Source organism: Schistocerca serialis, chromosome 6 (genome assembly GCF_023864345.2).
Source record: "Schistocerca serialis cubense isolate TAMUIC-IGC-003099 chromosome 6, iqSchSeri2.2, whole genome shotgun sequence".
NCBI classification, from domain to species: domain Eukaryota; kingdom Metazoa; phylum Arthropoda; class Insecta; order Orthoptera; family Acrididae; genus Schistocerca; species Schistocerca serialis.
In genome coordinates, this window is record NC_064643.1 from 428,413,935 (window position 1) to 428,702,292 (window position 288,358).

Sequence of the window (288,358 nt, forward strand, 5' to 3'; positions counted from 1 at the left end):
AATTATCAAAAATTAATATTTCTCCAGCTGTTTCCTTCCTTTTAAATCTTCATTTGAGAATAGAATAAGTAATTTTGAAAGATATCCTGTGTAAATGTTACACCATTTTTTTGTTAACACTGTGCAATACAGTTGTCTCATTTGAATATGCTTAGTCCATTACTTAAATAATGGGTAATGTGTAAATGTCAGTTTACCCTGTTAAGATGGAATCCTACATTGGATGGCCTTCAGCCATATTTTAATAATTCTCACTAATACATTTTCTGATAAAACTAAGTTCCTAATATAATTATTTTGTTGTTCCGGTTGTACTAGTTATAAGGTGTATCCCAAAAAAAAAAAATCTTTTGGAATAACTTATAAAAAAATGGCTCTGAGCACTATGGGACTTAACATCTATGGTCATCAGTCCCAACTAGTAAAAGACAGAAAAATCAAACTCAGCATACTCTTCAATGAGGTCTCCAATACAACGAGTGGAAAAACCCACTCCAAATTACACCTTTGTTCTTGTATAAAACATCTCCATGGGTCCTCTTTAATGCATAACTGATGGAGTGTTACAGTTCTGTAGCACTGGCTACTGAGGCACGAGCAACCTGGCTGGTACTGCTCATGCCATCAGCCATGCAGCCACTCATTGCTGCACCTCACTGCATCACCTTGCCACTGTGGCTTACCAGCTCCCTGTAAACTATTGTACCCCAAACTGATAAGCCATAGATAAATGAGACATGGCATCTTAAAAACCTACCATTACCTTCAGCAAGAATGCCATACAGAAGGCAGTTGAAGCCTTTTAAAATGAGCTAAAAATTCGAATTTGTAATAACATAAAATTTGTCAGGGCAGCAGTACACACATACATACATTAATCCTTGTTCCATAGATCATGAATATGACATTTTGTAATGATGTGGAACATGTCACTTTAACATAAGTTTTCTTTACACAAAATAATTATTTTTTTTTTACATTTACTACTTCATCTATTGAGTAGAAGGAGTTGTCATTCAGAAATTCTTTTAATTTGCTTTTAAATGTTGGTTGGCTATCTGTCTGATTTTTAATACTATGACCAAATATTTTTGTGGCAACACAATTCACCCCTTTCTGTTCCAAAAAAAGATTTAATCCAGAATAGTGAATATCATCCTTTCTTCTAGTGTCGTAGCTATGCACTTCGCTGTTAATTTTGAATTGGTATGGATTATTAATGACAAATTTCATAAGTGAATATACGTATTGTGAAGGTACTGTGAGTATCCCAAGTTCCTTAAATAAATGTCTGCAAGGTGATCTTGGGTGGGCTCCAGCTATTATTCTGATTATACACTTTTGTGCAATGAATACTTTCTCTCTTAATGACGAATTGCCCCAAAATATGATGCCATATGGAAGCCAGTGAATGAAAATAGGCATAGTAGGCTAATTTACTGATATGTTTATCACCAAAATTTGCAATAACCCTAATAGCATAAGTAGCTGAACCTAACCATTTCAGCAGATCATTGATGTGTTTCTTCCAATTTAATTTCCCATCAATGCACACACCCAGAAATTTTGAGCATTCTACCTTAGCAACAGACTTCCATTCATAGTCTATCTTTATCAGTGGTGTTATGCCATTTACTGTACAGAATTGTATAAACTGTGTTTTCCCAAAATTTAGTGAGAGTCTTTTTGCAGAGAACCACTTAATAATTTTCTGAAAGACATTATTTGCAATTTCCTCGGCTGATTCTTGCTTCTTGGGTGTAATTACTATACTTGTATCATCAGCAAAAAGAACTAACTTTGCATCTTCATGAATATAGAGTGGCAAGTCATTAATATATATCAAGAACAATAAGGGGCCCAAGATTCAACCCTGTGGGACACCATTCTTGATACCTCCCCAGTTAGAGGACTCTGCTCGTTTTTGTAGACTATCTGTACTGTTAATTTCAACCTTCTGCATTCTTCCAGTTAAGTATGAATAAAACATTTGGGTACTGTCCTACTCATACCACAGTATTTAAGATTATCCAAAAGAATTTCATGATTCACACAATCAAAAGCCTTTGAGAGATCACAAAATATCCCAATGGGTGATGTTTGGTTATTCATTCCATTTAATAGTTGATCAGTGAAAGCATATATAGCATTTTCTGTTGAAAAGCCTTTCTGAAAACCAAATTGACATTTTGTTAGTACTTCATTTTTACAAATATATGATGCTACTCTTGAATACATTACTTTTTCAAGAATTTTGGATAAAGCTGTCAGAAGTGAGACAGGGTGGTAGTTGTTAGCATCAGATCTATCCCCTGTTTTATGCAATGATTTAACACTAGCATATTTCAGTCTATCTGGAAAAATTCCATTTCAGTGTGCTACTACATATGTGTCTGAGAATCCTACTAATTTGTTGGGAACAAGCTTTTAGTACTCTGTTGGAAATGCATTCAACTCCAGGTGAGCTTTTACTTTTGAGTGAATTTATTACTTTCCTAATTTCAGTAGGAGAGGTGGGTTGAATTTTAATTTTATCAATTTTCATAGGTGCTGCCTCTTCCGTATACTGCCTTACATTTCCTAATGAATAGCTGGAGCCTATTTTCTCTACAACACTTAAAAACTGATTATTAAAAATGTTTTCTACTTCTGACTTCTTGTTAACAAACTTTTCATTGTGTTTCTAAAAACAAAGATGATGTAACTTACCAAACGAAAGTGCTGGCAGGTCGATACACACACAAGCAAACACAAACATACACACAAAATTCAAGCTTTCGCAACAAACGGTTGCTTCATCAGGAAAGAGGGAAGGAGGGGGAAAGATGAAAGGATGTGGGTTTTAAGGGAGAGGGTAAAGAGTCATTCCAATCCCGGGAGCGGAAAGACTCACCTTTGCCTTTACAAATGTCTGCTTATGTCTGTGTATGTGCAGATGGATATGTGTGTGTGTGTGCGAGTGTATACCTGTCCTTTTTTCCCCCTAAGGTAAGTCTTTCCGCTCACGGGATTGGAATGACTCCTTACCCTCTCCCTTAAAACCCACATCCTTTCGTCTTTCCCTCTCCTTCCCTCTTTCCTGATGAAGCAACCGTTTGTTGCGAAAGCTTGAATTTTGTGTGTATGTTTGTGTGTCTATCGACCTGCCAGTACTTTCGTTTGGTAAGTCACATCATCTTTGTTTTTAGATATATTTTTCCCACGTGGAATGTTTCCCTCTATTATTTTCATTGTGTTTGATAGAAATATAGTCTTCCTGTGCTCTCGTTTGCCCTGCTTCCCTTTTCACAATATTCCAAATTGCTTTAATTTTATTATCAGATGTGCTAATCTCAGACATAATGCACATTCTTTCGGACTTTTTAATAACTTTTCTTAATACAGTGCAGTAGTTTTTATAATGTTTCATTGTTTCGGGATCATTACTCCTCCTAGCTATAAGATATATTTCCCTTTTCTGTTTACAAGATATTTTTATCCCTTTAGTAAGCCATGGCTTTTTACATTGTTTCTTACAATTATATTTCACTGTTTTCTTAGGGAAACTGTTTTGAAGTATACTCACAAACGTATCATGAAATAGGTTAAATTTTAAATTAGCATCATGATCCCTGTACACCTCATTCCAGTCTAACTGTTGCAAGCTTTCCCTAACATTTTGAAGTGTTAAATCGTAATACTGTAACTAGCTGTACATCGTGATCAGACAGACCATTCTTAACAGGAAAAGTTTTTATTTGACCGAATTTATCTTGGTCTATGAAAACATAATCTATCAGTGTGCTGCTTTCCTGTCCCATCTGAGTAGGAAAAGCAATAACTGATATCAAATTGAAAGAACCAAGTAATACTTACTTTCAGAAAATCTACATTGAAATCCCCACAAACAATAATTTGCTTTCCTTTGTCTGAGAGGTAGCACGACAAAGAATCCAAGTTTTTCAAAGATAGTTGAAAATTCCCCAATGGGGACCTATACATGGCTACAATTATAAAAGTGCCTTTATTTAGTTTAAGCTCACATGCACGTGCTTCTATATGTTGCTCTATGCAAATTTTTTTAGTTTCCAAATTTTTAACACTATGACTGATTTTTAACATATATGGCAACTCCTCCTCTCTCCATAGTATCTACTTACATGTGCTGAAAGCACCTACATTTACCATTTCCATACCTGTGACTGTAAGATGTTCAGACAGGCATAGTACATCTATTCCACCCTCAGTTTCTAAATCTTCTATACAAACAAGAAGCTCATCTACTTTGTTTTTTAATCCCCTGATATTCTGATGCAATATATTTACATTATTTTTTACTGTGCTTTTATGTGAATCTTGTGACATACTAACATTTTTCTTCACTGTACTGTTATGAGAATCTTGTGATATTTTCACATCACTGGTACCTGCCTGTCTGAACTTTTCATTAACCTTAATTTCAATCAATGTAGGTTGATTGGATACTGATCTTAGCCTAAAAAAGTACTCCCATGAGTTTCAGTGCCCCCCTTAAAGATTTTGCTATCATTCCAGCCAGTTTACCCCTCCCTTTCCTATTGAGATGCACGCCACGTCTTGTGAAGTCCCACCTACCAATACCATCAACAGGAACCAAACCTATGCTTGACAAAGTAGTTACCCGAAGCAGCTGATCTAGCATCATATTTACCCCCCCGGCAGAGCTGTTCAATTGGGGCTGGTCATACCACATAGAATCAGGAACCAAGCCAACATTTGTATGGTTCGTTGCAGATGCTATTTCAACCAGGTCACACTCAATATTGTAGCCCTGATCCCAATCAATACTGTTTCCCACTCCACCCACTACCACAACATGATCCTGCTTTGTAAAACCTTTGTACAATGATCCTACATTCTCTATCACTTGGCTAAGACTTGCACTGGGCTTGAAAATACTTGTGACCTGGTACCTGTCACCCAATTTTTCTTGCAGTTACACCACAGGTTTCATATGAATATTTTGATGAATTGACTAGTTCATGAAAGAGGTGCCACCCAGATAATTGTCAGATTTTGATGAGACCAGTATGTAAAATAACACACAGAAAAATTTTGGCTAGCACTGTCAAGCAGTGCACTGAGAGCAATATATGTTTCATTCTACTTCCACCCAATAGCAAATATTTGTGTGAGCTGTTGGATTTGGCTTTCTTCAGACCACTTAAGAGAGATTGGAGGAAGCTGTTGTCTGAGTGGAAAATGAAAAACAGAGGATCAGTAAGAAAGTATCAGTTTCCCAGATTACTAAAAAACGAAGTAATGGATGTGATTAAAGCTAACTTATATGACAACGGGCAAGCTTGTTTCAAAAGAATGTAGTCTTTGCACTGGTTGAGGAGGTAGTTCCCAAATTTTTGTCTAAAACCTCAATTTCAAATGAAGCAAATGCATCTTCATCTACAGTAGCATGGCTTGAATCCTTAAAAGAATTTCTAAGATCAACAGAAAAAAAGAAACTGTCACAAAGCCAATGAAGAAAAAGATCACTATCACTGCAGGAAAAAGTGTATATGGGAACTGTGTAGTACAGGTATCTGAAAACCCAGAAGAAAACGAAGGAAAAGAAAAGAAAGGCAGTCACAAAAGATGTAAATGCAAAAACACAATAAAGAGAAACTTAAGGACAAGTGATGAGTCTTTGGAAACAGAAAGTGACCGCAACATATCACGCCATGATAGCAGTTGTTCAGTTGATGGAGCTATTTCTATGTTATTTAATGAACATATATATGTATGCAATTGTACATGAAAACAGCTTGAGTAACAATTGGTTGTGAAGAAATTAACCACAGTAAAATGGATGGAGTTAAAAGTAGTTCTATCACTGAGAATGACTTTGTAGTGGATAAGTTCACCCAGAATAAAGGTAAGAAGAACAGCATGAAAAGTTCTTTATAGGCAAGATTCAGAAAGAAGGAAACAACAGGTGTAAAATTAGGTATTTGAGAAATTATTTGCAGTCCAAAAAATACCTCCCGTCTTTCCAAATGTTGAGGACACTGAGTAAAACATCTCACGTAAAAGAAATAAAACAGCTTTGAAGCCTTTCATTAAGTTCAGCAGATGTTACACATTTAAATGCAATTAGTTTTTATATTTTTGGGTACTGTACAAGAACTAGTTGAGGTTCAGTCTAAATATATGTAAATAATATTTTTCTGAGTAAAATGCAGAGTTTGCAAAACGCAGGAAGCACATATTCCAAAGTCAAAAATCCTTTTTTAGATCTAAGAACATTGATGTTCTTCTTAAAAAATGTGTGGTTATGTAAAACATAAATGGTTTTATTAACACAGTAATCTTTTGTCAAAGTTGAAAACTGTCCCAAGTTAGGGCATTTGACTATATTGTAATCACATACATCATAGTTCCTTTTGAACTATGGTGTATTATTTACAACAAAATTCATCAGTGAACAAATGTACTGTGAAGCAATACTCAAAATGACTAAATCTTTAAACACACACCATGATTCTAGGTGAGCTCCAAATATTATTCTTACAGTACTTTTTTGAACTATAATCACTTTTTATTAAAAATGATTTACCACATAACATTATTCCATATGACATTATTGAATGAAAATATGCAAAATATTTCAACATACTGATTGTTGTCCCAAAGTTCTGCAAAGATTCTAACAAGGAAAGTATTTGTGTTTAAACGAACATATCTCTATGAAACTTTGGTTGCTGGACCGTTATGTACTGTAGTGAATTGAGGATTCTTTGATCTCTTCCATAAATTGACATGCAGATTACTTACTATATTGTCCCATGTTGAGAGCCAAAAATTTAGTGGTTCCCTCAAAATTCTCTGTGACATCACACAGCATGTAAATTACCAATAATATTGCCCTATCCTGGGAGCCAATAATTAAGTGACATCAATAAGTTAGTGAACTCAAAAAGTAAAAGGTTATGATATTAAAGCAGTGATAAGCAAATGGAACAGACTGTTTAGATGAATAAAACATGAAATGACTGTATTTATTTCAGTAACCTCGATGCACAAAACAAAATAAAAAATTATAAATCTCAGAGCCAATATGACTGGGCATGGCCATGAGTCAGTTATTAGGAGAATGAGGCAAAAATTAAATATCTCACTGCTTTTCATGGTCATTTGTCATGTGGTGACAGCAGCAAGTGGCTGTGTTTGGATAGTGTGTCACCTTGTAGTAGCAGCAGCAGCAAGTTGGCAGCTCGTATCAGCCACCGTCTTTACGGTGAGGCCAGGTATGGTCTCAACACTGACTGCTCACCATGTGTTCCATGACCGAATCACAGTGTTGGAATGCAGATGTAGGTGATGGGTGGAAGAACCCCCATGTCCTCCTGCTTCCATACTATCTCACTGACTGTCCTCTTCTGCTATCACTCCGCTAAGCTACGAATGCTCGAAATTTTCCTCCTATCAGCATGCCCAATGACTGACTGCTATTTCATGACCATACATTCCAGTGCAGAATGGAAAATTTCCATCTTGTGTGTGCCGGTGTGTTACTTGGGAATCGATGTCTTTCTCATGGTTTCTCCGTCAGGGCTGTTGCCACCATTGGCCACAAATCGTTTTTCTTCAATCCTTAGTTGTTGTGAAAACAGCCACACAACACTTCTTTGTAATAGCTCCGAATATGACCTGGACAGTCTCATGTTTGTGCTTTGGCTAAGAATCTGCTGGAGTTTCTTGATTTATGAGCAACATCCTTCCTGTCCAGAAAACATCTTTTTAAGCAGGCAGACTTCTTATATAGTTCTTTAGTCTCACATGCCTCCCTGAGTATATTGTTGGTGCATTGTGTTTACACTCCCTCCTAGTTACTGGGGGTACTCGAATTCTCGACACATTCTTGCTTTCAAAGGTAGGTAAAACTGGCTGCTCTCAGCCAGAAGATTCACACACCTCCACATGTACCTTCTTGACACTTTTGTGTCTATGCTCCATCCCAGTGGCTGTAGGGTCCACCAGTTTTTGGTACACTTCTCATTGTCCACCAGACTCTTCACAAGGTGTCCATTCTTAAGCAAGGGGAGGCATCCTCCTGTCTACATCGTGTGTTGTTGCAGAATGCCTCCAATGTCCATGTCTCAGGCAGTTGCTGCATGGGGTTGGCCTTTCTCCTCATCCTGAACCACTGAAGGAGCTATCACACAGTTCCTTTCATGATTTTTAACCTTCTGGTGTGGAAGGTTGAGAGTCATGACAAAGTGGCCCATCTATGTTCAGTTGACTCATCGCGCACGCATTTCGAAAAGAAGAACAAAAATCTTCATTCCTTGACAGTAACACTAACACTTCACTCACTAATGAGGGGTTTTGGGGGGATGTTAAATTTTCAGTTGTGCTCTAGTATTTAAGACCCAGTCGACTACTTACACAAGCAGTTACCCTTGATAAATAGATACAACACAAATTACATTGAACATGGTGATAACATCACAGATATTCATAAGACAAATGAAATTAAACATTGACACAATATGTGTGAAAATAAACATAAATAGGAAATAAATGTAAACCACACACAGTAATGTCATTTATTCTGGAGATATGAAAGAAAAAAAAAACATACACATACAAGACACATACATTTAAGACATGTGAAACAAAATTACCTTTATACTGCAATAGTGTTTATCAAAGTGTTATGAGTCACAAATACCAACATGGAAAACACACAAGACAACTGCAACACGCTATAGTTGGCCTTACACAGTAGTAATGTTCATCAATGAGTTCTTTAAAATTGACACAAAACACAAAATGGATGTCAGGCCAAACACTTGGTCACACAAAACAAAAAGTTTTTGATGACGTACATTACTGGACTGCCACAGGCCAAGGCCAGTAGGACTGGATGGGTAACGCCATAATGTTTTTTAGCAATAGTGCACGATGTTCCTTCTCAGTGAGCTTATTTTCCGACTTAATAAAAAAATACTGTACAAACAGGGTTTGTAAGGCCTGAAGTACCGACTCACCACCATGTCTTCCTCTGTCATTAGACATCACTGGATATGGATAAAGAGGGACATGTGGTCAGCACACTGCTCTCCCTGCCCTTGTTAGTTTTCGTGACTAGAGCTGCTACTGTTCAATCAATTTCCTCAAATTGGCCTCACAAGGACTGTGTGCACTTTGCTTGCCAACAGCACTTGGCAGATCCAGACAGTGACCCATCTAAGTGCTAGCCAAGCCCAACAGCACTTAAAAAAACTTTGGTGATATGATAGGAATCAGTGCTACCACTGCGGCATGGCTATTGGCTTTCCTGCCGTATAACACATATAAAAATAAGATTGGTACTTTCTTTTCTACCACAGAACCTACAGTCATTATGTATAATGCATGTATTATTGATCTTTAGGAGACCTCCTTCTTATGTACTAGGTTCAGCTGTGCAAACCTTGTGAACAGATTCGAATTTCAACAAAACAAAAAAGTCATGCAAATCCTAACTTTGTACACTTGAGTGATCTTAGCCTGCCCTTAAATTCAAATATGTAAAATAATCTTATACTATAAGTTTAATGGTGTCTTCAACAGACTTGTGGCAAATGCCCATTCCGTGTTTACATTGCTTCAAAGCCAGATAAATATGCCATCAAAATAATCACAATGTGTGATGGCAGAATTTATTATATGATAGATGGTATTCCAAACATTGGGAAGGAGAACAGAAACACAAATGAAAGTCTGCCAACATACAAAGTGAAAACTCTGTCCAGAACTATTCATGAAACAGGTAGAAATATCATTTGTGACAATTGGTTCACATCTATACCTTTGGCAGACATGTTGCTGAAAGAGAATTTGACAATTGTTGGTACATTGAGGAAAAATAAGACGGAGATCCACCAAGTTTCCTACCCAACAGAAAGAAGAAAGTGCTATCATCCGAATTTGCTTTTCATCAGAAAAAAACACTTGTCTCCTTCACTCCTAAAAATGGAAAATCTGTCGTTCTTTTATCTATAATGCATAATGCTTCTGATGTTGACCAGACCACAAATAAACCTGAGATCATTGAATTTTATAATAGTATGAAAAGAGGTCTGGGTGTATTTGACAAAATGGTAAATGCGTACTCTGTTTCGAGGAGTACATGATGCTGGCCCATTTCGGATATTTTATGGAATATTGGACCAGGCAGCAATAAATGCTTTTATTCTATTCCTTGTAAAATCACAGCAAAAAGTGAAAATAAAAGATTTTCTAAAAAAATCTTGGATTTAAACTTGCTTCATCACGCATGAAACGGTGCCTACAGAAAAATTTGACATGAGAGCTTTCAGAAAATATAGCTTTACTCGTAGGAACAAAGAGAACAAATGACCCACAAGGTGAGGAAAAGAGGCCCACAAAACTGCAGAAGCAAGCAAGATGTCATGTATGTCCTAGAGATAAAGACAGAAAACTGAAAGTAGCTTGTGTAAAATGATGTAGGCCTGCACGCAATGATCACAGAAAAGAAATTTGCATAACTTTTTTCTCTTAAAGAACAGTTTCATAATAATTGTTATACAATTACTGTAAAGTGTTTATGTGTTAACGAGAATGTTAATGACTTTAAACAGATCAAGTTTCATTCTGTACATTTTCTAAAGTTGTAATTATATGCAAAATAAAATTTTGGGGTAATGAAGCATCACTGTTACCATTTAAAGGTCTGTTATACATGCTACTAACGGAGGGTTAAGAAACATGATGTGCCAAGAAAGCCTATCTGGAATGTCAGTACTATCAATTGAGACAGAAATAGTGGCTGGTATTAAGTGTGACGTAATCTTCAAAAAATTCTGTGAGCTGAAAATCCAGAAGTTTCTTTTATTTTAATGTGTGCTTGTTTAATGTAATTTTGGTCATTGCAATAATCCTTGTTTATTGCCATAGCAAATTTGGGTATAATTATTATAAGTGTATAATTCAGCTCATTTAATTTAACATTTTCTTTCTGGCTGGAAGGTGAAAGGGGCCTCGCAAAGCTGATTTGTTGCTGGCAGTCGGTTTTTGCCTAGCACTGCCATTGTCTGTCTTCGAAAGGTACTGGACACAGGCACTGTGTCTATCAGAAACCAATATCCTAAAGAACACTTCCAGCTGGCATATGTGTAGTTCTGTGGGATTAAACTGAGGGTTTCTAACTGATGAGAATGTCGCTTTGATTCCTTCCTTTTCTAATCCTGCCTTCCATCTCAGGGATGTAAAAATTGTAGCATGATCTGAGAGGACTGTCTTGGGCAACTTTGTTGATCCACAGCGGCCAATGTGCTGATGAAATTGCTGGAGTAAACCCTCCAAAAGTGCAGCAGTGAGCCAAATTTTCCACTTTCATTCTTTCACATACCATCAAAAACATACCTTTGTTCAACCATATATATCAGAGCAATGTTTCTCATTCACATATCCTCTACACCAATGTCATAGAAGCAGAAAGCACATTACTCTCTGGATTTCTGTCTGTTGGTCTTTCCCTGTAGCTAATTCCCTCCTACATTGTAGGATGGTCTCATTGTTGTAAAATCTCCATTACAGCCTAATTACATCCTAGCTCAACTTTCGTTGCCACCCTCCCCCAAGGATTTCAGTTTAACAAGTCAGTGGATTTGTTATGTTTACCCTTGCAATAAGTGATTTCCAGATCATATTCTTGAATTGGCGTGGCTCACCACATCACTCTGTTACCCATGTATCTTCAGTTCTTAGGACCGTTAGAGCATGCTTGTCTGTACATAAACTAGTTTTCTGGCTGAATAGATAACTCCTAACTGTTTTGTCACATACACAATTCGCAACATTTCTCGTTCAATAGTGAAATACCGTATCTCTGCGTCCAGCAGCTTCCAGTTACATGTGATCACAATGTGCACATTCCCATCCTTGCCTTCCTGTTGTAGATGTCCTTCAATGCCTTGCACACTTGTGTCTTTGAAGAGTTGGAAAGGTGCCAACAAATCAGGGTGTACCAAACAAATATTGTCATGGTTGTGGGTTAGAGACCCTCTCACATGTTCTTTTAGGATTTAGAGGGCAAGAGACCATTAATGGGTGTGCTCCCATGTCACCTTAATTGACAAGCAAGTATGGAAGAGATGCTCAAAAAGGAATATAACAATATGCAGAGAGAGACCACAGTCAGATGCCGTGATGACAAGCACACTGAGACAATGACAAAGATTGAAGGTGAAACCCCCACAGCAACTGAGAAGTTCATGTGGAGTGAAGAATTCGAAGGAGATTCTAGAGTGGATGAAAAGCACTGTAAGGTGCTCCATGAAAGCATGAGTACAGTAAATGAACATCTGTAGCAATAGAAGATAATTTTGTCCCATTCACAGTCGAAAAATGTGCAAAAGTTCCTAAGAACTGCAGATACACGAGTAAAATTGGCCAACTGCTTGAACTGAAATTCTTTGCAGGAGGATGGCGACAAAAGTTGAGCTAGAAAGTAATGAGGCTATAATGAAGATGTTGCAACAATGGGACCATGCGTGCAGTCTACAGGATTGCAGATGTTTCCACGTGTCGAAGTGGCGAGATAGACTGATTACGTCTCACTTAGAAACAAGGGACATGGTAGATGGAGTCCTGTGCACAGAGATTAGTCAGAAGTGGATGTGGATGATGTAGAGACTAATCTGACTGGGAGCAGAAACAGAAATCTTTACCTTCTTGATTATCTTTTCCTCCTCATTTCACCAGCTCCAGTTCCTGCCCTTCATCACCAGTGCATATATAGGACTCAGCATCTGCGCAACATTGACAATGATCCCCCATGAAATGAAGTTAGCCTCAAGAAATGTTTTCATTCTCACATGTAAGATAAATGTTTCATTTTCGTGATTTCCACCATTTTGCATTTTTCCAGTTGGATACCTTGTGGTGAGAGCTCTAACCCGAGATATATGAGGGGCGTTTGAAAAGTCTGTGCAAAAACAAAAACTACTTACGAGTTTGTGATAAACCTTTTTTATTTTTCGACACAGTCTCCTTTTAGACTTATACACTTCATCCAATGCTGTTCTAATTTGTTGATCCCTTCTGAAAAACAGGAATTGTCCAAGTCTGCAAAATAAATATTAGTTGCTGCAATCACCTTGTTTGAATAAAATCTTTGTCCCACCAGCCATTTCTTCAAATTGGGGAACAAATAGTAGTCCAAGGGAGCCAAGTCTGGAGAATAAGGGGTATGTGAAATGAGTTGGAATCCTATTTCCATTCATTTTGCAACCATAACAGCTGAGGTGTGTGCTGATGCATTGTCATGATGGAAAAGGACTTTTTTGCGGTCCAATTGCCCGCGTTTTTCTCGCAGCTTGATTTTCAAATAGTCCAATAATGATGAATAATATGCACCTGTAATAGTTTTACCCTTTTCCAGATAGTCGATGAGGATTATCCCTTGCAAATCCCAAAAGACAGTCTGGCCGAAGAAATGGTTTTCTGGCCGAAGAAATGGTCTTCGCCTTTTTGGTGCAGATTCTCCCTTGGTAACCCATAGTTTAGATTGTTGTTTGGTCTCAGGAGTATAGTAATGTATCCGTGTTTCATGTGTAGTGACGAATCAATGCTTAAAGTCCTGCAGATTCTTCCTCAACAGCTGCAAACCATCCTTGCAACACTTCACACGATTCTGTTTTTGGTTAAGCATGAGCAATCGCGGAACCCATCTTGCAGATAGTTTCCTCATGTCCAAATGTTTATGCAAAATATTATGTTCCCATTCATTCGAGATGCCATCAGCACCAGCAATCTCATGCACCTTAACTCTTCCGTCATCCATCACTATATCATGGATTTTATCAATGATTTCTGGAGTCATAAACTCCATAGGGCGTCTAGAATATTAAGCATCCCTTGTGCCCATATGGCCTCTCCAAAAATTCTGAAACCACTTATAAACTGTTCTAATTGAAGGTACAGAATCACCGTAATGTTTATCATGCTTCTCTTTAGTCTCCTGAGGCGTCTTGCCTTTCATAAAGTAATGTTTAATCACCATACAAAATTCTTTTTCGTGCATTTCTTGACAATCACTCGACTTCCTTGATTCACACGAACACCAAACACAAAGAAATAGACCAATATGACTGCAACTAGGTGTGTGTTCTTTCCAAAGATGCTACTAACTAAACATTTCCTCGATCCTGGTGGTCCATCTCTCGGACTTTGCAAGGACTTTTCAAACGTCCATCATTCCACAATATTTGCTCACAGGTACGTTTAATCAGGCCTGAGCGTCACGCAAATCTCTGAATTAGCGCCAGTAGTTGATTTATGTGGCATAAGTGTTCTTGAAATGTTGCAGATCTGAAAATTATGTCGTTGATGTAGGCAACATAAAATTCCCTCATTTCTGGTTGCATTATACCAAGCAGAGCCATCAAAAATGCCGAACTTGAGTTATTATGTCCAAATGATACTCGGTTGTACACACACTGCTCCCCGTAGAATAGGAAGATGGTGAATTTTTGGCAGGATTGATCAAGATTAACTTGACTGAAGTTGGCTGTAATGTCAAAGGTTGACATCCAAATTTTTCCCGAGAATTGGCGAGTATGCCCTGGATAGCTTCCGGCCTTGTACCGTCTGTCTCAATGTGATCATTTAACATCCTGGCATTGAGACAACAATGAACAGATCCATCTCTCTTAGGCACAGTCATGAGCGCAATATGACTCCGGCTGCCTCCATCACCTGTGTTGCTTTCCTGGCAGTTTTTCGGTGCTTCCAGGCCATTGAATACAATTTTCTTGTCAGCGGTCGATCACACATTACTCTAAACTTGTGAAGCACTCCCTAAAATCTTCCTGGTAGAAACGATAATGTATCCCTGAATTCGATGACTGCTTTCTCCAGTTCCTGTTTCTGCTCCCAGCTCAACCATGGGTTTTCTTGTATACTCCCAGTCACATCAGCTTCTATGTCCTCCACACCCACTTCTGGCTGATCACCTGTACACAGGACACAGGACACCAGCTCTTGAGTGAGCTGTAATCAGTTTATCTCACCACTTTGATGCATGAAAACTACTGCAATCATCCAAAAACCCTATGACTTCTGCACATTTTTCGACTGTGAACAGAATGACATTATCTTCTATTATTGCAGGGTATTCGTACTCTATACTCGTACTTCTGTGGTGCACCTTACAGTGTTTTTCATTCACTCTGGAATCTCCTTCGCATCCTCTGCTCCATATGAGCTTCTCAGTTGCTGTGGGGGTTTTGTCATTGTCTAGATGCTTTTGTTGTCACAGCATCCGACTCTGGTCTTTTCCTGCATGTTATTATATTCCTCACTTGGCAATTGGGGTGTCACGGGAACATACCCATTAATGGCCTCTGGCCCTCTAAATCCTAAGAGTGCATGTGTGAGGGTCTCTAATCCACAACCAGTCCCATCATGTCCATCAGATTCTCTTTCGTTGGTTATGTGCATGGAATTATCATCATGACTTTCAGGCGGCAAACTGACTTTATCTGGAATGCTTGTTCCTCTAATAAATCACCTTTTAGCTCCCATGGCCCACTACGAAAATTTCCTTGTTCTCATTACATGTTACAAATTAACTGTGCCCTTAGTGCTCTCTGCACCCCATGTGACTGGATCTTTGAATAGGCTGACCATAGTTTTTGTGGTCCAGTCCACGATCACTGCTCTACTCAGGAGTATGTCATTACCGATTATAAAATCTAGCAACAACCCGCCGATGACAATTTCATTCACTTGGAAGCCATTTCTTCCACCACTTAGTGACACCAAGACCTGCTTTTTTACCTTCTTCCTTTTCGCCCCAAAAGCAGGAATTAGTGAGATTCCTTTAGCAGCTATGTCATCTAATTTACTGCTGCTTTCTACCAGTTTTGTGTAAGAAGAAGTAGAAAGTGCTGTAACTTCTGACATAGAATCCAGACATGTTCTCATCTTAATTACTTCTATGGTTATCTCAATGAGGGGACACTAATTACCTGCTTTATCTGGCAACTGGGTCATAACGGTACTGGTCAATGTTGTCTTGCACTTGCGATCATCAGTACCACACATTATGTATTGCCCTTCTCCAATGAGGCGTTCCCTGCATTATCTCGTTGTCTTTGGTCATTTGCTTGTTCGATCTCACGAACCACTGCCTGAGGTGGGGCCAGTCGTGGTGAACCTCCATTACTACCTCACTTTCTCTCACTATACAGCACTTGCATGCAATTCACATGGCTTCCATGGTCAAGCACTTCAATCTTACCTTGCTCTCCCTGATGCGGACGATGGCGTCTATCCTGCTGTGCTCTGTTCCCATCTGCTCTCCTTCTTCCACTATTCTGCCAATTCTGCCTGTCATGGCATTGCACAAACCTTTGTGGTGCCCTATTTTCTGCCCTCATTGTGTTAGCATGTGTTGTCCTTCATTTCTCCTGTTCTTCAGTGTCACCCGAAGGTCATAAAATAACAAGAAACTGTTCTCTTGACAGTGCCCTGATGAGTGTAAATTGTACATGAGCAGGAAAATGTGAGCGCATCGCGCTACACCATTCCTCATCTGTCATTTTGTTGTACAAGTATCCCATCACATTGACGAAGTAAGCAGCTTATGTTGCCATGGATTGGTGTGACTATGGTGCATACTGTCTGCAGTATGCTACTATGCTCATTTTTGCACTTGCCTGTGTGGCCAGGTTTCAATACGTTGCCTCCTGGTCGAGCATCTGCAGTGCAACAAGTAAAGCATTACATTCCACCACTCCCTTTGCATACAGATACACGTCTAAATGCTTTAGGTATGCCTTTGGGTGGGTGCTGCCCATTCGACCAGACTTAGGCAGTGGTTTATCTACCCCGTGCTTTGGGAATGCAGCCTGAAAATTTGTTGGCATGACCTTTATTACACGGACATTACCTTGTCGTACCACAGACACTTCTCATTCGAGGGTTGATACTTTTTTTCGTGTTTCCTTGGAGGATTTACTTTCCTCACCTATTCATGTGAAAATGTCAGTCATATTTGTCGTTACCTGCACGTCTAGGTTGTCAACTTTTGTTTCACATGCTTGTCTCACCTCGTCCAGGCAGTTGGTGACCTCCATCTGTATCTTTGTGGTCTTGATCTCAATTCGCACCTTACTTCAGCAAACTGCCCATAAGTCATCTGACTGCAAAATTATAGCTCGGTTTCCAGTCTTTCAAATAGTGTTTTATCCTCCTCCTTAATGGTGGTTAACTGAGATACGTATTTGGTTTTTCTAATATTGCAAGAATTCGCTCCAGTGGACTCTGATTTTGTATATCTCCCAAAGAAGTGCCAAGTGTTTCTTCGCTCACCCCCAAACTTTCCTTAATTGGCCTGTTGGTTTCTAGTGGACTCTAAATTTGTATAATCCCCAATGGAGTTTCCATATTTGTCTATCTTCCACACCTCAGTTGCATAGAAAAACGTAACCTACCAAAAATACTGCACAGTACAAAATGACACAGATAAAATGACGCAAATGGCAATGCCGGTAGCAACAAAGAGAACAATGGAACATGAGAGACAGATATTCACAACAATAAACTAGATGTTCTAAAACTACATCACAAAATATGGGGAAGGCTGTGGGATCCAAAACTAAATACACTAACTAATGCTAGGTCTAATCCATACTGCATAATTGCAACACACTCAGTGCACACAAACACAGCATCTGTGTTCCTCACATCACATACAGAGAGGTTAACAAATTTTAATAATATTATGGGAACTTAATTCTTCCTGAGTCATGTCACAAAATTTACAAGTCCTCACACTAGCAAAAATACGAGAATGAAATCAAATCGACATCCCATGTTGGGTACCAAAAATGTGGTGAATTGATGATTTTTTGACCTTTTCCACAAATTGACATGCAAATTACTAACTATATTGCCCTACTTTAGGAACAAAAAATGTAGTGCATCCCTCCAATTTCTCTGTGGCATCACATATAACGCAAATTAGCAGTCAGATCACACCACCCTGGGAGCCAATAATTAAATGTCATTAATAACTTAGTAAGCTCAAAAAGCAAAAGGTTATGAGAGTAAGGGACTGATAAGTGAACAGAACAAACTATTTAGATGAATAAAATATGAAATGATTGTACTTATTTCAGTAACTTGTAAACCAAACAAAACAAAAGATTGCAAATCTCAGGGCTGTTTGGACTGACTCAATTATTAAGGAGAGTAGGGGGAAATGAATCTTTTCACTATTTTAGACATTTGTAATGTGGTCATGACGGTGCCAGGCACTGTGTCAGGATGGTGAGACCCAAGAACAGTCTCCACATTGATTGCTAACCATGTGTTCTGTAGCCAAAGCTGTGATATCACAATATCAGGAGGCAAATTTAGGTGATGACTGGAAGAGTCCCCATGTCCTCGTGCTTCCACACTATCTCAGTGACTGTCCTCTTCTCCTATCACTCCACTAAGCTCATTAACTCCTCAAAATTTTCCTTCTCTCAACATTTTCATTCGCAGACTAAAATGCTGACCAATGACTGGTTGCTGCTTCATGATCATGCCTCCCAGCAAAGGGTGTAAATTTTCCATCTTGTGTGTGCTGGTGTGTGATTCAAGAACTGGTGTCTTTCTCATAATTTTCCTGTTGGGGATGTTCCCATCATTGGTCACACATTGTTTTTCTTTATTCTTCAGTTGTTGTGAAAGCAACCACCCAACACTTCTTTGTAACAGCTCTCTCTGTGTGAGACCTAGACAATCTCATGTTTGTGTTTTGGCTAAAAATCTGATGCCATTCGTGATTTATGAGGTATGTTCTTCCTGGCCATAAAACATCTTTTTAAGCAGACTGTCTTCTTATGTAGTTCGTTAGTCTCATATGCCTTCCTGCATGAAAGGTTGGTGCTTTGTGCCTACACTCCCTCCCAGTGCCTGTGGGATGCTTGAATTCACAACACGTTCTTGCTTTTTAAAGCAGATAAAACTGGCTACTCTCAGCCAGAAGATTCACACGCCTTCACGAGTGCATTCTTGAAGCTTTGTGTCTATGCTGCATCCCATCAGTTTTCTACATGTATCTCATTGCCCGCTAGTCTCTTTGCAAGGTGTCCATTCTTCAGCAAGGGGAGGGTATCTTCCTGCCTACCCCTGTGTGGTTCAGGAAGGACTCCAATGTCTGTATCTCAGCTGCTAACTACTTGGGGTTGGCCTTTCTCCTCATTCTGGGCCCAGGGTGCCGTGAGTTGGCGAAGTGTCCACCACTGGAGTTGTCACAGTACCTTTCAATATGCTGGTGAGTGTCATTTTCTGCGAGACTCTGCAACCATGTTCTAGATGTCACTGCAGATGTCACTGTAGAAGCCAAGTGCAATGCAGATATATTACCTATAAATGCAAGTGAGAACTTTTGACAAAATGCTGAAAGCAGCATGAATGACAACAAAATGCACAGTGAAGAAGAGTGAGTTGATTACATGTCACAACTGCACATTCAATAATACTAGTGCTGAAAGCTACGCCATTGACACTTTTGAAGTTGTCCACCAATTCCTAATATCATAGCCAATGTTCTACCATGTGTAACGAAGAATTGGTCTATTTGCTTTTACAGATAATTAATCTGTTATTCTCTTGGCATATATTTTATATTTCCTAAACAAGTACACATCCAGAGGTTGTGCATATTTTGTACTTTTAGGTAGCATGTTTTTTAAAACCACATTTTTGCTTCCACAGGCCTCCAGTAGTACTAGTTAAACCTTAGCTCCAAGCCAGGAGTCACTAAGTACTAGTGACTTTGTCGACAACTGTGGATTGAAAACTGACAAGAAAAGTCTTCAGATGTTCTTTTGTATTTTCCCACTCATGCTCCCATCTATAAAGACATTTGGAGGGCAACGTGTTTCTATTTCCCCTGACATACAGGGCCCAAACTTTCCATTTGGTTCTTGGAAGCATATATAGAGTTTGTGTACCAATTGTCCATACACTGATTTAACAATATTGATTGTGTAGCTGTGTGTTGCCCTGTTAACTGTTAGCTGTATCAAGGCAGTTTTCTCTCTCTTTTCATCGATAGCTTCCCTTCACAAGAAAGCTCATGGCTGAACTGACTCTGATCATAGTTCTGTCCAGAAACCATTTGAATGCTTTCTGTCATGATACACACACTGACTTCAGCAACAAATTTTTGAACTCAAGAATTCATAGAATTCAAAGAATTACCTCTTCTTCATCATCCTTATCTTTCTATGCTTGGAGCATGGTTGCATGGTGTGATGTTATACTAAACTCCTTTTTCAAATTAGTAATAAATCCCACTGATGGTGTAAAGTTTGTAAACCCGAGATTTTTGGCTACATACAATGCCCAATGCTGTAAATGCCAATAATGGATGGAAGAAACACATTTCCACAAATTTCCTTTGAAAACTACATTTCCTTCTCTTTTGTTTGCCACATAGTGCTGTATGCTTTTAGCCTTCAGTTTATGGTATCTTTTCAGTAGATTGCCATGTATGATGAAACCTATGACATGATAATAATCATATATGTTCCCTAGTGTGTTGTGGTTAAACACCATGATTAAACTTCTTACCAGGAGTGGGTTGGAATTAACTTTCTCTGCTTCCATTGCCTCTTCTTGAACTTGCCATATCGATACTACTTGCAGTCAGATGTTCACTATTATCAGCACTGCCATCATAATTATGTGTTAGTGTTACAACAGTATCCATTTATAAATGGTGATAATATTTTTGCACTATAATAGATATCGGAACACCAGCCCAGGGCTTCATCTGCTACACCAATACCATCTTCACAAAGAAGAATTTGTCATAACTTTATCTCAACCAATCGCAATACATTAGCAGGCTTGGTTACCAATCACCAACCAAACTGACTCTTCACTACACAAATAACTTCACAAAATGCAGCTTCAAATGTTGTGACCAGATGATACTGCAATCGTCTTGTCATAGCTGTGGATTCTTTGATTGCTCGGTGAGGTGGACGTTAGGAACTGTAACTCATGAAATATTAGTTCACTTTATTACATTAATGAATAGAATAACTTTGACACACTTCTTTACCACAGGAGTACTGAATAATTTACAAGTGTCACATACTATGAGACCATCACTTGATGCACTAATTAACAACTTGTTCTCTTGAAGTACAATATTCCACATTTATGAAAGTACAAATTCATTAGAAACTTTAACGACTCATTGACCCTACACTACCAAGTTGACTCCTTCAGATGAGGTCATGGACTGGGAAAAGCTCCTCCATGTTCAGATCTATAATGACATCCAGTGTGAGGGCACTACTGTGCTGAGAGGGGAGGTGTGACCTTCAGGAACACCTCCCATATGTCGTTGCAGATTGCAGTGAGTCCTCACTAACATCTATGGTATCAATATATGTTGCCAACTTTGGTGTGGATGATACATCACTCACACAATTCATCATCCCTACTGGTCTCAACTGATGTAGCAGTAATTGAAGGCCAAATTCAACATGGCGTACTCAGTGGCCTCTAATGGATGACTACAGAGGTTTGCAGGTAAACAAATACCACCTGTGCAATAAAGGACAAGCGTTTCATCAGGATTGCCACAGGGAAGTATGATAAGACCATTATTATTCTCTCTGTACATAAATCATTTGGTATACAGGGTGGGCAGCAATCTGTGGTTGTTTGCTGATGATGGTGTGGTGCACAGTAAGGTGTCAAAGTTGAGTAACTGCAGGAGAACACAAGAAGACTTAGACAAAATTTGTAGTTGGTGTGATGAATCGCAGCTAGCTATAAATTTGCAAATAGGAAATGGATAAATAGGAAAAACAAACCAGTAATGTTTCGATACAGTATTGTTAGCATTCTGCTTGACACAGTCATGTCATTTAAATATCTGGGCATAATGTTGCAAAGTGATATGGAATGGAACAAGCATGTGAGGATTGTACCAGGGAAGGTGAATGGTCAACTTCAGTTTATTGGGAGAATTCTAGGAAAGTGTGGTTCATCTGTAAAGGAGACTGCATAAAGAATGCTAGTGTGACCTATTCTTGAGGACTGCACGAGTGTTCGGGATCCTTACCATGTTGGATTAAAGAAGGACATCGAAGCAGTTTGGAGGCAGGGTGCTAGATTTGTTACTTGTAGGTTGGAACAACATGCAAGTGTTACAGAGATGTTTTGGGAACTCAAATGGGAATTGGAAAGACCTTCTTTTCAAGGAACACTATTGAGAAAGTTTAGAGAACAGGTATTTAAAGCTGGCAGCAGAATGATTCCATTGCCTCCACCATACATTATGCATAAGGATCACGAAGATAATCTACAAGAAATTAGGGCTCGTACAGAGGCATATAGACAGTTGTTTTTCCCTCAATCTTTTTGTGAGTGGAACAGGGAAAGAAATGATAAGTAGTGGTACATGGTACCCCGCACTATGTGTCATATGGAGGGTTGTGGAGTATCGGTGTAGACGTAGATGTAGTATGATCCCTCATGGGATTGTGGTGTAAATGTGTTTGTTCAAGCTCAAATACTTTCCTTGTTAAGTGCAAATGTAGCTGAACTAAGCTGTTCCATGAGTTTGAAAATGTGCTTTTTCTTCAGTTTATATTCTCTCCAATATGGACACCTAAAATTTTTGAAGTTTCTACCCCATTTATAATTTCCTCACCATGTGTTGCACTTATCATTGGTGTAGTACCTCTAGATGTGTATAACTGAATATGTTGTGCACCAGTCACAGAAAACCAGTCAATGATACTTTTAAGTAGATTGTTTACTGTTTCCTCTGTTGCTGTATGTATTCTTGGATTGGTTACAATACTGGTGTCATCTGCAAAAGAACCAGTTCTGCTTGTTGTATATTAGACAGAAGATCATTTACATGTATGATGACTTATAGAAGACCGTATTCCACAGAACACTTCAACCACAAAAGAAGCAAGTGGTAAATTAAAACAAATCTACAGGCACTGAGGACTTCAGTGAAGAAGAGGATAATACAATTGCTGAGAACACTTTTAACAACAGTGCTGGACAGAAGAGCCAGACAAATCATGTCTCACATGGGGGGAGGGGCAAAGGGGGTGGGGTGGGGGGTGGGGGAGGAGCTCTTCAGGTATAGGGAAGTGTGAGGAGTAAACCCCAAGGGAAAATCCTGGTCCTCCAGGTTTGGGTTGGGTGTGCTGCTAACAACCTCACCTTGTAAAATGGAATACCACACATCAGGATCAGAAGGATACACTACAGGATGGTGACCTGTCAAGAAAAAGGTTAACGAGAAGGAAAATCGATATTATGAAAGCACCCGGAATATGAGGACTCTTAAATAGACCTGGGAAATTGGAAGAAATTAGAGAAGAAATATATAAATGCAGAGCGAAATAGCAGCAATACAAGAAATACGATGGAAAGGACAAGGAATGGTTGTATTGGGGATACATATGCTGCTGTATAGTGGAAGGGATACAGTCCATCATGGTAGCAGCTTCCTTATACATAGGTCAATGAAGGCAAATGTAATTATTTTTGAAGCAATTAGTGATAGGTTGTATTCTTTGAGGTACAGGGCGAAATTCTTGTTATGTTACAATGACATGCCCTTAAGGAGGATGCAGATGAAGATGAGAAAAATGCATTTTACTCCAAGCTGGAAGAGGAGATCAGCACATTTCAAAGGCATGTTATGAAATGACCCTTGGGGATCTGAATGTAAAAGTAGGGAAAGAATAAGTATATATAAATGTAACAGGAAAAGAATGTCTGCATCTAGTCACTAATGATAGAGGGCTAAGCTGATATACTTCACCAATGGGAACTCGATGATGATAAAAATTTTGTGGCATCCAGGAAAAGCTATGAAGAAGTGCATATGGGCATCATGAGACGGAGTGACAAGAAACCAAACAAACCATGTAATTATAGATAAATGTTACACTTCATACAGTATGGAATATTGTAGAGGGGTGGACACAGACACACATCATCACTTAGTGTGGATCAGGTATAAACAGAAGACAGATATGGCAAGAAACAAAAAAGGTAGGGTGAAAGCGAAACACAATTTAGAAAGTCTCTAGATTAAAGACAAGCATGAAGAATAAAAGAAGATATTGTGAGAGATTCCCAAGACAAGAAATAACACAGAGAAGGAAGGGAATGTGAAAACTAAATGGGAGATAATGAAAGCAGCCATCAGTGTTGCCACAGAAGTACTGGAGAGATTAAAATACAAAAGAATAGTAAAATCGTTCAATAAGGGGTGCTCACTGGTAGAACAAGAGAGAAATAAAGCAAGACATAGAATGTTGCAATCGAAAACAAAACTAGCAGTGTAAGACTACAGAAAGAACAGGAAGAGGGCAGATAAGTAATGCATGGTGAAGAAAAGGCTCTATGAAGGGATGAAGACAGAGCAGTTGGATGAAATGAAGGTCAATGGTCTGCATATATGCATTTTGATCTAGTTGTTTTAAGTGGTTTTTATATTTCATAAATGCAACAGCATATCAACTGGAGTGTGTTGGGGTGGGGGGAGGATGGGAGCAGGAGGGGCAGTCATCCTGCCCCCCCCCCATTTCAAACTTTGGGGGGGGGGTGCAGATACAGTTTCTGCCCTGCTACCCCCCCCCCCCCCCTCCCCAATTCACTTAGAGTTTTATTTGATCTGTAGGTAGAGCCAAGAAATATGGGATCATTATTTTTGTTGGCAGTGATTTTTGCTCTTGACTGAAACATCATGTAACACATACTACATTCTGTCCTCTCCCTTTGTCCCATTTTCAGTCTGTGGCTCCAAACGGAGGATAGCTTCTGTATGCAGATGTAACAATTTCTGCATAGCATTTTCGAACAGTAGTTGAGACTGGTCAGGCCCTCAGGGCCTGCTATGTCATAGAGGCAAACTACAGAATGGCCAGTGCGCCGAATGTGGAAGAGGAGCACTAGACTTAAGGCAGAAATTTGACTGTAAAAAATTGGTTTTGCTGTCCCTTTACATTGTTCACAGTTATCCTCTGCACCTGTGAAACAATATACTTTTCTAAACAAGTATTGCCACCGCCCTCATTACTTACTGTTCGGTTCGCCTTGAATCTAAGTCCATACACGTTTGCAGATCTGCAGGTAATGGAAAACCTTTTTTGAGCAGTTTAATCTCATGGTCACACAGGCACAAACCATGTGTGGTCCTATCAAAAATGACATCACTGGCCAATAATGCCTAAAGAGTGTTGGTACGCCTGACCTGGCTCGCCACTATAACAATATCTGCAGCACTCTGCGAACAATCCAACATTTAAGAAAATAAAAACAACGTGATAACCTAAATGTGAATAGAGGCAGTATTCTAACAATCCCCCCTTTACCCTCCCTTCACAACCACATTGCTGTCACACCCTAGCTACAGCGCTACACATCGTTGCTCTAGTAACAAACATGATATGCATACAGTGTAGCCAGTGATGTTTCTCCAATTTTCTATACAGACATAAAGACACACACACTTGATTTGCAGTTTCAAGGTGATATGAGTGAACCATTGTGGTGAAAAGTATATAATTATTTTAGATCATTTATTTGTCATAAATCTCTGAACTCAAATATTGATTGTTCTCAGATGGTTTAATTACATTCCCATGCATCTCAGTGAGACTTTTATGGGAAGGGGGAAGGGCAACTATGGCATACTCGAAAGTAACTACAAAATGATGTCAGTTATTTCCAATACAATGAAAATGCTTTTGAGTTAAAGGGGGCACCAAATCTCAACGCAAAAGTGACAAAACAGCGCCTGGATCTACACTGGAATACTCAGAACTCGCTTGACTATCTGTATCAGTGACAAACAGGTCAGCCCCCAGGACTCAAGCAGGAAAAAGCAAAGAAATGTGCCAGAAATAATTAACAACAGTCAATGAATAAGCAATCCCTACCACTGCAACAAGACAAGTAGAGGTTCAATCAACAAAGGTGTCGATAATCACTATGTAACTATGTAAGTTAAACTCATACAGAAAGGCAGAAACTATGTACAAATAACATCATATCAAGAACTAAGATGGAATAATTATTATAAGTTGCAATAAAACTAGTATTTGGATGCATGTGTTTGAGCTAGGTGTGGTATTGCAAGAAAATCCCTCCATAACCCACTGCAACTTGTCCTGAAATTAGGCATCATGACGTTGTACTCGGATCATCCTTTCATTTCACAGCATGAGAAATTCCATTGCTGTTGCAAGCTCAAAAAAGTGAAATGTATGTTCCAAAACATTACTATATAGCTAGTTGTTACGAAGTTCATAATACATGACACGCACTACATTCACATGTCAGTATTAAAATTTTAATTAATTTTAATAGTTACAAATATCCCACATATATGTCTCATAGGAATACATAATAAATTCATGATCTGACCCAAGCTGCTTTGTTTAGGGGCCACATTTGTCATAGTCAGCCCCGTGATAGTAGTTAAGCAATGCACTCGATCAGTCTTGGCAATTATTTGCTTATTTTCATGCTAAAAACGGCCCTCAGTTCACTAAGGGATTATAGATAATTTTATCGTGAAGTCTAGGATGTACTGATTTATTATACAGACTCATATTGCAATTCGTTATCCCTGGCTCACAGAAGTGTGCTGCTGACTGTCTGTAGAAAACCTCTTTTGTAATTCATTATACAGATGTTCAATAATGTTTACAGTGATTCTTCTTACTTGCGATACATACAATTAGAGAGTTGTCATTTTTAAATTTCAGTGTCTAGCTTTTTGTTCCCTTTTTATGTGTACATCAATCCATAGGTCATGGCTGATATTTATATATGATTATTAGTATTTTGTTATTTTAGGTGTGGTACTGCACAATATCACAAAAATCTACCGAAGGAATTTCTTGGATGTGGTACTAGCACTAAAAAATCTCAGATCGTTTGTATTAGCATTACCCATGACAGTGGCCAGTCTCAGTCTGAAAGTAGGAATACTAGTCAAAGGTACAACAAAGCACAAGCTACATATTTTATGGTCAATTATGACTGTTCCTTCCTATGCTTGTGCTGTTATATTATGTGCTCAGCATTAACATACTTTGCTTGTTGAAAGCTATTTTTATGTTAGTGTGATATGTGGAAGATACGTCTTTTGCACATGTTTATCATTAACAACTTCAGGCAGAGGCGATCGACATAAAAGTTGTAGCATAGGACCATCAAAGCATGCAGACACCCCATTCTCACATAAAAACACAATGGGCTCTATTTCAAATACATCTGGTTTTGAACCAAAATTTCACCCATCAGAGAAGCATAAGTTTCCACATAGGAATGTAAGATCTTATAAATCGAAATCATTTTGGCTTATCCGTGGCTAAATTACGAAGAAAAGAGTGGAAGCGTTTTCTGCTATGACTGCATTCGGTTCATCCACTTAGTGAACAGTAGAAGACCACAGAACAAGATGGCTTTTCTTAAAGGTTTCTGTAACTGGAAAAATGCTATGGAAAAGTCCAAGATACATGAGGAGAAGCTTTTTCATCGAGTCTCTCAAAATTATTCAGTAATGTGAAAGTGGCTCACCTGTGATTGCCCAAGTTGCACGAGATCTGCTGACTGATCAGGAGGAAGCTAGAACTGCTTTACTAGTAATTATCAGTTCACACAGGTTCCTGGGTCTAACAGGAAATACACTGAAAGGTCATGAAATGGTCTCTGGGAACATCATGACATTCCTTGATGAGAAGAAGAATGATGTACCAGAACTGAAGATATGGCTGAAATGCAGTGACATTTGGTTGGCACCAGCGATACAAAATGAAGTACTGGAAATTGTAGCTCACGTGATTCAGCGATAAATTGGGCAGCAAATAAATTCTCCATTTTATGGAATTATAGCAGATTCAATAACAGGTGTAGCCGGTCAGGAGCAGCTCAGTCTTTGTGTATATCATGTTGACCCTGAGACGCTCAAAATAAAATAACTTATTCTGAGTTTATATAGTCCACCAGACTCCAAGGCACAATTGCTAGCAACAACCATTAAACATCCATCTATGACTGTCACAAGAAATTGAAATTCTATTCACCCAATGTTTTGAGAATGAAGTTAATATATCTGGGCGGAACAAAAGTGTGAAGGAAATCCTTCAAGACCAGCCAAAGAGTTGTTACATCCACTGCAGTAATCATTGTTTGGATCTGGTACTACAGGAAGTTTCAAGAAACTGTGATCCATTGTGTGATGTACGGGTATGTGTGAAATACATCTCAAATATAATTCTAGAATATACAAAAAGGAAAGAATGTGTATGCAGACATTGTACTACCATCTGGTGTCGATGAGTCGAACCCAAAACCAAAAGCTCAATGGCTGATTACAATGTGTCCTACATGATGTACTGTAAGAGTAAAATCTTTGACACATTTCAGCAAAAACTATCAACAGGTCCAGAAAACTGTGACCAAAATATTGAATGTATCGAGCTCACTGAGAGACAAAACAAGTTCAGTCCTGCAGGGCTTCACAAAGTGGCTCAAAAAGTTTGAAATTATTTTTTATTTAACAGCAGCAGGTGGTGTTTGGACTGTGTGAGAAACTGGCTAGATCCCCACAGAACTGAAATTTTAATGCAGCTGAAGTGAAACATTCTGTAAAGGTTCTAAAAATACCTGTTGAAAATCTTAGGACTATGGTAGCATTTGATATGCTGTTAGAGAAGACCAAAGATTATTCTAAAAATCTGAATGTGAAAGACTCAAATATCACACGACTAAGAAAAATACCAGCAAAATTGCAACACACAGAAACACCATCTGTTCCCAATTATCTCAAGAACGAAAATTTATGAAAGATTTATTTGAAATTCTTGATCTCCTTCTGAATGAGATTGATCAAAGGTTCAACTAAGAGGATCTAAAGAGACTATCCCATCTAGGGGGAAAAAAAAAACCACACACACACACACACACACACACACACACACACACACACACACACATATCCTCCATCTACACAACATTTGGGAGAATTGTTTGGACTAAATACAACAGACTTTAACCTGTACAGGCTTCATGCACAGTTCGAAATGCTGCAAACCATTACGACTGGTATACAGCTATGTAATGTATACTCTATTGGAAGAATACTTATTGCTGAACCTGGTAGAGTTAAGGCACTCTTTCAGGAAATTTTGGCTCATCATTCTGTTTCTTACAGTTATAGTATCATCAGCATTCTCTGAGAAATCATTCTGCACCTTGAGATTACTTAAAACTTGCCTCAGATCAACAATGACTCAGTCGAGACTCACCCATCTACTCCTCTTCCATGTTCATGGAGATAAGGCTGGAAAAATTAATCTTATGAAACTTATGAAAGAATATTTCCTGAATTGTTGAAAGGAAAACTACACTTGGAAATTGCACATAATTGTTTTCAGTCTAAATAAAAACAAAACAAATGCCTTCTTTTTCCAACAAATTGTGTTTCCTTTTTTCATTAAGATGTGACGCAGAGTATTTGTAAAATAGTAATAATAACAAAAGGTCTCTCTCTGGCCGATTGATATTGCGGTCTACAGTATATGCACTCCAATCTCAACTATGCTTTCACAAAGATGACAGTTCATTGACTGAACCAAAACAGTATGTAGAACTACCTAGCAGGAGGTTTTTTAGGTTCTCCCCCCCAATATACAACTAATAGGGACTTCGTATATCAGTAACCATAAAATACTTTCCATGTAAAACAGCTCTTCTGGTATCACATCCAGTAATTGCTTATAGGACTACAGAAGGTTCTCAGCAATATCGTTTTTCATTTGCATATAAGATGTTAAGTTATACTTCAGGTTGTCCTGATGCTGGCTCTCTCAAAAATGCATAGTTTTGGTGTAGAGAACAGTACGTCAACTTCAAATGAACGGGAATGCCAATTAAAAATATTTTAAAGGTTTGTAAGGATAATTAGGTTTTTTGCCTGTGTTTTTATGCACTCTTGAGAATAGTTTATTGCAGAAGAAACCAATAAAACATTCTCTCTCTTTCTTCCCTTTTTAACAGTTGTAGCAATAGCAGTGCAAACATCTATGTTAACTGGAACATACTGAGAAATGGTACCTGAAGCATTCAGTGTTATTTAAAATAATAATGACACTCATTTTAAAAATACGTCCACTTTTGGCCAAATTTATTGCTTACATAATTTTTCATATACAAATAGCACTATGGTCATATATACAAAAGAGTAGTTTTATGGTACATATTAAATAAAATTGTAGTTGGTAATTCCACAATTTTGGCATAACTTAACATAAGTTATTCCTTTTAAAAAATGAAAAACATAAATACTTTAACTTAGAACTCTAAATAGTACCACAAGTTTATTCTTTTGCATGATATAAAGGCACAGTCCATATATATTCTCCACATGTAATCAACAATGTGAAAATGGAACACAGCAACAAACATGTACATAACCGCAGAAGTCTGCCTTACACATATTTATGTATACATATAAATAAAATAACAAGTTTCATTGAAACTTGGCATTCATATATAATGGTACATAATTTGTAAACTTTTGTAACAGTTAAATTAATTGGCACAGATGCAATGTGAAATGAGCAAGGGAAATCTTGTCCTTTTCTTTGGAAGTACAAATCAACGAATCATTCTAGTGGAAAGAAAAGGAATGTAAATGTCAGAAAAATGATTATGAGCAAACTTCAATATTTCTAGGTCACAGCATTATGTGATGTAAATATGTGTGTCTAAATCTTGCGAAAATGTTTATCAAAACTTTGGCTTCAATATTCAGTCATGAATGTAATCTTTGTGAGAGTTACACCTGTTCTCACATTTTCTGTTGTATTACTGTAACTAACATGACAAGTATAACTAAAAATTATATTTGTACACTTACTAAATCAGGTCAGAAGTGGCTATGATGTGAAACTGACAGGCAAGATGCTGATTAAGAGCCTTTTTTTCCTAAATCATAACCACACCAAAATTGGAAACTCATAAAACAAGTATTTCAAATGTTTTACAACCTAACATGAGCTGCCAACAGAAAACCTCTCCCCTTTCCTCACAAACATTGGGTCACTTCTGCTGCTTCAGTTTCTTTGCTTAAGAATGATAATGTCCACAGCCTCACAAAACCCTTCCAAATAAAAATTGCTGTACTTGTGAAGCTCAATCAAAGAGAAAATATAAAGCTATTTTTTACTACTAATAATATGTTACAACTATATTCAGAGATAAAACTTTGGTTAGGCCACTGTTAAAAAATAAATTATTTCTTTACACAGCACTTATAGCCTCCTAGCAATCACAGTCTCAACAGCCACTTGCACCTCTGAAAGCAGCTCACACTTATTTTCCGACAGCAGATGCATTTGCAGGTAGTGTTGCAGAGCGTTGCTGTTGGTGTATATATGGCTTAAGTGATGAACGTGTTGATTCTCTGGAAGATAATTAAACAGTCATTTCAACAAAAATTTGACAAAGATAAAACAAAACTAATTTTCACAGGGTATGTGTAAATTCTACCTGTTACACTTACATAAATTCCCAAAAAATCAGATATACACAACTGATTTAAATGCTGTCTATAAAACTAAAGAAAGTGGATAACATACCAAAAATAAATAAATGAAAGAACATGAAGTAAGCCACACACACGAAGCATCTTTTTAGGTCTCTTCTTTAGTTGGTAAAGAGGAACATAACATTGTAATCAGATTTTTTTTTAAAATCTGTTTCACACTTTTTAATAAAATGATAAATTTATTCAATTTAATTTTGTCAGTGTATTAGATTAAAAAGTAGTCAATAAAATGGTCAAGACATTGCTGCTCCAGGCTGTGCCACTCTGATAGCAGCCCTTCTTAGATTGCGTCAGGAAGGTTTCTGCGACAATGCAAAGCAAATTTACACTGGGTTTAAGCTTTCTCGGCCAGGTTCATGAGGTGAGCACAGAGTGCTAGCACATCATCATCTTGAAAGACCAACCCAGTACCAAAATACTGACTGCATAGTTGGACAATAGGGTTGGGGGATAATGCACAACCCTCAAATTATCCTCAACAGCCATGAGAGGTATGCAACATCTACACGATACAACTGAAAACCAGAATGATCACCACTCCTGTTGAACCATTGGGGTTTTGTGCCTGAAATGTGCATTGGTGCCTCAACAATCTTCTACAACTATTGTAGTTATTCGAGAATTTCTGTGTAAATTCTAGAACCACTCAGCCTTCTACCATTTCGAACACACGATATTCTAGATACAAGTGTGGGATGGAAAAATCCTACCTACTGTGCATCACACGTTTGTGTGTGTGTGTGTGTGTGTGTGTGTGTGTGTGTGTGTGTGTGTGTGTGTGTTTTTTAAATCAGTCGCGGGAAGAAGGTAGATGTGGCGGTCGAATGGCGCCGACAAGTACCTGTCGGGCAATCCATAATTTTGTTAGTGAGTGTGTATGGAAGAACCATGGAATCTATATGCAGCTTCGTGCTTATTGTGTCACTGACTATTGTTATGTGAAACAAGAACAGTAGAAAAAGTCCTCATATAGACTCTTGACTCAGCTTTGTTAGAGGCAAGATGTTTTTTCAATCTCATTTTCTGAAAGTCGTGATGTCGAACCAGACTTTCTTTCGAATGTAAATCAATTTGTTTCTAACATATGACTGTACGAGAGACTTACTGAAGTTACATATTATGTTGAAAGTGAGAATTTTTATTGTGCTTGAAAGTCAAATACTTCGTTGATAGACAAAACCTAAAGTTTGTATGGCTACTTATTTCACTAGTAGAAAGAGGCTTGAAAGTTCCTGTACCTAGCATTATTCAACGGAGAAGAAGTCAAGAGAGTTTCCAGCAGCTGGTTATCCAGTAAAGAAGAGTGGCTGTAAACCCCAAGTAAGTCATCTCTTAAAGAAATGGAATGTGGTTTGGGGAAATAAATCAGTATAACCCAGACCCACACCCACAATTTAAGTCGTCAAAACGTTAGAACATGGTGACCTGTGTGAAAGGCCTGGAAAAACAGGAATTTTCTGTCAAAAATGAGAAAAGAAGCAACAAAACATAATATGACAAGGGATTTACTCTGAATTATTGGAATATGTTCCAAGTATCTAATGGAGCAAATACATAGTGAAAAAACAGTGAAGACATGAAAAATTCACGAAGATAAACCAGCACAGAAGATTTCGACATATTTGTCTAAAAAGAAATATGCATAGAACGCTTCGCCCAAGAAGATATAGTGTGGAGAGAGTATACTGCTCTCTCACACGTCGTGGGGACGCAGATGCTGCAACCAACATGCCTTCGGCACCAGCTGCTAATGGACCGGTGCTGACCTGCCTCCACATCTGCTCACTATGCAACGAGAATTCTATGCTGGGTGAGCGTGAAACAAAACTTCATTACTTTAGTACGAAGTGGTACAAGATACTGCTTAATGAACTTTATTTGTGTAGTTATCATATTTAAAGTTATTTTACATGCTTACAAGAGCAAAAGCAGCAAACAAGAGTATGGAAAATATACAACAGGTCAGGGAAACTCAAGACCCAGCTATGGCCATGACAGTTAGCAAAGAACTGGACTGAGTTGGTAAATTTAATCAAAGTTCAAAGTGCGACTCTAAGTAAAGAACTAGGCTTAGTAAATTCTCAATTAAATACCCAGAGTGAAGCTTTAAATGCTCAGAGGGAAACTCTGAATATATAAACAACAAATTTAAGTTAAAGTGCATAGATCGACTCTCAAAGCAAAGAATTTAATAATCTGCGCAAAGATATGGGCGCTTTGAAGACTGAGTTTGGCGCTGTAAGTACTAAAGTAGATAATTTAAAAGTAGATCTAAAGAATTAGTTCACAAACTCTTTGACTACTCAACTACTCACAAAAATCATATGTTTACTGACCTTAGTCAGAAACAGAATATCATCTTTCAGGATTTGTCAAAAAGGTCAGAACTTAACATTGAGAACAATGTAATAGTGTAGAATCTGAACTTATTGAAAAGTTAGGATCCTTTGAAAAAGTGTACAGTATTAAGTATAATGATGTAAGGCATGGGTTGCATACTTTGCAAGAGAGTGTAGATAAGCAGAATGAGTTAATGTCAGTCATTCAATCGCAAATTACAGGTGTCAATACACAAGTAGATAATGTAGAAAGAAATTTCAAAGAGAAAATAGCTAACTCTGACATTATAAATGTAATTAGTTTGGAGGAACAATTTGGGGAAATTATAGATCGAAAAGTTACCGAGAGAATAACATCCGGGAATGTATCGCCTATTCCTTCTTCTGAACTTAATGATACCACGAAGGGTATGGACAACCTGTGGAGAGAGATTAAGCTAATCCAAGATAAAGTAGAAAAAAGGGTATCTTCACCTAACATTGTATTAACTAGTGAAGCTGTGACTGATTTACAATGGGGAGCTAATTCAGGGTTATCTAGACAATTCCCTAAATTTAAGCTGGACAGAGATGTACATCAGACCCATTTCTTAAAAAGGTTTAACCAAGCATTACCAAAAAATTGGAAAGATTCTAAGAAGATCAAATTTGCTGTGCGGTACCTTCTAGGGGAAGCCTCAGAATGGGGTACAATAAATATTCAGAATTTTTCCTCTTGGGAGGACTTTAAAAAAAAATTTAAAGGGAAAGGTATTATGGTGAAGCTGTCAAAATCGTTTTTTGCATGCCAAGAACTTAAATTCTTAGGGCATATTGTAGGGGTAGAGGGAATCAGGCCAGACCCTGAATGCATAAAAGCTATCAAAAAATGTCTGCATCCAAGAAATGTAAGACAATTAAAAGGATTTATAAGGATGGCCAGACACTATCAACAGTATGTACGAGGGCAGGAGTTAAACGAACCGAGAATTTTATGTTTATTAAAAGAGGGAGTACCGTGGACTTTGGCTCAAGGTGCAAATGATGCATTTGAAAATGTTAAAAGAGTGCTTGTTGAGGCACCCATATTACATCATCCAGTTATGGGCGAACCATTTAAAATTTCGACAGGTGCATCTGATTACGGTATGGCTGCTGAACTTCTCCAAGGAGAATGGGATCTGAGTAATGTAGAACACAGAACCATAGCTTTCGCTAGCTGTAGTCTAAATAAGCATGAACTAAATTACACAGCTACCGAAAAAGAACTATTGGCAATTGTGTGGAGTATTCAAAAGTATCAAACACCAGTATGGGGATTAGAAATCCATATTTATATAGATCATCAAGCTTTATCCTTTCTGATGAGCACTCGATTACTACACAGTAGGTTGATGCACTGGATGCTTTTCCTAAAGGAATACGATATCAAGATACGATATGTAAAAGGTTCCGAAAATATAGTACCTGATGCATTATCGAGGCTACCCATAGGAATGGAAGACTCTAAACGTACAGAAGGGCCCAGCGTTATTTTTGCAATTAATTTTATGTCAGCAGGATATCCGAACAACAGGGTAAAAGAGATGGTTCAAAGAATAACAGAGGATATCCATTATGACCCTTATTTCACAGAAATATTTTCTACATGTATCTAGAACTCGTTACCTTCTAATTAATTGGGAAAATGGAAAATTGTAGATCATAACTTGTTTTTGAGAGACAGTGTAACATCACAGCATTGGCGTTTATGTATTCCAAAGGTAACAGAAGACGAACTTATATAGTGTGTTCACACAGGGTATGGACAATTCAGAATCAAAAAATGCATATCTCATATGAATAAATTTTATTATTTCAAGAAACTATGGCATAAAATAGCACCTTTGATTAGAACCTGTGAAACTTGCCAGAAAGTAAAAAAGATTAATATTCAGGTGAAATACAGAATGTATCCTATTATCCCCAAGTCATTACACAACCTTACAGCAGCAGATTTCTTTGGACCAATTCCACAAGGAAAGGGAGGAGTAACATATATTTTGGTTATCATAGAATGCTGGTCAAAATATGTTAAACTATATCCTTTTAAGAGAGCAAAAACGCAGACAGTTATACACTGTTTACAACAATACTTTCTAGAAGGAGGTAAACCAAAATGGTTTCTTACAGGTAACGGACCACAATTTGTGAGCAACGAATTTAGAGAATTCCTAGCAGGAGAAAGTATTCGCCAAGTGTTAATATCCAATTACAATCAGTCATCAAATCCATGTGAATGGGTAATGAAGGAAATTGGGAAATTATGTCGTACATACTGCCATGAAAAACATACTTCGTGGGCAACGAAAATTAAGGACTTTGAACTTATCCTAAATGAATTACCTCACTGATCGACTGGGTTGAGGTCTTTAGATGTTATAGGTAAACCTTTTGTAGGAGAACCTTTAATTAAGTATTTTAATTAGCCTGAACAACCTAGTGTCAATTACAAAGTAAATCAGGAAATAATTTCTAAAAATTTGATTGAAAAGGCGCTACAAAGAGTAAGTAAGTATAACAAAAAGGCTGTGGAACCTCAGTACCAAGTCGATGACCTGGTGCTGATCCTAGGAGAAGGGGACAGTATCGTGACAAATGTCACAAATTTTATAGGAATTATTCTGGAAAGTGTAAATTCTATGAACAACTAGCAGTATTATGTTTCATGAAGTAAATGAGTGTCAAAAGAACACTTTCACTTCGCCCAGAGTTCCTCCAAGCTACAAATAATGAAAATAGTACATACTAGGAAAAAGGTAGTACAAAAGATAAGAATAGAAAAAAGAAGATTACTCATGTGTCCTAAACACCTAAAGTTTACGATTTAAAACAAAAAGTTAAAGAAAAGAAAAAGAGTGCTCACAGTTACTAAGTATTAGTAAAGCTGACTAAAACAACAAATAAATCCTCACGTCTTAATAACAAAGTAAAATAAGAAAAGAGTAGAGAAAAAATAAGCGAAAGATTGTGCAAGAAAGGACAGAGAATTGTTACTCAAAGGAAAGATATGTATATAAACATATGTAAGAAATGTATCCTGTTAAGATATGAAATGTTGTTATGAGTGATATTATGTGAATAGTGATTATTTATAAAATATTGCGTGTTCGGTCGGGGGGGGGATATGAAGTGATTTGACAATTTCTGTGGAAATTCTAGAACCACTCAGCCCTCTACCATCTCGAACACACGATATTCTAGATACTAGTGTGGGATGGAAAAATCCTACCTACTGTGCGTCACGTGTGTGTGTGTGTGTGTGTGTGTGTGTGTGTGTGTGTGTGTGTGTGCGTGCGTGTGTGTGGCAATTCACAGATGTGTTAGTGAGTGTGTATGGAAGAACCATGGAATCTATATGCAGCTTTGTACTTATTGTGTCACTGACTACCGTTATGTGAAACAAGAACAGTTGAAAAAGTACTCATATAGTCTTGTTAGAGGCAAGACATCTTTTCAATCTCCTTTTCTGAAAGTCATAGTGTCAAACCAGACTTGCTTTCGAATGTAAATCAATTTGTTTCTAACATATGTCTGTACGAGAGACTTACTGAAGTTACATATTATGTTGAAAGTGAGAAATTTTATTGTGCTTGAAAGTCAAATACATCATTGATTGACAAAATGTAAAGTTTGTATAGCTACTCATTTCACTAGTAGAAAGAGGGTTGAAAGTTCCAACAGAGAAGAAGTCAAGAGTGTTTCCAGCAGCCGGCTACCCAGTAAAGAAGAGTGGCTGCAAACCCCAAGTCAGTCATCTCAAAGAAGTAGAATGTGGTTTGAGAAAATAAATCAGTACAACCCACACCCACATTCACACTTTACGTCATCAAAGCATTAGACTATCACAAGGCTTTTCTTCAAAGATCATCAGGTATTAGACAAATCTGGCAGTCATTAGTTAAGAGAACCCAATGCCGTTGTTCCACAGATACTATTCCAGGTGTTCTCTTGTCCACCTTCTTCATGCAGAACGATGCTGGAGAGCTTTGTATTAATGATGGTGCCTAGCAGTGCTTTAAACCTCTAATGTGTCACCACTAGCATACTGAACATCTCAAAATACTCACATCTGATGATCAAAATTAGTCAAATAAATCAAATAATAGGTGACATGTCACAGTTTTCCTGCTCATTTATTACAACGGTTGCTGCATCCCCTATAGATCATGCCTGCATTTTCTATTTACCCCTCTCTCAACACTCATTCTGGGCATGACTGAAAACTGATACAAATGAACAATGTAACAACATACATTTCCACGCACAACAGTGAGGCTTACTAATGATTTCAGGATACAATATTTTAAAAGTAAAATAAAACGACTTGGAATGGAAGGATGAGATGTTGTGCAAAATGTATATTTTCATTAAAAATCTTTGTCACTATTTCAAAGTAGTTTTTCTATAAAATTTATGCATGAAAAAATTTAAAACACCAGCATAGGATGTGTCTCAGGCCAGATTAAAATATGCCATTGTTAAATCTTTCTACAAGGACATGAAACATTTAAATAATATACCTAATTTCCTTAATGACAACTTTTTCTAAGACTCACAAATAAATATAAAAATACTGTGCATGGCACCAAATGTTGCAATTTGAGTTGCAGCCTTGACCAGCATGTTGAAACTCAATATGACAGGCACAGACGAGATGTGAAACATGAAACTATGAAACAAAACTACATCGTAAGAGATAGTAACAAACTCAATGCAATGTTTCTACTAATGATAATTAGGCTCAAGCAAGCCATATTTATTACTGAAAATGTGCAGTAGTTATAATCAAACATTTGCTACTTGAGAGGACCCTCATGAAAAATTAGTGATTGTAGGACAATGAAACTTTGTGGAAACATTTGTAAGAACATGGGGAGAAAAATAACAAATAAGCTATTGAAAGAAACACATTTTAATTTCCACATGAGAAGGAAACAGTTGTTAATTGCATGCTACATTTCCATTCCAGGTTACAAATGTTGCTTAATGTGATGACCATGCATCCACTAGGTTTTTACAGATACCATTTTGCAACTGTTCACAGCACTTTTCAAACAGTGGACCTTGGAATGTTCAGCTGTTGTGACACAACTTGTGCATTCCATAAAGATTGCACATTGCATCTGGAATTTTTACCCATGGCAACAGTAGCATCTCCAATGATTTGTAGTGCAATTGGCCACTGGCTTCTCCTAGAAGCAATTCCCAAATCACCAGTTAATTTTAACTTCCTACTCATGTTCTTCAACGCCAGTGCGAAAAGAGTACATCTCCACACTCCTTCAATGCATCGTTACACATGATGAGCAGCAGCACTATTGCTGCTGTTTTATCAAATGGCTTTATAAGTAAAGCCCTGCTCACCTTGTCCAGATGCATGTTGACTACCTGCACTTGTAACACATACTGATGCTTCTTATGTTTCAACACTACGTCGTCATACCAGCACCGATGCCTCATGGAAAGTCATGACACTAACACTACTAATTTTCGCACCTCCCGCCTAACTGTCAGAGTACTTGCAGTGGATCCTGATGGAGTTTGGAATTCCTGTGTGAAGGTCTGGATAGATGTCTGCCTGTTACACATTACAACCCTCTTCAATTGTCGGCGGTCTCTGTCAGTCAACAGACGAGGTCAGCCTGTACGCTTTTGTGCTGCACACGCCCCTTCATGCTTCCACTTCACTATCACATCAGAAACAGTGTACCTAGGGATGTTTAGGAATGTGGAAATCTCACGTACAGATGTATGACACAAGTGACACCCAATCACCTGACCCAGTTTGAAGTCTGAGAGTTCCACAGAGTGCCCCATTCTGCTCTCTCACGATGTCTAATGACTACTGAGGTCGCTGATATGAAGTACCTGGTAGTAGGTGGCAGCACAATGCACCTAATATGAAAAAAGTATTTTTTGGGGGTGTCTGGATACTTTTGATCACATACTGTATACACAGAGCTTGGTCTTTTATGCTTAGTCTTAGGACTTGAATATTTTGACTTCATAGTTTGATTGACACACATCAGCAGACACATACTTATCGTTCTGAAGATGACCAAAAAGGGTGAAATGAGTTAGCAGTATATAAATAAAGTGAAACCACAGCTGTTTTTAATTTGCAAACATATCATTATCACAGTCGCTAGCTTCAACCAGAATTGATCGGGGAATGTACACACAACAAAAATATTAGACCACTTGCAATCAGATAATATGAAAACAACTTTTCAAATAATCATTTTGATGGGGTATGACTATTGTTTCCATCACAATTTTATTTTATTTCTTATTGTTCTTTTACATATCGTAATACTGGAATTATAAATCAAATAAAAACTCGAATTATAAATCAAATTCAGCAGTCTTAATATGACCACAATATCAGAGATTGTGGCAATTACAAAGACACAATTTACTTTTTCTTAAAGTAGGATGATATTTTACTTGTTTTCTGTTTAATGTCTTCTGCAATTGTAGCCTCTTCTGCAATTGTAGCCACTTGATTTGATTTTTGGTTTCTCCACTTCTAATCCTTTTAACTCCAACTAGCACACACTGGGCTAGAGTAATTTCTCCATAATGCCTATGTATAATTCCTTCTTCAAAGCACTTGGTGGCTACTTCAAGCAGTTGATCAGCAGCTTTTCCTTATTTTTCTGAAACAAAGTTTTTGTCAACTCATTCAAATCAGCAGCAACCTTTCTGTTCTTTTTCCCAATGCTCGTTACGTCAGTCTCCTTCAACATCTCTTCTTGCTTAATTTTTTCTTCCATGTAGCTTTTATAGATTTGGTATACAATTCTGGCCACTAGTAGAAGTTTGCCAATAACAGTAAGCAAGGGTGCCTGATGGCTGTACAATTTCATGCCAGATAAAATATTCAATATTGAATTTAAACCACACTGTTCACTCATGTTTACCTTTGTTTGTTGTTGTTGTCGTCTTCAGTCCTGAGACTGGTTTGATGCAGCTCTCATGTTTACCTTATCATTTGTTAATATCTGACCAGAAAGAGAAAATCCTCTTTCTATCAAACCAATACCACGAGACAAACAAAGTATTGCTTTTACAAGTTTTATTACAGTGGGATATATTAAAAAGTTTGAAGAAATCCTTAAATTAAAAACACAGGACCAGTATTTATCAACTGTCCGGGCAGCTTCAGAGGAGTTTCCACTCATCCAATTGTACAGATTCATCCACATTCAAAGGTCAAGCATTACCTAAAGTTACAAGTTTGGCCCTCAGAGGAAATGCTTCTAAACTCTCCAACCTTCAAGCAACTTTTAATAAACAACACACTGCAGCGGTGAGAATCTTCATTCAGTTTGAGACTTCCTGACAAGTACTTGCCACTTTCAACAAAATAGCATTTCAGGCCTGTATGAAAAGAGGCAGAGTCTCTCTTTTTCTGTTATTCAGTTCCTCAATGAGGAACTCACTGTAAGCAATATCATTCAAAGAGAAAAAGTTTTCTTCCCAATAGAGAATTGTCCAGACTCGTAAACCCTACTCTTCAACTTCATTAGAAGTTCACTTACACGTTCAATACAAAAGGTGGATGAAATGTCCTTCTGTTTGAAAGAACTGCAAGTAGGATATATCTTATCAATTCCATTTTCATTATGGTTACGGGCTGATGAAAATAACAGTTTATAAATGCTGAAAGATCCCAGCTCTCAAGCATTTGCACACAGTGTAACAACTCTTGAAAAACATTATGTTTTGAAATCTGCAGTATCCCACATTGTCTATGGGCTACACCCTTTTCAGAGAAATCATCTAGCATTTGCCTGAATCAAATAAGAAAAACCTACATCTGGATGGTCGGATAGGAATTTAAAACTCACTCCTCTGCAGCTCCTGTCCACTGTCTTGACCAACTGAAGTGTGGGGGCAGGGGTGGGGACTTTCTTTGCTGATTATGTTACTCTGGATTTCTCCATTGACAGTGAAGGATTATGTTTCCTGTCATGGAGACCTCATTTTATTTGAGCATGTAGTCATTAATCGTTATCCTAGCCAGAAAGTCATAGCTGGTTGCAATGTTATTCTTTTAAGTGACTGTGGCATTTCATTACCCTCCAAACCTTGTGCCAATGTAGAAGGTTCCTAAGCATCCACCAGGTACAGCCTTTTTCAAAGTACACACTGTATTAAATGAAATCTCCCTGCCAAGACTGAATCATTCACTCATACGTGCACAATGCCTTCCAAATATGATGATGCAGACCAGCTTAACAGTCACCGAGCATAACGAAAAAATTAACTAGTCCTTTGGTTTTGTAGTTTCCACACCTCCTTTTTCACAATCTAAATTAATTTTTGTTAGTGTAGTGGAAATGTGGCCTCTACCTTATGACCAGATGAGAGGCAAAGCAGATTTTGGCATATCAGAAAGTTAATTAGTAAATCCACCAAAAATGTCTCTAAAATGAAGAAAAAATACATCTAAACATAAAAAAATATTATATTGTAACAATAAAAGGCATTCTGAAGCTGTAAAATTAATGTTTACACACTTGCTACATAAAACGGCCACACAAAAATTGTTATAAATCTAATTTATTATTTTAATTTCTTGCAAGTTTCACTCTCTATGCTGTGTATGTACTTAAAGCTTGTAGATTAATCACCTTGGTGAAATTTTGGCTCCATCAATTCCACTATTGGCCTTGTATCCACATTTTTGTATTTTCTTCCCAAGTCTTTGAATCCAAAGTTTCTGGTCTTCCACATTGGAAGCCAGTATTAACAGTTCTTTGGCAGAATTTGGATCATAATGTAGTTTACATGGTGCAATGGCATCCTCCTTTTTCTCCAGATGCTCTTTGTGAACCTTAATGTGACATCCTGTAACGAGTAAGAAGAGTGTTTTAATACAACAAAAATGAATACACACTTAGTAATCTTACATAACACACAAATTGCACATGTAGTGACACCCACATTTAGACTTCCGAGTGCACCTTAATTTTTTAAATGTATCATATAATTCACTCATCTTCCGAGATTAAATCGCATACAATTTTTCTGTTGAATTACTATCAGTTGCTACTGCCCACTGATGATTAACATGTTTTCCTTATCTTTTTTCTTCAAAATTACTTCAATCTAATCTGTCATGCAACTGAAGTAGTTTTTGAAGGTTTATGCTGCTATAAAATCAGAAAGTGGCTAAAAAGGCAGTGAACAAGAAGATAAAATAAATGGGTACAAGTTCAACACAGATTAATTTAAGATACTGGAAAGTCTGGGTGTAATCCAAACAAAGGCAGGAGTAAAGATAACTATTTAGTATATGGACAAGGTGCTGAGCAACGGACATTTTCTTTAAGGGAGTATTACACGACAACGCACCGTGAATGGTATTGGTCTAGCGCAACAGACATCTAGCAATAGAACGGGTGAAACTACAAAAATTAGCAGACATATTATCCGTGCGCCAGAATAGACAGCAGTTCTAAACTGCCATCAATTGGTGCATGTGCACTAGGTAGCGATAACTTGCACAGACGCAGAAGGGATATCTCAATGCTCTCTGCTTGTTATTTGCTTATTGGTCAGTGGTTCGTAGCTAATTTTAATTTTCGTGTTGGGGACTTTCTGCATTTTTTTTTTCTTTTGATTACTTTGTATTACAGAAATGAAGTGGAGCAAAGAGGCGTTAAGCGTTTTAATGCAGGCATACAGCGAGGGAAGGTGTCTGTACAACCAGCTGTATCGTAATACGTTATGTTGGCAATCTCTCTCTCTCTCTCTCTCTCTCTCTCTTTTTTTGAGTAATATGCGTATAATGTTAGGTGAGGTGAGGTTAGACATGATGATTTTCAATTTGTATCATAATGCCTTAGCTTACAAAAGTTCAGGTTTGATTTGATTGCATCTCTTGCTTTATTTCAACGAGCCAGAAAAAGAGAAAGTGGCAGTGCTAGGCGAGAAACACCATTCAGTTTCGCCCAGTGCAACAGACGATGATTGCAAAACTCTGAGCCTTGAGCATTAGCATGCTAGTACACAGAATATGAGATACAAAAAATAAACTGAGAACTTTAGTGAGAAACCAAAAAAAAAAGGTCAAAAACATCATAACAAATCCAGGCATAATGATACCCAGAATGGTCAGCTTCCTAGTCAGTGCCTATCCATCCAGAGGATGTGGCTGCAAATGAATGCCCCAGGAACTAACAATCCCTGGTTCTAATTTCCCAAAGCAAACACTGTACCCACAAGGTTAGAACCAACCAAGACTTGTGCGAAGAACAACAACAACAACAACAACAATACCCTAGGTGGTAAGCAATCCATCTGTCAACAAACAGTAACAAGTAACTCTGATTCTGGGGAACTGGACTTACACGATCACAGAGAAAACTGGAGTTCTCTGGCAAACTTCCACACAAAACTTACACATTCTTTGGAATCTTCAACATAAACACACTAATCCCACCAGGAAAGCTGCACAACTTAACAATGGAGCACGATAAAGAAAAAAATACAGGAAGTGTGCATAACAGATGAAGACAAATTGGATTACGAAACTTCCCATTTCTTCAAGAGCAAGACAAAAAAATGAGTCACCGGCTTGCTCCCCTTCTGTACTTGGCCTTCATAATACACAAAAAGATGTTCAATTTGATCAGAGAAGTCTCCCCAAAAACAGCAGGTTAACAACAATAGTTCTACAGTACACAAACAAGAAATACACCACAAATGGAGATGACAAGATTAGAAGGACCTCAAATCAACAGAGAAATTCTTGGCAACCATAGAGATATTGTAGAACAAAAGCAAACTGGTGCTTTTCATTCATTATAATGTTTTTCTATCAAGAACCGATGGAAGATTCTGTTAATATCATAGAGACAGCAATGGTCAAAATCCCCCATGAAGACATAAAAAGTCTGCTAGGTCCACTGCACAAAGCAGCAGAGAAAAAAGTTGCCAGAGAACTGTGGTGAAAACACACACACACACACACACACACACACACACACACACACACACACAAAAACAAGGGTATGAGAGTCATCTAGCTATGCCAACAAAACAACCTGATGACCATACTAACATCCCTCAGGAAATCTCCATAAAAACAGAAAGAAATTAAAATTTGCACCAAAGAAAATCTATCAGAAAAGAGCACACAGAGGGACATTTGACACAAAAAAGATAATAAAATCCAACTTAACAAAGGAATGGAAAGACAACAAGTAAACACATGGAAAGAGTTTCACAGAAAGACCACATAAGAAGCAAAAGAACACTACACAAAATGCGAGGATTCAGAAAGTGAAAATGCATCAAAGAGATGCAAACAAGATTTCCAAAATATAACAGTAAAAAGTCCTTTGAAGCCTATATAATTTTAACAAGCACAGAAAACAGGATGCAGAAATCATCGGGCAAATGAAGAGGAAAACTTCTGCAACCAAACATGAGAGAATTCTACAGGATTTTCATGAGGAAGGCCCACATGTACAGAACTCCAAACATATGCTTCAAAAAAACAAGCTGGAGAACTCATACTAACTACTCTAGAGAACTGCAGGAACTGGCATGTATTTTTCTGATCTCCTTAACTCCCCAAACCTGATACAAGTCCCAATACATAAATGCATCTCCACTCACCCAGGGTCACTCCCACCAACAATCATACATTTAAATTAAAAAAAGGATATCCCATGAAGACAGCAACATTGTAGAACAGTTAAAGAACATCAGATCAAAGTCTCTACAGGAATTTACACAAATAATTACAAATATTCGGCAAAGAGAAAAACTTCCTGGTGATTGCAAATGTCCACTTATCCTCCCACTGGACAAAAAAGAAGATAGGACAAATGTGAACAGCTACAGAGGTATCTCCCTGTTATAAGTCACTTAAAAATTCTCTTCCTCCAGATAAAACAAGAACAATCAGGACACAAAACTGGCGAGTACAAGACATGCTTCTGCCCAGTTGTTCATTGATCTGAAAACAATTCCAAAATATAAGGCCATCAGGTATGCTCCAATCACTTGCACCTTCACATATTTCAAGAAGATACATGATTCCATTGATTGACAATCCTTGTTCAATGTCTTCGAAGAACAGGGACTCAATCCAAAAACAATACTACTATCTGAACAGATACTGGCTGACATAGCAGCAAAAGCTAAATTCATAGGTGAAATGTCTGATCCCTTCATGATCAAAGCTGGAGTATACCACAGCAGCATATTATCCCCGCTATTATTGAACATAGCACTGGACAAAGTAATGAGGGAATGGGAAGAAGAACTGAAAAAGAACAGAAATCTCAAACCTTGCTTTTGCACAGGACCATACTATCAGACATGGCCATACTCTCAGACAATGAAGCAACAACCACCAAACAAATAAAAATACTAAAACAATGTGCAGACAATGTTGGCCTGAAAATCTCTTACCAGAAGTCTGAATTATTCTGCTCGAAATTAAAAATATAAAAAATTAGACACAACATATAGCAAGATAAAAAAAGTTGCACATTTCAAGTATCTAGATGAAATCCTCAAACCTGCATGAGGAAGAAAGATCTGGTAGAAGACTAGACCACAAAAAGTGAATCGAGCACATGGGAAAACATGTGGCATATACAATAAGAAGTGTGTGTCCATTCACACAAAGATATGACTCTATATTATAATTGGATTGATAAAAAATCTACTCCCCAAGCAGCAGCAGGACACACACACACACAAAAGAAAGCTGTAATTATGCAAGCTTTCAGATCCAGTGGCTCTTTCTTCAGGCAGAAGGGTTGAAGGGGAAGAAAGAGTGGTGAAGGAAAAGACTGCAGACTCTGCAACATAGTAATCATGCCTGAAATACTATATGCAAGTGGGACAATAAAACTCCACACCAAAAGTGAAATAGAAGGCGGACTGAAGGAAGAACACAAAATTAGATTAATTATTCATTCCATAGACCCATAAAAGAGGGGATCCTCCTGGGTGTGTCAGATAAGCACATTACAAAAATGTAATTAGAAACACTTGAATTTCATTAATTTTAATGATCCTCAGTCAATAAACAGTAAAATTATGAACATGAATTAAAATTAAACTTCTAATATTTACAGGTTTAATACTTACATCTGCTTTCATTAAATCCATCATTCACACAGTAGCTAGTTACTTGGCTTTTACAATCAAGTATTGTCAAAAATTAAAGTAAATCATTCATTTTAATGATCCTCAGTTAAGAACAGTCAAATTATGTACAAGATTTAAAATTAAACTTCCACTATTTACAGTCTTAAGACTTACATCTGTTTTCCATACATTCATCATCCACACAGTAGGTAGTTACTTGGCTGTTATAACCAAGTACTGTCAAAATTAAAGTACAATAAATTTTCATTAAAATGGTCTATTGCACTTGTTGAGAAATTCATGGATGGAGTACAAGGAGTTGGCCACCAAAAATTCTTTTAAATTATGTTTAAATTGTGCCACGTCTGAAACTAAACTCTTAATGGTTGTTGGTAACTTATTGAAAATATGCGTTGCTGAATACTGGACTCCTTTCTGGGCAAGAGTAAGTGATTTTAAATATTTATGTATATTGTTCTTATTCCTAGTATTGATACTGTGTACTAAGCAGTTAACTGGAAAAAAGAAATGTAGTATTTACAACAAACTTCATTAAGGAATAAATATACTGAGAAGCTGCGGTTAGTATGCCCAATTCTTTGAATAAGTTTCAACATGATGTTCTTGGATTTACACTACACATTACTCTTATTATACGCTTCTGTACTCTAAAAAATTTTTCTCGGTTTTTGGAGTTACCCCAAAAATATGATACAAATGAGACAGAATGCTTTATGTGATCCCACAGGGCCTCAGACTAGAGAAAATATAATAAGCCAGAGCTCATAATACAAAGTTTGAAGAGGTTAGTCGAAATTATTATAACTTGAATAAATTGTTATAGAAGATCAAAGATGATCATTAAAAGAAAGTGACTGTTTTGAAATTAATTAATTTCTGAAATGATAAATAGGATGCTTAATAAGAGGTACAAATTAATGAGTGAAAAAATTATTTGTTATCTGAGTGGAAATGAGTGAAGAAAATACGCAATTGAGAGTGGAATTTTAAAAAAATAACTAAATTAGAACCAAATAAATTTTGCAAATAAGAGAAAAGTTTAAACAACTGTGAGACTAACCAGATACAACATCAGAGAATAATTTATAGTTTCTTGCTTGCCAAATTTCTACAGAATTCTTTCAGTCTATAGGAATAAATGGTCTACAAACTTTTCTTACTGCAAATAACGGCATGCCACCACAGCCATGAAAGTAGACACTCCAACACACATTATTTTTTTGATTGACAGCTGAAGAACAATGTAATATGTAAAAACTGTCAAATACTTCCACTGGTAGAATCATCATGGACTTACTTCCCAGATTAATACTAAAAATGTGTGTGAAGATGACAGAAATGTCACTCACCTGTGACATTTATCCAGAAATTTCTGAAGAATTTCAAGTCATGGAAAGCAATGTTACAATACATTTTCGAGACACTCAAAAAAAAAAACCGTTTTTTCCGCCATTTTTTCAGAGTTCTTTTATATTTTTCCCCAATAGTCTTTTTTGGGGCAGAAACTGAATGTAGAAGTCTCTAATGTATAAAACCATAAGGAAGAAAGTTTTATGTAACACTATTTTTTAAGATATTGCATTTTTTCTTTAATGAGTGGTACCTCCCTTGGTACCTGTTAATAATTTTAACTTCTTGAATGTAAGAAGATTAATTTCTTCAGAAATTCTCTTCTTATGCACTGCCTTTTCCTTTTGTTGTCTTTTAATGAGAACGAGCATTTTTCTATGCATGTATAAATTGTTTCATTATTTCAACATCTGCTATTCCTCCAAAGAAATAGCAGCATCGAAAATCTGCTGTTGAGCAATCAATCTGACGCGATCATGTGTATGTACCTCCAATACAAGCTGATCTAGCCGACTTTAGAAACAGTGTTATTGCAACAGTTACTCCCAACACATTGATCCAGGTTTCAGAACAACTCACGTAGCGACGCGATGTGTGATCGGTGTTCACACTGAACAATTTTAAGAAAACTGTTTGTGTTTCTCTTTCATTTGTTGTATTATTTACAATTTTAAGGTGAATGTAATATGTGCTACAAAGCCTTAAAACTCATATATTCATCTTGAAACACCCTGTAGACTGCTCAGCTACATTTACATTTTCCAGCCATCTCACTGAACAAAATTTATATGGGTATAGACTGGAACCTGTAGAGTTAATATAATCAAGTCTTCTTGCTGGCACATACTTAAATAAATAATGCAATGCTCATACAAACTCTACTATATTCCAATCTGTGTTTTTAAAGCCTGCTTTAAAGGCATTAGGCAGTGTTTGTAATCTGTATGTACCGATGTTTAAATGCATTGTACTCTGGGATTGTTTTAACTCACTTGTTAAGTCTTCCAATATCTTCAAAATTGACATTTGGACCATCCATCAATGACTGTGTAACTTACTTTATGTTTTGTTTACCCAAAAAACTTTTTAGCCCACTTAAAAGGCTTGGGTTGTTATGTGTCCTACAAAAACAAATGTTAAGTACCTCACAGAGACATTGTTTTTCTTAGCATTCCAAAATCTGAGAACCAGGTACATCTTCTGAGCAAGTGTATTTAAACTTTCATCATAGCATGCAATAATACAGGCACTTTTTTTCACTAAAATATGGAGCAAGACCATGGACAATTGTGTATGCAAATTTGGTATGCTCCGGAAGCAGTTTTGGTGCAGTTTCACTGCCTGGAAACATCACTGAAAACAGAAACAATATCTGCTATGTTGCACAAAGACTTATGCTGAGTACCAGCATTCAGGCACCATACAATTTCAGTTTTTGTTGCTTGCTCTGATAATAAAGATACCTTAAGAGAATTCCTCTTGCATAAACTATCAGAAGTAGCATTTGACAAATATGATGCTTGCACTGTAAGACTTGGTACTTGTTCATCACTTTCCAGATGTAAAGACTCTCTAACACAACCTCCTGCTTTTTCTTACAAAACAAGAAACTGGTATACATTTCTTTGAAAGTTCAATTGTCGATTTGCATTTCTTCCTCTTCATATGACTTATTAACACATCACTATACAGAATGAGATTTTCACTCTGCAGCGGAGTGTGCACTGATATGAAACTTCCTGGCAGATTAAAACTGTGTACTGGACCGAGACTCGAACTCGGGACCTTTGCCTTTCGTGGACAAGCGCTCTCCGCAATATCCTTTCCTTCAGGAGTGCTAGTTCTGCAGGGTTCGCAGGAGAGCTTCTGTAATGTTTGGAAGGTAGGAGACGAGACACTGGCAGAAGTAAAGCTGTGAGGACGGGGCGTGAGTCGTGCTTGGGTAGCTCAGTGGTAGAGCACTTGCCCACGAAAGGCAAAGGTCCCGAGTTCGAGTCTCGGTCCGGCACACAGTTTTAATCTGCCAGGAAGTTTCACATCTCTATACATATTATCTAATCTAAATAATCATTTGCAGAGCTTAAAGTAAGCAGAATCTTGTATTTTTCATTTCATCTAATCAAAACTGAATATTCTTCACTGAGCAACTACAATGGATTGAAAGTGCGCATGCTACCAGCACTCATCTGTGAAAGAAGTGTTCTTATTTAGGCAGCAGCTGCCAGCCTAGCAACAGCAGCAACAACCAAGTAAACTATTTTGTGACATTTTACATGTTCCTAAGCAGGAGCGAATTATATAGTTTCATGTATGTACTTTGGTAGTTTTGTTTTTGAATCTTTGTGCATTAATTTAATTTACTAGATTTTTGTTAGTGTCTACAGGAGAGTTCCTCAGCACGTGCCAATATCCTTTTGCTTGTTTGTGTAATGTAGTGTAGTTTTCCATAGTCTTTTGTATGGTTAGGGACTGTGATTGCTGTGTGCAGAAGCGAGCTGAGTTGGTAGCATTTCACTCTCAGTTCCACGCTGCAGTGGCTTCAGTTACACAGCCAGAGGCTGCAGTGGACAGGCATCACTGTTATGGACTGACCGTGGGGTCCAACGAATGTCCAGCACAATCCACGAGTCTGCTGATCAGTTCACACCAGTGGCCAGCCCAATTGAGGTTGACCCCTCACCTGTAGTTGAGTTGGAGGTTGCCTTGGGGTATGGTAGAGTGCGGAAGAATTTTCTGGGTGGAGGGGGGCACATGTATGGTCTCCCCGATTAGTCTAACATGTTCCACATGCTATCTGTGGCTAAAAAAATGTCTCTCAACCAGATGCAATCACTCGTCCTGTTTCAGAGGGAACCTCTCAGCCTGCAAGATACGCCACAGACACAGAGGGTGGGATTATTGGTAGTTGGGAGCTCCAATGTTAGGCATGTTATGGGGCCCCTGGTGGCATGGCTACCAAGGAGGGGAAGAAAGCCAGTATGCACTATGTGTGTGCATACAGGGTGGTGTCATTCCAAACATGGAATGGGTTCTTTTGCACGTCATGAAGAGCACAAGGTGCAGCCAACTGCAGTTGGTGGCTCGTGTTGGCATCAATAATGTGTGTCACTCTGGATCAGAAGAGATTATCCATGGTTTCCAGAGGCTATCAGAAGTGGTAAAGGCTGCCAGTTGTGCTTGCAAGATGATAGGAGAGCTCACCATTTGTAGCATAGTCAACAGGACTGATTGCGAACCACTGATACAGAGCCAAGTGGATGGTGTGAATCAGAGGCTCAGACAGTTCTGCGACCATGTGGGCTGCAGATTCCTCAACCTGCACCTTTGGGTGATGGGGTTTCAGTGTCCGCTAAACAGCTCAGGAGTTTATTACAAGAGGAACCAGTTATACAGGTGGTGGGCTGCATGCCATGGACTGGGCAGTTTTTTAGGTTAGAGGGTCTTCAGGAAACACAAAAAGGACTTCAGTCTCGAAAGGTCCATGTCGAACACAGGAAGAATGTAGATTTAGGAACCACTGGCATAACAGTTCTAAATTGTTGTAGCTGTGTTTGTTGGGAAAGTACCAGAGCTCCAAGCACTTCTGCTCCAATCGTTATAAGCACTGAGATAAGTTCAGCCGAAATTTTGTCAGAAAGGACAGCAGTGGTGTGTCTGTTGCTGTTAGAAGCAATTTATCTTGTAGTGAAATTGAAGTAGATAGTTCCTGTGAGTTAGTATGGGTAGATGTCACTTTGGCAACTGGAATAAAATAATAACTGGATCATTTCACCAACCTCCCAACTCAAGTGATACAATTGCTTGAAGGTTCAAAGAAAACTTGAGTCAAATTTCTAACCTGTACCTGACTCATACAATTATAGTTGATGGTGACTTCAATTTACCCTCAATAAGTTGAGGAAAATCCATGTTTAAATCCAGAAATGCGCATAAACACTTTCTCTGAAAATTATTTAGTGCAATTAGTTCAAGAGCCCACTTTAATAGTAAACAGTTGCGTGAATACGCTTTAACTCTTAGCAACATATAATGCTGAGCTAATAATGACCATCAAAACTGACACAGGGATTAGTGAACACAGGGCTGTCATAGCAAGACCGAATACCAAACTCTCCACAAATAAACGAACAGCATGTCTATTCAAAAAAAGCAGATAAAAACTCATTTGCTGCTTCCTGAGAGACAGTCTCCACTACCAAATTAACAATGTAATTGTAGACCAGGTGTGGCTTGAAATCAAAGAAATACTATCAACACCAATATAGAGATTTATACCAAATAAATTAATAAAAAACAGAGCTGATCCCCTACTATACACAAAACAGGTCAGAACATTATTGCAGAAACAACAAAAAGGCATGCCAAATTTAAACAAATGCAAAAACCCAAGAATGATCATAAGGCCGTTGCAGCATCCCTGAATATGGAAGTAAATAGGATTATAAAAAAAACTTTGGGTCTGTTTGTTATCATTAGGTCCAAGATGTTGTCTCCACGAGTCGGTTCTGTGTTTAATTGCTCGAGGTAATTTTTGGATAGTGCACTCAGTATAATGTCACTCGATGTTCTGTCCCTACCACCCGTCCTAAACATCTGAGTGTCCCAGTCTATATCTGGCAAATTGAAATCTCCACCTAAGACTATAACATGCTGAGGAAATTTATGTGAAATGTATTCCAGATTTTCTCTCAGTTGTTCTGCCACTAATGCTGCTCAGTCGGGAGGTCGGTAAAAGGAGCCAGTTATTAATCTAGCTCGGTTGTTGAGTATAACCTCCACTCTTTGAGGCTGTTGCCCTTTCTGTACTTGCCCAAGGCCATCTAACCAAAAAATCGCCCAGTCCACCCCACACAATCGCTGCTACCCGTGTAGCCGCCTGTTGGGTGTAGTGGACTCCTGACCTATTCAGCAGAACCCGAAACCCCACCACCCTATGGCACAAGTCAAGGAATCTACAACCCACACTGTCGCAGAACCGTCTCAGCCTCTGATTCAGACCCTCCACTCAGCTCTGTACCAAAGGTCCGCAGATAGTCCTGTTGACAATGCTGCAGATGGTGAGCTCTGCTTTCATCCCGCTAGCGAGACTGGCAGTCTTCACCAAATCAGATAGCCACCGGAAGCCAGAGAGGATTTCCTCCGATCCATAGCGACACACATCATTAGTGCCAACGTGAGCGACCACCTGCAGATGGGTGCACCCTGTACCCTTCATGGCATCGCGAAGGACCCTTTCCACATCTGGAATGACTCCGCCTGTTATGCACACAGAGTGCACATGGGTTTTCTTCCCCTCCCTTGCAGCCATGTCCCTAAGGGGCCCCATTACGTGTCTGACGTTGGAGCTCCCAACTACCAGTAAGTCCACCCTCTGCGACCATCCGGATCTTGCAGACTGAGGGGCAACCTCTGCAACAGGACAAGCAGCCATGTTCGGCCGAAGATCAGTATCAGGCGGAGACAGAGGCTGAAACCGGTTCGTCAGACAAACTGGAGAGGCCTTCCGTTCAGCCCTCTGGAATGTCTTTCGCCCCCTGCCACACCTCGAGACGACCTCTCACTCTACCACGGGTGAGGGGTCAGCCACAATGTGGGCAGTATCCCGGGCAGCCACAGCCGAAGTCCGATCGGGGGATAAGTGGGATGAGCTGGCCGTTCCCGACAAACCCCTGTCTGGACCCCCACAGTGATGCCCATTGGCAACAGCCTCATGCTGCGTGACTGAAGCCAACACTGCTTGAAGCTGGGAGCGAAGGGATGCCAACTCAGCCCGCATTCGAACACAGCAGTCACAGTCCCTATCCATGCTAAATACTGTTGTGCAAAGAACGTCTGAACTAATCTACAGACAGCACAAACAAATCAACACAAAATTTTAACGGTTATTAAAATAAAAGATTGCCTAGAAAATGCAGTAATGCTGCTACTTGCGCACTACTGACACATTGCTCGGCGACAGAAGGAGATTACGCGATTTTACACTGTTCAATTACTAAAACACGATGCTACAACTCTCAAATACTATAATATGTCCAAAATTTGTGAATTAAACAATGCAAGTACCCAAAAACACGCAAAGAAATTAAGAATTAAACTATGTAAGAAATAAGTGAGCTAAGAGTATACGACTTGCTGCTGGCAGCTGCTTATCCAACGGCGGCAGGGAGCATCAAAGAACACAAAGTATTATCAGAGTATGCTGATGCAATAGCTCCATATTATCAATCACATACAAAAGTTGCACAGGTCACACCTGTATTCACAAACGCAATACGTGTAATCCACTAAATTACAGGCCTATGTCATGAAGCCTATGTCATGAACGCCAATATGCAGTAGGATTTTGGAACATTTATTGTGTTTAAACACTATGAATTACCTCTAAGAGAATAGTCTGTAAAACACAACTAGCTCTTTACTCACACAAAGTGTTGAGCGATATTGACAAGGGATTTCAACTTGATTCCATATTTCTAGATTTCCAAAATACTTCTGACACTGTGCCTCACAGGTGGCTTATTATCAAATTGTGTCTTATGGAATAGCATCTCAGTTAAGTGATTGGATTCGTTATTTCCTGTCAGAGACGTTAAAGTTCGCAGTAATTGATGGAAAATTATTTAGTAAAACAGAAACGATTTCTGGTGTTCTCCAAAGCAGCATTATAGACCCTATGCTGACGTAATCTATATAAATAATTTAGTAGACCATCTGAGCAGTTGTCTTACGTTGTTTGCAAATGATGCTGTCATTTATCACCCAGTCAAGTCATCAGAAGATCAAAACTAATTGCAAAACAATTTACATAAGATATCTGTAAGGTAGCTGTAGGAAATTTGGCCATTGACCCTAAATAATGAAAAATATGAGGTCACCCACACAAGTGCAGAAGGAATCCATTAAACTTCGGGTACAGGATAAATCAATCAAATATAAAGGCCATAAATTCAACTAAATATCTAGGAGTTACAATGATGGACAACTTAAATTGGAAAGAACACACAGAAAATGTTGTGGGGAAGGTGAACCAAAGGCTGTGTTTTATTGGTAGAACACTTAGAAGATGCAACAGATCTACTAAAGAGACCACCAACACTACCCGTGTCCGTCCTCATTTGGAGTACTGCTGCACTGTGCGATATCTTTACCAGATAGCATTAATCGGGTACATGAAGAAAGTTCAAGTAAAGGCACCACATTTTGTACTATCGAGAAACAAGAGAGAGAGTCACAGACATGATACAAGCTTTGGGGTGGAAACCATTAAACCGAAGGTGTTTTTTGCTACACTGGGATCTTCTCACAAAATCAGAATCACCAACTTCCCCCTCCAAAAACATATATTGTTGGTGCCAACCTCTATAGGGAGAAATGATCATCAAAATAAAATAAGAGAAATCAGAGCTCACACATAGAGATACAAGTGTTCATTTTCTCCGTGCACTGTCTGAAGAGTGGAATAATAGAGAATTAATGTGAAGGTGGTTCAATGAACCCTCTGCCACACACCGACATGTAATTTGCAGAGTAGGCATGTAGACACAAATGTAAATGCAGATAATTAATTATGAAAATGGTAAGATTACTCTCAGGTATACAAACACTAAAAACACTGAACTTGTGTACTGTGCGTTAATAAAAGTAATACTACAACCGCAGAACACAAGCACAAATAAATATTATTGCCATATATTAACTGTAAAATAAACTAAAATCCAAAACTTACTTTTCAACATATGCTGAAAAGAAAATGCTGAAACAAAATAATGAAGCGCAGCTCGCTAAGATAGGTTTTGCCAAGTGGGGAAACTGCACATTTTTCTTATGACACCTGGTACAAAACGCTAACAGATGCCTGCTGCATTGTGGGACAAATACTTTGCACCACATGACATCACCTGGCTGCAAGGTTCACATGTACGGAATATTTTTGGCCACCACTCGGCAAAACCTGTCTTAATGAGCCATGTAATGTGAACTCTGTTTTTAACACTCACCACTACTAGTGCAGTTCCAACATTTTAGCATGTTTTAAGTGAGATCTGTATGATATTACAAAAATGCATTGTTTTTAAAGCTATGAACTAAAATTCCAGAAAAATGAGAGACGTTCCTGACTGTTACATGATTTTCCCAGAACTTAACAATTCCCTGATAATTTCCGGTTGCCAGGTTGAGTGGCTACCACAAAAATATGAGAACTCAAAAAATGCGAACTTACGTCTGCATTCCAAGGCAGCTGGTGGTCGAAACATGTGCCACAGTGGCTTCTGACAGACTTCACAATTTGTTGGCATGTGGAACGAGATCTGGATAAACTCATGACCTTTGAGAGAATAGGTCCCTGGCTTATCATCCCTCAGTGTAGAGAGCTCCAACTGATTCGTACCACTCTCATCTGGTCTTCTAGCTTCCCCTTCCCCAGCGTAAAGTAGCTTTGGGGAAAACACAGCCAAAATTGAAATGAAAAAATTATATTTCAAGAATGTTAGTAAGAAGTAGTGTATTTAATATCTTACCTGAAAAATTCGTGGAATATCTTTGGCATCTGCTCTAATTACATCGCCCTGTGTTACTGGACGAACGTGGAAAACTTTTCTATGAAGGGAACCAGTCAGTGTTAAAAAATGGTTTTTACATCTCACATTAAATACAATAAATTCAAGAAGGTACTTACTTAAGATCAAGAACAAGTGCAGGATCCGTGTTCTGCTTATCACTTTCCGAATTATAAAATATTATTTTCTTTGAGGACACTACAACATACTGTTTCTTCCAACCGTGTCGCCTTATATTCTGTTTGTTAGGAACAGACAACCAGCCTTCTAACCTTGACTCTGAATAAAAGATAAATAAAAGCATTAGATAAGAGTTACACACAATTAAATGAGGATTCAACTAAATGAATGTTTCTCACCTTGGCCTATTAAGTCATCATCATTGTCAGCACTACTTAATGATGCAGTTTCACTGCTAAGAGATGCTAGCTTAACATGTAGCTGCTCTATCTCGGAGTCTTTGGAATCAAGCTCCATTTGCAGACGGATTTTCAATGTATTTTCTTCCTGAAGTTGAGCTTGTAACTCCTGCATATCCTTTTGCCATTTTGCCACCATCTGGCTGTATTTATCTCGTTCCTATGGTGGGAGGACAACACAGAACAACATTTGACTTTTCTGTAATGAACTGAAAAAAAAATTTCTAGTTTTGGAATATTTTCTATTTTTAAGTCTTACCTGTGTGAGCTCCTGTTGAAGTTTCCGACATTCTTTCTCTCGCTTCCTAAGATCTGCTGACGAAACTTTGTTCTTACCACGACCTGCATTGCTCATATCTTTACGATTCATTATTTCTGCTAATTTGTTCACAGCTTGCATTTTCAGTAGCTGTTCTGTTTTTAGTTGTCGGTGTAGCCTTTCCAGTTCTTCATTGTTATTATTGGCCTCATTTGTAACTGTGAACATTATAGCTCTGTTTAAGTATGGCTAAAAGTATTCTCTAATTGCAATAAGAAATATTGGTAGCTGAAGTATTGATGCAATCTTGAATTCTATGGCAGTGTATGAAATGGGAGAAACCTACACATCATTCACAAAAAATTTCTTGCTGTTAATTTGTCTTAGGCAGTTATAATGAACTCAACAAATATGTGAACTTTTTCATTGTGTGCATATGCAATTATTATAGAAAAATAATTTCACAAAGAGAAAGATGGGTGCAACAAAACCTACCTTCAGAACACAGAACTCTCAATACGGCCTACAGGCCCCTCCCCCACCCCCAACCCCCTCTTTGGGAAGGAAGGCAGGACTGTGATTGTGAATTCTGAACATTACATTTCAATGTTGAAAAATTTTCTGCAGCCCAGAATGGAAGGGACTGTTGACAAAGAGGTACTGGGGAACATGTGGTTCCAACAGGATGGGGCTACAGCTCACATAGGCCGAAATTCAAGTAATGTTTTGAAGGAAATGTTTCCGGTACCTCTGGTCTCTTTGAAGGGTGGTGTGGGATGGCCAGTGCGGTCATCAGACTTTAGCATCTGTAATTTCTTTCTCTGGGGATATCTGATGGAAAAGGTGTTGGAGCATTGGACCCTATGAGAGTGGATTACTGAATTGGTGAATGCCATACCTCATGATGCATGTGAAAAGACTGTTCAAGACTTTAGAGATCATTTCCAAAAGTATATTGGTGCTAACATCCACCATCTTGCAGACATCCTTTTTCACACTGGAGGAATATAAAATGACACAGGTGTAGCATAAGGATGAACCAGGTTATTTTGTAGATTGGGCGGACAATGGAATACCATTTTCAGGCACGTGGCAATGATTGTGGGTAGGATGGTCCCCCCACCCCACCCCTCTCCCCCAACACACACACACACACACACACACACACACACACACACACACACACTCTTTGTGAATATACAATAATTACGGCATGAGGTTGGTCAGAGGATTAATTACAGGCATTTGTCTGCAAAAATTTCGGCAATCCCTTCAGCATACTGGGCACAAGATTGCTCAATACTGCACAAGGACCATCCAAAGACAGATTGTGTAGGAGAGACTTTTTAGTGAGGAAAGAATGGCAATTGTTTGGTCACGGTGGCCTCAGTTACTAACCCAAATCCTATGGTGGCCCAGATGAATGTTGCCCATAGTACAGTACTGCCCCACCATCCTGCATACATTGCACAGTACATGTTTTGACCAGCCTTTTATCTGGATCATTATGTTATCTGGACACAAATGTTGATCTGGAGTAACAAAAAACATGTTCATTCGACCAGCCGACATGTTTCCATTGATTCACAGTGCCCACTGGCTGATGGCATCATTGTGTCAACTAGAGAACAGGTAGGAGTCGTCTGCTGTGGAGCCCCAGTCCAGCAATGTGGCTGAATGGTGTGCCGCAAAGCTCTTGTGCCCATCGTAATTGTACTCTGTCAATAAGTCCACCACAAATCACTGCCTATCCTGCTTTACTGAGCAGGCAAGCCTCAGACATCCACATTCTATAATGAGATGTGGGTATCAAACAGCTTGTTGCCTACTTGTGCCTCCATAGTCCTTCAACCACTTTCCATAGATGTTCACAACAGTAGCATGCCAATAGCTGACAACTTTGCTGTTTCTGAGAAGCCCGTTTCCAGGTGCCAGGCCATAGCAATCTTACCCTTTTCTAAGTAACTTATGTCAGTTGTTTTCTCCATTTACAGTTCATACTGTCAATAGAATGAGCCTCATCAGTCTCTGCTCCACTTACGTACTACTCTTGCTATGTCAAATGCCCCCACACACCATCAGGTGGCGGTCAGTCTCCTGATGGGTACTGGTCATAATGTTCAGGTTCACTGGTGTAAGTGAAAACAACAGTAATACAAAAGAAAAAAATTTACAGATACAGAGCTCTGTGGTCGTGGACTACAATTTAGGTGGTAATAAAATTACCATAACCAGGCACTTATGTTTACTGTTGTTATTTATTTAAATGTGCAGCTAGCTTTGAATGGCTAAGCACTTATTTTCAAATGCTCAAGAGCAATTGTGTTTACTTACATCTGTTCAGTAGCTTAAGCCAATAGCAATTCCAGTGTTACCATTTGAGTTTTGCTGTGCACATATATGAGGGAACTACAAAACTGAATGCCCTGAATTTTTCTGTAAAGATTCACACATATTATTATGTATTATAATATTCATTGTCCACTCTACAAACACAATGGACGCATGTTCCTACACATCTGAACAAGTTTTATGCCACATGTGTTCAGTTTCTGCTGGCTCAATACTGTGCTACTTCTTCATGTGTTTTCATAAAGAAGTCTATCTTTTGACATCCTTAGCATATGAAAAGCTCATCTCAGCTACCACTTCTTCACCACCATGGCATCTCATTATGGTGTTTCTGCAACTCTCGTAGTTCATTTTTTTCCTATCCTCCAGTTATTGGTTTCTTCGCTTAATACAAGTTAAAAAAATTTCTTAATACTTTTCTTTAGATAATTAATAGCTTTAACTCATATTTTACACCAAATGTTGAATCATTACATCACTATAAAAATACCAGAATTACAGTAGACTTATATAAGTGAAGATGGCATTAAATGCTCCTTTTCTCAGAAATTCGGCATAGCTGTAAAGTGCCCCCCCCCCCCCTCCCCCGTCCCCAGATGCTAGATGTGAGCATCTATTCCTATATCTGTTCTATCGTCCACACAGAAGATAATCCAGGTACTTTATGTGGTTCACTCACTTGTAGGTTAATCCATCTACAGTGACGGGTGCATCAGTTACATTTTTTTCTGTCCATTACCAGGTTTTCTATCTTCTTTTTAACATGTATTTCTGTTTTCTCGGCAATTTTATCATACTTTCACATCCTTCTGATTACTTTTGTTTCTCAGTTTCTTATTAATGCTATAAATTCTGCTTAATCAAGCATAGAATACCTTTAGGGATCTGTTTCAGCAAAGTCTCTACCGATCTTCTTTACAATGAAGTGACAACACTGGTAATATGGTGTCCTCTAGTCTCTGACCAGCAAAAACATTAAAATTATTTGACAAAGTTTCTTCTACACACATTTCAACTAATATGATTACTTTTGAGAGTTTTTCAAATTGTCGAATGATGTTCACTATTAACTGCCAACGCATGTTGCCACAGGCCTTTTTGAAATTTAAAAGCAGTACCGCCACCGCCACACTAAATTCCCTAATTTTCTCCTTTTTTTATCTCGGAATGAAGAGATGATTCAGTTTGAATCAGTTTTTGCAGAAGACACACTGGTAACTCACTTATAGTTTTTCAGTTATTGAGATCAGTAAGGGACATAAATAAGTCCTTCATTCACCATTAAAAAATAAATTTTGTCTTTCATTTTGCTGAGATATTGTCAATGGAATAGCAACTTACACAATACTGGAGATGTTTATGTTCTAGTCTACAGTCACAGTTTATTTATTTCATTTACTGGATATTGGTTTCACTACACTGTACTGTCTTTCAGTTACCCTATGATCAAAAATGTTGATAATATGGTTAGAACAATAATTCAAGAGCTATTTGCAAAATATTAAAACTATTATCATCTATGACAGCAACATATGGTATGTGGTGCACCTTATAATATATTGGTAACACCTTACCCCTGGCACACAGTCGTCACACTCACTTCGCAAGTAGATGTGTCAAACACTAAAAGAAAAGGTCATTATTGAGCTTTAAATAGATGTAAACTGTGGTCAACAGTGATAAAAGTGCCACCTATTTACAGAGTACTTTTTCCTTTCTTTTTCTTGCTACATCTCAAAAAAGTCACATTGTAAAAGATATCTAAAAACAGCATAAAATTTATTTTAGTATTTCAAACAATGGAAAATCCGGGATGGAATGTAACAAAATTATGAAAAGGGAAGTTGCTGCTCACCTTATAGCAGAGATGCTGAGTCGCAGGTAGGCCCAACAAAAAAAATGTCACAAATAAGCTTTCCGCCAACAACATATTTGTCAAAAATATCCCCCCCCCCCCCCCACACACACACACACACACACAAAGGCAAACGTGACTCTCACACATGACTGCAGTTTCAGTTTATGGCGACTGAAGCCACAGCTTTGCTTCAGTTGCCAGAGACTGCAATCGTGTGTGTGTGTGTGTGTGTGTGTGTGTGTGTCTCTATATATTTTCGACAAGGGTCTTGTTGGCCTAAAACTTATTTGTGACAGTCTTTTGTTGTGCCTATCTGTGACTCAGCATCTTTTCCATATGGTTAGTAGCAACTTTCCTTTTCATAATACTGTTATTTTAGTATTTGACACACCTACTTGGAAAATGAGAATGACAACTGCATGGCAGGGAAGAGAAGCTGCCTATACATTTAAGGTGTACTATGTACCATATGTTTGCTGTCACAGAGGATAATAGTTTGTAAATAGCTCACTGCTTATTGTCCTTACTGTATTATCAAATTTTCTGATTATAGGATGGCCTCAGGATGGTACTGTGTACCGAAACTGGTAGCCAGTAGGCAAAATAAATAAATGGTGATTATCGATTAAAACATAACTTTAAGACCTTAATGCTTAATGATGACCGAATTTCTTAAGAAACCCAGAAAATTTTGTCCAAGAATCAATAAATAATGTGCAAAAAGATTTATGCTGATTGTTTCACTGGTTTAAAAAAAATCTTAAAAATCGGTTAATTTATAGGTTGACTGAGGAAAATATTATTGTTGACTTAACAATTATTGCTGTACGATCAATACAGCTTCAAGGTTAAATTCGGTAAAAAGTATACAATATTTTTACAGGACTGATGAGGTATTTGTTTTCATCAAGACAGACAACCAGCAAAGAGTACCATAAGCTCTCATTACATGTTAAATACTTTAAGACCACTGTTGATGCAATAATGACACAAGAAACTACAGGGATAAATTGCATACTGAAAACAATTGCAGCGATTCCATATCAGTTTCTGTAATATGTATCAACAATAAACGTACCTTGTTGCATAATCTTCAGCTGATGATTTAATTCATCTTTTTCTTTCACTAACTGGTCAACAGTCTTCTTATAGTCCATTTCCCTCTCCTTCGCCTGTTTGTAACAAAAGATTCTCTCTTGTGATCTAGCATTGCATGTAAAAAAATAAACATGAATAACTTTAAAATTGTGCAGTTCATTCTTCAACTTCTGTTCCCAACCATTCCTTGTACAATTCCCAAAAATCCCATTCTCTGTGGCTCAATCATTTCTGTCCCTTATCGCTCATGTCTTGTACTCAGGTAAAATTCTTTTTTTATTTCATAACTTCTACTCTGCATTTTAATACTACAAGATCTAGTAATGGATCAAAAAATATCATTTGTGAATTACAATACCAACTACAAAAATGATATAGTCTGTATCAGAGAGAGAGAGAGACAGATTCATTTCTTCAGAGAAACTTTTCAATTGCTGTTACAATCCCCCAATTCTCAAATTTTCCTAGCTTGCCACCTTTCTTGCAACTTGCTCTTTAATCAGCCTGCATTTATTACAACAACACAACAATAATCCTGTTCTTCAAAGCAATAAAACGTCTGTGTAAGTTACCACTATGTGCTAGTTGGCTTTGTAAACATAAAGAAATGAATAAATTGTTCATCTGTGTATTGAGAAAAACTCATAGAACCTGACATAACAAATTGCACACTATTAAAAGCACAAAAATCATAATAATGTAATGTTAAACTAAGAAATTCCAGAATTAAAGCACAATAAAAATAATAATTAATGAATTACAACTAAAAAAGTCTTAACAATGAGGAAGGAAGAGAGACTGTTTTGGGGAGAGCAAGGAAAACAAAAACTGAGATCAGTGAACTATTTTTTTTTTAAATCTGAATATTCATTTTTTGAAAATTTTTCCCATTTCTCAACAAATTTCAAGGAGCCCTAACAACAATACCGCAATTTGTACAATCTATTCACAAGCGGCAGCAGGAGAAAAAATATAAAAGATGCAGAAACATATGAGCATTTGGAGTCAGTGGCTCTTTCTTTTGGCAGAAAGGCTGAAAGGAAAGGAAGAGGGATGAAGTAAAGCACTAGTGAGGTTTAAAAAATGGGAAGATTTACAGAAAAGTCCCCCAGAATCCTAGGTTAGGGGAGACTTACTAGATGGGGCGAGAAAGAAAGACTGGTCCCTGCACCAGACCAGATATAAAAACCTGAGAACTTAAAGGTGGAAGATAGAGTAACAAGAAAGAAAGACACTATGGAAGACATATAGCGCAAGAGTCAATAAGAGCAGAAACCTAAGTGCTTTATACATTGTAGACAGGTGACAGGGGCAGAGAAAAATACAAGTCAGAAAAATAAAATAATAAAATGGAGCAAAGAAAAGGAATATTTACAAAAAGAACTGGCGAGACAACATAAATTAAACTAAATTTAGGTCATGTGGATGGCGACATCCAAGGACATGCCGTAAAGTCAATTCCCACCTGAGAAGTTCCGAGAAACTGGTGTCAGGAGGGAGGATCCAGATGGAATGAGTAAAACAGGCACCAACATAATGAATATCATATTACAGAGCAAGCTCTGTGACAGGATTGCCAGTATACATTCTCTGTCTATGCCCATTCATCATTACTGGTAATTTGGTGGTAGTCACATCAAAATAGAACATTGAACAATGTTCGCATAACAGTTGCTACATGCCTTTTGTTTCACAGTTGGGCTCTCCCTTCGACAGCATGGTTTTTTTTTTTTTTTTTTTGTCAGTTACATGGCTGGTGCAGGTGGTGGTAGAAGGGTGCATCAGGTAAGTCTTATAGCAGAGAGTGTCAGCAGCATAGGGGCCATAGGGTAAAGAAATGGGTGCAGAAGAAGCATAGTATCTAACCAGGATACTGGAGACATTGGAGGCACAATGAAAAGCTATTCTAAGTGAGGTGTGCAAAATAACAGACATGATGGATCTCATTTTAGGAAGTAATAAACCTATGGATGTAGTTGACTAATACATCGGCCCAAGATAGTACTGCGTAACAAGAGGTGTACTCCCAAGTTGTTTTTTTTTAATGTATCAGAAGTACCAGAATTGGATGTGGTGGTCCCATAAATCTGCTTTTGCACTAGGCTGGTAGGATAATTGCATACAGTGAAGGCTCAGGTGAGATCAGGTGAGAATGGTGGTGTATTGCTGTAAACAGTTTTCTTTTCAACAAATATATTTGCCTTGAATCCCAAGGCTGAATGGGAGGGAATATTTGACATGGAAAGCATGGCAACTGTCCAAATGTAAGTACTGGTGTTTGTTTGTAAGTTTAATGTGAACTGAAGGATGTAGTTGACAGTGAGAGTGACGTCTACTTTAAGGAAAGTGGGACAACATTTGGAATAGGCCAACGTGAAATTTAATTGAGAGATTTATTTCTAGATTCCAAAAATTTCTACAGGTCTGCCTCCCCATGTGACGATATGTGAAAAAGTCATCAATATTATATTGCAGTACCTGTGTTGTCCACAAGTATACTGCAATGGTCCTTTGGACATGCATGCGTGGTTGAAGGAACAGGTACAGCAGCAATTACAGCCATTATGAAATATATTTGCAGTTGCAAATATGGACAACCATCATCTGTATGATGGAGTAATAATAACGAAAATTTTGGGCTGTATTGGGGCTTGACCACGGACTCACAGTTGGCGACAACAAATGGAAGTTTGGGTCAAGCTGTGAGTCATGCTCAGATAGCCTAACGGTAAGGTGACCACTCACAACATGCATGAAACCCAGGTTAGAGTACTGGTCCAGCACAAAGTTTCACTGTCCGCATTCTATTATACAGTTGATGCATGTCATATCCACAATTGCGAATACATTTCATGAAAGTCATCAATGTATCTAAGCAAAACAAGAGACTGAAGGCTTACGATCCCAAGAAAGCCCCTGAAAGTGCCCCAAGAAAAGGTTGGAATAGAAAGGAACCATCTCGGTTTGTATGGCCATACCCCAACCTGTTTGTATTTCTGCCCCTTACAGGTAGAGTAGTTGTTGGTAAGTATAAAGTTGATGAAGATGAGTAGGAGGGATGTCACAGGTTTGGAATCGGGTGAGTACTTCCCTTCCCTTCAATCCTTCAGACAGCAGAAGGAGCCACTGGCTCCAAAAGCCCACATATTTCCATGTTCAGTTGGTTGTTTTCTGTTGTCATCATTCGATGAATAGATTTTTTTTATGTATCCACATTATATTTTTAAATGTTGATTATATTTGCTTACAATTTGCACTTTAGGTACTCACAAGAACAATGTCATCTGTTTCTTCATTTTCTTCATTAATTTCACCTTATTATATTCCAAACATAATTCAGTGGACCTTTAGTATTCCTGTAGGGAGTAGTCTGGCACACGGAAAGTGTTCAATTATAGTTCAGAAATCTGCAGACTAACACTAACAATGTGGAATCCTACTGAAAAAGTATGTTGCAGATTGCTGAGCTCTTTTTCCACTTAATGATTTGCTTGCTACATAAAGATCATTCCTCTGAATGATTATCAATTGATGGAATGTTAAAAGTTGCTTTTAAAGACATCACAGCAAATTTCATAAACAAATGGATGTGTAGGACAGTCAATTTAAGGATTTTCATTTTGTTAGACTCAAGCTTGCAATCAACACCCTATATGAACCTAATAACCTACTTCAATGCTAACAATATTCTTCACAGCTAATGTGAGACAGCTTAAAATGTTACCTCATATAACACAAAAGAGTTAAACTGTGAGAAGTAAACAAAGTGGAAGCACGTCACTGCTGAAGGCTATGGACTGTAAGGCAACAGAAGGTCATCAATATGCATCTCCCATGAAAGTGTTTGCACTTATTTGGCGTCTTCTGCTTTCTTATTGCGCCACCACTGTATGAGAGGCGAATGCCAATGTGAACAGAAACATGTACAAGCAACTGGAAGTACATGTCCTATAATCCAACACAGAATTGTCAAATCAAAACTGCTTCTCTTCAAAACATAATTTGCTATATCATTCAGTTCCTAGCATGAAACACTAAGTCACATAATAAGCATACAAAACTACTTTAACATCAGCTGCTACAATTACAACAAAAACATTACACAAAAAGTAGCCCAGTACTGTATTTCGGTTAAATGACTGTTTACTTCCAATCAAATGACTGTGTAAAGCAAGTTTCTACTTCCTTCATTTCACACAGATTGAAATAAACTGGATGTCTTATTCAAGTCCTGACTGTTCAAATTCATGTGACAATATACTGTGGTCTACACTGTAAAAAACTGTGTGCAAAACAAAAGAAAATAAATAAATAAATAAAATAAACATGGCTTTTTTTGTAAATTGTCCTATTTGCTAACGGACCATTCCTGAATGCAAACTGTGAATCTCTCAACATGTGCTCAGAAAAATAGTCAATTACATGTCCAGTAGCTAAACCAGGTCATTTTCGTAAAAAAGGGTTCAGGAAGACATGAATGAAGCTACAGTATGTCATGTAAGACTTTTGATTCAGTTTACATACAACAGATATGAAATTACCTCTATGCACCAATCTCAGGGAATTAATAATTCAACCTTTCTTTTCTATCTTCACAACAACTTATTTATTTATTTTTTTAATTTTAATTTAATATTCAATTATCTATTTGCAGAACTTATATTATGAGCCCCTTTCATAATATTGTCCTTTCCATATTTTCTGATAACAGCTACTGCAGATAGCTCTTGCATGCACTGAAATCTCTAATAGAATTTCTGCTTTCTTTCATATGATATTCTTGAGCCTTGTATTATTCACATTGGCTCACAATAGGACGATGTTTTATGTACCTTGGCAGAAAGCAGCTTTTATGAAGTACAAGTCCTGGATGAAAGTGCTATATTCATTATTGAAGCTGTAAGCACACACACCTCATACCACCACCATTCATTCAAGAGGTGAAGGAATACGGCTACTGCAAGCTGGACAGCAAAACTAAATTTTTTGCACGTATATGTACTGGTTTTTTTTTAACAATGGCTATGATAGATGTCAATTTCTCAATATCCAATATTCATCTCTCAATCAGTTTCAAAAGAACTGTACATTAATTGCTCCAATGGAAAAAGGAAAAAAGATTATGGTTTAATATCCTATTGAAAATAAAGTCATAAGACGGGGAGACACATTCAATTATCACAGAAATGAGGAAGGAAAGCAGCTGTCTTCTAACAATTGCATTAATCAACTGACAGAATCCACAGAAAGCCTAAATTATGATGGCTGGTCAGGGATTTCAGCCCAGATCCCCTTTAATGCAAGTGTGGTGCCTTAACCACTGGGCCATTCCCTGCCAAAGTTCCCACATGCCCATCACAGGTTTTGCTGAAATTTTGTGTGAATATCTGCAAATGTTCCCAATGAACATTGATAAAGTTTTATTTTTACCAATTTAATACTTGCAGAGATATAGTCATTTGTTTGATCCCATAGTGCAGCTATCAACACTACGCCTGTGAGTTTTCAGCAACTTTGAGGCATATCTCCAGTGATATTTTCTTCTTCTTCTTCTTCTTCTTCTTCTTCTTCGTTTCACCCAACTTTGGGGTACGTTGAATCAATCACTTCTGTGTGTTCTGTGCCTTTCTTTTCGCCCAGTACTGCTTCATTCTTTCTGATCTTGCTTTTCTTTCCTCATCAGAGATGACAATCGTTCTTTTCTTTCTATTTTGGAGCTGAAATCCCTCTTTTCTGTCTTTGCTTATCATTTTTGCGGTCCTGTCTGTGAGCATTTTTTCTGTGATGTGTAGTTCTCTTAAGTCTTTCTCTGTTTGGATAAACCAATTTGGTTTGGATTTTTTATTCCTGAAGTAGTCAAACATTCTTTTTGTAAGTCTATTTGGGTTCATTCTGAGAATGTGCCCATAAAACTCAATTCTTCTTTTCCTCACTGTATCCGGAAGTTTTTCTGTGGTTTTGTAGAGTGTTTCATTTTTGGTATGAATTAGTTTGTCGTTATGAAATTTGGGGCCTAAAATTTTTCTCAATATTTTTCTTTCTTTGATCTCTAGCCTTTCAATTGGGCCATGGTTAATGATAGATAATGTCTCAGCTGCATATAGTGCTTCTGGTTTAATGACAGTGTTGTAATGTTTTATTTTTGAATTCCATGAGAGGGACTTTTTATTATAAGTATTTTTAGTAAGCTGAAAGGCTAGTTCAACTTTGTTTCTTCTTAATTCTATTGCTTTTTTCTCAAGGGCGTTCCAGCTAATCCATTCACCAAGATATTTGAATTCTTTAACAATTTCGATCTTTTGGTCTCTTACTTTAAGATATTTCATTGGCTTTTTTATATTTGTGATTATTTTGGTTTTTTCAAAAGAAATTTTAAGGCCTATTTTCTCTGCTTGTTTCTGTAATTCGAGGATCTGTTCTTTGGCTTCTTCCCATGTTTCAGCTAGTAGGGCCATATCATCTGCAAATGCTAGGCAATTAACCTTGATGCCTTTGTTTTTTGTTCCTAGTCGGATTCCACTATTGATTTTCTTGTTCCATTCTCTTACTATTTTTTCTAGGGCACAGTTAAATAACAATGGAGAGAGTCCATCACCTTGTCGTACTCCAGTTTTTATCTCAAATAGGTCTGAGAGTTCTCCCATAAATTTAATTTTGGAGTATGTGTTTGTGATGGTTTCTCTAATTAGGTTTGTAGTTTTATTGTCTAGGTTCAATTCTTTTAATATGGATATTATGGATATGATATTTTATTGAAAGAAAAAAAAAACTAAGCCATCTTGTACAACTTTTTGCACTCCCATAAGTGAAATAATAATAATAATAATAATAATAATAATAATAAAGATTTCCTGAGTGATTTGCATATAGATAATTTGAAGCAAAATTGGCCAAAAAATAGATGCTTGAAAAAATGTGAAGTTTAGCTTTTTATGTCTCCAGAAGTTATTCCGCGATACGTCTGAAACTTTGCAATAACGACTTATCAATAAAAGGCCTTAGAATCTAAATTTTCATTCAGCTACTGCTTTACAACAATTTACATACTGAGGGGAAAGTTGATTTTTCTTTATGCCAAAAACGCAACTTTTGAACCACTTTCACAAAAAATAGTCTTTTGCAAACTTTTTAAAACCATTTTCATTACAAAGACCATATTCTAAACCACCTAACAAACTATATTTGGTTTTCCAATGTGAGCATAAAAAAATGACAAGTTGGAGGTGCACTGAAAATGGCACCATATTCTGTTGGTACTCACAGACTGAACCTGACATCTTTTTCTATGTTCAATAATTGTCTACTACTTTCTCTGGAAGATAATGTCAAAAGTCATGATGACTAGGAAATGAGCTTGAGTCAGAAAAACTGCAAGTAAGTAATCTTTGTTTGTTTGTTAGTTAGAAAGAAAGAAACAAACAAACTAACTAACTTTCTTTCTTTCTTTTCTTCCCACATTTCTACAGCATTCAGCTCTAAAAAACTATTTTTATAAAAAATGAAATTGAATAAAAAATCCAACAAAAATAATCTTTTTCTCTTTTTGTCGCTCTACCAACTTGAGGTAATCACATTTGAAAAGTGTAATTTTTTGGATTTTCTGTTATCAACGTTTCTTCCCAAAATAATTCCCACAAGTGACGTAAACTGGCCGGCAGTATAATTTTCCTCATGACATTCTACAGCAAATTAATGAGCCCTGTAAAAAATTCAAGTAGCTTGAAGTAAACATACACTTGAAAGTGACACTGAAAGAGACCTCTTCAAGCTTTGGCCTCTGACACTTATAGAAATGTATCATCAGCTTAGGATCCTTTGTTAAGAAATCCACATCAGATTGGGAATATGTGGTAAAGAAACACGTCCATGGCTGCTGTCGCACAGCTATCAGGCGTGTCCCCTATGGTAATGAGGATGCCGGTTTCCTCACTTCAAAAGGAAATAGCAGTGGTTAGAGCCACCAAGAGCCATAATAACAAATTTATAAAATTTTTCATGTTTACTTAACTGCAAACTAAGCTAACAGAATTCTGTACATTAAACCACAATTAAACTACCATATCAATAGCATTACACAACAAAAAGACATACAAATAATTTTCTCTAACATGAATCAGTTCCAAAAAATGTCTGGAAGACTGCAGTGAACTTCACCAAAATTTACACAATGTGAGAGGTGTAAAACCTGCAGGCTATTCATACAATGTGTGCTGCACCTACTACGCAAAAAACAATTTCACTACCATGATCTCCACTGGCTTAGTAATGCTCAGTTAAATTCTGACATTTATAACGAGTTTGATTTTGTAATTATATCAGAAAAACATGCTGAAATATTTCACGATGTCGTAATACAAAGAAACTTCTTTTTTGGAGCTTTTCTGAGTTATTCAGTCTTCAGCTCACTTCCTAGTCATGAATACTTTTATGCTGCCTTCCCCAGAGAATACTAAACAATTATAGAATGTAATAAAAGGTGTCAGATTTGGTACCAGCAAAATATGGGCCCATTTTCAATCAACTCCAACTTCTTGTTCTTTTTTAGTGCCTTATATGCTTGCACTGAAACATCAAATATGGTTTTTAGGTGGTTTAGAACATGGTCTTTCAATGAAAATGGTTTAAAAGAGTTTGCAGAAGATATTTTTTTGTAAAAGCAAGCCAAAATCGCCATTTTTGGCATTTTTTAGAAAAATCATCTACCTTGCCTTCAATATGTAAACTACTGAAAAGCAGTAGGAGAACGAAATTTTATATTCTAAGACCTTGTATTCGTAAGTTATTATGTACAAAGTTTCAGGTTGATCCCAGAACTACTTCTGAAGATATAAAAAGCTAAACCTTACTTTCTTTAAGTGTGTTTTACTTTCTTTTAAGCTTCCTTTAACACAAATACATCTACTATGAAGAGATGAAGCTCTTAGAAAACCTCTCTGCAGTTACCTTAAATTCCCAGCACATCTCATTCCCCAAATTTTCATTTTTTTTAAATCTAATTTTGGATGTCTCATCAATTCCACCTACACTTCTGTTTATTCTTTCTATCTTAACTGTCCCAAGTTTTAATCTTTTAAAGCTGCATACATTTTAATACTGGGTAACCTACTTCATCTACATCAATATTTGTCTACGTGAATAAACATTCAATCTCCTCAAATCTACACAAGTAACACCTTCAGTTATCCACATTCATATTTCAGTCTTCATCTTTTACTTTTCTACACTATTATAACTAAAAATTGCAGTTTGGAAGCACAGCACATGCACAGAGTACAAAACACCTTTCTCTTTTTATGTACATCTCTTTAATATAACACACAAATATAACATGCAAGAGCTCTAATTGCTTGCCCTTCAGTGAAAGGAAGTAGAAGGGAGGAAAAAATTGTGGTAAAAGAATAAATGTAGAGAAAATAAGCATACAAATCCTCAGTAATTCTAGTAAGATCATATAGGCACACCAAAAGGCTGGAAATGGCAAGAAAAATAGGCTACAGACATACCGTATTTAGGGCTATTTCCTTATTAGCAAGTTCAGCTCGGTGCTTTGACATCAGATCTTTATGTTCCAATTCTTTGACAGTCTTCTCTTTCTCTAGATCAGCAACTGTCTCCTCAGCAATCGACCGAGCAAGTGCTTCACTGTCAGCTCGAGCAAGAGCCAATTGCAACTGCCTAGAAAATGAGTCTCTCTCCTCCTCAAGCTCTTGTATTGACCTCTGTTTTTCATCCACCTCCTCCCTTAGTTCCTGTGCCTGTGTCTTGTATAATGTCTAATACATAAAGAAATTTTACAGTAGTTAGAATAGCATATTACTGATGAAACACAAATTTATTATTATGTTATAAGTATATACAGCAAACAGATATGTGGAAAAATGTATGTAAACATATTAGTCTTACCGAGAAGTATTGTTCTGCTTCAAGTTGGTCTTGCAACTCCTTCATCTGCAAATCGTCCACAGATCGAGCAGCTTTAACTTTGTGCAGCTCTTCTTCAATAGATTTTTTGCCCTCTCTTAACTGTGTTACTTCACGAATAAGCTGAGCTTCCCTTGCACGTAAGTGAGCGACTTCTGATGCCTGCACTCCAAGTTCTGTCTGCAAGACATTCTTCTTCTGCTGCTCCTGTTCTATTTGTCCATGCAGGGCTTTCACCTGAGGAAACCACAATACGATTATAGGAAGGATTGTACAGAAGCTTGTATGACTGCACATGTATCATATCTTATGGTATCACATTCTAAAGAAATGATATTACCTTTCCTTAACTACAAGGTCTTATCCTTGCACCATAATACAGAACCACCCTATTTGATGATTAATGTGCATGATGAAAATTTGAAAAAGTAGTAATTTGCAAATTTAGATGAAACTGAAGAGCAGTATGATCTCATGCATGCATGTATTAAACATAAAACAACCAAAACTACATTTAATTAGAAGGAGTATTTATATTACAAGTCCCTGATTTTCAGTTTCATCTGTACCACTAAAAGTACAATGATGGTATTTTCTTCCTCTGTTTCATCAAAAGCTTCACAGCATTACAGATATAAATAGGGAACATGCCCACATAAGCTCTACAGTCACACTAAAATAATTACAATGTGAAACAACTTAATAATACAGTAAGTATACAGTAGTACAATACTGTGAACTGTGGCTGTTCCAGTAGATTCAAAATTAACATGCTTCTACAAGAGACAAAAAGCTAAAATAACATTCCAGGACTAAACTAACTGTGGTATAAGCACTGAAATTTCACAGAAAACAAATACAATGTGTGATTAACACAGAAGGATTGGTGTAAATGATATCTTTCCTCAAAAACATTTTACAGACTAATTTTAACACTTCACATCTCAACACAAATGGAAATCAAACTGCTCATATTTTGATAACGGCAGATGCAAAACATAGGCAACTGAATAACTAATAAACTAAGAAGGATCATAGTATTATAATATTTATGGACAGTCAATAATGGTTTATTTAATACTAAATAACCAGGGCAAAAATTTAGCAAACAAAAGTACCAACTGCTAGTGCTCATAGGAAGCAAACTTTGTGCTCCATTTCATTTCAAATTCGCACAAACCAACACACGGAACAGCTGACAAATTGTGAAAACCTTCTCTCAGGAGACCTGTCTAAGAAACCTTTGTATGGTTGATGTAAACAATAACACAAAGGAGATGGGTGTGAGGTAGCCCAAAACATGAAAATAATTCAGATGAAGGCAAAAAATTTTAATTTCACCATCCACACAAAATTCTAGGAAATAAACTATACACCATTTCTTCACCCAGAAAGAAAAAGGAAATTAACAAAGTAATTGACTCAAAACATGCTTGAATAGTAATCATGGCACACAAATTAGATGGTCGACAACAACAAAAAAATGAAACCCAATGAGAGAGAGAGAGAGAGATGTGAAAACAAAGATGAAACATGTATTATTTACGTTCTTCAATTGACTGGCTAAGCTTAATCAATGATCAAAATCACACAGCACACGCTGCAAATATTCTGGCTCCAATTGTAATCAGTTTACACAGTACTGTATCTATATCTTTCTTAACTAGGTTGCAGTTGGTGTTTATTTTGAAGCTCTCGATTTCAATGTTCCCCTGCTCAATTGGAAAAATGGCCCACACCAATCCACTGCATGTATCCGCACTGTTAAAGCAGCAAAAGACAGCTGGTGTTGCTTTGCTAGTGACTGCCGTATGACTGATTTTTCCAAGTATTCGAGATATGACTCATGATGATTGTAATGGGTATAAATCTAATAGAGAATGAATGTAGTAGGGAAGTTCTTGGAGAATTTCACTATTTTTTGATTAAGGAGATCACTCACTAAAAAGGCAGAAGCACTGAGTTGCCAATAGGCACACACAAGAGACAGAAAACTTCCTAGCTTTCAGGGTTAGTCTTTGTTGAGCTAGAGTAAAACGCGCCCATGTCCACACATGCACACACACACCTACACCCTTACATTGTGCTGGCTGGACTAACAGTGACAATGCTGTATTTCGACACGTGGAATGGTTGTGGTTGGGGTAGTGTCACCTGGGGTAGACAGAAGGAGTGAGAGGTGGGAGGCAGGGAAAAGATCTGTGGGGTGGGTGTCTAACGGCTCAGAGGGAAGCAACTGTTTTGCAGGCCAGGAATGCAGGAGCAAAGGGTGGGAAGTAAGGCACAATTTTAGGGGCTGGTCGGGAATAGTGCACACTGAAGGCGACTTAGCGACATGAATTGGGAGGGGGAGGCAGGACAGAGGATAGGGAAATTACTGGACAGAGGGTGTGTGGACAGTGGGTTACCTGAGGCTTACCTGAGGCTGACACCAGGATGATTACGAGAGGGGAGGAAGTGTCGTAAGATAACTCCCATCTGCTTGGTTCACAGTAGCTGGTGGTGGAGGGAAGGATCCTGATGGCCCGAGCTGTGAAGCGCAAAAGGGGTGTTCCACATCTAGGAACAGTATTTGCCGTCATTTGTCAAGGGACAGACTCTGAGACAGATTTTTACTCTCAATCAAAAAGACTGCCCCCTTCTACTGCTGTGGGGTGCACTCAGCCTCATGATGCCAATTGAGGAGCTACTTGAACGAATAGTAGCGGCTCCGGTCAAAGAAAACCATCATAACGACCGGGAGAACAGTGTGCTGACCACACGCCCCTCCTATTCGCATCCTCATCTGAGGGTGATACGGCGGTTGGATGGTCCCACTGGGCCACTTGTGGCCTGAAGACGGAGTGCTTCTACTGCTGTGGTGTCAAACATTACATGCTGATCAACTTCCAAGCACCTATAAATGAAAACAATAGGAAGAGCCCAGATAAGGTGGAATGTTTTTGGGAAACCTTTGAAAACGAAATACCCCAAATGAAAATGTCAAAGTACGGTCAGGAGAAGATAAAATCTTTTGCAAAATCAACAGACAACCCGGCACATAAAGAACCAACAGAAGTAGTGACAGATTGATTAGTCTGTGCAAAGTTTTCAACTTAAAACTGATGTCCACATATTTAAAAAAGAGCCCCCAGAAAATAAAAAATGCTTTTAGATCGTCAAATCCATATTTCAGAGTGTCCTAAGTGATCATGTTGTGATATCAAGTACAAACACTAAAGAAGTAACAAATGCCAAGGTAAAGAAAGCTGCAAACATTGGAACGGACCATTAGCTGATGGTAGTTTACGGTAAAATTTATTCCCCAACACAAGACTAGAGGTCAGAAGAATAAAATATTTAAAATCAACATAGAGAAATTACAAAGAAATATTCCAGAACAAACTAAACAACATAGAAACTAGTGATTGGAAAAGCAACAGTACCAAAATAATAGATGCTGCCAAGGAAACCGCTCCATTGACAAAGAACGAGAAACACGTATGGTGGAATGAAGAATGTGAAGATACCTTGGAAGACAGATTGAGAGTGTGGAAAAGATGGTATTCAAAAAAAAAAGGTCGACTGTTTGCAATTCGTAAACCAAAGTAACTGAACGACAAAATTTTGCTACCAGATATTTTGAAAAGTCTCTTCTACATGATATTGAAGAAGATTCCAGAGTAACAACACAAGAATTTTTTATAAAACTTTCAAAGCTCAATCAATGAAGTATTAATTGTGAAGTCTGTGTTTTAAAAGAAAAAAGGTGAACTAATCACTAATAATAAAGAAAAATGTGAACTATTAGCAGAGTACTTCAAAGAAGCTCCTCAATTTTGAGAAATAAGTGATACCTTTTAGTCAAAGTAGAATACGATAATGTTTTTCCAAATTAAAAACCACCAGATAAATCTGAACTTCAGAATATAATTAATGAACTCAAAAAAATAACAAGGCTTTTGGAAGTAAGTGGTAAAAATGCCAGCAGTGGAATGATCAAAATACACCCTTTACGCAAGAAAGGAAATAAGGTAGTTTCTACAGGAATCTCTTTAGCGGCTGTTACGTACAAAATCTTATCCAATGCCCTTTAAAACTGTTTGGAAGAGTAATTAGACCATCAGACCACTGAAGACTAAATGGGATTTAGAAAAGGGTAGTCCTGTGTAGAATAGATTATGAATTTGAAAGCAATCATAAGCAACTGTTGACTAGGAAACAAAAATCTTGACACAATCTTTGTAAATCTCAAGAACATCTATGACTTTGTAGACACAGAAACTCTCTTCAATATACTACAAGAATTTGGCACAGCCAAAAGCTTTGGCAATAATTAAAGAAACACTGATAGAAACACAGTCTAAAACAAAATACCTCGGAGAAATTTCAGAACCATTTGAAAAAAAAATGGTGAAAGGCAAGGTGAAGGTCTCTCCTCATTGCTCTTTAACTGTGCTTTGGAAAAGGTAATAAGGGAATGGAACAATAAACTTCAAGAAAAAGGAATCACATTGGTATTAAAAACTCTAAGATGATTTAGCAATATTTTCCAAAAACATCACTACAGCAACTGAGAAAATCATCCTGATGAAAGAGACAGTGGAATAGGCGGGATTACAAATTTCTTTCGAAAAGACAGAATTCATACTGAACATTAAAAAAGCTCCTAAATACCTAAGCAAAAGTTATGGTAGAATCGATTGACTAAATTTTAGTAATTGGGGGAAATAATACAGCCTAACAGTCTAGATAAAGAAGCAAACAAAAGCATAGCCCAGAAAATGGAAATGGCTTGTCAATTATCAAAGGAAAATTACAATAAAAAAATCACTCTCACTACAAACAAAATTCCAACACTACAACACTCATAAAACTGGAGTAACTTTATGCAGTGGAATGTTTACTGCTCAACAAAAAGTGAGAAACTGAAGAGTTGGAGAATAAAGAAAGGAAGCTACAACAGAAAAAGTCAGTCCAAGGAAAGTTGGGAGTATGTGAATGAGATGAAGTGATGGTGAAATCTACACCTAAACTGTAAATCTATCTATGTTCTCAGGAAAGGGAGAATTTGGTTTCATGGTCACTTCATTTGAATGAACCCCAGAAAGACTATCTAAAATAATATTTGACCCTTGCAACACTAATCGCAAAATGCAAATCAGTTGGACCAGGGAAGCTGAAAAAGGTTGTAGCAGGAATCAATGATACGAAAGTAGAAATTCTAGACATGCTAACTTTTCGAAACCAGATTAGAGTTGAGGGGTTTTCAGTAAAAGGTCAAAGAGCACATCACAGATGAATGAAAAGAACAGAGTGAAACAATGAACATACACTGAAAATATCGAAAATCTGGAACAAAGATAACATCATGACAAAGTCAGAGGAAGAGATAAATCTAACTTCGTTAGTCCCATCTTACAATGGCACCTAATTTTGTTTTCTGTGAAAACTCTCAGCTCGAAGAGAGTGTATTATTATAATTATTATTATTGTTATCATGATCATGATCATCATCATGATCATCATCATCATCATCATTTTAGCTTTGGCTCTGTTTGTTGTTATGGGTGTCAATGTGTATTAAAGTACACTGTTTGTTTAAAAGTATCATGTTCTATTTTTGCTACAAAATGTAACCTTAGTTCACAGTAACGAAAGTTACTTCATGTAGTCCACAGATGGCCAAAATCAAGAGAAGAGTGCAAGTAATTTACTCATCTGGACAAAGGCTGGAACTCACAAGGAGGAAGCAGAATAAAAAATCTGCACTGAGGCAGCAAAAAGAGGACTGAAGATTTTAAAGATTATACTAGTGTAAATAAACAATAGCGAAAAAAAAAAGTTTCCCTAGATAAGTAAAAAGCGTTCATTAGGCAGGTATCAAAGCATCAATTTCACAGATGTAAGTGCGCAATGTAAGAGAAATTTTCTTTCAGTTACATAGCAATAGAAGATAAATATAGTCTACAATAAGGTAACAGATGCTCTAGGATAATATCGTTTGATGAAATATCCTCATGTCAGACCAATTAAATAGTCAAAATACTGTGATATTATGTCCCTCATTAACTTTATACCCCCTGCGTATCAAAAGAGAAACCAAAGAAGTTTCCAACATTAAAGATTGAGAATTGTTATATGGACCTGGAAATTGACTTTTTAACACTAGAAGTAATGGACTTCATTGTACTTATTGAAGTACCACATGGGTCATTTTTTACCAACAACAGGTAACCGCTGTTTTATTGGTATCTGGGTGGTGTTTTAGGTGTCACAATGTTAACAATACATTTAGGAAGTCTCTAAAATGTAACGAAAAGGATAATTTGGTCTCTAAAATGAGTAGCACACTACCAAAGATAAATTTTCAGAATTTTTTTTTTTTTAAAAGTGTTCCCTCAGGCTTTCATCAAAAATAATTAAAACAAGTAAGTAAAACAATGTTACATAGTTTTTCTTTGTAAAAATATTGAAACAAAGTCAAAACACTGTTTATACAAGTATTGATAGTTTTACTACTTTTACAGACAAATACGGTAAGTATGAAGTATTTGTAAAAGATTCTAAAATGCAGCATGTGACAAAGGTGCTGTGCATGTTTTCTTGTTTACTGCATTCACGGATCCAAAACAAAGAACAAATTCACTCTAGAATTATAAAGATTCAGAAATATTTCGGGACAAAGAAGTGGACAGAATTGTCTAAACTAGGAAAGACACAGAGTACAGACACTGGACAAGAGTTTTGGTTCAGCAGTTTTTGCACATATAATTGTTGCACTTTACACATACTTGTGACGTTTTAGTCCCCTTTTGTTCTTTGTAGGAAGCCTGAATTTGAAAATGCTTTTTATTTTCAGGTTGGCCAGCACTAGTACCGAGTGCCTGCAAGGGGAGATTGCCTTCTCTCTGCGGTTTGCAGGGGCTAGCAAGCTCGTCTGCTACTCAGAGGATAAACTCTCATTGTGAAATCTTGTTAAGGATAAGTAACTTAAAAACTGTGTGAACGTTGATCACAGCAAGGTCAAGAAAGTTGTCAAAGACATGCACAGGCCATCAGTGGGTGCCAGCCAGGACACTAGAGTCTCGTCATTTGGTCAACTATATCGACTCCACCTTTAGTATAACTTAACTGTTTCTGAAAGTTTATTCTCAGTATTCTCATTGACCTGACATCTAGCATGCACATTACTCACAATAAGGACTTTTTTCCCCTTTGGTATACGGTGAGAAGATTGTTGCCCAACTTGTATAAGTGTGTTGCATACAACACATCATTACCAATTCGCGCCACAGGAGGGATCTCTATGAGTGATCTCAGAAGAGTGCCAACTAAACTTGTTCCTTTTTGTTTCAGCTCATCCACCAGTTTCATGGAATGAAGAAGTTGTCAGTCGTTATGTTACGACCACGGATGAGGAATGGCTGGGCCCACTTCTTTAACAACATGCTGAATAAGATCCTTGCTAGGATCATGAGTTTTATGTTTGCCACGGCAAGGAAATATATTCAGGAAATAGCACTTGTCAGCTTTGCACAAAAGCCAATACTTATCTCATACTTATAAGGTTTATTCGAAATGTGAAATGTACTGTATGAATGGGCACTTGCACTTGCCACGGATACAGCTGCTTGTCAACTGTCATGTTCTTGCCTGTCTTTTGGCAGGCAACACAGTTGTCAGTAAATAGAATCCATATTTCTGAAACAAGGCAAAATTTGTCAGTTTCCTTGCATTAACTTCTTGATGACTGCACATTTCTGCAAATCTGTTCCTTGACATGCCACTTTGAAAGAAGCATCGTCCAAACCCCCGATTTTTCCATATTTCAGGTTATTTTTGTCCTAAAATGTCGTTAATATACAGCAACATCTTTGAATAACATCGAGGCATGCCCAGAAACTATTTACAGTCTGAAAATCAGTGTTACTGATAACAAATTGCGTTAAACTGTGTACGAGTCAAAAATGAGCCATGTGGTGCTTCAGGTATAAGAGGTAAATTTTTCATACTTCTAGGTTGGCTAGTGGGATGATATTTTGATGAGTTGTACAAACCCATAAATGATTAAAAGTCACAGGAGCATTTGGTCCTACGATGATTATGGAGGAGGCCAGCGTCCTCGACAACCCACATGGTACTCCTAATGTTAAGAAGAAATGTGAGTTTTCTGGTTTCCATTATTCACATAGTCTTCATTTTGTTTTCTTTGTCTAATAAAATTAAAGTACTAAGAGAGAACTAAGAAAGAATTTTCAGTTAATAAATCTTCACACGATGTGACAACATGTGTCCGTTTATTTTCAACAGATATGAAAAGTGACAATAAACAATAACAAATTTCACAAACAACTCCTACAGACTTTTGTACATTTACTGGTGGAAAGCTTGTTTAGTAATGCTGTAAGCCTTTCAAAGTGACACCACTTTGGAGAAGCACTGTCTGTATGGGTGGAGAGGCCTGCATGTTTGCAAGAAGCTGAGGGCTATGCTGGCAGTAGTACAACTACTGGCAGAGTTTCCTCAATAGAAGAACTAGATGAAGGGTGCCCCACATTGCCCCATCTCTCCCGTATACACTTCCACACCCCTTCCCCAAAGCTCCAGATACCTAACGAAAGGTGTGAAGTGACCCATGTTGAGGTGTGTGTGGCACATGGGAAGATGTGTCATTATGGATCCTCTGGGATATCAGGTGACTTCCCTCAGTAATTAGCACTGCACCGCACAGAGTTTCATGGTGTTGACCCAAGATACCCAAAATGGAGAACACAGAAAACAAAAATTCAGGGACTTCATGATTCCTCATTTGGAATGGGCGACAGAGCAGTCTACGAAGTGGAAACTATTAATTATAAGATGGACCAGGTCAAGAGGAGGAAACTCCTAAAAGAACAAAAAGAAAAGGAAGGTAAATAATGATTTCTGAAACATAAATGGAGGGAACTAGAAGGTCTTGAACGTAAGATCTCCAGAAAGAGACTGTCACAAGGGAAAGGGGATACTCAGACTCCTTCTAACTCAAAGAGAAGAAAAAAGAGAACAAGGGAGGAGTCTGGCACTACCATTTCTCAGGATAAATGGATCCAGAAAAAGCCAAGGTAGCAAATAGATATCCACTGGTCAACACCACCTCACAGTAGACAGTGCTTGCTCAGATAGCTCTCTTTGAGAAGATTGGGGAGGAACAACAACACAAGTCGAGCGTCCAAATTCAGGAGGGTTTATCTGCACAAAGGTTCTCTTATCTTTGTAAGGAAATGGGAATAGCTGGGTGGCTTAAGCAGATGATGCCCATGGTATCTCCACGGGAGGAAGGAAAGCTGCGGGTGAAGATAGTGGCTGACCTTTTCAAGACTACAAACGATCAAATTTTTTGTACCAAAACTTCTTAAGGACACTCTTCCAAAGATCCTGTTCAAGAAAATAAGGGCACAGAACCAAAAGGTCTCAGCGGATGATTGGAAGGTAACCACTGAAAGGTTGTATTTGATGCCAAACCCCTACAGTAGAAGCCGGCAAAAAATCCTTGGTGGCAATGTGAGAGCAGATCTGAAACTGAACTTGGGATTCTTGCAGGTTGTCATCAGAATAATCAAAGACATCAGAAGAAATTATGGCAGCAGGTTGGAGGGTGCAAATGTTGCAGATAAACTTGCAACACAGTAAACAGGCTACTGCTGCCCTGAGTCATCATCTGGGATGATAGCACGTCGACGTGGCCCTCATCTAGGAACTCTGTCTATACAAAGGGGGTGTTTCAAGCCTAGGAGCAGCTGGAGGTACATTGATTTACACTAAAACTCTAAAGAACTCCAGAACACACATTTATGTTAAGAATGGAATTTTGTTCATGGTGATGGCAGACCTCTGTTCCAGAGACTTAAATACCATCAGGATGAAATAATTTGAGGAAGGAACCACAAGGTAAATTTAATGGTCTCAGCGTATCTTCCTTACAAGGACAGTACTAATTCTTTCCTGGAAGTGAAGAGATTGGTAGATAGCTGCTCACAGCAGAATGAGCAACTGCTGGTTGGTTGTGAAGCCAACAGCCACAACCTGATGTGGGGAAGCAGCAACACCAACACCAGAGGTGAGCACATACTTGAATTTCTTCAAGAAAATAGCATGAAAATCTTGGACAGGGGTAGCGAATTTACTTTCCGGAATAGAAGAAAGGAAGAAGTAACAGACATAACTTTCTGGTCCACTCTAAATGGGTAGTTACGTCAAACAATGGCATGTGGCCGTGGAATCTGAACACGTTTGTTACATTTTGGGTTGAAATGGGTGTTAAACAAACCATGGTTTACAGGAATCCTAATAAAACAGGCTGGGACACGAATGGAAAAGACCTAAACTAATGCTCATTGTAAGTAAGGACCTCGATTAGAAATCCAGCATATTTTGAGGAAATGGCGCATGCACAGTGACATATGACATTATGACTTCATGTTTAGAAAACTGCCCAATCACCTGGAAATGCACAAAGAGGAATGTATCTTTGTGGAACAAATTTATGAAAGTGCATAGGAAGCAGGTAAGAAGACTGTTCAACCTTGCAATGAAGAAAGGAGACAACCTTGTGATCAAGCAAGCGAATCTGTCTTCCTGGAAGGTATTCTGTGAGAAAGTGGAAGGTACAACTACTTGTGCTAGATTTCATTAGATCCTCACTAGAGTACCAACTAATCCAGCAGGCACTCTGTGGAAGGAGGGAAGTGAGTACCGTATTTACTCGAATCTAAGCCGCACTTTTTTTTCCTGTTTTTGTAATCCAAAAAACCGCCTGCGGCTTAGAATCGAGTGCAAAGCAAGCGGAAGTTCTGAAAAATGTTAGTAGGTGCCGCCACAACTAAGTTCTGCCGTCGAATATATGTAGCATGCTTTGTAGACACAAAGATAAATGCTGGCGCCAAAACCTCTGCGTCAATAAATAAATTTTTAAAAAAGGTGGAAGACGAGCTTTTTTTCTCCGTCCCGAGTTTCGACCATTTTCATACATTATCCAACGAAGTAAATACAAATTCCGTATTGTTCATCTTCGAATGTAGCAGAATTTCGATGTACTACGAAAATACGACTGGCAAGACTGTTTGGGATATTTGTCAATATGGCCAACTCTACGTTCTGAATTTTTTCCTACCTGTGAGAAGAGATGGTTGCTAATAGGAACCTGATGAAATGTGAATCACATGCACTATTCTCTTCACCATAAGAATAATACGAATATAAACATTTTGAAATGTATTCTTTCGTGTTTGCTGCTATCTTATTTAAATCCTGTCTGCCTAATAAACTGCGAAACTAGAGCGAGACAACAGCAAACGCGGAAGAATATACGTATCGTGTCATGTTTATATTCATATTATTTTTATGCCTAATAGTGATACAGTCAGAAATGAAGCACGGCAACTGACTAGATTTTTAAATCTAAGATGACTAATTTCTGTGCAGAATTTGATGTACTAAAGAAGCGGCTTCAAAGATTTTCAAACGGAGAAAAATTTTCGCCTAACTCTTGTTCAGAACATGTTCTATCATACGCAGTCTATTATTTGGTTCTTGTTGATCATTATCAAAGAAAGCAGCAGTATAAGTAACAACAAATAGCAGTCTCTTGCCATTGTTTCGCTACTGAGAAGATTCCTCTCTCTCTTTTTTTTTTTAATTGTAAGCGGCGGTAGCACGCACAAAAGCAACCCATGCCGCGAGCGGCGACAGGCCGTAAACACGCACTATCAGAATGCGACAAACAGTGCATGACACAGTACAGTAATGCATTTTCGGCTTACAGTGGCGTAAACATCTATAACAAAGAAAACGGCACTTATCAGATCAAAGCAAAATAAGCAATCGATTCAAACCAGACGAAGCACGTGAAAAAGGAAGGGTACCCGTATAAATACTGACCGAGCGCCTGACGCGTAGCAATGGCTACCTGGTAAAGCTTAACTGCTAAGCTTACGACTCGAACCAAACTACTGTAGCTGTATCGTCATTCATTCGACCTAAATTGTGTCTCATATTACAATGGACCAACTTTGTTTCGATTTGGAGGTGCGGCCTAAAACTTTTCTCTCCCCTTGAATTTCGAGTCTCAAATTTCAGGTGCGGCTTAGATTCGGGAATTTTTTTTCCCTTTATTTCGAGTCTCATTTTTCAGGTGCGGCTTAGATTCGAGTGCGGCTTAGATTCAAGTAAATACGGTATACAAGAACAGTAAGTGAAATGCTAGACGTGCACCTGACGACATTCTTCCCTCAATGCACTTGACTCTCTTTCCTCAATACATTCCCTGAGGGACATTGATTTACAGGTAATCAAAGGGAAAACTGGGATGCTACCAGAGAATGTGTTGATTTCAAAAAAATCTAATGGGCAGAGGAACATTTCAATTGCTCAGGTCACCAGACACAGATGGTATCTTTCCATTTCTACTGCAACAAGCAGGAGACAACTTATTTAGGTCCCTACATAGAAAATTTGGGGCCAGACTAGCAACAGGAATCATTCCTAATCCTTGCAGGCCGGTGATTGTTGTTTTCATTCTGAAGCCAGGGAGAACTGATCATACCAAGGCAAAGGATATGAGACCGATCAGTCTGATCTCCTTTCTTCTAAAGGCACTGGAACAACTGGTTAATGTGCACATTAAGGAGATGAGATTAAATGAGGTTCCAAAACATGTAAACCAACACACGTGACAACTAGGAAAGTCACGTGAAATAGCATATCACCAAGTTGTTGGGAAGGTGGGAAAGGTTCCACACTTTCAGGAAACAGCTCTCTGCCTCTGCTTGGATATCGACAAGGCTTTTAGCAGTATGACCTTTGACTCTGTTGTAGTTTAGGGGTATCCACTTTGATGAAAAATTTCACTGCCAGTGGCAAAGACTAATAAAGGTGTTCTTGTCAGATGGATATGTGGCTTCTAGGGCAGCATACACACAATGAAGGTAACACAGAATAGTGAATCGTAAAATATATCACTCAACTTTGAGAACACTGATTACAGCAGTTTTAGAATGAAGCTTTAGCCTATTTGTCCTACACTGGCTACAGTTCTGTGAACACAAATTAAATACTGTTCTCTGAACTAAAGTCGAAAGGAATCTGATCTTCTACCTTGATGTACTAATCAAATAACAATTCCAAACTAACAGTACTCAGTCAAAATTTCTAGGCACGCGGCCTCTACCCATACACAATAATTCTAGTCACTGTTCTGTTTCTACCGAAGACTAATCAATGTCTATATATCAGCCACTATTTCTATCTCACTTGATGATTAGAAGGTACAATGAATGTTATGCAGGAACTCCCTAACCAGACTCAGACTGACTTACAACTTGTAACTCCCAACATCTGCTCGTGCATGGTTCCTCAAGCATCTCTCTCTTCCTGATGGTGTTGCTCTCCCAGGGGCGCGATTCTTCCAGGCAGTGTAATTGGTTTGACTGCAGCGAATTTCCTGCTGCGGAAGGATGTCCAAGATACTTCCGGTAACAACTGTCACAAATTATTCTTGTATGGTTAATTATTACACTGCAGAATCCATGGTTAGAGCTGAGACCACCATATGCAGGTAGATTAAGTCCATGTTACATAGAAGAAAGGTGGAAGCCACCATGATGAATGAGAAAATGCCAATAAACACTACCAGGAGGTGTCCACAAGAAGCAGTCTTGTACCCACTGCTGTGGAACCTAGTGTTGAATAAGCTCATTGAAGAATTAAATGTGGAGGCTACTTCTGCCAAGGATACGCAAATGGTTTAGTCATAGTAATATTTGGAAAATTTGCTAGTACTGTTGGAACAATAGCACAATAGCACTAGACATTGTGGGAAACTGGTACAGAAAACAGGATCTAAGGATTAGTCCCAAAAAAACTGTTGCAGTATCATCTACGACGAAGTAAATCCAGCACATATACTGGGATCTTGAGCTCCTCGATCGAGCTTTACTAGTACAAGAGGTAATGAAGTATCTGGGAATATCCTTGCTTGTGAAACTATCATGGACCTCTCATGCAAAGGTTGTGCGTCCCAAGGACTGTGGTCTAAAACCCAGGTTTAAGTACTGGATATACACCACTGTAATAAGACCTATGATAATTTATGAGGCTACTCTACGGTGAAATAAAGAAGAAAAGTAAGTGGCTGCTAAGGAGCTTCATAATGTGAAGTAATTGACATACTCAGCCACAGCAAGCAGAATTAGCAGCGCATGCTAATGGAGACCACGCTGGACATGCCCCTAGTACATCTAAGAGTTTCAATTGAGGCAGCAGTATGGGCATACAGGTTAAAAACTGGGAATAAGTGGATTCCTTTAGGATATTTAGAATCTCAACCAATATAGTGAGTGTCATAAGTACAGAATTGTAGGGCAAATGCAGCTGATGATACTGTAACTTTCAGCTGTTTGAATAAATCTTAAGGGAGCAGTGGGAGAATTAACCCCAACACCATCCAAGAGACAGTCTGGTTTACTGATGGGTCAAAAACAGATGAAGCTGCTGGTGCCGGCATATATGGGGAAATCTAGACCAGAGACAGCATTATCTCTAGGGAAGTTGGCAACAGTATTCCAGGCAGATACATCCACTATCAGAGAGTGCACAAAGGAGAATTTGCACAGGTGCTACAAGGATCACAGCATCTACATTTATTCAGACAGCCAAGCAGCTTTGGAATCTCAACCCCTGCAACAAGATCAAAGACTGTTGCAGAATGCCTTGGGAGACTAGAAGAAAGCAACATGTAAACCTAGTCACCCAGAGATTAGTAACACTGAATAAGCTGATAGGCTGGCAAGGACAGGCACAATGACTCCAATTATTTGACCATAACCTATCCTAACCATCATTAAGGCAATGATAAAGTCAAAACTATCAAGCTGGATCAGGAGGCAGACTATTGGACTACAGCCCCAAACAAAAACATGACAAGCTACTAATACCAAAGCTACATTTCAAGAGAAGTTCTATAATCCTGATTGTGAACAGAAAACAGACTGACCTCATGATAGGACTCTTGACTGGCCATCAGAATTTTATGAAACACCAACACACAGTAAACACAGCAGGTATAGAGGAAGACACCTGTAAATCTAATCTATGTGACGAGGATGAAACTGCACCACATTTAACAAGCTGGAGTGGCTGGAGGTAGTGGTCATATGTGCCTGAGGCGTGCTTGCTAACGTGAATATATATGTGTGTGTGTGTGTGTGTGTGTGTGTGTGTGTGTGTGTGTGTGTGTGTTTTTTTCATTTCCGAAGAAGGTTTTGACTGAAAGCTCAATGTGTAACTGTCTCTCATTATGCTTGCCTGCAACTTAATATAGCAATTTATCCCTTTCATAATATTATTGATTTTCCAACCTGGACTTTCCACATCTTATCTTCCAAAGTGAAACTCTGAAGAGAAGACAGAGAATATTCACGTTGGTAGAGCCTGATGAAATCGTGTCTAATAAGGAACCAGTAAAGGGTCTCCTACTACTTTTTAAGGGTACCAGTTGGCTTACTAGAATCACAGGGAGTGAAACCACACATAAACTCTGTTTCACTGTGGGCAACAGTGGGCTTAGATGGTTGTTGTTTTCATCCCCCTCCATAAATCAAATCAAATCAATTCTGTAAAACTGATGTGGCTTTTTCTCAAAACTAATTCCTACTGGGATGGTCCCTTCTTAAAATGTTGCATTTAACTGTCAAGGCTTCATTGGTAGAAGTTCATATTTCAAGTATAAATTACCAATGGGTTGTTCCATGAAGAACTCTTACAAAAATTCTACAAAAGGATCATCTGCAATAAAACTTACCCATTCTAATGTTGGAAATCATTTAGTTTTCGTGAAAACACTACCATATTGAAGAGTGTTTCTTGTGAAAATACAACACCATACAATAACAACTACCCAACTTCCTATTCTAGAACCAGTGGATTTCTTTCCTTCACCAACATTAGGTCTTTTGAAATAAATGTGACATGACTCTTATAGTTCTCACTCTCAAAAGACTGTGACTGATTCTTAATTTCTTCCGACATGAAACATTTACACTTCAGATTATACAATAACAAACGGGTACATAGAAAACTAAATGTGATTTATAGGTGGTTTTCCAGAAATATTTCTCTCTCTCTCTCTCTCTCTCTCTCTCTCTCCCCCCCCCCCCTCCCCGCCGCCCTCCACCTGCCCTGCCCCCCCCCCCCCCCCCACACACACACACAAACACACACATTGAAATAAGTATCTAATTTTCACTCTAGTTATGAATGCTGCAGCAAAAATGAACTTAAAATGGTACTGAACCACAAAAAATTTATGATGCTGACGAAGCATCTAAAGGAGTGTGTAAGAGAACAATGTTGCATTCAAAATAACTTATATTAACTTTATTTAACTGGATAGATAAAACATCTACTAACTCAGCAGCGGCAGAACACACACGTAAAAGACTGTTGTAATTGGCAAGCTTGCAGAGCCAGTGGTTCCTACTTCAGGCAGAAGTGTTGAAGGGGAAGAGAGAAGGGTGAAGAAAAAGGACTGGAGAGATCTAGAAAAACGGATAGATTTTGGGAAAGTCACCCAGAATCAGGGATCAGGGGAGATTTACCTTATGGAATGAGAAGCAAAGATTGATTGTGTGAGACTGCATCAGATGAGATTTGAAAACCTCAAATCTTGCCCAATGCAGTCCCCAACAATCAGTCTTTCCTTCTCATTCCGTAGGGTAGGTCTCCCCTGACCCATGGTTCTGGGTGACTTTCCCCGAAATCTACCCCTTTTCCTAGACCTCTTCAGTCCTTTTCCTTCATGCTTCTTCCTTCCCCTTCAACCCTTCTGCCTGAAGGAGAAGCCACTGGCTCCAAAAGCTTGCCAATTTGAACAGTCTTTTACGTGTGTGTTCTTCCGTCCTTTGTTGAGTAGATTTTTTATCTATCCAATTAAATTACATTAACTTTCTCATTTTTGAGAACTCAATCAAATTTCTGTTCCAACTTTACGAATCAATAATATATCACATATTTTTGGGAACACATTAATACGATGGAATCCGTGTGATCCTGTTGTGCTCAGTAATCTTTGAATGTAGAAAATAGAGAAAAGAATAGCAATCAATTGCAAAAGCCATCATTTTATTACAGCAGATGTAGATTTCACCCCATGTTTCATTTAGTACTCAATATCGGTTAGTGTAGAGCACAAAGAAGTCTACAATGAACTGAGCTTCATGTCAGACTCCTGTACACTCTACACCACCAACCTAATATTGCTTACGAAATGACACTCTGGACTAAATGTCACCTGTTATTATATGCAGTGCAGATGACTATGTTGAAATCTAGATATGCTGCAACAAAATGATGGATTTCACGGTCAATTGCTCCTCTTTTCTTCACAGCATATGCATTAACACAGTCATGCATGAAGTGAATTCAATATCAGATTTTGCAGTATCAGGTAAAAAACAGTTTGTGTGTGAGCTCTGTTTCTTGTTTTTCCAGTAAATGTTGCAGTAAACTAATAAGCTTTATGGAGCAACATGCAAGGATCTGTCAGTTTCACATTTAAATCCTAATGTTGTGTGTACATAATTCAATTTCATCACAATTCCAAAATTAATAAAACTACACACTGAAGGACTGTATCATACAACGTAACATGTAACTTCAATAGAAATTGTGGTAATAACAACAACTAAATTGTCATAAAACAAAATAACAATTAATGCAAAAAGAGGCCACTAGAAAACATGTCATTACTAATCAAATAAACACTTACCATGCAAATTCTCATTAAATTCCATATTTCACATATCTGAAGTAGGAACTTGTAGGAGGACATTAAAAATAGCAGTACCCAGTAAAAAATGTCTTTCTACACTACATTGCGACCTAAGCAATCTAATTGTGACTTCATGCATTTCCAATTGCTACTGAACAACGTTGTTTTATTCAGAGGTATATAAACCAAGATGTTCGCTGTCTAACAAATATATGTATACATACTTCCTTAAGACAATTAACTTTGGACCATCATCAATAAGAAAAAGAAAATGTCTCTATTCTTTAGCAACTGAAGAAAAGGAAAGTGCAAAAATCTTGACATTTCTTTTTTAAATTTCTGGTGTGAGGGAGACAAGGGGTATTTTATAAGCTAATGTGTAAGCATAAATAAATGATTCCAAATTATTATGTAAATAAAACTATCACAGATTCCACATCATCATGCTCACAAGAAACACATAGGGATGACAATCAGGAGCAAAATTCACTCATTTTTACTCATCTTGATGCATGGAACACTTCTTTTACCTGAGGTACAGAATATTTTCTGGAACTGATATACAGAGCACCTAAAAGCAGGAAATGTTTGTTGATGAGACAAAAATCTGAATCAGTTTATCACCAGCTCAATTTTCAAATATCACTAGGGTAATTCAGCTATGGAAGTAGAAAGCTGAGTATCTCATAATATGAAATACATTTTACAATACTAATAAAGGTAAGTAAAAATTTTGCATAGTATACATATAGGAAAACACGAAATAAGAAGAAGAAAACATTTCAATTTGTTACTAAGGAAGCCCTGTCACTGAAACAAAATTTTTAATAGTAACAAAACAACTGAACAATACTGGAGAGGAGAATAAAAGAATGTGGAATAAAAGAATACACTATTAAGTGAAAAATAAGGATATTATTTTTATACATTTTCCATATCAAATAACTTAATTCAAAATGTTTTCATATTAAATGATTATAATATTGAAATTTAAGTGACAATCAACAGCAAAAAATTAATCTGCTGGCAATCTGCCCCTAGCTTTCCTGAGCTCACGGGCGATATACAGAGTATCCCAAATATTTAGGACCAAATTTATACACTTGGTATATCATAAACTGATTACTATGAGATAAGGAAATCAATATTTAAACTGTTACTGACATAAAACAGTACACATATTACAGCAAAATACTTAAGCTCAAACAAATTCAAAATGATGAGCATCATCCTCCAGACACACTCTACAAGGGTGGGCAAAACTTTGCCACACACACTCACCTACCCATTGCACATTTTATAATGAAGACAAGCATCTACAACTCTACAAACAACTTACTTTCCAGGTCCTACAAGGGTGTCATTTAATAATGAAATTATGTAATCTCACAGGAAAAGTTTTTACAATCAATGATGAGAGTATCTGTTCTTCAGGTTCTCATGAACATTAATGTCATAGCACCAAAGTAGGATGCTGCACCGTACCACTGTGTTGAAACAACACAATCTCATGGAGACCATGAAGTACAGTTTCTGACAACTGTGGCAGCACATCATGAATGAACGTAAGATAACATGCAGCATGCAACTGAGGTGGCAACAAATAATGTCCTCCTAGTCAATCTTATACAATTCCTGAACGAAAGTTGACAAGGGAAAATTCCTGCTAGTGATCCAAGATGAGCGTAATATATGGATACTAAACCACTCCATATATGGCAATTGTAACAGCCGAAAACATCATGGTTGAAAGAGCACTCAGCCATGTGCAATGCGAGTTTAGGAAGATTGGCACACGCAGTAGTGTGGTGGATAATTCATTAAGAGAGCAGAACTCTGGATTCAAAATTATCTGGATCTATTGCTTAACCATAATCTTTATGATAGGGGTCTAATTTCTGCTCTACCAGTATTTTTCACACTGTACTTGCAGACTGTGCATTTAGCTTTCTTTGGCTTGAACAACCCAGTTTTTCTAACTTTATATCTACTATATAATAGAGGGAAACATTCCACGCGGGAAAAATATATTTAAAAACAAAGATGATGTGACTTACCATACGAAAGCGCTGGCAGGTCGATAGAAACACAAACAGACACATACATACAAACAAAATTCAAGCTTTCGCAACAAACTGTTGCCTCATCAGGAAAGAGGGAAGGAGAGGGAAAGACGAAAGGAAGTGGGTTTTAAGGGAGAGGGTAAGGAGTCATTCCAATCCCGGGAGCGGAAAGACTTACCTTAGGGGGATGGATATCTGTGTGTGTGTGTGTGTGTGTGTGTGTGTGTGTGTGTGTGTGTGTGTGTGTGTGTGCGCGAGTGTATATCCGTCCTTTTTTCCCCCTAAGGTAAGTCTTTCCGCTGCCGGGATTGGAATGACTCCTTACCCTCTCCCTTAAAACCCACTTCCTTTCGTCTTTCCCTCTCCTTCCCTCTTTCCTGATGAGGCAACAGTTTGTTGCGAAAGCTTGAATTTTGTGTGTATGTATGTGTCTGTTTGTGTTTCTATCGACCTGCCAGCGCTTTCATATGATAAGTCACATCATCTTTGTTTTTAAATATATTTATATCTACTATGATACATTTCCCCTACAGATCTTTTATCTATATATTTGTTCAGCTTTCCAGGCACTACAATCTGCTGCACCTTATAAGAAATGCATTTCTGTACGTTATTGTAACAAGTACTGCACCATCTTCAAATCTAGTCATGAAATGTAGACTGTGGTTAAATCATGGATATACGCGACAGATGAATATGGTGTGTTTTTTCAAGATAACCTCAATGCCAATGCAGCATACAGTTATTTCTTATGAAACACAAGCAATTTACAAGCACTTACTCCATACACATCACCCATTCAAGACCTCATACCTCCTGAAATTTTCATATTATCGTGCTGGTTCTTTATCTGTATAATTTTGACCTTAAATGTTTGGAACAACCTGTATAATGAACAAAACAGTAGTTATCTACTGGTCAGCCATATCATTTTAACAGCTTTTAAATGGCATGCTGATCATAACAGTGGTATATGAAGGTTATATCATTTTACACACGGTAATGTTACCACAATATGACGTACATCCTTTCATTGGTCTGTGTAAAATTTATCCATGTACTGATTTACTGTACATTTGAGGTGTTAGGTAGTAGAAGTCGACACAAACAAGACTGAACTGTGGATAAGCTTTCATTCAAAGTCTCTCTTCAGAGCTAAAACACACACACACACACACACACACACACACACACACAGCCCTGCAGACAAAGTGGGTTGAGTGGCTGTGTAATGCAGCAGGGGGCAAAACAAGGAGAGGGGAGGGGATAGCTCCAGATGGCACAGGTTGTGAAGCAACAACTGAAGCAAAACATCTTATGCTCAGCACTATGCTCTGCATTTGGCCTCACAGGCAGTGCATTTGTTTAGGAGGATATCTGAATGGCTGTAATGTCCACAAACAAGGCTATGTATAAGCTGAAGTGGAGTCTGTATTTGACAGATGTTTTCATGGGCAAGCTTCATCTATTATGGTGTAGAATATGCCTGTGATAGTACTGTAATACGATTTCTTGAATTGAACATGGAACAGGTATTGCACCTTGAGTCTCACACACAGGTATTACTCATGTAGTAAGAGGCTGGGAGTAGGTATGGCAGAAGGATCCACTACAATATTTCATAGATTGGGTAGACAATACAATACCACATTGTTAGACACTGGAAGGTTTAAAAAAAAAAAGAGGTTCCTCATTTCAGAGCACTATTAAAAGTAGTCAAAGAGCTGGTGGAGGATGATGATAAGCTGTTCCAGTCCAGAATGGTATTAGATAATACGGAAGGGTACTTCATTGCTGTTGGTAAGGGGAGTAGTTGGAGTACTATGGGCATGTGCAGATATGACAGGGGGATCTGTCTGTTGCATAGGTTTGAGGAGCAGCACCTGCTGCGAAGGGACTTTCAACACACTGGGCAAAAGGATTGCTTCTCATTGCAGATGCAATATCAACAGATGGCTGGACTGTATACAAGAGAGACCTTTTGGTGTGAAATGGATTGTAATTACTGAAATGGCATTAGTGTAAGTGATTGTTAAGCTTTATGTGCAGTTATTCTTATGGTTTTATTGGAGAGGTAGATGTCCTTGTGTTCACACTGAACTGAAGAGGATCACAAGAAACGTACAGAAAGAAAAATATTAAGTTTGTGTAGGAATGAATGTCTTGGCCCTAGGACCAGGGCATGGATATATCATCAATGAAGCTGACATGAAAGGGATTCAAGATCCTAAGTGACTAGAAGGATTCCTCTAGTTGGCCCACACAAAGTTGTCAGTAAGAGTGGCAAGTGGGTGACCATGGCTGTCCCCTGTATTTGTTTTTATATCTTCCTCTCAAAGGTGAGATAGTTGTGTGGAAATAGCTCATCATTCTTGCAGGAATGAAGCAGTGGGTTTGGGGTCAATAAGATATTTTTGGGGGGGGGGGGTGTTTAATGGCAATAGGATCACAGGCATGAAGTATGTTAGTATATAAGAAGGTGGCATCAACAGCAAACAGCCAGAAGCTAGGTGGTACGGCAACTAAGAAAATGGTTGACATCCTTGATACATGACATTAGGCTGCAGGCAATGGCCTGGAGGTGCTGATCAACTAAGGTAGAGATCATTTCCATGGGAGCACAGTAAGCAGGTTCAAAGGGGCATCCAAAGTGGATAGAAGCCTGGTGATAAAACGTTATGGACAGTGGAGAGGCAACTAAGAAAATGGTTGGTATTCTTGATACATTACATTAGGCTGAAGGCAATAGGCTGGAAGTGTTTGTAAACAATGAAAGAGATCATTTCCATGGGAGCACAGTAACAAGGTTAAAAGGGGCATCTGAGGCAGTTGCAGTTTTTGGATTTAAAATGACAATTTCATAACACATCTGAAAAATTAATTATTGGAAACAGAACATTCATCAGTTTAGAAAGATATAGTTGATTACAAGAATGAGGCTCGATACAAAGTCTAATAAAAGATCAATAGATCTTTTAACAGTTCTAACCTTATCTTAATTTAAAGCATGTGGGATAACCAAATTGAAAAACATTCTCTTGAACATTCAGTACTTCAAAACCCCACTCATACAGACCTGTATTTATATGCAACTAAAGTCCGATCTACGAACGATGGTGGTTCACTCATGTTGAGGCACAGACAAGGATTGCATTACTGACATTATTGTGGCGGTACACGCATGTGGTTGCTTTCCGCTTGGAGGAACCATATATTCTGCAGATTGTGTTTCTCGCTTGCTTCTGCAGAATTTATCACTTATCACCACTATCAGCGATGACAACTCGCAACAAATGGAATAGAAATTCACTCAACAACTCACTACGATCACGTTTCATGCTCACATTAGCTACGGCATTAATAGCAGAGTACACACAATGCTACTGAATGCTCACTGGCTTTCCAATAATACGTGATGTGGATGCACAGAACAAGCCTAAACTCAACCGGCATCATTTGTGACTCCAACTGTAGTTGCCACCATCTGGCATGAACAACAGGTTTCCTGAAGACCCTGATTCACTGAGCCCATACCACCTCAGATTCTAATAACCTGCAAGCAGAATTGGAACAATGAAACTGTGTTCCTGGAAAATGCATTACAAACAGCACAACAAGGAAGAAGATGAGGCCTTCAAGACAACAGCCTACCTGTCATGCAAGGTGGCCTATAATGATGTATACGATGTTTCAATGTAACAATGTTACCAATGTAACTTGAACATAAACACATAACAGTCATACTTTTCCTTACAAGTATTTCACTATCTGTTCTCCACGACATAATCCACCAATGCACCATTCAAACTGATATATGCTGGAGCTGTAGAACAATGTTGTAACAAGCAGCTTGACAGACCAGTAATTCAGCCAAACTGTGATTATGATGTTGATACACTTTGTCCTTTAAAACATGCAATAAGAAAAAAGTCTGGTGGTGTAAACTAGGAGACTGAGCTGGCACTCCACAGACCCACATCGACCAATCCAATGGTTTGGGAATGTTTCGTTCGGTCATTCTCATACTAGTGAGACATAGTGTGGTGGTGATCCATCTTGCTGCCACCGAAAGTCATTTACGTCCAGTAGCGCACACAGAAAAGGACGCCTTTGAGATTTCGGCGTCCTAAACACAAGCTTTGTTTTCATTGGTATACATACTCCAGGGCCCACCCAATCCCTTTGCATGCAAAACACTACCAGTAGCATCAAATTTATTGTTTAATCTTATGACTGCTTGCACACAGGGGACATTTCCTCCACACTCGACTGCCATCCTCTGTCTCACTTTCACATAATTGTCTGTTGCATAATACAAACACACATTGTTCCATAGTCCAACGTTCCGCCATGCTGTCTGGCATACATTAACCAGTATTACAAAGACAACATCAGTCAAAACATTATATACATAATTATGGGCCACTGGGCCACACATATATTGAAAATGTTTCTGTGAAAATAGGCGGAATACTAAGAAAACATAAGATTAACACAATCTTGCATCTTCCATCAAAAATCTTGCCATTTCTGGGATCAGTTGCAGACAACTTAAGAGCTTCAGGAACTCAGGTGGGAGTCTCTGGAGGAAAGGAGGCGTTCTTTTCGTTAATCGCTACTGAAGAAATTTAGAGAACCAGCATTTGAGGCTGACTGCAGTACAATTTCACTGCCGCCAACTTACATTTCGCGGGAAGATCACAAAGATAAGATAAGAGAGATTAAGGCTTGTACAGAGGCTTATAGGCAGTCATTTTTTCCCTGGGAGTGGAACAGGGAGAAAAGATTCTAGTTGTGGTACGAGGTACCCTCCGCCACACACCGTATGGCGGATTGCAGAGTATGTATGTAGATGTAGATGTAGCTGCACAAGGCAGGTGTTTGTAAGATACCATACACTAGGAAAAAAAATTCACAAAACCATGAAGGAGTTGCGTGACTTAAATGAAAGTTAGCAAGTGTGTTTCTACACCTGAAAGATGATGTCTACTCAAATTTCACACCAGTTGCATAAGAGTGCACTAGTGTGCCACTATGAGGATGCAAATCAGGTTTGCTTTAAATACACGCCATAACGGTTGTGAGCATTAGTTACCTTTGAGATTGGACATGATGAGTTGCTGTTACTGAAGAATGTCTTTAATGTGACAAAGAGGCCATTATCAACACCTCACTGAGTTTGAACGAGGTCATGTAACAGGATTACAAGAAGCTGGATGTTTCTTCTGCAATACTGTAGAAAGATGTAGCAGGAATGTAGCCAATGTACTTGACTGGTGGCAGTGGTGGTCATGTGTATGTATGGTAACAAGAAGACCGGGCTCCAGAAAGCCATGTGGCACTACTAAGAGGGATGATCATTATGTTCGGCATATGGTTCTGGTGCATCATACTGCATCTGCAGCAGCAACCTGAGCAGCAGTTGTCACCACAGTGACAACAAACTATTACAAATCGGTTACTTCAAGGACAGCTCCTAGCCAGATACCCTGTAATGTATATTCCACTGATCCAAACTATCGCCATTTGCAATTACAGTGGTGTCAAACTAGGTCTCGCTGGAGGGCAGATTGGAGGCCAGGTGTGTTTTCTGATGAAAGCTGGTTCTGCCTCGGTGTCAGTGATGGCCATTTATTGCTTAGGAGGTCAGTGAAGGGCATGCAACCTACCTCTCTGCGTGCTAGATACACTGCACCTACACCTAGAGTTATGGTCTGGGGAACGATTTCGTATGATAGTAGGAAGCAGTCCATGGTTAACCCAAGCACCCTGACTGCCAATCTGTATGTCAATCTGCTGATTCGACCTGTTGTACCGCCATTCATGAACAGCATTCCAGGAGGTATTTTCCAACAGGGTAGCACTCACCCACATACCACTGTTGTAATCCAGCATACTCTACAGAGCGTCAACATGTTGCCCTGACCTGCTCTATCACCAGATCTATGTCGAACCGAGCGCGTATGGGCCATCATCAAACAACAACTCAAGTGTCATCCAAAAACAGCAATAACTGTCCCTGTATTAACCAACCAAATGCTACTACAGGTATGGAACTCCTCCTTAGAAACTGACATCCGGCACCAGCCCAACATAATGCACACACATTTGCATGCTTGGATTCAACATTCTGGCAGTTACACCAGTTATTAATGTACCAGATTCCACATTTGCAAGGGTTTATGTCGCACTTACATTAACCTGTGACTTAATCACTGAAGTATGTTACCCAGACAAATGTATTCCTAAAATTTTATTACTCCACATTAATTATTTTTTTGGCTTTGCAATTCCCCTCTCCCCACCCACCAAAAAATAAATAAATAAATATCATGTAGCACATATGGCAAACAATGGGCACTGTTCACTCTCAGCTAGCAAATCCAGTTTCATAGAACATTGTATTTCTACTGTTTATTCAATGAAACAAAAATTGTGGCCTGTACTACAAACTTTTGGAACTCTGTTATCAATTTATCAGTGGAAATACGACTGTCTGAGGCCCTTATCAATCAGGACAGCAGTTTTCAGTTAGGTAATGCATGGAATCCTACTATAAAAATACTCTGTATGCTGCATAGCCAATGTCCTCCAGCCATTTTACCATGTTAAGATGGCCGGTCTGACATTGATGGTGAACTTTCCCCCTCGGATGGCATTCACAGCAGTGCATAGTTCTGCAGCACTGCACAAGCAGTGTAGCAATGCATGCACATTGACAACTGGCTGTGCCAGTGGGGTGTTAAACAGGGAAGCCCAGAGTACTTACGCCATTGTACGCCTGAAGATGGGCAGGAAACTCTGGGTCAAAATACTGTGTCAGCAAGTTATTGACATCTTGGCAGTTTGCTGGAAATTTGTGGGGAACTCCATATGCTGGAAAGTTTTCAGTTTCACAACATTAATTAAGTTTATTAAAGCCAGAAACCCTTTATCATCCAATGAACACAAGGTGCCATTTTTCTAATAACGAATCATTTCTGTTGGCGTCAAGTGACACGCAAGCCACACCACTGATATACATCTGACATGCTATACATAATGTTGCTTGTCATGCCAGTTGTATGGCCTTCTGCCTTACTGCAGCTGGGCTAGATCCACACAATTTGTCTTTGTGAACTTTATAAAAAAATTCAAGAAATTTTAAGCCTGAAAAATCAAATACACCAAACAAAAAGGAACAGTGACTGCCGAGAGAAATGCAACTAAAATCTACATCTGCATCTCCATCTACTCTCCACAAGCCACCTTATGGTGCATGGTGGAGGGTATTCCGTGTGCTTCCGTGTGCCAGCATCACTTCCCCCTTTCCATGTTCCAGACACAAATGGTTTGCTCAAAGAGTGATTGCTGGTAAGCCTGTGTGGGCTTGATCTCTCAAGTTTTAGCAACTTTAGAACCTGTAACATCTAATATACCTAACACCACTAGATACCTTGCATGTGTGAGTGGGATCAGCCGAAGGAGTATCCTGAGAAGACATCACTCCAACGCATTTCATCCTTTCCACATTTTCATTCAATCAACAATTTCACAGCAATGACTTTCAACATTTGTTACAGCTCTCTGAATGGTATCTACAAAAACTGGCAAGTGATATAGCACCTCTAGACAACATTTTTGTTTGTGGATGAAGCATCATCAACAAACAATGGACAAACCAATCATTCCAATATGTATCATTGGTCAGCGAAAATCCATGAAGGAAGTTGATATATAATTACCTCGGTTGATAACACAGTGTGGGCTTTTTGGGAATAGTACTACTGCTCCCTGCTTACTGACGGGAGTCTAATTATATAGTAAAGTATCTACAGTTCTTAACAGATATGTCGCCACAGTTATTAGAAGATATCCCACTAGATTTAAGGCAGTTCACGTGGTACTAAAATGACATATTTACCACAAAATGGCCTGTACACTTATCGCACTTAATACCTCTGGACTTTTATAAATGGTGAAAATTAAAATACGAGGTCTGTAAAAAAACACAGTAACTTCTAAAGACAAGAAGCCATAAAACAAGGGCACATGCTGCCATAAGTCAAAACTAAATTCTGTGTGCAGTATTTTTTGTCTAAAATTACTTAACAGTTTGTATCAATGCTCAAATTTAACATTTTGTGCACTTGGTATGACCATCTTACTAATTAACACATGAACCACACCTGCATTACATGATTGCTTATATTTGATATAGAACGGCGGATGCTTTGCACCAATGTTATCTTGTTATCTTGTTACAATTTAGTAAAGTACCACACACTTTACATTAATGACGTTCTCTTTGAAGGTGCTTTCCAATGACACAGAAAAAGTTATATAGTTCCATTGAAAAAAAAAAAAAAATTAGAAGGAAGGAAGGTTGCTGTCATAATTTGGTAGCTATAACTGTTAAAAATTGCTTGCTGATAACAGAAAATTTATCACATTGTCCACTACAGCTCAACAAAAGCCACACCTCAATGTATTTACGTGTTTTGGATGTATTTTGGGTGGCCTGTCTTAGCTGCCTCATCATTTACAGTCAGATGAACATTGATCACGGATGGTTGCACACATCAATTCCTAAATATGTATGTATGTATGTTCCACACCTCTTCCTAAACCACTGGGCTGATTTCAACCTAACTTAGTACACTGTCAGGAAAGAATCGCTGAGGGGTAAGAACCACCTACTTATTAAAGGGACGGGGTTGGGGGTGAAAAACTAGTGTAACTCATGGTGAATAAATTCACAGAATTTCTTCATCCAGTATTTGAAAATGAGAGCACTTTGTAACTTCCAACAGACTTAACACATAATTTCAAACCTTTACGAAACTTTTTCTTGTTGACAAACCCTACTTAACGATGAAAGGAAAAAAGTTTATTAATCACTACATTTTTGTTGTTCATGCAGTAAAACTGTCACATGAAGAATGATGTTTAAATATATTTTACTTCTCTGCTACTAATTACATTTGCAACACGTTTTGCATTCAGTATCCACATATGCTGCTGAATGTACTGACAAAATTTACCACTGTATGACACATTGTTCAGGAGATATGACATCATAGAGAGTGAGTTTTATGAAATCAAAACTTCATGATCAAATCAAAACTTCATGATCAAATCAAAACTTCATGATCAAATCAAAACTTCATGATCAAATCAAAACTTCATGATCAAATCAAAACTTCATGATCAAATCAAAACTTCATGATCAAATCAAAACTTCATGATCAAATCAAAACTTCATGATCAAATCAAAACTTCATGATCAAATCAAAACTTCATGATCAAATCAAAACTTCATGATGAAATTCACAACAGATACATGTAAGACGTGTGTATTATATGTGATGTACATGTTGAAAGTGCACATCTGGCAAAGCTGTGGCTAAAAATCTGAAAAGCTGCCTATAGCTGGCTACCATACATAATACACACTATCTGGAAAGAAATACTGTAGGTGTAAGAACCAGCAACCTCCTATTGGGGTGGAGTGATAACATGGAGATAGATGGGGGAGGGGGAGGGGGGTTAAGAGATGCACAGGTAGAGTGTGGGAAGGAGGATAGAGACATATTTATGAGGGAGGAGGAGATGGACACAATACGTGGAGAGGGAAATGGACAGCGAAAAAGGGATGAACGGAGAGAAGGAAATAGGCGTAGAGAAGAGGAGGAGAGATGGGCATACTGAGGGGGAGGAGGAGATGGACAGAAAGAGAGAGGGGGGGAGAAGAAGATAGAAAGAGAGGGAGGAGGAGGAGATGGACAGAGAGAATGAGGAGAAGAGGGGGGAGAAGAAGAAAGGCCAATGGAATTGGAATAAATACTTATCCGGGCAACACCAGGTACTCAGCTAATATCAAATAAGTAATTTGGTCATGTTCAGATTGCCTGGATGTAATCATAAAACAATGTAAAGTGAAATCTTGTAGAAATCATTAAACTTCTGCACAAAGTTACACTAATAAATACAGCAGGGTTATTACTAATGGCAACAGATGTTCTTACTTTGAGTAAATAATACTCAGAAAAATAAATAATCATTGTGCCTTTAATACAGCACTCTGCAGTTGGCATTATGCAACACCCACATAGGAAGAGCAACAGTAAATGCAAAGCAAAATTCAGCACTGTAGCTAGACCACTGACAGCCACTACAAAAAGAGGCACACACAGCACAAAGCCCTGCAGGACCACATCCTCTTGTATTCGGGAGGTGGGGGGGGGGGGGGGGGGGCCTACTGTGGGAAGCCCCAACTAGAACCCAGAAAGTATTGGGGTGCGATCAGAAGCTCCATCCAAAAACCATGTAGGGTTACGAGGATGTGATGACACGCTGTGGTGTTATAAGACTTTTGCAAGTCTAAGAAGACAGTCATAAGGGGTTGACACTGGAGAAAAGCTGACCATATAGCAGACTCCAGGCACAGCAAATTGTCGGCAGTAGAACAGCCTTGGCAAAAATTGTCCTGGGACAGAGGCAAATGATTCAGACTCAATTTGCTGAGAACATTAGTGAGACTGGTTTTGCGATAGTTGCCCATCTCAAGTAGGTGTTTACCAGGTTTCAGTACTGGGACAATCCCATTTTCTCGCCATCGAGATGGGAACTCTCACTCACACTCCAGATACGCCTACAAATTGCAAGGACATGTATGGATTGAAACGGCAAGCATGTGACTTTGGTAATTAACTGACAGGTGTTTGAGCATTTAGCTATGGATGTGGTCTGGCTCTGTACAGCTGCATCAATACTTCCGTGTGCAGGGTGGTAATGGTGACGGCAGAGGCAAATGCACCCCAGTCAGCATCGGTTGCCCAGATGAGTGATGCTGAGGGAGGCACACAATGATCAGAAAATGAACACTGTCTCACAGACCATCATGGACTCTCCAAGGATAGAGGATGAAGACCATGGCTGCAAATTGAAAGGTCAAGGACTGAATAAGATCCGGGTTGGTTGGTTGGTTGATTTGAGGGAGGGGACCAAACAGTGAGGTCATCAGTCCCATCGGATTAGGAAAGGTTGGGGGAGGAAGTCAGCTGTGCCATTTCAAAGGAACCACCCCAGCATTTGCCTGAAGCGGTTTACGGAAATCATGGGAAACCTAAATCAGAATGGCTGGACATGGGTTTGAACTGTTGTCCTGAAAATGAGTTGAATGTGCTAACTCCTGCACCATCTCACTCAGTGTAAGACCCAGATGCTACACCAAACTGTGTTGGGGTACCAGTATTCAAGGGACAAAGATGAGCTCTGCAGGCTAAGTTTAGAAAGCTTTACTACACCAAGTGGTTGCAGTTCCTCCCAACAAAGAGTTGTGGGCACTTAAGTCACCCGAAATGAGGAAGGGTGGGGGCAGCTGAGAAATCACTGCAGACAATGCATTCTGAGGCCCTTCACCATGGAGAGGTAGGTACACACTACAGACAGTAAAATCCAGAGACACCCTCACATGAACAGCCACAACCTCAAAAGTCACACAGAGTGGCATGTGCTTCCCGTAACCTGAATCCAGAATGTACATCCGAACTCCACTCGACACACTGTCATAGTCAGCTCAATTGTTAAATAGCACCGACAGCCACGAAGTGTACAGGTTTGCAATGCTGGGACCCAAGTTTCCCATATGGCAATGCACAAACCATGGGAAATACATAAGAAATGTCATAGCTCAGCCATGTGGTGAAAAAAACTGTGCTGCATGCTATCAGTATCCTGTGGGGTCTTAAAGGGACCAAGAGCACAGGTCACACCCCAGGGTTATCTGCTGCCTGGCAAGGGAACCACTGGAGGTTGTCTCTGTGTCCCTCTTCTCCTTGCAGGTGTTTGCAAGGGCCTGTCTGCCCTAGTTTCAGGGACAGAGGAGGTTCAGGAAGTCCTATGACCATCAACCTTTGGCTACTTCAGCCTTTGGTTGGCATCCAGTTGCAGATCATCAGGATCCTGTGAGGAGAGTGCCCAGAGGGACACATTCCTGGTGAGACACTGGGGGTTGGGGACCGACACCAATGCTCCCTAAACAAGTATGGAGGAAACAGTAAGACGGGGAGGGGGGGGGAGGGGGCAAACCACCGCGAGGTGTATTCTAGTGGCCTAAGGCCATGAGTTAGAAGCCAGGAAGGATGAGGGTACCATTGCTAGAAAGGATGACATTGCAACCATAGCAAACGTCACCATACGAACAGGATACCAATGATCATATTTCTTCTTGGCCTCCGGATAAGTGAGTCACTCAAGTGTCTTGTATTCTTGGATTTTCTTTTCTCTTTGGAAGATAGAGTGGGGAATGTGCTCCCTGCAGTTAACACAGACAGGGGGAGGGGCACAAGGAACGTTCACATGCAACTGCCATCTACAATTCCTGCAGACATGACTGCTGTTAAATGTGAAGACATGTGCCAAAATCTCATGCTTTTGAAGCATCATAGGGAAAAGGGAACACAGGGTACCACACTGCATCGATACACCATCACCTTCAAATTTCCAGGCAACAAGCCGCCTTCAAAGCCCAAGATGAAGGCCCCCAGTATCAATCCAATTGTCCTTTGCTCCCTGACAAAATGCATACCCCGTCACTCTGAACTGGCTAATAACTCCGCCATTTGTCTGTAAAAGATGATGGACTGTACCATACTGACGTTGTTATGAGAGGTGATAGTTACAGGAAAATCACCCAGCTCGTCACAGATGGGCAGCACCCGCGACTGAGCAGGGGATGCCATTTAGTCAGAACTGGACCACTTTTCATTTTCGAAATTGCTGCTACTTCCGCAAACCTGTTCTCAAAGTGTTCAATGAAGAATAATGAATTTGTGGTCAAAAAGAAATCTCCATTGGTGCTAGAGAGATCTAAGTATTGTGCGGAGAATTTCTCCCTTTGTTTCTTAACCCTTTGTTATTCCCATGGCACAGGCATGGAAGGAAACATTGTGGGGCCATATCTCTCTGCATTGTGGCAATCCTTTCCTTCAGAAAAAACTACTTGGGCTGTATGGCCACCAGCAAAAGAAAGTTTGAACTGCTTCACTTGCAAGTCACCCATCTCGATGCCACCTACTCCAAACAGGGGCTCTCCTCACAGGTTCCACATAGTTACAGCAATGGCTCCTGGTCAAGTAACAGTTGCCCATAGACCATGCACCCCAGCTGTGATGGGCACATACTCCCTCGCATATGTGGGTAGTTTCCAGTGCAGATACTATTTGATGACCTGCACCCCCCACCCCACCCCACCCCCAAATATGCTGGTTACCGTGTAGTGTTTACGGTGTATTACTTTTGTCACTTCTGTAAAATTTGGAAGAGGAATGGTAGATCGAATCCAATAATGGGGACCATACATGAAAGGATAAAAAGTTGTATGAAGTTTGGGAAGAGAAAAAAAACCAGTGCCCAAAATCATAATCAAAATCCAAGCACAGTCAGCATCATGAAAACCATCCAATGGAAGTCAAAAGGGAAGAAAGAACAGCAAAACGATATACTTGCAGCAAGGAAGGGAACTGACATTACTAGGGCCGGGACCCCATGTTAACCAAGTAAATACTCATGACAGATGTGAGCTCCCCCTATGGGATTTATAAAGAATGATGTAAGGAACAGGCATTACTCATATATCCCAATAATTGTCAGAACCTTCTTGTTGACCATTTTATGGAGAGGGCATATCAAAGTTGACTACCAGTCCACCTTACTGTTTATATTTAATAAGATTATGTTGCCTTTACACCCTTGAGAGCAGCAATGTGCACTAATTGAAGTAACAGTTCGTACAGACCTCTCTGACATGGGTTACAACGCATTCTGTGCAGTGCCAACATCGTAATCAAAATTCTAGTTCTTCATTTGAAAAGTGTATTTTCTAGCCTGAAATTTTGCAATTAGCATTTGCAAGCAAAGAAACAAGCAACCATTTCAACACTCAGCATTGCAAACAACACAGTGAGCACATGTCTGTAACCCTCTAAAACAGACATGGATGCATTTGAGCTCATGCAAAGACAACTGACAACTGACAGCTGCAGGGCAGTGCTCACAGGAAGGTTCTGTTGATACACAAACTGATTATGTCGATCACTGCTCCAAGTTTTAGAAGCATTCAACACTGGGCTGAAACTGCTATGCCAAACTTTAACACTGCTCATCAAACTCTCAGGCCCTCTGACACAAGTGCATCATTGGTGGGGTTGACCAAGGACCTTCAGCTACAGATGAGTTCCTGGAACAACCGTTTTCCATCCAAGTTAGGAAGGCAGTGAGCAGAGACAATTTGAGCAATGGACCACATTCATCTACTTCAATGCTTGCCTCTTGTTACATGAATTTTGACTTTAGAAAAATTGCCTTGAGTAATCCAGAGCATCTACTGCTTCTCACTTGAGGACAATGTATACAGTACATTAAGGATTCGACCACTGAGAAGTTGAATTGGACAAGGAGTTAAATAACATCAAACAGAATTTAGTAGGACTATCAAAAGTGCTATGAAATAACTAACACGAAATACAGTTAAAATTAAGACAGACGTTGTATTACAAGGAAACAGAAAAAGGAGTAAATTTTCTATAATGCAATCAAATTAGAAACACAAGTACAGACACTTACAGAGTGCCAAGGCTCATTTTAAAAATTAACAAAATATTTTTATATTATAATGGAAAATCTTGCTAGAATATTAATAATAGAAGTGGTATACAATATTTCCAGTCTTGTTTATGTGCCTCTCACCCATTCAACACTTCAACTACACAGTAAGTTATCGCAATTACTCATCCTATTATCAATTATTACAACAAAAGATATTCCAAATTAATTAATGAATGCAGTCTATACAGCAATGTTGTTATATTCTGTACAGAAGGTACATGATCTCTATGAACAGTTACATAAACAGCAGGACATTCAAATGCAATATGATAAATGAGGGGTTTTATAGGAAAAGTGGGACCAAAACTAAAGCACAATTCTGCTTTGTTAAACTTTGGGTAAGATACTAGAAATGACAAACACATTCTTCTATAATAAAACAGAAAAAGCATTAAGAAACTTAAAGTGAAACTGATTATACATTATAAAACAAAGCAGGAAAACTGAGTCTACTAGCACAACTGACTTATGGCAGTAAACCATCTATTTTCAATGGAAAAATGCATAATTTCAAAACTGGCATTGCTTAGAGTTCAACTGAGGGATACATGGTGAAAATTACTAGACTCAAAGCCTAGACAAAGAAATAACTGTAAGGATCGTAAAACAAACTGAGTGGTAGGCTAGGAATGTAACAAAAATGGAATACAACAATGGAAAATCCAGGATGGAATGTAACAATATCGAAAAGGATAGTTCCTGCTCACCATACAGCAGAGATGCTGAGTCGCAAATAGACACAACAAAGAGACTGTCAGAAAATGAACTTTCGGCCCACAAAGCAATCATCAGAGATAGGGAACACACACACACACACACACACACACACACACACACACACACACACACACACACACAAAACTCACACACACATGACCACAGTCTCTGGCTGCTGAGGCTGTGGTATTGCGCACGCGCGTGTGTGTGTGTGTGTGTGTGTGTGTGTGTGTGTGTGTGTGTGTGTGTGTGAGAGAGAGAGAGAGAGAGAGAGAGAGAGAGAGAGAGAGAGAGAGAGAGAGATCTATCTCTGATGAGGGCCTTGTTAGTCGAAAGCTCATTTTCTGAGTCTTTTTGTTATGCCTATCTGCAAATAAGCATCTCCACTGTATGGTGAGTAGCTACTATCCCTAATATTTTTACACAAATGAAACATATGAGTGACACGTCTAGACAGGTGAATGGATAGCACATGGACGTAAGACACACTTTACTGGTTTTGAAGTTATACAGATTTAAGTGACAACCTAATGAGAGGTGGGCAGATGGCATTAACAAACATGCAGGAGCTATATGTATGTGTATAGCTACAAATCATAATGCACAGGAGTCTCAAGGGCCCCTTTTTCCAACAGTTTATGTCAAATGGCTGATAATTATGTAAAAATAACATGAGCAGCAAAGACCAGCCCAAAAATGGTTCTAACACAACAGAACTGGCAATTACATGTAACCAGAGAACAGATATACTGTACACACCTTTTCAACTTCCTGCCGATATTCTCCCTCCAATTTCTGTAACCTCTGCTGGATCTGTCTGTAGTCAACAGAAAGCATAGACATCTGGCGTTCCTTCTCCTGCCACTGTAAATCTGCCTTCTGCCGAGCACTTTTTTCTTCATTCAGCTTTGCCTGTAAAGCTGAAAGGGCGTACAGCAGATCAGTAATTTAGATTTTCGGTTATACAGAATAGAAAATATTACAGCTTAAGTAAAACACAAAGGTTGTTCAAAAAGTATCCGACTTATTTATAAAATCCATCTCTATTCTGCAGCGCCTACACACTTCTCCAAACGCTGCTGCCACTGCTGGAAGCATCGCTGGAAAGCCTCTTTTTGTATGGTGCGCTGCTACTCCATTAAATTCTGCATATGTATTCCCTGTTCTGAAACCTAATTCCTTTCAGAGTCTTTTTCAGTTTACGGAAAAGCCAGATGTCACCTGAAGCTAAATCAGGGGAATAGGGAGGCTGACAAACCACAGCGATGTTGTGTTTGGCTAAAAAACTCTGAATTAATTGAGAACAGTCAGCACATGTACGAGGTGTGGCTAGAAAAAAACCGGACTAGTACTGGTGAAACAATAAAACGAATGCAATAAGGCTGAAAGTCACGTGGCCTGTCATGTGACTCTCGCTCCGCCTACTGCTCGAGTTTCATCCACCTCCTGCACTCAGTCTGCCCGTGGCGTCTGTTTTAAGTGGTTGACGTTTTGTCTGTGCGTCGGAAAATGTTGAGTGTACAGAAAGAACAGTGTGTTAACATCAAATTTTGTTTCAAACTAGGAAAATCTGCAAGTGAAACGTTTGTAATGTTACAACAAGTGTACAGCGATGATTGTTTATCGCGAACACAAGTGTTTGAGTGGTTTAAACGATTTAAAGATGGCCGCGAAGACACCAGTGATGACACTCGCACTGGCAGACCACTGTCAGCAAAAACTGATGCAAACATTGAAAAAATCGGTAAACTTGTTCGACAAGATCGCCGTTTAACAATTAGAGCAGTGTCTGAGTTAACAGGAGTTGACAAGGAAAGTGTTAGGCAGATTCTTCATGAAAGGTTCAACATGAACAAAGTGTGTTCAAAAATGGTTCCAAAGTGTCTCACAATTGAACAGAAGGAACGCCGAAGAATGATTTGTTCTGACATCCTGGAAAACACTGAAAGTGATCCCACCTTCTTACAAAATGTTATTACTTGCGATGAATCATGGTTTTTTTACTTACGATCCCGAAACTAAACGCCAATCGATGCATTGGAAAACTCCTGGTTCTCCACGACAAAAAAGAGCACGAATGTCAAAATCGAAATTCAAGGCAATGACGATCTTTTTTTTTTTTTACATCAAAGGGATTGTGCACATTGATTGGGTACCAGAGGGACAAACAGTGAATCAGCATTACTACATTAGCGTCCAGGCTACCCTACGTGAGCGAGTACGGAGAAAACGGAACGATTTGTGGAGAAAAAAGTCATGGATCCTTCACCAAGACAATGCCTCAGCTCACAGTGCGTTGTCAGTGAAGACGTTTTTGACAAAACACAACATTCCCATCTTATATCATCCACCCTACTCACCTGATTTGGCCCCCTGTGACTTTTTTCTTTTCCCTAAAGTCAAGTCAGCTTTGAAAGGAACTAGATTTGAGACTGTTGAAGCAGTAAAAGAAAAAGCGACGGAAGTAATGTATGGACTTACCGAAAATGATCTGCAGCATTGCTATGAACAGTGGAAAATTCGTATGGAGCGGTGTAGAGACCGAGGAGGAGAGTACATTGAAGGAGATAACATGAAATTGTAAATAAATGTTTTTTCCAGCATCAGTCCGGTTTTTTTCTAGCCGCACCTCGTATAGTCGTGTTGGAGGTGACAACTGCCCACTGCTCACAAGTCCGGCTGTTTGCATCTCACTGCTTCACAGAGACGATGCAGAACCACTTGGTAGTGCTCCTTAATGACATTAGTACCTTCTGGGGTGTACTCATGATGGACTATGCCATTGGAATCAAAGAAGCCAGTCAGCATCATTGTCATATTGCTGCATACCTGTCTCGCTTTTTAGGATCTCGGCGATGATGGTTGCTTCCACTGTGGTAAACTGGAACTTTGTTTCTAGGTCATACCAATAAACCCAGGACTCAGCACTCGTGATCACTGTATTAAGAAAGTTGGGACTACCGTTCGCAGTATGCAGCAGTCCTATGTGACCACTGAAGGAAGTTGTTTCTGCTCAGTTTTTAGCAACTTTGACACAAATTTTGCTGAGATCCTCCTGAAGTTCAAATGTTCCATTAAAATGGAACAAATGGATCCAATACTAATTTCAACCTCATGTGCAAGTGCCCTGATTGTGATTTGTCTGTCCTGCATCACCCGAATCTTTATGCGACCAATAACAACCTAATTTGTGGATGTGAGGGCCTACCTGAACGTGCTTCACTCTTCGCTGATGAGCAGCCATCTTCAAAGTGGCTGAACCACTCTTTTATTTGTGCAGTACCCACTGATATGTCCCCAAATAATTGTCAAACATTGAAGGTTGTTTCTGCTTGAGAACTGCCAAGCTTAAAATAAAATTTGGTGCAATAACATTGTTCCACTTTTTCTGTCATTTTGCCCACAACACACACTCCAATAACTACCATATACATGTGTTCACTTGTCAACAGATAACCAGCAACTGATTGTTTCCGTAGTTAAGGAAAAATCATGCATGTGTGCTATGTACACCAACAAACAGAGAGGGAGTGTGCACCCCAATACCACTGTCAGTTTCAACTGTTAAAAATAAGGTTGCATACTTTTTGAACAACCCCCCGTAGTTCAGTGGTGGTGGTGGTGGTGGTGGTGCAGCGGTGAATCAGCTGTGTTGATAACAAATCCAAAATTTTGGTACAGGGATGGTGCTGCTTGAGAAAGCTACTGTGCTTTACACTTTCATTTGTTGTTTTGAACACCATTCACATCAAACTGCTCACCAATCAAAACAAACATAATACAAAACACACACACACACACACACACACACACACACACACACACACACACACACCCTTGGCCACATTTTCTTGGCTGACCACGTATTCTAAGCATAATGGGTGTGAAGGTTTATGTCAAGGGAAGTGGATGAGAGGAAAAGAAAGTAGGGAGGGGGAGGGACAACTGGAGAGAGAGAGAGAGAGAGAGAGAGAGAGAGAGAGAGAAGTGGGTGAGGGCTGGAAGGGAGAGGCAGCAGTGGAATGGGGATAACAATGCGACCAGTGAAACCAGAATGGCACCAGCAGTAGAGCTACGTGTGGTCCACGACGAAGTTGATTAGAAGGGTGAGACAGAACACAGGAAACAGATTTCAGGGGGCAAAATGTGTGTGTAGACTGATAGTATGAAATGAAGGACACAGGGGAGACCACTGATAAGATGGAAATAGACTGTAGATATTGCTTCTTGGTACTTTTACACCAGAAAAGTCTGTGCACACAGCCTTTATCGCATCTTAATTCTTCCCGTATAGTGGAGATGCTGAGTCACAGACAGGCGCTGAGTCGCAGATAGGCACAACAAAAAAACTGTCAGAAAGTGAGCTATTGGCCAATAAGGCCTTTGTCAAAAATACACACACACACACACATATTTTCTATTGTTTGATTTCATCATCCTTCTCCCTCATTTAAATCAGTGCACCGTCTAAATTTATAGCATTTGTTGCATATCTATACATGCTAATGTCACACAAAATGATTTAATTTTACTGTCTTCTGGTCACAAAGCAAGAGAAAATTAACAAATAAATATATAAACATTATGATTCCACAGCCCTCAGAATTTGATATACTCTCATCCAGCAAACACTAATGAAACTGACAGCAGGAAAGGAGCACACCAGAATTAAAAGAAGTTACCAGTTCCATGCTTGAGGGTGTGAAGCAGAACAGGATGAGAAGAATTAACTTTAGAATGCACGATTTAAATTCTGGAATTAAAAGCATAAAAAAAATTAGTGTATGGATAAATTGATGTAGATCACACAATGAATGAATGGAAGGATTTTGTCAGTTGGTTTGATGTTGTCCTCCATCTTCTCGTACTGAGTGGCCGAAACTAATTATATTGAAATCTTCTGCAATATACTTGCAAAAATCTGACTGTGCATGATAAAGTAAACATTAACAAGGGTTTGGTGGTGATGGAGATAGGGAAATGGAGAACAGAGAAAAACAGAAATGCTGAGAAAAAGAAGTAGATCACAACAGAAGTTACAGGGACTGTTCAAACTGAGGGCATATGAATTGTAGGAAACACACCAAGTTGTGGATCGACTTCCCACAGTGAGTTCTGAAATTCTGATGCCAGGAGGAACATCAATTCACTTGTTTTGTGAAGTACCAACTAAGATCTCAGGTATTATGCGGGAGGGCATGTACTAACCATCAGCACAGATTCTTTACCTGTGTTATTCATTTCTAGACACAGTTTTGTTGCTATTATTCCAATGCAAAAAGTTAAACAGAATTTCACACTGGCAATACGTAAAGTTTTGCAGCCATGAGATTACATTTGGTACAAAAAGAGAATATGTGACAAAGTTTTTGTGTGTTTGTCATAACAATGTGAACACAACAAAGCAAGGCACTGTTACACCAAAAATGCACAAAAGTAAATCTACAATTGATCAATAATGATGTTCCATGGACAAGTGAGTGCTGTCTACTTGTCAAAAATCCATCAAACAAAAATGCAAGACCACAAGAATGTGTGTGGACATATGGACTCTAAAAATAATTACTTATACACTTGGCGATACACTACTGAAAAATACTGCTGTCCCCAACTGCAAAATTGATGTGCCACCTGGTATTAGAATGTAACAACTTGATAAAACATTTTAAAATACAAAAAATTCAAACAGATTCAAACACATTCAAACAAATTCATTAAGAAGCAGCAGCAAAGAGAAATTACTAGAGACAACCAATGTAATTCATTTAACAAAAAGTGTCTATGTGAGATCCAAGCTCGTACTTGGCAGCATTCCAAAAAGATGATCTGTAAGTGACAAACGTATCTCCAAGATAAAATGTGCCACCAAGGAACAGTGTGATTGTCTTGGGCCGGTTTTCATAGACCTGAACAACTTTCTTTGTAAAAACTGACTACAAAAAGACAGGACGCATTTAACTAGATTCGGTCTGTAATATCTGGCAGAAAGTTTACAAAAGTCTGCAAAATCATTGGAAACAAGGGAAATTAGTACAATCTGATCAAGGTGAAAAACCAAGCTGAAAAATCCAAATGCAAGCACTAAATAATAATAATAATAATAATAATAACAATAATAATAATGATAATAATAATGCAGTACAGACTATGCATTCCGAATATAGTCCACAACATGTAAGCCAGCAGAAGGAAAATTACGTGAAAGGACGATATCAGAATATCCAATAGTGTGGTAACAAGAAAATCAGTAAAACACAACCACACATATTATGCCTCGCTGAACATACTAACTAAAAGTCAGATAGGTAATCTGACAAAGGACTATAACTTATCCCATTATTTTTGTAGATCCAAACATACAGGTGGCAAAGTCTTTTTTATTTATTTCTTTATTTATTAATTTACTTGCTTTTTTAAAAAAAAGCTTCTAAAGACTGTAAACAATAAAAGTGCGAGACTATCCTTAACTAAAGAAAATTATTTTGAAAGTGTTGGTTTTATGACAGGTGACTCAAAAGCAATTTGTGTACAGATCACCAGATGAAAAGATTACCACCTTTACGGGGGAAAAAATTTAACTTACTACAAATGAATGTGAAGTGAAATATTGTTATATGTGAAGACTTAAATATTTACATGAGAAAAGTGTCAAAAACGAGGCAAGTTTCTGAAGAATTGCTAATATAGAAAAACATGGAGGCAAAAATGTCTGCACCCACAAGAGTGTCAATCTCAAGTCCAACACTTACTGACAATACTATTACTAATATTTGTAGGGTCACATGTAATTCAAACAGAAGTGTCTGATCATCGTGGGTAGCTGATCTGCTCTTGCATAAATTATGATATACTATCAGAATCAATATTAGAAGGAAACCTACACAACAAGCAAAGTTCAAGAAATCAACTAGGGGTGATGAACTATCCAATCACATATAAAGCAAGCAAGTGAACAAACACTCACACCATTGCTGGACATAGTAAACAACTCTTTCAGAGATTGAATTTTCCCAGAAAAACTGAAGATTGCAAGGGTGTGCCACTGTACAAGAAAGGAGGTAAGGATGACCACCAACAACTCAGTGACATCAGGTTTCTGAAAAACCCTGGAAATACTTACGTATACACTAGTTGTTTATCTGGACAAACAAAGTTCTTGTACCACCTCAGCATGGTTTCAGAAATGGTAAATATACGAAATCAGCATTTGGCAGTCTGACATTTACATTATACAGTCCTTAGGTGGAAAACGTTGTATCTGCAATGTTTCTGTAACTCTCCAAAGCTTTCAACACCACTGCCCATGAAATTCTAATACAAAAATTATGGCACTCCACAGCAAACAGGAGAGTGAATACAATCATACTTACATAACAAGAAATAGTATGTATTGACAGGGAACTCATACCAGTCAGAAACCAAAGCCATCAAATGTGGAGGGTCACAGGGTTCGATAAACGGGCCATTGCTGTTTACTGAGTTTGTAGTGTTAGAGTTGCTGAAGAGAAAGAGATGAAAATATTGTATGCAGATGACATGACAATACTGAACAGTGACAAAAACATGGAACAGTTAGTGTGAAGAGCGCATACAAGGTGTGTGAGAAATGTGTGTGAGAAATGTTTTTTCAAACAATATTGCCCTCTTCGAAGTAAAAATGATCTGTGTCAGTGGAAAACTTGTGCTCTTGATAAAGAATGTTCCCACAGGCCTATTTCAACTTTTCAAAGGTGATGCTCATGGATTCCTTGAGTTTAACAGAAAACTTGATGGCATAACATTGCTCTGAATTCCACTGTTCCATTTTCGTAACACAACAAAAACACAACTTCACTGATAGTGTTCACAAAAATTGCATGATGGCTGTATTGAGCTGAAACTTTTACTGAGCATTTGGAAGGGATCAACATGCTTGTCTACTCAAGCAGAACAACACATCGTCACCAGATCGCCTGCATTGTTGTCGGTCTCATTACTTTTGTCACACATCTCACATTTCTGCAAACTTGATAGCACAATGGCTCATGGAAAATGAGCTGGTTATAAACCTGAAAAGCAGTCTTTGCACATGGATTTAGAGATGGATGACACAAAGCTGGAAGACGAAGAATCCACTTAGGTACTACTGTGGGAAGTGAGCTGAAATGGAAACAGCATATTCTGTGCACAGTATACCATGGACTCTAAATTGCACACACAAAAAAGAGGACTTCTGAAACATATAGAAACTACTTCAAACATCTAGACATATCTAGACATCGAACTTTTACATCTTTGTAAATATATCTATTGAAATGATGTGGAACAAGTCATGTATAGGATATGTATATGTGACAAGTGTTAACATTAATGAGCACATAATTATTTTTAGTCCTATTCGTGCAACTGCACTTAATTTTTTTTACTTTTATTTTACTGCCTACCAGTTTTTAAGTAGTTCTGCTTAATATACATTTGGGAGAGTTTGTACAGTTTCCAGATAGTACATATGTCTTAAGACCAACCTGTTACAAAGATAAGGACAAAAGAAATCATCAATACTGTGTCCCAAATAATTATTATATGGCTGCCTGCAAACAGACACTCATAATTCCAAGGAAGCAGGGTAGAATATTCAGTTCTGTACACCAAATGGAGTAACAACAAGGACAAGTGTAACACATGAGCAGGAGTCACTGAACATTTCACAATGTTACACATTTTGCTGTATATACACTGACAATAAGTGAAACTAAAATGGATATATTAGGAAAACTATTGCGGAAACTATTGAATCATGAGACAAAATTTCTGGCCATCACTTACCATCAACAGGTGAAATACTTAATATTGCCAAGAACCACATATAATAACACACACAATATCATTAGCTGTAGGAACTATTAATTCAGAAGGTTAGTGTCATGTACATTCATATGCACTTATTAGCAGCAGAATTTCACCTTGTAAATGTAGGTACTGGCCACTGATTATGTCTTTTAATTTAATAAGCAAATTATAAGCTTTAAGCAGGTAAATTTTGTAACTTGTCTTTTCACATCATTGCTAGTTCCATAAACAAATCACCACTGTAACATATTTTACATATTTTCACTCACTTGTGGCATAACAATTTAGATGATCATGAACATAAGAGAAATTAGGGCTTGAAGGAAGCATACAGACAGTTGTTCTTCCCTTACGCTATTTACAAGTGGAACGAAAACGAAATGACTTTGAGTAGTACATGGCATCATGCGCCATGCATCTTATGGTGGCTGAAGGAGTATGTATACAGATGCAGATGTAGTGCAATAAAGTATGTACTACACAACACTGAGTCAATGAGAATAATATCTAATTTTCATCCATTATTATACAATACATGAAAAATTTCTCCACTATCAAGTCATAACTTAACTTTTCTATGCACCCTAATACACAATTTGTGCATCAGAAAGCTTCTGACAATGAAGGCAAAGTATAGTTCTGACAGGTAAAAGAAATCAGTGAGTTACTCAGGGTGTCTTTCTTCAATTTCAGTCCCTAGCTATCAATCAGGCAGTTAGATAATTTGGATAATTCTGCATGGAAAAGGCATTCAAAGAAAAATTTTTATGCTATTCTACTGTTGCTTTAGTAATTCACCAATAAAATTCTTTAAAGAATCAAACTCCAATGTACGAGAAATCTACTTTACAAGTGAGATAATGCGTTAAATATTTGATGTTAAGCATGTAAGTGAGAAAAAGTTTAGAACAGGTTTGAAATTATATTTAAAGTTAACTGCAACTCACCAAGTGCCCTCATTCTCAAATAATGGATGAATATAGTCTGGGTGTCTGTGTGCTGGGAGTTAAACTGCCTCTAGACATACTATTTCTAATTGTGATACTTTGTTAAGGTACTAAACCTTTAACATAAGATTATAAGTCTAAATGAGTAGATTATGACAGCATTTTAAATTTTTTAATTTGGTAAACAGTTAGATGAAATATTGAAAACCAAATTTTTGTTGCCCCTGGACGTCATGAGATAGGCAACCTGAAGCTGTGGCCAGATGACCATGCACAGGGTTAGTCATTTAGCAATACCGACATGTCTTTAGGATCCACATACATGATTTTAGGATCCCAGAGTACAGCTGACAGCATAAACAGTTGGATGCTATATTGTAGTGCCTGTTTGTTTAGAAGTACAATGCAATGTTCGTTTGGACATGCATGCATCCATGTCCAAAGGAACAGCTGTTTTGTAATACATTAAATGTATTTGCAGTTGCAAATACAGTCAACCATCAGATTTTTAATGGAATGACAACAATGAAAATTTGTGCCAGACCAGTACTTGAACCCAGATTTCCTGCTTATGTTGAGCAGTCACTTTACCATTAGGCTACCCAAACGTGACTCGAGGCTAGATCCAAATTTCCACATGTCACACACCATATGTCTACAGTCTGCACTTATACATTCATTATATATACTCCCATACAGGGGAGATGTCTTAAGTGAAAGTTGCTTGCCCAGTATTGGTGGATAAATACAATATTGACAATATTGCAGTGCCTGTGTCCTTCAGAGGTATGAGTCAATGTTTCTTCATACATGCATGCATGCAAGCAAGCACTAAGCTTTCGGTTTCCCACAGTTGCAATGGCAAATACATTTCATGTATTTCAAAATGTCTGTTAGTCACCGCAGTGCCTCTTCGGAAGGAACACTGCTTCGTGCTTCTGAACAACACAGGCGCTGCAATATCGTATTTAACTGCCAATTCCATTCAAGCAACTTTCTAATAAATGTCTTCCCCTGTATAGGAATACACATAATGAACACATGAGTGCACGTTGCAGACATATGGCTGACGATGTATGGAAGTTTCAGTCTGGCTGTAAGTCATGCTCTGAGAGCCTAATGGTAAGGTAACTGCTTGCAATAAGCGGGAAATTCATGTTCGAGCCCTGGTCCAGTACACATTTTCACTGTCATCATTCCATTACACAGCTGATAATTGTCCATGTTCGCAACTGTGAATACAATTCATGTCAACAGTTTGAAGTGTTTAGCTGAGCTATACTTTCAAGATAGAAACAGTGGCTGTTAAAGTGTGTGTTGTAAATAACAGACTTAAATGGCAATATAAAATAATACGTCATACCTTTGAATATACAGTCCATTTTTCCTGATGCAATAGGAAAAGACAAAATTACTACATTAATTTTTTGTTTTTGCCACTGTTGATAATAAGAGTTCTGTTTTAATTTTCTAAAAGTTTACAATTCTACATAATAACTACTAAGGTAAATTAATTTGCAAGACTGGGCTGTAATGAATAACGTTGGATTCAGTACAAAAGATAATTCATATTCATGATCATAAGAGTACAAGATATATCAGGTATTTGCCTACAAAATTATTCTGAATTATTGCAGTCATTTCTTGATGTAAAATATTTTTTTACGATCTTTCAAATTGTTTAGGAACCAAGACAATTTCAACGAATACTGCACATCTCATACAACCTCTTCTCTGCTGTCTGTTACTTCTCCCGTTACTACATTGACCTTACACCAAAATATTTAGTAATGGCACAGAGATACATACTCCCCACTCCCTCTCCCCCTCCCCCTCCCCCTTCCCACCTCCAACTCCAACTCCATCTCCAACTCCCTCTCCCTCCCCCTCCCCCCAGACTACCCAATTACCTTGAGTATATTAATTTCTAGTATTCCACTCCATGTTCATCTTCTTCCTAATAACTCTCTTCTGTGCAATCCTCATCCAGATATGAATTACTAAATGTCTACTGGATTTACTTTTCTCTCTTTAATTGAAGGTTTCTATTGCCTGCTCTATCCCACATCCCAAAGGTTCTCTTCACAAGTTGAGTGACTGCATAAAAACAATCTTCATTCCCACAACAGTCTTTGGTGGTGGTGGTAAGTTCCTATGGGACCAAACTGCTTAGGTTGTCGGTTCCTAGGCTTACAAACTACTTACTCTAACTTAAACTAACTTAAACTAAGGACAAAACACACACACACACACACACACACACACACACACACACACACACACACCTTCCTGAGGGAGGACTCAAACCTCCAACGGGGGGAAGCCGCACGAACTGTGGTAAGGTGCCTCAGACCATGCGGCTACCCGTGCAGCAATAGTCTTTCAAGCCCTTGATAGAATATGAGAGATTCGTTAGAAGTCTTTGGCCACCATAGTATTTTGTATTCAAAATTTTGGCAATGGATTAGACTACCCAAGAAGCTAGGTCCTCAATCATTATGAAAGAATATGCTGCAGAATTTCCTCAAAAGCTTAAGTTATATTAAATGATATCCACAAACCATCAGCACATATAGAATGAGTCCAAATCAGAATTCAATTTACTATATGATTAGAGTGGAGAATATATTTATATTCTATGGCACAACTTGAAATATTTTCCCCACATTAAAATGTATCTCAAGTTGTGCTGCTAATTTTCCTATTATATTTTTCAAGAAATGAATATGAAGGCCTGGCAGAGCTAATCTCACCTTTGACGACTTCTATGTTTGCTTCCTCTTTGCTCAGAAGACGACTTCGCTCTGTTTCTTCATGTGCTCTAACTTCTTGTTGATACCGGTTCTGAGCTGCTTTAAGTTCTAATTCCAAGGATGCACATTCCTTCTCCAGGCTTGAGATTTTTTCAACCATTTGACGATTGTCATCTGTGAGTTTATTCTCTCTCTGCTGAGCTCGTTCAAGTTCACCATGCATTGACTGCAGACGACCTGAAACAAAACAAAAATTCAGTAACTAATGTATTATAAAAACAAACTGTGGTATTTACACAACCACTCACATCACATGGATTCAATACGAATTTTCTTTCTTTTCAGAAAAGATTTATAGTATCTGGCAGGCTAATGGTACTTCAGTGGCAGCACAAAACACACACATCAATAGAGGTGCATCAAATAGATAAATCCTAAAAATACATCACTGCTTTTTAAATGGCAAAATTCACAACAACACATAGTTCATCACAAATATAGTGAGATTCTCAATACATATAGGATAACTATAATGAAGAAGAACTAAGCAGTCTACTCGTCATGCTACAGCAGCTTTCAGCATAGTGGCAAATTGAAAGCAAGCATATTCATGGCCACATATGCTTCAGCATGCAAACTGAACAATAAATTAAAAGTTTGAATTAAGTAACTGAAGTTTCCATTTTTCACATACAAGCCACTGAAGGGCAGAAATGATAAGTGATTAAAGACTTTTCACTGAAATAAAGAAGTTTCCCTATGTCCTGTAAGGATACATTTTTAGATGTAGAAGACTGTGTTCTTCATTATCATGGATGCAATACTAATGTGACATGTTGGGTGAAATGCTCTCTGAAACACATCAATGATGAGCTTCAAATAAAAATATGTGATTTATGTTAATTGTTCAGAAACTAGAGATGATTAGTGAGTAAAGTTAACAAATAGGTATTGCAGCACTCATTATTAAACAATAGGGCTATAAGATTAATAGATAGTCACTGGCACAACAGTTTCAGCTAATAGCAGCAGCAAAGAGATTCCACTGTTTCTGATGATTAAACTATCTTTTAATAGCAATTTCTCTGAGTAAAAAGCCGTCTTTCAGACTTGCAGCTTAAGTGTAGCAATAATTCAAAATAAGGACATTTAAACCAATGACTGGATTTGTTCTTGGCAATCTTTGATACTGCTGACATCTTCCCGACCCTTCAGCCCTTCCCTAAGGATGTCACAGGCTAGGAACCTCTTTGAATGTAGTCTCATCCCTTTGGAGTGCAGTGTGATTGCAATTTTTGAGATCCTAAGCAGCAAAGGGTGCTCATGCTTTTTCAATGCTCCCGTTTCACAGCTCTCCTGCGGCGTGATGACAGAGGGGTAGGACATTGACACATGCATGAATAAAACAGCAAAGGGTACTCTAAGACATCCCCTCCCAGTTCAGTAAAACCCTTGGTGGCACCAGTCCACATATATCAAGAATTTTAAGTGTGTGCCTTTACAGAGAAAACTTTTGAAGTAGTCGCAGGCACGCAATTGGCATCGGAGGTGTGTAAAATGGTTGACTACCTGCAGGGGCCTAGGGCTACTTCTCCGGTTTTCTCTGTACAGGTACATTTTTAAATTCTCAATGAATGTGCATGGGTGCCATGGTGAGTTTTGCTGAACTGGGGAGTCTTAGAATGACCCTTTGCCATTTTACTATGCAGGTGTCAATGTCGCACCTCTTCATGACCCTGTCAAATGAGAGCGTGAAACTGGAGCACTACAAAGCATAAGCACCCTTTGCTGCTTCAGGTCACTTTCAAATTTTGTCAAATGATTTTTGAATGGTCCCTTGTGGTTCCATACAGCAGACCAAAAGGGGTGATTTCATTGACCACTTTATGCCACTCCCTGAGGCCTTTTGTGTCTAATCTGAGTAGTGCTGTGTCTGAAATGTTTTTCTGGGCCATTCTTGAGAAAACTGTGAGATTTCAACACTGGGAGTCCGTCCTCCAGCATAGAAGCATCAAAAGAGGGGTGAAATGTTGGTAAGAGCAGCTGTGGTGACCTTCCCATTGAGTGACACATTCACGGTGGCACTGAGCAGAATTGTGGTGAAATTTGGTGCCCGCGTCACATCCTTAACCCACTTGCCACATCACGTGAAACTCCACCCTCTCGCCTTTCCTTCATGTGTCAACATCTTGCTGTTTGAAGCATTGTCAAACACGAGGGTGACATTGCAGAACAATCAAGCTGTTGCAGCCACCTTTGAGCCAAATTTCAAACTTCTGCAATACAATGAGATACAACTACAGGATTCTGAAAAGTGATCCTTTAACTCTGTTGTGCGGTGTATAATTGAGCTAATTGGAAAGTTTGGATGATAGGAAACTATTCACTGTTAACAAAAATTGTGAAAAGTGAATAAAAAAAAATGCCCTTCCATCTGATAACAGCACTGCTCACAGACAACTGCCAACATGTCAAAATAAATACTCCAGGTAAAAAATTAGTCACCTCCCCCAGCACATATCACAATACTGTGTAACACTGCATATATCCTTAACAACAGTCTCAGCTTGGTGAGGAATAAGAGTCCACAAGCTTTTTCAGATACGATGTATCCAGCTGAAAGCACTCATTGATGATTTGATCCCATAGAACTACCAAATCGTAGGGATGTTGACTGCTATGTTTCACCCACTGTTAAAAACAGTCCCAGGCATTTTTTTCAAGATTAAGAATGAATGATCTAGCAGGCCAATGGAGGTGTGTCAGCGTTCATCAAATCAAGAATATATGTGGGCAATCCTGCAAAATAGCTGTCATCATCTCAGGAAATGGGAGTGTAGACAGTATCATGAACATGGAGAAGAACAAGCAATACTTGGACACCAGGAATGTTGAAATAAACACCCTTATTAATGTTCACAGTAGCCTGAATAAGTGGCTATGAAAAACACTCCAAAAACCTCACAGAACCATGTACAGCTGTCAGTCTCTGTTGGAAAAGGAGACTATCAAGTCATGTATTTAGCTTTTTGTTGTTGTTTTCAGGGTTGAATTCTCACATTAGTGGTGTTAGGATGGACAGGGTGTGTGTACGCTGAGTGCGGATGCAGGAGGAGCTGGCTATAGGACACGAGCAGCTGAGGAAATGGTGTGTCACTTGGGACCCGCAGGTGTTACTTGTTTTGGTCACAGGCTCTGTTTTCTAGGCACCTTCCAGCACACCCGACAAAGGTTTCCTACACTCACTGCAGGGTGAGTGGCAAGTTGTTACACAGCCGCGTCACTTGAGGCGATAGGTCAATGTGGAGGCTCGCCATCCATTCACACTGTAAAAGGACGGAGGGCTGCTCCTTCAGTAGGTCCGAGGAAGCACACTGGGGGAGAATTTACTTGGTATTGAAAACTTCAATGTTAGGCACATTAAGGAGTCCCTTAGGGAAATAGCATCCAGGGCTGGTAAGAATTCCAATGTGCGCAAGCTGTGTGCGCCAAGGGCCTCAACCAAGATGTGGGTGACGATGACGATGATGATTTGGATTGAGGGGGTGCTCAACATCATGGTCATCAGTGCCCTGACAAAAAGTCAGCATGCAAATCTCATGGGTGGGGCGAAGGCTGTTCCCACATGTGGAGCGGTTTATGATGTATTAAAATCTACCGTCCCTCCCCATCAATTTAGGAATGAGGCCCGACAGTTCACAAAATTTCACCACCCTTGTAACACCGGAATCGGTATCTGCGAGAATGGTTGGCAGAAGTGCAGCGAGAATGAGGGCTGCCCTAATGTCAGTATATAGGGTACACAATGCCATAATATACTGAACTGAAAGTGGCACGCCGCAAACTTCACAGAGTGGTGGATTCTTCTCCCACAGGAGGAGGAAGCCATGTGTTAAAGGGATATGCCCCATGCACAGTCTGATAAACAGAACCTCCTTCCAACGACAAAGCTGATATGAGGTCTGCCAAGCCTTTGTGGTCGATTTGAGCGACCACAGTTTGTTGTCTGTCATCAGCAACCAATCAGTCTCCCACTAACGCTTGATGTCTGTCAGAAAATGAGACGATGGTGTGAAACAGGGCGGAGACATTGATGGACATCCCAACGTGCTTCCTTGGTGGCTTTGTCAGCCATGTCGTTGCCCTGTATCCAAATTGGCCGAGTACCCAGCAAAAGATCACCTCCTTGCCACGGTGTTGGAACCAGTGTAAGGAGTCATGGATCAGCTGAATCAGTGGGTCTAGTGGATACATTTGGTGAAGTGCTTGCAATGACTAAGAGAGTCGGAACAGACAAGAAACCTTGTACGGTGATGTCTGTGAACACTCTCCAGTGCCATCCGAATGCCATATAATTCCACATTATAATATGTAAATTGTTCCGGAAGATGCACTTTAAAAACACTATCAGGGAAAATAGCAGAACAACCAAGAGAGACCTCTTGCTGGGATTGATCTGTGTAAACAACAGTACATACTTAAAATGGACGAAAACAAAATCCTAAAAACAAAATATGGAGTGAAAGTTTTCTTGTATTGTGTCAAGCTTAAAATCACTTTGGGCCTCCAAAGAAAGGCGGCAATGAGTTACATCCCTGGCTGTGTATTTTGATGCCTAAGAGATCCAGATCCTTGAGACAATCTGTAGCACATATACCAAATGGTTTGGTCGCAAGGGGCTGATTCCTGAACAGCCATTCAAAGGTGGGTTGGACCACAGAACTAAATGTCAATGACTGAGGTGTCACTGAGATTTTCAGCACCTGTCAAGCCAAAAGGATACATCATCGAATCCAGAGTGGTGGTTCACCAGCCTCTGCACACAGACTCAGTCAATATCCGAATGCCCTCATGATGGACAGCATCTAACATCTTGAGGTAGGAAGGACGGGTCAATCCATAGACCATGCTGCTGTAATCTAAGCCTGATTGAACAAATGCCCTATAAAACTGTAGGAGGCAAGACCTTTCAGCTCCCCATGTTTTTCTGCTAAGGCATTTCAAAATATTCTATGACTGGAAGCCCTTTGTTCGTAGGTCTTTCAGGTGTGGGAGCCAAGTTAATTTCAAGTCAAATAATAAACCCAAAAAGTGCAGTGTCTTGAAAATGTAAAATAATGTCCCCATTATGAGCACTGGTTGGTTAAAACTCCGACGAGCATGTTTAAAATTGACACACGTAGTTTCCCGGGTGAGAACTGAAAACCAGTTGTCTTGGTCCAGGTTTCCAGCTTCCGAATGGCCAACTGCAGCTGCCTTGTGGTCGTTGTAAGATCAGAGGAACAGTAGAAGATTGCAGAGTCATCCACAAACAAAGAGAATTTGACAGGGCTCCTGACTGCGGAGGAAACACCACTGATAGCAATGGCAAACAATGTGACACTGAGGACACTGCCCAGGGGGACTCCATTCTCCTGAACATAGCAGACATGGCATTACCCAAGTGTTTTCGAAAACGCTAGTCCTCAAGAGAGGATCGGATAAGAAGCGACAGGCATCCACATAGTCCCCAATCACGAAGTTGGCGGAGGATGGTGTACCTCCAAGTAGTGTTTTTTAACACAAACCAAATGGTTTTGGCATAAGAAGGACTCCTCTATTGCCACCTCCAGCAGGATTAAGTTGTCAAGGGTGGAACGGCAGTGCCTGAAACCGCACTGGGAGCAAATCAGGTGACCTGGAAATTCGAGTAACCAGATGAGGCAGTGGTTGACCCTGCGTTTAAGAGTTTTAGCCATACAACTGGTAATGGCGACACTCTGGAAACTGTTAGAGGCACTACGGTCCTTGCCTGATTTCCATAATGGATTTAAATTACCTCCTTCTAAGTCATGGGGTGCTGTCCAACAAACCAGATCTGATTGAAACAAGAGAGGAGCTGTCCTTTCGCTTCAGGGCACAGATGACGAAGCATGGCATAATGGATCTCATCATCAGGTCTTGGAGCACTGTCCCTGGCCGCAGACAAAGCTGATTCCAGTTCCCACATGGAGAATGGAAGGTTGTAGACTTCCTCATTATGCGAGACGAAATTGAGTTCCCTCATGTCTGCAGTCCTACGGAACACCTGAAAAGCAGGAGCGTGTCTGGATGATGTAGTAACAGTAACGCGTTCAGCAAAAACCTGAGCCACGTCTTCTGGTGTGTCCACCAAGACCCCATCACTTGACAAGGCCGTAAGGGAACGGAGGATGTGTGCTACCCTTTGCCTGAAATCTGTCTTATTGATTCCCAAACTAGTACACTGGAAGTGGACCAATTAATGGATGTCATGAATTCCTTCCAGGAAGCCCTCTTCCGTTCTTTTATCACTCGCCTTGCATGTGCTCTCGCAGATCTGAAGGCATGAAGATTGTCTGTATTGGACAGTGTTTGAAGTTCCGAAGAGCTGTTCATCTGGCTGTGATTGCCAATCGACAGTCATCATTCCACCAAGGTACGACCATTGTCTGAGATGGTTACTAGACCTAGCAATGGACTTTGCGGGAGCTCATTGCATATCAAAAGTGATATGGGCCACTGTCTCCTGTGCACAATCCTTTTGTTCAAAATTAGCTTGTCGACTGTACTGTAACCAATTTGCCCTTTGTATCATCTGTCTGTGTGGTCTCCTGTCAACCACCATCCTAGCCGGCAGATGGAACCACACTGGGAAGTAGTCACTAGAATGTAAATTTCGAGCCACTTAGCCACTTCCAACTGAACTGAGTCTGCAAAGCTGGAGAACAAAAACGAAGGTCAATGGCTGAGAAAGACCCTGAAGCTGTGGAGAAGGGTGTCATCTGACCCGCATTCAGAAGGCAGATATTCTCTGAATGAACAAGTCACTCATTCATCCGATTCCTGGAGCAAGTGGTGGCCGAGCCCCACAGCACATTGTGTGCATTGAAGACCCCCACAAGGAGGAATGGACATGGAAGTGTCCAGAAGAGTTCTGCCAGTGCATCTGCATCCAAAGCGTCATTAGGGGGAAGGTACATAGAACACACTGTGATATTAAAGGGTGCAACACCTTTCATAGCAATTGTTTGGATGGCCATGATAAGAGGGACAGGAGAGGAGTGACATCTGTCATCAATGAACCAGCCACTCACCCTTTAGCCCTCTCTCCAGTAGTATTGTCCTTCCCGTATGTATGGTAGCCCTGTAATACAAGTGTGTTGGTGACTTGAAGATGCGTTTCTTGTAAGCAGATGCAGAATGGTTTCTCCTGGACCAGCAGCTGCAATTCTTCCAGCGTGAGTGATATCTATTCAAATTCCACTGCAACACAGTGCAAGTCCCTGTGGAAGCCATTTGTTATCGATGGTTGTTCTTTTCTTTCTCCCTAGGAGGTGCTGATTTACTGGGGAGGTCAGGGGGAACATTAGCTGGTTCCTTGCTCTCCGGTTCCTCTCCGACTGGAAGTCCATATCCTCAAACAGCACAGTCCCCATCACAAAGGGGGAGAGCTCGCTGATCCAAGGTTTGACTACCACTTTCTTGGACTTAGAAATGTTTATCAAAGGACGTTTTTCTTAACTGACGGGAGGAGGCAGTTGCCTGGGTTGTGGGGATGCCTTAGTTGGCTTCTGATGCTGGGTAGTGGTATGTGGCTTAGGTGGTAAGTCTGTTGCTGATGGCTTCAAATGACATCAGTTTGAAGTGGAGCATTTCATGGAGAATTTCCCCCACAGGTACATCGACAAGTGCATGTACTCGAACTTGAATCTGTGGTCTGAGTTTGTGTGGAAGCATCACACTCAGCGAATGGCGTCTTAAGGGCTGACGCAAAAGCAGTAGCAAAAACCGGTGGTTGCAAAGTTTTGAAAGCTTTTTTAGCTTCACCACAGGATACGCGTCTCTTTACTTTCAACTCCTAAATTTTCCTTTCCTCATTGCAAACCTCACACTTTCTGCTCCATGCTGGGTGATCACCATAACAGTTTACACATTTCGGAGGAAGTGTACAAGAATTGCCTGATTCGTGGGCTGAGACTCCACAATTGCCACACGTAGCCTTCCCATTACATCCCATAGTGGTATGGCCAAATCTTTGACATTTATAGCATCGCATTGGGTTAGGAACAAACGAGTGAACATTAAGATGGATATAGCCTGCCAGGATATGTTCAGGTAATTCTGGAGTACTAAACATTTATTCTAATGTTGCCCATTTTTCGAATTTGCGACTGACTCCCCTCATACAGTTCTGCACTTCCGTGACACCCATATTTTTCCATTCTCCACGTAACTCCGTGGGGTCCACCTCCATTATATCAGAGCAGGTAACCACACCCTTACTCAAGTTAAGGGTATAATGCAATTCAGCCTCGACAGGGTAGTCACCTAAGGCCTTACATCCCAGAAGCTTAGATATTTGGTTTGAATTAGCAGTTCTAAGTAGAAGTGTTCCATTACAAAACCATTTGACACATTTTAGAGACCCAGCGATACCGTCCAATGCCTTGTGAATATAGAAAGGGGAGATCATCTCAAAGGTTCCCCCTGTTCGCTTGATTACAATGAAAATGTTATAACACACTAATTCCCTTACTATGATTCTGAGACTTCTTTTTGGGAGGACTAACCAACCAAGCTCTCTTTGAGGATGAGGTGTAAGTACTACCTGACAGTACACCCGTCCCACCAGGAGTAGTAGTTTGAAGAGATTGTTCCACAGGGATTCCACAAAATGCTAGGGAAACAACTGTCAATCCAAACAGAAGCCTGCATGCCTAAACGAGCCTTACAAAACTGGGGGTTGGCAGGGGCCCCAGGGGTTGCCCACTAGAGACTTGTTTTTACCTCAAGAGCCATTCACCTCAACAGCATGTCACACACCTTGAGGTTGAGGTTTTTTTTTATAAATGTGTGTACCTTCCCCGCAGTCCAGGCAGTGAAGCCAAGACCCCCATTCTCTGAAACACACAACATTCCACGACTGCGCTGCAAGATGGTCACTGAAGCATGGCCAGCGATTACGGTGACAGTGGGCTGGCGGCGCTTACCAGTCCCCAGAACAGGAACCCCGGGTTTGCCAAGCCCATACTCAGCAAACGAATGCTGAGCCCCTGAGGGGTCCAAGATGTGGAGGAGGCCCTGTCTGTGGCTATCGAGAGTGCAGGGTGCTGTAGTCTACAAGTTGTTGCTCATGTCGGCACCAATGACACTTGTTGCTTGGGTTCTGAGGAAATCCTCTGTTCCTATAGGTGGCTGGCAGAAATGGTGAAGGACGATGGCCTCACTCACAGGATGCAAGCAGAGCTCACAATTTGCAGCACTGTAGCCAGAGTTCATCGGGGCTCTTTACTCTGGAGCCGAGTGGAGAGTCTCAAACTGATGTTGTGTCAAGGTCAGGGCTGCAAATTTCTGGGCCTACGTTGCGAAGTGCAAAGTCGCAGGAGTCCCCTTGAGTCTGCACTATACAAAGGAAGCAGCTACTAAGGAACCAGAGTACTTGTGGACTGAGCATAGAGCTTTCTCATTAGGTGGTAGTCTGAGGTCCTCTAATGAATGTCCATCAGTCGATACACAGAGAGCTAAATCAGATCGTGTACAAAGTGGACACACTCCAAAGTTCACAATTTTAACAATAAACTGTCAGGGTATTCCTTATTAAGTTTCTGAACTCACTGACCTCCAGGAAAGTAGTTGTTCTCAAATTACTCTCAGAACCGAGAGCTGGCTGAAACCAGATGTAGAAATCATAAATAATCATCAGCACAACAAACTGCTTTGAACAACTAGACAACCCACATGCAATGGAAATATTTTAGACCTCGTAGCTACAAACAGGCCTGACCATATCGACAGTGTCAGTATGAAGATAAAGATCAGTGGTCATGGTGTCGTCATAGCAACAGTGATTACTAAAGTTAACAAATCTGCCAAGAAGGTTAGAAAAGTATTTGTGCAAGAAAAAGAAGATAACCAGTTGTTAGTATCCCACTTACACAATGAATGGAGACCATTTAGCTCCAATATGATGGACACAGAGGAATTATGGGCAAAGTTGAAACAGATTGTAAATCTTGCTCTGGAGATGTATGAGGCACCCAAGTGGATTACAGATAGAAACAACCCTGCTTGGTTAACAATAAAACTAGAATAATGCTGAGGAAACAAACTGTTGACTCTCAGTTAAAAAAAGAACGTAAAAATGTTGACCGGCAAAAGTTAGCAGAAATTTGTGCATGCATAAGACCAATTCACAAAGCATGCAACCCCCACCATCATACCTTTGTGTCAGATCTTGTTGAGACCCTGAGAAAATTCTGGTCATACGTAAAATCACTAAATGGGTTGAAAGCTTCTATCCAGTCACTCGTCGACCAGTCTGGGATGGCAACAGAAGACACCAAAAAGAAAGATGAAGTTTTAAATTTCATTCACGCATAAGGATTGTACAAACATACCGTTGTTTGATTGAAGTACAGACTCCTGCATGGAGGACACAAAAATAGGCATCCATGGTAGAGAAGCAAACTGAAGGGAATGAAAACAAATAAGTCACCAGGTCCAGATGGTATCCAAATTTGGTTTTATGGAGAGTACTCTGCAACATTGGTACCTCAGTTAGCTTGCATTTATCATGAATCTTCCATCCAGTGCAAAGTCTCAGAAGAATGGACCCACATAACTACAGACCAAGATCCTCAACATCGGTTTGCTGCAGAATTCTTGAACACATCCTGAATTCTAACATAAAAAATTTCAAAATTAAATTCTGATGACTGAATTTTATTCTGAAATATATACTACAACTGTTGAAAATCACAGCTATGAATAAATTTCATTGAGAGAGAAAAGTTTCTTTCCACAAATCAGCACAGATTTAAAAAGCTTCACTCATGTGAAACTCAGCTTGCCCTTATCTCACAATATATCCTACAGGCCATATTCTTAGATTTCTGTGAAGCATCTGACATGGTGCCCCACTCCACACTGTTGGCATATGTTTTCGCTTCCCAGACACGTGAGGGGCTCACAGACTTTATAAGTAACAGAACCCAGTAGGTTGTCCTTGACAGTGATTTTTCATCAGAGACAAAGGTATCGTCTGGAGAGGCTCAGCACTCTTATTCTCTACATACATAAATGATCTGAAGGATAGGTTGAGCAGCAATTTACGGCCATTTGCTGAAGATGCTATGGTGTACAGGAAGGTGTCATCGTTGAGTGACTGTAAGAGTATACAAAGTGACTTAGGTAGAATTTCTTGTTGATGTGATGAATGGCAGCTTGCTCTAAAAATAGGAAAATGTAGGTTAACACAGATGAATAAGAAAAACAATCTTGTAACGATTGAATACAGCATTATTAGTGTGCTGCTTGAGAGTATCATTGATTAAATATCTAGGTGTAAAATTGCAAAGCAATATGAAATGGAATGAGCATGGCAGGTTGGTAGTAGGAAAGGCGAATGCTCAACTTTGTTTATTGGGAGAATTTTGGTAAAGTGTAGCTCATCCATAAAGGAGATGTATGGAACACTAGTGTGACTCTTTCTTGAGTACTGTTCGAGTGTTTGGGATCCTCAACAGGTCAGATTAAAGGAAGACATCAGAAACAATTTAGAGGCCTGCTGCCAGATTTGTTATCAGTAGGTTCGATCAGTATGCAAATATTACGGAAATGCTTCGTGAACTCAAATGGTAAGCCCTAGATGGATCACCTTGCTCTTTTTGTAAGGCACTATTGCATTAATTTAAAGAATTGGCATTTGAGTCCAACTGCAGAACAATTCTACTGTTGCCAATGTATATTTTGCGTAAGAACCATGAAGATAACATGCAAAATCAGAGCTCGTATGGAAGCTTTTAGACAGTTGTTTTTCCCTTGCTCTATTTGCAAGTGGAACAAGAAAGGAAATGACTACTAGTGGCATGTGGTACCCTTTGCCATGCTTGCAGAATACGTATGTAGATGGAGATGTATACCCTCAACACATTGTGTAGTAAACACTTCAATGGACTGTTGGTGCACTCGACACCTTGCATAATTTGGATCGAAGCTGATTTGTCACTCACTAGACCGTACTACATACCTGCAGTCAGCTACTGTCCAGTTTCTGTGCTGACAACTACTTTTGTATGTCGCTGTGAGCAATGGCCTTGTATGAGGTACTCGACTCCAAATGTCCATTTCATGTAGTTCCCTTCACAATGTTTGCTCCAATACTGGCTGACAAGTACCTGCATTTACTGAGCAGAAATTCATACCGCAAGGCATGGCACTCTTTGCTCGTCCCTGTTGATTTGGATCTTTTTACGAGCACTGTTATTACATAGTGTTACGTGACTGCAAGTGGTACACCATTTCTCGTAACACACTGGACAGTGCACATTTATACACCAACAAATCAGAATACTGCATTCATGCTGTGATCATGGTACATCAAAAAACAATAGCTCCTTTTTGCTATTCAGGCACATCTGCACATCCCTCAGAGTCCATACAACCAACTAGCACAGTGAAAGGTAAAGGTCTCATGTTCGAGTCCCACTCTGGAAATCAGTTTTAATCTGCCCAGAATTTCAAGTTTAACTGGTACCAGGTCTACACCATCTACAGTGCTCCAAAGTGACCAGTGTGCTTTTTTTAAGGTTTTTTATTGGGGGGGGGGGGGGGGGGGGGGAACACCAATATCTTGTCTAGCAAGTGTACTTCACCACATGCCTTTTTCTTAGGTTATTTAACTGGGGTATCCCTGAGACTCAGATTTCTACTACTGGATCTGCTAGATTTAGCAATAGTTTTGAGAGAGCACAAAGAATTGAAACCTTTTAAATTCACATGATGAAGCAGATCACTTACCTATTAATTGTTAGGTATGAATAAGCAACGAAAAACCTTTCAAAACCAGTATGATACTCAGTTGAGAGGAAAGAAATAAAATAGCAGGAAATGGGAAAATAAATTAGTTACATCTGTGTGCTAAAACACACACACACACACACACACACACACACACACACACATGCACATATGGGGGGGGGGGCGGGGGGATTGGGGGGGAGAGGGAGAGGGAGGGAGGGAGAGAGAACCATATAAGGAATCTGAATAATATTGGGCCATGCTAGTGTGGGGTTAAACATCACAGAATAATAATTAACTGAAGCAATCCTGATGCTTAAGAAAAAGTGCTAAAATTAATAAATACATACACTGCATACAATGAAGTAAACTATAGAAAATATAAAAACAGTTGAAAAATGGAAACAAAAAAAGGATACATCCAAGCACTGGCAAAGAAAATGTTAAAGGATGACACAAGGATAATGGAGTAGTAAAGATAAGTAAAGTAAAAGAAAGGGGGAAAATACTAATTCATCAAGTAAAAGTGAAGAAGAATGACTGATGTGAAAGCATCCTGCTGTATCCTGCTGTTAGTGCATGTAAGTGTGAAAGTGCCAAGTGTGGTGTCATCACAAGTGTATTTAAATCAACCGCCAACGGTGTCAACACGGGCCAGCCACTAGAGGCTGCCTGTAGGAAGCATGCACACGACACAATCTCTACCGCATCATCTACCACTGACTTCACCTATGTACACACAGAGCAGCACTGACTCACCTTCACTATGTTCTTTTAGTTTGTACTGCTCACTACAGTTGTTCTGTGTATCATTTGTGTTGCACTTTCTGAATGATTCTTTTGTCTTGTTACGTGTGGAGTCACGAGAGGCTTATTTCCGTTATTGGTCAGATGTTTATAAATAAAGCCATTGGCAACAAGTCTGAAATGGTGACCGCATGTGCAGTCTATAGGTATGGTTTCATCAGGTTTAGTCATTACAGACACTGTGCTACCAGCCATGACTGAACAGCTTCCTTCGGCACTGATCGCTTTGTCAGCTCCCACAGCTTCCTTCGGCACTGATCGCTTTGTCAGCTCCCATTAACAGAGAGGGTACCACTCCATCAGTCTATATAACCATTTTTCTTCTATACGATACTTCAGCTGAGGATTGGGAAGCTTAAAAAAAAGACTCAGACAGCATATTTTGGTTCTCAGTGAGAGACTCAGATTTGTGCGAAGTCTTATTCCTCCATCTAAGGTGTATGAATTACTGTATCAGCTTGACCCTTTGCAAGAATCATTAGCTCTTACTTTTGACCAAACGTGCAGTTTATTGTCCAACTACCATTGTGAACGAATGCATGTTGTAGCGGCGCACGGTGTATTCTACTGATGCTGCAAGAAAGAATACCAGTCATACAGGGCCTGGGCAACCAAACTTCACAGCCTTAGCCATTAAGTGTCAGTTCATTTCTGATGCCCAAAATGACTCTTACTCAGACTCATGATGCGTAACACAATTAACTGTTTAGCTCCAGACAGGGAAATCTTCCTGGAGGCTTTACTAGATAGAGATTAACTAGATAGAGATTAACTAGATAGAGATTAACTAGATAGAGATTAACTCTTAACTAGGTGTGCACATACAAGTGAGAATTGCATTTTCTACTGGAATCCACTCTTGTGGAAGCTTACTGTTGTTATCCCTAAATGATCAGCAGTCCATAGACCTACTAATAATTTGTTATGGCTGTACTGGAGCCAAAATGATTACAGTTGCAAAAGGCAGCACCTTTTTTATGAAATCAGGACTATTAAGCAGAAGAGAATAAATGTTATAAAAAAGCCATTATAACATTTAGATCGAGTATTGATCATAATTTTGCTATAGTACTGTTAATCAGTACGACTTCATAATTGCAGATTCCAGTACAAGATGCTAATTCTCGTTAGTGCATACACACCCAGCTGCGAGTTAATGGGTTTAGAAATGCATTTTGTCTGCTGAGCCAAGCAAGCGAGTGAGTCCAGGTCTACATTCGTGACATACACACTGCGGCATGTCTTTCTCATGGGCCTTGATGTAAGCCATTGTGATGTCAGGCTCATCGGAGAGGCAATTTGTTGTTACAAAGCACTGCACAGTCTTCCTACAGCTTTTGACACATTTTGCTGTTGGCAGACACTTGTATGAGCACTGTTTTGTTGTTGTATATCATGCATTTCCTTTGCAACTTAAGTTTTATTTATTTATTTATTTTTTCTCTTGTTCATGTTTTATTGCTGCAGTATTGTTCTATGGTAGTGAGATATAGTAATATCCTTTGTTAGAGTATTGGTTCTTACTAGTCAAAGTTACAAAAATTTAACTGAAAACTATAACAATGAAAAATTCCTGGAATCCTAAAAAATTCCTGTTTTTTCCCAGTTTTCTTCCAGATGAAAAATTCCCAGGTTTCTCCCAGATCTCCAGGTTGTATACACCCTGAAATAGCATGATATTTTGAAGTTTCTCGAGCAGCAGGTATACATGTGGGCCCGACAACAAGCAGACCAGGGCTAGCCCAAGCACCCGCGACCACCACAACGCCAGCATCAGTGCTCTCTGTATCCATCTTGTGCTTTCTGTTTTGTCCAACAAGAATGTTCAGCGTGCCTTAAGTGCTGGGCTACTTGTCATGTTTGCCCGAAGAAAGACCACTTTGTCTCCATTTCTCATTCGCTAAGGATTGCTCAGGACATGGACATGGACATGGACGTAAACTGTGAAACTCCAATGCTTGTGTCTTTTCCCAAGTTGTTTATCGAGTTAAGCATTTTTTGGCAAGTGCTCCAGCTACAAATCGACACAGGTGCTGCAGTAACATTATCGAATTCTCAAATCTATGTGAGTTTAGGTTCACCACTGTTGACACCTCTCAAGCAAAAGATTGTCAGTTATATCAAACTTTGCGCTGTTGGGACAATTTATGGCATCTGCCTCTTACATGTCAGTGGTTCGTTCCACTACAATTTTGGTGGTTTAGAACGTGTTCAGGATGGATTCATTTCAGGCACTTGGATTTTCTATCCTATCACCAACGCAGATCACCTTGTGTCCAATCAGGTACCGTTTCTCAATTGGGAATACTGTGCGAAGAGTTTTCACACTTTTTTTACAGATAGTACAAGATGTGGTATGAGTTTTTCTGCTATATTTCTTTGAAATCCAGAGCCCAGACTCATTTTTGTGGCGAACATCCTATTCCTGTCACCCTGACAGATCAAGTGAAAGCAGAATTGGACAGACTTCAATCTCTAGGGACAGTGCAACTTGTTATGGCTAGCGAATGGTCGTCTCCACTGGCTGTAGTTCAGAAGCCATTTGGGAAACTTTGCCTCTGTACCGACTTCAGTACTACAGTCAATGTGCCATCGATCATGGTTCTGTATCTTCTCCCACTTCAGAAGGCCAGTATTTTTCTAAAATTGATTTGTCTGAAGTGTATCTGCAGGTTCCTTTGGAAAAAGAGTCTCAGCAAGTTCTGGTTTTGAATACTCCTTTTGGTCTCCATCAATATTTGTGCCTTCCTTTTGGTGTGGCTAGTGGCCCTCCTATTTTCCAACAATTTTTAGATCAACTGAACATACCCATCCCGGATTGGATTAATTATCAGAATGATATTGCTGTCACAAGCTCTTCCATGTCCACAGGCTTATGATGTAACCTCACAAAATCACAGTTATTTCAACCTTCTATTGTTTATTGTGGTTCGAGGTCTCGTGGGATGGGATTTGCCCTCTGCCAGAACACACATCCACTGTTTCATCTATGCCTCACCCCTCATCCATGAAGGAGCTTTAGGTCTTCCTATGGAAGATAGCCTACTACCATGAATTCCTGCTGGGGGCAGCCACATTGGTCCAGATTGTGAACGTGCTTCTCAAAGGTTGAAACCCAAACTACTCTTGGCCCCTTGTTTAGCCACATTCTCTCTGGACCAGCAAATAGTTTTGGCAACTGACTTCACATTATGGCCTCGGCACAGTCCTATCACACCAATATGCCAACGGCCCTGAAGAACCTGTTGCTTTCACCTTTAAATCTCTCACTACATCCCAGCTGCTTTACTCTCAGGTGGAAAAAGAGGCACTTGCCATATTTTTTTTTTTTTTTTTTTTTTTTTTTTGTATGACTCCAAGTTCCGCCTTATTACTGTCCATAAACCCTTGATTTTCTTGTTCAACTCTTACACTTCCTTGCCTGACAAGGCAGCACACCACAACAATGCTAGGCCCTGTTCTCATCTTGCTACAATTACAAAATCCATTTTCAAACTACGTCTAAACATGCCAATGCAAATGCCTTTTACTGCCTTGCTGTGGTCCTGATCCCAACTTTGATCATGAAGAATTAATTTGCTGTTTGAGGCTCTCCTGAAATAAGAACTGCTGAATTGGTTCAAGGGTGTCACTTTGGATAATGCTGTAGAAGCTGCACAATATTTCAACAAGACAGCTACTCTTCAGGTGCTTACTGGCATGTTGCTGAAGACCTACTGTGTTGCTAGAAAAGCACAGGCACCAAGTGTTGGGACTGTAATGTCACTGTAGACAAATCATAGAGCACAGTTACATCCAGTGCCTACTGCTAGAGATACTTTTATTTGATGTTTCTTGAACACAGCCTGCCAATGTTAAAGGACATGTGATCAACATAGGGTAGAAAAATTATCCTCATGTAGTCCTGTTTCTTCTGGCTGTTCTTTAGCTTTAGTTTGCGCTTGTTGAAATGCATTATGGATCTGTTTATCAGAGTACCCATTTTGTACAAACACAGACCAAAGATTGCTATCCTCTGCCGATAAGCTCCCTGCATCTGAGATAACTCTAGCACTATGAAACAGAGTCCGTAATATGCCACTGCATTGAGATGGGTAATGACAGCTCATACATATAGGTCTGTGTGAGTTGCTTTATGAAACACATTGTGATCCAAGGAACCATCTTTGTTTCTGCGGATCAAGACATCTAAGAACGGGAGGTCTCCATTTTTCACCTCTTCCATGTTGAAACAGATGCTCGGTTGGAGAGAGTTAAGCTGTTCCAGAAATGCAGGAAATGCTGCTGCTCCATGTGGCCAAACTACGAAGGTGTCATCCACATATCTCCACAAACATTTAGGTTTCAACACCACTGAATTAAGTGCTCTTTCCTTGAAGTATTCCATAAAAAGGTCAGCTACTATGGGAGACAAAAGATTACCCATAGCAACACTGTATGTCTGCTCAAAATATTGCTCATTAAATAAAAAGTAAGTTGAGATGAGCACATGTTTGAATAGATGTAAGATGTCCCCATCCAACTTAGTTTCTATAAGTTGTAATGAATCCACCAGAGGCACTCATGTGTACTAAGAGACCACACTGAAACTCACTAATGCGTCGGCTGGTTTGAGGCACAAAATCTTCAGTCATCTTATAAAATCTTCTGAGTTTTGAACGTGATTGAGCCATGTGGCTTGATCAGCGATACTCCGGCCACCAGTATAGGTCATCTTTCCGGTGGTGTGTGCAGAGCCTGCAAGGGGCGCCACCTACTGGTCCAATCGGGGAACGGGCGGTAAGCTCTAGCAAGTAGTGTGGGATTTTGCTTTGGGACGCCTAGAAGTAACGTCGTTGGGGAAATCTGGTGGACAGTACAGACGCCGTGCGAGGCAGCAGGAAGAGCACATCTAAAAGGGGCTGTTACCCGGGTGACAGCCCCAGAGCAAATATCGCTGGCATGGAAGCAGTCACATTACCGGGAAGCCGTTTGTGTATTTCGCTTCCTGCATGTCTCCTGGCATCAGGATCTGTTGCGGCTGGCTCCGTCGAACAAGCAAGAGGGTAAGGGCCTTGATTATGCTGTAAATTGTGGCTGGAATCGACTACTGGGTTCAGTGCTGTTGACTGCATTTTCTTGGCCAGCCGTTGCTACTCCTACTGAGTCTGTCCTCAAATGTGTTAATTTCAACTTGCTTAGTACACACATAAGATAATAGATTTGTACTTCTTAGCTGATGTTCATTAATAGGTTGATTAATTCTACAGATGATGTGCTGTAATAAATTATTGTATTTCTAGTTACTTAAGGCAGATGTCAGTCTGCTGTAGTTATCCACTAGTTCTAGGATTTTTCGTGCCTATTTGTGACCACTGCTGCTCCCGTTTGAGGGTCCATGGCGAGCCTGTATTGGAAACAGCTGAGTGAGCAGGTGTCCGCTTCTGGACGTAGTTTGTTGAGTGCCACGAGGTTGCTTGGTCACATTAAATTTTATATTTAATATCCTACATTGAGTAAATAATTTTTAACTTATTTCACCAAATGTGTAATAGGCCATAAGTGCCGTGGTTTATAAATTTTTAAATTTTGAAGTAACTTGCTCTCACCTAAATGGTAAATTTAAAGATGTAAGGTAATTTTTAAAATGTGTTGATGGTTTTATTTGTTACTTGTCTTGTTTAAATGTACCAAATAAATGTTCAGTGCAATTGTCGATGGTGATTGCCTGATGTGTCACTTGGTCCAGTCCTACCACCCCACAGCCTATTGTGCCGAGCTTGCGTCGTTGTGTAAAAGGTTGAATTCCATGCTGTGCTAACACATCAGTGATATTTATATTTTCCTACCAAAGGGCTTAGAAGAAACGTCAAATATTTTGGTAGGTAAAGTCTTGGGGCTCCTATATTCTTCATGATGGGGCAACACAGGACCCCTTCCTTATGGATCGTATGCAGCCCATGAAGTTGTGGTTGAGCTGGCACTTTTACCCTTAATTTCTTTTTAAAATGTTCAGGAAACTGGCTAGACTTGAGAAGCGCAGATGTCTTCTGTTGTACCGCATCAGTTGGATCCTCCTGAAGACGACGATATGCCGAGTCCTGCAGTAAATCCATCATCTTGCCGAAGTAAGATGTTGCAGGCAAAAGAACAGTAGTGTTTCCCTTGTCAACAGGTAAAATCAGTATTTCTGTGTCTTCTCTTAAAGAACGGAGAGCTTTCCTTTCCTCATTGTTGATGTTCTGCTTGGGTGCAGGCATCCTGGTTAGGGCCCTACAAGCCTCTCCCCTTATTTCTTCAGCAGTCTCACTCTGATGTTTCAAGACACATTGCTCAACGGCACTGATAAATAACCCTCGATAAGCAAGGTCTTCGCAGTGGGTGCAAAGTTTAGTCCCTTTTCCAACACCAATATCACTCAGCTGTTTATCTGTGAAATTAAACACATTACTTCTACATGGTTAATGTTCATGTGATGACTGGTGTGTACAGCAATGGAACTTCGAAGTTTGACATGCCACGGCCTGTTTCCGTGTCCAGTCTGAAAGCGACCATGTTTTACTGTCCACCCTCTCCCAGGAATACGCTCCCAGCCGCGATGAGATATTCAGAGGTAGTGAAAGCAAGTTCCTGGAGACTAATTCTCATCTAATGTAACAGATTCTTTCTCTCACCAACACCATGCTGGCTCACTGTTTGATCCTCTTGGTGGCCGCAGAGTCTATATAATTAGTACACTTGGCAAATGTCGGTATAGTTTGCTGGTCCTAACATCTCAATAAAAAGGCGAGAGAGCACAACAGTCTGTTTCTCTTGTTGTGGAGTTCATCGAACTCACATATTCTGTTTACTATCACCTTCCAGTAGAGGTACCAGATGTGCTGTTTGAGACTTCCCTGACACAGTAATTACTTCATTGGTTTATGGGCACTGCATCAGATAGTGTTGTAGAAACTGTACAATATTTCACAAGACAACTGCTTGTCATCTTCAGGTGCTTACTGACTATTGGTAAGCACCTGAAGATGACAAGCAACTGTCATGTTGAAATATTGTACAGCTTCTACAACATTATCAGACGCAACAGCCATGAACCAATGAAGCCAGGATTGCTTTGCTTCCATCTTGATATTGAAACCCAGGCTGCGGCCAAGGGTTTCCTAACTACGAGCTCACACATAGCAGCTGCCATTGCCACCGACCCTATTCTCTGCCAGGTGGTTTGGTTTGTTCAGCAGGACCGTCCACATAAACCACCAGATTGGGCTTCAGTCACCCTGCACAATTTGTTTTCCTGATGGTTGTATACATGGAAGAAGCCTGGAGACACTAAAAGGTATCAGATAGATTATATAATGGTAAGAGAGAGATTTAGGAACCAGGTTTTAAATTGTAAGACATTTCCAGGGGCAGATGTGGACTCTGACCACAATCTATTGGTTATGAACTGTATATTAAAACTGAAGAAACTGCAAAAAGGTGGGAATTTAAGGAGATGGGATCTGGCTAAACTGACTAAACCAGAGGTTGTACAGAGTTTCAGGGAGAGCATAAGGGAACAATTGACAGGAATGGGGGAAAGAAGTACAGTAGAAGAAGAATGGGTAGCTCTGAGGGATGAAGTAGTGAAGGCAGCAGAGGATCAAGTAGGTAAAAAGACGAGGGCTAATAGAAATCCTTGGGTAACACAAGAAATATTGAATTTAATTGATGAAAGGAGAAAATATAAAAATGCAGTAAATGAAGCAGGCAAAAAAGGAATACAAACATCTCAAAAATGAGATCGACAGGAAGTGCAAAATGGCTAAGCAGGGATGGCTAGAGGACAAATGTAAGGATGTAGAGGCTTGTCTCACTAGGGGTAAGATAGATACTGCCTACAGGAAAATTAAAGAGACCTTTGAAGAAGAGAGAACCACTTGCATGAATATCAAGAGCTCAGATGGAAACCCAGTTCTAACCAAAGAAGGGAAAGCAGAAAGGTGGAAGGAGTATATAGAGGGTCTATACAAGGGCAATGTACTTGAGGACAATATTATGGAAATTGGAAGAGAATGTAGATGAAGATGAAATGGGAGATACGATACTGCGTGAAGAGTTTGACGGAGCACTGAAAGACCTGCGCCGAAACAAGGCCCCGGGAGTAGACAACATTCCATTAGAACTACTGACGGCCTTGGGAGAGCCAGTCCTGTCAAAACTCTACCATCTGGTGACCAAGATGTATGAGACAGGCGAAATATCTTCAGACTTCAAGAAGAATATAATAATTCCAATCCCAAAGAAAGCAGTGTTGACAGATGTGAAAATTACCGAACTATCAGTTTAATAAATCACAGCTGCAAAATACTAACATGAATTCTTTACAGACGGATGGAAAAACTGGTAGAAGCCGATCTCGGGGAAGATCAGTTTGGATTCCGTGGAAATATTGGAACACGTGAGGCAATACTGACATTACGACTTATCTTAGAAGAAAGATTAAGGAAAGGCAAACCTACATTTCTAGCATTTGTAGACTTAAAGAAAACTTTTGACAATGTTGACTGGAATACTCTCTTTCAGATTCGAAAGGTGGCAGGGGTAAAATACAGAGAGCGAAAGGCTATTTACAACTTGTACAGAAACCAGATGGCAGTTATAAGAGTCGAGGGGCATGAAAGGGAAGCAGTGGTTGGGAAGGGAGTGAGACACGAAACAAAAGAAAAATTTGGAGTAGGTATTAAAATCCATTGAGAAGAAATAAAAACTTTGAGGTTCGACCGATGACACTGTAATTCTGTCAGAGACAGTAAAGTACTTGGAAGAGCAGTTGAACGGAATGGACAGTATCTTGAAAGGAGGATATAAGATGAACATCAACAAAAGCAAAACAAGAATAATGGAATGTAGTCGAATTAAGTCGGGTGATGTTGAGGGAATCAGATTAGGAAATGAGACACTTAAAGTAGTAAAGGAGTTTTGCTATTTGGGGAGCAAAATAACTGATGATGGTCGATGTAGAGAGGATATACAATCTAGGCTGGCAATGGCAAGGAAAGCATTTCTGAAGAAGACAAATTTGTTAACATTGAGTATAAATTTAAGTGTCAGGAAGTCGTTTCTGAAAGTATTTGTATGGAATGTAGCCATGTTTGGAAGTGAAACATGGACGATAAATAGTTTGGACAGGAAGAGAATAGAAGCTTTCGAAATGTGGTGCTACAGAAGAATGCTGAAGATTAGATGGGTAGATCACATAACTAATGAGGAGGTACTGAATAGGATTGGGGAGAAGAGGAGTTTGTGGCACAACTTGACGAGAAGAAGGGACCGGTTGGTAGGACATGATCTGAGGCATCAAGGGATCACAAATTTAGCATTGGAGGGCAGCGTGGAGGGTAAAAATCATAGAGGGAGACCAAGAGATGAATACACTAAGCAGATTCAGAAGGATGTAGGTTGCAGTAGGTACTGGGAGATGATGAAACTTGCACAGGATAGGGTAGCATGGAGAGCTGCATCAAACCAGTCTCCGGACTGAAGACACAACAACAACAACAGTGCCTCTCTGTCTTTAATGGTGTTTTGTTGTTGTCCAAGGAAGGCCTCTCTCCTAGAGTAGTCATTCCTATCGCATTATGGCAATAGGTTCTGCATTTTGTCCACCAGGGCCACTGGGGAGTTTCACACACCAAGCTACTGACTAGGAGACCTGTTTTTCGACCAGCGATTGGCTGCAAGATTTTTTGTTTTGTCATGGCATGTGAGCAGTGAGCCTGACAACATGCAGCTCCCAGAGTGTCTCTGTCCCCTTGGTCCACTTCACACTAACCCTGGGACTGCATTCATGTAAACTTTTCGAGTCCCCTCTTGAATGCCTATTGGCTCTAAGTTGTGGGTGCATTTTCCTTGTTTCCTTACTTTCCCCAGTGTGCGTAGACATTGGCATATGTCACAATTCATATGCTTTTGAGGGTCTTGTTCTATTTTTGTCTTGTAGCTTCGTTTCAAATAATGAGCCACAGTTTGTTTCTCACACTCAATTGTTTTGTTCCCGTCATGGCCTTCGTCATGTTACGGCCCCGCCACTCCTTTCTCAAAGGATGAGGCGAAACAACCAGTGCATATGTTCAATTCCCAAATGAAAATGTTTGTTGCGGATTCTTCGCCAGTTAACGCCATTCTCGATTTTCTGAGTACCTATTGCTTCACACCTACGGGAGAGCAGAGTCCAGGAGAGCTGTCGCACAGCCAGCAGCCGTCCACGTTCCTCCACCTTCTGCAGCCTGAGCCGCACCTGCTGCGGTCGGGTTCGTCCAACTGCTTTGCACCAGTATTGTAGATGTGGGCATGAGGGTTTAGTCATCAGCTGAAATGGATACCAGCCACTGTTGTCTGCCACCGGGTATGACGTCTCTCTGATGTCCTTGTGGCTGACGGGTTGGTTGCATGCCACTTTGATCAGTTGCACCCCTTCTCACCACCAGAAGCTACCTGTTCCCGGACATGGACTCCATCACCCTCCGTCTCGAGCCTGTTATCGCCTGCTGTGGAGGCACTCCTATCCCATTGGCTGCCTCCTTCATGTGTGGTGCCCTGGGGTCACAGCTTCCCAGAGCCATGTTCTGGTCTGTCTCCGGCCTAGGGTCCATTGTCGCAGCCTACTGTTCCAGTAGGTCTGCCTCCACTGGGCCCTTCACCATCATTGATCGTCTCAGCCACTGTCACCAGTGGGTCCAACCCCACATCCTCCGTACCGAGACGTGCCTGCTGATGACAACGTAGAGACGGCTATGGCACCGTGCTCCCCAGTGCTGTTGTTGGGCGCAGCACGGACCCACTACTATCGGGTATGCCCATGTCTCCATGTGTTCCGATCCTATGGTCTGGTGCCCCCACTGTTGGCACCAGCTGCCACCATTCTGGATACAATGGATGTATCTCTCATCGGGATGTCAGTAGCTCCTCCGTCACTCTGGCGCCCTTTTCACACGGGAGAGGTGTGCTGTATCCTGCTACTAGCAGATGTGAGTGTGAATGCGTCGAGTGTAGCATTGCCACGTGTGCTTAAATCAACCACCAACTGTAACAGTATGGGTCGGCCACTAAGAGTCCACCTGTAGGAAGTGTGCACACAGCACAGTCTCCACTGAGTCATCTACCCACGACTCACACCTATATACATGTACTCACACTCAGTATGCTCTTTTAGTTTATACTGCTCACATTAGTCATTGTATGTATCGCTTGTATTGCACCTTCTGTACGATTCTTTTATCTAGTTATGAGTAGAGTTATGAGAGGCATATTCCCGTTATTGTTCAGAGGTTTATTAATAAAGCCATATTTTTGTTACTTGGATCAGTTTTGTGTTTTATTTGGTTACTCACATTCAAATGGCATAACTGGTGGAACAAACACCTAAATTAATACTATTATGTTCTACAGTGTGTTCAGTAACACTGGGACACAGAATTGTATCATACCAGCCTTGAAAGTTCAGTAAATCATTTCGCTACAGAATATTCAAGTAGCTTGCAGGTTAACTGAAAGATGACATGCACATGTTTACAGCAGTTTGGAGCAGTACGCTTTGTCAGCTGCCTTGGCTAACCTTCCCTTGAATTTATGATAAGCAGACTGTTCTGACAGAAGTTATCTTTTACAAAGTCAGCCACTTTTATAGCTTACTGTTTACAAATCAGATTATATCCAATACTTTGACTTGTTATTACTCAAGCTGCTCTCAGTTTCACCCTCTCAGATGTGAGGATAACAAACTAATTAATGTAGTATGTACTCAGATTATAACTGATTAATCAGCTTCTGAGAAAATTTTAGCTTTCTGCACTCATGTTCCTTAAAGAGATCCTCACTAAATATAAGTTTTTCAAGAATGCGCATTTGTCATACCCTATTGACAGGCAACAGCCAGAAGCTATGGTACCTCCAGCTGTGCATTCATCTCAGAACTCACATCCACAGGGATGGCATCTTGAGCTATTCACTCACCCTGTACTTATTCCACGGCTACAAAACACACAGTACACAAGAGCGAGCCTCTTTTGGAGAAAACCTGGCATCTATAAGTTGACTAGGTACTAAACTCTCTATAAATATCAAAAAACCTGTCTACAGTGGCAGTAACCTACAGTCAGTTAAGACTGTTCATAATGAAGCCTCAAGATGCCAGCTTCACCAGCCTCTCCACTTAGACATCCTCAAGCGAGTTATTTCTGAACACTAGAGATCAAAATAGGCACTCTAAAATTTCTTTGGCTTCAATATTTGCCTGGTCTTATGCTGGTTTTATTTTTGCTCCTTATGAGCCTCTGTCATGACTCAAAGAGTCCCAAGTGACTTTTCCTTCACTAGATCATTTCTTTCAATGAAGGAGCCATCGATAATAACATCTAGAGATACTGCCTCTGTGTGTGTTAGTCCTCCACTGTTCGTTTCTGTTTTGGCAATAAGTATGAAGTCTCCTTTTATATATTCTGATTGTTTATCTTAAATTATGCTAGAAATATTTCAAGTAAACATACCTTCCAATTCCTGCTGCAAGTCAGAAGCCTGGCAACGAGAACTTCTTTCCTGTGATAGCTGTCCTTCAAGAGTTGCAACCTCTTGCTGTAGATTCTCTCTTTGCAACTGTAGAGATGTTAACTTGCTCTGCAATTCACCTTGCACCTGTTCTGCTGTAGATTTTGCTAATGTCAACTCTGCAACCTGCTTCCGGAGACGAGTATTGCTTTCCTGCATGTCTGTCAACTAAATCAAAAAGGTCACGGTGAGTTGGACGTCTTGGAATATTTATCTTTTACTCATTACATTTGCTTGTGTGTTCACTTGCCTGTTTTTCTAAGACATTTATCTTGTCATTAGTTTGTTGATTATTGTTCATTTCTCTTGTTCGTTTATTCTGCTCATCTTCCAATTTTCGTTTCATTTCCTGGAGAACCACTTCAGTCTTTCTCCGGATATCAGCTTCTGCCTCAGCTTTCCGCAGCAACTAGAGTGGCAAAACAACAGAAACATTTGTTATCTAATTCGATAAACACTACATGTTATTAAACAGAACATTTTTCTACTCTAAAAAGTATGATCAGTTTGAATGGATGCATACTTTTATAATACATAAAATGATTTCACCTCTTTGATTTCCTGTTTATGGAGGGTTATCCTCTTCTCCAACTGATCATTCATCTCTTCTATTTCTGCTTTCCTCTGATTCACTTCTTCCAGTTGTATGTACACAGATGCGTGTTTAGCTTCAAGACACTTCACAAGAGAACGCTGGTTTTCTAGTTCTGCCTCCAACTGAGTAACTTGTTCAGCAGATTCCAATATTGTCTTCGCTGTTTCAGCTTCACTCTAAACAAAAGATACATTATAGTCAATACTCAGATGTACGCCATTTTACACAATGCAGTAGCAGCAAAACATAGAACTGCAGTCTCAGGCAACTGAGATAGGTTTCAGTTGTCTGAGATTGCAGACGTGTGTGCAAGTTGCATTTGCGCGCGCGTGTGTGTGTGTATGTGTGTGTGTCTACTGCTGACAAAGGTCTCAATGGCCGAAAGCTGTAAGTGTGGGAATCTTTTTGTTGTGCCTATCGCTACTTGGCATCTCCGCTATATGGTGAGTAGCAACTTTCCTTCTCTAATATTGTTACATTTTATGTATTGTGATTGTTTATCCTAATTTTTGGAAGACATATTTTGAGTATACATACTTCTCCATTACTGTTTCAAGTAAGATGCCTGGTGAAGAGAAGAAGTTTTCCATGATAGTTGTCCCTTGAGAACAGCAATATTTTGTAGCGGATTCTCTCTTTGCAACTGTAGTCATGTTTAGTGTCAAAAGATTGTTGATGTTGGGTGAAATACCTCCATACATACTGAATGGAGCAGCAGTGCATTACTTCAAAATAATTCTTATTATGAATCACCATAAACAACCTTAAATACTGCAGTAAATTGTGTGCAAAAAAGTAATCCTGGTAAGCCATATCAGTCCATACAGTATTTACAAGACTGCAGCTACCACTCTCACAATGTGATTCCCTTTGCCTTCTGCCCTACACAGCTTAAGCTGTTAGTTTTACCACTGTCACTGACAATTGTCAGACATATTACAGTTTTCACTTCAGAAACAGACAAGCTTGTTCATACTCTATCAGCAGCATTGTATCATGCTTATGGTTTTCGATACATGTCCTGTTAGCATAACTGGCCCAGTACACATATCAGCATATCTCTCAACATTATGTGTAAATTGGTAACTCCGCAACTGAATGACTCTTCAACAGAAACTACACTTACTTGGCAGGATGACATGGCTGCCAAACTATGGAAATGTAGTTGCCATCAAGAAGAGACTTACAGTCGAGCACTAATATCCCAACTATATCGTTTTCCCTGTTCCACATCAATCACAATGTAGGTCAAGATTGAAATGAAGTACAGCTACTATTGAAATTCAGAGGATGCTACAGGTAAAAATCAGAACTTTACGCAAAGACTATCTGCTAACTGAAAGAATCATATCTGCCAAATGTATAGTGCGAGTCAAAAAGTACTTAACAACTTTAAAATGATATATAAATTTATTGAGGTAACTTACAGAATTGGTGGACATGTCATTTTGTAGCAAACAACCTCAAGTTTTATATGAAAGTGTCAAGTTTCATTCTGGTTTGAAGTGGGTACTATTTGCGATGTGGCAAACATCCCACCGGTAATCAATTTCTTCCCAAATTTGTTGCAGTAAATCAGGTGTAACGTGTGCAGTGCAGGTAAGATTTTTCAGATTGGCTGAACTGTTTGGCAGTGGAGAAACAGACACCAGAGAAAGAAATCCATTGGTGTCAAATCCAGGGAGTGAGGAAGCCATGCAACTGGCCCTTTACACCCAATCTACCGACCTGCGAGGAAATTATCGAGGAAACCTCAAACTTCTATGAGGAAACGAAGTGGTTCACCATCTTGCTGGTAGTAAACCATTCCATCTCAGTCACTCTCATCAATCTGTGGAATCGAAAGGTTTTCAAGCAAATTCAGATACACAACACCAGTGACAGTTCTCTGCATGGAGAAGAAAGGACCATACACTTTCAAATTTGCTAAGGGCACTAAACACGTTAACTTTGGGACTGTCATGAAAGTGTTCCATAGTTGCATGTGGATTTTCACTGCACCATATTTACACCAAACAGTTGCTGCAGAGTTTGGTTTACAAAACCAAAACAAACAGCAAGCATGCTCCACAACAGTGAAAGTAGCCATTTTAACAGTGCACTATGCTGGTACTCCTGATGGTGGAATGGGGTAATGACGCACTACATGTAAATCGAAGTTTACAGATTGTTTGCTGCAAAATGACACATCTACTGATTCTATACCGTAATCTCAAAAAATTTCTGCATCATTCCAAATTTGTGAAGTCCTTTTTGACTCAACCTTTTTTTAAAAAAAAAAAAAAAAAAAAAAAAAAAAAAAAAAAAAAAAAAAAAAAAAAAAAAAAAACCTCCTAATAAACGTATACCCTTTTCTTAACTGTTTCCAAGTAAACCAATGAAAACTACTAGGAACGGGAAACATTTAACGTCGTCCTTACTAACTGTGTCAGTATGCAGTTCACTTGCGCATGGTGCAGTTGTTTACCTCAAGTCTCAGTCCGACAGTGCTTGTTGTAGTGCACGGTACTACGTGTTGCTACATGAACAACGAACACAGTTTTGTGCAGTGAAAATGTCATGGATCTTCACACATGCAGAGTATGCTGACATGGTGTTTGTCTATGGTTTGTCCAATGGGAATTCCAGAGCTGCTGTGCGAGAATACCAACAATGGTTTCTGAATCGCAGAGGGCCAGATAGCAGGGTGTTTCACAGATTGCTTGAGCGTGGTATACTTCCCAGCGTAAATGTTGTCTCTGAATGTCCCGTACAACAAACTCTTAATGGAGTTGAGAACATTCTTTAAGTAGTAGAACGCAACCCTACTATTAGCTCTAGAAGAATTGTTGTCCAACTTAGTATTCTTCAAACATGAGCATGGTCTGTATCCCTTTCATCGCCAGAGTGTACAACATCTGCAAGAAGGAAATGCTGCCAACCGGCAAGAATTCTGTCAATGGATCATTGCCAATGAGTGATTAATTCCACGTATTCTGTTCACTGATGAGTCAACATTTACCCGCAACAGAATCAACACCACACGCAACTCTCTTGTATGGGCAAATGAAAATGTGCACACTACTGTGGAAACGAATTTTCAATGACGGTTCTCAATCAACATGTGGTATAGTATTATTGAAGACCAACTCATCAGTCCAGTTGTTTTAGATAACCATCTTACTGGGAGACAGTATCTTGAGTTTCTTCAAAATGTGTTACCAGAGTACTTGGAGGATATCCCTTTGGCAACACGAGCTCGTATGTATTTTCAGTATGACGGAGCTTCTACACATTCCGTATGGCCAGTGACACAGTATCTCAACACAACGTATCCTGGTCACTGGATCGGTCGCCATGGAGTCATTGCTTGGCCACCGAGGTCACCCAATCTTACCCCATTGGATTACAGTTTGTGGGGGTGGCTGAAGAGCGATGTCTACAAGTGCAGAATGGACGCATGAGAGGAACTTCTCGCTCATATTTTACTTGCTTGTGTGCAGGTACAGGAATGCAAAACTGAACTCTGATTGGCAACACAACACCTATCTATAAGAGCAGCAACATGCATTGAAGTTGACAGTAGACTGTTTGAACATCTGTGAGGAAACGTACATAACTAAACAAACCATAACATAACAGTATCTCAATTTGCCATCACCTGCACCTTTCCCGTTCCTAGCTGTTTTCATTGGTTTACCCGGAGACAGTCAAGAAAAGGGCATATGTTTATTAGAAGTTTTTTTGTTCAGAATCACCAGTAGTATCACCCTCAAAGCATGTACCTTTCCTCCTGACTCACTCTGTATAAACACATAAGGGGTTTAGAGGGAAAAGATCAGACGATAAACATAAATTACTATTCAACACAGAGACTACAATGAAGTACAGATAAAATTACATTAACTATTGCTTCTGCACTAAATACAGGCCAAATATAGGTAGACTGACTGATTTTGTATGTGTAAGTGGCAGTCAAATGAAAACAACACACTACATAATAAGTCCAGTGCAGTTACTGGTAAGGCAGGTATGTGGGTGTACAGAAGTGCTCTCTAATGAGAATCAAGAAGGAACAGTGTGAATGTTCACTACATCTACATCTACATTTATACTTCGCAAGCCACCCAACGGTATGTGGCGGAGGGCACATTACGTGCCACTGTCATTACCTCCCTTCCCTGTTCCAGTCGTGTATGGTTCGTGGGAAGAACGACTGCCGAAAAGCCTCCATGCACGCCCGAATCTCTCTAATTTTACATTCATTATCTCCTCGGGAGGTATAAGTAGGGGGAAGCAATATATTCGATACCTCATCCAGAAACGCATCCTTTCAAAACCTGGACAGCAAGCTAACCGCAATGCAGAGCGCCTCTCTTGCGGAGTCTCCCAATTGAGTTTTCTATCCATCTCCATAACACTATCAACACTTACGAAATAACCCAGTGATGAAATGCACCACTGTTCTTTGGATCTTCTCTATCTCCTTTGTCAACCCGACCTGGTACGGATCCCACACTGATGAGCAATACTCAAGTGTAGGTCGAATGAGTGTTTTGCAAGCCACCTCCTTTGTTGATGGACTACATTTTATAAGGACTCTCCCAATGAATCTCAACCTGGCACCCGCCTTACCAATTTTATATGATCATTCCACTTCAAATAGCTCTGTACGCCTACTCCCAGATATTTTACAGCTACCAATGTTTGTTCTGCTATCATATAATCATACAATGAAAGATCCTTTTTCCTATGTATTCGCAATACATTACATTTGTCTATGTTAAGGGTCAGTTGCCTCTCCCTGCACCAAGTGCCTATCCACTGCAGATCTTCCTGCATTTCGCTGCAATTTTCTAATGCTGCAACTTCTCTGTATACTACAGCATCATCCGCGAAAAGCCGCATGGAACTTCCGACATTATCTACTAGGTCATTTATATATATTGTGAAAAGCAATGGTCCCATAACACTCCCCTGTGGCATGCCAGAGGTTACTTTAACGTCTGTAGACATCTCTCCATTGAGAACAACATCCTGTGTTCTGTTTGCTAAAAACTCTTCAATCCCGCCACACAGCTGGTCTGATATTCTGTAAGCTCTTACTTTGTTTATCAGGCGACAGTGCGGAACTGTATCAAACGCCTTCCGGAAGTCAAGGAAAATGGCATCTGCCTGGGAGCCTGTCTCTAATATTTTCTGGGTCTCAAGAACAAATAAAGCGAGTTGGGTCTCACACGATCACTGTTTCCAGAATCCATGTTGATTCCTACTGAGTAGATTCAGGGTTTCCAGAAATGACATGATATGCGAGCAAAAAACATGTTCTAAAATTCTGCAACAGATCGATGTCACAGATACAGGCCTATAGTTTTGTGCATCTGCTCGATGACCCTTCTTGAAAACTGGGACTACCTGTGCTCTTTTCCAATCATTTGGAACCTTCCGTTCCTCTATAGACTTGCGATACATGGATGTTAGAAGGGGGGCAAGTTCTTTCGTGTACTCTGTGTAGAATCGAATTGGTATCCCGTCAGGTCCAGTGGATTTTCCTCTGTTGAGTGATTTCAGTTGCTTTTCTATTCCTTGGACACTTATTTCGATGTCAGCCATTTTTTCGTTTGTGCGGTGATTCAGAGAAGGAACTGCAGTGCGGTCTTCCTCTGTGAAACAGCTTTGGAAAAAGGTGTTTAGTATTTCAGCTTTACGTGTGTCATCCTCTGTTTCAATGCCATCATCATCCCAGAGTGTCTGGATATGCTGTTTCGGTCCACTTACTGATTTAACATAAGACCAGAACTTCCTAGGATTTTCTGTCAAGTCGGTACATAGAATTTTACTTTTGAATTCACTGAACGCTTCACGCATAGCCCTCCTTACGCTAACTTTGATATCGTTTAGCTTCTGTTTGTCTGAGAGGTTTTGACTGCATTTAACTTGCAGTGAAGCTCTCTCTGCTTTCGCAGTAGTTTCCTGACTTTTTGTTGAACTACGGTGGGTTTTTCCCCGTCCCTCACAGTTTTACTCGGCACGTACCTGTCTAAAACGCATTTTACGATTTCCTTGAACTTTTTCCATAAACACACAACATTGTCAGTGTTGGAAAAGAAATTTTTCTTTTGATCTGTTAGGTAGTCTGAAATCTGCCTCCTATTACTCTTGCTAAACAAATAAATCTTCCTCCTTTTTTTTTTGTAATCCTATTTACTTCCATATTCAGGGATGCTGCAACGGCCTTATGATCACTGCCTCCCTGTTCTGCGCTTACAGAGTCAAAAGTTCAAGTCTCTTTGTCATCAGTATGTCCAAGATGTTATCTCCACAAGTCGGTTCTCTGTTTGCACTGCTGTGGCATTTGTCCATTAGAGTGCTCAAAGTTAAGTCAGCAATTTGTGTATGTGCTCAACTTCACTATGGAGGACAAGAAAGAGGAACAGCAAGGTACAGTGCAGTTTTTAACTGTGGAAAGAGAGTCAGGAAATGAAATTCATTCCTGAATGTCTGCTGTTACGGTGAACACAGTATGTCACATGCACAAGCTTTTGTGTGGAACAAACATTTTCAAGAAAGTCAGATGTCACTGAATGACAGCACTCGGTCAGGACAGGCTCATTGTGTCATACCGCTTCTGTCACTGCTGCAACGGATGCTGCTATCAGAAGTGACCGATGGCAGAAGACATTTGGCTGATGTTGGGCATCATTCACAGTACCGCTCACTCCATCACGACAGAGCATTTGAAGTTCTGGAAAAGCAGTTTGCAGTTGGTTCCCCACAGCCTGACGAAAGAGCAGAAGTTGAACAGAATCTCAACAGCGCTGCAGTGCCTGGAGTGGTATCATGATGAAGACTATAGTTTCCTATCCCATATGGTCATGGGAGATGAAACAACACAGAGTCATCATTCTGAGCCACGGAGCAACCATCAGAGAGAACTACTGAAGAACATGGATTCACTATTACTGAAAAAATATGAAGCTGTGCATGCCAGCTCCTGGAAATGTGATGATAACCTTTTTCTTTGATTGCAAAGGCCCGCAGCTCACTGACTTTCTGGAGCATCATGCCACAAATAATGCACTGAGGTATGTGGACACATTGAAAAAACTGAAAAATACCAAGTCCAAATGCCCAGGAATTTTGTTGTAAGGCATCATTCTGTCACAGGATAACGCCCGTCCACACGTTGCCATGGTTGTTTTGATTATGCTGCAGAAGATCCACTGGGAAGCCCTTACACATCCTACGTACAGTCCCCATCTCTTCCCTTAAGATTTCTTTTCGGAGCCCAGAAGAAAGACATCCATGGCCACTGATTTGATTTGAATGAAGAGATGCACGCCTGGGTACAATCATTGTTCCATAGGACACCACAAACATTTTTCCATGAAGGCATTGATTTCTTGTCTCGTAGTGGGATAAATGTTTTAACAGTTATGGCAATTACATTTGAAATAATAAACAGTTTACTTACTGCTTTGCCATATGTCTCATTTTTATTTGACTTCTCCGTATGTTAAAAGAAGCCAACATTTCTTATATGTGGATATCTTACCATTCAATTGAGTGATGCCTTAAACAATGGAACACTACAAATATTACATACATACTGCTTAAAAGCTTTGCGAGATTTGGCAGTCAGACTCTGCACTTATATTATAAGACTTCAGTCTTGACCACAATTCTTCATCATAAATCTGTAATACTTATTGAAAGTCTGAGATGCAATGACAACTACAGGGAAAGGATAGAGCACTACTAACCATATAGAAGAGGTGTTGAGTCTCTGACAGGCACAATGAAAAAAACCTGCCAAATCTTTAATCCTTTCTACAGCAGTAAGCCATTTTCAAAAAATAGCCATTAACCTATAAGGAACGCTTTCCTTATATGTTCACAGCAACACTCCCTTTGAAAATGGCTTCATGCTGAAACCCATAAGGATTAAAGAAACATAATAAAGAATCGTGGTCAACCTGAAATTTTATTATAGCTAATAATATTAGTCAGTGCAAGTTTAATATGTACACAAGTGAAAGAACTACATTTCAATGACAAATTTAATTCTTATTTTATTTTTTTGCATAGTGATGACAAAAAGAGCCAAGAAATAAAAATGTGATAATTCTTATTAAGGGAACTGACCTTTAGCTTGGATGGAAATTTTAAATTAACTAATCTCTTTACCTTTTGAAGAAAAATGAAACTTTCAGTTGCTAATTTTTCATATGAAATTTTAGTTAATAAAATGAGCCTATGATTTTCCAAAGGAATTTAACATCTGAATGATAATGAGATCTTTAGAGGTGGAACTCGTGTTCAGACAGGACGAGGATATACTTCAGAGGAACCATTTCCGAATTTGCCAAACTTGATCAAGGAAAAATCTAAATTCAGGTGGTTGGAAAGAGACTTGAACCTAGCTCATTCAGTTTATGAGTCCAGTGCTTTAAACATAGCGCCATATTACTCCATATATAATTCCACTGCCACTTTAATGATCTCACCAAAGCCTCACACTGTATCCACAGTTCACTAATCTCACAGTGATATCACGTTTAAAACTTCAAACACACAAGAAAGTTTTTCACAGTACCAACAAAAACATACCAAAAGCCTTCAAAATGTCATAGCTGTTTATCTAGTAGGATGTAGGTTCCCTAAATGAATCAAATTTGGAAATCAGTAATCTCCCTAAAATAAAAACACAATAATAAAGCAACTGAATGATGAAAAACAATTGGTCACAGTACAAGGGAAGCACTCATCATGTGGACTAGGTACATAAAAAGTGATTACTATTTTAGACTATTTAGCAAACTTATATTCACATCAGCATCTGCTTCTTAAAAACTTTTCCTCTTTCTAATGTGCTTGTCTGCTACTCAATACTTCCTCTTTAAGGAGAACTATCTAATCAGAATTTTCTACTGGCTTATCCCTCTAATCATACTTTACCGACACCATATACTTGTGATTAATAATGTAAAGAAATTAAGTACTCTGTAATGAGATTTTTTTTTTTAAAAAAAAAAGTACTGCCAACTCACCTTGTCAACCTGCACGACACCAACATGGCAACACCATATGAAAAAGGAACAATAAAATTTAATTAAAATCTGCTTTAATTAATATTGCTGAAATCAGAAGAAACACTAGCAAGTTAACAAATTGTGTCTTCTAGTTTGAAATCTGTCTGATTAATACAAGAATGAAAACTTATGAAACTAAAAACTAGCAACACTCATATTTTTGGTGACCTGGTACACTTAATGTATTTATCTCTCACATATTGTGGTAAAGAGTTTAGAAGATACAGAATAATGAATATTTCATTTTTTTTATTTATTATAGTGTTAAATCTGAAGATACCTAATTCACCAGAAAACAGTTAAGGCATTTAATAAAACGTGATTTAGACTTTTTATTCTCTCTTTCTAGGTGGGAGAAGGGGGCAGGAGAAGAATTTCACTTTAAATTTCCTCCATCTCAGACATAGAACAAGTTAATAACTGTCACTGTAATGACACAAACACCAACTGTATAGTCCTTGTATCTGTGTTCACCACAGAAATTGACACATGTTTTAGACAGTGGGTAGCCATTATATGTGTTATTTGGCTTCTTTCAAAAGTTATTTCACAAAGATAACACATATTTAAGAAATGATGGATCTATTTCAGATAGAGTCCCTTATTTGGAAACAATTGGCTACTAAAAACAGTAAATAAACAATTTATCACACATATTTATATATCTTTGATTTGACAATGGTGTGCACTGCTGTTTCTATTTTAAAGAATCATGGAAAGTCCAGAATGGAATATCAACAATATTATGATAAGGATAGACTGCTACTCACTGTAAAGATGGCATGTTGAGTTGCAGATAGGCACAATGAAAGAACTGTTACACATTGACCTTTCGGCCAAAGTCTTCTTCAGAAAAGAAAACACACACACATATTCACGCATGTAAGCACAGTTCATACACACATGACCACTATCTTCAGCCACTGCAGCCAGAAATCTGGAAGGGGCATTGGCAAACAGTGGTGAGGGAACGTGAATTGGAAGGAAGTGATAGGACAAAGGAAGCGGACACTGTTGGGGGTTCCAGTTAATTTACAGGGAAGAAAATACACAGCAGAAATGCAGAGAGACAAGTGAAGCAGAAATAAAGTTTTTAAGAGGTAGTCTTGGATATACTTTCATAGATATAAAGAGAAACATGAGACACGCACACCTCCCTCCAATATTTCAACAAAGGCTTAATCAGTCTTATATTAAACAATTAAATATTATATATAAAATATTATATATAGATTTACTGATGACATCTTCATGATCTGGACTCACAGTGAAGAAGAACTCCAGAATTTCCTCTCCAACCTCAACTTCTTTGTTTCCATCAGATTCACATGGTCCTACTCCAAATCCCATGCCAATTTCCTTGACGTTGACCTCCATCTGTCCAATGGCCAGCTTCACACGTCCACATCAAACCCACCAACAAGCAACAGTACCTCCATTATAACCGCTGCCACCCATTCCACATCAAACGGTCCTTTCCCTACAGCCTAGGTCTTCGTGGCAAACGAATCTGCTCCAGCCCGAAATCCCTGAACCATTACACCAACAACCTGAAAACAGCTTTACCCTCTCCAAACCTTCCAGGAATTTCTGACTTCCAGCCTTGCCTCTCAATCTTTCTTAAAAAACCTTAATCCTACTCCCAACATCACCACTGCTGAAGCCCAAGCTATCAGTGATCTGAAGGCTGACCAATCCATGGTCATTCTTCCGGCGGACAAGGGTTCCACGACCGTGGTACTTGATCGTCGGGAGTATGTGGCTGAGGGACTGCGTCAGCTTTGAGACAACACCACATACAAAGTTTGCCAAGGTAATCCCATTCCTGATGTCCAGGCGGAGCTTCAAGGAATCCTCAGAACCTTAGGCCCCCTACAAAACCTTTCACCTGACTCCATCAACCTCCTGACCCCACCAACACCCTCACCCCTACCTTCTACCTTCTTCCTAAAATTCACAAACCCAATCATCCCGGCCGCCCCATTGTAGCTGGTTACCAAGCCCCCACAGAACGTATCTCTGCCTACGTAGATCAACACCTTCAACCCATTACATGCAGTCTCCCATCCTTCATCAAAGACACCAACAACTTTCTCGAACGCCTGGAATCCTTACCCAATCTGTTACCCCCGGAAACCATCCTTGTAACCATTGATGCCACTTCCTTATACACAAACATTCCGCACGTCCAGGGCCTCGCTGCGATGGAGCACTTCCTTTCATGCCGATCACCTGCCACTCTACCTAAAACCTCTTTCCTCATTACCTTAGCCAGCTTCATCCTGACCCACAACTTCTTCACTTTTGAAGGCCAGACATACCAACAATTAAAGGGAACAGCCATGGGTACGAGGATGGCCCCCTCGTACGCCAACCTATTCATGGGTCGCTTAGAGGAAGCCTTCTTGGTTACCCAGGCCGGCAAACCCAAAGTTTGGTACAGATTTATTGATGACATCTTCATGATCTGGACTCACAGTGAAGAAGAACTCCAGAATTTCCTCTCCAACCTCAACTCCTTTGGTTCCATCAGATTCACCCGGTCCTACTCCAAATCCCATGCCACTTTCCTTGACGTTGACCTCCATCTGTCCAATGGCCAGCTTCACACATCCACATCAAACCCACCAACAAGCAACAGTACCTCCATTATGACAGCTGCCACCCATTCCACATCAAACGGTCCCTTCCCTACAGTCTAGGTCTTCGTGGCAAACGAATCTGCTCCAGTCCGGAATCCCTGAAGCATTACACCAACAACCTGACAACAGCTTTCGCATCCCGCAACTACCCTCCCGACCTGGTACAGAAGCAAATAACAAGAGCCACTTCCTCATCCCCTCAAACCCAGAACCTACCACAGAAGAACCACAAAAGTGCCCCACTTGTGACAGGATACTTTCCGGGACTGGATCAGACTCTGAATGTGGCTCTCCAGCAGGGATACGACATCCTCAAATCCTGCCCTGAAATGAGATCCATCCTTCATGAAATCCTCTCCACTCCACCAAGAGTGTCTTTCCGCCGTCCACCTAACCTTCGTAACATCTTAATTCATCCCTATGAAATCCCCAAACCACCTTCCCTACCCTCTGGCCCCTACCCTTGTAACCGCCCCCGGTGTAAAACCTGTCCCATGCACCCTCCCACCACCACCTACTCCAGTCCTGTAACCCGGAAGGTGTACACGATCAAAGGCAGAGCCACGTGTGAAAGCACCCACGTGATTTACCAACTGACCTGCCTACACTGTGAAGCTTTCTATGTGGGAATGACCAGCAACAAACTGTCCATTCGCATGAATGGACACAGGCAGACAGTGTTTGTTGGTAATGAGGATCACCCTGTGGTTAAACATGCCTTGGTGCACGGCCAGCACACCTTGGCACAGTGTTACACCATCCGGGTTATCTGGATACTTCCCACTAACACCAACCTGTCAGAACTCCGGAGATGGGAACTTGGCCTTCAGTATATCCTCTCCTCTCGTTATCCGCCAGGCCTCAACCTCCGCTAATTTCAAGTTGCCGCCGCTCATACCTCACCTGTCTTTCAACAACATCTTTGCCTCTGTACTTCCGCCTCGACTGACATCTCTGCCCAGACTCTTTGCCTTTACAAATGTCTGCTTGTGTCTGTGTATGTGCGGATGGATATGTGTGTGTGTGCGCGCGCGAGTGTATACCTGTCCTTTTTTCCCCCTAAGGTATGTCTTTCCGCTCCCCGTATTGGAATGACTCCTTACCCTCTCCCTTAAAACCCATATCCTTTCGTCTTTCCCTCTCCTTCCCTCTTTCCTGATGAAGCAACTGTGGGTTGTGAAAGCTTGAAATTTGTGTGTGTGTTTTTTATTGTCTGCTATCAACATTCCAATGCTTTCATTTGGTAAGTTACAGCATCTTTGTTTTTTTTTTTATACATATATATATTTTAAAAAAAAAAGATGCTGTGACTTACCAAATGGGAAAGCGCAGGTAGACAGACACAATGTAAAAAAAAAAAAAAAAAAAACCACACACACACACAAATATCAAGCTTTCGCAACCCACGGTTGCTTCATCAGGAAAGAGGGAAGGAGAGGGAAAAACGAAGGGATGTGGGTTTTAAGGGAGAAGGAAAGGAGTCATTCCAATCCCGGGAGCAGAAAGACTTACCTTAGGGGGAAAAGGGACAGGTATACACTCGCGCCCACACGCACACGCGCACGCGCACACACACACACACACACACACACACACACAATATATATATATATATATATATATATATATATATATATATATATATATATATATATATATATATATATATATATATATATATATATATATATATATATATATATATATATATATATATATATATGCAGACACAAGCAGACATGTGTAAAGGTAAAGAGTTTGGGCAGAGATGTCAGTCGAGGAGGAAGTACAGAGGCAAAGACGTTGTTGAGTGACAAGTGATGTACGAGGGGCGGCAACTTGAAATTAGTGGAGGTTGAGGCCTGGTGAGTAGAGGCAAGAGATATATTGAAGGGCAAGTTCTCATCTCTGGAGTTACCGACAAACACTGTCTGCCTGTGTCCGTTCATGCGAATGGACAGCTTGTTGCTGGCCATTCCCATATAGAACGCTTCACAGAGTAGGCATGTCAGTTGGTAAATCACGTGGGTGCTTTCACACGTGGCTCTGCCTTTGATCGTGTACAACTTCTGGGTTACAGGACTGAAGTAGGTGGTGGTGGGAGGGTGCATGGGACAGGTTTTACACCGGGGGTGGTTACAAGGGTAGGAGCCAGAGGGTAGGGAAGATGGTTTGGGGATTTCATAGGGATGAACCAAGAGGTTACGAAGGTTAGGTGGACAGCGGAAAGACCCTCTTGGAGGAGTCGGGAGGATTTCATGAAGGATGGATCTCATTTCAGGGCAGGATTTGAGGAAGTCGTATCCCTGGTCCTACTCCAAATCCCATGCCACTTTTCTTGACGTTGACCTCCATCTGTCCAATGGCCAGCTTCACATATCCGTCCACATCAAACCCACCAACAAGCAACAGTACCTCAATTTTGACAGCTGCCACCCATTCTATATCAAACGGTCGCTTCCCTACAGCTTAGGTCTTCGTGCCAAACTAATCTGCTGCAGTCCTGAATCCCTGAACCATTACACCAATAACCTGAAAACAGCTTTCGCATTCCGCAACTACCCTCCCGACCTGATACAGAAGCAAATAGCTAGAGCCACTTCCTCATCCCCTCAAACCCAGAACCTCCCACAGAAGAACCCCAAAAGTGCCCCACTTGTGACAGGATACTTTCCGGGACTGGATCAGACTCTGAATGGCTCTCCAGCAGGGATACGACTTCCTCAAATGACATTCCTCTTAACAGCAAGTAGTTCGCCTTCCGTAATGTTCGCACATGCATTGACAATGTGCTGACGCATGTTGTCAGGCATTGTTGGTGGATCACGATAGCAAATGTCCTTCAACTTTCCGCACAGAAAGAAATGTGGGAACGTCAGATCCATTTCAGGTCATTCACATTGTCTTATTTGGTCAGACGTTAAAAGAGTTCAGCTCAAAGAGCTATGACTTTTTAAAGTTTGAGTAGGGTTTCCGTTCAAATGTTACTTATTAATGTTCAACACATTATGCCACAGAAATGCCAAAATCTTTGAAATTTCATTTCAACATTGTCCAATTTTGTATATTTAAGATGACATGACATGTCTAAATTCACTTACGTATTCAATTATTTTTCCATTTATTAGAATTTTTGATCTTATTAACTTTAATCCTTGAAATGCCATTACCTTTACTTTTATTTGTGGAAACTGTCAAAACCACATATAGCTGCAATCAGGATCACTATATGTACTGCTCTCTGTATTTCATTTTCAGTAATACCAACTACGGCCTGATCCTCAACAAACAGTAAAGATGTAAAATTTACAATGTTCATAGTGAAAGCCTCATTTACTGTTTAAAGTCAATTTTTTGTGACCATGTCCATATAGATATTGAAAACTGTAATGGGCACTCCTAGTAATTGCAAATAATTTAATGAGTAAAGGTAACAACTCAATGAATTGGAGAGGCACTGAGTCATCGAAAGGCAACACACACACACACACACACACACACACACACACACACACACACACACACACACACACCTCTGTGAGCTCATGTAGTAAAATGTTGCTGTACTAGTTTGCATGTGTGCGCTCTTTCTTTCTTTCTTTCTTTCTTTCTTTCTCTTCTGGTGCCCTTTATCAGCCAATGCTGGGTCAGAAAATTTCGCAGAGATGGTTCTCTGCGAAATTTTCTGACCCAGCATTGGCTGATGAAGGGCACCCATGTGTAAGCTATTATTATGATGAGGTTGCCAATCTCAAGGGTATTTTAAAGCTACTGCCAGCAAAAAACCCCTCCACAGGACGGAATCTGCGTACTACTCCTCTCAGCATCTAGTGTAATCACATGATCACATGTAATATCACTTTTCAGTGTTGTATATCTGACGTGGAATGAGAAAACCTGCCCTTTACTTACCCCTGTGTATGTGGAAAACCACAGGCACACTGGCCCAGTCATTAATCCATGAAATGGACATTTTGAGGCAGGCTCATCCAAACTGTGTCCCTGGGGCACTTGCACCCACGATTGCCCGAGGCCAGCGCCCCGGGCGAATTCATATGCTGTTGCAGTGGCAGTGGCTGAGCCATGTAGCTTAGCTGACAAAGCGGTGTGCCTGCCGCACCTCGCCATGCCACTGTACACACGTATCATACGGAAGACAGACCACTGCAACAGCAGTGGTCAAAAGCACTGATACGACACAAAGTCGTTAGTCAACAAACATAAGGCTACAGTGGATCAAGATCGATCATCAACAGCAGCAGTTAAACGATGTTAAAGTTAGTGTAAGTGTAAGGAGGGCAATGCGTGAAGCGTTCAGTGAATTCGAAAGTAAAATTCTATGTACCGATTTGACAGAAAATCCTAGGAAGTTCTGGTCTTATGTTAAATCAGTAAGTGGATCGAAACAGTGTATCCAGACACTCTGGGATGATAATGGCATTAAACAGAGGATGACACACATAAAGCTGAAATACTAAACACCTTTTTCCAAAGCTGTTTCACAGAGGAAGACCGCACTGCAGTTCCTTCTCTGAATCACTGCACAAACGAAAAAATGGCTGACATCGAAATAAGTGTGCAAGGAATAGAAAAGCAACTGAAATCACTCAACAGAGGAAAATCCACTGGACCTGACGGGATACCAATTCGATTCTACACAGAGTACACGAAAGAACTTGCCCCCCTTCTAACATCCATGTATCGCAAGTCTATAGAGGAACGGAAGGTTCCAAATGATTGGAAAAGAGCACAGGTAGTCCCAGTTTTCAAGAAGGGTCATCGAGCAGATGCACAAAACTATAGGCCTGTATCTGTGACATCGATCTGTTGCAGAATTTTAGAACATGTTTTTTGCTCGCATATCATGTCATTTCTGGAAACCCTGAATCTACTCAGTAGGAATCAACATGGATTCTGGAAACAGTGATCGTGTGAGACCCAACTCGCTTTATTTGTTCATGAGACCCAGAAAACATTAGAGACAGGCTCCCAGGCAGATGCCATTTTCCTTGACTTCCGGAAGACGTTCGATACAGTTCCACACTGTCGCCTGATAAACAAAGTAAGAGCTTACAGAATATCAGACCAGCTGTGTGGCGGGATTGAAGAGTTTTTAGCAAACAGAACACAGGATGTTGTTCTCAATGGAGAGATGTCTACAGACGTTAAAGTAACCTCTGGCATGCCACAGGGGAGTGTTATGGGACCACTGATTTTCACAATATATATAAATGACCAAGTAGATAATGTCAGAAGTTCCATGCGGCTTTTCGCGGATGATGCTGTAGTATACAGAGAAGTTGCAGCATTAGGAAATTGCAGCGAAATGCAGGAAGATCTGCAGCGGATAGGCACTTGGTGCAGGGAGTGGCAACTGACCCTTAACATAGACAAATGTAATTTATTGTGAATACATAGGAAAAAGGGTCTTTTATTGTATGATTATATGATAGCGGAACAAACATTGGTAGCTGTAAAATATCTGGGAGTAGGCGTACAGAACTATTTGAAGTGGAATGATCATATAAAATTAATTGTTGGTAAGGCGGGCGCCAGGTTGAGATTCATTGGGAGAGTCCTTATAAAATGTAGTCCATCAACAAAGGAGGTTGCTTACAAAACACTCATTCGACCTACACTTGAGTATTGCTCATCAGTGTGGGATCCGTACCAGGTCGGGTTGACAAAGGAGATAGAGAAGATCCAAAGTAGAGCGGCGCGTTTCGTCACAGGGTTATTTCGTAAGTGTGATAATGTTACGGAGATGGATAGAAAACTCAAGTGGCATACTCTGCAAGAGAGACGCTCTGCATCGGGGTGTAGCTTGCTGTCCAGGTTTTGAGAGGGTGCGTTTCTGGATGAGGTATCTAATATATTGCTTCCCCCTATTTATACCTCCTGAGGAGATCACAAATGTAAAATTAGAGAGATTCGAGTGCGCACGAAGGCTTTCCGGCAGTCATTCTTTCCGCGAACCATACGCTACTGGAACAGGAAAGGGAGGTAATGACAGTGGCACGTAAAGTGCCCTCCGTCACACACCGTTGGGTGGCTTGCAGAGTATAAATGTAGACGTAGATGTAGACAAAAAAAAAAGGAGGAGCGTCTCTTCTGTACTATTTAAACCCGAGTGGGAAATTAATTTCTTCTGTACTGCTGACAAAAAAAATCATGCCAAATGTTTAGTATGTCAACAGAACCTCACACATTTAAAACAGTACTCGACTGAACGGCACTTTAATAGGTGACACAAAGATCTGTTCGAAAATTTGTCACAAGTGGGCCACAATCCAGGCTTGAAGAACTGAAAGAAAATTTCAAGCAGCATTACAGTGAAGTGTTTCCTACCGTATGACACTCTATTTATAAAGATGATAAATAAAACTATATTTTATAATCTGATATGTCTCTTAGCAATGTGCCCATTATCAAGTGTCAGGGTTGTCAGTAATAAGGAACAAGTATTTTTGGTTAATTTTTATATTTGGGTTACATTAAATAGTGCTGTACAGACGTAAGGAAAAGTTTCAAGTGCATTGTTTTTTGCCACTTTCTGAAGAGTCGTCACAAATGCTCTCTCACGCCATTAAGAGTCATTCTTTTTTTTGTGTATTTGTGTTTTGATGGATGGGGCAACATTTGTTGTAATTTGATCTTTGTTCTCAAATAATTAAAATGCAAATATTCCAATAGATAAAAATTTATTTTGCGACCACATTTCACCGATCTTGCTAGTGTCTATGACCACTTTTCAGAGGACTGGGGGAAAACGCACCTAAAACCAGGCTTTTTTTGTTAGTTTTTTATTTGTGTTTCAACGAAAGAAACAATTAATTGTTAAAATGATGAAAGTGTTATAAAAACAGGACTGTGCAAAATTAATTGTAAGGTGTTTTTTCTTATTTTTTTTCTATGGTAGGAGCAGGAAACAGTTGCACAAAGTATGTGCGCAAGTTACAAATGCTTGTCAAAGATTGCCTAGCTGACTCGGCAGCTATTATTTGTCCAGCAGATCTCATGGAAAAATTTGAAAAAATAGCTCTTTTGCCTCAAACTGTTGCTCACCCAGTCGTAGATATGGCCTCAGATATGGAGCAGCAATTAAGGGAGAGAGCGGCAAACTTCATTTCATTTTCTATCGCTCCTGACGAGTCCATGGACGTTGCGGACATCTCTCAGCTTGTCAAATTCATTTGGGGTGTCGACAAGAATCTGCGTGTCACCAAAGAATTTCTTGACCTAATACCATTAAATACACAACCACAGGTTTGGAAATTTTTCTAGCTGTGGAAAACATATTCGAATCAATGGATTTAAAATGGGAACGCTTGACCAATGTAACAACGGATGGAGCCCCCTGCACTACGAGGGATACGCACTAGATCCCTGGGTTACGTGAGGTCAAAAATGGTTAAAGTCAGCTGTTCCTTATTCACGGGAGTCCACTGTCTGATACACCAGGAGGCACTCTGGGAAGACTGTCAACATAAAGAATGTTATGGGCATAGTTTTTTGAATGGTTAATTATCTTCACTCGCATGGATTAACATAACGTCAAATTAAAGAATTTCTGGTTGATATCAAAGCGAAATACCTGGACATTCCCTACAATGCCGAAGTAAGATGGCTGAGCAAAGGGAAGGTGCTTGGTCAGTTTTTCTCCTTGAGGGATGAAAGCAATACCTTTTCGGAAATGAAAGGACATCCAGAAGAATTGCTTCGTGATCCTAAGTGGGTGGCGAATTTGGCTTTTTTAGTGACCTAACTGGTCATTTAAATACTTTGAATATTTCACTCCAAGGAGTAAAACACTCTGTTGTTGATTTAATACAAACAATTCAAGCATTTCAAAAAAAACTTATTTTGTGGGAAAAACAGTTGCAAGAGGAGAACTGTGGACACTTCGCTGCATTAGACAGTGTTAAAGAAGATATGAATTTTTCAGATTATGTTCAAATCATTTGTGAATTACAAGAAGAGTTTTAAAACAGATTTTTGGAGATAAGTGAGCTTAATCAGGCCTTAAGATGTATTTGTTTGCCCATTTACCCTTCGGGCAGAGGACGTATCACTAACGTTTCAACTAGAGCTGATTGACCTGCAGTGTGATATCTGCCGGAAGGACCACTTTCAGGGTGTATACATGGAGAAGGAAAAAAAATTCCCGGATTTCTCCCAGATTTCCCGGTTAAAAGTACACTTTGTCCCAGGTGAAAACATACTTTTTCCCTATTAAGTGACAGTATACTTTTCTCTCGGAACTGTATAACTTATCAGTCCTTTGAATGATTATGGTATTATACATGGGCGTAGAATTTCCCGGCGCTTTAAAAAATGAAACACAGGGGAAAAAACCCGTTTTGGAAAAATCTTTGATGTGCCACATATTTTCGTATTACGAAAGTATAAATTCGAATTCCACCAAGCACCGCATGTTACTTTCCGAAGCATTGAAATCGAGATTGCCATACGCTTTTGTAAGCGAGTGATAGCTCATGTCACGTGATCTCACCAGCCGATGACAGCGGGTATTCAGAGCTTAGAGCACGTGATGTAGTCAGCCAATAGCAACATCACTGTTAAATAGCGCGAGGACACAAACAGGAAAAGTTAATGGTTTAAATTAATATACATAGTGCCGCTACACGAAACGCAAAGCTTTCACATATAGTATTGGTCTATAATATTAATACGTTGCAAGATGTTGGTCTTTTATGCGCCTATTACAATTTCAGATATATCACACAAACATGCCAGTAAAATTTTTAATAACAACATAAATGTCTGATCTTCTGGGCTCAAAATTCATCTAAATGGCTCGTCATCAACGTGCAGATTTTTAAATGACAATCAAAAGCTCTGTGATTCAAGAAATTCATCTTACATTCTCGCACATAGTTCAACTTGCGTAAAAGGAAATTTACTTTGAAGGTAACGCTTTTCAAACCACCATTCGGAATATTTTCCCGCGACCTGGTAGAAAAGGTTCGTTTCTGCAATTGCTAGAGAGCACCAGATGACAGGCGTCACTGCGCTTGCACAGCTACCATCTCGTAGGGTGACCGGAAGTTCGTATGTGTAAAACATTAGAAGAGCTTACATTATGTCATAAAAGAAACAAGACATCAGAGGACACTCCAAGAGCATCGGAATTTCTGATCCATACTAAAAAGTGCACATTTAAAGTGCACATTCGTATGTCAGGATTTCCAGTGAAGTAGGCCACGACCTGATATTCAGCTTTTCGATGTGGTTTTCGGGCTGTAAATTTTCTTGGAGTACCAGTAATGTGTTATCTCATGTTTGGTTCTTTACTATGGCATAATGTCATAAGTGCTAGAAGTTGAAAACGTTTCAAATATGTCTGCCTCAGCGGAATATGTTAATAAAAGAAAATTTATTTAGCAAACTGACAAAAATATCATTATTGTTCTTCAAGGCAATTAATGCTCGACTGTCAGAAAGGTAGAAATAAAATAAAATCTGCAACTAATAACACATTTTAGCCGCCCGTAATTATGTGAATGCATTTTAATTCAGTTTATAGCTCCCGGCCACAGATATCTGTTTTGTTTTCATTTGACATGAGAGCAGCAAACGAAGAGGATAAGCAAAATCACTAAATGTAAATACGGGTCACGTGGTGACTATCCACTTCCCCCACTATAACTCAGACTGCTCTGCGCACCAGCCCCGTATCTACGATATTTCCGAATCAGGGCAATACCCCGCCACTCCCTCGAGCGTTTGAGATAGGTCGTCAAAAATTTTTTTTAAAATCTAATTTTCAAAAATATGTTCATTTTTTAGCGTACATCTTTCTGAAGAGTCTGATGCATGAAACATACGTGTTGGAGGAAATGTAAGACATGTTATTTGGTCATAAGCGTGCCAAAGTGCAGTGCCTCGCCTCCTCACACAGCATTCTTCTATTGCACGTCACTGTATTTCGCTCTGTGGAATTGAAACGTGTATATTTTGTAATGGATGCCATCAAAGAATATTCTGGACAGTGGCAATTAAAATGTCCTGTGGTGCCTCTCCTGCTTACAGTCGGCCGGTTTGACATCCTGTCCCTCTTTTTTTTAAAAAAAAAAAAAAACAAGAACTCTTCAGAAAATTTGCACCCTTTATTGCCTATCAGATAACAACTTGCTGTTTTGTGTGACATAAAATTAAATATAGGATACATAAACCCAGTAAAGACATGAGACAAGCAAGACAATACACATTTCTTCAATCCTTAGCTCCTAGCATTTTATTCTCTCTAATACTGCTACAGTTTTACATGGCGTGCTTTCCTTTCTGCGAAAGAATCTATTATCTTATCAAAGTTCGTCAAACGTTTTGCTACATGAAAAATCGAAAAGTCGTTGTCTAATACTGAAAAAGCTGTTAACACAATAGGACCCAAGACTGGTGTGGTTTCCCAATCTGATACCGTCTATTTTGTCACTGTCTGCTAGATAAAACAAAATAGGCCTTTCTAATGCTACAATAATTGTACACACACCAAATAAACGATACTGTTTTGGCACAAACAGGGTTTTTTGTAATGACAGAATATAATTCACAAAGCACCAATATCAAATGCCTATTGGGCCTACTACAAGCAAAAAGCTTTACGTTAGGAAATAGTTTCGCACTTCATTCATATGCTCCAGTTTCTCAAGCACAAGATCCAAAAGTAGTAGTACAAAATTTTTATACAAACTTGGAATCATCATATTGTTTCATAATTTGTGCGATGTCCCCGTTTCTTCTCCTTCCTCGTTCTAACAAACAGTCTTGTTATCACTAATTCTGTAACTATTCCTGCCAATGTCAAAGCTCATTCACAGGTTAACTTCACTAACTCTGCCAGAATCACCGGTTTAGTTCCCCACGGTTATTCCCCGGGTAGGCGTTGTTACACGTTCGTACAATGCGATTTTCGTGCTTCTTTCAGAATATAACTTAAAGCGGCTGCTAGCCAGGGACTGTACAACTGGCCCTTACTAGTGTAGCGATCTGGCCAAAAATTTTCTGTCAAAATTTCAGTTTCTTGGATACACCAAGAAGGCAATACATAATCTTTCTTACCTGTTATTTGTTTATTTCGACTCCTGTTGTCTGAATCTATGGATTTCGCTAGTAATTATAACAACGCTCTTCTTTCGCAAAGCCAATCAACCACACAATCAGACAGTGGTTGGCATTCATCCGTTCGGCATTAACTCCGTTCAGCTCGTATAGCCCCTTTTGTCTACAGAAAAGTTTGTTTCTACATGCAACGAGGATTCCCCTGACAGAGACATCATGTACATTATGCACGCATTCACAGATCAACTTACAATTCATTCAGAAATCAACTTAGAATGTGTTCAATAATGTTCGAAAACCGACAGGGATGTATTTCAAAGTCATATGAATAATCGATAGACTAACGTGCGCTGGATGCTAGTTGCTTTGTGAAACAAGGTTTTTTCCCCTCAAGAATATGAATTTGCCCCCCCCTCCCCCTCCTAGATCTGGGCCTGCTGCACATGCATGAATCTGGCAGCTTGGGCGCTCCAGTAAAATTTTTCCCGGTATCATCTAACTGCTTGCTGTGACTGCTTACACAGCCAACAGCCACATTTCTGTAGCCAGAAGCGGGAGAAGGTATTACTCAACTGCGCATGCGCATGATCCCGCTCGTAACTGCTAAACCGAACCTAATGTAAACAGTTGTGACGTAACGCTCATCGGAGGCAATTTGTTGTTACGAAGCATTGCATAGTCTTCCTAAAGCCTTTGACATATTTTGCTGTTGGCAGATGCTTGTATGAGCACTGTGTTTTTTTGCTGTATATTGCGCATTTCCTTTGCAATTTAAGTTTTATTTTCGTTTTTTCTCTCATTCTTGTTTTATTGCTGCGGTATTATTCTGCAGTAGCAGGATACAGTAATATCCTTTGTTAGAGTATCGGTTCTTACCAGTCAAAATTACAAAAATTTAGCTGGAAAAAAAAACTATGAAAAATTCCCGGGTTTTTCCCAGTTTTCTCCCGGATGAAAAAATTCCCGGGTTTTTCCCAGATCTCCCGGTTGTCCCGGGTCGTATACACTCCGACTTTCTTATGTGTAAAACTTTGGACGACTTTTACAGCTGTTTTCTGTGAGATAAGTACCCTCTTTTGCACAAGCATGCAGCCAAAGTTCTCTCAATGTTTAGTTCCACGCATATTTGTGAGTGCTTTTTCTCCCTTTTAAAGCTTGCTAAAACTAAGAACCGTTCACTACTTGGCGATAAAAATTTGACTAATGCTTTGATGTTAGCAGTCTCCCGGAATATTGTACCAAACTTAGACAAAATCATTTCCTTGAAAAAGAAAAACGTATAAAATGCTAATTGTCTTGTTTAAAAATGTTGACTGTACGGATTACACGTCTTTTATAACCTTAATTCCATTTTTTAATAAGTTTTCAAACTTTGTCAATTAAAATTAAACAGCAAACTAAGAATCCAATGTCTAAACTCTGAAAAATGATACAAAAAGCTGCAGCATGAAGTACAGCAAAAAATATTTACTTGTAAATACTAACAGTAAAGTTTCATTCTTACAATTACTAACAGTAAGAATGAAACACAATATCCCTTAAGTAAAATTATTTCTAAAATAGAATATTTATGACACTAGTTCATTTAAGAAATTGATATATCTTTCAGAAGATGCCTACTGGACATATGACGTGTGTGCATGTGCAATACTACGTAATAGAATCAAACTGTGGGTCTGAAAACTACTAAGTTATCCTTTTGTTTTGGATATTGTTTTCTAAGACTTTGCATAGTAATTATGCTACACAAACACTAATTGTTACCTAAACAGCAAACGGTTTGCTTGTTTTACCGCTCACTCTCCACTTTCCTCTGTTACTTTGTTTATGTTGGGCCTGAATGCAGGACAGTTCAGCACAGAGCAGTGCTGTGTGGTCTCACTCGCTCCACAGCTATTTCTCCCACTCCTATGCCGGCACTAGCGAACACAGTCACATACGGGATGCTGAATTACACTGCCTTGCGCCCACAAAGTGGCGCAATTCTTGGATGAGCCTACTTTAAGGTGTTCAGCCATCTGGATGCATTACGAGTACACGATAGCTCTGGGAAAGCATTCATCCAAATGCTAACAAAGTTTTCAGTCTTGTTTACATGCCTTTCAAATATTCAGTGGCTCTAATATTTGGTGGGTTGTTACCTTTAGTCATTAAATTATAAATATTAATAATAAGTGTGGTTGAAAGTGGACACCCTCGTCTGGATCCTTGGTTGATGTTTGCTGAGGATGAATTCACATAAGGGGATTGAAAAGCACAGATTAAGTGCAATGGAATTCCCATATTTTCTGGTGCTTCCCATAATGAGTTTTGTTTCACACTGCCAAATGCCTTCTTATTACCTACAAACACATAATAAGTGGATAAATTACATTTCTTTTAATTATTTTGCAAAGTGAAGAAATACAATTTGAAACAGACTATATATATATATATATATATATATATATATATATATATATATAGAGGGAAACATTCCACGTGGGAAAAATTATATATAAAAACCAAGATGAGGTGACTTACCGAACAAAAGCGCTGGCAGGTCGATAGACACACAAACAAACACAAACATACACACAAAATTCAAGCTTTCGCAGCCAACGGTTGCTTCATCACGAAAGAGGGAAAGAGAGGAAAAGACGAAAGGATGTGGGTTTTAAGGTAGAGGGTAAGGAGTCATTCCAATCCCGGGAGTGGAAAGACTTACCTTAGGGGGAAAAAAGGACAGGCACACACTCGCACTCCCCTTAGGGGGAAGGAAGGACGGGTGTGCACTCGCGCACGGGCGCATGTCCATCCGCACATACACAGACACAGGAATGTGTGTGTGCGGATGGATATGTGTGTGTGTGTGTGTGTGTGTGCCTGTCCTTTTTTCCCCCTAAGGTAAGTCTTTCACTCCCGGGATTGGAATGACTCCTTACCCTCTACCTTAAAACCCACATCCTTTTGTCTTTTCCTCTCTTTCCCTCTTTCCTGATGAAGCAACCGTTGGTTGCGAAAGCTTGAATTTTGTGTGTATGTTTGTGTGTCTATCGACCTGCCAGCGCTTTTGTTCGGTAAGTCACCTCATATATATATATATATATATATATATAGAGGGAATGGAGCACTTCCTTTCACGCCGATCACCTGCCACCCTACCTAAAACCTCTTTCCTCATTACCTTAGCCAGCTTCATCCTGACCCACAACTTCTTCACTTTTGAAGGCCAGACATACCAACAATTAAAGGGAACAGCCATGGGTACCAGGATGGCCCCTTCGTACGCCAACCTATTCATGGGTCGCTTAGAAGAAGCCTTCTTGGTCACCCAGGCCTGCCAACCCAAAGTTTGGTACAGATTTATTGATGACATCTTCATGATCTGGACACTCAGTGAAGAAGAACTCCAGAATTTCCTCTCCGACCTCAACTCCTTTGGTTCCATCAGATTCACCTGGTCCTACTCCAAATCCCATGCCACTTTCCTTGATGTTGACCTCCACCTGTCCAATGGCCAGCTTCACATGTCCGTCCACATCAAACCCACCAACAAGCAGCAGTACCTCCATTACGACAGCTGCCACCCATTCCACATCAAACGGTCCCTTCCCTACAGCCTAGGTCTTCGTGGCAAACGAATCTGCTCCAGTCCGGAATCCCTGAAGCATTACACCAACAACCTGACAACAGCTTTCGCATCCCGCAACTACCCTCCCGACCTGGTACAGAAGCAAATAACCAGAGCCACTTCCTCATCCCCTCAAACCCAGAACCTACCACAGAAGAACCACAAAAGTGCCCAACTTGTGACAGGTTACTTTCCGGGACTGGATCAGATTCTGAATGTGGCTCTCCAGCAGGGATACGACTTCCTCAAATCCTGCCCTGAAATGAGATCCATCCTTCATGAAATCCTCCCCACTCCACCAAGAGTGTCTTTCCGCCGTCCACCTAACCTTCGTAACCTCTTAGTTCATCCCTATGAAATCCCCAAACCACCTTCCCTACCCTCTGGCTCCTACCCTTGTAACCGCGCCCGGTGTAAAACCTGTCCCATGCACCCTCCCACCACCACCTACTCCAGTCCTGTAACCCGGAAGGTGTACACGATCAAAGGCAGAGCCACGTGTGAAAGCACCCACGTGATCTACCAACTGACCTGCCTACACTGTGACGCATTCTATGTGGGAATGACCAGCAACAAACTGTCCATTCACATGAATGGACACAGGCAGACAGTGTTTGTTGGTAATGAGGATCACCCTGTGGCTAAACATGCCTTGGTGCACGGCCAGCACATCTTGGCACAGTGTTACACCGTCCGGGTTATCTGGATACTTCCCACTAACACCAACCTATCCGAACTCCGGAGATGGGAACTTGCTCTTCAATATATCCTCTCTTCCCGTTATCCACCAGGCCTCAATCTCCGCTAATTTCAAGTTGCCACCACTCATACCTCACCTGTCATTCAACAACATCTTTGCCTCTGCACTTCTGCCTCGACTGACATCTCTGCCCAAACTCATTGTCTTTAAATATGTCTGCTTGTGTCTGTGTATGTGTGGATGGATATGTGTGTGTGTGCGAGTGTATACCCGTCCTTTTTTCCCCCTAAGGTAAGTCTTTCCGCTCCCGGGATTGGAATGACTCCTTACCCTCTCCCTTAAAACCCACATCCTTTCGTCTTTCCCTCTTTCCTGATGAGGCAACAGTTTGTGGTGAAAGCTTGAATTTTGTGCGTATGTTTGTGTGTCTGTCGACCTTTATATATATATATATATATATATATATATATATATATATATATATATAGAGGGAAAGACGAAAGGATTTGGGTTTTAAGGGAGAGGGTGAGGAGTCATTCCAATCCCGGGAGCGGAAAGACTTACCTTAGGGAGAAAAAAGGACGGGTATACACTCGCGCGCGCACACACACACACATATCCATCCACACATATACAGACACAAGCAGACATATATATATATATATACACACACACACACACACACACACACACACACACACACATACACACACAAAGATGATGTGACTTACCAAATGAAAGTGCTGGCAGGTCGATAGACACACAAACAAATACAAACATACACACAAAATTCAAGCTTTCGCAACAAACTATTGCCTCATCAGGAGAGAGGGAAGGAGAGGGAAAGACGAAAGGATGTGGGTTTTAAGGGAGAGGGTAAGGAGTCATTCCAATCCCGGGAGCGGAAAGACTTACCTTAGGGGGAAAAAAGGCTTGTGTCTGTATATGTGTGGATGGATAAGTGTGTGTGTGTGTGTGTGTGTGTGCGAGTGTATACCCGTCCTTTTTTCCCCCTAAGGTAAGTCTTTCTGCTCCCGGGATTGGAATGACTCCTTACCCTCTCCCTTAAAACCCACATCCTTTCGTCTTTCCCTCTTTCCTGATGAGGCAACAGTTTGTGGTGAAAGCTTGAATTTTGTGCGTATGTTTGTGTGTCTGTCGACCTTTATATATATATATATATATATATATATATATATATATATATATAGAGGGAAAGACGAAAGGATTTGGGTTTTAAGGGAGAGGGTGAGGAGTCATTCCAATCCCGGGAGCGGAAAGACTTACCTTAGGGAGAAAAAAGGACGGGTATACACTCGCGCGCGCACACACACACACATATCCATCCACACATATACAGACACAAGCAGACATATATATATATATATACACACACACACACACACACACACACACACACACATACACACACAAAGATGATGTGACTTACCAAATGAAAGTGCTGGCAGGTCGATAGACACACAAACAAATACAAACATACACACAAAATTCAAGCTTTCGCAACAAACTATTGCCTCATCAGGAGAGAGGGAAGGAGAGGGAAAGACGAAAGGATGTGGGTTTTAAGGGAGAGGGTAAGGAGTCATTCCAATCCCGGGAGCGGAAAGACTTACCTTAGGGGGAAAAAAGGCTTGTGTCTGTATATGTGTGGATGGATAAGTGTGTGTGTGTGTGTGTGTGTGTGCGAGTGTATACCCGTCCTTTTTTCCCCCTAAGGTAAGTCTTTCTGCTCCCGGGATTGGAATGACTCCTTACCCTCTCCCTTAAAACCCACATCCTTTCGTCTTTCCCTCTCCTTCCCTCTTTCCTGATGAGGCAACAGTTTGTTGTGAAAGCTTTAATTTTGTGTGTATGTTTGTGTTTGTTTGTGTGTCTGTCGACCTGCCAGCACTTTCATTTGGTAAGTCACATCATCTTATATATATATATATATATATATATATACACACACACACACACACACACACACACAGTGTGGTCTCACTCGCTCCACAGCTATTTCTCCCGCTCCTATGCCGGCACTAGCGATATATATATATATATATATGTATCTAAAAACACAGATGATGTGACTTACCAAACGAAAGTGCTGGCAGGTCGATAGACACACAAACAAACACAGACATACACACAAAATTCAAGCTTTCGCAACAAACTGTTGCCTCGTCAGGAAAGAGGGAAGGAGAGGGAAAGACGAAAGGATTTGGGTTTTAAGGGAGAGGGTGAGGAGTCATTCCAATCCCGGGAGCGGAAAGACTTACCTTAGGGAGAAAAAAGGACGGGTATACACTCGCGCGCACACACACACACATATCCATCCACACATATACAGACACAAGCAGACATAATGAACTGTTGTAATGTACTATTTCAGTTCCATATCTGGATAATAAGATACTTGCCAAAATATGTTACAACCAAATTAAATTTAATGCAGGTGACTCCTCACATCTCACAAAAACATCTATACATACGTCACTAAACTACAGGTCCTCCTTACAACTCCTTGAAACGAAGTGTTAAGAAGCTGAGTGATTGATACAAATATAATTTACCGAGTTTTATGGTATGAATTCAATTGATTAAATATTTGTGCCTAAGGCTGCCCACGTGCAATACAGAGTAAGATCTTCACTTTGGAAATTCATCTCCATAATTTAGAAACAGCCTACTAAATTTGTGGAAGAAATAGAATTATGAAGATTTATAACAGACCGCTACGGTCAACTTTCGCAAGAACAAAGAGCTTGATTTTACAAAGACTGTTAAAACTGGCAACGGGAGCACTGTGAAGTCAAGAACTTTGTTTAGAAATAATTTGTAGCTAATTTCCAGTTCCAAACATCAAACATCCATAGATATCAAGAGCAACTTTTAATATATCAAATAAGAACTCACCACATCCTGAATTAGCCTTCTGTTGCCAGACAGTAACCTATAAACAAAATGTACAATATCAGCTTATTTGAGGAACAAGTTATAGATCACAATAGCTCTGCTATTGATATTTTTATACATCCGTATCTTCATTCCCATACTCAATCAAGTAACAGCACATAACTAAACAAGCTGGTTTCACACAACTACACTACAGGTTTCTGTACAACCCAAGTGCATTTCTCCACACAACACTTAATCAGTAAATACATATTTTACTGCATTAAAATATATTTTTTATTTACCGATTCAGCTAATCCCAGACTTAACTCTACTGGACAAACAAAACTACAAGAGGAACTAAACAATGTTTCACCATATAGCCAGAGAGAATGGGTACAACACACAAAAAATGAACAGATTAATCAACAAAACAAAACAAGCAAATTAAGAGAGAACAAGCGAAGGATAAATTACCAGCTGCAACAAAAAGTTGAAAGTACATTCCCCCTGGCAGACACAAAACAATATCTCACCAAACATTCCAAATTAGTGCCACACTGAACAGAAATAAAACAAAGTACAAGTGAGCAGTGATAGTAATATAGAATCTTTCAATGCGTGTGGCAACATTGTGTTTGCTCAAATCTCATTTTTGTGTAAAAATTGTGTGGGAACAGGTGATAGTGAAGCATAAAAAGGCGTGGAAAAAATGTAAGTAATTACAAAAGAAAAATAAAGTAATACTAAAGATGAAAAATGGGACGAAAACTTAAGTACAGGTCATACACAACCACTGTCGTAAAAGTACTTCAAAATTAAAAACCCTTCAGGCAAATTCTTGAGACTACTTCAGATATGACATGCTGTCAAATGATGTAAAAAGCATAAAACGAAGCCAACCTACGTAAATCCACTTTCAAATTACTGTACTTTAAGTGAGCTGTCAAAACAATATAAAAATCCATAAGTCATAGTTTTTAGTCATAAAATAGAAAAACAACAATAAGCTTTGTGTGATATTTTTACAGAAATATATTGATATCCACAGAAGGCAGAGTTTAAAAACTCAAATTTATTTATACTGTTGAAGACTCATGCGAACGCATGCAAACAGGAATTCTGAAGCCAGATGTACGTAGAAAATAAACAGTTTAATTTCCTTTTTTTAAAATAATACATAGACATTAGAAACTTGGAACACGTAAAAACTTAAATAGGGGCTGGGGAGTGCATTCCATTCTTCATTCATTTGTTTTATTTTTATCCTTGAGATTAACCCAAGCATTTAACAGTATATCTTTTTTACCTATGAATAAATCCTTGAGTGTACATCTACAGAGACAGTGTCATATTGAAGAACTGATTATGAAGATGCTATGAAAAATTCAAACATAATTTGGGAACAAGTATTTCAGAACTTAAATTCAGTTATTTACTTATCATATAGCTACATCACAAAACAAATAATACTACTACAGTTATCTCAAACTACAATCTACTATCCAGGCCGCAAATATGACCTATTGACCCGTCATCACCAAGAACTCTGTTGGATCACCAGGGAAAGCTCTCTGAGGACATTCTTGAATTACATGGTGACAGCCTGTTTTTCAGTGCCACAGTCTCAACTTGGTAAAGTTATTTTCTTACACTTGTGCAAAGAGTAGGTACAGCTTCCAGTGTTGGCTCTCATTCAGTTAAGAACCGACCAGATTTTGTATGGCAATTCCATCCATTCCATTCATTAATCTCCATGGTGTGTCATGTAGATTTTCCAGAGAAGGTTGTCTCGAGTTTTAATTTTCTTAATAGATGTTGTTTGTAACTGAGTGTTCTATCAAGTGTGACCCCTAGATTATGTTTGAGCAACCTTCCTTCAAGGTGCAGACTGAGCTTTTTGCCGGCCACCTTACTGTTAAGGTGAAATGTTGAGACTTCTGTTGCTTACAACCACATGTTTAATTTTTAATTACCCCGCACGTCCACTGGATGGTGATAAACAAGCAGCAAAATACTTGCAACCAGACAATCCTTGAGATATCCTGGTAAATGTTACAACACAATCAGAGCATGACCGATTCGACAAATGGTTCTTCTGAGGGCTATCCCTCTGGAAAGCTAGGACACTGAAAGAGTCTGCCAGCTGAATACTGAAAGCATTAGTGGAGCAAAATGCCAAGTGCTACATAAGATCTTAGTTGACAACACAATAACGATCTCAAAACTATAGTACAAATACAGATTTCTAAATTACGCCATACCCACACCCTACCATCGGATCGTCACACTGTGTACCATGATTCGCCAATCCACACAACATTTTTCCACTAATCAATCGTCCAATGTTTGTGCTCCGTACACCAAGCGAGGTGTCATTTGGTATTTACCAACATGATGTGTGGCTTATGAGCACCCGCTCAACCATGAAATCCATGCTTCCTTACTTCCTGCCTAACTGTCATAGTACTTGCAGTGGATCCTGATGCAGTCTGGAAGCCCTCTGTGGTGGTCTGGATAGACGTCTGCCTATTACAAATGGCTCTGAGCGCTATGGGACTTAACATCTCAGGTCATCAGTACCCTAGAACTTAGAACTACTTAAACCTAACTAACCTAAGGACATCACACACAGCCATGCCCGAAGCAGGATTCAAACCTGCGACCGTAGCGGTCGCGCGGTTACAGACTGAAGCGCTTAGAACCACTCAGCCACAACGGCCGGCGCCTATTACACATTACAACCCTCTTCAACTGTCAGCTGTCTCTGTCAGTCAACAGACGATGTCGGCCTGTACACTTTTGTGCTGTATGTGTCTGTTCACGTTTCCACTTCACTATCACATCAGAAACAGTGTACAAAACATTGTACAAAATCTGACAGCCCTAAATTGCTTTAAAATTCCAAATGACCATAGACAAATAAGATGCATTCGTCATGCAGTAAGTCACAAACAATGACTATGAAAATTGATAAATTTTCAGTTTGTCGCCTTAAATAACTATCACAAAACATTAAAGATAATAGTCAGTTGGTTTTATTAAACTGAAAAATAACTGAAGACAACTGAGCACAGAATAATGATGGCAGCAAACATACTTTTTATCTTTGTACGTATTTTACATAAATCACAGATATAAACATTGAAATTGCACTCTCAACACCCTCCTCAATTCAATGACTTTACATTTAACATCAACAAAAATTCAGATAAAGTCAACAAGCTTCTCCAAGCGATGAATCTAGGAGCTGATAAACCTTCGGTAAAGATGTCTGCAATCTGGTTCTCTGAATGTACATTCTCGACGTTGATTATTTTGCGGTGGTGCAGCTGATGGGCAAAATTATATTAACATTATTGTTCCTCAACTGACAGTTTTCCCATTTCTTCAGTAACCATATACACAATCGATTATCCTCAAATATACGAACTAGTGGCTGGAGTGGAATTTGAATGACATCCAGCAAGTGTGTGTGTATATATATATATAGACACACACACACACACACACACACACATACACATATTTAAAAACAAAGATGATGTGACTTAGCACACGAAAGCGCTGGCAGGTCGATAGAAACACAAAATGTGTCTGTTTGTGTTTCTATCGACCTGCCAGCGCTTTCGTATGGTAAGTCATATCATCTTTGTTTTTAAATATATTTTTCCCGCGTGGAAAGTAGAGATACACTCTTCTATTTTTTAATCTTTCTATATTCATCTGTTTGTCTCTATACGTGACAGCAGGCAGACTTATTACGAGTCCCGCCGAGTTAATATTGTTAAAAAATCTGTCTGTCTCTATAAGTGATAGCGGGTGGACATATGATGAATTCTGCCGAGTTAATATTGTTAAAAAAATGTGTATTCCAATTGTACATTAAAAGGTGTAAATGAAAACTGATCGAGATAGAAAAGTTTATTCGTACATTAGTGAGGACCATACCCAACTTCATAATTCCACAATGCGCCGAGAATCCTGAATCAAGAGGATCGAAGCAGACAAGAATAACTAGAATAACTTATGTGAGCAGAAGAGGGGCAATTCGGAATCAGTATTGTCATACCAAGCTCTGTGCACAATGGCAGTAACAAGTAAAAGAAATACGTAAAGTTAAATGCTGAATATATCCATTAAATATTGAGGGTATGTTGATATTAATGCTAGTTAAAGTTAACTCAGGGTTTGTGTACCTTCCAATTTCTTTCAATTATTCTTTCAAAATTTCCCTTTTCATTATTTAGGCAGCAAATTTTAATATCACATTTCAGACCGCCCCCCCCCCCCCCCCCTGCCCCATCCCGCCACTATTCACAGAGCTAAATATTTTGCCTCTAGAAGACAAAGCAAAACTAGTCTGTCTCTTCATTGCCCAACAGACAGTATTTCCAAACAACTAACAGACAACCAGAGGTAAATCTTGCATTTTCCTTTTCATTCCAGTTTGTATCAGTGTAGGCTAGAAGAGCTTCTTGATCCCATTTTCGATAACGTAGTTTCATGTTGATGGTTCCTTTGATGTATCTCAAAACTCTTTTCAAGCATACTCATAGTTCTTCCAATGGACTGTTTTGGTATCTGCTTAAGAAATTGACTACAGCACACAAATCAGGCCTTGTTGCTGTCATTGCATACATTAAGCATCCAATCAACCCTCTGCATGACTTGTCAATTCTTTATCCTTTCTTAATTTCGAGTTTAACATCCATAGGTGTTTTGACTGGGTTACAATCTTGCATGTTGAATCACTGTAGCAAACTTCAAATATGATGTTTGGCTCAGATACATTTCTTCTTTGTTGCTTAAATCTCGATTCCCAAGTATGATTGCGGCTCTCCTAGTTCCCTTATTGTTAACTTCTTCTTTAACTTAAATTCCACTCTGTCCATTTGCTCTTTATTATTTTCTGCCATCAGAATGTCTTCAACAAAGACCACAATGTAAATGACAACCTCCTTTAAAATCATATAGTAAACACCTTTATCTGCTTCTGATTGAGCGAATCTTACAGAGGTAAGAAACATATGAATAGAATGATTCCACACTAGTGGTGCTTGCTTGAAGCTGTATAAAGACTTCTGTAACCTGCAAACCAAACCAGTTGAGCCTTTCTTCAGTTCTTCCGGAATAATATGTATATTTCCTCCTCGAGTTATCCATGAAGAGAAGTACTGGCAACATCTAGTTGTTTCACAATCAGCCCTTGTTGGACTGCAATAACTAGCATTATTCTAATAGTTGCAAGCCAAGTCACTGGTGCATACACTTCCTTGTAGTCAAATCCTTTTGTCTGTTATAGACTCAGTTTCATCCAGTGTAGCTTTATATCAGTATTCCTTATCTTCACGAATTGCAATTTCCTTGTAACTTTTCAGTACATCATTGACAAATGATGCAGCATTCAGTGCAAGAACATCATAGTCATCTAAATATTTAGGTTTCCTCTTCCTGTTCTAATGTCAACCAGCTTCACTTTCAGTTTATTCTTCATCACTGGTCAATTCTGGTATGGGAATTCTTTCATTACCTCCCTCACTTGATTTAACAACGTTTTCGGTGAACGCTCCTTCATTAACGTCTTTCTGTTTCCTCTCTGACGATTCCTGTACGGATTCTGGAACCCAGCCCTCAACTGGTATACGTTCAAAGTCAAACCTTCCTTCATATAAAACAATGTTCCTTCCTGTGACAATTTTTCCTTCCTCTGGACACCAAAGTAGCCAGTGAAGTAGCACTTCAAAGATTTGTTGTCAAACTTCCCTGTTCTCAATCCCTTTGACCAGTACATAAGCAATACATCCACAAACTCTCAGCTTAGTCAAGTTAGGTTTCTTGTTGTACCACAAAGCCGCAGAAACCTTTTCTTCCAAAGCCGCAGTAGGACTTCCGTTTAGTAGGTATACAGCAGTGCGAACAGTATCTGACCTGGTCTTACTCAATTTACACCAAAGTATCAACAAGAGAGCTTTCTCAATAAGAGTTCTGTTCATTTACTCCACGACGCCATTTTGCTGAGAATATCTGATTGTGAACTCAAACTGTATTTCTTGTCCTTCAAAAAACTGCTTCAACCCATTCGACATGTTTTCACAACCATTGTCACTCTGCCATCTGCTGATCTTCAAGTTGAAATGAGCTGAAGCCATGGTGCAAAACATCTTCAGATAGCAAGTTACCTCTGACTTCGATTCCAGGGCACAGGCCGCTGGGAAACGTGTAAAGTCATCGATAAATGTGAGAACATACTTCTTCCTGTTGAACAATTCTGGTGAGACTGGCCCACACAGGTCAATATGGACCCACTCAAGAGGTCTGATGGCATGTTTCCTAGTGTGATTGTATGGCGGCTGTGATTATTTTCCTTCAACACAATCTGAGCATCGTTCTGCAGGGATTGTTGAAGTGCGCAACTCCATAACATCAACTTGTGACTGAAGGCATTTAAGCTATCGTAACTCAAATAGCCTAACTTGCAGTGCAACAGTTTCACATTAGTTTCAGTTGAAGCAGCCGACAAGGCATTACGTTGCAAAAAATTTACAACATTTAGCTGAGATTCATTCCTATTTGCACTGGAAATGTTTTCTTTTCCATTTCTAATTAAACCTTCAGGTTTTTCAAACAAGACACTAAAACCATTCATTTCCAATTTTCTAAATGAAAGCAAATTATAATTAAGATCAGGCACAGATAATACATCTCTGATCAATATCTGAATTTTCTTTCCTCTTACAACACTAGTGACTTTAATTTCCCCTTTTTACTTTAGCCTCAAGAAAAATGCCTGATTTAGCTACTTTAACTTTTCATTGGTTGATCAAATTTCTTTAAATTAGTGAGAGAAATCTTACTGTTAATCTAGTGTACCGTTGCTCCAGAGTCCAAGAAACAATCTGTGTTGTTCACTAGTTGACCTTCACTTGATGCTGCAAAATAAAAACTATCTTCCTCCTTGACATTAGCCACGACCACTGAATTTCTGATTCCTGAGTTCTTGTTTGGTAACTTAACTCTGCAGTTAGCCCTTTTGCAACCAGGCTTTCCACAATGACGGTAAGTATAAAGCTGAAAGGCTTCCCTGAAGTTCCCTGCTGATTTATTGTTTTACTGATGTCTGCTCAACCTTTTTTCTGATACTGTTAAGTCTGAAAAGCTGTACGAGGCAGTATATCTTCATTTTTGTTTTTTGTCGATGATGTCCTTCCATTTCAATTCTTCTTCCGTAGCCAATTTTTGATGAGCCTCAGTGTCAAGTCTTTCATTGACAGCATTTCGACTGCAGTGACTGCTATGTTGTATTCTGTAGGCATAGTTAAAAAGGAGATGGCATATGATGTAGGCTTCTTCGACAGTAGCTCCAGTCGAACGTAAATCTCAAATCAATTTATCAAACTTAAGAAAGTGATTAACTAGTATATCATTTATTGCATCAAACTTCATAGTTAACAACTGTTTTCTCAACAGAAGTTGACTAGCAATTCCTTTTCTCTCAAATGTATTGCACAGAGATTTCCATAATACAAAAGAGATTATCTTATCTTTCGTACATTCCAAGTGACTGTCGGCAATGTGTTGAATAAGATGAGACTTGCATTTCCAATCTTGTTTAGCCAATTCAGACACTCCCCTTGCAACACTGTGGATATCTGCCTCTCCGTCCACAAATTCCACCTTTGTGAGATAATTTGCTTGCACAAACGGTAAAAGTTCCAGTTCCTCAATTGTTGAAATTTGTCCCATCAAATAAAGGAATACGATATATTTCCACTTCAGTTGCGATCTCAAAAAAACTTTACGTGAGCATTCATCTGTGGTCATGTATTTTACTACAAATTCCGGCCCACAACCTGATAAATTTTCAGTTTCTCGCCCTTGGCTACAGTGTGAAGATAGCACAAAAGACAAAACAGAAACACGAGATTAAGTGTAACAAGAAAAGTAGCTATCCTCTTGTTTAAATAACATTTTCAAATAAGTCAGAAAGACTTTTTCACAGAAATCCAACTGTTCATTCAAAAAAGGTGACATTATTCTTGCAGTGCCGAAAAATGCAACTGTTCTAAAATATTCAGAAGTAATACTTTAGAAGTGGTGTGCATAAATTCAAGATTATTCGTGATATTCCCTGAATGTTTACTATTAGTAAGGTGTTGTTTAAAAACTGTTTTATCACGTGACACACCAGACACATATTCCTTGAAACGTATTTAAAAGTTACAATCAGTCAGGTCAAAATATATTTTCCATGGTCACTGCAGGTTAATGTATTACTCCTGATATACAGTAAAGTGTAGAGAAGCATATTTGTGGTTGAAAAGATGAAGTTATTTAAAGAATAGGATAGCTGCTTTTCTAGTTACACTTCATCTCATGTTTTTATTTTGTATAGTTTTTATTTTGTATATCTCCACAGCAAAGTCAAATTTCACTTCTTAATGGTAAAATGACAATGAATCTTACAAAAGTACTTGGTTATTTTAGAGGTAATTATCTCTTCTACATAAAAGATGCATATTTATTAAAATTTATCACCATATCAATGATGGTTAGCTTTTTATTCCATATTTATAAATTTCTTAATGCGATTTTATACATGGACTTTACATTTTGAGAAAATTTTTTCCTGGTTTCCAATTTTGGTTTCAGCTTAGTTTTAGTCAACTGGTCTTTTCATTGCAAACATCAACCAAAGTCTTGCTGTTGACTACAAAATTTTAGCACACTTCAACCATGATATCCTCAAGGAAACGGTGTCCTTAGGCATGCTTATCAATGCCACGAGTTGGCTCTCATATACCACGAAGCTTCTAATGTTCCATATTATGTTGAAATATTTTTAACAAACAAATTACACTAATATGAACATTGGTGTATTTATTACAGAATTATTTTTACATCTTATCCAATTACAAATATATAATATTACTTAAAAGCAGTTGCTATGGAAACATCGCCTTCATAATGCAAACTATTGTTCCCAATGGCGTTCTGAGTTACAGTTTAACCTGTAACGTTGACTTCATATTTAATGTTTATAAAACTGGTTTTAATACATACAATATTCATGGGATGTTAAAATTCCTATATTTTTACGAATCCCGATACATTCGTAAAAATGTAGGTTCAAATCTTAACATACAACACATAAATTGCTTCTCATTGGTTGACATGGATGTGATGTGGCTTATGCACACCCTCTTTCACTCTATTTAACCCATGGTTGTTTAACCATCAGCAGTAGCTTTGTGACTGGGGTCAGCACAGCTGTTCCAGTAATCATCATCATCAGCAGCAGCAGCTGGATGGGTAATGATACATCATTTTAACCTATATTTTTTCAGGTTTTCTGACTTCCCTAGGTAAATCGGCACTTTTAATTTTTATCTTTACAGTGTACTACCTGAAGATGGTCAACTACTAGTGATTGAAACCGGTCATATTTTTAATAAATGACTGTGCAATTGAGACTGTTTTTACCATTTTTACTTAACTGAGTGATCACTGTTTAATCCCAATAATGTTGTATAGTTCTTCCCTATCTTCATGCATCTGCCACTTCAGTTTTTCCAGCATTTCTGTAACATTCCCCTACGAGTCAAACAAACCTGTCAACGTTTGTAAACAAAGACAAGTCAATACAACTTTAATCACCACCTAAAAAATTAAGTTACATAACTAATTTCTTGTTTGTTTGGAGGTACATGTCTGTAGTCCTTGGTACACAGCTATGTCGCTTCATCACAGCATCTATCTGAGTAACTAAACCCAAATGGTGCATTAAATTGATGTGGAGATGGGATGCGCCATTTTGTTTTAGCTCCTCTTGCAACTTGCTATGGTACAACGGAGAACAAATTTCAGTGTGTACCTGGAATGTAGATATATACTTGCAAAGGCACAAAAAAATTGATTACCTAACTTTCCAACTTTTAGGGAGTGGTAATTAAAATTTTATGACTGCCACTCAATATCATATTATTCTGTTTAATAAAGGATCCACATCTGTGATATTCTAGGATGGATTGCACCTTTGTAGGCTGACAGCATTTTACCACTGTCCTACAAGTGAACAGAAGTGCTCCATATGCTTTACCAACAATCGAGCCTATGGGATCACTGGATGTTGCATCCATACTAATGATTACACCCAGATATTTGTGTAAGTTAAATGACTTTGGACTAATTAATATTGTAGTTGTAGGATGTAACCTTTGTACATTTTGTGAAGATAACATATTTACATGTCTGGGCATTTAAAGCAAGTTGTCAATCTTTGGACCACTCTAACATTTTATCAACATCTAACTGGTTATTTGTGCAGCTGTATTCAAGTATCACTTCATAATAGATAACTGCATCATCTACCAGAAAGTCTGGAGGTCATATTAATATGTCCGCCATGTTATTAATATATAACATAGAAAGCAAGAGTCCCAATACACTCCCTCAGGACACACCTGGAATTACTTGTACATCAGTCTATGACTATCCATCAAAGGTAATTAGCCACATCCTCCCTACCAAAAAATCCTCAAGCAGTCACAAAGTTTGCTTAATACCCTATAAGATCAAACTTTCAATAACATGCGTAGGTGTAGTGCTGAGTCAGATGCTTCTACCTGACTGCTTAGATTTATGACTTTCGATGAAATTTAAGAAAATCACAATTTTGGTTTTGCATCACCAAAGTTCTCGGAATCAATGTTGTTTGACATGCAGGAAGTCGTTCTCTTTGAGATATCTCATAATGTTTGAGTTTGAATATATTCTAAGATTTTACAACAGATTGATGTCAATAATACTGGATGATAGTTTTGTGGCTCATTTCTGTTATTTCTTGTAGATGCACATCATCTGTGCTTTCTTCTTGTTCAGTTTTACAAGTTTCTTAAGGCCACAGTCATTAATATTTATATCACTGATCTTTGCAGAGGTGCAGTACTCCAGTATCTTCCTTTGTAAAGGAACATCTGAAATTTGAATTCAGCATTTCTACTTTTGCTTTGTTGTTCTCAATTTCAGTTCCTGCATCTTTCATGACTGTTTGGCATCTCTGTATGTGAAGTGTGAAGTTTTGTTTTACACGTCTTATGCAGTCTGGTGATGCTGAGGGAATTAGATTAGGAAATGAGACACTTAAAGTAGTAAAGGAGTTTTGCTATTTGGGGAGCAAAATAACTGATGATGGTCGATGTAGAGAGGATATACAATGTAGGCTGGCAATGGCAAGGAAAGCATTTCTGAAGAAGACAAATTTGTTAACATCGAGTATAGATTTAAGTGTCAGGAAGTCGTTTCTGAAAGTATTTGTACGGAATGTAGCCATGTTTGGAAGTGAAACATGGACGATAAATAGTTTGGACAGGAAGAGAATAGAAGCTTTCGAAATGTGGTGCTACAGAAGAATGCTGAAGATTAGATGGGTAGATCACATAACTAATGAGGAGGTACTGAATAGGATTGGGGAGAAGAGGAGTTTGTGGCACAACTTGACGAGAAGAAGGCACCGGTTGGTAGGACATGATCTGAGGCATCAAGGGATCACAAATTTAGCATTGGAGGGCAGCGTGGAGGGTAAAAATCGTAGAGGGAGACCAAGAGATGAATACACTAAGCAGATTCAGAAGGATGTAGGTTGCAGTAGGTACTGGGAGATGAAGAAACTTGCACAGGATAGGGTAGCATGGAGAGCTGCATCAAACCAGTCTCAGGACTGAAGACAACAACAACAACAACAACAACAACAACAACATGCAGTAGCCATTATTTCTTTAGAAGTTTCTTTACAATTACTGTACTTCATGGATGGTCCCTCCCACCATGAACTGTCCTACTAGACACATACATATCAAATGGTCGGTCAACTGTTCTTCTAAACTTGAGCCAGTTCCTCAGCATATTTGCATCCAGAGCTAAATGTATTAAGTTCCTCCTTGAGATACTCTCTTTCCACCTAGTTTACTGAACGCAGAGTCACGCAAGGAGATTTCAAATGGTCGAACTACTCTCACGATCCCAGCAGCAAATAGTCAAATCCTTGGAATGGCAATAGAAAAAAGGAATTCATGTTAATGGAAAATAACCGACCCGTATTTGTTTTGACGATGACATGATACTGTTTGCATCTAGTGCATAAAAAAATTTGGCAAGAAATGGAAGACATGAAAGTAATCTGGAAATAAATTACAAGGAGACTAAAAGATTTTTCAATCAACATACTGAAAAGAAATTAGTACAAATCAAAAATTATGTCACAGAACCAATTGATGAGTTTTTTGTTGTTAAATTAGTAAAAGACAAACAAATTGACAGTAAAAAAGATATAAACAAAAGAGTGGAGTGCTCTTGGTAAACTAAATATAGTTTACAAAACCATATCATGGACTTATAATGCAAAACCTATTCGAAAACTAAGAGCTGCTCAGTGAGCAATTGAGAAATACGTGTTGGGTATTATTAGGCGAATGGAGGGTAGATGGAACAAGGAAGTTCTTCATTGGATTCCAAGCAGTAGAAAAAGACAGATACAATCAAAGATGTGTAGATGATGTGCAAGAGTGATACAGATATGTACAGCAGAATACAATAATGCATGGAAAAGTCTAGATGAGATTTTTATCCAGCAATGGATGTCAAATGGTTGTTGTTGTTGTTGTTGGTGGTGGTGGTGGTGGTGGTGGTGGTGGTGGTGGTGGTTACTACTTGTTACAATGTTGCTATTTCTACGATTAAGTGCTGGAAATGGTGTGTGTCATCAGTTAAGTTTAACTTTTTAACTTTGTGGGTTGCATACCAAAACATGTTTAATTCTTAATATTACATATTGTTAAAAAGTAGAGAAAATTTGTTTCTCCAGACATTTTTATTCAAGTTAGTGAAAGAAAACTTGTTTTACAACATATTTTGATATCTTTGCTATTTTTCTACATACTAGGCATAGAAATCAGAACATTTGTTGTAGCACTTCTCTATGCCTTCAGCATACTTGCATGCTGCAAAGTTGCTGAACAAGGCACTAACATCATGTTTCAGTTTGTTGTCATTTCCACAGCATTTTTCACAAAAAAAGAAGTTTGACTATGGGAAACACATGGAGATCACTCAGGGCCAAATCCAGTCTATAAAGCAGATGTTCAAAAACTTTCCACTTAAACTGCTACAGAAAATTCTTCATCAATTCAGCAGAATGCAGGCAAGCATGTCATGAAGAAGCACAAAGTCACTAGACAACAATTCATGATGTCTGCTTTGAATGGCATGGTGTAGTCTGGGAAGAGTCCAACAGTAGACCACTACGTTTATGGAGTCCCCTCCTCTAGGCATAAAGTCAATGAGTAGGAAGCCATTTCAATCCCAGAACACTGTGGCTATAACTTTTTGGTACCCAGAATTTGTTCAGCTCTTTTTTCTGTCCTTTTGTTGTGGATTGTGAATTATGCCATTCAACTCACTGGCCCTTTCTTCCTGGACTTTTAGGCAAGACACAAGTTTCTTCACCAGAAAAACAGTAGTTCGAAAACTCCTAGCGATTATTGTTGTATCGAGCGAGAAATGTCAGTGCAGTTCTCATTTGTTTCTTGTGTTGATAAGTAAAAAGTACGAGAACCCACCTGGCATACATTTTTCAGAAGCACAAATCACCAGTAACCACCAATAATGAACTGATCATGAAACTTCAGGTAATAACAAGCTCAATTCATCAATAATGAAATGCCTGTCTTGTTTAACTTTTTTTCCCCCCCTCAGATTTTGATTCGAGTTTGTCAGTCACAGCTGAAGACTAGACTGATCATTCATCATGAATATTCATTAGTCCTGATCATTCTTCATGAATAGTCATTAGCCCTGATCATTCATCATGAATAGTCATTAGTCCGCTACTGCCATTAAAAATGGTACACCGTTTTCCAACTATTGCTTCATTCATCACATTCCAAAAACTTCAGTTATATGTCTGTAAATTTTGATAGGGCGGTTGTTTTTGCATTCAAAAATACTCTATGAAGTACACACTTTATGGGATCATTAATTTTCTCACACTTATTAACAGTAAAGGATCATTCCTGTTCACTATTAGCATCATACTGATAGCAACAATGACATAGAGGCAAAGGTGGAAGGAGAACAGCGTAGCTTGTCAGATCAAAACATTCTTTACTTCTCTTTTACAATGACCCTTATAAAGTAAATGAAGCTTTTAATGAAATGTATTACTTACTGATAATCCCTTGAGTATGTGAAACCCACAAACGGCAAATGGTTTCCTGCAAAAGTTTTTGGTGTAGCAAAATTTTCTTCTGGACTTTCATCTTTATCTACATCATCAAAATTACTTGTATCATCATCACCCATTAGTTCTGGAACAACTGGTGGAACACCTGCAGAAATATTTAATAGCTGCTTAAGTGAAGGAAAAACTGCATGTACAGCCATAAATATCAGCATTTTTGCTAAGCATATCTTTTTACAGTATTCTGTACAACATTTACTAACATCTTTATTAATGCCATCCAGAACTGTGATAAGGAAAGTTAACTTTCAGAATCATTCATTGTCAAAAATGTGGAGGGCACTATTATAAAAATAACAACATGACAATGACATGCTGAATCTTAGAATTTCTGTTGAAGAGGCATATGATATTTCTGTAAAGCACATATTGTAAGCAAGGCCAGCATTGCAGGGTGGGTGCTCCAAAAGTTTCCAGCAGAAATGTGAAACTTATCCTTTGTATTGACAGAAAATATAGATGCACATTGTCATGGACAAAGATTATGCCAAATCTTGCAAACAGTTTGCAATATCAGAGTTTTCTGTGAGAGTTGTGTTAATGATAGAATCCATCAACCTGAGTGCTAATTGTCAATAATTAGACTGCAGGCTTTGGTACACATGTTGGACGATTTAATTCAAATCATTCAAATGGCTCTGAGCACTATGGGACTTAACATCTGAGGTCATCAGTCCCCTAGATGAAGAACTGCTTAAACCTAAATAACCTAAGGACATCACACACATCCACACCCGAGGCAGGATTCGAACCTGCGACCGTAGCGGTTGCACGGCTCCAGACTGAAGCACTTAGAACCGCTCGGCCACACCGGCCAGTGGACAATTTAATAAGTCTGAATAATAGACCTGCCATTCCTCTCTTTATCATGCACATTTGTACAGAGACTATTAATACCTCAATAATACTACCTAATGTTTCTTTTATTCTAATATCAATGATTAATGAAAACCACCACAGATCTATTATATTACACTTTTTCTTCTTTCTTTCTTTTTTAAGATCATCACGTTGCTGAGCTTTGTCACTATATTGATGCAAGTGGTCTTGCTGTGTCCTAAGAATGAAAGCTGTTTAATAACAGAGCTACAGCAGTTTTTGTTAATCAATGATATTAATGTCAATCAGCTATGATGCTCAACATGGTCAGCAGTATCTTCTTGATCGTTACTGTAGACCCATAAACTATAAATAAGTTCTGATGAATCTGAGCAGCTCTATATCCTTTTCCACATAAAAGTCAGTTTACAGCACACAATTAGCAACTAATATGAGCAATAATTTTCGAAGCCAAAACCAGTCAATTGAGTAGTGCACAAAAACAATGACTTCTGTTGCTTTGTATGAAATCACTACATTGTGTTGCCTTCACAAAACTTTGTTCTGAGCTGCCAACACTTAAATAAAGGCAGTGGTCCTTCTTTTACAATATACTTAATACTTTTTCTGTCCAAATAAGAAAAATAATACTACTACTCTCAGTGTCTCATTCTGTTGTCCAATTCCCTTATCATCATCTGATTTGATTCAACTACATTCCATTATCTTTGTTTTACTTTTGTTGATATCCACTTTGTAACTTCTTTTCAAAAATCTTTCCATTCTATTAATTGACCTTCCAAGTCCTTTGCCATCTCTGACAAAAATAGTGTATGAACAGCTTGATTTTTTTTATTTCTTCTCCCTGAACTTTTATACATTTCCCAAATTTATTACTTTCCATTACTACTTAAAAAATATTTCCCATACAGCTGCAACCTCTGAAAATCTTAACTTTGCAATATCTTCTCCTTCCATGATTGAAATTGTGAACCACCTGGGCATGTAAAGTCTTGGTCACTCCTGGGATATGTCACTTCCCAGAAATGTCAGTCACTGTCCCTCTCCATAGGTAGACGCCTCCTGAAAGCCACCTAGTATCATGTGTCAGAACTGTTAATAGTGCACTTATGGTCCAATCCTTATCTGCATATTTCAGCCTTCTCTTTCAACTAAACTTTCATGTAATCCTCCTCTCCAAAATGTAGCTAACACTACACATCTCCTCTGAATCTCTTCATCTCCCAGCATATAAATTTCTTAGGATGTGCAAGCCAAACAAGCTTAGTGGGGGATACATACAATCTAACCTCAAACTCAAACCTTTAATCACATTGAACCCTGCCAAAAGAAGGTAGGCTGAATTCATGTTTACTGAAATAAGTATACAGAGTCAGAAGTGCTTAACTGGTGTTGTCTACAAGCCAAAACTCAGCTCAATGACTGCCTTTCAGGGTCAATATGAACACACCATCGTAATGGGAGACACAAACACAGAATTGTTGACACACCCCTCCATAATAAATCTAAGAAGGCTGTTTACTTCCAACAACTTGCACATTCTTCCTTTATAGTCCCAACAACATACGCTACATAGTATGTAGATGTACCCATAACAAAACAAAGATTGACAAAGGAAGAGATATAGGTCAAACTTGAGCTCCAGGCTTCTCAGCATGTGACGTAATATTCCTGGTCTACTTCCCGCAGCCCCTGAAGTTCACATTACATTATGTAACTTGTAGGAACATCAAACGTAAGGATCGTGATGCTCCCGACAGAAAACTAGTAGCATCAAATAATCAGAGCCCATAGCTATTGGCAAAAATCCATCAAATCATTGTTCTCTACGACAAATATGCTCCTGTACGTACATTCTATGTAAGAAAAACTTCTGCTCCCTAGCTGACAACTGATTACATCAAATGACAGACAGCAACACTGCTGCTCATAGACATTTCAAGGCAAATCCAAAACCCGAATGTTACAACAAAATGTAAAACTGTGAGACTGCGTAAAGCAATGAGTTTGCAAAGTCAGAATCAGACAAATTTCTTAATATGTGTACAGCGATATAACACCCACAACTCTGCAGAAGAATCCCCGTAGCTTGGGTGTTGTGAAGGCAAAATCAGAAACTGCTTTCAGGCCTTAGCTGATGGACTGAATGAATTTTTCTCAGCATCAGTCAGCCACCTGCAGCAAAGGACTATCTCCCACAAGAAGTCCCAGACTAAATAACTAACCACAAAATTTTCCACCTAAAACACACAACAATAAATACAAATAGAAAAGCAGTAATGAGAATTTATACTGTTGTGATGGGCAATGTTGGTATCAGGATGATCATAATCAAGAATGTTTCCAATAGCTTAGTGTTGTCTTAGCAGATGCATTTAATTTTTCTCTCATGACTGGAACATCTCTCCAACTCCATGGAAAGGACTCATAGTCTGACCTATCTTAAGACCAAAAACTCACAGTAGCCTTGGGATTACCAACCAATCAACACATTACCCATTACATCCAAAGCTCAGGAATACATTTTAATAACTAAATCACTGAACACTTAGGCAAATTCAACTTATTACAATAAATATCAGTTAGCCTTTTGTAAATGTCATAGTAGAAACAGAGCATTATGGTGAATGATGACCACAACTCTCCCTCCTCTCCTCCCTGATCCACGGCCACCCAATGCTGCGTCTGTTGGCAGTCTAGTCCCTGCATGCTTTGCCAGAGAGCATTGTTCTCTCTCCGAGCCCCCCCCCCCCCCCCTCCCCCTTTACTGATATCCCTTCCCCACCCTCTCTAGTTTGCTGCTTGTGTTCTACGTGGCATTTTCATTCCGGACCAAGCTGCCAGTGATGGAGGTCATGTGTGCATGAGGTGTGCTTGCTTCTGTGAATGAATATGTGTGTGTGTGTTCGACCTTTCTACACAAAGTGATCTTCCCCGAGATCGGCTTGTACCAGTTGTTCCATTATTTTGTATATAGTTTGTGTTAGTATTTTACAACCACAACACATTAAACTGACAGATCAGTATACACCAGTCAGCATCTGCCATCTTTGGTATTGGTGTTCTCACATTTTTCTTAAATTCTGGGGTGCTTTTCCTTCTCATATGTCCTGTAAACCAGATGGAACAGTTTTGTCGTGGCTGATTCTCTCAAGGATCATAATCATTCAGACAGAATGTTGTCTACCCAAAGTGTCTTGCCCCAACATATAACATTTCAGATGTCTGAGAAATTATTCTTGCAGTATATCAGCGCACATCACACTTTCATCCACTTCCTCTTCTCTTTCCATAATAACGGTACGATTTATTTTTCCTTGAACAGCCCCTCTATATACCCCTTTCACTTCCCAGTTTCTACTTCTCTATTTAGAATAGACTTGCCACTCGAGCTCTTAGTGCACGTTTAATTGCTTCTCTCTTCTCCAAGGGTTTCTTTAATTTTCCTAAACACAGCACCTACCTTTCCTACAGTCATTCACATCTAAAAATCTTTGCATTCGTTCTGTAGTTATTTCTATATTCCCAGCTTGCACTTCCTGTCAATACCGCTTTCTGGAGATTTATATTTAATTTTGGGTATTTCATTTGCTGCATTTTTTTTCCTTTTTTTATTCACCAGTCACATTTCATATCTTCTAAGTAATCCAAGGATTTCTGCTGAACATTGTCTTTTGCTCAGTTTCTTCTCTAGTGCCTACATCTCAAAGTTACTCATTTCACTAGCACTGAATTCCTCTCCCCTTCTTCAATCAGTCAATCCCTATGCTCTCTTTGAAGCTGTCAACCATTTTGGTTGTTTCAAATTATCTAGGACTAACCACCTTCATTACCTACCTTCCTGAAATTTCTTCAGCTTTAGTATGCATGTCATAACCAATAAATTATAGGCACAGTGCACACGCATCTCTGGAAATGTTTTTCAGTTTTCAACCTAAATATATATAAATTTTTGTCTTATCATTACATAATCCATTTGAAACCTTCTTGACTTCAAGTCTCTTGTCATGTATGCAACATACTTCCACTATTCTTAAACCAAGTGTTTGCAAAGGTAATTCATACTCTGTGCAAGATACTATTAGGCAGGTTTTCTTTTTGTCCGTTTCTTCCAGTCCATATCCTCCCGTGTTTCCCATCCTTTCTCTTCTCTTGACATGGAATTCAAACCTGCATCAGAATTCAATTTTTGTCTCTTTGACAAACATTTTCTCTCTCTTAACAAACATCCTTTGTCTCAAAACTGTCATCATCTCCATGTGTGCTTGCAATAACATGAGGATCATGTCTTTGTGTCCAACTTGACTATACTGTTCATGATAGTTCACCCAATTTCCTGTTTTCTTGTTCATTATTTACACTGCTCCATGCATTGCACCTACTGAATTTTGGGTTCATAACCCTATACTCACACAACTGGAAAGCCTGTTCTTCCTGCAGCTCTACGTCAATAATTTCCACAACATCGAACTTCAATCTATCCAATTTTCTTTTCACGTTTTTCATGTTATCTAACTTACCTAACAATTAAGGAGGCCAAATACTACACTCCCAAATTTAAAATGCCAATTTATTTTTCTTTTATATTTAATGACACCATGCAGATTAATTCCCACTCGGAGATCCAAAAGGGCGAATATTTAAACTCTACAATATTTTACCTAGAAAGATGCCATCATCATTAAACCAAATAGTACCATTCCATGTCTTCAAGAAATATAGCAACTATAGTTTCTCCTTAATTTCAGTCATACTGCAGTACCAACAAAGCAAGCCTCTGTTAACAAACATTACAGACCAGATCAGTCAATCATCATGACTGTTTCCTTTGTAATTTCTAAGAGTACTGTAGCCTCTCTTCATACATTAGTCTGGTCTCTCTAAAGACACCCCTCCAGTTAGCTGCAATCTAGATACCTTTCCAGTTCGCTGCAGCTATGGGTCAATTATCTGTATTGTTGCAATACACAAGCCACCCCATCTCATCTAGACCTATGGTTCATGGGGATAATTCCCATTAGCCACTAAGAATATCTGAAACATCAAGAAACTAGCTCACCTCTACCAGTTTAGCGGGTCTTTCCCAAATATGAAATTTTGGTATTAAAGTTTTATCTTACTGCTTAGGCTCAGCTATTTACCTTCTAGAGGCAATATAATTCTTTCTAAGCAGGTATTTCAGGTAGAGCTTCCTGAAGAAACTATTCCTTAGTTCTTGTCACATTTAGCAACTTTATCTCACAATTTTTTAAATACAATCCCACAGAAAGAGTACTACAGGTATGTGCCAAGCTCAACGATACAATAAACAAACTTACAGTCTCGTAAATTATCAAATGTCCACTGGTCGTTCTGGAAGAATGGATGAGATTTTATTTCTTCAACTCCATTTCTTCCTAGGCGCCTTGTTCTGAAAAAGTGAACAGTGCAATCCATAATACAGAAGGGATAAAATACAGTAAGTTATCTACCTTACATATATTTAAGAAAAGTGGAGGTATAACATATTCATTTCCTCTAATAAAACTGTTTTTGTTATTGTTCCATAAAATTTTGGGTATGCAGGCGTATAAATTCAACTTCTTCCTCTAATATTTTGGCTGAATACGGTCCAGCCATTTTCAAGGCACGTATACATTACACCTCTTTGCCGCCTATCAACGTCTCTGGCGCCTTGTGTATCTTTCGCCGCATACGCAGTGGTTTGGTCCTCAAGTTTAAAAGGACGGAGCAAGTGCTGGAGCATTAGTCACCTTGGCTCACTCTGAAGATGGCTGGATGGTATTCAGCCGAAATATTAGAAGAAGAAGCTGAATTTATGCGGCTGCATGCCTGAAATTTTATGGAACAGTCTTTATGCCATGAAAACATTAAAATGTTTTTGTTATTACCTGTCCGTGAGAAAGCCACAAATTAAGGCTTTAGCGTCTTGACTAATTTCTACATCTGTTGGAAAATGAAGTGAATTGCGATGATCCATGATCTTGCTGTATGTACCAACAAGGCTATCAGCATAAAATGGAGTGTCTCCAACTAACATTTCATAAAGGAAGACACCCACACTCCACCAATCACACTCACGACCATATACACCTTCTCCACCTTGGGACTGTAGCACCTCTGGTGATATGTAATCAGGAGTACCTACGGCTGTATCTGACCGCACTAGACCATCCTGTGAACAGAAATTATGAGAGGCTGGTCTGGAACTGTAGTCTCACAATGTACATACCAAAAATTTATTACAGTAATAACCAGTAACATTTCTGGGATATATCAGGTCATTTCTTTACTTCATAACAGTAGAAAAAGACTTCACAATAGAGAAAAAAGAGCACTGATACATGGCCTTCAATTAATCAATTTTTGAAGCATTTTAATATTAGCACTGACACATGACTTCAATCAATCAATTTTTGAAGCATTTTAAAATTCTTCTGAAATAATGTCAATTAATGTCCACTGGTGGTGTTAATGTCAAACTGATTTGAAATAACAATACACTGGCATAAAGTATTCATAGGAACAGTTATTTTTACATGTGTATTAATTATCTGCTTACATCATCCATCCTCATGCAAGTACCAAAATCTGCTAACTTGAGGTGACCATGCTTGTCCAGGAGCATATTATCTGGTTTCACATCTCTGAAAACAAAGAATATTTCAGAATGTATTTCTGAATAAATGACTGCTACACAAAAATATTTCAAAGAACACTCACCTATGAACAAAACCCATTGAGTGAATGGCATCTAAAGCTAAAACAACTTCAGCACAATAAAATTTAGCCCATTTTTCAGGCACATCATAGTTGGACATAAGGTTAACAAGATCACCACCTGTAAACCAATAATCAAAATTAACAGTTATCTCTTGAATTTAGTACATAATGTGAGGTTTGCTGCATGACATACCAGGCATGTAATCCATAACCATGTACAGATATTTAGCATCTTGAAATGCAAAATGCAGCTGCACTATCCATTCGGAGTTAGCATGGGCCATTATATCGCGTTCTTCCCAGAAGAATGCCGAGTCTGACCGTTTAATCTAGAAATGGTTAAGAAAAGTACTGCTTTAATATTTATACTGTATTAAAAACAATCTTATGACAGATTCAATGTAACATGAGAATGCAGTATCTTTGATAACATACCATTTCAAACTTGCTTAATAGCTTCATTGCATACACTTTTTGAGTAGATCTATGCCGTACCTGCAACAATATCAGCATTCAGAACATATTACAATAGAAAGATTACACGTTCATATGAAACATAGAATAACAGGAAAGGATAATGGATGACCGGTTTGTTAGTGGGTTTCTTAGAAAACAGAGTGTGTCTGTTAGGAAACCACTTAAAAGGTTTAGTAAAAAATATTTTTGGAGGGAAGGAGAAGGATCAGGGTTTAATGCCTTATTGAGAAAGTGGTCACTACAGATGGAGACTACCTGAGGGTACAGCTCCACTGTTCAGATAAAATGAAACAGTAAGTGCCTATATTGGGACTACTGGCGCCTGCCATGCACTACACACACATATAACAGGCAGGACAATTCAACTATCTTTTCATTGAGAGAAAAGTGTGTGTGTTCATTACTCATGACTTTGGGATGTAATCGGAAAAAAGGGATATATCGAAAACCGTCTATTGACTGTACAGTATTATTATTATTATTATTATTATTATTACACAGCAATAAAAAATTACGTCAGCACAATGACGTTCATTTACAAATATTTTGTTAATTTTCACAATGTTCTCGTCAATATTTAAATTTCAAAAATTTTTGTCTTTTCCACATCATCAGAAAATTTCATTCTTGAATGAAATTTTCAATCTGCAGTGGAGTGTGTGCTGTTATGAAACTCCCTGGCAGATTAAAACTGTGTGCCAGACCAAGACTCAAGCTCGGGTTCGGGTTCGGCACACAGTTTTAATCTGCCAGGAAGTTTCAATTTCATTATTGGTCGTCTACATCTACATCCATACTCTGCAAGCCACCTGACGGTGTGTGGCGGAGGGTACTTTGAGTAACTCTATTGGTTCTCTCTTCTATTTCAGCCTTGTATTGTTCGTGGAAAGAAAGACTGTCGGTATGCCTCTGTGTGGGCTCTAATCTCTCTGATTTTATCCTCATGGTCTCTTCACGAGACTTACATAGGAGGGAGCAATATACTGCTTGACTCCTCAGTGAAGGTATGTTCTCGAAACTTCAACAAAAGCCCGTACCGAGCTACTGAGCATCTCTCCAGCAGAGTCTTCCACTGGAGTTTATCTATCATCTCCGTAATACTTTCGCGATTACTAAATGATCCTGTAACTAAGCGCGCTGCTCTCCGTTGGATCTTCTCTATCTCTTCTATCAACCCCATCTGGCACGGATCCCACACTGGTGAGCAACATTCAAGCAGTGGGCGAACAAGTATAGTGTAACCTACTTCCTTTGTTTTCCAATTGCATTCCCAACGAATCTCAGTCTGGCATCTGCTTTGTTGACGATCAACTTTATATGATCATTTCATTTTAAATTACTCCTAATGCCTACTCCCAGATAATTTATGGAATTAACTGCTTCCAGTTGCTGACCTGCTATATTGTAGTTAAACGATAAAGGATCCTTCTTTCTATGTATTCGCAGCACATTACATTTGTCTACATTGAGATTCAATTGCCATTCCCTGCACCATGCGTCAATTTGTTGCAGATCCTCCAGCATTTCAGTACAATTTTCCATTGTTACAACCTCTCGATATACTACAGCATCATCCGCAAAAAGCCTCCATGAACTTCCGATGTTATCCACAAGGTCATTTATGTATATTGTGAATGGCAACGGTCCTAAGACACTCCCCTGCGGCACACCTGAAATCACTCTTACTTCGGAAGACTCCTCTCCATTGAGAATGATGTGCTGCATTCTGTTATCTAGGAACTCTTCAATCCAATCACACAATTGGTCTGATAGTCCATATGCTCTTTGTTCATTAAACGACTGTGGGGAACCGTATTGAATGCCTTGCGAAAGTCAAGAAACACGGCATCTACCTGGGAACCTGTGTCTATGGCCCTCTGAGTCTCGTGGATGAATAGCGCGAGCTGGGTTTCACACGATCATCTTTTTCAAAACCCATGCTGATTCCTACAGAGTAGATTTCTAGTCTCCAGAAAAGTCATTATACTCGAACATAATACATGTTCCAAAATTCTACAACTCATCGACGTTAGAGATATAGGTATACAGTTCTGCACATCTGTTCGATGTCCCATCTTGAAAACAGGAATGACCTGTGTGCTTTTCCATGGAATGCTACGCTCTTCTAGAGGTCTACGGCAACCCGCTGCAAGAAGGGGGGCAAGTTCCTTCGTGTACTCTGTGTAAAATCGAACTGGTATCCCATCACATCCAGCGGCCTTTCCTCTTTTGAGCAATTTCAATTGTTTTTCTATCCCTCTGTCATCTATTTCGATATCTACCATTTTGTCATCTGTGCGACAATCTAGAGAAGGAACTACAGTGCAGTCTTCCTCTGTGAAACAGCTTTGGAAAAAGACATTTAGTATTTTGGCCTTTAGTCTGTCATCCTCTGTTTCAGTACCATTTTGGTCACAGAGATTCTGGACATTTTGTTTTCTGCCAAGTCAGTACATAGAACTTTACTTTCGAATTCATTGAACGCCTCTCGCATAGCCCTCCTCACACTACATTTCTACTTCGCGTAATTTTTGTTTGTCTGCAAGGCTTTGGCTATGTTTATGTTTGATGGTCTTCTTCTTTCTATGGGCACTTCTATCAAAATATTGATCAACTAGTTTTCTTCTTTCTTACGTATCACTATCCCCCCATGAACCATGGACCTTGCCGTTGGTGGGGAGGCTTGCGTGCCTCAGCGATACAGATAGCCGTACCGTAGGTGCAACCACAACGGAGGGGTATCTGTTGAGAGGCCAGACAAACGTGTGGTTCCTGAAGAGGGGCAGCAGCCTTTTCAGTAGTTGCAAGGGCAACAGTCTGGATGATTGACTGATCTGGCCTTGTAACAATAACCAAAACGGCCTTGCTGTGCTGGTACTGCGAACGGCTGAAAGCAAGGGGAAACTACAGCCGTAATTTTTCCCGAGGGCATGCAGCTTTACTGTATGATTACATGATGATGGCGTCCTCTTGGGTAAAATATTCCGGAGGTAAAATAGTCCCCCATTCGGATCTCCGGGCGGGGACTACTCAAGAGGATGTCGTTATCAGGAAAAAGAAAACTGGCGTTCTACGGATCGGAGCGTGGAATGTCAGATCCCTTAATCGGGCAGGTAGGTTAGAAAATTTAAAAAGGGAAATGGATAGGTTGAAGTTAGATATAGTGGGAATTAGTGAAGTTCGGTGGCAGGAGGAACAAGACTTCTGGTCAGGTGACTACAGGGTTATAAACACAAAATCAAATAGGGGTAATGCAGGAGTAGGTTTAATAATGAATAGGAAAATAGGCATGCGGGTAAGCTACTACAAACAGCATAGTGAACGCATTATTGTGGCCAAGATAGATACGAAGCCCACGCCTACTACAGTAGTACAAGTTTATATGCCAACTAGCTCTGCAGATGACGAAGAAATTGAAGAAATGTATGATGAAGTAAAAGAAATTATTCAGATTGTGAAGGGAGACGAAAATTTAATAGTCATGGGTGACTGGAATTCGAGTGTAGGAAATGGGAGAGAAGGAAACATAGTAGGTGAATATGGATTGGGGGACAGAAATGAAAGAGGAAGCCGCCTGGTCGAATTTTGCACAGAGCACAACATAATCATAACTAACACTTGGTTTAAGAATCATGAAAGAAGGTTGTATACATGGAAGAACCCTGGAGATACTAAAAGGTATCAGATAGATTATATAATGGTAAGACAGAGATTTAGGAACCAGGTTTTAAATTGTAAGACATTTCCAGGGGCAGATGTGGACTCTGACCACAATCTATTGGTTATGACCTGTAGATTAAAACTGAAGAAACTGCAAAAAGGTGGGAATTTAAGGAGATGGGACCTGGATAAACTAAAAGAACCAGAGGTTGTACAGAGATTCAGGGAGAGCATAAAGGAGCAATTGACAGGGATGGGGGAAATAAATACAGTAGAAGAAGAATGGGTAGCTTTGAGGGATGAAGTAGTGAAGGCAGCAGAGGATCAAGTAGGTAAAAAGACGAGGGCTAGTAGAAATCCTTGGGTAACAGAAGAAATATTGAATTTACTTGATGAAAGGAGAAAATATAAAAATGCAGTAAGTGAAACAGGTAAAAAGGAATACAAACGTCTCAAAAATGAGATCGACAGGAAGTGCAAAATGGCTAAGCAGGGATGGCTAGAGGACAAATGTAAGGATGTAGAGGCCTATCTCACTAGGGGTAAGATAGATACCGCCTATAGGAAAATTAAAGAGACCTTTGGAGATAAGAGAACGACTTGTATGAATATCAAGAGCTCAGATGGAAACCCAGTTCTAAGCAAAGAAGGGAAAGCAGAAAGGTGGAAGGAGTATATAGAGGGTTTATACAAGGGCGATGTACTTGAGGACAATATTATGGAAATGGAAGAGGATGTAGATGAAGATGAAATGGGAGATATGATACTGCGTGAAGAGTTTGACAGAGCACTGAAAGACCTGAGTCGAAACAAGGCCCCCGGAGTAGACAATATTCCATTGGAACTACTGACGGCCGTGGGAGAGCCAGTCCTGACAAAACTCTACCATCTGGTGAGCAAGATGTATGAAACAGGCGAAATACCCTCAGACTTCAAGAAGAATATAATAATTCCAATCCCAAAGAAAGCAGGTGTTGACAGATGTGAAAATTACCGAACTATCAGCTTAATAAGTCACAGCTGCAAAATACTAACACGAATTCTTTACAGACGAATGGAAAAACTAGTAGAAGCCAACCTCGGGGAAGATCAGTTTGGATTCCGTAGAAACACTGGAACACTGGAACACCTTACGACTTATCTTAGAAGAAAGATTAAGGAAAGGCAAACCTACGTTTCTAGCATTTGTAGACTTAGAGAAAGCTTTTGACAATGTTGACTGGAATACTCTCTTTCAAATTCTAAAGGTGACAGGGGTAAAATACAGGGAGCAAAAGGCTATTTACAATTTGTACAGAAACCAGATGGCAGTTATAAGAGTCGAGGGACGTGAAAGGGAAGCAGTGGTTGGGAAGGGAGTAAGACAGGGTTGTAGCCTCTCCCCGATGTTGTTCAATCTGTATATTGAGCAAGCAGTAAAGGAAACAAAAGAAAAATTCGGAGTAGGTATTAAAATTCATGGAGACGAAATAAAAACTTTGAGGTTCGCCGATGACATTGTAATTCTGTCAGAGACAGCAAAGGACTTGGAAGAGCAGTTGAATGGAATGGACAGTGTCTTGAAAGGAGGATATAAGATGAACATCAACAAAAGCAAAACAAGGATAATGGAATGTAGTCTAATTAAGTCGGGTGATGCTGAGGGAATTAGATTAGGAAATGAGGCACTTAAAGTAGTAAAGGAGTTTTGCTATTTGGGGAGCAAAATAACTGATGATGGTCGAAGTAGAGAGGATATAAAATGTAGGCTGGCAATGGCAAGGAAAGCGTTTCTGAAGAAGAGAAATTTGTTAACATCCAGTATTGATTTAAGTGTCAGGAAGTCATTTCTGAAAGTATTCGTATGGAGTGTAGCCATGTATGGAAGTGAAACATGGAAGATAAATAGTTTGGACAAGAAGAGAATAGAAGCTTTCGAAATGTGGTGCTACAGAAGAATGCTGAAGATTAGATGGGTAGATCACATAACTAATGAGGAAGTATTGAATAGGATTGGGGAGAAGAGAAGTTTGTGGCACAACTTGACGAGAAGAAGGGATCGGTTGGTAGGACATGTTCTGAGGCATCAAGGGATCACCAATTTAGTATTGGAGGGCAGCGTGGAGGGTAAAAATCGTAGAGGGAGACCAAGAGATGAATACACTAAGCAGATTCAGAAGGATGTAGGTTGCAGTAGGTACTGGGAGATGAAAAAGCTTGCACAGGATAGAGTAGCATGGAGAGCTGCATCAAACCAGTCTCAGGACTGAAGACCACAACAACAACAACATGTATCACTAATCAAAAACATTTGCTGGCTTTCAGTCTACCTTTCCAGTTAGCTTTGAAAACCTACCTCAGCCTACCACGTAAAGCCTTTCTTTCCTGCACAACAGGTCCCCTTTATTTTATGGATTATTGTTCCACTCTGAATCTCAAGTTTTGTGCACAATACATCTGAATTTATCACCGTTCCCAACCACACTTCTGGAATACCAACTTGCTGCAGTTCTTCTGTGCATTGTTGAAAGCATTGAAGGTTACTTTTCCTTTCAGTTTATGGAGTTCCAGAAACGCTTAGCCTGCCAGGCATGATCCATACTATGCATTGCACATAGAACTTTAATCTTCTCTTTCTAGATGGTTATTAATGGTTCTTAATTTCTGTAAAAAATTCTTAACTACACCTGTACATCAATTCACATGTTGCTCAATATTTTTCTCAATGTCTTGAATTTCTTTTTTATCAGTCAGGTGACTGCCTTGTGGTGTAGCAATACGCATTGATGCTCAGTGGCTTTGATTGTGCTTCCATGTTGGCAACAGTGCCATCTGTCATTTTGTGCTTGCTTGCTGTTGCACGTCTAGTATTGCACATACACTCTACAAGCCTCATGGCTCATATTCCTATAATAGACCTAGACGCATGATATGTCCCATACATCCTCCCACCACCAACTCCGCTGCAGTCACAAACATCACCTATTCCATCAAAGGCGGGGTTACCTATGAAAGCTCAGTTGTGTGATCTACAAGCTAAACTGCAACCATTGTGCTGCATTGTACATCGGCACGACAGCCAACAAGCTGTTTGTCCACATGAATGGCCACCGACCAACAAACTGTGGCCAAGAGACAGCTGGACCACTCAGTTGCTGAGCATGCTGCCCAACACAATCTTCTTCACGTCAATGATTGCTTCACAGCCTGTGGCATCTGGATTCTTCGTATTAACATCAGCTTTTCTGAATTGCACAGGTGGGAACTTTCCCTGCCATATATCCCACGTTCCCATAACTCCCCTACCCTCAACCTCCACTAGTCCCTGTCCTTCACCTCCCTAGCCCCTTTCCTGCTCCCACTCCAGCACTATGTAGCCTTCTATTTCACCATCACACCCAGTGTCTTTTCTCCCTGCCTCTATCTCCCTCCTTTTCCATTCCCTTTTCTCCCCCCTCACCCCCTCTAACACCCCAACTGCACCCAGCAGCCTTACCCTACCCCCAACACATTCATGCATATTGCCACAAGCAGCATGTTACCGTCCCCCACCTCACCTCCATATACCTATCCCTCCCCACTAGAGCCTTCTTCTTACACCCACCATCCAAACTGCTTCTCCCATTATGTGCAGCTGCTCTGTCTGACGTCAGTGGCCAGAGACAGTGGTCATGTGTGAAGAGTTGTACTTGCACAAATGTGTGTGTGTTGTCTACTCCACAAGAAGGCCTTTTGGCCAAAAGCTCACATCTTTAGCAGTCTTTTTGTTGTGCCTGTTTGCGACTCAACACCTCTTCTATATGGCAAGCAGCGATCTATCCTTTTCGTAAGATTGGTCCAACCCTTGAGAGTATTGGGTACAGTGGGTCAAAATTGAAGACAACTGGCTACTGTGTTATTCAGCCAATCAGAGAACAGACCTTCTGCACACAGGAGAGGAATTTTGAGCACAAGTTGGAAGGAGTCCATGGTCTCCTCCTGTGACAAGAGATCATGTAGCCCATAACTCTAAGCATTTTCATAAAAGAAGTTCTGGTTCTTTCAAGAATATGAATTATTAATAAAGGTTTATCATCATTTGTGGATGACATCTGTGAAATATTTAATTTTTTAGTAAAAACTGACACTTTCCTTTTGGAGGGTACAAATTCTGCATGGCATGGTGAGCAGTCATAACCACAAACTTTCAAGAGTCGAAAAGAGATCATTGGCATAGTATTTGAACAAGTATTCAACACTATTACACGCCATGTGCTTTTGTACATTGTTCTCTGATGAAAAATGTTGCTCTTTCTGTATGAGGTCTGAGTTAAAACCTTAAACTGGCTACTAAAGTGAGTACTTTCTATGTTATTAGGAAGTCAGAGCATTAACTGCACAGTCACATGCGGTGTATTTTATTCTGGGAAAAGAAATTATTTCATATTTTGAATTAAGAGAAGCTGTTAAAGAGTTCAGAACTAGAAGAAGAAAGTGATGGACGAGGAACAGTGAAGCAAAGCGAGCAAATGATAGAAAAGCAGTGAGACATAAGAATAAAAGAAGATACATGTGGCGAAAGTCGTTCTTTACTACAATGTGATGCTGCTGGGAGGTATAAATCATACAACAGAAGAAGCAGTGTAATATGAGCTGTTGAGCAATTGGCTGACGGGGGAGGGGGACTGACAGCATCCATAACAGGCCGGTGTTTGTGTTCTGGTATTGCACCGTGAATTGTTCGAATTCACAGTGACAGTATGTTGGGTACTGCAGCCTACAAGTTTTGTTTATTTTGTCTGGTGCTTTCTGGAGTTAAATAAATGTCAGTATAGAAGGGAATGATAATTCAATGGTAGTGAAGCATGGGGAAGCGGTGTGTTGCAGTGTGGGTGGAACCTGAACTAGCTCTCTAGGAAAGACACAGGGAGAAGAGATAGAAGGAAATGAGGCTTCTGCTGAAAATGTAAAGCAATTATCTCCAACTGTGAGGGTAGAATTGAAACAGGATGTATCAATTAATACAACTACGAGTGCTAGTTTCAATTTTGACAATAATCACCTGATGGACACCAGTCATTCTGAGGTGGCTTCCACTGATCAGATTGATTTATATGAACAGGAAACAATTAATACAACTACGAGTGCCAGTTTCAATTTTGACAATAATCACCTGATGGACACCAGTCATTCTGAGGTGGCTTCCACTGATCAGATTGATTTATATGAACAGGAAACAATGGAAGCAGATATCAAATATGGTTTCTTGCCCATTAAGAAGGAAAAATAGGAAATAGCGTCTGAAAAAAGCAGACTGGAATGCATCCACGAAATGTTTGCCACGCTAATGTACACTAAGGGGAGGAAAAAAAAGAGAGAGAGAGAGATAGATAGATTATGATGTCAATAAAAATTTTAAGGATGTGAAGTAAAACATCAATCACAAAACTGATAGACAATCAAGTAAAATAAGTTCCTTGGATAATGAGCTCAAAAGCTTCAAATCTTTCAGATACTGATAAGTTACCCTTTTGACTTAAACAAAGTTGGAAAAAAAGAGTTGCAGATGTTTCATAGCAAAATCAAGGAAGGAATTTCTCAAGTTAACACAAAATGCAAATAGTCCTCAGAAAATGTAAATAGTGAAATCACATAGGGGAGTAAATGGGTAGCCAATGAAAGAGTAATTGTATACAAAAAGTAATATAGAAGGTTAAGGTTGTTGAATCTGTTTGTAAAAGTAAATATGAAGCTTTGAAGAGTAAAATTACTGTTGAAAGTGAGAAACGTGAACCATTTGAAAAGAATGTATCTGCTCATGTGAATGTAGTGGAAGCTAATGTGGATCAGTTGACTAGTCAACTTAATGCAACAGAAAATGTACTGCATAAACATGACAGTAGATTGTGTAATGTAAAAAAGAACATTAGAACAGCTACTACTAATACAGAATGCAATTTTGTCACAGTAATATGATATGGCTTCTGTAACTAACAGACAATTTTTGATATTGGTCCTGCCAGTAACATTCACCCAAAAGAGTTTTGGAACAGTTTTTCAAATGTTTTGCCTTGATGACAAACTGACTGACAAAAGATTGGATACATTATTTCAAAATTTTTGAGGGAAGCGAGAACATGAACAGTTACTACTAATGACAAGTGTGATACTTTGGAAAAGTTTAAGGGCGCTTTTTTCAAGGTATATTGGGGAGGTAGACAAAATCAAATGCAGCGGAAAACACTTTCTGAATTGGCGAAAATTTCAATCCTAGAAAAGAAAAGTGTAAAGAAGTTTGCTTTAAAATAGATGATAAACCTGTATATTTAACTAATAAAATGGATCCAGAGAAAACTGTAATGGGTCTGGATAGGACATTACTCATGAACTAGCAAAACAAAATCATTGCAGCTCCTAGACACGACAATGGAAAGTTTATTGATTATTTAGAAAGGGCAGAAAAATAAATGCAGAAAGAGAGGCAGGTGAACCAAATTTTAGGAATCAAGAAAATACAGGAAATACACAACTGTTGAAGTCAAGGGGATACGCATGTTTCGGCACAGATATAATAATGGGGAAGGGGTGTGGGGGTGTGGCAAGAAGTTAGCACAATTTTCCAGTACCAAGACAAAGTAACAGACAGTGAGAAACTATTTATAGACTGTGAGCACCAATACATGGCAACACAGACCTACATCTTAAACAGCAGGTGGGGATACAAGCTGAAAGTGGTGCAGGATTCCAGAATATGGAGAACTAAATCTATAAATCATTTGTAGAATGGGAAGTAGTAACTTAAATCCACTAGCCATACATTTTAAGAACAGGGACTATGGGAAGAAGAGAACACATAGGCAAAGCAAGTAAAATTACAACTGAGAAAAGCAAAATGAGTGTAGTTAAAACACAAATATTTACTGAAGGTTTGGACGTCTTTCTGAAAGAAAAGTAATGAGACTATTTTTTTTTTTATCTACCAAAGTTTTTTTCCCCAAACAACAATACTGTCTCCTTCAAAGTAATTCCCTTCAACAGTTATACACTGGTAGAGTCATTGCTCCCAGTCTTGGTAGCAGTGCTGAAAGGCTTCAATTGGTAGAGCCTTTAACATGTCAGTCACATTCTTTTCAATGTTCTCCAGAGTCTCAAAATGATGGTCTTGTAAGACATTTTCAATTTAAAAAAAAACAAAATTTTTGCAAAGATTCAAATCTCGTGAACAGAGAGGCTGTGGAACAACAGATGGCTCTGAGCACTATGGGACTTAACTTGTGAGGTCATCAAGTCCCCTAGAACTTAGAACTACTTAAACCTAACTAACCTAAAGACATCACACACATCCATGCCCGAGGCAGGATTCAAACCTGCGACCGTAGCGATCGCACGGTTCCAGACTGTAGCGTTTACAACCACTCGGCCACTCCAGCTGGCTGTGGAACAACAGGAATGCCTTTTGGGGTCAAAAATTCCATGATGAAAGTGGCTGACAGTTTGTCCTGGAGGAACAAATTCTTTGTGCTTGATATCCCTACTGTTAAAAAAGCAAAGCAGCATTGTTTTGATCTTTGATTTGCTCATTCAAGCTTTTTCCAATCAAGTAGATGTCACAGTCTGGAACTTTTCACTTTGGGCTTTGTCTCAGGACTGTACTCAAAAATCCAGTGTTCATTACCTGTGATGACACAAATGAACCATTCATGGTCACTGGCAATGCTCTCAAAATGATCAACGCACATTTCTTCAATTGTCCTGTTCAGTTGTGAGATTTTTTTGGCACCATTTTGGCACAAACCTTTCACATGTGCAAAATGTTTGGCCTTCGGTCAAAATTTGATATACAGTGAAACTGTTTAAGTTTAGTAGGTCACCCATCACCCTTATTGCTAAACATTGGTCTGATCTCATTAGAACATACACATGTTTGATGTTTTCATCAGTTTTCAAGGTTGAAGGTCTCTCTGAGTGAGGTTCATCTTCAACATGTTCTCAGCCTTCCAAACTTAATTTGTGCCAGCAAAAAACTTGTGCTCTTCATAAGGAATGTTCCCCATAGGTCTGTTTCAACTTTTCATAGGTCTCACTTGTGATTTCTCCAAATTTAATACAAAACTTGGTTGCATAATGTTGCTCTAAATTCTGCTGTCCTATTTTTGTAACACACAACAAAAACATAGTTTCACGGATGGCACCTTCAAAAACCATGTGATGGCTTGTACATAGCTGAAACTATGACTGTGCATCAGGAAGGAATGGACCCACCAGTCTACACAAGTAGAACAACACAGCATTGCAAGATCACTCACAATGTTCCCAGTCTCATTACTCTTCCCACACACCACATACAGATTCACTGAAAGAAATGAAGAATCAGAAACACAGAAAAACAGATGAGGAATCTTTTCATGAATAAGGGACAGCACAAATAAGAAAGGGTTGTTACGCAGAGATGTGAAAGAGAACAAAGTGGAAGAAGCATCTGTGGAAGTCTAGTAAGAGTGAATTCAGATTTAATGAAGTATTTTAACGTGTCATTATTGTACAAAATGACTAATGTTAAGAGGGATGATACTTGAAGCAATTCTGCAAATATGCGAGTGATTTCTAGAAATGAAGAAAGCTTTGAGCCAAAGGAAATTGTGTACAATTTGCTGGAAGACTCTGCAATTAATAGTTGTAGGAAGGAGACTGGACAACTGGTTATTAATTTGTCAGTACAGGAAAAATAGGTGCAGTATTTAGTTGATAGCTGGGTTGATCTACATGCATTGAATCAGAAATGGATAGCGGCTCTACCTAATAAGAAAACATCAACAACAACGCCTGTTACTGGATCTCAAATAATTGTCATAATGGAGAAAGTGAAGGTTTTTGTTAAGCATGATGTAATGTTGCCAAAGAAGGGTCCAGTTTTATAGCAACTTTTTCATAATTCCTAGGTTAAGTGTTGACACGCTGATATGTGCAGGTTCTTTTTATTAAGTATAACAGAAAACTGGGTTTTGCTGAGGAATCTATGATTCTGGACATATACGGAAGGAAATTAAGAGTATCATTTCAGGGTAAAAGAAACTGATGCCAGACAAAAAGGACATTAATTCCCATAAGACATTGCAGAAAAGATGAATTGTTTGAAAGGTATAATGATTTTGGGTATAAAATACTAGTGAAACCATGGGAATCAGAAGTCATTCATAATTAAATAGACGGTAAAGATAGGTGCACTACCATTAGAAATTGGGGATAATGGCACCAGGGGACTTGCATTCTTTGCAATGCCAGGTGACCTATGATTGCCAGATGCCCCAATTACTGGCAATAATACTGTATTCTCTTTTTCTGCTGTCACTCTTCCTCTTCTGACATTCTGAACTGCATCTATTCCTCTTTAACATTCTTCACTCTTAGGGAGGTATGTTTAAGAGAAATGAGCTACAAACCATTCAGGATTGTACGAGGGTTGAAACTTAAATAGCGGCAACTACTTATTCACAATCGATACAAAAGAGTTACATGTTTGCACATATTACCGTCCTTCAAAGTAGTCACCAGGGTTAAGTAGAACCCGTTACCAGTGAAGTGGAAGGTGTAGTATACCGTTAGCAGAGCCTGTTCTGTTGATGGTGCAAATGGAGCGATCTACTGCCTGTCAAATCTCTATAACAGTTCTGAAGCGAAAGCCACGAAGTGGTTCCTTCATTTTCAGAATCAAATCAAAGTCACAAGGACTTAATTCCGGGGAGTATGGCGGATGGTACAGAACTTCCCAGTCCGATCAACCGAACAGAGCATCCACAGCTTGTGCTGTATGCGCCCGCACATTGTCGTGCAAAATAATGGGTGGGTTGCGCAGACAGTGTCGCCGCTTCTTTGGCAAAGCTGGTCGCAGGTGATGCTCCAAAAAGAAACAGAAATACTGTGCACTGACGGTCTGCCATGGAGGAATGTAATGCATTAGGATAACACCATCACAGTCGTACATGAGAATCACTATAACTTTAGACTGCTCCATTTGCACCATCAACAGAACAGGCTCTGCTACCGGTATACTACGCCTTCCACATTGCTGGCAACTGGTTCTATGCAGCGTTGGTGGCTACTTTGAAAGACAGTAACAGGTGCAAACATGTAACTCTTTTGTATTGATTGTGAATAAATAGTTGCCGCTATTTTTAAGTTCCAACCCTCGTATATAAGAAAGCATGATGGATTTTGTAAAGTAAGTAATAGGCATATGAAGAAAAGGTTATCAGTGGTGGAATAAGTATGTCAGAAACACTTGGTGCTGAAGAGTACAACATTTTGTGGAAATATGTAGCAGTTCTTCAAGTAGGTAACTAAAGACTACTGGATTTGGATTGAAGTAGAGAGTATATAGGAAAGACGATGTAGTTATGAAAGTATTTTGAGAAGTATAATGTACTATTTTGGAAAATATATAGTGAAGAATCTTCTGAGGAAGTAACCAGAGTTTTGAAGCAAACGTAAGTCTAGGCTTCCGTAGCCGTTGTCAGTCAATAAAATAATTGTGGGAATGTGACAGCATTGTCATTATATAATATTCTCAGACTTTTCAGCCACTGTTGCAAATGGTCCTCCTCAGCGTGTTTTAGTTAACTGCTGAATGAGAGAAGTTTTGGTTGTTATATACCGGTGGAGAGATTGTTACCACAATCTGATATGGTACTGAGCACGAGGAGGAGGGATTTTACATATCCTGCTGTTTACTTGCTGCCTAGTACTAGCTGAGACATTCCAGTATTGTGTGTACCTGTGACTGCTGTGGTCTTCAATGCACCTGCATATGTGTATTGCTTCAGATGAGCTGCTGTTCTGTAGCACTGTTACTGCTGGCAGCCAAGATGCCAGAAGTCAGAACTCGTCCTCTCTACTCATGTTGATGAGTCACTTGGCTATTTCTAGAGAACCTTCCCCCCTGAAGGTAAGAGGCTGTTTCGTCAGTATGCATGCTTCTCAGAAGCCTATCGTTTTGGCACATTTGTCTTCGTGTTCTGCCACCACTAACTTGGCGAGTTGTCTTAGTCGGATATATCTTTCATGTTCAGATATCCGTGTGCTGACTGGTCACCACATCTTGCCTACATACACTAGTCCACACTTGCACCCAATTTCATAAATTCCAGCAGCATGTAGCTTGTCAACTGCATCTTTCAATGAGCAAAGAACACATTTTATTCTGTTGCTGCTTTGAAAACTCAGCCTGATACCTGTTCTGCAGAAAGTTTGCCCATACAGTCAGTGATACCTTCAACATATGTTCTGTCCTTCCTTCTGCTCTTCCCTATTGCCTACATCCTTTGACACCAGTTTTATCTATCACCTTCATCCGATAACCATTGGCTCCAAAAATGGATCTGAGGTTTTCTAGTTCTGCCTCCAGATGTTCATCGCTAATCCTGTGGCTCCTTTTAGCTAAAATGTTCAGGCAGATTCCATCTGCACAGGGTGGTTGTGGGAGGAGACGTTTAGATACCTGTCCATGACAGTGGACTTAAGGGGGATCCAGTAGCCAAGGTAATCAAATCAACACTGATAAAGAAAATTAGAATTAGCTTTGACACAGATAGAAGCCTCATCCCAAAAGTCCCACAGGCATTAGGAATATATGGTGTACCAAAGGTCCACAAAGAGGCTTTCCCTTTAAACCCACAGTGAATAACACTAATTCATCAACCAAAAGACTAGTGAAAGAACTGGCTCTGAAGCGCTGACATTTAGTGAGCCACGCAGAGTCTTACAGTAAGGGTTCCACCCATTTTGTAGCACTTTTAATTAATAGAAAAGTGTATTTCGGCTATGAACTTAAGGGCCAGATTTGATGCGAAGTCCTTATTCACAAATAAACCAGTGTCACACACTGTGAACAACTTAGAGGAACACAAGGCACCCAATGACTGGGAGCTACTGTTCCACTGTTTAATGACCATCTCCTTCAGCTGAAAAAGTAAATTCTATGAACAGATAGATGGTGTTGTTAAAGAAACTGCACTCCAATCCCCATCATTATGCTCAGACTGCTGGCTCCAATATGTTGGAGAAGAAGAGTTACAGAACTTCCACCAGCATCTCAATCAGCAGCACAGCAAAACTGAATTCACTACAGAGATAGAAAAGAATAGATTGCTGCCTTTCTCAACATGGAAGCTAACCGAAAGCCTGATGGTAAACTTGGCCACAGAGCATATATACTGAAGAGCCAAAGAAACTGGACACCTGCCTAATATCACATAGGGTGCCCACAAACACGCTAGAAGTGACGCAACACTACAGCATGGACTTGATTAATGTCTGAAGTGCTGCTGGAGGGAATTGTCACCATGAATCCTGCAGGGCTGGCCGTAAATCCATAACGTACGAAGGGATGAAGATCTCTTCTGAACAGCACATTGCAAGGCATCCTTGAGATGCTCAATAAGGTTCTTGTCTCGGGAGTTTGGGGGCCAGCAGGAGCGTTTAAACTCAAAAGAGCATTCCTCAAGCCACTCTGTAGGAATTGCCAAAGTCCATCAGAGTGCACAATGGACATGAATGGACACAGGTGATCAGAAAGGATGCTTACGTATGTGTCACCTGACATAATCATGTCTAGATGTATTAGGGGTCCCATATCACTCCAATTACACATGCCCCACCCCTATACAGAGCCTCCTCCAGCTTTAACAGTCCCCTGTTGACATGCAGGGTCCATGGTTGCCTCCATACCCACATACATCCATCCACTCGATACAATTTGAAACTAGACTCTTCTGACCAGGCAACAAGTTTCCAGTCATCAACAGTCCAATGTTAGTGTTGACAGGCCCCTTTGTGTCATGCAGTCATCAAGGGTACACGAGTGAGACTTTGGCTCCAAAAGCCCATATCAACGATGTTTCATTAAATGGTTTGCATGCTGTCACTTGTTGATGGCCCAGCACTGAAATCTGCAGTAATTTGTGGAAGGGTTGCACTTTTGTCATGTTGAATGATTCTCTTCAGCTGTCGTTGGTCACATTCTTGCACGATGTTTTTGCAGCAGCAATGATGTCGGAGATTTGATGTTTTACTGAATTGCTGATATTCATGGTACACTCATGAAGTGATCATATGGGGAAACACCCACTTCACTGCTACCTCGGTGATGCTGTGTCCCATGCTCGTGCACCGACTGTAACATCATATTAAAACTCACTTAAATCTTGATAAGCTGCCATTGGAGTAGCAGTAACTGATCTAACAACTGTGCCACACAATTGTTGTCTTATATAGGCATTGCCAATTGCAGCATTGTATTCTGCCTGTTCACATATCTCTGTATTTGAATACGCATGCCTGCACCAGTTACTCCGGCACTTCAGTGTAAAAAACCCAGCAGCACGGTCAGGTACCTATACAACTCCTCCCAACAACACCCTACACAGAAGAAATCCATCCTGCACATTTTAACCAAGAGGGTGCACAGAATTAGCATGAAGAACATCTGAAAGCTTAACTACAAAACCTCTGGACCATTTCTGGGGCCAATGGTTATGAGATGAAGATGACAGATAAAACTAGAGAGACAAAGGATGAAGGCCCTAGGGAAGTACAGAAGAAAGGACTAAACATCGCCCTGCTGCTGGGTGTTCAAAGGTTAAATGAACATGTGGACAATATGCTCTGTCGAGCATGTAGCAAACCGATTTTCCTGAAGCAGCTACAGAATAAAAGATGTTCTTGGCTCAATGAAAGATGCAACTGACAAGGTATATCCTGCTGGAGTTTACAAAACTGGATGCAAGTGTGGACTAGTGTAGGCGAGACAGGGCGACCGATCAGCACACGAATATCTGAACATGAAAGATATATCCGAGTAAGACAATGTATCAAGTCAGCAGTGGCATAACATCAGGATGAGTGTAGCAAACAGGCAGAATTTCAAAAAGCCCACAGACTGCTGAAACAGTTTCTTACCTTCACAAGGAAGACTAGAGAGGGGTGATAGAAAAAGCCAACTGATCTGCCAACAAGAATAGGGAGGATGGGTACTGACTTCCAGCATCTTGTTGCCACGAGTAAGAGCACTGCAGAACAGCAGCAATAAGCAGTTAAGCAAACACCAATCAAGAATGTGTATTTCCACCAATGAAAAGAAGTAATTCAAACACCAATAAAGGACAGCTAACATCCCCCCTCCTCACCCTCAATACCCTATCACATTACAATAACAGCCTCTTCCACCAGTACATAAGAACCAAAACTTCTCTCATTCAGCAGCAAAGACACTCTGAGGTAGACCATTTGCAACAGAGGCCAAAACTTCAAAGAATTTTACACATTGACAAGGCAATCACACGCCCAGATGAATTTTATTGACTTTTGAAGTAAAGTTCGTAGTGGTGCTAGAAGGAAGGAAACTGTTTTCATAATATGGAAGAAAGGTACACTTGCTTAGAGGGTGTCACCTTCAGGGGTTTTAGTGGAATGTAGATAGGACACAAAGGCTTCAGCTTGACCGACCAGAACAACATGACACAGAGTGAGAATGAGACAGAACACTTTCATCTTAGGTGAAAGCTTGGAAACATGAAGATGACTGTATAAAGTTAAAGAAAGAAACATGTAACCAAGGATAACTATGTTACTCTTTACATAAAGTAGAGGAAAGACAACCACTTACCTGTAGCAGATTGATATATGGAGCACACAATCAAGTAACAGAAAACAGCATTCACTCTAGCTTTTGAGCAATAGCTCTTTTTCTAGCTAAAGTAATAAACAACCCCCCCCCCCCCCCACACACACACACACACACACACAACCATCAAAATCCACTATCCCATGGTCACAGCAAGACTAGTTACGGAAAGCAGTTGCCTGAGCTGATGGCGGTGGGGACAAGATATGAAAGGACGCAAGGAGAGGGGTAGGCGAGAAAAAGGAAATTCTTTGGACAGATGACTCTGGCCACGCAACAATATGGAAAGAGTACAGAGGGTAGAGCAAAAAGATATGTAGGAAGAGGGAGAGGGGGGAAGGAAAGGAGGGTGTAAAAAGAGAGAAAAGTGAAGATGATGGAGAAAGGGAGGGTAGAGGAGGAAGAGGGGTTGAAAAGTGGGGCAGGGGAGGGAGGGGGAGGGAGGGGGGGGGGGGAGAGAGAGAGAGAGAGAGAGAGAGAGAGAGAGAGAATGAGAAGGATGGTGGGAGAATGTTGTGCATAGTCTGGACAGATAAGAAGTGGTGTGGACAAGAGAAGGGAAAAGGCAAGGTGAGACAGTGCGAACAGGTTAATGGAGGTTTAGGCCAGGGGGGATTGCACAAGTATAAGATAGCTGGAGAGAGAATTTCCATGTGAATAGTTCAGAGAAACTTGTGCAGGAAGGGAGTATCCTAACGGCCCGCATAGTGAAGCAGCTACTGAAGCCATCTGCAGCATTTTCGGCAACTAGATGTTCTTCAACCAAGCGTTTGTGATGATTAAATTATGGTCTGTGCAAAATTCTGCCACACAGCTTCCTCCTTCATTCTTTTCCTCCAATCCATATTCACCTACTATTTTGTTCATCTCTTCCTTTTCCTATTACAAATTCCAGCTCCCCAATAAAATCCTGTGAAAGAGTACGGTGTGGCGGAACGCCACATATATTTATTAAAAAAACAAAATGAGTTTTTTATTCTGATGAATAATTTGTCATGTGATGCTAGAAGTGTTAAAATGTGATGTGTTTTGTGCAATGAGCATTAACATTTTGAAAAAAAAAGAAAGAAATTTCTAAAGAACTAAAGATAAATCTTACTGAAGCTCTTGTCTTCGATTCTTGTATGGACGATTGGCTGGATGTAAAAGTGTGAAAGTTCTGTACAACTGTTCAGAATTAACATATTTCCATATAATAACATTTACTTTTTCTACAGCAGGCACTTCTCATAAAAGTGAATCAATATTTTGTGTAAATTTGTTGTTTTAGCATGTGCTCCGGAGGGGACCACGGTTTCTCTTGCAGCATAGGCTGGCCATTACGCTGGCAAAACAGTTATTCTTATTAAATCATTTATTAAATGTAAATGCAAATGCAGGAGAATTCTCTGTTTTTCTCATTCAATATTCTAAAGCTAGTGAAATTAAATTAAAGCTTCAATCATTAACATTTTTGTTGCATTGAGATCAGTACATTTTCGATTGGCCGCTTAACAGCAGATGACGAGAATCTCCTTAGCTTTGCCTTGCTAATGAAAAATAAGCAAAGCAATCTATTACTTTTAATGAAAACAGAAATATCTCAGGTATTAATTGTCTTTTAAAATTGACACATAATTAAACCAGTTGCCATCAGGCCCTCTAAGAACTAGTTTTTATTACAAAATTCTGCGTAATATATGCAGATTTTTATTAATAATAGCAGCCACTCATGCAAACTTAACCACAGAAGGCAGGGAGTTGCACACTGTTTTTAAAAAATTGTTAAGTACACACTGCGGAAATTCAAGGTCTATGTAAATGTTTGTGGTGGTATTGAGCTTGCGTAACAGTCTTGTGCTAGCCAAAATCAGAACCCAATGCTAATGATGACCATTTCTTTTTAAATCAAGTGTACCTCAACTCAGAAGATGCTGAACTGTTCAAAGAAAACTAGAGTCTCATTTCAAATAGGTACCCCACCCATACAATTATAGTCGGTGGTGACTTCAATCTACCCTTTATATGCTGGAAATATTATATGTTTAAAGTTGACGGCATGCATAAAACGTCATCCGAAACTGTACTGAATGCTTTCTCAGAAAATTATTTTGAGCAATTAGTTCAAGGGCCCACTCAAATCGTCAATGGTTGCGAAAGCATACTTGACTTCTTACCCACAAATAATTCTGGACAAATCGGGAGCATCATGATGGATACAGGGATTAGCGACCACAACACAGATGCTGCTAGGCCGAGTACCGCAACACCCATAACCATCAAAAAGAAAACACAAAGTACATCTATTTAAAAAAATCTGATAAAAAATACTCTTAATGCCTTTTTAAGAGAGAGTCTCCACTCCTTCCAATTTGATCATGTAAGCGAAGAAAAGATGTGGAATGATTTCAAAGAGAGAGTATCAACCGCAATTGAGAGATATATACCACATAAATTAACTTGTGATGGTACTGATCCCCCATGGTACACAAAACGGGTCAGATCGCTATTGCAGAAACTACAAAAAAAAAAAAAAAAAGCATGTCACATTTAAAAGATGGCAAAATCCACATGATTGGCAAAGTTTTGCAGAAGTTCAAAATATAGCACATGCTTCAATGTGAGATTCTTTTAATAATTTCCACAACAAAGCTCTGTCTTGGAATCTGGCAGAAAACCCAAAAAGAATCTCGTCATGCATAAAGCACACCAGTGGCAAGACACAATCAATACCTTTACTGCATGACAGGAATAGTAAAGTCACTGTTGACAGTGCCACTAAAGCAGAGAGTTATTAAACACGGTTTTCCGAATCTCCTTCACCAAAGAAGATGAAGTAAATATTCCTGCATTCCAAACAAGAACAATTGCCAAGATGAGAAACATAGAAGTATATATCCTCAGTGTAGCAAAGCAGTTTGAATCACTTAATAAAGGCAAAGCCTCCAGTCCAGACTATATACCAGTCAGGTTTCTTTCAGAGTATGCTGATACAATAGCTCCATATTTAGCAATTATATACAACTGCTCGCTTATAGAAAGATCTGTACCTGAAGACTGGAAAATTGTTCAAGTCACACCAATTCTGAAAAAGGGAAATAGGATAAATCTGCTGCATTACAGGCCCATATCACTAACATCAATTTTCAGTAGGGTTTTGGACCATATACTGTGTTCTTACGTCGAAGAAAGCGATGTATTGACACAGTCAGCACAGATCCAGAAGATATCATGCTCATGAAACACAACTAGCTCTTTACACACATGATGTAATGAGCGCCATCGACAGGGGATGTCAAATTGATTCCATATTTTTAGATTTCCAGAAGGCTTTTGACACCGTTCCTCACAAGCGTCTTCTAAGCAAACTGCATGCCTATGAAATATCACCTCAGTTGTGCGACTGGATTCGTGATATCCTGTCAGAAACTTCACAGTTTTTAGTAATAGACGGAAAGTCATCAAGTAAAACAGAAGTAATACCTAGCATTCCCCAAGGAAGTATTATAGGCCCTTTATTGCTCCTTGTCTATATTAACAACATAGAAGACAATCTGAGTAGCCCTCTTAGATTGTTTGCAGATGATGATGTCATTTATCATCTTGTAAAGTCATCAGATGACCAAAACAAATTTCAAAATGATTTAGATATCTGTATGGTGTGAAAAGTGGCAATTGACCATGAAAAAGGAAAAATGTGAAGTTACTCACATGAGTACTAAAAGAAATCAGCTAAATTTCGATCACATGATAAGTCACACAAATCTGAAGGCTGTAAAATCAATTAAATACTTAGGGATTAGAATTACAATTAACCTAAATTGGAATGATCACATAGATAACAATGTGGGTAGAGCAAACCAAAGACTGTGATTCATTGGCAGATAAAGAGACTGCTTACACCACACTTCTCTGTCCTATCTGGTATATTGCTGTGTGGTGTGGGTTCCACATCAGATGGGACAGACAGATGACATCGAAAAAGTTCAAAGAAGGGCAACTCATTTTGTATCATCACAAAATGGGGGAGATAGTCCCACAGATATGATATGTGAATTGGAGTGGCAATCATTAAAACAACAGTGGTTTTTTGTTGCAAAGGGATCTCATGAAATTTCAATCAACAGTTTTCTCCTCTGATTGCGAAAACATTCTGTTGGCTCCCACCTACATAGGGAGAAATGATCATTGCATTAAAATAAGAGAAATCAAGACTCGCACAGAAATATTTAAGTGCTCGTTTTTCCCACGCACCATTTTGGATGGAATGGTAGAGAGAGAGCTTGAAGGTGTTTCAATGAACCCTCTACCAGGCACTTTATTGTGAATAGCAAAGTAACCACCTTGATGTAGATGTAAATATGAAAATCAAATATTTGATTTCATTAACTATCTGAATGTTTCTTTTATCTCTTGAAACATTTCTTTAATCTCTTCATCATCTGTGGAGCTAGTTGGCATATAAATTGTACTAATGTCTTGACCCCTATACATTCTATTAAACAATGTAACAATGTTGACCTCAGCAGCAATAGTTCAATCTGCGAATATAAGATGAATGATGAATTTGGGAAAGAAACCTCATCTTATAATTGGGTAAATATGGTACCTACCACATACCGATGGCACAAAGTGATCAGCATGTCTATCGCCATGTCTCACACTAATTAACTAGCACAGTAACACCTATGCCAGCTATTCTTGGATTTGTGCCATATCCTAATATCAAAATGGAAAAATGGAACTTTCCACAGTGTGAAGGCTGGCCTATGTGGGCTCCTCAACTGGACAGGATGCCACACCACCACTAGAAACATCTTCCTGCATCAAACCTGCACAAATGTAATAGAAAAGTACTTGGTTCCTTGCTCAGGATAACTGTTGTTACAATCTATGTTATTGGTTTGTGTGTTGATACACAAGGATGGTAGTACACTATCCGACTAAGCTTACAAAGTCGAACTCTGAAGTTCCATCAGTCACACACTCAATCAAATAGGGCTTTCACATCCCCAAATAAGCATTTTGCAGCTGTACTTAAAAATGTTCCTCAAAGCTTATTTCATAACAAGTTTCTAGCCTGGGAAACAAATCTCAAACAAAAACAGGAAAGAAGATTATGTTTCACCATCAACAACTGGGGCATTAGAGATGGAGCACAAGCTCAGATTTTGGAAGGATGAGGAAAGAAATCGGCTACGTCTTTCTGAGAGGAACCATCCCAGGATTCACCTAAAATAATATAGGGAAATTACAAGGAACCCAAATCTGGATGGTCAGATGGTAATTTGAACTGCCATTGTTCTGAATACGAGCTCCCTGCACCACCTCAGTTGGTCACAATGCTCTTTCCACGTAAATTGTTCACCTTGAGTACGACTGGTTTTTCAAAGAATTTTACTTTCTGCAAACTCAACATCAAACAACTAAAATCCTCAATTGCTGTAAAATGAACTATTTCATTATCAAATTGAATGGTGTCCTCTGGCATTATCAAACCTGAATTCACAAAATCCAAACAACTAAGAGTATCTGAGATACACGAAATGCTCAAGACTACTTGAAGGCATTTGCAGATTAATGTAAGCTATATACTCAAAAAGAAGCAGCTGTGGTCTTACTGCAAAAACCATAACTTCACCATTAGACAGAAAAATTAACAGAAACCACAGACAGCCTAAAGTAGGAACACCCGACAGGGACTTCAAACTCCTCCTGGATGACTTAAGAACTTTAAACATTCATTACACAATTACAATTATTATCAGTGTTATCTTGTTGTTGTTGCTTTAGAATACAAAACATCTTAGTTCATACATAACATTAATTGGTCAATTACCAGATGGAGATGAAGTTGATAATATTCAGAGTCTAATAGACTGGAGTAGAGGAAAGGTTGAAAACTTTTACTCTTTAATGAGTATGTTCAAGCTGCTTAAAGTTAAATTTCCTTCGTCATATTACTATGATGAATAAAAAGTAAAATGTGATCTACAGCTCATGCTGCATCCGCTACGATATCTTATAATTCAGATGGCAAACACACATTAAAATGTAAACTGTGTCAGAAAATGGCACATTGTCAACGTTTGGTTGAAGTGAGCACAGAGTGGTATGCGGTCTCCACTTAACAAATAACCACAACTGAGAAGTTCTTACCAGACAGGTTATAATGCTCATTCAATGATTAAATAATTATATAAAATACTAGGAGCACAAATAGTCATTAAAGCGCAGTCATGATTAATTCTGGGTTGGATGAGTAATGACGATGACACACACACACACACACACACACACACACACACACACACACCCGCGCGCGCCCTTGCATGATGTTGGCTAGACTAACAGTGCCAATGCTATTTTTCAGCAGTTGAAAGAAACCACTGGCATTGTGAACTCTAACCAGCACTCAATGAATTAATTGAATAAATAAATTGTGAAGTATATATCTGCTGCATACTTAACAAACAAGTGTAATTATATTCTTTCTTAATTATGTGAGCAATGGATAAGTACCTGTTCTTCACTGACTACAAAAAAAGAACCCTCCAAACTGCGTATCACAGGCACCACTAATCATGTATGCATGATTCTAATTAATATAAAAGATTAAGTAATAACATTCACATATTTTGTCTGTCACGAACATTTTACACTCTGTAAATTAGAATACACAGCATATGAAGTTCAATTTTTATAAAATGCATTGTTCTTACCAACTGGACTTCACCAAAGGCTCCTCTACCAATGACTTTAATAAGAGAAAAGTCATCTGTCTTCATACGTAACCTACAAATAGTGGCTGCCACAGAATCATCTAGAAGTATCAAAATTACACAAAAATTACAATTATTAAGCAGATAACTAAATAGCAAATACAATGTTAAAGTATATTTCCATTGTTGCTTAAAATGTAATCGACACAACCTGTAGCGAAGGAGGTAGTATTTTCTGCCAAACATGTAAATAAACAAATCAACACACAAAACAATGGAATGAATCAATCTAACTGCCCTAAAACATAATACCACAATACACAGCAGCTGATCAATAGCTACTGACAAAACAATGACAGATCTCAACAGGAAACTGTCGATATCTTACTTCTCTACAAGAATTAGCTGGTAGGAAAAGAAATGAGAAATCCAATAAAGGAACAATAGACATGACCGAATAACGACATATGCACAATTTGAGACACAAATTCGTAAGGTTCACAACTGACTATGAATGAAAGCTGGAAATTCTTTAAATGTACACAAAGAACTTAAATTTTTCCAGCATTGTGTAGCAATTTCTCATAATTTTCCTTCCCTAAAACCTTCAATCTCCAAATTTAGTTCTGCATGTGTGAATTACAACTTAACAATATTCCACACCTCGCCAACAGTTTCTGTCCCAAACCTCTACTGGCTTATACTCCATGACAGTCATGACAATTGCCACTGTCCAGCCTGCTGTCACTTATGTACATTATGAATGAAATACACGCAACACTGGTGTAAGATTCTACAATATTTATTATTTGTTGCATGAACCAGTTTTCAGCTGTTACACCATCATCAGGTACAAAGCTAAGTATAACTGATGATGGCAGAACAGCCAAAAATTGGTTCCTGTAACAAATAATAAATATTGTAGAATATTACATCAGTGTTGTGTGCTTCATTCATAATGAACAAAACATTCTACCACAAACTGATGGAACAGTGAATACATGCAATTATTTTTACATTTTATTAAACTTATTAAATTAATGAACATCACTGATATGCTCACTCACTCATTACCAAATGTGTTTTATGCTTGAAAAGTTTAAAACTCAGCAATAAAAAACAGAAATTACATCAAAATATTACTCACATCTATTCATATATGCTTCTATATTTTTCATTCGTTTAACAGCTGGGTGATCACAGTCCGAAACTAAGGCCTGAACTGTATCCTGAAATTAAATCAATGTAAACATGAAAGAAACTGTGTAAAGCAAAATGGAAAGAAACAGAAATTGGAATGAAAGGTAGCAAGAAACTTAAGAAGTAGTACAGAAGTAATTTAGGCACAAGGGGTGACTGTAGGTAGACCTTCTTAATAAAGGATTAGGAGTGAGAATCAGGCATCAGAGTTTAACAGAAGGCTTGAAGAATTAAACTTACCAACAAGCAGTCAACATTTGCAACACTACGAGGATCTTGAATCTCCTCTTCCAACTGACGCAGTCGTCGTTTGCGATCTTCATCTTGTATACAGTCCATTGTAGTGCTAAAATATGAAGTGAAGCATGAGTTCACAGATCACATTTTCGCAAATTACAGCATCTTACACTAAGACCATGTATCAAAATATAATTAGAGCCACAAACTAGTTTATATAGATACTGTCAGTATATGTACGTAATATGCATCAAAATACTCATCAGAGGCTTGTCCGTTATTGTATATACATTTCTGAACTTAACTTTGGTTTTAGTTTTGAGACAAAAAACCAGTTAAATATGCCAAAGCGTGTTTAAATACGGGACGAATGTAAACATTAGGCTAAATTACAGGCCGTTCTGTCATAACAAGCTTTATTTGGCATTCACATTATCTACTCACCAAGCGGATGCAGAACACACACATTAAGACTGTTGCGATTGGCAAGCTTTCGGAGCCAGTGGCTCCTTCTTCAGGCAGAAGGGCTGAAGGGGAAGGATGAAGGGTGAAGGAAAAGGATTGGAGAGAGGTCTAGGAAAATGGGTAGATTTTGGGAAAGTCACCCAGAACCGCAGGTCAGGGGAGACTTACACCATACGGGATGAGAAGCCCATATGGTATGTCTCCCCTGACCTGCGGTTCTGGGTGACTTTCCCAAAATCTACCCCCCCTTTTCCTAGACCTCTCCAGTCCTTTTCCTTCACCCTTCTTCCTTTCTCTTCAACCTTTCTGCCTGAAGGAGGAGACACTGGCTCCGAAACCTTGCCAATCACAACAGTCTTTTATGTGTGTGTTCTGCAGCCGCTTGGTGAGTAGATTTTTTTGTCTATTCAGTTAAATAATTTTATTAATAACTGATTGTTTTTGTTGTTATAATAGCTTAGTTTGCTCTACCTTGGCTACTGACTTCTGCCGATGTGTTATATTTATTGAACGAACTGTATTCCTTGCAGAAAATTGGGTGTATTGTGTTTTTTTCAAAGTTTACAGCAAGCCCATTCCAAAAACATTATTTGCATCATTTTCTATTGCAGCTTCTTTTACTGGATTAATAATGATGCTTGTATCATCAGCAAACAGTGTCAATTTAGCTTCTTATTTCAGATAAGAAGGGAGGTCATTCACATATATGAAGAATAGAAGGGGAACCATGGTCAAAACCTGTGGAATATCTAATGTAATTTCATACCAGTTAGATGAAGAGGGAAACTTCCTTAAATCACTTAAACCATATACAGAAACTTTTTGCTTCCTGTTCTGTAAATATGACTTAAACCATTCATATGCTGTTCCATTTATACCATAGAATTGTAATTTCTGTAACGTAATATGGTTCACACAACTAAATGCTTTGGACAAATCACAGAAAATTCCTATTTGTGATATTTCACAATTTAAAGACTCTATTATGCTGGCAGTGCAACTGCATACTGCTGTCTCTCACTTCCCTGATCATTTGTCAAAAGATTATCAAGATATGTGAAAACACTACAATAAACTGGAACTGCTAATTTTTACAGAATTCACACACTGTCAGAATAAAACATGGAAAATGCCTAATGTTGACTGTTGTGACCAAGTGCTGTCGAAACTGAAATCTAATAGACATTTTTACTTAAGTTCGTCTAACAGTCCCTGTTAAGACATTTATCTATACAGTAGAAGGTGTTGCCTACCAAAAAGTGTTTCAAATTCTGGTTTAACTGTGCTTTACATGAAACCAAATTTTTAATGGTTGATGGGAATTTACTGAAAATGTGGACCCCTTTTTGGAGAAAGGTAATTGATTTTAAGTCTCAATGCTCTTATGTCTAGTATGGATATTGCATATTGAGCTATTGGTTGGAAATAGAGACACATTATTTGCAACAAATTTCAATAATGAATAAATATACTGAGAAGCAGTGGTTAGAATATTCATTTCCTTGAACAGGCTTCTATATGATGTTGTTGAACTAACACAACAAATGTGTCTTATTACACGCTTTTGCCCTCTAAAAACTTTCGCTTGGTTTGACGAGTTACCCCCGAATATGATCCCATATGACTTAATAGAATGAAAGTAAGCAAAGTATGGATGCAAGTTTTTTAATATTTCTCTCTCCTACAACAGACATCATTTGCATTGCAAATACAGACTTGTTTAGGCATTTCAGCAATTCTGTGGTATGCACTTCACAAGTGAATTTGTTATCAAGTTGTCACTGTCAACCTCTTCTATCTACACGTCTTCATACATTATACATGTGCTGGACGCTAATCTCTTACAGGTTCCAAATACAGTGGGTCTTTCCAAAGTCTGATGACGGTGAATTAATTTTAAACTATTTATTAATGTAAGCGGAAGTTTGATTAGAGGTCATTTCTAAATCTGTACTTGACCTGCTGTTTACTGCAATGTTGGGGTTTGCAAACAAAATTATCATCTGGCAATGTAATATATGAGAGGTTATTAATGTACACAACAAAAAGCAACAGACCTAAAATGGAGCCTCAAGGAACATCACATGTAATTAATTACCAATCAGATGAAGATCGACTGATTACTCCACAGACATTTCGCAATGTCCAGTTTGTTCCCTGTTAGCTAAGACTTGAAGCATTCAGCAGCACTGCCAGTGACACCATAATATTCTAATTTACTTAAGGGGACATGACCCTGACCAGGCAGCATTTTTAGCATTATCTTCATCATCATAGTGCAACTGATCTATAAATGAGAGAGAGCTCAAAATTCTTACACACAATTAGGACCATTAGTCAAAGCTTTTCTCAAAAAATCATTGAGATAATTATTACATTTTGGTACTGACAACAACATTTATAATAGTATAAAAAACGGAACACTATTTCACTGTGGTACCATTTTCTTTGGAACCACTGACTGCACAGTTTGGAAAAAGAGTCAGAGTACAGACATTACATAGGCCTAAGTGTTTTATGCCTCCAATTTTCTCCCCCGATGATGATCTGTGAAAAAGATAAGTAATTTATTTTACAACAACAAAAATATTTAAAAATGTAACTCAAATATCATCGACATCATCATCATGTTATAAATTTTTCAGGAAATAATAGGCAAGGGAGGTAGTGGAGGATATTCTAAATATCTGTGCCAATGTTTGTGAGTTTAACTTCAGTCATTTAGAAGAAAAGTGTACCTGAATGATGAAAATTCAAGTTTTCGGTAAATCACAAAAGAAGATTTACAGTTTTATAACTTACTAATATGCTCGTTTAGAACAGTCAAGCAGCCTACTCCAGTTGTCCTGTTTCCTTATCCTCCATACTCTCTCTCTTCATTCTTTTCTTTATCCTTGACTCCTTGGTAGCAGAAGCAGCTTCTGCAGCTGTCTCCGTTTAAGTTGTTTATCAATAGCAGTTTGAGCTGAAGCCATATTCCAATCTGGATGTTAGATTTCTTCATAACACTGATTCTTGAAATTGCACCATCACTGAATGTTATTATTGCATCCATTACACCAATCTTCCGCACTGTCAGACCAACAAATACAGTTTTGGGCATTCTCTCCCATTTATAGCTGTTGAAGCTTTCATTTGCATTCTGAGAGACCATGCGTACATTTCCTAAGTAGATTTTAATTTGCCAGATCCCTATATATCGGCCTAATTGCCTCCATTACAGCAAATGGTAAGGAATACTTGTGGTTATATTGTAAGCCCGTAGCACTGCTCAACCAGTACTTGAACACTTTGGACACAAACCATGCTGTGGGATTTCATCTGTTGACACAATCTGAAACTATGTTGCCCAAACAGCACAGCCCATATTTTCCAATCTCCTACATTTCTCCTTATTGCTGGTCCATAATACTGAGTCAAAGAATCAATTTCACTTTTTGTAAGACGATCTGGACCACCTATGTGTTTTCCGTCTGAGTTTTTTTCCGCTGGAGTCTTTACATAATTTTCTCAACCGAGCTCCCGTTCTTTTTTGTAGATGCCCAAGACATTCAAGCTTTTCTATCAGAGTTTCCCCATATGGTCTGTCATTAACAACAGTAGTGTGTTCTTTACAGTCTCCATCCCCAAGGTAGCCTACATACCTCACACCACAACTGACCTCTGATCTTCTAAAACTGTTTAGATCTCCTTCGTTTCCATGTTTTCACTTGGGCCATCAACGTTCTTTACACAAACATGGGTGTTAATAAATTTACTTGAAATACGTTTCAATAAATGTAGCAGTTACAACTCCATTCAGAGAAGTATGAGCTCTCTTCTGCATAGATTAAGCAAATGCTGTTACAATGTCTGTATTCTCAGACAAGGCTACTGCTTCTTCTGCTGCTCTATTCACTGATGTTCACTTAGAGCACATAAAGCCTTATGTATTAATTCATTGTATCTGTCAACCCTCGGTGGAGGTGGAGGCAAATCCATCACTGCATAAACGGTCCGGGCAGCTCGCCTTCCCCTTCCAATACATCGCATTGCATACGCAAGCTAAACATTTACACCGTAATGTCGACTATCAGTTACTGGCAATGTCATAGTATCACGGTGCATCTTACACGAGTTACAGGCAATCACTAACCAACTTGAAAGACCTTTCCTTGCTGAAATGTCTTCAGAAATGTCAATACTATCTTCACAATTGCAGTACTTACATTTCACAACACTCTTCAAAAGTCTTGACAGCATACTTAGGTTCACAATAACATTTCCGTCGTTACTGCTGCTCACAGTAGTACTAGGCTTGTTATTATACATTCAGAAACCGAAAGTTTATGTCCAGAAGCACTGCCTGTAGACACAGTTTCCACGGGCGACTATTGAGGCAACTGATGTGTATTATTTGGTTGTGTTTGGAACTGGTTGCTGCGAAACTTTTGTTTGGGGCTAAATTTCTTTACTCTTGGCATTTGTAACACAGGAAACACGCACACAGAAACAAAACACAATAACTACAAAACCACACGCGTATGAAATTCCGAAATTGTATATTCTCAGATCTTTGTTTACATTCGAACCATAGACTTCTAGACATGTCTGTACTTTGGTTCCAGGAGTCACTGCCTTCCATAATACACCTGTGTTAATGATCCGTAACTAACGATGGAAAAAATGGAAGAACAAAATAATGCATCACATATTCTGACGCAATTCAAACTGACAGGTGGGCGTTTGCCCCTGTGCAACATTATGTTCAACCTCAATTTTAGAACGAACGGAAAATGATAATACCCATAAACTATACATTTTTTATATCAGCATGAAATGCTCTTTTCTATGGATCAAGAAAACTTTTTTCAAATTTTTAGTCATTTTCATGAGAATGTCCCCTTAACAGAATGCTGTGATTCACACAGTCAAAGGCTTTTGACAAGACACAGAAAATGCCAATAGACTCTAATTTATTATCTAATGAATTAAGTAAATTCTCACTGTACGTGTAAATAGCATTCTCTGTATTGGAATCCTTAAGGAACCCAAACTTTGACTTGGGCAACATATTATTTGGAGTCAGATGGTTAAGAAGACACTTGAATACAACCTTTTCATATATTTTTGAAAAATCCAGCAAAAGGGATGTTTGATGCCATTTCTCTATCCCCCTTCTTGTAAAGAGGCTTAGCTTCAACATATTTTAACCAGTCTGGAAATGTTCTGCTGATAAGAGATTGATTACACAAATAACTTAAGATAGAACTCAACTCACATGAACACTGTTTGACTAACTTTGTTGATAAGCTATCATAACCAGTTGAATCCATTTTGATTTTAAGGACTTTATCATGGATGCTACTTCTTTGGTAGAAGTGAGTGTCATTTCCATTTCACTTAAGTTAGTTACAAGACATTGGTCTCAAACATTCCATTGCACTGTTTACTGAACCTGAAAACCCCAGGCTGCCAGCAACAGAAACAAAGTAGGCCTACTTGTTTAAGAGCTCTGTAACACTACATGCACTTATTACCAATGCCTCATTTATTTTTAAAGCTATCTGTTCCTCTCCCTTTCAGGTCCCACTTGTCTCTGTTTTCACTATACCCCACAAGGTTCTTATTATGTTGCCCAAAGTAATTATCTTTTTCTCATAATGAGGCTGCTTAGATTTCTGGATTACTTGCGTCAATATTTTGCAGTTGTCTTTGTAATGCATTACAATGATAACATCAGAGCTGTTTCTAGATAATAGATAGTTTTCTTTTTGTCCTGTACAATAGGCTTATTCCTTGTGTAATCCATGATTTATTTTTAGACTTATGTCTGATTTGAGTTACGTTTAGCAGGCAACTATTTTCAAATGTGAAAGTAACTTTATTAATTAATGTTCTTCTATTTTCCATTTCAGTCAGAAGTATTGTCACCACCTATCCCATTCATGTGTATGAGTTATCTTAAAAAATTCTCGATTTCTGACTGATTTATCATCCTCCTGTACTCATCTTTAATAGATTTTATATCCTGACAAGTTTCAACATTTAACATAACATGCTGCATGTCATGACCAAATGACCAATTTACTACTGGTTTTGTAACATTGTTTCCCTAAATTTGTCTACAAAGACATTATAAATAGCAGTCTCAGAGCATTTACAGCTTTTACATAACCTAGTTGCAAAGTTCACAGTACGAATTACATTGAGTAACACTGTTACAGGCAACTCTTTCCCATTATCACTGACAGTGAAGTCCTAAACTGTTACTCTTCCTTCAGGTCCATCAGAAGGAGAGCACAGTTTGTGTTTACCTACAACAGCAGCAAACATCTGCTTTTGACACAACCATTTCAACACGACATGCATGTCAACAAGCTTGATTTGTACAGGCAAAAACCTAAATCTTTAACAATTGACCATTTATCAGCTTTTGAAGAAAAGCTCCTCAATTAAAAGCGTACAGGTATTCAAAAGGGAACTAAAACCATTCCTTATGGAATAAACTTTTTATAAAATAAATGAAGTCTTAAAGGCATCTTATACTGAAAGAGTAGAAGAAACCAGTTGGGTACAAACACTCTTAAAAGAAAAAATGTGATACTTTTACTTTTGTCATGAAGTCACAATTTTGTATTTTAACTTAAAAGATGATCATAAAATGAAATTCATTTATGTCATTATTCTACAATGTGTACTTTCATTCATTCTACTATATTAACCATCCATAAAACTTACACTGGTCAGTAAACTGATGGTTGTTAGATTACATGCAACCCATTGCTCATAGGATAAAAGTAAAATCATAGGCTATATACATGATATATAAAATGTTCACAGAATACTGTATTATTTCATTTGGCTTGCCCAGTATTACTAGTACACTTTTAAATGCACTACATATACTGTGTCAATGAAACATTGATCTGACATTGTTCATATGTTTCAACAACAGTGAATTATCGCAGCAGAAAGTGAAACTGGGTGACCACATCCAGTGAATTAGATTAGTAACAAATTTTTTATCTGGTTGTGTTTTCATTAATTATTATGTGTCTATTTTAAAATTATGTGTGTGCTCAATTTGTAATTGAGCAACTGAAAGTGTATTGATGTACCCAATATCACTCAACACAGTGACCAAAGAATGAACATGAAAAACAAATAAATAAATAAATCACAATTTGTGGGACAGCTGCTGGTTATCTGATCCCTCCCTATGTGACATACAGAGATGAGCATATTCAAAAGTTCACAATACTAAATGGCCCCAAAGGCTGTCCTTACTGCAACTAACCATACTGTCATGCTGATGTCCAATAGTTATACTGAACATAACTGGATTGATATGGCAACATTTACAAAATGGTTTGAATTCATCTTCCCTCCAACATGTCAAGTGTTCTTCTACAGACGGTTTCCTATGTTTCCTATCTTACAACAGTCAAGTAGTTCTCGGCCTCTGTAGTGTTTATGATACAGAATTTACTACCATGCCACCAACTCCAAAAAAACCTATTTAAATCTCTCAATATTAATTTCTTTAGACATATTCAAATGACATGGGGGACATTATTAAACATGTACAGAGCTATACACAGGAAATCTGGATTATCAAAAAAAAATACTTGCCTCTTGGCTAAAACCCTGAAAAACATGCATGAAATTTCTTCAGAAGTGTCAGCGCAAAATTACTGGTAAGTGCAATCTTATTGCTAGTTTTGCAGCCTGAGGTTTAGTGTAATTTATAGTTATAAACATTTCACCTTCTATGATTTATAATTTTTAATGCTGTTAATTCAACAAAATTTAAATAAAAGATCTAGATTTATTTAGCATAATTAGTGCCAAATTCTTTAAGAAAGACCTTGCTTTCTTCTTGGCTTAAACACAAGACCAGTCATGTAGTTATGGATAATGTAATCTGAAAGAGGCTGATTTGATGTCTCCTACCCACAAAAAGATTTTCTTGATTTTCAAGGATCGCTAAGTTATTGGGCCTACAACAAACTCTGGAACCGAATAGTGCTTCACTTTTGACCATTCTGACTGCCCGACACTGCAAACAGACAGACATCAAGACGGAAAAAGGAATACAAGTTCACTTAAAATTTTAGTTTTGAAATATAACCACACAATATCTTGGGAATACAATGCAATATTTGACTACAACTTCAAATCATAAACACACACTAGGATTTATAAATAGCCAATACTGAACAACAGCAAATGAGGTTTAAGTTCCAGGCTTTAACACTGCTGCGGTCTTTCATAAGCAGTTTGTGAAAACGCTTAAGGCATAATAAAATTACACATGGATGGTAAGAGGATAGAGCTGCTGGTTAACTGCAGACGGGAAAATACAATCTGATTAACACAGGGCAAAAAGTAAGAGATATACGCAGTAACCATCGTGTATTATTCTCCCCTCCAACGTAAAGGCCCTACAGGACGTTCGCCAAATCTCATCCCTAGAACACTACTACTTTTATATTGAATTCATTTCACGCCGTCGTGATATACAAAACGGAATGAGCGTCTGTGTTTAGTAAAACATCTCTGTGTTAACTGCGCTGGAAAAATTAGACGCACAACGTGTAAGTTAACATTTAGCTCGTGCTTGTCCGCAACATTTCTCTATCTGCAACGTAAATGTATCGGCAAACAAATTTACAATCTATCATACGGAAGAAATGCTGCTGCTGATACAAAACATAAAATGTGCAAAATTTCCGAAGTTTTGTGCTTCAACACTAACCTTAAACAGCTGTCGTTCCTTTCATAAATAAAGAGCCTTTTCTTACACCACTTGTCTCTGGTTGCAGGGTGTTATCCAAGACATGCACTGCTGTCTTTCGCTGTTCTTTCGTTTTACTGATTTCGTGCGCCTTCTCAGCGTCATAACCTCAATAACATTCATTCTACACTAAACACTTCACTAAAAAACATCACACCTTATTTTAAGAACTGCGTACTTGACATCGATCACAGTAAGTCACAAACCACTGGCACCTGGAAAATAAACTAACGTCTCGAAAGTAACTGTCCGTTCTTGAAACAAAATAACTGCTCCTGCCCACAACCGTCATTACAAAAATGACAGCTGTTCTCGTCGTAACACAATAAAAATCTTGTGTAACTTCGTACGATACTCCATTCCAAACAGAACTACATAACGAAGGTTCGCCACAATTTCACTTTCCATAACTGTCTGTGCTACAACATTGATACATTAAACAACAGCAAAATGTCATACATAAAAATAAATTCATTTTCCAAGTATCTTTTTTTCCGTTTACCAAAGATGTAAATTATTTCGATCTTTGCTTTCCAAACGGAATCTGCAAAGATGAAACTCAAGCCTACCAAAGGCGTATCGAAGCAGGTCGTGACCAGCGTCATTGTGCCCTGGCCTCGTTTTCACATAGCTCTCAGAAAAAGGAACTACATGTACAATATATGAGAGATATCAAGAAAATGAAAGAAAAACATCAGCCACTGCGTAGTTTATCTTCGCTGTAATCCAAATAAACAGACAGTGAAACATGCTGACAGGAAATCAGAGAACATTTGCTTAAGGACAAGAAGTCTTGATGAGAAGTGACATGGTCCCTTTGAAGTGATCAGTGATCCAAATTTTCTCAATATTAGAAAATCACAAAAGTCTACAATCGCAAGTATTTGTTTACAAATAATGCGATCATAGTGTTCTTGTTTCTACATGTTGGTAGTAAATCTCGGCTTGTATACGAATGATAATCTTTAACTCTATGTTTTATCGTCGTTTTATGATTTATGTCATTCAGTGTCACACAAAAATTAAAAAGGTTTAGTTAAAGAGTGGAAACAATGTTCATAAGGAAAGAGAAACTAATGGAATCTCATGTTGCAGTGATACAGTACGGATACTACAATAGTCAGTCAATCGTTCACTATGTATTACTGGGTCGTCAGTTGCTCGTAGAATGTGAACGTCAGAGTAAAAAATAAAATGTTGATTGCTGTCTCGGCATAGTGAGATTATTCAGGAAAGACAACATGCCATTCTGTGTATTTACAACTGTATTGCAGTTATAAACTCCATGTCTTCTGGACCATACATACATACACAGAGGAGGTACAGAAAAATGTAGACACTCTTCGTAACAAAATGACATGTCGCAATTTCGTGAGGTAGCGTAGTTCACTGCTTTCTCAACAGATCTCGGCACGCGTTTTCTAGCAGATGACAGTCCACCAATGACTGAAGCAATATCGTCATTTGAGCAACGCAAGACACTATTGAAGTGGTACTGGAAGTACAACAACGTGATGTAGGTACAATGGCAATGGCATACTGTGTACGGAAACCAGCCACCAACATGTACAACAATTTATCATATTCGAGATAAATTTGAAGCCAACGGTACTGTTCAGGTCTGGTAGACCAAAAAATATCGACAAGTCGAGTTTCCAACACTGCTGTGTTGCAAAATTTTATTAGAACCTCAAAAATCTGTCAAGCAGGGTGAATGTGAAAGTGTACAACAGATTCTGAAGACTGCGAAGTGGACAGTGTACACTGCAATATCGATGCACACTATGAACGAGGACGAAACAGATCGAAGGATGGATTACTGCGAGTGGCTTGAAGGCATGTTTCACGAAGATGAACAGTTTGTAGGAATGGTTATCTGGTCGTATGAGGCACAATTAAAACCGAACGGTACTGTAAAATGCCACAACTGCGTATACTATCCTCCTGAAAATCGTCGTGTTCACATGGAAAAACATGTTGATCTACATGATGCGTGGTGTGGTGTGTCATCACGTGGTTTGATTGCCTCATTCCTCTTTCAAGTTACCCCAATTAGTGGGATGTATCTTCATATGCTGCAAACATCGATTTTATCTGCCATCTCAGAGATGTTTTGCTAATGAAAGATTTTGCCTACAACAAGATGGTGCCCTGCCTCACTACCGAAGAGATGTCAGAGCCTACTTGTATAAAAATCTATCTCATCGATGGATACGTCAAACAGGAGCTGTTGAGTACCACCACGGTCTTCAGACGTTACATCTCTTAACTAATAACCTGAGGGGGACATTGAAAAATGGAGTTTATCAACAGAAACGAGCTACACTGAGTGAGCTACGAGAAACCATCGAGGCATCCTATGCCTCAACTCTGACAGCTGTAGTTCAGTCAACAGTTCAGTGGAATCGACGTTGATTGGCTGCTAATGGGTGTCGCTTTGAACAAGGGACTTTGAAAAGGCATTTTCAAAAGTATGCATGTCTGTATCAACATCTCACAAAAAACAGATGGATAACATCAGGTATTAAGAAGTCCTCCCAAACACATAACACCTCAGTTCCATGAAAAAGATTCGCAATGATCCAGAAGTCTTAAATTTCTATCATAGATACAAAAAGATCTATAGGAAGGTGCTGATTGCTGCAAAAAAAGTCATTTAATGACAAAATAATGTATAATGCAGAGAATAAAAGCAAAGCAGTTTGGGATGTTATAAAAAAGGAAACAGGGAGAGGCAAATAAAAGCAGAATAGCATACTGCTAAGGGAGGGGGAAAAAGTAATAAACGATCCACAGCAGTTGGCAAACTATGTAAACGAGCATTTTTCAAGTATTGCAGAGAAGTTACAACAAAAATTCCCCCAAACGAATATTACACGTGTAAATAATGTTGCACTAAGTACAATGATGTTACTTCCAACCACAGAGAATGAAGTTAGTAAAACAATTCAAAAACTAAAAAATAAAAAGTCAGTCGGTCAGTAGACTTTGATGAAGTACCAATGTGTGTACTGAAACAATGCATAGCGATTATACAAGGCCCCTTAATAAATATAATAAATGAATCCTTACATCAGGGAGATTTCCAGAGCAGTTTAAACAGGCAAGAGTTGTACCTTTACTTAAGAAATGTAATGCAGAAGACATAGAAAATTACCAGCCCATTTCCCTGCTGTCAGCATTCTCAAAAATAATAGAAGCAATTATGAAAGACAGATTAATGAATTACCTGAATAAATACAATCTTTTAAGCGTATCGAAGTTTGGTTTCTGAAGTGGCAAAATTACAGAGTCAGCCATAGCAGAATTCGCAAAAGTTGTACTTGATGCCCTTGATAAAGATGAGTGTGTGACAGGCATATTTTTGGCTCTTTCAAAGGCGTTTGATACAATCGACCACAAGATTCTATTAAATAAATTAGAAGCATTAGGAATAAGAGGGGTAGCTAACGACTGGTTTCGATCATACCTAACAGATAGGGTACAAAGAGTAGAGATAACACATACTTCAAATAGAGCTAAACATTTAGTAAAACACATATCAGAACCAAAATACACAAATATAGGGGTTCCACGAGGTAGTATATTAGGACCAATACTGTTCCTGATATACATCAATGACTTTCCCACTAGTGTTACTCATGGTGAACAAATAGTCTTCGTTGATGACAACAATATTATAGTGAGAAAACAAGAGAACTCCTTGCCAAGAAAGCAAATTAAACTCTCAAGGAAGTTTATGATTGGCAATAAGTAATAAACTGACATTGAACATAAAGAAAACTAATGCCACGAATTTCAGTTTGAAGAGGAAAAATGAGAATGTTAAATTAAATGTAGATGGCACCTCTATAGACTGTGTAACAAATGCAAAATTTCTAGGAATGAATGTTGATTCTCAGTTGAAGTGGTGTGAACACACAAAAGTACTTGCAAACAGAATGTCATCAGCATATTATGCCCTTAGAATCATCAGTGTGTAACATGCAGTGTCTTTTAGTTACATATTATTCATATGTACACTCAATTCTTAGCTATGGAAGTCTTTTTTGGGGAACAAAAAATGAACACAGTTTTCAAACTCCAGAAAAGAGCATAAGAATATTCATTGTAAAGTTATGTTCAGAACACTGGGGATTTTGGCTGCTCCATGTGAATACATTTACCAGTCAGTTGTACACATCAAAAATGACATTGGTAATTACTGCACAAACAGCTCTGTCCATGATGATGCAACAAGAGATAGACTCAACTTACATTTACCAAGAAAAAATAAACATAAAACACAAAACAGCATTTTCTACCAAGGAATAAAACTGTACAATAAATTGAAACGTCCCCTTTCAACAATTATACATGACTCTGCTTAAACTGACACACAATATTTTGTTAGCGCAACGCAATCTGACTTTCAAAATTCCCTACAAAAGAATGGCCCTGACTAACATTAAACTATACCTTTCACAAATCACTTACCTCACAAAAATCTTCGCTGCTCAAGCTACTGCAATACAGCGAGCGCCACTACTGCCAGCTAAATAAAAGATTCAAACTATGGAAGGCACTAACTGATAGGGATAGTTAGCAAATGAAAGATATTAATAGAGAACAAACAATGTATTTACCTTGATATCATCATATATAAATATAGCAGTTCATGACAAATTTCAAAACTCCGCCATCTCTCTCCCCACATCCACCACTGCTGGCGGCTCACCTCCAACTGCGCAACGCTACGCGCTGTTCACATCCAGCTGCCGCTGCCCAACACTACAATGGCGAGTACTACAACAATGCAAAGCAGCCACAGACTGCACACAGTACAGCCAGTGATTTTCATACAGAGTTGGCGTTACCAATAAAAAAACCTAAACAGCCTACTTACAAAATTACCAAAAGAGATTAAAGAAATTGCCAACATACACTTACTTAAAAATACAGTTAAGAAGTACCTGTTGTGCAATACATTTTATGCATTGAAGGATTACTTAGCTAAAACAGAATAGGTGTTTGATAAAGAATGTTATACAAATAATAATTATTATTATTATTATTATAAAATACCCAACATTCCACATGACACCTTCACTTTATGTTTTTTTCCTTCCTTTTTTCCTTTCTAGAAATCCTTACCCCCAAGCTATGTGTAGCACAGTACTAACACCTCTTCCTCTTTCTGAGCTCAACATCTCACTCATTATGGAGGGATGCTGACTCAGCTTTTCAGAATAGCAGATGGGAAGTTGCGGTACAGAAAACGATCTAGAGTTCACTAGTCTGTGTGTGTGTGTGTGTGTGTGTGTGTGTGTGTGTGTGTGTGTGTGTGTGTGTGTAGTGTGTGAAGTGTTATAAAATAATGTGTGTACAGTGTGTGCAGTGATTGATAGTGGGATATGAGTGAACAATGTGGCATTATATTATATAATAAGTTATTTGTAAAAAAAAAAATATTGTATACCAGGAGTAAATCTAATGATTGTCTCTAACTAGAAGTCTGTAAATATATGTGTATACGAATTAGCTTATTTTAAATTGATCTAAATTTGTAAATACTTTGACCTGTCCTATATCCTTGTAAAAAGAGGTCTACAGATAAATAAAGCTACTATTACCACTACACAGAATAACAAGTTTGCTTGCCTGATAACTGTCCCCCCCCCCCCACCCCCCTGCAATGCAAGAATTGTAACAGTATGTTATTTTTTTCCATTAACATTGACTATCAAAGAGAGTCCACATTTTTCTGGACCCCTATGTATTTATTCATCCAATGTGCTTCATATATCCCATTAAAAGAATAGAACATCCTGTGATATGGACCAAGTCGAGATAACTTTTAACAAATGTCAGCAAAACAATCTATAGTTAATCGATATACTTATTTAAACAAAAAACTATCGTTATACTGCTTAATGTTAATCATACAAATCAAAAGCAATATGAAATTTAGTAAATAAAAATAAACAAAAATCATTATAAAAATTTATCATATAACAACTAATATTATGAACATAATTTTTAGCAACACGTTTTGGGAGCCAAATTTCCATTATATGGCTGTCTAATTTAGTTCTACAAAATAATGCACTTCAAAAGCACACAGGGTCAAATTACAGAAACAAATTAAATTATTTGGACATTTATTTTGAACTTGTGTGCTTTTTAACTACATGTTTGTATAGGATTAACAGCCAGATGATGGGAGCTTGACTCCTGAAACGTGTTGTGAGTAATCTGTCCCTAACATTAGTTGTTATATGCTAAAATGTCTGTAACAAATATCCTAACAATCACAACATCCAGGCCTTTAGATGGATATTATTACAACAAACAAAAATGTTAATGATAAAGATGACATTGTTTTAAAAGATAATCGGACAGTGTTACTTACAAGGGAATGGTCAGACTTCTCATGTCGAAACCTGAGTTGCTTTAAATTACCACTGTGAGTTAACATTCCAAGAAGTCTGTATGCAGAATTTTAGCTGCTGACATGACCTGGAAGTCTGTAAACAATTTTATGAAGTATGACATTATTGTCGCATGGTTTCCGTGCTTATAACTGTACAACCCTGACCTCTCTCGCTACGTTATACCAACGCCATCTAGGGACAAGGTGGCGTTAGCTACGCGCCGCTCTCTTGCCACAAAAGTGAGAGAGCTGATTCCCCCAGTGAGAGCGATCGTATGATAATTAAACATTCGTTGACAAATTTGGCTGATATGTTATCTACAACATTCCTTCCAAATAGCTATGAAATAGACACAAATAAATATATGGTTTAAAACACGTCCAAATTTTATTTCTTGTAATTACCGCAAAAATGCGAAATATTGATACAATGTTCAAAACATATGTTTTTTTGTGCACCAAGAACATACAAGCAAAGACGACATATGGCAGCCCTGCGAATCACAGACGTTGTTAGATGTCCGTAGACAAAACTGGGCTGGTGTTAGGAATGAATCAGGCCAAGTATCTATATATTTCGAGGAGTGCCACGCATATTTAATCAAATTCTGAAACCGTGGGGAGGAAAATTGATAATGTACTACTGATTACAGCTTGAGAATATTGTCACAGTGACAGACAGGAAATTGCAGTGATCTGCACACAATAATTTTCTCTGTTAGTTTTCTGTAAAATGCCTTCCACTGACGGAAAAATTCTCTGTCTAATGGTTGAATTACGTTCGTCGTGCCGGGTGGAATCTGAAGTATCTCTAATTCTTTGTCAGAGTGGGCTCGAAATACAGCTTTTAATGAATCAGACCTTTTATGACCTGACCACGAATCTAGAAGGAGAAGAGATTTGTTCCCGCAGAACGGAAGAAAAGCATGACGCATGAAAAGTGTAACGTTTTCATTTCCCATTTTTCCAGACATCGATGCGTTTACCACAAGATTGTTTGCGTAGAACATTGTTCTTTTGACACGTGGTCCAAAACGTCCAGTTGGGTCTTGAAGACACACATATAGTTTAGGCAGCAATGAACCACCCAGACTAATTATGGGCATTATAGTGTATGAATGGGTGAGTGCAGTCGTGGACTGTGCAATCGCCTCAATACGTTTTTCCCCTTTGAATGACAGTGTTGCTTTCGCACGCACTTCTTTTTGAAAACCTGACTGATCTGCATTGTACACGTACGATTCACTAAAACGAGCGATCTTATTTTTTGCATTCGTAAGAAAAGCTTCTGTCATTTCGATTTGTGTCACTTCATTTTCCGACCTGTTTCTCGTTACAAATTTTGCTACTTTTCTTGCCACAATTTTATGCGATCTTTTGCCGCGACTAATCCAACTTTGAGAAGCCGTAAATTCTTTAGCGCCTATCGCGTTGGCAATCTCTAACGCCCAATCACGCAAATTTGTATCGCTGACACTAAATGACTGTTGTCTGGCATCGGTAAATAGCTCAAAAGTCGCGGATTTATCTCCGTCGTAATTTCCAGTCGACTCTTACGTCGTCCGGCGACTTTCTTTTTCCATTTATAGAATTCACTTTCAGAACGGACAAAGCGACACTTATTTTGAACAGTACTGACACGTAGGCGTTTCTTACCACTTTCGTTCAACCAATACGTCACTGCTTTTTCTTTGTCTGATAAGGTAACTGTAGTTGCTGGTGTTACTTTCGGAGATAATTGAAGGTTGTACGTGGCACTATCACTCGAAGAGTCTTCATGAGTCTTCTTTCGCCGGTGTTTTCACCGTCTGTAAATTCACAGTCTGCAATATCGAGTGTTTCAGTTGTTTCTAGCCACATGTCTGCGCCATTTACATGCTCGTCTAGAAGTTTAACAACCGTGTCGCACAACACATAGTCTTCATGCGTGTTTTCTGTTGATTGCTTCATTTTGCGTCTGTAGTATATCTCCATGGCAAGCAGCAAAACATGTACAGGGTTCGCCATCACCTGTGAGGGGAGATTGAATGTTCACTGTAAAGTGGCTTGCGGAGTATAGATGAACATGTACAGAACATCATTCATATCTCTGACCACTTTCAGGACGGTATGTTTCGAAATACGTACCAGAAATTAAAAGGACGTGCATGCCACAGAAAAGAATATTCGTTTCCCCTTTCCACCAAAACCGTGCAACGATATTCCTCTTTAGTGAACGCCACGATAAGACGTCCGCACTTCCCGACCATGCGCACAACGGTCGCGACTCGCCATTTCCAGGGGTGACCAGCCGTCACTGCAAGCGCCAAGCAGGAAACACAGCCATGTTCGTGATTTTTTTTAGGTGACTTCCAGTTCATATCAGCAGCTACAATTTTGCATACGGACCTTTTGCACTGTTAAATAACAGTGCTAAAAAAAGCAGTACATGTTTCGGTATGACAAGTCTGACCATTCCCTTGTTAGAAATCTAACTCTAGCAAAGTACATAAATGACTAATGCAGAAATACTCCAGTCAGGATTTGTAGTGAGTGCTTTAGGGACAGTAAAACCCCAGTTCCCGGAGAACAAAGTATTAAGTCAACATCGCTAAGTCGCACAAACAAATTGTGAGAAACAAATTGTGAGTCCTTAGAGTCACATAAACAGTGAAGAATAAAATGTCTTCAAGCATTGGGTACCTGTTTCAATCATAACTTAATGTGCTAGTTTTGAATTAAATTGAACTGCTTTGTTTGCCTGTAAAAAACTATTATGTTGTATAAGACATCATCTGAACATACGTAACTAAACAAATGGTTATACAAATGGTTAACATGTATAAATGTTATTACAAAGATATTGTTTCTCTCGTACTTATTACATAATTAATTTTGTCAAACACAGTACTTAGACCATAAATTAGATGGTATGCCATAAGTTAAACTTTCGTTTGTTCACGATCTCATTAATATTAAAAGATCATCGTTTTTCATTTGTGCTATAAGATGCTTTTTCTTTCAACCATGTCTCTATCACCACTTTAAATTTATTGTCATGTAATGCCCTTGTGTCATATAGTGCATAGTTGAAAATATTTTGCCAGTATGTATAAAATTGTTTTCGATTTTATGTAAACCATTCCAAGACGTAACTTCCTGTTTCTGGTTCCTTTTAAGACACATCTGATCTGCTTTCATGCTTGTGGGCATTCTATTTGGCATGCATATGTACTTTTACTGGGTGTTGAAGGATTTTGTATTCAATAAGTTACTGGCTGCAAGAAGTTAAGCTACTCAAACCAAAAATACATCTGATAGCTTTCTCTTGACAGAGGAAAATATCCTTCAACCCAGCAGAGTCTCACCAAAGAAGTATTCCGTAATGCAAAGCACGAGCAAATTACCACACAATCCTTCAGTTTCCTAAGGAGATATAAATCTCCTGTCAACTTACTGCACAGTTTTTTTACATCTACATCTATACTACTCAAGTGACCTTATGGCGTATGGTGGAGGGTACGTTGTGTGCCAGTGTCACTTCCCCATTTTCCTTTCCCAGTCGCTAATTTTCTGTGGGATGAATCACTACTGATAAGCCTCCATGTGGGCTCGAATATCTCTAATTTGGTTGACTCTTCTAGGAATGTATCCTCTCGAAACTTTAACAGTATCTCATAGTGATGCAGAACGCCTCTCTCACAGTGTCTGCCACTGAAGTTGGATGAGCATCTCCATGACACGTTTGCATTCATTAGATGAACCTGTAACGAAATGTGCTGTTCTTCTTTGGATCTTCTCCATTTTCTCTATCACCCTACATTGTGCACATCCCATACTCAGCAATGTTAAAATGGCTCCAGTTTCTTTGTTTATCTTTGTTATTTAGATTTCTGAATTGCAAGCAGTGAGGTATTGTCTGTTGCAAAAAGTACAATGTGTTACTGTTGTACTGCCAGTTGCAAGTTTTGTTCTAGCAGTCAATATGCAGAGGTAGAAGTAATAAAAAGTTCACTCTGCTTATTCATTGTTTTTTATTTTGGATTGTTGCACATTAAATGTTGATTTGGTTATATTGGAATCTGAATTTATTTATTTATTTCCATGTTTTGTTTTTAGTTGAGAGTGTTTATCAGATGAGGAAACACACAGACTACTTGAAGAAAGTGATGACGGAATCTTTTCAGACTTCTCAAACCCGGTGGAAAGTTATATGGATTTGAGTGATGAAAACATTGAATATGAGAGCCCTGAAAGTAAATCTGAACAGTAATGTGTAAAAGTGAGTACACTAAAACATCAAAAACCATCAAGAAAAACATTGTGGAAATTCTGCCAGGTCCAAAGATTAATGTGATGGTTATAACAGATGAAGTTAGTGTCTTTCAGAAAATAATGGACTTTGACATTACTGATTGTAACGCCCCGAGGACAGAAAACCCCAATTAACAAACATTGTGGAAACTTAAAGTAGGGAAGTGAGTCATCTTGACAGTGACAGCAACTATTGACGATAAAATCTACACTGGTAATATTTTGATTAACACCTATATTATTCAAATACTGAGAATACCATACAAAAAGGGGAGATAAAAGGAAAGAATTATCCTAGATTCTTTATCGAATATCATCATCATCCATCATCATCATCATCATTTAAGACTGATGATGCCTTTCAGCATTCAGTCTGGAGCATAGTCCCCCTTATACAGTTCCTCCATGATCCCCTATTCAGTGCTAACATTGGTACCTCTTCTGATGTTAAACCTATTACTTCAAAACCATTCTTAACCGAATCCAGGTACCTTCTCCTCGGTCTGCCCCGACTCCTCCTACCCTCTACTGCTGAATCCATGAGTCTCTTGGGTAACCTTGCTTCTCCCATGCGTGTAACATGACCCCACCATCTAAGCCTGTTCGCCCTGACTGCTACATCTATAGAGTTCATTCCCAGTTTTTCTTTGATTTCCTCATTGTGGACACCCTCCTGCCATTGTTCCCATCTACTAGTACCTGCAATCATCCTAGCTACTTTCATATCCGTAACCTCAACCTTGTTGATAAGGTAACCTGAATCCACCCAGCTTTCGCTCCCATAAAACAAAGTTGGTCGAAAGATTGAACAGTGCTCACATAACTTAGTCTTGGTACTGACTTCCTTCTTGCAGAAGAGAGTAGACCGTAGCTGAGCGCTCACTGCGTTAGCTTTGCTACACCTCGCTTCTAGTTCTTTCACTATGTTGCCATCCTGTGAGAATATGCATCCTAAGTACTTGAAACCGTCCACCTGTTCTAACTTTGTTCCTCCTATTTGGCACTCAATCCGTTCATATTTCTTTCTCACTGACATTACTTTCGTTTTGGAGATGCTAATCTTCATACCATAGTCCTTACATTTCTGATCTAGCTCTGAAATATTACTTTGCAAACTTTCAATCGAATCTGCCATCACATATCGAATATCTATAAAATAAATTCAAAATCAAATGAACGAAGGTTAAATCCAAGAAAGTAATTCAGACAAAGATAACATTTACCATGGAAGAGAATTGTAGCTGCATCGAAAAGGAAATTCAATGCGACTACAATGTACTCGGATATGGAAATGTTCAGTTAGTTAGTTGCTCTTGAGTCGCTCTAGAGTAGTTTTGCGATCGTTTTCTGGACGGAAACGTTATTAGATTGTTTCAGATTTGGAAGTTCGATAATTCGTGTGATATAGAATGAAGTCTTGCTCCGTCGTTGGACTGATGAAAGTTAATCTGTACCGTTCTCAACACGACGTTATAAAAAGACGAGTGTTAGACTTCGATTGAGTGATATTGGTTTATTGGACTTAGCCTTCATACTGATGAACCGTTACAAACTTTGAGAGCAATGGATCAACGACAGAAAAACAATTCGTAGTCTTGAGTAGAACACAATAAAACGAAGACATGAAGAAAGACAGGTACCGCAATAAGTCCAAAGTTGTTGTAAGCGTAACGATTACTGACCTGAACTGAAGTTAATCTTGAATGACATATCGGTGTGCATATGCTGTAGGGACAAACAATTAATTACCGAAAGAACAATAAAATCTTAATCAAAAGATAAATCTTACGTGGCGTCTAACTCTTTAAACGTTTTAAGTGACTAAGTGAGTACATGAAAAATGGACAGTGAAGAGTGATTAGCTTAAACTAGTATTACACGGTATTAAAAAAACGAAAAAAAGCATTTACTCCAACATAAGTTATCTCTGGAGTTACATTGGACCGTTGTTAATAACTGGACGTAGCAACGGAATAGTAGACAGCAAATTCCATCCTCGCTATGTATGATGTGAAAAACGACTGCAATGATGAAATCAAAAATGAAGATTTTATTTCATCACGGATCTAACCGGGCATAAAAATAAAAATAAACGATTGCCGTTTACCAGTTCGCACAAACTGAGAAGACAATTGCGGAAAGATAACAGAATATTTCTAAACCACGCGAGGAGTTGTGTTCCTACGAAAGTTACAGGTGCTGTTCCACGTCACACCGACGGCGACGAACATCGTTACGAGTCGCGTCTTCTCCCAGCGAGTGAGGAAGATGGGAAGGGACGTCACATAATGAAATCATAAATTATATAAATATGTGTATAAATAGACAGTGAGGTGCACACATCAATTCTCATATGAATGGGGTAATAAAGTGACATCAAGATGCAAAATAATGTCTGTGCTTGGGATTCTTTTTTTGAACGGAACAAGGAAAGGGCGTTATGCTAATGTGGTGGATCTCTGGGCAGCAGATGGAACAGGAATGCGACTGTTCAAGGGTGAAATGACTTACAAAAAGTTTCTGTTTCTTCTACATTGTATTCATTTTTATAGTGGGAAATCGAGGAAACGAAGGAGAAAAACTGATAAGTTGGCTGAAATTCGTACAGTATTTGAAACTCTTGTCACTAATTGCCAAAGTTCTTACAGTCTGGTTGAATTCACCATATTAGGTGAATGCTTTACCCTTTCAGAGTTCCCTGTGGGTGGATTCAGTACATGCCCAGCGAGCCAGCTAAATATGGGATTACATGTTTGCACTACATGATGCAAAACTTTTATTGCAGTAATCTGAAGTTTTATTGTGGCAATTAATCAGAAGGACTACATTGGATACTTATTGCTACTGAGAACATAGTGAAGAGACTTGTGGTGCGTATAAAAAATTGTAACAGTAATTTAACAACAGACAATTTGCACACAGCTACCTCCTTTCTGAATATTTACTGCAGAAGAAAAAAATCACTTGCATTGATACAATGAGGAAGAACATATGTGAAATTTCTCCAGAATGTCTCCAAAAACAATGCAAGACAGATTTGAAGAACGATGTCTGAATTTAAGAAAGACAAGACCTTTGTTTCATATGTTCCTTGTACAAACGGTGCTGTCGGGAATTTGTCTACTATGCATTATTATGAATCACTTATACAAATGTATTAGAACAATGACGCTGTGCCAAGTATGTGACAGCAATGATAGAAACAAGTCATATAATGGCAAGTTCGTAGCAATCGACTGTGAGTTATATCCAGTTTCTTTGGTACATTGTGCACTTCCTTTACTCCGTATTGAAGAAAACAAGAGTGAACTTTAATTGGAACAGATTGGTTTTTTAGAGAGGAAGAGAACAGGCCCGTTTTTTGCTAGTCTCCGTCAGAGAAGTTTTGTCGTTAATCAGCCCTAACACAGCTGGCCAACGCGCTGAACAGATATTTGGTGACAGATACGCGTTCATCACTCTCTGCTGCCTCACGATAAATTTCGGGAACCAGCACAAGCTCAGGCACTGCCTGCAGTAATGCCAGTGGTCTCAACCAAGCTGGGCATTGCACTGATTCGAGTTTGGATGACAGATATTCGCTAAATCTATCATGAGTAATGAAACATTTAAGAGTTGAATTCTTGCATGTATTGACAGTTGAACTGCAAGAATAGTGATAGCCAGAACAATCCTGCACGTGGACGAATTCGGTCGACTTAGAAATTCTCTTGAAGCAGAACTGTCTTTTGTTTTGTCCAGATTCATACACTTTTAATAGGATGCCAGTGATCATTATTCAGGAGAGAAAACAGTATTGCACTAAAGTGGTATCCAACGTGATTATCATGCTACCTTGAAGGGACAATTTCAAATCTAGACGTTCAGAGTGTTCACCAACTGCAGCAGGGTGGAACAAAAGAAAATTTTCTCCACATAGTAAATCTTATTCCATCTCTACAAGATATCGACTGGCGGTTTGAAACTCTCACATGTACTATGGTCGAAATGCATCTAATGCGAAAGCATAGATCTATTCATTGGTTAATCAGAGGTTAAAAGTGAACGTTTGCCACAATTTTGATTCCTAAGGAATTATTTGTTTTTACTAAGCACAAACTCTTAATCTCCTATTATATAACAGATCTGACAATTGTTCACATTAAACTTCCAAGCTCAATAAAATTACTCTGAATTGCTTAAAGCTAGTTAACTTCATGGTGGTAGTCGCAGAGCATTTTCAGACAGTTAATTCTAATTTTCAAGTCAAATTTTATGTAGAATAGTTGGTAGATTAGAATGGCCATCAGGTGACAGTGTTTCATTGTGAATGTACAGATTTTGCATGAATATTAATTAATTATGTATAGTGTTTAGTATGGATAGTGTTTAATTCTTGCTTTGTATCTTGACAACATAGAGTCTGCCAAAGCAGTGATAACACATACAGTTGAAAATGTCACTAAACAAGATTTCGAAATTGTCACCTTTCAGGTTTTTGCTATTGCTACAAAACAAGATGAAATGTCAAAAGAGACTGTCCAACTGCACCAACTTCAAGAGCAATTTCCAAGCAAACTGCAGAAAATTTCACAGCAGTTCAGGTTCTGAGCAAACATCAGAGTATGATGAAATCTATGATCAGTCAGCTGAATGTGACCATTAGCAGTATCTCATCAGGCCATGAAGAGCTAATTGCAAATAAGTATAATGTGCACTGAGAACAATTTTCAAATAAACTAGAAGAGTGAGAAAGGGTCCTGTGGCCACCTTTCATTAGTCCGGTTGCCCATTTTCACTAGCATTTCTCTTTCTTTTCCTTGTTTATCTTTTCTCATAACTCATAGTGGTATGATTGAATGAATGTGGTTGTGTGTCACGCTGCTAGACGGTGGCGTAGTCTGCTGCAGAAAGTCTGTGGTAGTGATACAGATTCAGCAGCAATTGTACAGAATAGCCAACTCTCGTAGTGGTCAAGTAGGCAAAGAGGTTTGCGCTACTTGTGAGAAATCTGCCTGCATTAGGTTGGTGGCGGAAATGGCATCTTTGGGTTTTCCGGGCCACGCGGAGCGTGGGGGAGGCTGGAGATGAAAAAGGGAGGCAGTCTGCCGTCAGTACGGGAAGTGTCCACAGCTGTGCTCCAGTCGAAGAAGGGTGAGTTAGACTGACCGTGTGGAGCGTTGTTACTTGGTGAGGGGAGAGCTGTTAGTTTTTGGTCTCGCTTTTCAACTCTGAAAGATTGCTTTGTCTTGTTGCAGCAAGGTATGCAAAACTTTGGCAGATTTTTCTTTTAGTAAATTTCTATAGCAGACTTGGATCCACCGGAAGAGCGCCACACAAAGGTGTTGATAAGAAGTGAGCACTTCGCTTGTGTATGAATGTCTGTTTGCCTTCAGCTGTGCCTGTATAAGCTTTCATTTTTCTAAATGTTAACAGCTTTGCCTTCTCGTAAATTTGCCTTGCTTTAAGTATCTTTCGTCCGTGGGGAGCCGACCACGTGGTTGAACATTAAAGTTTGTTGGTCTACCGTCATCACCAACTGTCCGGTCTCATGTTTGTCTTAAAGAATGTTAACTGTTCATAATTGTGTGATGAGATATTGTTGGAACTTGGCCATGATACCTAGAAATTGCGTTTCCACAAACCACGTGGGCACGCGGGTGTACTGCGAAACGTGTACCGTTTCACGAGTTATTGCGTCAGTTATCAGGCAACAGCAGTTGTATGAATGATTCACACCAATGATTTTAGGTGTAGATTATAACGGTGTATGTTTTGATGCTTTTCTTTAATGTTTTAGGAATTAATGTTATCAGGAATTGTGTACATGCCTCACATCCATATCTTAGGAATAAATGATTTTATACACAATTTTCTCTTGCATTCCGAGGTTACGTTTTTGCACCTAAGCCACTCACCTTGTAGCTTTCCTGTTAGCACATCCAACGCATTTCCTTATGCACAGGTCCAGTGATTAGTTTCCCCTTTTATTTTAAAACAAATGCTTTAGATTAAGTCTTATTTTCAGGTGTGTTGCTGGGAGCTGATCTTCTGCACAGTGTTCATGCATGTACTATTTTATTTTGAATGGTTGATTCTCGTGGACAGTGAACGGGAAATACTGTTAATTACATTATATCCCCTATGAGTGATATCACAACATACGTATTTTTATGAGTTTTTGGTCTGTGATCGAATTATTTTATTTTCCGACTCAGCCAAACCTTTGATTAGTTTTATGGTTAGAGTCGGTGGCGATTCAAATCTTCTCACGTTAATTTCACAATCAATAAGCATTTCCATTCCCACTCTTAACATAATAACCCGTAGAAACAAGGTAGTTACACATGGCGACCCTACCAGGATGTCGATATACCAGAGATCTTCTGATGCTTAGTGAGGATTAGTTATTTTCGGTTGGATGTGCTAATTGGTATATTGTCTTTGAATTTATGATATAGGTGTGCATTTTCTTACATGTTTTATCTTGTTTATGTATTACTGTATAGACATTATGATTTAGTATTCAATTGTGTTACAAGTGTGGTTTGATTCTTGTCCTGTGGTGTGTATCGGTGTCAAATAGTAAATCTTGGGTGCTTTATGGGGACTGAGTTCATTAGGAGACTTTGGCATTATTCTTGTTGTATTTTGGAGCATGGAGTAACTATCCTTATGATGAAGACACATAGCTGTTCAGTGAGCCGTGATCAGAAAAACTAGCCAGACAATAACCTTGAACAAGGACGAGGTCAAAATGTCGAGTCCAACCAGGAACGAAATGCGGAAAACGCGAGTACAAGTGTTGTCCATCCTGAGCCCGCTGTTGTGATTTCGAATCATGCGATAGATGCAAATTCATTACAGACTATGCTACGACAATCACTAGACAGTAATAGGAGACATATCGAGGAAGTGAATAAAAAACAAGCAGAAGAAAATAAGAGGCATATCGAGGAAGCAAATAGAAGGTTGACTAGTGAAATAGTACAGGATGTTGGCGAGAAACTGGCGATCATTGACAAATGCATCACCGCCTTAGAAGAGGGGCAGCCAGTCATTAGTAAGCAGGTGATGGAGCAAGAAGAAAGGTTCGCTGGGAATATACATATGCTAGCAGAACAACGCCAGAGTGAACAAGCGGCTCTTGAGTCCCGAGTAGGACAAAATTGCACCAGGGATCTCCGCGCGTTAGCGGAACAATGCCAGAGTGACCACGCGGCTCTGGTGTCCCAAATAGAGGACACTGCAGCTAAGTGCCTGGTCCACCTTAGCGCACAGGTAGAAACCCTCAGCCAGGCGATAATAGCTCTCGAGTGAGAGCAAGGACTTATGCAAACCAAGGCACGGCCCACCAAGAGATGTGAAAAGAAATAGCGAGAATTTCAGATGCAGTGGCGCGTAAGTCTGACAATAACAGGGAAACGATTACCTCGTCATCAGTGGATGCAGACGAAATATGGTCGATAACGAAATGTCCGTGTGGACAGTGTGAAATAAATATACAACAAAGAGGGGTTACCGAGGGACTATGTGAGCGCATGGCCCGTTTAGAACTTCACCTAAAAGGGTGTACGGCCCAGGAAGTTGAAAGAAATGAACGAAAGGGCCATTATTACGACGATGATTCCGGGAACGATGGCGAATTTGATCATCGTCACGATCAGGGATCTCGTACCAGGTGGAAACTGCGCGGATACCCTCAGGAACGTTCGCCAAGGGAAACTCACGAATTTGACTTTAAACATTTTCAGACGGTGAGGAAGTTTGAAGTCTTCCATAACTCGGCTACGGGGATTCACCCGCGGGCCTGGTTACAGCAGTTCGAGTTCTCCCTTCCTCCTACGTGGCCCACTGCGCACAAAATAGAGTATATGTGCGGCTACCTAGAAGGTGAGTCAGCGGCGCGGATGAGGTCAATTGCACGCAACTGCTACACTGTCGGGGAGTTTCGACAAGACTTCCTGTCGATCTATTGGTCAGTGGCAGCGCAGAGTAGTGTAAAACACGGACTCATTATGCTACCATAGTTAAATACGTCGAAATTCTCCAGCCCTGTGCAGATGTTCGAGCACATGCTGCAGGCGAATGAACATCTTGACGATACTTATGGAGCTGCGGAAATTATTCGTATTTGCCTGGGAAAGTTTCCAATGCAGTTGCGGCACGTTATCCTTGCAGGACGATGTAAGGGTGACATAGAGGGGTTTCGCAATCTCCTTTTAGAGGTTGAGTGCGATGCGAATGGCACCACGCAGAATTACGGTGAGAGCACCTACGAGCAGCGACCGCGCAAGCGAAGCCACAGCTGTAGAGACAGGTGGCACTCCAGACGTAACGGGTCACCTGAGAGTGACAGAACGCGCGAGCGTTGGCAGCGTCGCGACTCCTCATGGAACGCGGGCAGAACGAACGATGTCAATGGTCATCATTCACCTAGAGGAAATCAAAGACACCCCCGGGAGTTTACCGAGCGAGGTGGCGCAGTGGTTAGCACACTCTACTCGCATTCGGGAAGATGACGGTTCAATCCCGCGTCTGGCCGTCCTGATTTAGGTTTTCTGTGATTTCCCTAAATCGCTTCAGGCAAATGCCGGGATGGTTCCTTAGAAAGGTCACGGCCGATTTGCTTCCCCATTCTTCCCTAATCCGAGCTTGTGCTCCGTCTCTAATGACCTCATTGTCGACAGGACTTTAAACAGTAATCTCCTCCTCCTCCTCCCGGGAGTTTAGAAGATATGGTAATGAGCAGAGATTTAGGCGCAATTATAGCGGACCTAGAAACAGTAGTCGTGACCGACCACAGAATAATTATCGAACAAGCAAGAACAGTGGTGCCGTAGACAGTACGGGTGGTCTGCCAGTGTGTGTTGGAATTCGTCCCGCAAACCCGTGGCACAATCCGCCACATGACCCTAATCAAAGGGAGCAATGACTAGGGGCTGACTCGGTTGGCGTCATCTTAATGAGGACCGGTGCTATTGATGATACTGATGTGCATTTGATAAAGGAAGACGTTATTATGGAAGATTTCTTGAGGAAGGTCCACAGTATTGGTATGCCTGAGGTAAACCCAGTTGTGTCTGTTTAGTACAATTACAGTGTATATTTTCCAATGTTTTGATTCACTCTGGTGTGATTAAAATTAAAGTGTATATTTTCTATGAGTTGTAAAGGGTCCCCCAATATAAGTGTAGTTATTTCTTCTTCTGAGCAGGAAAGAGTAGTGTTGTGCAGCTTTATAATGTCTGAATGTGAATGATTATGAGGTTCATATGAAGCGTTTCCTATTACAGTAAGATGGCTTTTGTTTCTTGATGATTAGAAAGGTATCAGATGTGTTGGCGTGGCGAGTCATTGGTTGTAAGGTAATTCTCGATGATAAATTACAGTTGTAGTGTTCTTATTCCCCTTAGGTGAGCATGATTCAGTGAGATTTTTCAAATGTACTGCGATGTTGATGAAGCGACTTGCTGACTTGTAGGTGAAGGATTTGTGTATGAAGGGAGATTAATAGTGTTTGATTTTCAGAGTTGCCATTTTATAAGATATTTGGAAAGTGTAACTTGCTTCCACATTCTACTAGGTATGGTTGAGAGCACCAGAATGTGAAACCCCAGAAGACGTATATGGAAACAGCTTATAAACTCAAGCAGCTTGATATTTAATAGAGGATCAATGCGACTACCTCCAAGCTGAAATAACATGACTGTAGGTGAGGACCCCTGGGGACATGTAGTGAGTAATTGTGTAATCATTATTAGTATCTTATGACAGTAGTAAGTTGGGTACTCGTGGCTCTGAACAATGGATTTCTTTTGAGTCTTTTGTATGTACTTATAGGACGAAGTGTTTATGTGTTTGCTAATAGTATATAATGATTTTTATTTCCATTTTTATGCCCACAGACCATTTGCAGTAGCCTGATGAATAGATGTTGAAACATTTACCATTCCAGATGTGGCTTGAATGAACCTTCTGTGTCTCTATAATCATAACTTATATTACGCAATGTCCATAGAAAAGAAGTCTCGGAAATTTTTCACAGATCACGTGGGCTGCAAACCTTGGAGTAGAGCATGTTTTGGGCTGGTCTAAAGGGTCGGGATGATCATGTGACATTTCTATCGGGCACAGGTCGATTGCTGCGTAGCAAGTAGGACAGTTTGAGTTTCTTGCTGGAAGCTACGTCGGCAGATTATCTTGTCTTGAAATGAATAAGAAGATAATCGTGTGTCTCAAGTCCTGTGTCATAGTGTTGTGTCTCAATGTCGCGTGTGACGTTTGGCCATTGAAAGCGCGAATAAATGATGTAAGCAGATGGTGTACCAGTTGTCCTGTGGAGTACTGAAATGGTTTAGACCACAAGAAATACCGTTCGGCTATCATATAATATTTTTGTTTTTTGTATAACAGAATAGAGTAATTTTGTGAATTGTCATTTTCATGTTTTCAGGGGACATTTTCTAAGAATTTGTGTCTTAGTTATTAGGGTTATTCTGAATCCATGGCTAATTGGTACAGAGTAATGTTTGTCCAAGTTCTAAATTTGACTAGTGAAATATTTTGAGATAAAATTTACTGTGATGATTTATCTTACTTCATTCTGACGATGTTAATGAATTAACCCTTTTAAGACATGTACTTAAATCTAATTAAATGATGGAAAGCATATTGAGATAAGTTGAAGTTAAAACATAAAGATCTTGCCTTGCTAATCTGATGTATTTATCTCGTTGTCATTTTGTATATATTGAAACTATCATGAAAACTATTTATTTTGTGTGGGCCTTCATACATTTGGAAATTCCTTTAGCGATCAAATTATGTCAACAGGCTAAAATATGTAAATTGAGCCACAACCTATCTAACTCTGTAATTAAAATTGCTTGATTTCTCATAATTGATTTTGTAAATAGATTTTTCATGTTATTGTTTTTGATACTGTCATTATACTTTGCAATTCAATTAAATTCCCCTTCATGCTTTTTCAACATCTCGCAATGTAGTTGTGGTACCTTGCAAAAAAAGAATCGATGTGATTTTGTAAACGAATGAGGTCATTATTAGCTTCACTAAATTGGTACCACAGAGTAAGAGCCAATCTAATTGTTTTAGAATTTAAGGCGGTGGTATCTTAGATATATTTGGATATAACAGATTAATCAATTCTTTTGCGCTGCTGTTTGCCTGTTGAAATTGTTGCTCGTTAGATCACGTTTGTTTCGAAGACTGTTGACGAATCTCCTAGCATGGCTAGAAAATTCGCGGCACAGTCTTCTCCGGGACATTTGGGGTGATGAAAGGGTCCTGTAGCCACCTTTCATTGGTCCGGTAGCCTATTTTCACTAGCACTTCCTTTTCTTTTCTTTGTTTATCTTTTCTCACAACTCATAGTGGTGTGATTGAATGAATGTGGTTGTGTGTCACGCTGCTATACGGTGGCGTAGTCTGCTGCAGAAAGTCTGCGGTAGTGATACAGATTCAGCAGCAATTGTACAGAATAGCCAACTCTCGTAGTGGTCAAGTAGGCAAAGAGGTTTGCGATACTTGTTCATAATTGTGTGATGAGATATTGTTGCAACTTGGCCATGATACCTAGAAATTGCGTTTCCACAAACCACGTGGGCACGCGGGTGTACTGCGAAACGTGTACCGTTTCACGAGTTATTGCGTCAGTTATCAGGCAACAGCAGTTGTATGAATGATTCACACCAATGATTTTAGGTGTAGATTATAACGGTGTATGTTTTGATGCTTTTCTTTAATGTTTTAGGAATTAATGTTATCAGGAATTGTGTACATGCCTCACATCCATATCTTAGGAATAAATGATTTTATACACAATTTTCTCTTGCATTCCGAGGTTACGTTTTTGCACCTAAGCCACTCACCTTGTAGCTTTCCTGTTAGCACATCCAACGCATTTCCTTATGCACAGGTCCAGTGATTAGTTTCCCCTTTTATTTTAAAACAAATGCTTTAGATTAAGTCTTATTTTCAGGTGTGTTGCTGGGAGCTGATCTTCTGCACAGTGTTCATGTATGTACTATTTTATTTTGAATGGTTGATTCTCGTGGACAGTGCACGGGAAATACTATTAATTACATCGCATCCCCTATGAGCGATATCATGACGTATGTATTTTTATGAGTTTTTGGTCTGTGATCAAATTAATTTATTTTCCGACTCGGCCAAACTTTTGATTAATTGTATGGTTAGATTCGGTGGCGACCCGAATCTTCTCACGTTAATTTCACAATCAATAAGCATTTCCATTCCCACTCTTAACGTAATAACCCGTAGAAACAGGGTATTTACAAGTGGGCAAAGTTAAAGAAGAAACCGATTTTAGATTGTGGTCATAGGGGCACTAATGATACGGTTTCAAATTTGTCAGTTAGTGACTTGCCATCGAATCAACAGCATAATACCGAATTAAAGGAAGTTAGAGACCAGCTTGGTTCCAACTTCTTGCAGTAGAGGACACATATAGCTCAACGACCGAAAATTTTTGGAAAATTATCATAGAGGCTCGAGAGGCAATAAATGACAGTCGCCCAAGTAAGTGGAAGGAGAACATGCAACAAACTTTGAGCCCCATCTCACATATCTAAACCTCACATGCAAACCACATGTGTTGCTCGTATTATCCAGGCTCTGCGAACAGAATTTTGTAACAGACTAACCTCTTTAGGAATCTATTGATGATAGAAAATCTGCTTGAATGTAGACACTTTTAGCCTTTCTCAGCAGACAGAATACCAATCAATCCAGTTGTGTTCATAAGGGGATTCAGAGGTGTTTCACCACATACATGGACAAAATATCATAAGATCAACTACGTCACAGGATATTTCCAAGTAGATGCCACGCTTTGAGCTACCAACATGATAGATATCTATAAATCATATAAGGAATCTGAGCATGCATTTTTCTCCAAATACTGGTCAGGTTGCATGCAAGAAAGATTGAAAGGGGAAGTCTTCAATACCATGCTTTTTCCGTCTAATAGTTGCAGTCTAAGGAAACATTTTGAGAAGTATATAAATAAGACCCATTATTGGGATGAATAGAAAACATATAAAGACCTCTTGCAAATTTTAAAGGTGAAACTGCCACTTGACATATGCGATAAAGTGATTACTGAAAATGAGGATAATGTTGAGGAATTTATATCGGTCTTAGACTCCATTGGCCTTATTCAGGAGGATAAAAATGTAAGATACGGGCAAGGGAATGGAGATACACCAGGTACGAGCACATCACATAGGCATGAAAATAATTTCGATCTGATGAAGGATCAGATGACTAATCGATAAAATTTACCACAATAGAATAATTACTGAGGCAATGATCAGAATGATTATAATAACAATAACAGCTCGAATGGTTTACATCTAACTAAGGATGACAAAGCAGACTGGATGGGAGATTCAATCCATCTATAACAACAATCCAAATGCAAACTATAATAGTCAGTGGAATTAGCCAAATTATCAGATTGGTCTGTAAGGAGTACGTAGCTGGCGAACACAGGACCCTGAGCTTAGTCCTGGCATTGCTTCCCCTTACTCATGCCAGGCTCCTCACTTTTATTTTTCCTATCTGGCCATCCTTCGCCAACTCTTGTTCTTTTCTGACACTGATGCTATTAGGTTTTGAGGGCTAGGGGTCTTTCATTGTCCAACCTATACCTCTCATGCAGCCTCTGACCCGGAGTGAGCAATTGGGAAAGGTGTCTGTATCCCATGTTAGGGGTGGCCTCCAGAACTGCGGAAGGCAACAGAATACCACCCTAGATTATCTTCCTTTCATAATGCAGTCTACATTTTATGCACAAAAATGGCTTCCTCTCATGTTAAATCAGTATCCAGAGGTAAAATAGTCCCTCATTCGGATCTCTGGGGGGGGGGGGGGAGGGGGGGACAACTTGAAAGGAGGCAAGAAACCAAAACGAGAATTGGTACCTGGAATGTTAGAACTCTGCTATAAGCAGGAAAACTACAAAACCTTAAAAGAGAGATGGAAAAGAATCATTTGGATCTCGTAGGAGTTGCTGAGGTAAGATGGAATTGATGTGGAGAGTTACAGTAAGATGAATATGTATTTTACTGCTCAGGAGGAGAAGTAAAAGGAATCAATGGAGTAGGAATGATTATGACAAAGGAATTGGTTAAATGTGTGGAATATGTGGACTACACAGATGACTGGGTTATTGGTGTAAGACTGAAAGGAGCACAAAAAGATTTACTGACTGTCCAGGTGTATATGTCAACTTCAGAACATGATGACCAAATTTTAGAGAAAACGTACAATGTAGTAGAGAGAATAGTGGACGAAAATAAAAAATGCTGAAAAATAATAATGGGAGACCGGAACGCCATTGTAGGAAAAGGGAAAGAGGGAAACATAGTAGGCAGTCATGGTCTTGGAAAGAGAAATGATAGAGGTGAATGGCTAATTGACTGCTGCAGGGAAAGGCAGCTGATAGTGGCAAATACATGGTTGAAGAACCACATGAGGAGAATCTACACTTGAAAATTGCCAGGGGATAAATACAGAAACCAAATCGATTTTATACTGGCAGAAGAAAGATACAGGAATGGAATCAAGGAGGTGCACACATTACAAGGTGCAGATATTAATAGGGACCACAACTTACTTGTGGCAGAAATAGAAGTAAGAACGAAAAAAAACTGAAGGAGACGACCATGGTGAAGAAGTGGGATCTATTGAAGATAAGATCCAAGAAAGAACAAATCGCAGAAATGCTGTCACTTCGGTTTCTATACACATTACGAGACGAAGAACCACCTGATAATGTCATCAAGCACCGGAATACGCTGAAAGAAGGAATCATTAAAGCAGGACAATTTTTTCTCAGCAGACAGAAGACCAATCAATCCGGTTGTCTTCATAAGGGGATTCAGAGGTGTTTCTGTTGTGGTTGGCAGGAGAGCCAACACCGTGTTACTAGAGGAGGCCGAAATGCACGCCTTTTAGCTCACGCAGGCTGGCGTGAGGTCTGAAACAGGACAAGGAAATTAGAATTTAGAAAAACGGACGTGGCTGGTGGAATACTTAACTTTAATCCATTAATGATGAACGTCGCTCTTGACGGTACATGATTCACAATATCAATAGTAACTGATAATGGTGCCTTGCTAGGTCGTAGCAAATGACGTAGCTGAAGGCTATGCTAAACTATCGTCTCGGCAAATGAGAACGTAAGTAGGCAGTGAACCATCGCTAGCAAAGTCGGCTGTACAACTGGGGCGAGTGCTAGGAAGTCTCTCTAGACCTGCCATGTGGTGGCGCTCGGTCTGCAATCACTGATAGTGGCGACACGCGGGTCCTATGTATACTAACGGACCGCGGCCGATTTAAAGGCTACCACCTACCAAGTGTGGTGTCTGGCGGTGACACCACAGTTTCACCACATATATGGACCAAGTATCAACAGATCAACTACGTCACAGGATATTTCCAAGTAGATGCCACTCTTTGAGCTACCAACATGATGGATATCTATAAATCATATAAGGAATCTGATCATGCATTTCTCTTCAAATATTGGTCAGGTTGCATGCAAGAGAGATTGAAAAGGGATGTCTTCAATGCCATACTTTTTTAGTCTAATAGATGCAGTCTAAGGAAACATTTTGAGAAATATGTAAATAAGACCCATTATTGGGATGAACAGAAAACATATAAAGACCTCTTGCAAATTTTAAAGGTGAAACTGCCACTTGACATATGGGATAAAGTGATTCCTGAAAATGAGGATAATGTGGAGGAATTTATATCAGTCTTAGACTCCATTGACCTTATTCAGGAAGATAAAAATGTAAGATATGGGCAAGGGAATGGAGATACACCAGGTTCGAGTTCATCACATAGGCATGAAAATAATTTCAATCTGATGAAGGATCAGATGACTAATCGATAAAATTCACCACAATAGAATAATTACTGAGGCAATGATCAGAATGACTATAATAACAATAACAGCTCGAATGGTTTACATCTAACTAAGGATGACAAAACAGACTGGGTGGAAGATTCAGTCCCATCTATAACAACAACCCAAATGCAAACTGTAACAGTCAGTGTAATTAGCCAAATTATCAGATTAGATCTGTAAGGAACAGATATCTCACACCTAGTGAGTACGCAGCTGGCGATCACAGGGCCCTGAGCTGAGTACTGGCATTGCTTCCCCTTACTCATACCAGGCTCCTCACTTTTATTTTTCCTATCTGGCCATCCTTGGCCAACTCTTGTTCTTTTCTGACACTGATGCTATTAGGTTTTGAGGGCTAGGAGTCTTTCATTTTCCAACAAATACCTCTCATGCAGCCTCTGACCTGCGAAAGGTCTCTGTATCCCATGTTAGGGTGGCCTCCAGAACTGCGGAAGACAACAGAATACCACCCTAGATTATCTTCCCTTCATAATGCAGTCTCCACTTTATGCACAAAAATGGCTTCCTCTCATGTTAAATCAAACAGTGTAATGAACGCATTATTGTGGCCAAGATAGATACAAAGCCCACACCTACCACAGTAGTATAAGTTTATATGCCAACTAGCTCCGCAGATGACGAAGAGATTGATGAGATGTATGATGAGATAAAAGAAATTATTCAGATAATGAAGGGAGACGAAAATTTAATAGTCATGGGTGACTGGAAATCGACAGTAGGAAAAGGAAGAGAAGGAAACGTAGTAGGTGAATATGGAATGGGAGTAAGGAATGAAAGAGGAAGCCGCCTGGCAGAATTTTGCACAGAGCATAACTTAATCATAGCTAACACTTGGTTCAAGAATCATGAAAGAAGGTTGTCTACATGGAAGAAGCCTGGAGATACTGGAAAGTATCAGATAGACTATATAATGGTAAGACAGATTCAGGAACCAGGTTTTAAACTGTAAGACATTTCCAGGGGCAGATGTGGACTCTGACCACAATTTATTGGTTATGAACTGTAGATCAAAACTGAAGAAACTACAAAAAGGTGGTAAATTGGGGAGATGGGACCTGTATAAACTGAAAGAACCAGAGGTTGCAGAGAACTCGGTAGCAGAGGATCAAGTAGGTAAAAACATGAGGGCTCATAAAAATCCTTGGGTAACAGAAGAGATATTGAATTTAATTGACGAAAGGAGAAAATACAAAAATGCAGTAAATGAAGCAGGCAAAAAGGAATACAAACGTCTCAAAAATGAGATCGACAGGAAGTGCAAAATGGCTAAGCAGGGATGGCTAGAGGACAAATGTAAGGATGTAGAGGTGCATATCACTAGGGATAAGATAGATAATTCCTACGGGAAAATTAAAGAGATATTTGGAGAAAAGAGAACGACTTGCGTGAATATCAAGAGCTCAGATGGAAATCCAGTAATAAGCAAAGAAGGGAAAACAGAAAGGTGGAAGGAGTATGTACGGGGTCTATACATGGGCGATGTTATTGAGGACGATATTATAGAAACGGAAGAGAATGTAATTGAAGATGAAGTAGGAGATATGATACTGCGTGAAGAGTTTGACAGAGCACTGAAAGGCCTAAGTCTAAACAAGGCCCCGGGAGTAGACAACATCCCATTTGAACTAATGACAGCCTTCGGAGAGCCAGGCCTAACAAAACTCTACCATCTAGTGAGCAAGATGTATGAGACAGGCGAAGTACCCTTAGACTTCAGGAAGAATATAATAATTCCAATCCCAAAGAAAGCAGGTGTTGACAGATGTGAAAATTACCGAACTATCAGTTTAATAAGTCACAGCTGCAAAATACTAACGAGAATTCTTTAAAGATGAATGAAAAAACTGGTAGAAGCCGAACTCGGGGAAGATCAGTTTGGATTCCATAAAAATAACGGAACACGTGAGGCAATAGTGACCCTACGACTTATCTTAGAAGAAAGATTAAGGAAAGGCAAACCTACGTTTCTAGCATTTGTAGACTTAGAGAAAGCTTTTGACAATGTTGATTGGAATACTCTCTTTCATATTCTGAAGGTGGCAGGGATAAAATACAGGGAGCGAAAGGCTATTTACAATTTGCACAGAAACCAGATGGCGGTTATAAGAGTCGAGGGGCATGAAAGGGAAGCAGTGGTTGAGAAGGGAGTGAGACAGGGTTGTAGCCTCTCCCCGATGTTATTCAATATGTATATTGAGCAAGCAGTAAAGGAAACAAAAGAAAAATTCGGAGTTAGAATTAAAATCTATGGAGAAGAAATAAAAACTGTGAGGTTCGCCGATGACATTGTAATTCTGTCAGAGACAGCAAAGTACTTGGAAGAGCAGTTGAATGGAATGGACAGTGTCGTGAAAGGAGGATATAAGATGAACATCAACAGAAGCAAAACGAGGATAATGGAATGTAGTCGAATTAAATCGGGTGATGCTGCAGGAATTAGATTAGAAAATGAGAGGCTTAAATTAGTAAATGAGTTTTGCTATTTGGGGAGCAATATAACTGATGATGGTCGAACTAGAGAGGATATAAAATGTAGACTGGCAATGGCAAGGAAAGCGTTTCTGAAGAAGAGAAATTTGTTAACATCGAGTATAGATTTAAATGTCAGGAAGTCGTTCCTGAAAGTACTTGTATGGAGTGTAGCTAAGTGTGGAGGTGAAACATGGCCGATAAATAGTTTGGATAAGAAGAGAATACAAGCTTTCAGAATGTGGTGCTACAGAAGAATGCTGAAGATTAGATGGGTAGATCACATAATTAATGAGGAGGTATTGAATAGAATTGGAGAGAATAGAATTTTGTGGCACAACTTGACTAGATGAAAGGATCGGTTGGTAGGGCATATTCTGAGGCATCAAGGGATCACCAATTTAGTATTGGAGGGCTGTGTGGGGTGTAAAAATCGTAGAGGGAGACCAAGAGATGAATACACTAAGCAGATTCAGAAGGATGTAGGTTGCAGTAGGTACTGGGAGATGAAGAAGCTTGCACAGGACAGAGTAGCATGGAGAACTGCATCACACCAGTCTCTGGACTGAAGACCACAACAACAATAACAAGAGTTGGATGCTTACAAGTACAGACTATTGGACTCCAAGAAAAGTGATTGCCATTATGAACCTGCACTCCATCAACTTAGGAATTCTCTTTAAGCAAAACTGTGTTTTGTTTTGTCCAAATTCATATACCCTCGACCAGATGCCAGTGATCATTATTCTGGAGAGCAAACAGTATTGCACTAAAGTGGTCTCCGACATGTCTACCATGTTACCTTGAACAGACAATTTCAATTCTAGAAGGTCAGAAAATTCACCTGCTGCAGCAGGGTGGAGCAGAAGAGGGTTTTCGAGGTGTGGCTACACTTATTTTAGCTGTATGAGATATCGATTGGAGGCTTGAAACTCTTACACAAACTATGGTCGACTTGCATCTAATCAGAAAGCATAGATCTATTTACTGGTTAATCAGAGGTTATAAGTGAACGTTTCGTACAGTTTTGATGCCTAAGGACTTAATTGTTTTCACTAAGCACAATCTCCTCTCCAGTGGACATCAACTTGAAGCAGCACTGTCCAAGAAGGTGGAAAGGCTCGTGTGTTTGCGTGAAGCTGAGGGCTATGCTGGCTGTGGGAACTTAAGGTTGATAAGGTCTTACCTGATGGACCAGACTAAATGTGTCCCATAACGGCCTGTCAATAGTGGGACATACTATGTTGTGGCACAATTTTATAGTGCAGGTTGACTACATCAGGGGCAGGTATGCACTCAGGGGCAAACCTATTTTTCTCCTTTGATCGACAGGTCATTAACCTATTGCTCTCCTTTGATTGACAGGTACTTAACCTATTGCTCTGCTAAAAGGATCCTTCATTTTGATTGACAGGTCATTAACCTATTGTTCTGCTTAGACAATCCTTACTTTTGATTGACAGATCATTAACCTGTTGTTCTGCTAAGATCATCCTTCATTTTGATTAACAGGTCCTTAACCTATTGTTCCCCCTCCCTCTTCTCCCCCACCAGTCAGAAACCTCCAACCCACCCCCTACCCCTCGCTGCTACAGGTACACTTCCAGGTCTGAGTTATTGGAATACTCCTCTCACTCTTATCGAATTAATTCACTACTTAATTAAACTGATCAATTAATTAACCTCTATCCCTCTGGTAAACCCCCACCCCTCTCACCCTCCTACCCGGAAATTGGAGGGGAGAAAGAGACAGTTGATTGGTCATGTCGAGGGAATTCAATAGCAGTGTATGGAATATTGTTTAAACAATTTAGACAATGTGTGAAATATTGTTTATTTAAACAATTTATGGGATGCAAAGCAGTGTATGGAAAACACTTTATTTATTTAAAGAATTTTTCAGGAAATCTATCCCCCTCCACACCAGTCCATTCTCCTTCTCCCCCTCTCCCCCACCCCTCATCTACCTAGAAATTGCCGGCTCTGTGGTGAAGAGGAAGGATCTCACGAAGGGAAATTCAAAGGCATATTGTTTATTTATAAAAAAAAATAGTTTGCGGGATTGGATTTCTCTTGCTCATCATTCTCTGCTGTCTGGAAAGATGCTGGTCTTGTAAGAAGTAATTAAATCGATCACCTTTCTTTTTACTCCAATCACGCAAGGAATACTGTCATGAAACACATATCACATGTAATTAAACAGTTTAAAATCTTTCGATCGCGAACCACGCACCGCCTGCCATCCCATGTGCATCGGACCGCACAGAACACCACTGCACACACTCCCAGGAGTCTGGATCACCAGCAGCCCCCGCCAAGCGATGACGCGCCTGTCAGATGCCGAATCACGTGCAGGTATCAGTTTGGGTCCCGCAAAGATGAGGTGGCAGCATCCCTTTCATGCTTGATACCTGAGAAATACCACTCGAAACACGTGGTTACCTAGGCACCGTTACTTGCGCAATGACACATAGCCTTTGTATCTGCGGTCCAGTGCGGTGTTCGCATAGTGTATCACCCTCAGCAAGATGTTTGCATACTGGCTCACCCTCACAGGCGCAGCTAAAGGGTTGTCAGTGTTACACTGATGCCACATGTCTATGTAAATAAGAGCCAAGTCTCCATCTAGAAAATCGTAAAGTGTTGCAGGAAATAGTTAATGGTCGCTTTTGTTGTTGTAGGAGCTTTCTTGATGTCTCAGCTTTCCTGCATGGAAATTCTTGCCCTAATAGGACCTGATTACGAAAACAGCCCAGAATAACACCGAATGCATTCTCCCTGATGATCCGTAGAGGCATCACATGCTACCCTTTCTGGAAATCGTGACGTCCTGCTTTCAACATATGTCACAGAAATGGTAAACGTTCTCACTGCTAAAAGGCTTCATCGTGTATGTGCACACTTGGAAAACACAGATAATTGTAAAAGCATTCTTGTTGTTTGGAAAGAGAGTACTGTCTAAGAACATTTGACAAAATCAGAACAATTTCGCAAAGAGAATTCGAAGCGCTGACCTACAGAAGAGAAAAATACCTGGAATTTTCGGTCTCCTACAGCTGTTGGTATACAGATGCCACAATGGCAGGTGACGAACAGCATCCTGCCAGAGATGGATGATCTGCTTCAACTTGTCTTCAAACACTTGAACACTCTCAGATGTTTCTATAGATACCTTTCCCCACCTTGTTCAAACCAGTCTGTAGAGGCTCATATGTCACAGCACAGAGGATGTCTTGTGAATGAATGGAACATTCTATCTGGCTCTTACTGAATTTCCCCAACAAATTACTGATGCTGTGTGGAAGCACAGAAAGGTGAAGAATTGCAGGCTGCTTCTACACCGAGGAGTTGCAGAAAAGCTCAGAACCGGACGTTTCTCTCGTGGAGAGAGTCGTAAGACATCAGGGAAATAAAGCACTAGTCAAATGGCTTGGTTTTCCTGCTACACCAAATAGCTGGATTGATGCCGACGATTTGCTGTGTAATGGGCGAGCATAGTTCACAACCACCACAGTAACATAACATGTGTGCGAGGAGAAGCATTAGAGGAGGTGGTGGTATTCTACACAAACTGCCAATGGAATTACACATCCCTGGGTATAACTACTGTGGACCCGGGACAAAGTTTCAGAAACGCTTGGCGCGAGGTGTTAAGAGAGTTAATCTGCTCGACGAAGCGTGTATGGAACACGACATTGCATGTGCTGCAAATAAAGATCTATCAAGTCGCCATATTGCAGATAGGATTTTAGCTGATAAGGCTAAGGCGACACAGAGAAGGATGGATATTGGTGTAGGTCAACGCATCGCAGCATTTGCAGTTGATAAAACCATGCATGGAAAAACCAAGTTCGGTTTAGGAGTGATTAATTTCAGGCGAGCTATGAATGCTGCACATTGCTCACTAAACAAGAAGGGTTGTTTGAAGAACTGTATCCTCACAGCGATGTATGCAGCTAAAAACGCACTGAAACTGAAAGGTGCCGGAAGAAGAAGAAGAGGATCAGTTAAAGCACCTCGAGTTCTACCAACATCCAAGACATCCAGTGGTTTTATTCCTTTTCTCATCCTGGCCCTCTCCGCGCTCTCAGCGGTAGGTTCCATTGCCGGTGATGCGGCAGCTATTGCTCAAACGGTCAAGAACGCGCAAAACTCCCAAGCACAGTCAGAAGAGGTGAGAAGACATAACTGCATGACGGAAGCCGCAGCCATCGGAAAAGAACTATACTTGAAACTGTACAGGAAAGGGCTTGGTCTATTCATAAATAAAAAAAGCCCATTAGCGGTCCTACCAGATCACCCACTCGAAATGCAGATCTTCTTAAGTTTGTTGGAGACAAATTCAAGATACCAAGATTACGTGGTGTGTTTATGCGGGATACATGACCGAAGACTATGTGGAAAACTGGTGAATGTGGTATTGTGAATTTAGATGTTGCTAGAGGCCCCGGCACCCACTGGGTGTCATATGTTATGAAAAATTCGGATACCATCTACTATTTTGACTCATTTGGTGACCTACAACCACCAGAAGAATTACAACGATACTTCACTCATAGAAGACGTGTGCTGTACAATTATGGACGCTATCAGGACTTTAATACACATCTCTGTGGACATCTATGCATCATGTTTCTCTTGACATTCACAAAGAAGAAGAAGAAGAAGCATGCTATATAAGGAGGAGGCTTAAACACTCATTCACCAGTTGAGGTTCAGAGACAATGTTGCACACTTTGGCATTAAAAGAACAATCATCTGCATTGTGTGCAAATTACTTCCCACCAATTGATTTGAGCATTGGTGTGTGGAGTACTGCATTGATTGGACTGGAGACGTACAACAGCATCCCAAATATCACTGAGACTAACAATAAACTGCATCTCGATATTAATGGTGAAAAAGATATTGTGGAAATAGAAACAGGTGCATACGACATCGACGATTCAAACGAAGTCTTAAAGTAGTCTGGAAAAGGTATTGAACTACGTGCAAACACCAATGCACTTAAATCTGAAATAAGGACTATTTGGAGCTGCATATCAGAATAATCAACTTGTTGACTTCCGTGGTGAGGCAATCATTGTATGATTACATGTAAGGCAGGATGGGCGTACGGTATAAAACAAGTGCACGCAATCCACAGCATGCCACATCGCTACCAAACAGCAAATTGATAACATGTTCGGACTACGAGTTTCTTAAATCAGCTGGTGGGATGCCACGCAATGACGTCCTCATTCAATATAACCAGTCCAGTAGAGTATGATGAGAGAATTATACGGCAGGTATAAACCTTACACTTCAACCACGTTTAACAAGAACGATGAAATCAGAATTGTCATCTAGCACCAAGAGACACTCACGCTTCCATGCAAGAGTTTCATATATCTAGAGGGGTCATTCAAGAAAACCGACAGCAACGATACAGTGGGATCCAAGCTGACTCGTAACACTTTAGCATTCCTGTTCCAAGAGATACGCTATGAACTCAATGGGTCTGAGATCGACCGTACATGCAATGTCAGCATAACATCAACTGTTAAAACATACATCTCGGCATCACCAGATGATTTGCATAGTTCAGAAAAGGCAGGATGGTTCACAGACGATCCATAGGACAGAACAGTTGCAGAGTGCAAGCGATTTACAGCCTGCATTACTCTAAAAATGCTTATGAGGCACTTTGAGAAATTGAGATAGATTATTATGAACGCTAAACAGGAACCCATTCTGGTGCGGAGTGCGATGGACAATAACTCATATGTTCAAGGAATTCAAGAGGAGAATAGGAGCACAATCAGCAAGGTAATATGGAAAATGTGTCACAACAGTGTATCAGATAAGGAGAGTTTGAACCTTTTAAAAGTCCTGAATTCATGTACATTTCTGGCACTGACGTGTCGCTAGTGGGAGATTTTCGAGTACCCCGTGTTACCGATTGCGAGCAGACAAACAGGGACTATCAAAACGTCTAGAGACACCTAGATTCATCATACTTGCGTTTCAGACTGATAGAAGAGGTAATATAGCAAATGATTACACCATGTCCGACAACTGCAAGTTAAGTAATGCCAAAGTCTACCTCAGTTCAGAATTCTGCCCATATGACAATTTACATCTGCAGTGGAATCAAAATGTATACAGTCTAGCGAATGATATGTATGCAAGGTTTCACGCTTCTTATTATGAGTCCATGTAAGTTCAAAGAACTTTCACCGATAATTGTAATAGAATGAGATAATTAAATCTGGACCTATAGATGTGCGAATTGAATCTGAATCATTGACAAATTTCTCAGAACACACTGCCACATGTGCTCTAGTTCTACATGACCATTTGATCAACTACCAGTGTTGTGCAGCGAGCTGTATAAATGAATAGGTGCTGCATCATATATATATATATATATATATATATATATATATATATATATATATATATATATATATATATACAAGGAAATAATTTTTGTATTGGTTGTGGTCCATTGATAGTGACTGGGCCAAATATCTCACGAAATAAGCATCAAACGAATAAACTACAAAGAACGAAACTCGTCTAGGTTGAGGGGGAAACCAGACGGCGCTATGATTGGCCCGCTAGATGGCGCTGCCATAGGTCAAACGGATATCAACTGCGTTTTTTTACGTAGGAACCCTCATTTTTTATTACATTTTCGTGTAGTATGTAAAGAAATCCTCCCCCCATGAACCATAGACCTTGCCGTTGGTGGGGAGGCTTGCGTGCCTCAGCAATACAGATAGCCGTACCGTAGGTGCAACCACAACGGAGGGGTATCTGTTGAGAGGCCAGACAAACGTATGGTTCCTGAAGAGGGGCAGCAGCCTTTTCAGTAGTTGCAGGGGTAGCAGTATGGATGATTGAGTGATCTAGCCTTGTAACACTAACCAAAACGGCCTTGCTGTGCTGGTACTGCGAGTGGCTGAAAGCAAGGGGAAACTACAGCCGTAATTTTTCCCAAGGGCATGCAGCTTTACTGTATGGCTAATGATGATGGCGTCCTCTTGGGTAAAATATTGCAGAGGTAAAATAGTCCCCCATTCGGATCTCCGGGCGGGGACTACTCAGGAGAACGTCATTATAAGGAGAAAGAAAACTGGCGATCTACGGATCGCAAAGATGTCTCGACAGCAGGGCCCGTGGGTGAAGCATGTAACATTTGGGGCGTACCATGCGATGCACGAGACTCCCCACTTCCGCTACACTCCGAGGTAGCAGCCTGAAGACAGCTGACCGCGGCCATCAGCACATTGAGCTGTTCGCAAACAGTGGCCAGCTCCTCCTGCATCTGTACACAAGAGTCACACATCCTGTCCATCCTAATAAATCAACAATTTATTGCAGAGAGTTAATCCACTTTTAATTAGACTGCTAATTCACTAAAGGCAGCTGATAGGTGACTAAACTGTGGTTACTAGACACTTCTTGTTGGAAACAATGAAAATAAGCACTAACTGTCTCTGGATCAGGCGCGGCTCGTAATTAAAGGCTCTGAGGCGGAGCCGCCCCAAAATATATGTTAAAGCAAATTTCGCAAGAACGTATTACATAATTTAAATTATCAGGACGAATTTCGTATATTTCCCATTCCGATTAAAATAACGACGTTCAACGTTTTTGGAACTGTTTGTATCGATGAATGTTTTCCGAACGGTTAGTAGTGTTTAGGCTGCGCCTTGGAAAGTCCGTAAGCTGCGTGTATTAGCGGTTTAGGGGCGTGGCTTCTACATAGCATTGCTCGTTATGGGCGATCCGAAGGCTCAGAGCTTGCAGCCTAAGGGTGTTATACCAACCACCACACGTTTTTCACATTCCACTATCTATGTAATAAAGGAATGTAGAGTGGCCGAAACTTCGCTATCCAATATCTGTCTCTGCACATCTCTACTACGCCTCGATGCGTCATTAATCGACGTTTAGTATTTTTGTTTTGATAATGTTTTACATAGTAGTTTTGTTTCTGCCATTGGCTATTGTATCCACATTTAGAGTAAGTTTGCAAATATCCCGCCAGAGTGCACTAGACTACAGTAACATAACAGTACTGCATCTAGCGAGAGTTTCGTAAGTGATTAGAGGACAAAGCGCGCGAAATTTGTCCCGTTACTTTATTTTCCGTGCTTGCTGATGCTGACTGCTTTTGTTGACACCGTGTGATATTAGCAAGTTTCTATTTCGGAGTGTATTTTGCAAGATTTTAGTGAGTTTTACTTCCTTGTGAATATCTGCGAATTACGGCGAGTGTGAAACCAGCGCAACATGAATTCAGTGTGCAATTTAATAGGTAAAAGCTTGGAACACGGCCACAGGATGAAAGTGAAAGAACTTGGTGCACCCAGACCCGATCTAACGATCAATCAAGAACAGAAACAGTGTAAATCTAGGCAAGGATACAAACGCAGTTTTAATAGAGCAATGTACGATGCAGCTGAGTGGTTGTGTGGTTGTGAAGTGAAAAACGCATTTTTCTGTTTCACCTGTCTTCTTACAAGTAGTACTGATAGTGCCTGGACTGAAACTGGTATCGCTGACTTAAAGAATTTTCACGCAAAGGTGAAAAAACATAATTCCAGCGAAAAACATTTAAATGGGTTCATTGAGTTTTCAATGCTAGGGAAAGTGGACATTATGTGCCAATTAGACAGTGCTTACCGCCGTAATATAAAGATATATAATGAAAATGTATCAAAAAATCGGTATATTCTGGCTAAACTGATAGACTGTATTAAATTTTGCGGCAAATTCGAGCTTGCCTTAAGGGGCCACGATGAAACAGAAGATTCCAAAAACCCAGGAATTTTTCGAGGATTAGTCAGTCTTATGGCAGAACTGGACTGCGTCTTGAAGCAGCACATTGAGAAATCAGAAAACCGTGTTTTCTTAGGCCTATCGAAGACAATTCAAAATGAACTCCTGGAATCAATTTATGAGGTGTGCCTTAATCTCATCAAGAGTGAACTGTCGAAGGCAAACTTTCTCGCAATAGAAGTTGATGAAACTACTGACTGTGCAAATTTGTCACAATTGGTCCTAATAATTCGCTATGAGCTACTGGGACAAATAAATGAAAGATTTATTTCCTTTGTACGCCCAAAAAGTCACAGTGCAGACGATGTAACTGCAGCTGTTCTCTGCGAGCTAGAGAAAATGAATGTACAAGAAACACCTGAAAAACTGATAGCTCAGTGTTACGACGGTGCTCCTGTTATGAGTGGCCATAAAAGTGGAGTTCAAACTAGAATTAGAGAAGTGTACAGGAATGCTCACTTTATTCACTGTTACGCCCATCAGTTAAATTTAATTGTTGAACGTTGTGTGACGGGCAATAAACAAGTGCGGATCTTCTTTAGCAACTTGGAAGGAATTTCCACCTTTTTTTCACGGTCTTCTAGCCGTACAGCCATTCTTGACGAAGTAGTGAAGAAGCGTATTCCTACCTGTCCTCAGTCCATCAGATGGAATTTTAAATCACGGAGCGTAACCACTGTGTAAAAATACCAAAAGGAAATTGTTGAGTGCCTAGAAAGAATTATTGATGATGATGCCAGTGATTACAAGACAATAAACAAGGCCACGGGACTGAAGGGTTTCCTGCAAGACGAAGATTTCCTCTTCTGGTTAAATTTTTTTAATACAGTCATGCCTCACTGTGACATTCTCTTTAATCAACTGCAGCAGAGGAATATTGATGCAGTGAAAACTGTTGAATATGTTTCGCACTTTGCAGATTCTGTCCAGCAAGTTAGGGCCTCACTTGAAACTGACGATCTCTGGGAACAGGTAGAACCAACTGCAAAACGGGGACGTTTCACAGAATCAAGAATAGTGTGTGCACGAAACGTTTGCGACCTCATCACAACTCAGATCAGAGAACGATTCAGTTTCAATGATCACTTATCGATTGCACAGCTGTTTGATCCATCGTTGTTTGCAAAACATCAAACTATTTTTCCGGAAAAAGAGTTTAAAATAGCTGTTAATTTGTTCAATTTACAGTCTTCTGATCTACGTCATGAGCTGAACGTGTTGTACAGCCGAAAAGATTTTATGAAGGCGTCAGGTGCTTTGACCTTGTTGAACTGTCTTTACGATAACAATCTGGCGAAAGCTTTTCCTGAAAGTGTAAAACTTCTGCAAATAATAGTAACATTCCCTATGACGACCGGCGAGGCAGAACGCTGCTTCTCGACGTTAAAGCGAGTGAAAACATTCATGCGCAACACTATGAATGAGGACAGACTTTGTGCGCTTGCAATGTGTTCCCTAGAAAAAGAATTATTGAATCGGCCAAATTTCAATGAAATGGTCATAGACCACTTTGCTGCGCAGAAGGGGAGACGAGCTGACTTCGTCTATAAACAAATGAATTGAGGTAAGCAAAAGTGCATTCATAATTGATAAGAGGTAATTCTTTATATTAAGTCCTACTTAGCCTATTAAGTGAAGTGGATAAAAAAAGTGTAGTGTCATGTTTAGCCAGTCATAAACGTGATGACATTTTCCGAAACGAATCACTTTTGGTACCGGTACAGTGTGTTGCGCTACAGTGTCACATTTTGTGTACTTTAGCACAACAAACCGTACTAAAAATGACGTATTTTGGAGAGATCTTTAGTGCGCTATTTCATATAAATGCATATTTTCATAATACACAATAAATACGAACTGTTCGCTTCTCAAACATGCGAAATAATATGGCAGTTGCACGGATTGCTCATGCCACCCAATCACAGCACAAGACTTGTGTCGTCACGAAAACATTACAGTATCGTCATGCGAACTCGTAAACTTCGAGCTTTGGAGGTTAACCACAATAAACGCCTTACGTTTAGTACTGAAAACACCAAAAATATTAAGCAACCGCAAAGTTAACATTCATCGCATTAAAGATCTCTCCAAAACGCGTCTTTTCATATGATTTGCTGCAGTGTCAGAATATGTAATGATGACGTATAAAAACACTAACCAAAGATTTTAATTAGAAGTTAGCTTTTAATCATATTTAATACCTGATTATAGAAGATACAGTACGTAAAATTATGGGTAGAGAGTGATCTGCCACCCCCCTCCCCCTGAATTTTTAGTTGTTTATGTCAGACTAATCTGTAGTGTAACCCGAGGTCTATGTTGGCTCCAATCGATAAATGCCGCAGCCTTCCCCAATATAGAAACCACGAGCCGCGCCTGCTCTGGACTGTATTCAAAACAAACACGAACTCTATGGAACACTATTACTAGTACTCGAAAATTAAAGCTTCCTAAAAGCAAAAACACATGGAACAAGTGACAGGTAAGAAAAACACAGTTAATACTTAAATTTACGTAGCACAATGCATGCAGTTTCTTTCATATTTTTCTACATCACTGCAATGCGTTTTTTTACCAAAATCTTTCAGCTACTGTTGTTCTTCCCCCCCCCCCCCCATGACCTGATAATAAGTGGTTGTGTACTCGACGAAATACCTCCATTCCCAGTGCTGCAGGAACTAACACGGAAGGTCCACAAGCCTTCTTGTGTTTCAAACCAAGGTTGCTTTCAAAACAGCTGATAGTCACTATCAGCTGATTGTGCCTTTACCTCTGGCTTCCACTTCTTACTTGTAGAACGGCTATCTTCCTACTTAGGATATCAGCACTTGTTTACTTAACTCCCTGTTTATGAATTAATTCATAGTCAAACCCACTTAATTTTAACACCTGTTTAGCTAATCGAATTGATGGATTTTTCAACCCTAACAGCCATTTTAAAGATGTGTGCTCTTTAATCACTCTCAATTTCTGATCACACAAATAGCAATGAAAATAATAGATTCCATATAAAACTGCATAACTTTTTTTTAGTTGTCAGATAATTAGTTTCAGCCTTTTTCAGTTGTCTGGAGGCATGTGCCACCAGATTTTCCTTCCCGTCAACATTATGGTTTAAAATATAACCTAAAGCATTATTGTGGGCATTACACTGAAGTATGAATTCCTGTTCAAAGTCAGGGAATATTAACACAGGATCTGATATTTATATCTCGAATTTCTCGGATGCTTCTTCACACTGTGTAGTTTGCAGACTAAAACCTTCCTGTAGAAACTTAGTTAATGGTTGTGCAATTTCAGTGACTCCATTCACAAACTTATTATAATAATTAAATAATCCAATAAACAACTGCAATTGTTTAGTAGCCTATGATGTTAGAAAATCACATATGTTAGGGGAAGTTGAAGATTCGTCCACACTCTATCTTGATTGATAATATATCCCAGATAACTTACTTGTGTCTGAGCAAAATGGCATTTCTCCACACAAAGTGTGAGGTGTGCTGCAGTCAACCTACTAAATACTTCATCCAGTTGCTTAATATGATCTTCTGTAGTTTTCAAATACATGATTATATCATCAAGATATACCATACAGATTTTTGGCTTTAATCTATGAAGTACACCATCTAATGGAATATAGTTGGTGCATTTTTCAATCTAAATGACATTCTTCAATACTGATAATGACCTGAAGATGTTCTGGTCTTCGGCCGCCATATCCGATTATGGCAAGATTTCGCCGCACTGTCCTAACGGATACGTTCGTCGTACGTCCCACACTGATTTCTGCAGTTATTATTCACGCAGTGTTGCTTGTCTGTTAGCACTTACAGCTCTACGCAAATGAAATGTCGCTATTCTCAGCCATTAAGCGAAGGCCATGGGCCACTGAGTTGTGGTGAGAGGTAAATCCTGAAATTTGATGTTCTTGGCACGCTTTTGACACTGTGGATCATAGAATATGATTTACCTAACGATTTCCGGAATGGTATGCCCCATGCATCTAGTTCCAATTACCATTCCGCATTAAAACTGTGTTAATTCCCGTTGTGCAGCCATAACCACGTCGGAAAACTTTTCACACGAATCACCTGATTACAAAAGACATCTCTGCCAATGCACTACCCTTTTATACCGTGTGTACACGTTACTACCGCCTTCTGTATATGCCCATAACGCCATCCCATGACTGTCGTCACCTCCATGTATTACTAAAAGCCTACTGTGTGAACTACCTGGAACACATAGTCCAGAACACTACTCATGATGGAAATGTATTAGATCTAATGGCAACAGATATACCTGACCTCTTTGAGGAAGTCCACATCGAAACTGATATCAGTGACCAAAAGATACTCGAAGCAGCAATGATTACCAAATAAAGCAAGTAGAAAGACTTGTACGTTCAGTAAACTAGAGAAAGAAGCAGTACTTCAGTAATGTCATAACTCAGTCAGGTATTTGAAACCTTTAGCTCAGGATAGGGATACACAGGGGAACTATGGCTGAAGTTTAGAACAATAGTTGATCACACACTGGATAGATACATACTCAGCAGAACAGATCATGATGGGAGGGACCTCCATGGAATATAGTCACTAGAAGGAAATTTCTAAGGAAATAGAGACCCTTGCATAATAGGTATAAAACGAAGTGTAGGTCTATATATACGGAGATGCTAAATGAAACACATTTAACTGCAAAGAGAGCAATGTCTGAACCATAGTAGAATACTGTCAAGCGATCTACCATAAAACCTAAAAAAAATCTGCTCATATGTAAAGGCTGTTAGTGGTACTAATGCTAGGGTTCACACGCTTGGGGACGAGACAGGAACTGGAATTGGGGGTAGCAAAGCAAAAGCAGGAATGCTTAACTTCATTTTCAAATGTTTCTTTATTAATGTAAATCCGACAGTATTGCCCCAATTTCATTTTCTTACCACAGGCAAGGTGTGTGAAATAGATGTTAGTGTCAGTGGCATTGAGAAACGGTTGAAATCATTAAATCTGAGCAAAGCTCAAGGGTCAAGGAGAATCTCTTTCAGATTGTATACTGGGTTTGCAGCTCAGTAAGCCTCTCTTTTAACAGTAATGGGCCATAGACCCCTCACACAAAAACTGCATTTAGTAGTCATAAGAAAGTACAGATCGTACTTGCCTGTAAGAAGAACACCAGAAGTGATCCACAAAATTACCGTCCAGCAACCTTGATATCTTAGAACATCTTATGAGATCAATCATAGATGGGATAACTTGAACAGAATGACCACTTCCCTGTAAATCAGTATGGATTCCGAAAGCACTGATCATGTGAAACACAGCTGGTACTATTCTCATATGGCATATTGAAAGTGATGGATAAGGGTGGTCAGCTACAAGCAGTATTTCTCGACTGCTCAAAAGCGTTTCACTGAGTACCACACTTCAGGTTATAGGCAAAAGGAGGATCTTATTAGGTATCAAGTAGAGAGGATGCAGCAAGTTATCTTGGATGAAGAGTCATTGACAATGTAGAAGTAACATGAAGTGTGGCCCAGGAAAGTGTTTTGGCGTCCTTACCGTTCATATTGTATATTGATGACATTGCAGACGATATTAAAAATAACCCCAGAGTTATATTTCTGAACATGTAAAGTAAGATGACAAACTTTGCACCACTTTGAGATCTTATCAAGATCTGACTGACTATTAATGCAGCTTTTTTTCAGACTGTGTTTCTTTACAGATAACTGGAAAAAGTCTGAGGTTACTATTAACATTGTTCACAAGGTCACTAATATACAACATGAACAGCAAGGATCCCAACACGCTTACCTGGGGCATACCCAAAGTTACTTCTATATTTGACGATGACTGTCCATCCAAGATAGCATGCTGCGTCCTCCTTACCAAAAAGTGCTCAGTGCAGTCACAGATTTCACTTGATTCACCAGATGATCATACTTTAGACAATAAGCATAGACGTGGTACTGAGTCAAGCGCTCTTCTGCAGTCAAGAAATACAGCATCTGCCTGACTGCATTGACCCAAAGCTTTTATGATATCATGTGAGAAAAACACGAGTTGGGTTTCACATGATTGATGTTTTCGGAATCCATGCTGGTTAGTGTGGAGGAGGTCATTCTGCTCGAGATACCTCATTACGTGTGAGCTCAGAAAATGTTCTAAGATTCAACAATAAATCTATGTAAAGCATATTGGACGGTAGTTTGTGGGTCACTTCTACTACCCTTCTTGCAGATGGTTGTGGCCTATGTTTTCTTCGAACCACTGGGCACAGTTTTGTGTTCGAGAGACCTACGATAGATTACAGTTAGAAAAGGGACTAGCTCAGCCATAAATTCAGTATAGAATCTGACTGAGATTGCATTGGGTTATCAGCTTTGCTCGATTTTAACGACTTCAGCTGTTTCTCAACAGCTCTTACACTAATACTTATTACATTCATGTTTTCAGCAGTATGAGCATTAAATTGGGATATTTCTCCTGGGTTTCCCTTTATAAAGGAAAATTTGAAAACAGAGTTAAGTATTTCAACTTTTGTTTTGCTACCCTCAGTTTCTGTTCCTGTTTCGTTCACTAGCGAGTGGACACTAACTTCGGTGCGACTAACTGCCTTTACATATGACAAGAATTTCTTTGGGTTTTGTGAAAGATCATTTGACAATATTCACTGAGGCTTCATGCATTGCTGTCTAGACAACCGACTGAACGAGTTAGCGCAATGGTTAGCATACTGGACTTGTGCTCAGGAAGACATTGGTTGAAAGCCACATCAAGCCATCCTGATTTTGGTTTTCCATGATTTCCCTAAATCGCTCCAGGCAAACGCTGGAGTAGTTCCTTTAAAAGAGCACAGCTGATTTCCTTCCCCATTCTTCCATAATCCGAGCTTGTGCTCCACCTCTAATGACCTTTTTCTCGATGTGTCGTTAAATACTAATCTCCTCTCTCCTCCTCCTTTTCTTAAGAACTGAACGTGTTTCATTCAGAATGTCTCTATCTATAGTCCTATGCTTCGTTTTACACCTATTATACAGTAGTGTCTGTTTCTTTAGAAGTTTCTTTATAGTTACTGTATACCACAGAGGGTCCCTCCCACTATGAACTGTTCTGCTGGGTATGTATCTATCCAGCACATGGTCAACCTTTTTTTTCCAGCACATGATCGACCTATTTTTTTTTTTTTTTTTTTTTTTTTTAGCCAGAGTTCCTCTACATGCTACTGCCATGTGCTGAAAGGTTCAAATTTTTCGTTTAGACATGAGACTACTGATATTTTATCTAGTTTACTGAGCATGTATATCGTTCTACTTGTTTTAGATGTGCTTTGAGCTTCAGTAATGATTATTACCACAACCACATCAAGGTTACTGATACCAATTTTGACGTGGACAGGCTCAAAGAGATCAGATCTATTTGTTGCCATCGCAACTGGGGTTCTGGAATATTTATTATAAGTAGGTTTCAGAGAAAGAATTTAGTAATGTTTAACAGGATGTCTTATCTTACCCACCATCAGAAAAACTGTAATTTTCCCAGTTCATTGTTGGATGATTAAAGTCTCCTGGGATGATTACAGTGGGACTGGGGTACTTATGCAGAAGTAAACGGAGCTTTTCTCTAAAGGTTTTGGTTACATCAGAAGATGAGTCCAGTGGGCGTGGGAAGGATCGAGTTACCATTTTATATCCACCCCTGACACTGAGTCTTGCCCAAACAATTTGACATGTAGTTTCAGTTTCTATCTTGATGCATCTAAGTTTCTTGTCCACTCCAACAAATACGCCATCTTCATTTCCCACTGGCCTATACTTTCGATATACACTTAAATTTCTCCCCAAAATCTGACTGCTATCAGGTTCAAGCTGCTTTCAGCTTTCTGTACCTTTTATTATGAGAGCTTCACTGCTTTTCAGGGTCACTTATAACTCTGGCCCTTTGTTGTGAATGCTTCAGCGCTAGGATTTTAATACTCTCACTCATGAAAGGGTTTATTTCGATCTTACACTGCTGCTTCTGTGTTTCCTACAGCTATTGTTATCTGTATTGGATGGAGAGTAGCCTGGTCTAAAATATGATTGTGTGCATCCGACACACAGTCCACCATGTGTGTAGCAGGCTATGACATCTGACCCATTTAAGGAGATCTTACAGTTCACAACCCTATGGCACAAGGGTTACAGAACCTTGGAAGTGTTTGGTTCAGTCCTACCATTCGACTCAGAACCAAGTGACCACAATGAGTTCTGAGGACAACGCTGCAAAATCTGAGCGTCTTTGAAACCCTATGTGTAAGGCTGGTCTTCTCAATCTTCTTTGCCAGTCGCTGGAATGATCCAAATATGACCTCAGAGCCAGGTGACAGGCATAATTTGTGCACCACAATCTGCAGTTGGTTGTACCCTCTTCCCTCAGTGGCTGCTGGAGTAGCCTTCAGCATACTGAATGAAGCCCCCAAGCATATAGAAGACATTTAAAATAACAAAGGAGAAAACATGGTGAACAAAGATATAAAAAAGGGGGAACATTATGGAAGAAAATAGACAAAAAAGGGGCCACTGTAATATGGAGATAAAAACCGTAAAAAAGTAGTGCACACATAAAACCCCACACCCTGGACAATTAAAAGAACACAAGACACAGTATGACCAGAGCATAAAGGTATCAACAGATGGCGTAGCACATAACAAACACTGACAGTAACTGTAAGTACAAGGCCAGCACACAATTAAAATCACACCTCTCGATGCACAGGAGAAACAGCACTAAACACAACACTGACGTGGCACACTGATGATGATCAAAACGTAGAATCTGACAGACACAAGGAGATGAGGGAGAACGGAAGAAGGGAGGGTAAGAGAGGGGGGAGATGGGAGGGGGAGGGCGCCGAAGACGGCCAGGTAGGGAGGGATGTGGGAGGGAAATTGGCAAGGATTGGGTGCAAGGTCTCGGGGGGGGGGGGGGGGAGTAGGAAAATCCGCTCTGGGAGAAAAAGGGGAGAGAAAAAAGGGGGCCCTGGAGAGGGGGTGAACAAGGCCAGGTTATAGTTGGAAGGAAGGGTATATGTCATGACGAAGTTCATCATCCAGGAGGGGGAGGCGCTGGAAATTGTCCTGATGAAGGAGATGGAGGGTGTGAAGGTGGAGAGAGGGAGGGATACGGCGATAGAGGTGCAGCAACGGGTGCGGGGTGGAGAGGAAGGAGGAGACCAGAGGTTGGGGAGGATCAAGCCTGCGGACAATGTAAAGGATGCGGAGATATTGGAGGAACAGGAGGAGGTGGGGGAAGGGGATAAGTTCATACAGTAGCCTTGTGGGGGAAGAAAGGCAGATACGGAAGACAAGGCAGAGTGCATGGCGTTCGAGGATTTGGAGGACATTGTAAAAACGGGTGTGTGCGGTGATCCAGGCAACACTGGCATAACAGAGGAGTGTTGTAAGGACGATTTCCAGCTGCTTATGAATGTCAAACAACTTATTCCATGTTCGAGAACAGCATTTGCATTGGGGCTGCATTTTTGCTGGTGCAATGTATTACAGGACAGTGAACAAAGAACTTTGAATTAAGGGCAATTCTCATTGGCCATCAAGTCGTGTCATGTCCCATCCTGTCATGTCATGTAACAGCACCATCAAGGTTTCTTGACAAGAAAGTCTTGACACCTGATGCCACACATACATTGTTGATCAAGTGACCCCAAGCTCACTTCCTCTCAATATACAGCCATGCAAGATGTCCATACTGTGTTTGTTATTGGTTTTACTGGTTAATATCAGTTTTTTTTGTTTGCTATCTGTTACACAGTTTTTAGTTTCTTTATTCCTTCTGTTAAAAATTGAAATAAATGAATCAACATTACTTGAAGCATTGAGATAGCAGTCTGAATTGTATGACATGAGTGCACTAAATTTCTTGCCCTCTACCACACTTACAAAGTGGATTTTCATACATTCATGCATACCGGTAAGGTAGTCAATATTTACAATTAAATGCATGCACAACTTGAAATGAGAAGAGTACTGTGGTAGAATCAGGTTGATTAGTGGGTGGAATTTATTTGTATGTTGTCAGGAATTTGTAGCATTTCACAAAGAAATGTATTGAAACTTTCAGACACTGCAAATTGTTTGTCTAAATATGTGTTTGTAGCAGGCTTATTTATTGTTAAGTAGCTCTCTGGTTTGTGTGTGTGACAGTTTTGTAGATGTCAGTGGTAAATATTTATGTGACTTCACTAGCTAAAGTGTCTGGCAGAGGCTTCATTGAACCACTTTCACAATAATTCTCTATTATTCCAATCTAGAAGAGTGTGCGGAAAAAACGAACAGCTATATTGTTCCATGTGATTCACCTTATTTTATTATTATGATCGATTCTCCCTATGTATGTTGGCATTAACAAAATATTTTCGCATTTCGAGGAGAAAGCTGGTGACAGAAAATTCGTGGGAAGATTCCGCCACAACGACAGACGTCTTTGTTTTAATGATGTCCATCCGAAATCCCATATCATGTCTGTGACACTCTCCCATATTTCGCGATAATACAAAACGTGCTGTTCTTCTTTGAACTTTCCAGACGAACTCCATTAATCCTATCTGATAAGAATCCTATGCCATACAGCAGTACTCCAAAGAGGATGGGCAAACATAATGTAAGCAGTCTTTTTAGCAGATATGTTACATTTTTTAAGTGTTCTGCTAATAAAACGCAGTCTTTGGTTTGCCTTCCCCACAACATTTTCTATGTGTTTTTTTCCAATTTAAGTTGTTTGTAATTGTAATTACTAGGTATTTAGTTGAATTTATGGCTTTTAGATTTGACTAATTTAATGTGTAACCGAAGTTTAAAGGTTTCCTTTTAGCGTTCATGTGGATGACCTCACACTTTTCTTTATTTAGGGTCAATCGCCAATTTTCGCGCCATACAGATATATTTTCTAAATCGTTTTGCAATTTCTTTTGGTCTTCTGATAATTTTAACGACAGTATCATCTGCAAACAACCTAAGACGGCTGCTGAGATAGTCTGCTAAATCGCTTATATAGATAAGGAACAGTAGAGGGCCTATAAAACTATCTTGGGAACGTCAGAAATCACTTCTGTTTTACTCAATGACTTTATGTCAGTTACTACGATTTGTAAACTCTCTGACAGGAAACCACGAATACAATAACATAACTGGGACGATATTCCATAAGCACGCAATTTCACTACAAGCTGCTTATGTGGTGTTGAAAGCCTTCTGGAAATCTAGAAATATGGAATCAATTTTAAATCCGTTGTCGATAGCACTCAACAATTTGTGTGTGTGTAGAGCTAGCTGTGTTTCATAAGAACGATGTTATCTAAATCTGTGTTGACTATGTATAAATACAACGTTCTTTTCGAGGTAATTAATAATGTTCGAACACGATATATGTTCCAAAATCCTGCTGCGTGTCGATGTTAATTATGTGGGTATGTAAATTAGTGGATTACTCCTACTACCTTTCTTGAATATTGGTGTGACCTGTGCAACTTTCCTGTCTCTGTGTAAGGATCTTTAATCGAGTGAGCGGTTGTATATGATAGTTAAGTAGGGAGTTATTGCATCAGCATACTCTGAAAGGAACGAAACTGGTATACAGTCGGACCGGAAGAGTTTCTTTCATGAAGTGGTAGAAGTTGCTTCACTACTCTGAGGATATCTACTCTACTTAGGATATCTACTCTAGTTAGTCATGTTGATAGCTATTTTTGATTCGAATTCTGGAGTATCTGCCTCGTCCTCTTTGGTGAACGAATTTCAGAAGGCTGTGTTTAGTAAATCTGCTTTGGCAGCACTGTCGTCTATAGTATTTCCATAGCTATTGCGCAGAGAAGGCAGTGTTTGTGTCTTGCCACTAGCAATTTAGCATATTTTACATACGACCAGAATATCTTTGGATTTTGTGTCAGCTTCCCAGACAGACTTTCATTGTGCAAACTATTATTAATATCTCACAATGAAGTCTGCGCTAAATTTCGAGCTTGTGCAAAATATCGTCAGTCTTCGAGATTTCGTGTTCATTTGGCATGCCTTTTTCGTTGTTTCTGCTAGTGCTCTGAGCCACTTTGTGTACTATGGGGAATCAGTTCCGTCGTTTCTTAATTTCACTCGTACAAATTTCTCAATTGCTGTCTATACTATTTCTGTGAATTCAAGCCACAACTGGTCTAAATTGATGTTATTAATTTGGAAATAGTGGAGATTGTCACTCAGGAAGGCGTCAAACGAATTTTTACCTGCTTTTTTGAATAGGTATATTTTTCGTTTATTTTTGAAGGTTTTAGAGGTTACAATATTCAGTCTTGTTACGACAAACCTGTGTTCACTAACCCCTGTATCCGCTTTGATGCTTGTTATTAACTCGGGCTTATTTGTTGCGAAGAGGTAGTGTTTTCATAACCATTTACTATTCACGTGGGCTTATGAATTGACTACTCGAAACAATTTTCAGAGAATGCTTTTCGAAAAATTTTGGATGATTTTTTTATGCTTATCTTCGTATTTAAACATGTATATCTGCGAACATATGGCGGGGGGGGGGGGGGGGGGGTGTACGTGTTTGAAAATAAACTCAAATTTTCTTTAAACCTTTCAGCAATTTTATCAGTTTGGAGGTCAGTAAAAAGATCCAATTGTTATTTTATTCTGGTTGCCATGAATCATCTCTGCCCACACTAACTCTAAGGAATGATCTACTTCAGTTTCGCTATAAGATAAAACTATTATACTTCTATCAGCAATGAACGTGCTACCGACAACTTTGTTTATCCTGTCCTTTCAGAATCTCCCAGGAGAGGTGTTGAGGGAGATATGAGTATTGCACAGCAATGAAAATGATCTACTTCAATTTCGCTATAAGATAAAACTATTATACTTCTAACAGCAATGAACGAGCTACCGACAACTTTGTTTATCATGTCCTTTTGGGATCTCTAAGGAGAGGTGTTGAGGGAGATATGAGTATTGCACAGCAACGAAACTTAACCTTAGACAAACCAATTTTTCATGGGATGTGATGGGAGCTCATAACACTTTGCGTTTCTTTTAGTAATTCTGGGTGCAAAATGAAAAAAAATAATGCTTCGACTTTCTAAAACATAAAATGGAGATTCCTCTTCTTTGAGTTCCTCGCATAATGTTCTCTTCCACGTGACATTTTTCGGACCCACACTATTTTTTTGTGTTTTCTTTCGCATCTGTCATCCTTCAGTGATGTAAAGCTATCTCTGCAAGCCGAAAAAGATGTGAGTCCAAGAAACGTCATTGTCATACAAATGTGGTCTTAAATATGTACGTATATAAGCTACCAAGCTGCGTGTGTGTATTTCGCGCATAAAGAAAGCTGAAAATCACCTTGTGAATATCGCAATTCCTGCGAAAACATAGATGAAGACAGCCATGAGAATTGAGATCACGTGACTTGAATTGATTTGGAGTTCCGTGACGTGATAGACAGTGTGAATAAAACTTGTAATGACGGTGTCGTGACGGCCAGTGGGAATTGACCTTTAAGCTTGCTTATTATGTCTTAATCTGTTGAGCTAAAAAATTACTACAATTCTATAGGAATTGAAGGAAACACACAAAACAAGATTTATATTGAGGCAAGAAAGAACCTGTGGTAAATATTTTAGTTTCCTAATGTTAATTATAGTTGTTAGAAAACTGGAAAATAGAGTTAAATTCGATAAATGTAGATAATATGCAATCCCCTTTAAGGAAAAACTATACGTAATACAGTTTTAGTTCCAGTATCTGCTATAGTAACTAAATCACAAACGCCGATTTACTACAAATGAAATTATATACAGGACAATGGTAACTTCCGAAAATTCAGATTTATTTGCATTGACATAAAATGAAGTTCAGGGTGATGTATTCCATGGTAGTAACTGTGAATCACAAATGCTGATTTGCTGTTGAATAAGTTATACAAAACACTCGTACCGGTAAGTTACGAAAATATAGTTTTGTAACTGACAGAAAATTCTCAAAAATAACCTATGTATTACCCCAGATCACGTAAGATCTGGGATAATATATAGGTATTACGTAATTAAGATGAAACTGGAGGACGATTGTTTTGAACAAGGATAGGCCTACCGTTCTCAAAATTTTTAAAGGAGCACAAGTAAGTTCCAGCCTACAATTAACGGTAATAGCACGAGAAGAGGGGCAGCAGCCTTTTCAGTAGTTGCAAGGGCAACAGTCTGGATGATTGACTGATCTGGCCTTGTAACAATAACTAAAACGGCCTTGCTGTGCTGGTACTGCGAACGGCTGAAAGCAAGGGGAAACTACAGCCGTAATTTTTCCCGAGGGCATGCAGCTTTACTGTATGATTGCATGATGATGGCGTCCTCTTGGGTAAAATATTCCGGAGGTAAAATAGTCCCCCATTCGGATCTCCGGGCGGGGACTACTCAAGAGGATGTCGTTATCAGGAGAAAGAAAACTGGCGTTCTACGGATCGGAGCGTGGAATGTCAGATCCCTTAATCGGGCAGGTAGGTTAGAAAATTTAAAAAGGGAAATGGATACGTTGAAGTTAGATATAGTGGGAATTAGTGAAGTTCGGTGGCAGGAGGAACAAGACTTCTGGTCAGGTGACTACAGGGTTATAAACACAAAATCAAATAGGGGTAATGCAGGAGTAGGTTTAATAATGAATAGGAAAATAGGAATGCGGGTAAGCTACTACAAACAGCATAGTGAACGCATTATTGTGGCCAAGATAGATACGAAGCCCACACGTACTACAGTAGTACAAGTTTATATGCCAACTAGCTCTGCAGATGACGAAGAAATTGAAGAAATGTATGATGAAATAAAAGAAATTATTCAGATTGTGAAGGGAGAC

General features: G+C 39.2%; 1 protein-coding gene across 1 annotated transcript; it reads right to left on the reverse strand.

Annotated features, from left to right (window-relative positions):
• Positions 1–30,187: 30,187 nt before the first annotated feature.
• On the reverse strand, positions 30,188–235,976 carry LOC126483709 (rho-associated protein kinase 2). Its single transcript, XM_050106802.1, has 28 exons — positions 235,448–235,976; positions 226,246–226,351; positions 225,953–226,034; positions 224,806–224,906; positions 199,768–199,827; positions 199,526–199,661; positions 199,333–199,450; positions 199,172–199,256; positions 198,501–198,784; positions 197,928–198,019; positions 191,698–191,857; positions 186,622–186,662; positions 173,576–173,620; positions 147,422–147,627; positions 147,123–147,281; positions 146,815–147,040; positions 120,704–120,940; positions 108,934–109,094; positions 72,943–73,197; positions 72,543–72,812; positions 63,020–63,113; positions 57,732–57,949; positions 57,413–57,632; positions 57,173–57,332; positions 57,015–57,093; positions 56,717–56,930; positions 42,642–42,858; positions 30,188–31,498 (listed from the first exon to the last, which is right to left on the reverse strand). Exons 2-28 carry the CDS (start codon positions 226,342–226,344, stop codon positions 31,408–31,410), a joined length of 4,110 nt encoding a protein of 1,369 aa, XP_049962759.1. The 5' UTR covers positions 226,345–226,351; positions 235,448–235,976; the 3' UTR covers positions 30,188–31,407.
• Positions 235,977–288,358: the final 52,382 nt, after the last annotated feature.

What these genes read in the sequence shown, in the direction of transcription:
- LOC126483709 (XM_050106802.1), bottom strand. Translation starts at nt 226,344, where the DNA reads ATGGACTGTATACAAGATGAAGATCGCAAACGACGACTGCGTCAGTTG. An exon ending in CTTTGGGTTGGCAGGCCTGG is followed by an intron (nt 147,628 to 173,575) that starts GTGACCAAGAAG and finishes AAGCTGAAACAG; the next exon opens with CGAAGACAATATTGGAATCT. An exon ending in TTCAACAGGAGCTCACACAG is followed by an intron (nt 57,633 to 57,731) that starts GTAAGACTTAAA and finishes CTCCCACCATAG; the next exon opens with GAACGAGATAAATACAGCCA.